This window comes from Mobula hypostoma, chromosome 7 (genome assembly GCF_963921235.1).
Source record: "Mobula hypostoma chromosome 7, sMobHyp1.1, whole genome shotgun sequence".
Taxonomy (NCBI): domain Eukaryota; kingdom Metazoa; phylum Chordata; class Chondrichthyes; order Myliobatiformes; family Myliobatidae; genus Mobula; species Mobula hypostoma.
Genome location: NC_086103.1, coordinates 77,709,663 through 77,966,658, shown reverse-complemented (window position 1 = coordinate 77,966,658; position 256,996 = coordinate 77,709,663). Strand labels below are relative to the sequence as shown.

General features: G+C 41.7%; 1 protein-coding gene across 4 annotated transcripts; it reads right to left on the bottom strand.

Annotated features, from left to right (window-relative positions):
* Positions 1 to 32,475: 32,475 nt before the first annotated feature.
* Positions 32,476 to 187,825, bottom strand: LOC134349403 (C-terminal-binding protein 1-like). Of its 4 annotated transcripts, none has more exons than XM_063053656.1 (11): positions 187,689 to 187,825; positions 187,445 to 187,524; positions 155,785 to 155,963; positions 85,602 to 85,756; positions 72,781 to 72,925; positions 69,076 to 69,282; positions 61,482 to 61,696; positions 60,276 to 60,406; positions 53,551 to 53,678; positions 44,126 to 44,243; positions 32,476 to 34,096 (listed from the first exon to the last, which is right to left on the bottom strand). In XM_063053656.1, exons 3-11 carry the CDS (start codon positions 155,846 to 155,848, stop codon positions 33,913 to 33,915), a joined length of 1,347 nt encoding a protein of 448 aa, XP_062909726.1. In that variant the 5' UTR covers positions 155,849 to 155,963; positions 187,445 to 187,524; positions 187,689 to 187,825; the 3' UTR covers positions 32,476 to 33,912. The 4 variants fall into 4 exon arrangements, with proteins under 4 accessions (XP_062909726.1, XP_062909727.1, XP_062909730.1 ...); XM_063053657.1 differs by having other exon boundaries at positions 155,785 to 155,908; XM_063053660.1 differs by lacking the exon at positions 155,785 to 155,963.
* Between the last annotated feature and the right edge of the window lie 69,171 nt (positions 187,826 to 256,996).

The following is a 256,996-nucleotide window of genomic DNA, read 5'->3' as shown; positions in this document are numbered from 1 at the left end:
AATAACATTAAGGCAGAAACTTAAATATTATAACTGTATCTGAACAAGCTGGATAGTATTCTAATTAATCTAGAAATAATGAAACTTTGGAATTAGACTTCACATATATAAAATTAAGCTTAGGGTTATGAAGCCGGTAAACAATAATTCTGGCTAACTTCACTAAGGATATCACAGATACATCCATTCAATAAGACTTAACTTGTTCTGGGCATTTTATAGTCAAAATAGTTTGCAAATCATTGAAGTTCTGATGAACACACGACAGTGCCTAATGGAAGAGCAGGGTTTTGTTGAACTGTCTGTATGGCAAGTATATCGCTTCTTAGTTAAGAGCACCAAATCTGCTTATTATACCGTGTAATCTCACAAAAACTATATTATTTCCAAAGTACAAAGGCTTAAACATCAATTTATTATCAAAGTATACAACTCAGAAAGACATCCTCACTCCTGCATTCAACTCCTCTTGTGAATGCCGATGTTCCATTTGCCGTGTTATCTGTGCTGTATGTTCATTTATAGTAAGTGCTGTACAAGAACTGCCAGTTCTTTTTGTATATCATCTCTTGCCAAACTTTCACCATTCAAATTTATACAACACATTTCTGTTTCTCTTACCAAAGTGGACAACTTAACATAAGTTATCTGTGATGCTTCTGCCCACTTGCTCAGTCTAAGTGACCTTAAAGCCTCCTTGCATCCTTATTATAATTCACAATTCCACCCAGTTTAGAGTCATTAACTTAGAAATCCATATATATAAAAGTAGCTGCTGTTTAAACACTGTCCCCTTTAATACCCACATTTGTTACCCGCCACTCTGAAAAAGGCCTATTTCTTCCTGTCTATCAACAAATTATTCTTCAGTGCAGTACATTACCCCAAATGGCATGTGCTTTACACTTAAACTAATATTTTCTATTGGATTTCATTAAAGGATTTCTGAAAATTGAAGTATCCCATCTTCACCAGTTCTACCTGATCTATCCTATCAAATACATTCTCAGAAACAAAGGAAAGTTTTGGTCCCTACCAGAACTCTGTGTGATTTTGCTTAATGCAATTGATGTTTTACAAGTGGGTCTTTTAACTCAACCTTTTTAATATTCTCTTATGTTTTCCCTGCTGATATTAGGCATTTCAATCACTAAATTTTAGAAAAGACAAACTGTATAAAAGAAGGAAATAAAACAGTTTTGCATTTATATGGTGCCCTTCATTAGTAGTAGGCAGCTGTCAATAATGGGTTTGCATCTCTGGTGGACTGTGTCCACTGCAGGAAGCAAGCCTGGATGGGAAGATCTGAGGAGCCAGCTGTTGCCCGTGCAGTAGGCTCCCCCTCTCCGCGTCACTGACGTAGTCCAAGGGAAGAGCAAGCACCGATACAGCTTGGCACCAGTGTCGTTGCAGAGGTTGCCAGAGTGAAGCTGTAAACAATATCACACTGCCTTAGGGACCCGGCTCTGGATTTCTTCCTCGGGGTTTACTCCCGAAGCCTTTCCCATTTGTGGGTATGGCCGCAAGGCAGCAGAGATTTAAAATCAGAGTTTTCCTTCTCCTCGGCGGTCTGCCGTCCAAGGCTGACAAGCCCCACCTGCCCGAGGCAACTGGTTTTGTGGCGCCAGTGGTTCACCTTTGACCCTTCTCTTGTCAGTAGAAGCAGTTCCACCGGGCCTAGTAGCTAGGCTACATGTAAAGGTCAGGAGTTGGACTTGGTTGTCAGAGGCTGTTTAGAGTCACACGCCATTTGGAGCACTTTATCCCCACTACCACCCTGGCTATGACAACTTTAAGAACCTTCATTACTACAGCCCATGGGGTGGTGTATTTCAAGTGTCGGTTACAAGTCGTATGCACACAGCAAGCTCTCACTAATAGCGATATGATAATAGACCTTTTGTTAATTCAGTGTCTAAAATAGGACTTGAACTCAGAAATTTCTAACCCAAATGAAAATTACTACAGCTGACCTGAAGATAGTACCCTAAAGGGGCATGCTCTGCGAAAGTGTATGCTCGTCGTCTTCTGCTGCTGGAGCCCATACTTCAAAGTGTGATGTGTTGTGCATTCAGAGATGCTCTTCTGCACACCACTATTGTATCATGTGGTTATTTGAGTTACTGTTGCCTTCCTGCCTGTTGGAACCAGTATGGCCATTCTCTTTAGACCTCTCTTGTTAACTAGCTGTTTTTATCCACAGAACTGCCACTCACAGGATGTTTTTTTGTTTTCACATCATTCTCTGTAAACTCCAGAAAATCCCAAGAGATCAGCATTTCCTAAAATAGTCAAATCACCCTGTCTGACACCAACAATAATTCCACATCAAAGTCACTTACATCACATTTCTTCCCCATTCTGATGTTTGGTCTGAACAACAGTTGAACATCTTGATCACATTTGCATGCTCTTATGCATTGAGTTGTTGTCATATGTTAGGGCATATTCTGGAGTTAGGGTATATAGCAAATATTAAGTTCAACAGCAGCCAATCTACAGATTTAAATATGGATTACAGATGGAATTTAAAATGCAGCTCAGAACAATGGTTTTCCTGGAGCTGCAGATTAGGGTCAATCACAAATCAAGAATCACTCCACTTAGACCTCAGATGTCTGCATATGCATTAATGTAGCCTAGAGACAGTGTGTATTAACATTAATTTTGGGTGTCTGGAGTGTGGGTGTGAAGAAGAATGTGTTTGAAAACTATATGTAATTCAAAGGAAGCATTGTAGATACATTGTAACTATAGAATTGAACTGTTGTTACCTTTAATCTTTAGCATATAAAAATGTCATGTAATATTGGGTCAAGCAGGCATTTTCTTCTAAGAATGTCTCAATATAATGCCTGTTGCTTGTTTTTTTTCTGAATAAAACACTTTTATATCCTTTAGCCTCAGTGTCTCTCCAGTGACTTTTTCACGCAACAACACCATATGTTTGGCTGATTAGATATTTGCATTAAGGAGCGGATGTACACCTGTCCTATAAAGTAGCCTGTGTGTATCAGTCAACAGTGAAATGGAAAGCAGAAGTGGTACTACACTATTATGTTGATCATTTCTCCATATTGACCGGCAGACGTGAAATACCTTCCCAGTCTGGGATTAGAGATCACCTTATCTATTTTGGAGGGAGCCATTTACATGACCATCCTTTGTCATCAGTGTCTTTAATGAAGAACAGAAGTATTCAGAGAATTTGAATGTGTGCCCAATGAGAAGATTTATGCTTCCTTTTTGCTTTGACCTCCCGTCCACTATGAATGGAACATGAGACTATAATGAGTATATTATACATCATAATAAAACTCTGATAATCTGGCACCTTCAAGACCTTGGCGGTACCAAATGTATATTTTACAGACTATCCTATTAATACCTAAACAGAATTTTATTTCATTTTTTAATGTTACACTCTAGTGCAATGTATTTTCCAGTGAACGTCATGAATTCAAAGGGAGCAGGAACTGCAGTTCCTGAGCCCTAACACTAGCTCTGGCTGCACTCTGAATTCTCGGCTCACTTTCCAGTATATTCAATGAGCCACATGCTGGTCTGTTGGAATTTTATGAAAAACTGGATGCAGGATTACTAGAATATAACTTGTAACAGTGTCTTCCTAGCATATCACACAGGTTTACTTTGGGGTCATTGTTACTGGATTATCAAGACAGAAGCCAGTATTTTACTGTCTTGAAAACCTCTCTATTTCTGTGACACAGGGTATAAAATTCAATTCAATAGCAGGTGCTTTAGCCAGCTACTAACTCTTTAGCTGCTGAAGTGTTACTTGTGCCGTTGGAGGGAAGTGTTTGAGTCTGGGGTCGTAAAATGAATTCGCATCATGATTGAGAAAGGCTGATGTTATCTGGAAGAGGCACATTTCAAACAAACATTATTCGAAAATCACACCATCTGTTCATAGACAGGCAGATTTTTGCAGCTTTTTAAAGAAATATATTTTTCCTGCAATGACCTTTTGTGTTTAATCTATTTGGTCACCAGAACAGATGATTGATGAATTTGTGTCGATAGGAACATCAATAAATGGCCTTGAATCGACAAAAGTCTGGTTTAAATCAGTGAGGATGAATTTGGATTTGTCGTAAATAAATTTTAACACGCTCAATGACATTCTCAGTGAAGAGTGAATCTACAGAAATATTAATGTTACTTCTAATTTTGATTCTAAGTTATTCTCTCTATACGGAATTTTACAGTACCTTTACTTATCTTGCCTGTACCAGAGAGGCGTACTATAAAATCACTTAACTCTATATCCCTGCCTTTTCCTCATACCCTTCTAGTGTCCAATTTGCATTCATCTGCTTTTATTTTAAAAGGTATTGCATAGTCTATCTCCATTATGTTCTTTCATAGAGAAAATAATTCATTGGCACATTTGCAGAGTTTATTTCCCCCAGTTGCTGATTCACTCATCAGTGGAAATTATTTTCACTTTCTTACTTATTGTATTAATGTCCATAGAACTTTGAACATAACCATTAGATCTCCTTTTCAAACTCCAATGGAAAATGTCAGTAATCTTAATTTCCTTCCATCAAAACATCTCTCACTCCTGCCATCATGTACAGTAGATGAAAATAATGGGTAAGATGAATGCCAAATGTATATATGTTGTATACAATTTAGAGTTCTCAGCTGAAGTTTGGTAAATGCTGGCATACTCTGTAGATCTGTAGAAACATATGTAGAGTAATCTGCAGAAATCTGGTGTAATAGGGTAGGAACTTCTGGAGCAGGTGCCTAAACCAGTGCATGCAGTCAAATTTGCCCAGCAGAATCTCTTGATTTGGTCTGACAAATTCTGGAGGAGTAATGAAGAGTTTACTAGATGTTCCTATATTTTAGAAAAAATCATATTTTAGCTGTGCCGAACATGTCCTTACCTTAGAAATTACCTAGGGTTAACCATAGCCCTCTATTTTTCTGAGCTCCATGTACCTGTCCAGGAGTCTCTTAAAAGACCCTATCATATCAGAGTGCTTAAGGAAGTGGCCCAAGAAATAGTGGATGCATTAGTGATAATTTTTCAAAACTCGTTAGATTCTGGACTAGTTCCTGAGGATTGGAGGGTGGCTAATGTAACCCCACTTTTTAAAAAAGGAGGGAGAGAGAAACCGGGGAATTATAGGCCGGTTAGCCTAACGTCGGTGGTGGGGAAACTGCTGGAGTCAGTTATCAAGGATGTGATAACAGCACATTTGGAAAGCGGTGAAATGATCGGACAAAGTCAGCATGGATTTGTGAAAGGAAAATCATGTCTGACGAATCTCATAGAATTTTTTGAGGATGTAACTAGTAGAGTGGATAGGGGAGAACCAGTGGATGTGGTATATTTGGATTTTCAAAAGGCTTTTGACAAGGTCCCACATAGGAGATTAGTGTGCAAACTTAAAGCACGCGGTATTGGGGGTAAGGTATTGGTGTGGGTGGAGAATTGGTTAGCAGACAGGAAGCAAAGAGTGGGAATAAACGGGACCTTTTCAGAATGGCAGGCGGTGACTAGTGGGGTACCGCAAGGCTCAGTGCTGGGACCCCAGTTGTTTACAATATATATTAATGACTTGGATGAGGGAATTAAATGCAGCATCTCCAAGTTTGCGGATGACACAAAGCTGGGTGGCAGTGTTAGCAGTGAGGAGGATGCTAAGAGGATGCAGGGTGACTTGGATAGGTTGGGTGAGTGGGCAAACTCATGGCAGATGCAATTTAATGTGGATAAATGTGAAGTTATCCACTTTGGTGGCAAAAATAGGAAAACAGATTATTATCTGAATGGTGGCCGATTAGGAAAAGGGGAGGTGCAACGAGACCTGGGTGTCATTATACACCAGTCATTGAAAGTGGGCATGCAGGTACAGCAGGCGGTGAAAAAGGCGAACGGTATGCTGGCATTTATAGCGAGAGGATTCGAGTACAGGAGCAGGGAGGTACTACTGCAGTTGTACAAGGCCTTGGTGAGACCACACCTGGAGTATTGTGTGCAGTTTTGGTCCCCTAATCTGAGGAAAGACATCTTTGCCATAGAGGGAGTACAAAGAAGGTTCACCAGATTGATTCCTGGGATGGCAGGTCTTTCATATGAAGAAAGACTGGATGAACTGGGCTTGTACTCGTTGGAATTTAGAAGATTGAGGGGGGATCTGATTGAAACGTATAAGATCCTAAAGGGATTGGACAGGCTAGATGCGGGAAGATTGTTCCCGATGTTGGGGAGGTCTAGAACGAGGGGTCACAGTTTGAGGATAGAGGGGAAGCCTTTTAGGACCGAGGTTAGGAAAAACTTCTTCACACAGAGAGTGGTGAATCTGTGGAATTCTCTGCCACAGCAAACTGTTGAGGCCAGTTCATTAGCTATGTTTAAAAGGAAGTTAGATATGGCCCTTGTGGCTACAGGGGTCAGGGGGTATGGAGGGAAGGCTGGGTTCTGAGTTGGATGATCAGCCATGATCATAATAAATGGCGGTGCAGGCTCGAAGGGCCGAATGGCCTACTCCTGCACCTATTTTCTATGTTTCTATGTTTCTATATATCCACCTCTACCGCCGTTACCGGCAGCCCATCCCACACACTCACCACTCTCTGCATAAAAAACTTACCCCTGACATCTCCTCTGTACCTGCTTCCAAGCACCTTAAAACTGTGCCCTCTCGTGCTAGCCGTTTCAGCCCTGGGAAAAAGCCTCTGACTATCCATTTGTGGTACTTGTGACCCAAGGGCTAATACGTACGTAGTAGATCAGTGGGAATGGGAACAGGGTTGTGGATGAGCAAATGTTTAGTGGGGGAGGAGAACAGAATTGAAATCAAGTTTATTATCACTGATGGTGACAAGGCTATCTGTGGCAATAGTAGGGGCATATCACTCCTTTCTGTTGCTGGAAAGGTCCTGGCTAAGGTGATGCTTCAGAGACTCATCAGCAACATCACTGAGTCAATGCTGCCTGAATCGCAGTGTGGATTAGGAAGAACAGGAGTACGATCGACATGATCTTCACAGCCCAGCAGCTTCAGGAAAAGTGCTGGGAGAAACATCAGGACCTGTTTATGGCCTTTGTCGATCTCTCCAAAGCTTTCAACACTGTGCAAAGAGAGCTCTTATGGGATGTCCTCCTCAGGTTTGGCTGTCCCAGTAGATTTGTTAACATCCTCCGCCAGTTCCATGATGGGATGACTGCATGGGTGACCATAGGAGGACAAGAGTCCAAGCTCTTCCTTGTACACACAGGGGTGAGGCAGGGGTGTGTGCTAGAACCAGTGCCCTTTAACATCTTCCTCTTGTGTGTTACCAAGCTTCTCCACAACGAGATTGAAGACAGCAGCGGTGTGGCAGTGGATGTCAGTTTAGATGGCAAATTCTTTGACATCAGGAGACTCCACGCAGCTACCAAACTCCGTAGAGACCAGGTCGTGGAGCTGTAGTATGCAGACGACTGTGCTCTTGTGGCCCATACTCCGGAGGATCTTCAGACTGTCCTTGCTGTGGTGGTGAGAGCATACAGCAGGATGGGGCTGACTGTCAATACCACCAAGACAGAAGTAGCTTGTCAATGGACTACCAGTGTCCCTCCCACTCTACCTGCCTTCACTGTTGGTGATGAAAAGCTGTCAGTAGTGCCATCTTTCAAATATCTGGGGAGCATTCTCTCTGAGGATAGCGGCATTGACAATGACATCCAGAGCTGCATTAAACAGGCATCAGCTGCCTTTGGGAGACTTCGGCGTAGAGTCTTTCAGAACAGGAGCCTTCGTCCCTCCACAAAGGTCACCGTGTACCAAGCAGTCTGTGTCACCACCCTTCTTTATAGCTGTGAAGCTTGGGTAACCTACAGCTGTCACATCAAGTCCTTGGAGCGCTTCCACATAAGCTGCCTCCAGCACATCCTGGGAATTACCTGGCGTGAGCGGATGCCTCACACTGAAATACTTGTAAAGACCAACTGCAGGAGTATTGAGGCCATGATCACCCAGCGTCAGCTGCAGTGGCTGGGGCACATGATAAGGATGCCGCCATATCGGCTACCCCGCAGAGTGTTATACAGCCATTTACATTATGTTCGTCCCTCAGCTGGGGAGCTGAAGAAGCGCTATAAGGATCAGATGAAGAATGCTCTAAGGAAGTGTAAGATCAGACCCAAGGACCTGGAGGAGGTTGCTGCTGACTATACCACTTGGCGACAGCTGTGTAGGGACGGGGTTCGTATTCTGGAGATGGAAAGAACAACCAGAAGACAGCAGAAGAGAGCCAGGAGAAATGCAGCCATGGTTGCCACGACTACAACCACCACTACCACATATACATGTCCCACCTGCAATAGAGCTTGTGGGTCCAGGATAGGACTGTATAGTCATCAAAGATCTCACGTTAAAGGAGTGGACGTCGTCATCGGATTTCGATGGTCAACCGAACAGAGAAAGAGATGTCATGAAGTTTGTTGTTTTATAGCAGCAGTATAGTGCAAGGCATAAACGTTACTATGTAACAAAAATAAATAAATAATAGAAAAGATAAAATACAAGTAGAAAGGTAGCGTTGGATGATAGTGGAAAATGGCAGAGGATTTGGGCAAATACAGTGGATTTGGTTAATTAGACCATTGGTTAATCCGGGCAGCTACTTATTTGGGACAACTCTTAAAGAACAAAAACTAATTGAGAAAATAGCCGGGATTCTCTTCATTTATTTGGACACTATACTGCTTATTTGGGACAGGAAAATGTTGTAAACAGTTTCTTACTCTTGTAGCTCCAAGTAACTGTTTGCATACAATATTGGCTACACCCTGGTACACCATTTCGACAGGCAGGCTAAACCAGGTGAGGGTACCTGCTGGGTCTCATACCCCGGTGAAATAGGGACGTGTCTGTCCTAGCATGAAAAGTCAGCACCAGTGGACTGGGCAAATGAGATCTACGGTGAGATCCAACAGCCAAGAGGGTGGTTCTGCAATTCTATGTGCAGAGTGAAGATCAAGACGAGGCACAAAATAAGTCATGTCATTCACTGCAAGGAGAGAAGGCTCTGGTTGTGATGCCTACTGATCCCACTGGACCCAGATATCCAAGACTGAGAGAGTGGAACTGCCTCAGTGCAAGCACAACTCTACTTTAAAAACTCTCCCACATGAGTTTCCTGTCACAGTTACCGAAATGCAGTGGAAATCTTTTGTTCACGTGCCATCCAGACGGCTCATTCCATATGTAAGTACACTCTGGTAGCAAAAAAGAAAAGAGAATGCAGAATATGGTGTTACAGTTACAGAAAAAGTACAGATCAAACAAACAAACAAAGTTCAAGGCCAGATGATTGGTGTAGATGTTCTGTGTAGATATGGTGGGGTGGAGTGATCAGTAACAAGGGAGGTATCTATTTGGAGGAAGGTGGACTCTCCAGTGGAGCTCCAGCTAAAGCGGAGCCCTTTAAATTTGCATCAGTCCTCAATTCCAGTTAAAATCTGTTCAAATCACATGTGGGTTGGAATTTTCCACATTTATGCTAATGAATATTACTTCACATGTACACCACATGCCCAGATTTGTCAGAAAGTATTTTAGACAATTACCTATTCCAATTTTCAGAAGGCTGTCCAATCGTAAAAGTCTAGGTATCCCCGTGAGTCTGTTGGGGTCATTTACCGTGTTCGGTGCTCCTGGTGTGGCCTCCTGTACATCGGTGAGACCCGACATAGATTGCGAGACCACTTCGCCGTACATCTATGCTCCATTCGCCTGAACAAGCAGGATCTCCCAATGGCCACTCATTTTAATTCCCATTCCCATTCTAATATGTCCATCCACAGCCTCCTCCACTGTCAAGATGAAGCCACGCTTGGGTTTGAGGAACCACACCTTATATTCTGCTTGGGTAGCCTCCAACCAGATGACATGAACATTGATTTCTCAAACTTCCAGTAATGCCCCCCACCCCCTCCATTTTCCATCCCTTTTCTCTCTCTCTCACTTCATCTCACCAATCAACTTCCCAGCTCTTTACTTCATCCCTCCCCTCCCAGGTTTCACCTGTAACCTGCAGGGTCCCTCTCCCCTCCCCACACTTTTTAAATCTACTCCTCAGCATTTTTTCTCCAGTCCTGCCAAAGGGTTTCGGCCTGAAACATCGATTGTACTTTTTTCCAAAGATGCTGCCAGGCCTGCTGAGTTCCTCCAGCATTTTGTATGTGTTGCTCGGATTTCCAGCATCTGCAGACTTGTACTTGTGTTAATCCCTGCAGTAAAGATTTTAAACCCATTACCATAGAATAATTTGCAAAAGTTAGATTGATAGAATATACTGTTCAGCTAAATCATGGCAAAGTAAGAGCAAAATGTTGTCCTTGTACATAATCTTGTTTAGGCTTGTCTATTATATTAGTCCAATTTAGTTTCTGTTGATTGCTAAGTAAGATATCTCAGAAAAGTATCAGAAGCTCATTAGGTTGACAACCAGTTTAATAACTTTAAATTAACATGATAGAAGGTAACTTCTAGAAAATGTAAAACAAGAAGACTTGATTGAAGCATTTTATGTAATGAAAGAACCAGTCAGCATCTACATGGATAGACTATTTGAGTTTGATATACCACAACAAAGCAAATTTCGTGCATAGATCAAGGTTAGACTTCAGAAGGCTTTTTTGTTTCATCTATCTTTGGAACAAATTCTTGGCTGCAGCTGATGAAGGGATCAGGTGGACTGATGCGTTTGAACCTGCAAGTGTTCTGTAAATGGTTTCAATCTTACGTTTTCCATTCAGAAACATCATAGATGATATCTAAAAATGCAAACTGATATATGTACTTAGTTAAAGTAAGTGTCTCGAGTTTCCTTCTTTTTTATAGGATTTGTGTTTGTCATGCAAATGGTATACGGGATATTATATCCTATACCTGACTTCACTTTCTTGATATTTACTTCAATACTCTTGTGAACCACAGATTGTTTTAGTTTTGTTTACCTCTCTCAAGGCTTCTGATAGATGGCGAGTACTGAGAAATTGTGAAGCCTTTAGCTGGAAATAAGCTCTCATAATGCACGTATATTTCTGTATCACCAAGCTCCCATGTCATGTGTTCAACTTTTATCTGGGTATTCGTTTGCTTGGATAATTATAATTAAATTTTTTCTGCAGTAACTAAAAATGGGCACTTAAACTGCCCGAGTACAATATGCTTCTTAGTGTAAATCGCTCAGCAGTTGGCTAATTCCTCTCATTTGACAGCAAGTCCACTTTAGTTGCAGAGTTGCATTTTTTACCTTTGTCACTTTGTCCTGAGGAATAGTTACAAAATTGGGTGATGAGGAAGTGAAGCCACTGTCTGTCCCAGCATCATAAAGGTAAAGATCAAACATCAATTCCCCTTCCAGTGATTGCCTTCACACAGGGTGATGCTGTCACTGCCAACAAACCAATCAGGACTGAGCACTATCCACACTATGAAGGATAACCAACATATGATCGATGATGAGAGAGTACACCCACCCCTATCAGCTCTCGGGTCCTGCTCAACCACAGTTTTGCTCATCTTGCCATAAAAGAGAGGGAGAAAATACAAATTTATTTTCATTCATACCTGAGTCCACATTTTCACAGGGTGGCGCAGTAGCATAGTGGTTAGCACAACACTTTACAGTCCCAGCGACCCAGGTTCAATTCCCACCGCTGCCTGCAGGGAGTTTGTACATTCTCCCCGTGACCGCGTGGGTTTCCTCCTGGTGCTTCGGTTTCCTCCCACAGTCCAAAGACATACCAGTTGATAGGTGAATTGGTCATTGTAAATTGTCCTGTAATTAGACTAGGATTAAATTGGGAAATTACTTGGCAGGGCGGCTTGAAGGGCTATTCTGCACAATATGTCAATAAATAAATAAATATCTTTATTTTTCTTGGTCCCCTACCCTTTCATCATGGTTTCTTTCATTTTTCTCCTCCTAAGTCTTCTACTCTCTCAGGGAAATACCTCAAATAATCAGCGCTCAATTTCCGTAATCTTCCTCCAAGTTCCCTGACTTGGAAATATTTACTGATTCAAAATCATTGAGCTCCCTGCCCTAATAATATTGAGGGAATATTTCATTGTCAGAGGAATTGAGTGTGACATTCATCAGTGACTACTCCCACCTGTAGCCAAAAAAATAGAGGCTAGATCACAGTGAACCGTCTATGCTAGGCCTCAGATGTAGTTCCAATGAATACTTATAGCAATGTATCAAAGTCGAGGTAATTGGGCTCCAACCAACATAAGTGACTTTGTTTACTTAAGGTATGACTCCAGCCTGAGGCGTAATTTCCCCACCATCCCCACCATTTTCATTTACTTCAATTTTACCAGGATTTCATGAGGTCAATTACCTTCAAATGCTGCCTTGTTTCCAAGGCAGATAATCTCACCTCACATTTGTCTTATGTCTGGCTTTGGACTAAGGCTGTAATAAAGTTAAGCGCTGTTGTCCTTGTGGAATGCAAGCTGAGTTTTGATAAACTGATCATTAAGATCTGTCTCTAACTCTTTCCACTACTTCATCAATGACAGAAAGTTGACAGATTGGGTTTTAATGGCTGGATTTTTGTGAACAAGATATATCAAAGTAATTTTCTAAATTGGTGTACTGATGTTAAAGGAACTGCTTGGCTGACTTACAAAGTACAAAATACAAAGTAAATTTCTTTATCGAAGTACATATATGTCACCATAATCAACCCAGTGTTTCATTTTCTTGCAGGTATACACATTAAATCCAAGAAATACAATAGAATCATTGAAAGACCACACCCAACAGGACAGAAAAACAACTAATGTGCAAAATACAACAAACTGTGCTAATCCAAAAAAATAAATGAATAATACATTTGAGAGCATGAAATGAAGAGTCCTTGAAATTGAGTCCATCAATTGTAGGAACAGTTCAATGATGGGGCAACTGAAGCTGAATGAAGTTATCCACCCTGATTCAAGAGCCTGATGGGTGATCACTGGTTCTGAACCTGTTCTTCACTTCTGTGACTTAGTTCTTAAGTACACTATTTCATCACCACAGCCGGAAGGGCCACTGCAATCAGCTGTTCCACTGTCACTTATAAAGAATCAATCAAATTGATTTCCTTGGGGAGAGAAAAGTAGGGGGGAGACTGAGATGGACTATCCACTCAGCACCTCTGGATGAAAATGGTTGCAACAGCTTTATTATTGCACTCTGCACTCACATACATGTCTCTATCATTGAGGTTATTGTTACGTTGTTCATGCAGACTTCCTTACATTAGTTGTACAATTAACTAGCATCTATTAACTTAGTTATTCATTGACATAATGTGGATGTTGCTAGCAAGGCCAGATTTCTTGCAAATCCCCAATTTCTCCTTGAGAAGGTGATTCCTACCCCATTCTTTTCCCAGCATTTAAGGTGCTAATGTAGTGTGTTGGCTGTGGAGGTCCAAGATACGGAATTGTTAATGTTGATGGTGCAGTAATAGATTTACAAATCAGGGTAGTGTGGGATTTAGAAGGAGAAGTCTAGATGATGGCTGTGCATGCTCTTTGTGCCGTCGGCCTTCTAGATGTTTAGGTAAGAGGTTTGGAAGGGAGTGGCCTTGGCAGGTATCTGCATCTGCAGAGCAGTTTGTAGATTGCCCTCACGGCAGGCACAGTGTGTCTGTAGAAATAGGAAAGGATGTTTAAGGTGGTGGACAGAGTGCAGACTGCTACATTCTGGATTGAGTTCCATACTATTGTTGGAGCTACATTCTTCTGTACAGGTAGAGACTATCTCAGAGCACTCCTTACTAGTACTATTTAGATGTGGCATGGTTTTGTGGTGTCAGGAGATGAATAACTAGCTGAGGATACCTACCTTCCAGCCTATTCCTGCAATCTCGGTTTTTGTGCATTTAGTCTAATGAAGTTTCATGGTCTTTGGTTCACTACCCTTGAACATTTTGTTGTTGGAGTAATCAGTGACGGTAATGCTATTAACTGCCATGGATAGGTAGATGGTTTTTGTTGGGGTTGTTCTTTATCTGTGGCATAAACGATAAGACCAGCACATGCTTGTATACAATATACAGTATTTTCATGATGTTCAGAATACACTATCAAAAGATGTAATTTTCTGCTTTAGGGAAGATCACTGACAAGGTTTGGTCTGATTTCACCTGTGATGCTCCAAAAGTAACATGTATGGGAATGATGTGATTCAATGCAGGATGGCACTGGAAGTATCTGGTCAAATCTTCGTAGTGATGCAAAATACCAAATAAGGTTGCTACCTGTCACAAGCATCTTTTCACATGGAAATAACTCGGAAAATGTGTAGCTTCGGTGGTTGAGTTGTCTAACAATCTTGGCAACCCATTTGCAAACGTTTCAACACCATACGAGGAGACATCGTCAGTGCAATGTTCACTTGTGGAGTGTCCTGCAAATGCTTGGCTTTCATATACTGTACTTATCAATCAGTCGATTGGTCATCATTATGGAAATTCAGTTGTGATGTAGGGAGGGGGTCTCGTTGCTGATTAGTTGCATGGTGAACTCTGTACATTGTCTGGTATTTTGACTTCATTGGCTTATAAATGGAACTGATTGGCAAGTATGTGAAAGCCGAACATTCACAGGACACACCACAAGTGAAAAGCATACTGATGGTGTCTCCTCGTATGGTGACGAAACATTTACAAATGCGTTGCCAAGATCGGAGAGCAGCTCAACCCAACCAGCTTTTCACATATTACTAATTCATGTCGAGTGCCCATGAAACTTCAGGCTGGAGAGTAGTGGGTTTAATCACAGAGATAACTGCCACAAGATCATTCCCAAATGAAAAAGTTATTTTAAAAACGCAAACAACAGGAATACTGCAGATGCTGGAAATTCAAGCAACACATATCAAAGTTGCTGGTGAACGCAGCAGGCCAGGCAGCATCTCTAGGAAGAGGTAAAGTTGACGTTTCAGGCCAAGACCCTTCATCAGGACTAACATCGACTGTACCTCTTCCTAGAGATGCTGCCTGGCCTGCTGCGTTCACCAGCAACTTTGATGTGTGTTGCTTGAAAAAGTTATTTGTTATTTTCAATATTACATTTTAAAGGCTTTTCCCAGATGTTTATCTGACTTTGTAATAATGATAATTGGAATCAGAAAAAAATGGGCCTCAACAAATCCAGATAAATTTGAGGAGGCCCTTGAACCGGTGGGGGTAACTACACTCAATCTCACTTGCCCCATCATTGAAATGTTCCCTTTCAAGGACCCTTTATCACATTATCTCATGTCCTCAAACATGACAAAGTCTGCAGATGCTGAAAGTCTAAGGCAACACACACAAAACGCTGGAGGAACTCAGCAGGCCAGGCAGCATCCAAGGAAAGGAATAAACAGCTGAAGTTTTGGGACCTTTCATCAGGAAGATGAGAAGTCAGAGTAAGAAGGGGAGGAAGAAGTACAAGGTGAAAGGTGATAGGTGAAACCAGGAGAGGAGGGGGGTTGTGAAGTAAAGAGCTGGGAAGTTGATTGGTGAAAGAGATAAAGGGCTGGGAGGTGGAATCTGATAGGACAGGGTAGAAAACCATGGAAGAAAGGGAATGGGGGAGGAACACCAGAGGAGGGTGATGGGCAGGTAAGGAAAAACATGAGAGAGGGAAACAGGAATGGGAAATAGTGAGGGGGACAATTACCATAAGTTTCAGGAATTGATGTTCATGCCATCAGGTTGGAGGCTGCCCAGAAGGAAGGTAAGGTGTTGTTCCTCCAACCTGAGTGTGGCCTCATCGTGGCAGTAGAGGAGGCCATGGACTGACATGTCAGGATGGGAATGGGAAGTAGAGTTGAAATGGGTGGCACCGGGAGATCCTGCTTTTATCTGCCCTCAAATTTACCTGGTCCATTTCTGACACCTCCCTCCCCTTTCTCTATCTCTGGAGACAGCCTATCCACTGATACCTTTTATAAACCCACTGATTCTCACAGCTATCTGGACTATCCTTCTTCCCATCCTGGCACTTGTAAAAATGGTATCCGCTTCTCTCAGTTCCTCCGTCTCTACCACATCTGCTCTCAGGATGAGGCTTTTCATTCCAGAGCTATTGAGATGTCCTCCTTCAAAGAAAGAGGCTTTCCTTCCTCCACAATCAATGCTGCCATCACCCGCATCTCTTCCATTTTGCACACATTTGCCCTCACCTCTACTGCCGTGATGAGGCCACTTTCAGGTTGGAGGAGCAACACTTCATATTCCATCTGGGTGGCCTCCAACCTGATGGCATGAACATCATTTTCTTCAACTTATGGCATTGCCCCCCTTCACCGTCCCCATTCTTGTTTCCCTCTCTCATCTTACCTCCTTACCTGCCCATCATCTCCTCTTGTGCTCCCCCTCATTCCCTTTCTTCCATGGCCTTCTACCCTCTCCTATCATATTCCCCTCCTCCAGCTCTTTATCTCTTTCACCAATCAACTTCCCAGCCCTTTACTTTGCCCCTCCCCCACCTGAATTCACCTATCACCTTCCACCTTGTACATCTTACTCCCTCCCCACCCCCACTCCCTTACGCTGACCTCTCATCTTTCTTCCAGTCCTGAAGAAGGGTTTCAGCCTGAAATGTTAACTGTTTATTCACTTCCATCTCATGTTCTTGTTATTTATTGCCATTTGTTTATATTTGCCTTTGCACTGTTTGTTGTCCTCTGCACTATTCCATAGATTTGCTGAGTATGCCCATAAGAAAATTAACCTCAGGGTTATATATGATGACACATGTGTACTTTGATAGTAACATTTACTTCGAAAATCAGTCTTTGTTAGCAATGTTGTTAAAAATTTAACAAAATAATTAGCCAAGGGCTTATAACTGCAGACACATTTATCAAAAGCTGTGTTCAGAAATGTGTTTCCCCAGTACATTGAGCACAAACAGTTGCTTTAGAGAAGTGCTCAGAGTTGTTGGTGTCTGACTAACTCGGATTCCCACCACTGCCCATAAGAAGTTTGTACGTTCTCCCTGTGACCACATGTGTTTCCCCCTGGTGCTCCGGTTTCCTCTCACAGTCCAGAGGGTAGCGGTGGGTCAGTTAATTGGTTATTGTAAGTTGTTCTGTGATTGGTGTAGACTAATTCAGGGGGTTGCTGGGTGGCGTTGCTCGAGGGGCCGGGAGGGACTATTCCACTTGTGTCTCAATAAATAAATAAAAGCTGTCAATAACCCTGCTCATTCAGATCTTGATAAACCCCGCTGGGTAAGTATTCATGGGACATAGAAAGGAAACCATAGTGGGCAAGGAGTCTTCTCCCACTCCTTTCTATAGTGGTTCCGTGCACTAAATTTCCTTCCCATTTCCTTCTTTATACTCCATCCAAAGGGCTACTTAACAACGAAGAAGGTGAAAATGAAAAACCATCCTCCCAACAGCACAGATCATGACACGATATAAAGCACTGTACACCCTGACAAATAGGAGCAGTCATTTTACCTTAAAGAGCACCATCCACGGTTACTAGAGGTATTTCTGCGCAGAATATCATCTCTCAGATGCCAACCTTTGAATTTAAGACAACGAATTAGAATTATTCAGACATCCCACCCTGCAAAAACTCATTTCAGGGAGGTAGCACCATCAATTCGCAGAAGACTTCCGGGAGGGGTGGGATGTCTGCAATAGAGTAGCTCCTTAGCAGCTGGCCAGCTAGTTTAAATAATGTTAACTATGCTAATGAACGAATGACACCTGTTAAACTCACCTCAACATGTCTTTTACAGTCTTAACCCACCATGGGCAATAAAAAAGTCACTGTTGCAAACAGTGCAGTGAGCAACACTGTCATTATTTTGACCCCTATTAGGCAGGGGTACACTTTAGTGTAGCCTGAGGTGACGTACATTTTATATTTTTTTTGGAACCCTCTGCCATGGCGCGCTCTCGCGTTCTCTCTCTCTCTCTCTCTCTCTCGTGGTCGCTCGCGTGCTCTCGCTTTTCTCACGCGCGCACTCTCTCTTGTGGTCGCTTTCGCGCTCTCTCTTGCTTTTCTCTCGCTCGCTCTCAAAAAAATTGATTTCCGTGATATTGTATATAATTTGCAGGCATCAGGGAGCCACTATTAATATGTGGGAGATTCCCGGAAGTTCTGGGAGAGCTGGGATGGCTGGATTATTTATTCACCTCTTGCAGCTCCCACAGAAATACCATGACTGAGCCACCATCTCCAGTAAAAGGCAAGCCAGCACACTGCCTCGTCACAGACCACACGACTGCATGATCGACCACCATCAGGCACCACCCCTCCCTTTCCCCTCATGGGATCCAAGCCATGAATGAGTATATCGCGGAAGCATTAAAGCAAGACTTCATTTGACCATCGCAGACTCATTCAGTACAGGATTAAATAAATTAGCCATGATCAAATGGCGGAGCAGACACAACCGACCGAGTGGTCTAATTCTGCTGCTATGTCTTATGGTCTTATGATATATCATTGCCCTTCTTGGTCTTCGGTATCCAATGCTAGAATATATACATTGCTTATTGTCTACATGTTCATAACTCCTAGTCCATTCACCAGGGGGAGTGCCACATACTTTTTCAATCGGATTTTCTGACAGTTTTACAAGTTCAGACAAATATCCAACTTCCGTTTAACTTACTGGTTTTCAGTTTTTATTCTCTCTTCAAGAAAGAGTTAAGGAAATTCTTTAGAATATGAACATAAACTTTATAGTAAGATAATGAACAAATCTTAGACAAAAAATCATTCTCACTTAAGATAAATTTAGAGCAAGGTAAAAGAGAGGCAGGTGATTTTTATACAGAAGCAAATCAAGGAAGACTCCAAGAAGCACTCAGATGAGGAATATAAAAGTGAACAAAAGTAAGGAAACATTTTAATCACAGGAATATGGAACAGCCAAATGACAATGAAATATCTAAATTATAAACAAGCATACTTACAGAGTGGGAGAAAACAGTGAAGTGGACTTCAGATCCTCTCTTTGTAAATATTGCCTTAATATTTTTCTTTTCCTCTATTGCCTCTCCAAGTTTCTTTTCTCTTGTTTCTCTTTCTCATTCCCTCTGCCCTTTCCTCTATTCCCGTACCTTCACCCTCCTCACTTCTTCCTCTTGTGCTTCCTTGTCTCAAAGTCCCATCTCTGTCTCTTCAGTTTCCTGTCTCTCACCTTCTCCTTTTTCCTCATTTTATACTGTGCACAAGCAGGCTATGACATGGAGAAATCAGCTTTCAGCTGGAACCCTTGTGTGACCTGGGGACTGCCTTTATTTAGATTTTTTTTCAATTGACAAAAATAAACAAATTCCAATTTTCCCCACCATACCAGATCTTTACCCAGCAATATCCCTTCAGAGCCTCCTAAAATTCTCGTCACCATTTACTTTCCCAGCTGCCTTTAAGTCATCAGCAAATTTAGCAACCATACCTCCAGTATTTTTATCCATATCATTTATATAAATTGAAACTAAAATTCTCTTGCAAGACCAAACAAATAACAGCAAATAGGCCCAACACATTGTATCTATTAACTTAATGTTAAAGGTCTGTCCAGTTTGAAGTGTGTGAGGAATGTACGGCACAGAAGATTAACATTCTGCCCACCAAGAAAGTCTGATTGAACTCATTCCATACAAAATAGTTTCCACTTGATATGTTGTGAAATATGGTCTTGCTGCAAACTTCCATACCAATCCACATGCAGAAATCATGCTATCAATCAGCTTTCAGTTCTCCACTAAAGTTGTTGCTATAAATATTTCATTTTCTCTTTTATGTTTGTCGTACATATCCCACTTTTCAAAATATGCATCACATGTGAATCCTTTTCCTGAGTGTAAAAGGTGTACTCTAGTTTTTCAGATACATTTGTGTGCGTCTTTCAATGTTACATCAGTAAATTGAATAGTCCTATGACATCAGGAAAATCAGACCTCAAAATCTGCATAATCTATATTTGTCTGTAATTGTATTCAATTAAGGTAAGTGAATCCTTGACCTGTTTAAACACAGGGTTTTGGGAGTGCCACAGGTTTAAAACTTCTACCAGTGGAGTAAAATACAGAAAATACATTCAGATGGAAAATTTTTAACATCTCTTTGTGAACTGTGCAGTTCTTTATAGTCTTAATTTTATATTAAACCTTACAAGAAGTAAAGAATTTTAGGAGTCCAAATACAGAAGTCATTGAAAGGCGGTGATGAGATACAAAATTATAAAGCCAATTGAGCATAGCATTCCTACTTTAGATAAAGGTTTGCAAGTTATGTTACAGCACTACAGAGCTCTGGCTGGACTCAAGTTTTGTTTTATGGAGCATGTTTTCATTTCTGCACATCACACCAAAGATACATTGGTCTCAGATTTATCAGAATGGAATTGGGACAAAACAGGACTAAGTTATAGTCTCAAATTATTGCACAGACTCAGACAAGCATTTATTTAATATCAAAGATGATAAATTAATTGACATGCTTAAAATAACTAATAAGAGAATAGATTATATTGCGCTCAGGGCTGCAAGAGGACTTTGCTGAGCATTAGAAAGGCATACAGATAAAGGTTAACTATGTTCCACAGAGGTTTACAGAATTGTGAGGTGATTTCTCCAGTAGAATAAAGGAAGTACACAATGAAAAAATATTTGACTGATATTTGAAGTAGTTGTTTCCATGGTCTTTTACAGTCCCGTGCTTGTCTGTTGTCTCAATTTTCAATTTACTGTCACTTGCAAGATCTTTCCAAGATATAGTTACTGAGCAATTGTGTTCCAAGTAACATAAATTCCTTGTTAGCAGAACAACTGGTTTAAATATGTTTTTCAAACCTGCTTTTAATGGAGCTTGTTTGTTTATTCGCCCTCATTAAAACACAGCTCTAAGCTACTCGCTTGTGCTGCAGTGGTGGAGAGAGAGACACAAACCATTGTATGCCACCTGGAGGCAGTTATAAAAATTGGAACCAGGCAACCACACATCAGATAACAACCTGCTCTATTGTTCCATTTAAGGAATGAGTTGCCTGAACAGAGGTGCAGCCTGGGTGTGAGGGGTTGAAGCACCAATAAGAAGTACCAATTAAATTGACTTCTGGTGTGCAACGGATTTCCTCAGAACAGAAATAAATTACTTTCAATTGTTCTATCGCAACTTGCCAACAACATACCACCAAATTTTTAGAAGAAAAGATCAAATAATTAAGCTTAATGAGATGGCAGGGTCAGGTCCCACCAAATGTTTTCCTCTCCACTGTGATTAATAAGGAAGTTGCAGGAAGACAACATGGAAGGTTTCGAATAAAAGATGGAGAATTTAAAAATCAAGGGTTTTCTGGAGCGGGAAGCAAAATAAATCATCGAGCCCAGGATTGAAGAGTTAATCACAACATAGTGCTGATTACCGTTCAGGAAATGCAATTGCCCTTCAGTTGATCAAGTGTGGGAGGAGAAACACCAGCCAGGAGATATTTAGAATCATAACATGGAGGAAGCAAAACATGGGTAAAGGGTTCAGTGCTGGAGAGATCAGTAGAGATACAGAAATCACTGTTTAATCACTGGAGAGATCAGTAGAGATACAGAAATCACTGTTTAATCACTGGAGAGATCAGTAGAGATACAGAGATCACTGTTTAATCACTGGAGAGATCAGTAGAGATACAGAGATCACTGTTTAATCACTGGAGAGATCAGTAGAGATACAGAGGTCACTGTTTAATCACTGGAGAGATCAGTAGAGAAACAGAAATCACTGTTTAATCTTTGCAGATGTTAAGACTTTGGACATTCAGCTTGGTATAATATATAACCTGAGTGTATTGACAGTCTGGTTCACCTGCAAGTGGGTTGTCACTAGCCAGAAATCAGAGTTTATGATAGAAAGGCAAGGCAGCAGTTTAAAATGCCCAGTGTTTAAATGGTGGAAGTCTACTCTCATCCAGAATTGGTCCGATAACACAGAAACAATGGAGACACAGAGAGGGGAAAGTTAAGCTAGAGTTGTAATCAACATAGTTGATATAAAGAGGGATACTAGGTTCAAAGTCCATAGCTCCCTGAAATTAGCTGCACAAGTTAATCGGGTGATAAGAAGGCATATACATTTATTAAACAAAGCACTAAGGGTCAGAACATTATATTGCAGCTTTATCAAACTCTGGTTAGGCCACAGCTGGAGTACAGCATTCAGTTTTGGTTGCCCCGTTTTGTGGGGGAATTGGAGAGGGTGTGTTAAAGTTTACCAGGACGCTGCGTCAATTAAAGGATGGGTGTCATAAGGAGCTGTTGAAAAAGCTTGTGCTTTTTTTTTCTCCAGCGGTGGAGACCGAGGAGAGACCTGAAAGAAGTTTATAAAATTATGAGAGGCCCAGAAGGCATAAGTAGCTGGCATCTTTTTCCCAAAGACAAAACGTCTGATGTCAGAAGGCATGCATTTAAGGAGAGAGGGGAGAGTTGAGATGTGATGTGTGGGATGTTTTTTATACACATTGTGGTGGGTACTCGGAGTATATGCTGCCAGAGCTGGTGGTGGAGACAGACACAAGACGTGCATTTCGGAGGCTCTTAGATAGGCAGAAAATGCAGGGAAACGGACCATACGCAGTTCTCAGAAATGGCCTAAGGGTTAAACGGGGCTGGGCAATAATGACCAGCCTTGCGAAGACATTTAATTCTAAAAATGATTTGAAAGGCCCAGTTTACTCAGTGTTTGCAGCAATTTGGGAAGAGAGTTCCAGACTTTACTACACCACCTGTCGGGCTACTGCTTCCCGAATCAACTATGATCCCCATTAATCTGCCCCTCATCTCCTTTTGTTCCCCAAGGCACATTGGGCAGGACAGAATTCAATACATTGAATGGTGACTGACCAAGACAGAATAACAGTGAATATCCTGACTGGTTGCATTACAGCCTGGTATGGAAATCCCAGTGCCCAGGAATGGGAATGCTGAAAAAAAGAGGGGGGTACAACCCGGTCCATAACCGGGAAAGCCCTCACCACCCCACTGAAACCTATTGAAAAGCCTAGATAGAGTGGACGTGGAGAGAATGTTTCCTATAGTAGGTGAGTCTACAATCAGAGGACTTGGCCTCAGAACTGAAGGCCATCCCTTTAGAATATGGATGAGGAAGAATTTCTTTAGCCAGTGGTTGGGGAATCTGCGGAATTCATTACCACAGACAGCTGTGGAGGCCAAGTCACTTAATATATTTAAAGGAGAGGTTGATAGGTTCTTGTTTAGTGAGGGCATCAAAGGTTACAGAGAGAAGGCTTGAGAATGGGGTTGAGAGAGATAATACATCAGCTATGATGAAATGACGAAGCAGACTCGATGGACCGAACGGCCTAATTCAGCTCCCATGTCTCATGGTCTTAACCTGGCGAAAGAAAGAAAATACAGCCAAAGCTATTTGTTGTTGTGTCTTATGACTTTTCCCCCCACAGTGGGAGAGAAGTTGTCCTTGAGCCTGGTTGGACATGCTTTCAGGCTTTGTATCTTCTGCCTGATGGGAGGAGTCAGAAGGGGGAATGCCTGGGGTGAGCGGGATCTTTGATTATGCTGGCTGCTTTACTGATCTACTGAGAATTATGGATAGAATGCATACAAGGTAGGCTGGTTTCTGTGATGAGCTGAACTATACCAACTCTGTGCAGCTTCTGTCTGGTCAGAGGCATAGCAGTTGCCATACCAGGCCTTGATGTATTCAAATCTCTATGGTGCATTGATAAATATTGATGAGGGTCAAAGGGAACATGCTAAATTTCTATAGCCACCGGAGGAAGTGGAAGTACTGGTGAGCTTTCTTGGACGTGGCTTCAACATGGTTGGGCCAGGACACGCTTTTGGTGGTACTCCTAAGGACTTGAATCTTTCAACCCTCTCATCACCATCGATGTAAACCAGAGCACGTGGATCTCTGTCCTTCCTGGTCAATGGCCAGCTCTTTAGTTTTGTCTTTACCTCTTTCCTGATGGAAGGAGATAGGCCCTAATGGAAGGAGATAGATCCTGATGGAGGGAGATAGGTCCTGATGGAAGGAGATAGGCCCTAATGGAAGGAGTTAGGCCCTGATTAAAGGAGATAGGCCCTGATGAAAGGTCTTGACCAGAAACACTGACTGTCCATTTCCCCCATGGATGTTTCTCTACCTGCCGAGATCCTCCAGCATTTCTTGTTTTTATAAAAAATGATGCCAGAATTGAGTGAATTTAGTTACGTTGATAGATTGTAGAAGTTGGAGTTGTTTCTTCTTTTTTGGAACAAAGGCGATTGCAATGGGATCTGACTATAGAAAGAGAGAAAATGTTTCACTGGCAGAGGGAGCAAGGATTAGGAGGCACACCCCTCCCCTATCTCCTTCCATCGGCTATCTTTCCTCTATGCTGCCCACCCCACCTTAATATTGATAATCCTTCTACACTCTCCCCCACCTTTATATTGACAATGCTTCCTCAACACTCCCCCACCTCCATATAGGCAACCCCTCACCTTTATATTGACAATCCTTCCTCAACACTCTCCCCACCTCTATATAGGCAACCCCTCACCTTTATATGGACAATCTTTCCTCTATTCTCTCAGCCCTGATCCAGGATCTGAACATGAAGTGCCCATCACTCTCCTCCCCGATGGAGCTGAATTCCTCTCACAGCTTGTTTCTTCGCTGGTTTGTTTGCACGTGCAGTAATGAGAGCAGGAAAAACCTATTGCCCTGCAAGGGATTTCAGAGTGGATTTGACAAAATAATATCTGGAATTTTAGGATTAAATTACCAGGAAAGAATGAGGGTTTGAAATGTTCAAGATATTAAGGGGATGGGACTGAGAGAAATGATTACTGCAGTTCCAGAATTAGGGGTCATAGACTAAAAATTACTGCCAGGTCTTTCAGAAGTGAAGTTGCAGGACACTTGTACAGCAAAGGATGGAGAAAGTTTGCAGCGTTCTTCCACAGGCAGCTTTTAATGATGAGCCAATGGTGAATTTTGAGGTTTGAGAATGACAGATTTTTGTTGAAGAAAAGGATCAAGGGGTCTGGAGAAAAAGAGTGTTAGGGAACAAAGCAGAAATTATCACCCAGGCTTGAGACGCGAAAATCTACTCTTGTATTGCATACCCTACATTCCTATATTCCAAAGCAATAAAGGTCATTATCCCAGCACGTAGTCGCAGATGCCAGGAGCTCTCTTTCTCAGTAGCTTGCCCTTTAAGCTAAAAAATAATAATTTATGGGGTTCCAGTATACAAAGTTATGCTCATCCATCATGGATTAAAGTTAAATTAAAGGGGATAATTATGTCACACTAAACATTACTGCCACTGATTTATAGCTGAAGTCCAGGGCAATAGAATCTGTGTACCAGTATAAACTTTTCAAAAGGTTTAAAATGGTATAAATCCTGATGGAAATGATAAACTTTACTGACAAGCAAAAGCAATAACAATAGCCTCTTCCTTGTTCCTGTTTGTAATAACCTGCAGTTGCTGACCCTTGTGCTGCCAGAAGCTTTAAAATGTTTAATTGGAATCTTTGTTTACAGAAACAGATTTTAAGGTCATAAAACAACCACCAGATGGTAATAATTTGGCAGGGTACAAAAACCCAAGCTTATTTGCAGTAATTTTGGAAAAGAAAATCAGCTTGGCAAGTCGTAACAATCTGCAGACCTTGCTCTTTTAGGCTCCTGGAAACTGCAACACACATCAGAAATCAATTCAGCAGCACTGTAATGAGAATTTGGAAAACAAAGTCACATCCAAACTTAATTTTGTCTTAAGGTGACAGGACTTTTCATTTTAAAAATTGCAAGCATTGTAGATAGGGTACACATTACTATATCTTTTAATAATTATTACAGGATAAAGGATAAAAACTTAGATCCTACACCAGGAGGTTCAGGACTCCAGAACTAGCAAGGACTCTGTGCATTCACTTTCAAAGACTCCACAACTCATGTTCTCAATATTATTTGTTTTCTTTATTTGCACAATTTGTCGTCTTTTGTACACTAGCTGCTTGTCAGTCATTGTGTGTAGTTTTTTATTGATTCTAACGTATTTCTTTGTTCTAGAGTGAATGCCTGCAAGAAGATCTCAGGGTAGTATATGGTGAGATACATGTTCTTTGATGATAAATTTACTTGGAACTTTTGAACTATTGGGTTATATAACACATTCTGCAATAGCAACCACTGGATAGAAAAGTGTAGAAACAGTTTCAAATAGAAGCTGTATCAGAAATGTCAAATCAAAGAATAGTTGTGTATCATTATATACCCGTGGTGAGAGTAGAATGGATTCCTTCATGAAGGCACTTGATATGCTCGTGAAGGAGCATTCAACAAGCTATGAGAGGCAATTTGATTCACATAGTGGTGTCACTGGTCTGAAGCTAGCTTGATTGCCTTTTGGAATTAGAGAGGAACTTTCCAGAGTTCCCTTAAAGTTGGCTCCAGATTAATTGCTTTTATTTTAAACTGGCCTTCCCCCAGCAATTAGTGCTATTGGCAACCACATTATTTTAGTGTATTGGAGCACCAAAAATGGGCCCATCCCTATTATTGGTTTTTTTCCATCAGTGTTTGAGTTAAGCCCAAACCTCAAAATCAGTGAAAGGAATTCAGTAGGGAAAAAGCATTTTTAATTTAAATGAAACTTTGTTTAAATTGTTTTTTTTAAAAAAAAACACTAAATTATAATGGGCAAGAATACAGCCCTGAGATAAACTGGTACTCATTATAGAACAGTACAACTTCACAAAACACAATCATTGTGTTGCCAAACCCTGTGTTTTGCATGCAATAGAGTGTTACCATTAAACCATTTTTTTTAAAAAACAAAGACAGTGCCCAAATAATCAATTTTGATATGCTGATGCTATGTTAAAAATCCAATTACTATTTTTAGAATAATAATTTCTAAGTATTTCAACACAAAACATCAATAAGGCCATTTGCCACCAAAGACTCACAAATTTCTACAGATATACCTTGGAGAGCATTCTAACTAGCTGCATCATGGCTGATACGGCACGGCTACTGCACGGGATTGAAGTAAGCTGCAGAGTTGTAAACTTAGCTCCATCGTGAGCACTAGCCACTGTAGTATCCAAGACACCTTCAAGGAGTGGTTTCTCAAAAAGGCGGCAACCATCATTAAGAAATCCCATCAACCAGGTCATGCCTTGTTCTCATTGCTATCAACAGGAAGGACGTACAGAATCCTGAAGGCACACACTCAGTGATTCAGGGACAGCTTCTTCCTCTCTGCTATCCAATTTCCCAATGGGCACTGAACCCATCAACACTACCTCACTACCTTCTAATTTCTATTTTAACACTACTTATTTAACTATATATGTGCCCTCTCGTGCTAGCCATCTCAGCCGTGGGAAAAAGCCTCTGGGTATCCACACAATCGATACCTCTCATCATTTTGTACACTCTGTCAGGTCACCTCTCATCCTCCGTCGCTCCAAGGAGAAAAGGCCCAGTTCACTCAACCTATTCTCATAAGGCATGCTCCCCAATCCAGGCAACATCTTGTAAATCTCCTCTGCACCCTTTCTATGGTTTCCACATCCTTCCTGTAGTGAGGTGACCAGAACTGAGCACAGTACTCCAAGTGGGGTCTGACCAGGGTCCTATATAGCTGCAACATTACCTCTTGGCTCTTAAACTCAATCCCATGATTGATGAAGGCCAATGCACCATATGCCTTCTTAACCACAGGGTCAACCTATGCAGCAGTTTTGAGTGTCTTATGGACTTGGACTCCAAAGTCCCTCTGATCCTCCACACTGCCGAGAGTCTTACCATTAATACTATATTCTGCCCTCATACTTAACCTTCTAAAATGAACCATCTCACACTTATCCGGGTTGAACTCCACCTGCCACCTCTACCCAGTTTTGCATCCTATCAATGTCTCGCCGTAACCTGACGGTCCTCCACATTATCCACAACACCGCTAACTTTTTGTGTCATCAGCAAATTGACTAACCTATCCCTCCACTTCTTCATTCAGGTCATTTATAAAAATCACGAAAAGTAGGGGTCCCAGAACAGATCCCTGAGGTCACTGACCCCCATGCAGAATATGACCCATATACAACCACTTTTTTCTTTCTGTGGCAATCCAGTTCTGGATCCACAAAGCAATGTACCCTTGGATCCCATGCCTCCTTACTTTCTCAATAAGCCTTGCATGGGGTACTTGCACAATAAGCCTTGCATGGGGTACCTTATCAAACGCCTTGCTGAAATCCATACACACTGCATCTACTGCTCTACCTTCATCAATGTGTTTAGTCACGTCCTCAAAAAAATTCAGTCCGGCTCGTAAGGCACAACCTGCTTTTGACAAAGCCATTTATCCAGTTTAGTCTTTGTAGCATCAATGTATTTATGTTCTTTAATAATTAGTCTATGGACACCTGGGCAACAACCAAAACAACATTGAACAGAAGATACTAAATACTTATACTGCTTTTTGCTCTTAATGCCAAAAGTGGGTAGTCAAAATTTTCATAAAACATTTCTGATGGTCTATTCAAAATTCTAAATAAAATGAGCAGTAATCTCTAACTAGCAACATAAATTGATGAAGTGATACAGCAAGGAAATAGGCCCTTTACCTAACACATCCATACTAAGCAAGATGCATTTCTAAACTGATGTTACTTGCCTCAGTTTGACTAATGCCCTTCTAGAAAACTTCCATATACACATATCTGTTCTAATATTTTATAACAGCTTACCACTTCTCACAAACTAGCCTACTTTGTTATCCAAGATTTCTTGAGAGCCTGAAACCTCATTGAATGTGTTTCTCACTCCTTAAGACAAGCAGCAACTAGATGGGGAAGAGGATTACAGATGATTTGTTGATCTGTCCAAGAAAGACTGGTGAGGGGTTTTGTACAGCACACGCTCTCTTTTATTTGATCTTTATGTAAACTGCACAGCAGGCACCTTAAATAACTTTGTTTTAGGTAGAAATAACATTCGAGAGAAGATTGAGTTGCACAGCCAGGGTTTGGGATTGTATGAAAAGTTAGAATAATAATAAAAGTTTCTTCAGAGAACTTGTGGGTAACAAGCAAGACACAGAGTATCCAAGAACATAAATACCATGGTCATCAATTCTGATTGGGCAAATTCATTGAGGTTTGATCACATGACTATCTTTACTCAAGGCTCAATTACATGATTTCTGCAGAGATTAATGTTTTGCCTGATATTAAGTGTCCTCTGTAATTACACAGTTGCAGTTTCCTGTAAGCAGATCTTATGTTAGAAGATCAAAGAACCAAGATGGTAGCCACCCATGAGGGTGGGGATACAAAGACTGTGGGAGAGGGGAAACCAGAGATGAGAGGGATCTGGATCCTAATAGTTACTGGTGGCATCTCACTGATAATAGTGGTACTATTAAGATTTATATTCTCATAATTGACACCAATACAAAACTCTTGACAATTTGTCCAGAGCTGGTAACAATATGTCTTACTCTGACTTTTTATGTGTAATTAGATATAAAGGCAGTCTCCGGGTAATGAATGGGTTCCGTTTTTACAGCTGCCTATAAGTTGACCTTGTCTTTAAGTAAGAAAATACACAAAAATCACTTGCCATGGTAACCACACCTTCCCAGTATTGCAATGAATGGCAAAATGTAAATACGACTGATGAGAAATAATTACTAAAAGTAGTGAGAGAGGTGAAGCTAGTTCTGCCGTTCAAAGGAACAACCCCACATCAGACTTCTGAATTTATGTGAACTTGCTTGAGTGTAGGCGTGTCCATAAATCAGGTAATCTTAATCTAAGACCTTTCAATCTGCTGATCTTTACAGTGAGAGTATAGTCAATGTAAAAAAATAAAGTTAGCCTACCAGCCCATGACAGATCCATCTCTCTTTCTATTTCCTTAGACCTAGTTCCATGTGAAAGTGACAACTTTGAACTGGAGATGCTTGGTTGGAACTGATTTATGCTATGACCTTACATATCAGAACTGGTTAGTGCATACCAGTCTGAACTAAACTGATGGATTGCCGAGGGCAACAGTGTTAACAATTCATCTGCTTTGCTGAAATTTGAACACAAGTATTTGCCCCATCAGTCAAACCTCTAGATTGCTTATCTAGTAATATTACCACTATCCACAATAGTGTTTAAGCCCAAAAACCTTTTCCACACTTGCTATTGTATTCCCTCTTTTCAAATATTTATCCATTCATTAAGAAAAACATTTAGTCTTAGTCTCAATAGTTATACATGAAGAATCACAGTGCAAAAGTTTATGCTCTCTACTGCAGCTCGCTCAACTTTTCCTCATAAGACATGCTCTCCAAACCAGACAGTATCCTGGTAAATCTCCTCTGCACCCTCTAAAGCTTCTACATCCTTCCTATAATAAGGTAACCAGAACTGAATACCCTGAATATAGTCTAACCAAAGTTTTATAGAGCTGCAACATTACCTCATGGTTCTTGAACTCAATTCCCCAACTAAAGGCCAACACACCATATGCCTTCTTAACCACCATTCAACTTGTGCTGCAACTTTGAGGGATCTATGGGCGCAGACTGCAAGATCCCTCTGTTTGACGACACTGCTAAGATTCCTGCCGTTAAATTTGTACCCTGCCTTCAAGTTTGACCTTCCAAATTGAATCACTTCACACTTTTCCAGACCGAGCTCTATCTGTCACTTCTCAGCCCAGCTCTATGCCCTGTCAATGCCCTATTTTAACCAACAACTTTTTACACCATCCACAACACTGCTGACCTTACTAGCTCACCCTTACATTTCTGGTCCAAGTCAATTATATATAAAATACAATGAGCAGGGGTCCCACAACAGATCCCTGCAGAACAGCACTAGTAACCAACCTCTAGCCAGAATATGCTCCATTTACTACCACCCTCTGCCTTCTGTAGGCAAGCCAATTCCAAATCAACATAGATGGTGTAATTTTACCAATCTTACCAATATGGTGATTGAGGGCAGCGGGTGGGGTGGTTGGAAAAGAGATGGATTTTTTGATAGCAAAATACAAGCAGACAAAATTGACCACTGAAGGAGAAAATAAAGGATGCCAAAAAATGGAATGCATTTATGAAGATAGTTAATGCTGATATCATCACATCGTGCCTGTTTCTGGTCAGCTTGCAAGCCAATTATGCTTTCCACAAGTAATACATTCAATTTCTGAGTTTCAATCACAGCTTGGAGAAATTGGATGGGTTTGAGTCAGAACATAATTCATAATTTGGCAATAAAAATTAAATTGAAGGATTATCCTGGTCACCATCTTTACTTCTACATAGTGGGAATATTGTATGGCTTGATCAGTCCTTAATTGTTTTCTTACACCACACGCCCCATCTAGTCAAACCTGCAATCAACTCACCATGAAGATCAACAACTTAGACCTTCTACTGCTAGTGGCATTTGGTCAAGTGATTATCAAGATGCATTTTTTAGGAAGCAATCACTATTCAGTTTCCAAATTTTTTTAGTATGTAATTAAGCTAAGGCACATTATATAATTCACTCCACAGTCATTCCAATCTACTTGGCTCAGCTTAATTGTTTGTTAGATTTTAGGGATGCTTTTAAGGGCAGCACAGATAGTTAGGATTTAGGGACAGGCACGAGGAAAGTTTGAGGTCGGGAGCAGGAGCCAGTGGTTGGAATGAAGGCCAGCAAACCCCTTGAATGCATGTTGGGTTGGCAGGCACCGAAGAAAAAGACCATCGAAACCTTTGGTCAATGACTGAGGTCAGCAGGCTATGTTGGTGCCAGAGTGTATGGCAACATTTACAGGCTGTCCCAGCATATCGTCGGTTGTGTTTTGGTTATTAACACAAGCACATTTCACTGTATGTTTTGATGTACATGTGATAAATAAATTAATCTAAATCCTTAGTTTTTAAACTCTACGTGCTCCTAACTTTAGTGTAAGTGGGCATTCAGCCAAAGGCCTGAACTCAGTAAGCATTTATAACAGAATAGGATGTCCTCACGGCACACTTACTCCAGTCCTCAGTGGACATTTCAAGTCCTCTGATAATTTGAATTGGATTAAGAATCTAATGGTTTTTACTCTTGTCCAAAAGAACAATGCTTGGTGCTGCAAATTTAAAAACACAAACACGAGAAAATCTGCAGAAAAAATGGGTTTAGGAGACAGAGCTTAGAAGCTAAAATGGGTTCCCAGGTTTAAAAAGGAAGGTTCATAAATGACACACTGTAACTCCTTCCCATTCTCAATTAAAGAACTGGACTCCAGTTGGTTCACCGTGACTGCAGAGGATTGATTTCAGGTTGCTAGAACTGGGATAGCACCTCTACAAGCTGCATAACTGTTCAAATTAGTAATGATTTTTATTTGAAAATCATTATTAAATTTGCTTCAACTAACATTTTCTTAAAAATCAAACAACATCAATATGAAAGTTCCAGAGTAATTTTTGTTGGTTTTATTAAAATATCTCATACCAATGATTACAGCCACAAACATGATTGTTTCTAACAAAAAAAACTGATCAGGGAGCAAGAAGCATGGGGAAAGATTTAAAACTTATTTAGCAATTGGGTGCCAGGACTCACAGTTTCAATGGCCATTAACAGCACAGCAAATTATTCTGTTCAAATTCCTAATATGGTTTCTACTTCACATTATAACTGACAAAAATTCTCATTCTAAACAGAAGAAAAAAATCCTTGGGTATTTGTTTAAAATGTCAAAATGCATTTGTAAAAATTATGGGTCAAAGATAATACAGTTGCTTCAAGTCCCTTCAGGTATACTTGATGCAAGATTGTATTGGGATATTGGTGACTGCCAACAGATTTAATGCTTATAGAAACAGATTCTAAAAAAAGCTATTTTTTAAAATTGGGATAAAGGAGAAAAGCTAACTCTCCACAGGAGTTACCCAATCCACACGTACTACTGTAGTGCTCTATGCAACAAGCCAAATAAAAATCCATGTGCTGCTTATTAAATGAAAACCATTTCTCATCCAGAGATTGCATATTTTTATTTGGGGGGGGGGGTGTTGAGGTGGTGGGGTATTTGAGAAAGTAGTATTAAATGGAAAGGAAAAAAATGGCAAAGTATGAATAAACTCCAGGAAGAAAACACAAATGACAATGGGGATAGCAAAATCAAACCTGAATCGCACTGCCCTAATTGAGTTGCAAAAAATGAGTAGGTACACAAGATATCAACTCACTTAAAAGAGTTTATGACTGGACTTCGAACATCAAAAGCATTAAACAATTTTAAAAAAAATTGATGAGTTGTGGGGAAGATGAGTGCAAGAGGGAGAGAGAAAGCACATTTTCAGTCTACTGGTATGACGTATTTTCCACCAAATATTGTAATTGGGATACCAGCTATCCTGGGACAATTATAGCCACCATAATAAAAATTTTGAAGGAACTTGGTGCAAGTTGCTGAATAAACTAAGACAAGAAATCATGAAGGTTTTTTTGCCTGAGAATTCTGTGCACTGACAAAGCATCTCCATATGCAAAAGTAGGAAGTCTTGTATATTTTCACTTTCTTTTTAAAAAGTATATTCACAGCTAAACAAATCTGTGGCTTCTACAAAACTGTACACAGACAGAGTACATTCATGGCTGACTTGAGGTACTACAAGGTTTCTTTCCTTTTCATATAAGGTCACAGAATTACAGACGTCAATTGGAAATGCAGTAAGATTCCACGCTTCATTTAACTGCATTAACTACATTTTGTAGTCCCACTTATTTTTCTTTTTTGCTGCGAACTTTTGGGCTGCATCCTGACAGAAGGTTAAAGGTCAAAAAAGGTGAGGAATGCCATTTCTTTTCTTCTCTTGAGAGCTGCTATTGGTCAGCAGGGATATCTCTGTCTGGTTCCGATTTGGCTGTCTGGCCTGGCGATGGCGTGTGCGAAGGGTGGGCTACTGAAGGCATCCCATGCTGCATAGGGATGGCACCCGCTACGATTCCTTCAACTGCTGCTGCAGGGATACCCGCCGCTGTTACTCCAACCACTCCACTCGGGAACCTGTAACAAACATACAACCATTAAGCAACAGAACCAAAGGGGAGTAAATTGCAATGTTAAAAAAAAATGCAGCGTAATAACTTCCGCCTGGATAGCTCTATAACTAATAGCAGCGAAACAGATAAAAGGATAACCGTTTCACATAAAGGGCGAGAGTATGAAGGAGAGTCCCCAGGCTACATTAGATGCAGAATCAATTGGCTTTTAAAGTGGCATTAAATATGTGCTTGCAAAGCAGAAATATTCAGAGGAAGATGGAAGGAGAAATCATCATCATAGCTTGTAACACCAGACAGACACCACTCTAGTGTTGTTTGGTTGATGTTGAGCAGGTCAGTGTCAGCTAAATCAGGTGAGAGTGGGCAGCTGCGTGGAACGTGTTCAATGTTCTGCACCCTTTCACCACACTCACAGGATTTTCAGGTCTTTAAACCCCACTTCACCGTATTGTCTCCCGTCCTACAAACTGCCACTCCCGCTCTGTTGAGAGTGCACCACTTCCGTATGTCAAGCAGTGTCCTGTCTGGGAACATTTCTGAGGGGTCTTGCACTGTATTGTTTGGTGGGGTTCTGGCTTCTGTTTGTTGCCAGAGGTCAATCCTGTATGTTTGGGGGGATGTTTCCTCCACCGTAGCAAAGCTTTTCCTCAATTTTAGGCAGTTGGAAACTGACACATGATGATGTAGTGGGCGCCGTGGATCCGAGTTCTGTTTACCTTTTTCAATTTTTGTTGTAGTGTGTCTCCGGATCTCTGGGGGAGCAACGCCTGCAAGTCTGTAAATGATGTTAGTGGGTGTGGGGCGCAGTGTGCCCATGATTATTCGGCAGGCTTTGTTAAGCAACGGGTCTATTTTCTTTGCATGGGCTGATCTGCCCCACACAGGTGCACAATATTCTGCAGGTGCATAGCAGAGTACTAGGGCAGTTGATCTAAGTGTGTGAGCATTAGCTCCCTATTTCATGCCCGCTAATTTTTTTGAGAAAATTGCGAGAGCCGACTTTCCCTCGGAGTTTTTGGATGTGTGTGGCAAATGAGAGCATCCTATCCAGTGTCACGCCCAGGTAAATTGGAGTCAGATGGTGTTCGAGCTCCTTCCCTCACCAGAAGATCTTGAATTTCCGAGCTGCTTCTCGATTCCTCAGGTGGAATGTACACACTTGAGTTTTTGATGGATTTGGGTTCAGAGATCATTTTTCATAATACTGCTTCATTGCTTCGAGGACTGCTGTAAGTCGTACTTCAACTTCTTGGAAGGAGTTAGCTTGTGTTGCTGTGCATAGGTCATCTGCATAGATAAACCTGCATGTGTTAGGAAAGGTTGGTTGGTCTTTGTGTAGACATTAAGTAGTAGAGGTGCCAGGACTGATCCCTGTGGTAGTCTGTTCTTTTGTGGACGCCACAGAAGAAATGGAATTAAGAGTTCACAAAACTAAGAAAATGTCAGAGGAGACAAATTGACTAAATATCTTGTACTTGTACAAATTGTGTTGATTTGAGTGATTTCAGTCAGGGACATTGTAGCTACTTTACAAATAAGTATATTTGTGGCAGCTGTAGGTTAGTAGGTAGCACTTTTGCCTCTCAGCTGGGTTTCAAATCCCACTCCAGGATCTTTATCAAAACAAAAACTAAGTTGATACTGACTCAGTAGTGGATTGCTGAACTTGTATCAGTCTTTCTGATAAAATATTAAACTGAGGTCACATCTGTTACATGCTCAAGGAGATCTGTTTTTTTGTGAGAATGATGTAATGGTCTTTTGGAGGTCACCTGATATGATTTTCCCGCCGATGTGAGGTCACGTGATGACATGTGCCCCGTGACTATATAAGGGTCAACCCAGGTGACGCAGTTGGTTTTTGAGTTTGTAGATTTCCAGGTAGAACATGTTGTGCCTCCGTTTCTGTTGCGTGTTTGTTTTTGTGACGCAGTTTCATTTTTAAAACGGAAGGTGCGTTCTCTTACAAGATATTATATTTGAACTGGAAATTTGTGGCTGGAAGTGCCAATTTACTCAATTCCAACAGTTTTGAAGGGAGAGTGAAGAATTCATCGAAGTGAAGGATCGAGAGAAGTCGGCATCGTTTGGCAGTTTAATAAAGGATCGACCTTATTGAGTCTTCGTTGAAGAGAACCTGCATTGAGATAACTCTTGCAATAGCGCAATGAGTTCATGCACAAAGGCTCTCTCTCTCTAAAAGGAATTTAAGGTCAGTTGATTTAAACTGTTTAATTTCGGCATCGGGAATCCTGTGGACAGAACCAGCAGTAAAAGTGCATTGGTGAAAAAATCTTTCTCCAGAGACGTCTCTCCCAATTGAATGTGTAAAACTGTTGGACTTTCGAAGTTATCGCTTTAAGAACTATATCTGACTGTATCGCTTTAAGAACTGTTTTCACACTTAACGCTTTAAGAACCAAAGCCGAGTGGAGTTGATGAACGGCTGCATACCTGTTTAACCTCCAGTTGAAGTTTTCCTTTGTTTTTTTCCCCCCTTATCGTTCATATGTGTTTAATAAATGTTTGGTTGCTTTCATAAAACCTGTCTCGATTAATATTCATTATTGCCGGTTACGTAACACATCTGCTTTGTCAAATACATGTACAAGATCTAATGGCAGAAGGATACTTAACCTTAGTGCTCTGGGTCATACTCATTCCTTATACTCTCTTCTAAATAGATTCTCTGATCATTGATACTTGTCATTTATGACAGTTTACCGTGGGCCAATCAACTGTCAGGTTTTCCTACATTAAAATGGTTCAAGCATTACTACACGTCAAAAAACTACTGGCTTCAAAGCACTTTGGGATGCACCCAAATGAATAAAAAGCCCAGTAACTCTTGACTATTCACTTAGCTAGCTTACCATTTCTGACTGTTACCTGCAATTATTGTGATGTTGGAGGACAGAACCAGGTGAAGCTGCACTGACTTTCCACAAATAAATAACTGCTTAAATGCACTAATTTTCAGAAGTAGAATTCCATTAGTGGAAGTACTGTAGGACAACAATGGAAATCTAAATCATTAAAAGTGCCTTTGTTACAGGGGAACACCAAGTGGATAAGGTTTCAGGTTTTAGGAAACACACGGAGGAAAGTGGACAAGCATGCACTGGTGGAGTCCTGACAGAGTGGAGAAAATATAATTTCATTTAAGAAACAGAATCACTGACTACTTGCTGCACCTCCTGAAAGCCAGTTACACAAGTGTTGAGAGCTAGACTCTCTTAAAACCTGGCAGATAACGGCACAATTGATCTCTGGAGGTATCTTTTTTTTAAAAAAAAGAAAATGGAAATTTCACTGTTCAACAGGTGCAAACAGAATGGAAATTCAATTATCTCTATTATCTGCATTGACTGGCATCAAACACCATCATATACCCATTAAAGAGAATGTAACACTTCGCCATTCACAAATTCACAACTGTGAAGTTTTAAAACACTGGCCATCAGTTTGCACAAAAACCTGAGACATCTTGCACACATTATCAGGGTAACTGAGCAGGAAAATCATTGGGTAATATCCACACATTTCAGCAGTAGCTACGAAAAGAAATAATTTTCTTCACTTCAAGAAATGAGGGATAAGTGGGCACCAAACCTAATCTTAGGTAATGGTCCAACAAAGATTTATGAGAAAAAAATATAATGCTTAGTTTTGAATAAGTGAGATTTATCTTGAGCAAATCAAGCTCTTAAAAAGTTTTTGAAATGTTTACCAAGTTAGTAATATTAATAACATGATGCATGGTCTATCCAGTCTCTCCATGTAACTGAAGCCCTCTTTTCCAGGCTGCATCCCAATGGAAAAACACCTTTCTTGTAGTGCAGCAGTCAGAATTGTACACAATACTCCACACTTGATCATTAGTTACATCAGAATACTGTAGTCCATTCTGTCCACCACTCTGAATGAAGGATTATTGATTTGGTGAGAGGACACTACAGCACAATTTCAAAAATTAGCTGATTAAAAATTTAGAAATTGTAATTATTCTCTTTATAGCTAAAAAGATTGAAAGGTGATCTTACAGAGCTGTCCATGAAATGTGTTGAGGAAGAGTGGTGAAATTTCCAAAAGAGGATAAGCACACATAAGACAGGCAAGCATGCACATAACACATATTAAACATAAAGACGGACCAATGAGTTAACAGGACCAAGTGATACAGGGAGCTGCACGTAATCAAAGGTAAATAGTCTGAAAATGGGAAAGATATAAAAATAGTAGCCCAGTGCTTTCTGAAGCTTGACTACGTAGAAACATAGAAAATCGGTGCAGGGGTAGGCCATTCGGCCCTTCGAGCCTGCACCGCCATTCAGTATGATCATGGCTGATCATCCAACTCAGAACCCTGTACCAGCCTTCCCTCCATATCCCCGATCCCTTTAGCCACAAGGGCCATATCTAACTCCCTCTTAAATATAGCCAATGAACTGGCCTCAACTGTTTTCTGTGGCAGAGAATTCCACAGATTCACCACTCTCTGTGTGAAGAAGGTTTTCCCTAATCTCGGTCCTAAAAGGCTTCCCCTTTATCCTCAAACTGTGACCCCTCGTTCTGGACTTCCCCAACATCGGGAACAATCTTCCTGCATCTAGCCTGTCCAATCCCTTTAGGATTTTATACATTTCAATCAGATCCCCCCTCAATCTTCTAAATTCCAATGAGTATAAGCCCAGTTCATCCAGTCTTTCATCTTATGAAAGTCCTGTCATCCCAGGAATCAATCTAGTGAACCTTCTTTGTACTCCCTCTATGGCAAGGATGTCTTTCCTCAGATTAGGGGACCAAAACTGCACACAATACTCCAGGTGTGGTCTCACCAAGGCCTTGTACAACTGCAGTAGTACCTCCCTGCTCCTGTACTTGAATCCTCTTGCTATAAATGCCAGCATACCATTCGCCTTTTTCACCGCCTGCTGTACCTGCACGCCCACTTTCAATGACTGATGTGTAATGACACCCAGGTCTCGTTGCACCTCCCCTTTTCCTAATCGGCCACCATTCAGATAATAATCTGTTTTCCTGTTTTTGCCACCAAAGTGGATAACTTCACATTTCTGCCATGAATTTGCTCACTCACCTAACCTATCCAAGTCACTCTGCATCCTCTTAGCATCCTCCTCACAGCTAACACTGCCGCCCAGCTTCCTGTCATCCGCAAACTTGGAGATGCTGCATTTAATTCCCTCATCCAAGTCATTAATATATATTGTAAACAACTGGGGTCCCAGCACTGAGCCTTGCGGTACCCCACTAGTCACTGCCTGCCATTCTGAAAAGGTCCCGTTTATTCCCACTCTTTGCTTCCTGTCTGCCAACCAATTCTCTATCCATATCAATACCTTACCCCCAATACCATGTGCTTTAAGTTTGCACACTAATCTCCTGTGTGGGACCTTGTCAAAAGCCTTTTGAAAATCCAAATATACCACATCCACTGCTTCTCCCCTATCCACTCTACTAGTTACATCCTCAAAAAATTCTATGAGATTTGTCAGACATGATTTCCCTTTCACAAATCCATGTTTTGTCCGATGATTTCACCACTTCCCAAATGTGCTGTTATCACATCTTTGATAACTGACTCCAGCTGTTTCCCCACCACCGATGTTAGGCTAACCGGTCTATAATTCCCTGGTTTCTCTCTCCCTCCTTTTTTAAAAAGTGGGGTTACATTAGCCACCCTCCAATCCTCAGGAACTAGTCCAGAATCTAAAGGGTTTTGAAAAATTATCACTAATGCATCCACTATTTCTTGGGCTACTTCCTTAAGCACTCTGGGATGCAGACCATCTGGCCCTGGGGATTTATCCGCCTTTAATCCCTTCAATTTACCTAACACCACTTCCCTACTAACATATATTTCCCTCAGTTCCTCCATCTCACTGGACCCTCTGTCCCCTAATATTTCCGGAAGATTATTTATGGCCTCCTTAGTGAAGACAGAACCAAAGTAATTATTCACTTGGTCTGCCATGTCCTTGCTCCCCATAATCAATTCACCTGTTTCTGTCTGTAGGGGACCTACATTTGTCTTAACCAATCTTTTTCTTTTCACATATCTATAAAAGCTTTTACAGTCAGTTTTTTATGTTCCCTGCCAGTTTTCTCTCATAATCTTTTTTCCCTCATAATCTTTTTTCCCTTTCCTAATTAAGCCCTTTGTCCTCCTCTGCTGAACTCTGAATTTCTCCCAGTCCTCAAAGACAAAGACAGGGGTGGGGGAAAGCTAGTGTTCAGACAAATTTTCTAGAATATTTTATTTGATTATTTTTAAAATTCGCTGCTCTCTACAAGAGCATGTGGTTACACACCAGGAATGGAGCGAGGATATGCAGAAGCCACATCCTACATTCAAGTGACCAGCTGGTCTTTTTAAAATATATAAACATCTGTATATTAGAAGAGTGACAGATTTGTTGAAAGGCCATAATGAACAGATGTTTGTTAATCTTCTAATCCCTGTGCTGCATTGGGCAGGCTTATCTATTCTGGAACTAGAATAGTTAAATTCTCTTGTTAAGTACTGCAGAGTTGGGACATGTTGTTTTATTTACGAATTAAAACGTTCTTTCCAATTGAACACTAAAATGTTTCTTCCAGGTACTATATATATAAATGCTATGGGCAGAGAAGTGGCATATAAAAAAGCCCTTTGGCCCATCATACGTCTACGCTAATCCTTTTTTATTCCCCTACATTCCCCCTAATATTCCCAAGTTCGACTGCTCAACTACACACTTCGATTTCCAGTTGCCAATTAACCTACCCAAGTTCAATTTGAGGTCTGTAGTCCTCCAACGTTTGCAAGAAAAAGTTTGAGAGCCCTTTGCATTTACTTGTTCTGTATTACTCACTCATAAAATGTGGAATGGTCTTCATCTAAGTCACAATAATAGACAAACAGCCTAAAGTAATAACACAAACAATTGTATTTTCCTGTCTTTATTGAACACAATGTTCAATCACAGTCCAGGCTGGAAAAAGCATGCGAACCCTTGTACTTATTAACTGGTAGACCCTCCTTTAGCAGCAATAACCTCCAACAAATATTTCCTGTAGCTGCTGATCAGACTTGCACAACGGCGAGGAGGAATTTTAGACCATTCCTCCATACAAGACTGTTTGTTCATCAATATTTCTAGGATACCTTGCACAAATAGCCTTCTTCAGGTCATGCCACAGCATCTCAATTGGGTTAACATCTGGACATTGCAAAACTAATTTTCTTCTTTTTAAACTATTCTGTTGATTTACTCGTGTTTCCGACCAGTGTCTTGTTGTATCATCCAATTTCTATTAAGCTTCAGGTGACAGACTGCTACTCTGACATTCTCTTGTAAAATGTTGTGATACAATTTTGAATTCATTGTTCCTTCAATGACTGCAAGCTATCCAGGCCTTGAGGTAGCAAAGCAGCCCCAAACCATGATGCTCCTTCTACCATGCTTCACAGATGGCATGAAGTTTTAGTGCTGGTGTGCAGTGCCCTTTTCCCTCCAAACATAGTGGTGTGCCTTTCTGCCCAAAAGTTCAACTTTTAGCTTATCTGTCCACAGAACATTGTCCCAGAAGTATCCTTTGGAAACTTGAGAGACTGTAGCAAGTTCTAGAGATTTCTGCAGGCCTTTTGCTGTTACACTTGGGTTCTTTTTCACCTCCTTCAGCATTGCACATTGTGCTCTTGGTGTGATCTTTGCAGGACGCCCACTCATAGGGACAGTAGCAACAGTACTGAGTTTCCTTCATTTGTAGACAATTTCTCTTACTGTGGACTGATGAACACTCAGGTTTTTAAAAATGCTTTTATAGCCTTTTCCAGCTTCACACATCTCTACAATTCTTCTTCTAAGTTCCTCTGAATATTGTTTTGATTGAGGCATGGGGCACATAAGCAGATCTTTCTAGAGAACAGCAGGCTCCATCAGTAACCTGACTTTGGAGGCGTGGGTTGTAGAGGCGCCCTGTCCTATAAAAAAAGACATACAATCTCATCTCATTGATTGGAACACCCGAGTCCAAATAGCTTTTGTAGAAGGCATTACCCCAGAGGTTCACATACCTTTTTTGAACCTAGACTGATTGTTTAAATGGTGTACTCAGTATTGACAAGAAGTACAACTGTTTGTGCGTTATTAGTTCAGGTAGATTGTGTTTGTCTATTATTATGACTTAGATGAAGATCAGACCACATTTTATGAGTAATTAATGCAGAAAACCAGTTACTGCAAAGAATTCACAAACTTTTTCTTGCAACTATCTACGGCTAAGCGAAACAATGTTCCTCAGGGACCAAGATGCAAAAACAGCGGATATATCACATTCAGCACATAAAATATTAACAATAATATTAACAGATTCTGTGGATGTAAAAGTTGACATTAAGTGCATGCACGACATAAAGTTTAATATACAACAGCATTACTACTACTGGTGCTGTCATAAGTAATGTGATCTGTGATGTAAAATAGGTAATGGTCAGCCTGCACCTTCCTAAAATTTACAATCACCACTTTAATCTTGTCTGTAACGAGACTCAAATTGTGTTCCCACAAGTCCACAAGCCAATCTACCTCCTATCTGTATGCCAACTCATCATTGTTGCTGATGGAGCCAACCACTGTTGTGTCATCAGTGAACTTAGTGTCGTGGTTAGAGCTGGGATCTAGCAGTACAGTCATGCGTCAGCAGTGTGAACAGCAGCAGACTGAGAACGCAATGCAAAGGTGGGGCGGGGGGGCGCACTGGTGCTTGGCATGACAGAGCTAGAGATGTTGCTGCCAACAGTCTGACATCTTTCCATCAGGAAGTCCAAGATCCAGTTACAGAGGGAAGTGTTGAGATCCATCAAGGACAGTTTACCCACCAGCTTCTGAGGAACCAGCATATCCAATGCTAAACTGAAGTCAATGAGTAGCATTCTGACGTAGGAGACACCATTCTCCAGATGAGTAGAGGGCAGAGGCCAGTGGGTCCTCAGTGGACCATTTTGGGCAACATGCAAACTGATAGAGGTCCAACGTAGTGGAAAGGCACAATTTAATGCAGTTCATGACCAGCTGCTCAAAGCACTTCATTACTATTGAGGTCAGTGCTACTGGACTGTAGACGTTAAGCAGGTTACTGTTGGCCTCCTGGGTACTGGGATGATGGTGGCATGTCTTTATTATGTGGGAAAAACAAAGCACCCAGAGTAAACCTACATGGTCACAGGAAGAACGTGTAACCCCAGAAACACAGAACAGGCCAGCACTTAACCTAGATTACTGGTAACATGGCACTCCCCAAAATGTTATAAATACTCGGTCAATTGAAATGCTCAAGACAAAGATCAGCAGATTTTATTAAGATGGAGATATCAATGAACATGGTGTAAGGTCGGAAAATGTAACTGAGGTACTATTTAGCCATGATAACTCAATGACTGTAACACGCTGCTCTAACACAGACTGAAGCAAGACTTTCCAGGCGCAGATCCATGGTCTCGCAAGACTAACGGATGCCACCACCACATATAAAGATTTAAGGGGTTGAAATGACACACTATGTAACCAAGCAATCTCGTGGTGTGGAATACAAATTACAGGAGAAATGAATTTAACAATTTTGTTACTATAATAGTGCAAGAAATCCCAAATACAGTATTACTCAAGATCCCAATTTCCCTCACAGTTAAGATGTTCACCTTGTGGATGATAGCACCATGCTCATCATGCCCAAGACAGAAAATTGTAATTATGGAACAGGATCACATAACAGTATAGCATGTCAGACTTAAAAGATTCAAAGATCCTCTATCATCATTTTTCTTTGGCTTGACATCCATTTGGCTGAGACTATCGTCTGATGAGTTCTTCTGTGTTAAGAACACTGCTTATGTATACTCTGAATGTCATAGACCAAGATGAAAACAGGCAGCATTCTTAATACAAGAGCTTCCAGTCAGGCTTCACAAGAAAGACTGCATCATTGCCTCAATTAGGAACCTATAACAAACACATTTTTTTTTTACCTGTAAGCAGCACCATTCAGCTCAGGATGTACAGCCACAGGGTCAATGCCAGTCCACTGTGCAGCTGCAGCTAGATACTCTTTATTCACACAGTTTTTCAAGGTATCTGGAATCCGTCCTGTTGAGAAGAGGAGAATACAAGTATCTGTCCTGAGGTACAGATCATAAGTCTGAGGTACTATCAATAGGAGACATGTTCACCCTCAACACCCATTTCCCTAAGGAAAGGACTAATTATTGAAAATGCTCCCAAACTTCACTCTGAAGTACATGAACGTAGCACTAGCAGAAACCTTTTCATGTGGTTCGTGCCAAATAGAGAATGAATTCTCCTCTGGGTGAGAGAATAAATTTAAAAACAGCACATTTCAGATAGAGGGGAAAGAGATAACTAGCTTCAGAATATCGCTATTTAGCATTCCCTGGTAAATTTTTTATCCAATTTTTAAAAAATATTTTCTTTTATCGTGCTCATCCAGTGAGCTGGATGGTACATACATTGATTGAAATGAAAGGGATTAGTAGCTCAGGTTAGCTTCTTGCTTGTAGCGTTGTTCACCAAGCTTGGAGATTAGGTCACAACCGTTACATCACCAGTCTAGGTGACATCATCATTGTGCAATTGAGTGTTGTTTCTGCCAAGTGCTCATGTTTATATTGGCCTGACTTGTTCTGATTGGTTGGCTGTCACACTAGCCGCTAGTCTCTGCTGGGTGCCAGCCAACTAGATAGCTGAATGATGTCCGCTGGCCTGTATCCCTGGTATGGGCCATTGCGAGTGTTGGTTCCTCTGGCATCTGCAGCAGCCCCCCCCCCCCCCCCACTGATACCATAAACCCATTGATGATGTTACCTTGACTGGTGACAAAATGTTTGCAACCTAACCTCCAGGTTTGGTGAACACCCCTACAAACATATATTGCTATCCTAAAGGTGGGCTAACAGATGTGCAACTGTTACAGCTGCACATTGCACCACAGAATTCAGACAGAGTTCAATTGCTCCTAGAGCTTAGGGCTAGATACACTGCGTCTGTAGCTGCTCAAACCTACGCCAGCCATGCTGCCATATCATTTGATGCGTACAAAAACTGTAGTTTCATTTCATTTTATGTTATGTGTTTATTAAGTCACATTAGTTTAATTTAATAACAATCTTTAATCAAAATTTTAGACTTACGGCCCAAATCCAACTTGGATGGTGGTGACCGTGAGGCCTTTGAAACATTGTGGAGCACACAGTTTCCAAATATAAGTGAGATTATTGAACTAGCACACAAGGGCACATTCAAGTTATGGGCTCTGTTGTTCAGTCCCTTTAATTCAAATAAGAATGAAGGATGAGAAAAATAAATATGTTTAATACTACATATTAAATTAACTGAAGTACTTGTGATTCCCACATATCACCACAAACTATCAAAGTTCTCAGAACCTGCAGCATCTACAATATATTTTAATCACCTAGATTTATGGGTTGAAGACAAACCAAAAACAGCAATAATCACAGGTTTCAACTCAGGTCTCCAGAACAGGGGCCGCCGTGGTTAACAGTAGGGATCCATGACATAAAAAAGGTTGGGAACCCCTGCTCCTGAATCTTGCAACAATCAAACAATATTCTGGAAGAATCCAGATTTAGGGACCACTATTTAAAAATTAAAGTTTGTCAATTCAAACAGAAATGAGGCAAATTTTCCCCTCTATTAAAGGGACAAAAGTCTTAGGAACTCCCTATTTGACGGTAAAAACACAGACTGAATCATTTAAGTAGAGGTAAACAGATACTTGTTAAACCAAGGTTTAGGACTCCATTCTGCAGCAAATGAAGTGAGACGTGTTTTTCACCGTGGCTCTACTTTTTATATCTTACATTCCACTGATAGATCCTTTTTAAGTTGAAGATTCACTATTTTTGTTGAAGGATTTATGATTTAACTATGATGGCAGGAAGTCGATCCAGTGTTGAATTGAGACGCTGCAAGATCCTTCCCGAAACGGAACAATCCGAACAAAGAAATCGGAGGATCTTTCTACTTTAGGAAGAATACAGGAAATAGAAAAGGTTTGTCAGAAGGGCAGTGTTATGATAATTGTGGGGGATTTTAACAGGGGAGTGGATTGGGAAAATCAGGTAGGCACTGGATCTCAAGACAGAGAATTTGTAGAATGTCTGCGAGATGGCTTTTTAGAACAGCTTGTTGCTGAGCCCACTAGTGGATCGGCTGTACTGGATTGGGTATTGTGTAATGAACTGGAGGTGATTAGAGAGATTGAAGTGAAGGAACCCTTAGGAGGCAGTGATTGAGTTCACTGTGAAATTTGAAAAAAAGAAGCCGAAATCTGATGTGTCGGTATTTCAGTGGAGTAAAGGAAATTACAGTGGCATGAGAGAGGAACTGGCCAAAGTTGACTGGAAAGGGACACTGGCGGGAAGGACAGCAGAGCAGCAGTGGCTGGAGTTTATGCGAGAGGTGAAGAAGGTGCAGGACAGGTATATTCCAAAAAAGAAGAAATTTTCGAATGGAAAAAGGATGCAACAATGGCTGACAAGAGAAGTCAAAGCCAAAGTTAAAGCAAAGGAGGGGGCATACAAGGAAGCAAAAATTAGTGGAAAGACAGAGGATTAGGAAGTTTTTAAAAGCTTACAAAAGGAAACCAAGAAGGGTCATTAAGAGGGAAAAGATTAACTATGAAAGGAGCTAGCAAATAATATCAAAGAGGAGAGTAAAAGCTTTTTCAAGTATATAAAGAGTAAAAGACAGATGAGAGTAGATATAGGATCGACAGAAAATGATGCCGGAGAAATTGTAATGGGAGATAAGGAGATGGCAGAGGAACTGAACGAGTATTTTGCATCAGTCTTCACTGAGGAAGACATCAGCAGTATACCGGACACTCAAGGGTGGCAGGGAAGAGAAGTGTGTGCAGTCACAATTACGACAGAGAAAGTACTCAGGAAGCTGAATAGTCTAAAGGTAGATAAATCACCCGGACCAGATGGAATGCACCCTCATGTTCTGAAGGAAGTAGCTGTGGAGATAGCGGAGGCATTAGCGATGATCTTTCAAAAGTCGATAGAGTCTGGCATGGTTCCAAAGGACTGGAAGATTGCAAATGTCACTCCGCTATTTAAGAAGGGGGCAAGGAAGCAAAAAGGAAATTATAGACCTGGTAGCTTGACATCGGTGGTTGGGAAGTTGATGGAGTTGATTGTCAAGGATGAGGTTACAGAGTTCCAGGAGGCATATGACAAGATAGGCAGAACTCAGCATGGATTCCTTAAAGGAAAATCCTACCTGACAAACTTATTACAATTTTTTGAGGAAATTACAAGTAGGCTAGACAAGGGAGATGCAGTGGATGTTGCATATTTGGATTTTCAGAAGGCCTTTGACAAGGTGCCACACATGAGGCTACTTAACAAGATAAGAGCTCATGGAATTACAGGAAAGTTACATACATGGATAGAGCGTTGGCTCATTGGCAGGAAACAGAGAGTGGGAATAAAGGGATCCTATTCTGGTTGGCTGCCGGTTACCAGTGGTGTTCCACAGGGGTCCATGTTGGGGCCACTTCTTTTTACAGCGTACATCAACGATTTGGATTATGGAATAGATGGCTTTGTGGCTAAGTTTGCTGACGATACGAAGATAGGTGGAGGGGCCGGTAGTGCTGAGGGAGCAGAGAGTCTGCAGAGAGACTTGGATAGAATGGAAGAATGGGCAAAGAAGTGGCAAATGTAATACAATGTTGGCAAGTGTATGGTTATGCACTTTGGCAGAAGAAATTAACGGGCAGACTATTATTTAAATGGGGAGAGAATTCAAAGTTCTGAGATGCAACGGGACTTGGGAATCCTCGTACAGGATACCCTTAAGATTAACCTCCAGGTTGAGTCGGTGGTGAAGAAGGTGAATGCAATGTTGGTATTCATTTCTACAGGAATAGAGTATAGGTGCAGGGATGTGATGTTGAGGCTCTATAAGGCGCTGCTGAGACCTCACTTGGAGTACTGTGGGCAGTTTTGGTCTCCTCATTTAAGAAAGGATGTGCTGATGTTGGAGAGGGTACAGAGAAGATTCACTAGAATGATTCCGGGAATGAGAGGGTTAACATATGAGGAACGTTTGTCTGCTCTTGGACTGCATTCCTTGGAGTTTAGAAGAATGAGGGGAAACCTCACAGAAACATTTCGAATGTTGAAAGGCATGGACAGAGTGGATGTGGCAAAGTTGTTTCCCATGATGGGGGAGTCTAGTACGACAGGGCATGACTTAAGGATTGAAAGGCGCCCATTCAGAATAGAGATGGAAAATTTTTTTAGCCAGAGGGTGGTGAATCTATGGAATTTGTTGCCACGGGCGACAGTGGAGGCCAAGTCATTGGGTGTATTAAGGCAGAGATTGATAGGTATCTGAGTAGCCAGGGTATCAAAGGTTATGGTGAGAAGGCGGGGGAGTGGGAGTGAATGGGAGAATGGATCAGCTCATGATAAAATGGCAGAGCAGACTCGATGGGCCGAATGGCCGACTTCTGCTCCTTTGTCTGATGGTCTAATATTCTCTTCAATACAAGATATGAAACTTGAATTTGGATCGCTTAACACTAAGATTGATAAACTGACGGATGCTAATGGAAAGCTTGAAAAATCTATCTTTACTGTTCAAGAATCTTTGAAGAATTTGGATTTTCAATTTCAGACTCTTAAACAGACTATTCATCAAATTGAGAGGGAACAGCAGTCATTCAGGCAAACTTAACGAGCAAGAATTGAAGATGTCATCTATGGAAAAGAAACTTAATGAAGTTACTTTGGAACTATCAAGAACGAAGAAAAAAAACGATTGATTTAGATAGCAGAATGCACAGGAGGAACTTGCATTGGGTTTGTCTGAAAATACTGAAACCGGTGACCTGTTAAAGTTCTTTTCAGATATGCTGCATTCACTTTTTAATGGGATTCTTGAAGCGAACCCTGTACTCGATACAGCTTTTCAAATCCCACGGTCTGAGCCCCCACCCGAGCTACGTCCAGGACCACTGGTACTATCCCTGCATTATTTTACAACCAAAGAAGCTATACTCCGAGAGACAAGAAAAAGGGGTCAGCTAATCTACAATTCAACAGAAATTTGTACAGTGGAGGACTTCGCCCTGGAAATCTTTGCCGAAAGAAGGAAATACCAGGGATTGATGGCTGAATTAGATAAAATGAAATGTCGTTCGTCGCTTTGTTATCCGGCATATTTGATAATTTTTCCACCTGACTCTCAGCCACAAAAGATTAACTCTCCAGAAGGTGGTTGAGAATTTATCAAGGGGCTTAAGTCTATGTTGAATGAGAGTTGCTTTTTAGATTCTGGAAGGGACTTTTATACCATTCTCTATCAATAAATAAAACTAGAGGGGTATCTATTTTTGTTAACTCTAAAATCCCTTTTGTACATTTTAATACTGTTACTGATATGATTGGAAGATATTTAATCGTCACTAGTCTGCTATGTGGTCAAAAGGTGGCTTTGGTATGTGTTTATGCACCCAATTCACAGTCTTAAATTTTTTAAGAAGCTATTTTCCACGCTCCCGAATCTAAATGAATATAAGCTGATTATGGGCAGTGACTTCAACTGCTGTCTTAATCTGTCGATTGACAGGTCATCAACCAATCCGTTGCTTCCTAATAAAGCGGCGACCTGTATTAATTATTTTCTATTAGAACATGGCTTGGTGGATACTTGGAGATATAGGAACCCTAATGACAAAGACACTTTTTTCCCCACACGTACATCATAAATATTCAAAAATTGATTATTTTTTTCTAGACACACGATTGTTGTATTCCGTTGCCGACTATGCATATGATGTCATTGCGTTGGCGGATCACGCACCCATGAAATTAACTTTGAGGCTTTCTGATAATATTTTGAAAATGTCACAGTGGAGACTGAATCCCATATTGTTACAAGACCCTACTTTTGTTAGTTTTATCAAGGAGCAAATTTCCTTATTTTTTGAACTTAATACAACTGAAGGTATGTCAAATTTGGTTATATGGGATACAATGAAATCTTTTCTTAGGGGACAGATAATTGCATATTCAGCAGGTTTAAGAAGGAAAACCTAAGCGGAACTTTTAGTGATTACTAATAAAATTAAAGAGATAGGTGAAATATATTCAGTAAGACCTAGTGAAGATCTATATAAGGAAAGGGTTGAACTCCAAACACAGTATGATCTGCTTTTGACCATTCCCATTGAGCAGCAACTTTTTAAATCCAAAAGTCAATTTTATATACATGGTGATGAATCAGGTAAATTGCTGGCTGGTCAGCTGAAGGCAAATATGGTCAGAAGACAGATTTTGAAAATACGTAGACCAGACAGAACTGAAACATTAGACCCTCATGAAATTAGTAAGATATTTATGGATTTCTATTCTAATCTATATAAATCTGAATTTTCTGATACTATCCTTATGAATAGATTTTTGCAAAAATTAAATATACCTAAAATTTCTATTCAAGATATTAACACATTAGATGCACCTATTAAACAAGAGGAAATAGCTCGGGCTATATCCTCTATGCAACTAAGGAAAGCTCCGGGACCAGATAGATATACAGTGGAATTTTATAAGACTTTTACTGAAATGCTTACATCACATCTATGCCAAACTTTCACTGATTCTATATCCTCTGGGAACCTCTCGAAAACTTTTTATGAGGCATCAATCTCATTGATCCCTAAAAAAGGAAAAGATCTATCTGAATGTGACTTCTATAGACCAATTTCCTTACTGAATGTGGACTTTAAAATTTTCTCTAAAATTCTGGCTAATAGGCTTAAGAATATTTTACCTACTGTTATTTCAAATGATCAAACTGGCTTTACTAAAAATAGGTATTCACATTTTAATATTTGAAGATAGTTAAATATTATTTATTCTCCCTCAGTTGAAGAATCTGAATGTATTGTTTCTCTCAATGCAGAGAAAGCCTTTGATAGGGTGGAATGGCCCTATTTATTTCAGGTTTTGGAGAGATTTAATTTTGGTCTGGGATTTATCTCCTGGATCAAACTGATCTATCAAGCCCTGGTGGCTGCAGTTATAACTAACAATCAAAAATCTCCTTATTTTAGACTATATAGTGGAACTCGTCAAGCCCTCTTAGTCCTTTATTATTTAATTTGGCTTTAGAACCACTTGCTATTGCTCTCAGGGATTCCAACTCTGTTCAGGGTATTAAGAGAGGGGATAAAGTACATAAGGTTTCATTGTACGCAGATGATTTATAAGTTTACATTTCAGACACTAGGAAATCTATCCCTTCTATGTTATCCATATTTACTGAATTTAGTACTTTCTCTGGATACAAGTTAAATTTACATAAAAGTGAATTATTTCCTATTAATAACTATTCAGATCAATATGATCTAATATCTTTTAATATTGCTAAAAATTATTTTACCTATCTTGGTATTAAAATTACTAAAACTTTTATAAGATTTATATAAATATAATTTTCTTCCTTTAATTGAATATCCACAACAAACGCTTTCTAATTGGTCGCCTATGACATTATCGTTAATTGGTCGAATAAATGCTATAAAAATGACAATTTTACCAAAATTCTTATACACGTTTCAAGCTGTTCCATTGTTTTTTGATAGAATAGATTCTATGATCTTATCATATATCTGGAATAATAAAAGCTCCAGAGTGAGTAAACCTTTATTGCAAAAATTTAAAAAAGATGGTGGCTTGGCTTTACCAAACTTTAGACTCTATTACTGGGCAATTAATATTCGTTATATTACTTTTTGGATTCACTGTATAGATATGCAGGACTGTCCTTCATGGTTGGACTTAGAAGAGAACTCGGTAAAGGGGTTCTCCTGGGCTTCTTTGCTGAGAGCTCCTGAAGGATCCCGATCCACTTACTGTATTTTTTTGGCTCTCCTCCATTATGTCTTGTTTAAGTTTGGAGAAAATAAGTTGGACGTTTGATACATCTTTTAAATTTGAGCAAACTTGGCAACCTTTTATTCAATATTTTCATATGATCTAATTCTTATTACTTTTATAGTTAATTATTCTTTTTTCTCTGTGAATTTTTTAGATTTGATCAGAAGGATTTTGCCTTTTTTTTAAAACTGTATCCTCAAAATGGACTGCCCAGTACGCTTTTTTTTGTTTTAGGCTAGTTTATTGGGTTTTTTCTTCCCTCTCAATAATAGAATATTTTGCATCTTTTTCCCCCATGAACTGTTAAGAGGAGAGGTGGTTCTCTTTTCTCTTTATATTAGCTTAATACTGTACATGATTTTGACAGCGTACGCTCCCTTTCTTTGTTTGTATTATTATTGAATTATGTATTTGAGATAACCTCTCCTCCGGTTTGTATTTACCCTTATTCTTTTAAATCAATAAAAAAAAGACTGAAAGTAAACCAGGGTTTAATAGTCATCTTGAATAGACAGGAATGCAAAACTAATTCAGTTCAGATCGGCCATGATCTTATTAATGGAGGAACAGATTGAAGAGCAGAGTGACGAATTCCTGCTTCATACATTCAAATATCTGTAACTACTGAAGTAAAACTGAATGATAAAATTACTCTGCAAGTCAGGCAACATCTCAGACCCAGAGTGTTAAAATCTTTTTCTTTCCACAGATGCTGCCTGACATGATTTTTTTCAGTCTGTTTTTCTATTTTCAGCATCCGAGTTTCTATTTTGACTTTCACTGGTGAGTGCCAATTCATAACTACAAGAGATGTTGAAAAGGACTGAGGAGCTATAAAGCAAGATTACTCTTTTGCTGCAGTTTGTGCTGTAATTGTTTCTACCACAGGATAGCACAAGTACAATTCCCATGCTGATGGTAAGGCACACTCCTGTCCTCTTGTGGCTGATTCAGTATTTGGTATTTGCTCCAACTGCACAAATATATCTAAAGCAGGACTATAAGATAATTTTAAAAAGTTGCAATTAAAAAAGAATTAGTTGCAATTATGAATAGAATACAAATACTCTATATTGTTTTATGGAAAACATTGCCTTTATAACCTTTTGTGATATTTTGAATTCTTATCTTTATATTAAAAAACATTCCATGAATTTGTTCTGAAAGTCTAAAATCTACTCCAGATCACAGGAGTCTTCTAATTCCAGCATCTTTGCACATCACTGATTTCATTTGTTCCACCAAGAACACGAACAGATAAGCCAATTTGCCTTGGCCCTTGCCCTTGGAAATCGAAATGAAACTGTTTCAAAACTGACAAAACTAGCAGGATGCACACTTTTTATTAATTGTAAGGCACAATAGCCATGGCACTGCACACATGGAGTGTTCATTCCAGGACCATTCCTCCCCATTTCCTAATTAATAATACTCAGACCGCAAACATCACATCATACCTGTGATAGCTCTTCGGATTTCTCTAGCTGCCTCTTCTCGCACTTCAATTGAAGCCTGCTCACTATACCACGCTGTGTGTGGGGTGCAAATGAGATTTGGTGCATCCTTCAAGGGCCCCTGACTAAAGCTAAAAGACACCAAGAAGAAATTATAAATGTAGTATCTTACAAATCTGAGAAAGAAAAAGCTTTTCAAGAACAAGCATGAGAAATAGTCCTGTAGAGTATAAATGCATCTTTTTGTTGCAAAGTTTAATGGACCAGCCATCTAACTCCTTTGGTTTGAACGCTACTACAATGACTTGAGGTGAAGCCAAGTGGATAGATGTTATGAAATCACAAAATAATTATTAAGAATTGAATTCATGATGTGAACAACAATTTGACAGACAGCAAGACAAATGCCACAGCAGCTTTTTCTCATTTCACACTTGTAGTAAAAAGCTACATTATCCTTGGGCCATTCCTTAACAGTTCAATGTGGATGAAGGCTTCAGAGTAAATTAAAAACTTGGTACTTTATCAAACCTGTATTAGAGTGCAGTTTATGAAATTGTAACCGAGAGATGGACTATCTTTGTCTAACAGTCTGACTTTGTTCCAGTACTCTCAGATTTGGTCTGCATTGATTGGGAATATCCAAGTGAATGCAAATGCTGGTAATACTGTTGATCTATAAGAAAAGCTTATTCACAACAGAGGGCCATATATTTCACTCATGCTATATGAGTTGAATCACAAGATCGTCATCCGAGATGAACACCTGCTGTGTCAGTTTTATACTACAGTTTTAGCCCTGGAGGGAAGGGCTCCCTATAAAAAGTATTCACTCACCTTGCAAATGTTCATGTTTTATTGTTTTACAACATTGAATCACAGTGGATTTATTGTTTTTTACCCCCACACCAACAAAAAAAGACTTTTGTGTCAAAGTGAAAACTGATCTCTACAAAGTGATCTAAATTAATTACAAATATAAAACACAAAATAATTGATTGCACAAGTATTCATCCCCTTTAACATGACACCAAATCATCACTGGTACAACTAATTGGTTTTTGAAGTCACATAATTAGTTAAATGGAAATCATTAGTGTATAATCAATTGATTGTAGTAAAAATACACCTGTATCTGGAAGGTCCAACTGCTGGTGAGTCAGTATCCTGGCAAAAATTACAAAATATAGATGAAAGAACATTCCAAGCAACTTCACAAAAAAATTTATTGAAAAGCACATGTCAGGAGATGGATACATGAAAATTTCCAAGTCACTGAATATACCTTTGAGTACAGTTAAGTCAATCATCGAGAAATGGAAAGAATATTGAACAGCTGTAAATCTGCCTAGAGAAAGCAGTCCTAAAAAACTGTGTGACCATGCAAGAAGGGGACTGTTGTGGGAGTCCACTAACAGACCTATGACAACTCTGGAGGAGTTACAAGCTTCAGTGGCTGAGATGGGAGAGACTGAACTGAAATGTCCCATCTCCCAAAATAATTGTTGCCCGGGTGCTTCACCAGTCACAGCTTTACGGGAAGAGTGGCAAAGGAAAAGCCACTGTTGGAAAAAAAACACAATTCACATGATATCTTGGTTAGAGTTTGCCAGAAGGCATGTTGGAGACTCTGAAGTCAGCTGAAAGAAAGGTTCTATGGTCTGATGAAACCAAAACTGAGCTTTTTGGCTATCACACTAAACGCTATGTTTGGCATAACCAAACAGCACACATCATCAAAAACACACCACCCCTACTGTGAAACATGGTGGTACATCATGCTGTGGGGATGCTTCACTGCAGCAGGCCCTGGAAAGCTTGTGAAGGTAGAAGGTAAAATGAACGCAGTAAATTACAGGGAAATCCTGGAGAAAAACCTGATGCACTCTGCAAGAGAATTGCAACTTAGGAGAAGATTTGTTTTCCAGGAAGACAATGACCCCAAGCACAAAGCCAAAGCTACACAGGTACAGCTTAAAAAAAAATTAATGTCCTGGAGGGACCAAGTCAAAGCCCCGACTGCAATCCAATTGAGAATTTGTGGCTGGACCTGTAAATGGCTGTTCACTCATGACCTCCATGTAATATGACAAAGTTTGTGAAGAAGAATGAGGAAAATTTGCAGTGTTCAGATGTACAAAGCTGATAGACACCTATCCACACAGACTCAAGACTGTAATGGCTGCTGAAGGTGCACCTACTAAATACTGACTTGAAGGGGGTGAGGACTTCTGTAATCAATTATTTTGTGCCTAATAATTGTAATAAATATAGACAAATTTGTAGATTTTTTTTCCACTTTGACACTAAGAAGTGTTTTCTGTTGATCAGCCAAAAAAGCCAAAATGAATCCAGTGATTCTATGTTGTAAAACATTAAAACATGAAAACTTCCAAGGGAGGGTGAGTTCTTTTTATAGGCACTGTAAGTCTATTGTTTAATTAACTTTCATCTTAAAGTAAATCAGCATCAAAATTGCTCAAAAGCCAAGAATGAAATTTTCTTTACTCAATGCTCCACCCTCTGTTTGAGCTGCTGAGTTTTCATCTAGATTAGATTCAACTTTATTGTCATTGTGCAGGTACAAAGCCAATGAAATGCATTTAGCATCTGACCAGAAATGCAAAGAATAGTGTTATTTACAAAATAACTGTGAATAAAAAGTAAGTGCCACAGCACACAAATATAAAAGTACTGAGACAGTACGATATAGATGCAATACTGCTTAGCGCTGTGATGAGAGGTTCAGCAGTGTCACAGCCTCAGGGAAGAAGCTTTTCCTGTGCCTGCTGGTGTGGGAGCGGAGGCTCCCGTAGCGCCTACCGGATGGGAGGAGAGTAAAAAGTCCATGGTTAGGGTGAGATGCATCCCTGATAATGCTTTTCGCCCTACCCAGGCAGCGTTTATGGTAGATGTTCTCAATGGTGGGCAATTGGGTGCCGATAATCCGCTGGGCAGTTTTCACCACACGCTGGAGTGCTTTGCTGTCCGATACAGGACAATTGCCATACCACACTGAGATGCAGTTGGTGAGTATGCTCTCAATGGTACAGCGGTAAAAGTCCATCAGTATCCTGGGACAGAGGTGAGCTTTCTTGATGCTCTGCAGGAAATAAAGGTGCTGTTGCGCCTTTTTGATCAGGATGGGGGAGTTCAGGGACCAGGTGAGATCCTCGGAAGTGTGGACACCAAGGAATTTGAAGCTTGATACACGCTCCACTACAGTTCCGCTGATGTAGATGGGGACGTGAGTGTGACTCCTGGCATGCCTGAAGTCCACTATGATCTCCTTGGTCTTCTGGGTGTTAAGGGCCAGATTGTTGTCGGCACATCACGTGGCCAGGTGTGCTGTAATTGAAGAATTGCTGTAATCTATAATTGAAGGATAGAAGGAATTATGCTGACGCCTTTATACAATGGAGGAGAATTATAGATAAGGAACATTCCCCTCCTTGTGGCCTAAACCACACTCCTTCTGCCCAATGAGACCTCTTTTTTTTAAAAAAAAAGACAGAGCTTCTTCCTTGCCACTCTTCCATAAATACCCCTTTTGTGCAAGCCTACAGATTGTGCAGCCATGAACTTCATCTCCAGTTTGCAGACACTCCCTTCTGCAGCTCACTCAAGAGTGACTGTTGGCATCACAGCAGCCTCTGAGAAGTGCCATTCTTCTCTGGTGACTAAGTGTAGAGGGGCGGCCTGACCTAGGCAGTATGACTGTGGTTTCATAGTTTCCCCCCCACCCCAACTTTTTCATGAGGGACTGCACAGAGCTCCAAGGTATGTTCAGTGCTTTTGAGATTGTCTTGTATCCTTCCCCAGATTTTGTGCTTCTCTATTATAATTTCTCTGACTGGTCTTGAATGCACTTCTGTCTTCATGTTGGTTTGGTCTGTTGAAAATCTACTATACTGTTGGACCTTAAAGAGAGAGGTGTTATTCATTCTTATGAATTCATTGAAAACAAGTAATCCTCCAATTTTCTACATTAACAAATTATGAAAGTATATTGCACTTGAAGAAAGTTAGCACAGTAATCACAATGAGGATGAATACTTTTTCAGCTTCAATTTTGGTTTTTCATTTTTAGTAAATTATTGGTCGGTTTTGGAATTTTTCATTTGATTTGACATGATGCTCAATGTTTTGTAGATTAGCTTAAAAATCCTACTTCAATATATTTTATATTTGGAAAATAAGACAGTAAAATGTGAAAATAGTTGTGGGGGCTGAATACTTTTGCAAGGCACTGTATATACTACCTTAAAGCCAAATACTACAGTTGTTAAAGTGAAAAAACAGAAAATGCCACAAGCTCTGAATTTGACCTTCAATGCTTTCAGGTAATCAGACATGCCAAAGTTCAAAATTAAAATTAAAATTTATTATCAGAGTACATACATGTCACCACATTCAGCCCTGAGATTCTTTTTCCTGCAGGCTTACTCAACAAATCTACAGAACAGTAACAGTAAACAGGATCAATGAACACCAAACTGTGCAAATGCAGATATAAATAAAGAGCAATAAATAACGAGAATGAAATAACAAGATAAAGAGTCCTTAAAGTGACACCACCAGTTGTGGGAACACCAGAAGCAGAATGAGTGTAGTTATTCCTATTTGTTCAACAGCCTGATGGTTGAGGGGTAATCACTCTTCCTGAACCTGGTAGTGTGGACCCTGAAACTCCTGTACCTTCTTTTTGATGCCAGCAAGAGGAGAGCATGACCTGCACGGTTGGGCTCCTTGATAATGGATGTGATTTTCCTGTGACAATGCTGCGTGTAGATGTATTCAATGGTGGAGAGCGCTTTACCCATGATGGACTGGGCTGTTTCCACTCATTTTCGTAGGAATTTCCATTCAAGGGCATTGACATCTCTATACCAGGCTGTGATGCAACCAGTCAACATACTCTCCACCACACATCTACAGACTTTTGCCAAAGTTTTAGATCTTTGTAAATTCCTGAGGAAGTAGAAGTGCTGCCATGCTTTCTCAGTAATGGCATTATCTTCTGGACCCAAGAAAGATCCTCTGAAATGATAACACAGAGGAAGTTAAAGTTGCTGACGCTCTCCAACTCTGGTACTCCAATGAGAACTGGCTCATGAACGCCTCATTTCCTTCTCCTGAAGTCATTAATCAGCTCCTCGGTCTTGCTTGCATTGAGAGGTCGTTAGTGTTGCACCACTCAGCCAGATTTTCAATCCGCCTCCTATACCTTTGATTCAGGCAACCACAGAAGTGTCATCAATGAACTTAAATATGATATTGAAGCTGTGTTTAGCCCCAGTCATAAGTATAAAAGCAAGTTGAGCAGAGGCCAAGTGCACAGCCTTGTGGTGTACCTGTACTGATGGAGATTCTGGAGGAGATGTTGCCAATCTCAGCTGACTGGGGTCTGCAAGTGAGGAAATAGAGGACCCAATTCCACAAGGAAGTATTGAAGCCAAGATCTTGAAGCTTATTGATTAGTTTTGAGGGGATGATGGTATTGAATACCGAACTGTAGTCAATAAAGAGCATCCTGATGTATGTACCTTTACTGTGTTGTCCACATGATCCAGGGTTGAGTGAAGAGCCAATGAAATGGCACCTTCTGTTAACCTCTTGTGCATCACAAGTATGAAAAATGGAGCAGATCCAAGTTGTTTCTCGGGCAGGAGTTGATAGTTTCATCATCATCGGTGAATGGAAGTGCTATTGGATGACAGTCATTGAGGCAGAATACCACATATAATTGAAGCCTGCTTGAACTCAGATTGCTGAAGCGAGAGGTTAAAGATATCGGTGAACTGTCCAACCAGTTGATCTGCACAGGTCTTTAGTACTCAGCCCAGTATACCGTCTGGACAGGATGCTTTCCATGGGATTCCCCGCCTGAAGGATGCTCTCATGTTGGCCTCAGAGATGAAATTACAGGGTCATTGGGGGCCGTGGAAGTTTGTGAAGGTTCCTCCATGTTCTGACAAGAAAACTGATTTGAAATGCTAAGTCTCTGTTGACAGATGCTGCCTGACCAGGTCGTGTTTCTGACTTTCCCTTTAATATATACAGAATCAGGTTTGATATCACTGTCATGTGTCATGAGATTTGCTGTTTTGTGGCAGCAGTACATTGCAATACAAAATAATAAAAACTATAAATTATAGTATATATAACTAATATAAATTAAATAAGGGGTTCAATAAGAAAGGACAAAATACTGAGGTGTTAACAGGTTCATTGTCCAATCAGAAATCTGACAGTGGAGAGGAAGGAGCTGCTCCTGAAATGTTGAGCATGTCTTCAGGTTCCTCTACCTCCACTTTGATGGTAGCAATGAGAAGAGGGCATATCCCAGGTGATGGAGTCCCTAATAAGAGATGCCGCCTCTTTGAGATATTGCCTTTTGAAGGTGACCTGAATGCTGTGGTCATGATGAAAGTTTACAACTTTCTGCAGCTTTTTTCAATCTTGTGCAGTGGCCCCTCCATAACAGATGGTATGCAACCAGTTAGAATGCTCTCCACGGTACATCTGTAGAAATTTGCGAGTGTGGTTGGTGACATACCAATTCTCCTTAAACTCTTGTTGTGCCTTCTTTGTAACCGTATCTATATGTTGTGCCCAAAATAGATCTTGAGATGTTGACACTTAGGAAGTTGAAACTGCTGCTCACACTATCCTGACTTGTTAGATTTACCTACTCATTTTGTATATTGATCTACAAACTAGCTCACCTGAAAGGCTCTGATTCATGAACATCCAAAGCTGCTCCCCGTATCCGTCCATCCTTCAGTGCCTGTGCCAATGCTTTTTCATCTACCAGTCCTCCTCGTGCAGTGTTCACCAGGAATGCGCCTTGACGCATCTGAGAGTCAGATTCATAATGCAATTAACAACAATATCAGCAAATAACTGAACAGCAATGATGATAATCAGAAGTAAAATAGCTCATGAACAATACAATAAACGATTGTTGGTAAACACAGTAATATATTGGAATCTGGATTTGCTGATCATGTATGAACTACAGATCCCTAAACCAGACATAGCTCAATTTCCTTCTGTAAAATTCTTTCTGAATATAATGGCACAAAACATTTATCGTCTAACAGATAGTGAACGCCAGTAAGAGAAGTGTTATTCATAATGTTGAGAGCACACAGAGAACTAATTGTAAACAGAGAGCAATATGCACTTCATAATTTAAACTGCTATTTAATTAGCTAACTACAATCTATCTTATTTTCAAATCAGTTCACTACTCAATTACCAAATTTCAATTTATCCTATTTTAAGAAACATCATGACTCACCGCATTAAGGAATAATAATGTGGAATGTAATATTAGTGGTCAAGGATACCTTGTGGCTAAGAGCTCTTTATAGTGTTATCTTGATGAGAAGTTAGTTAATTTGTGCAGACTATGGATAAAATAAGGGATGTTCATAATCTACATGATTCATTTGGTAACTGGAGAAGTAAGGACTTGAAATTTGGCAGTTCAAGACTTTGATTCAAACGGGAAAAAATAAAAACCCGTAGAACTAATTAAAAAGCTTTTGGATTGCTGTGAAAGCCTAATTGGTTGACTGATGTCCATTAAGAAAAGAAACGATTCAGGTTTCAGCATACACTAACCTGGTTTACTCTGATCTACTCTTTTAAATGGATTAAGTAGGCCAATTATAACTTCTAAATATGAAAGACAATTTTTTTTCTGCAATTCAAGATAACTCAGAGTTGAGTATTGAACGCTGCCTTGAGTGATGCCCTTTCTTTAGAATAAATTATAAACTTTCTGGAAGCAACACCATCTAATCAGTTTATGGATTAAAAAATATTTTATTAAAACAGTGCAAACAGCTCCAAAAGGATTGTGTAATGAAATAAACTTGAGAGATGTGCTAATGCAATGACCCACATGACCCTGGCATCTATACCTGCTTTATGGTGAAGTCATTGATGAGGTGATGATTGTGCTCATTTAGGCTACAGTGCAAGGTCACACAGTCACTGTGAAGCAGCAGATCCTGCAAGGTGCTAATTCTCTGCAGACCAAGCGACTTCTCCACTCCATCTGGCAGGTACGGATCATAGAAGATTACATTGAATCCAAAGGTTTTGGCCCGCAAAGCTACTGCCTGACCAATACGGCCTGCAAGAGAGAGGAGGCATTTTTTTCCAGTTTATAGTAAAAGAATAACAATCTACTTAATAGCAAGGTAGAAAGAAATGAACTCAGCAGGCTGTGCCAATATTAATCCACATCTGTCTAGAGGAGAATTTATGGGAGGTTCAGCCACTGATCCTGGTTGGCATCATGTAACAGCAGGAGCCCAGCCAATCAACACTGACTGAGCAGAATATCTCACTGGCAAGGACATTGCATCCTTCTCAAAAACCACATTTCTTTTTTTAAGACACTTAGGCCACTGAACCCTTATCTAGTTCTACTCATTTGTGACATTTTCTTTCTACCAGCCTGTTCAGTCTTCTAACAATTTGCATGTTCTTGAGTCTTTTAATTTCCTTCTTTATGCTTGATGCCTGCTATTAAATAATCTACTTTCACTTACAGGCTCACTCACAGGAGTGTGGTGGGTATTTTAAGTGCTGCTGGGTCAGTAATGTGTCCTGCTTTTGATAGCATGATCATAATCAAATTGTTTCCTTTTCCTACAGATGCTATTTCACCTACAGAGCATCCCCACATTTTTTTAAGTTATGGATGGCCAGCACCTGCAGCATTTTGCCTTTTACTTATTATTTATTGATACAGTGTGAAGGAGGCCCTTCTGACCCTTTGAGCCACACCACTCCAGCAACCTCAATTAAATCTAACCTAATCACAGGACAATTTACAACGACCAATTAACCTACCTAGTACATCTTGGACTGTGGCAGGAAACGAGAGCACCCGGGGAAAACACTCGCCTTCCACTGGGAGGATGTACAGAGACCCTTACATAATAGCGTTGGAACTGAACTCCGAAACGCTCCAAGCTGTAATAGCGTTACACTAACAGCTTTGCTATCAGGGTGCCCAATGTGGCTACTGCAGTTTAGAGGTTTCACACCAATGGTGTCACACTAACCTGGTGCAAAGCTGTTAATGACTCTTTAGGTTGTTTCCTTGATTTAAGAATTCATTTCTCAAAACAAATTTTGTCCCACTCTCAGCCCAAGGCAGAAAAACCTGAAGTAAAATCCCATAATGCATTCTCCCAGCCCTTGATTTATAAACTAAAATGTTTTACAGGACACAACCAGTTTGCAAATGGAGAAATGGCTATATATGAAATAGAACTCAATTTTGGCAGAGCAATTTATTGTGATGAAGGATTTTAAAAATTGCAGGAGGACAATGGACCAGTTAAGGAGACACTGAGTGGCAAACTGAAATCAATTGATAAAATTGAAATCATTAACCAATCATTAGCACAAGTCAAAATACACACAAGCGTGGTGGGATACCAAGTAATATATTGAAACATTATAAGACCATAAGACAGGAGCAGAATTGGGCCATTCAGCTCATTGAGTTTGTTTCACCATTTAATCATAGACGGAATAATCATCCCTTTCAACCACATTCTTCTGCCTTCTCCCTGTAATCTTTGACACTCTGACTAATCAGGAACCTATCAACCTCTGTTTTAAGTATACTCAATAACTTGGCCTCCAAAGCTATCCGTGGCAATGAATTGCAGATTCACCACCCTCAGGCCAAAGAAATTTCTGCTCTCTCTGTTCTAAAGGGACATTCTTGTATTCCGAGGCTGTACCCTCTGGTTCTGGACTCTCCCACTATTGGAATACCCTCTCCTCATCCATTACCTACGCCTTTCAATACAGGTGTCCCCCGCTTTTCAAAAATTCACTTTACGAAACCTCGCTGTTACGAAGGACCAACATTAGTTACCTGTTTTCGCTAACAGAAGGTGTTTTCACTGTTACGAAAAAAGGCAGTGCACGCCCTGAGCAGCCAAGCTCCTCCCTGGAACTGCATTCTAGCCGCCATTTCTTAAACACATGCTTTATCTCAATTTATTTTGTGCATCCATTAGCAAGATGAGTTCGAAGGTATCAGAAAAGCCCAAAAGAGCTCGTAAGGGTGTCACGCTTAGCGTAAAACTAGACATAATTAAGTGTTTCGATCGTGGTGAACGAAGTAAGGACATTGTCCATGCGTTGAACTTGCCTGCGTCCACCATTCGCACTATTTATACGCAGAGAGAAAGAATTTTGAAAGCTGACGATTTTACTGTTGGTTCTGCTCGTAGCAAAGTGATCTCTCTTAGTCAGCATCCAATAATGGATAAAATGGAAAGTCTATTGCTTGAGTGGATTGATGGGTGTAAAAAGCATGGTGTTCCGTTAAGTTATCTTGTACTTAAGGAGAAATCAGCCAGTCTTTTTAATAAGCTGAAACAGAAAGCACTGGCCGATGGTGATGAAAGTGTTGCGGAAGTGGAATTTAAAGGTAGTCATGGGTGGTTTGATCAGTTTCTGAGGCAAGGGCAGCTTCATAGTTTAACGTTTACTGGAGAGAGTGCTTCAGCTGATACTGAAGCTGCCGAAAAGTTCCCAGCAGAACTGAATAATTACAGAAGGTGGTTATTTGTATAAGCAAGTGTTTAATTGTGACGAAACTACAATTTATTGGAAAAAATTGCCGAGCAAGACATTTATTTCGAAAGAAGAAAAGCAGGCTAAGGGACACAAGGCATTGAAGGACAGGTTTACCATAATGCCTATCATTAACGCCACTGGTGATGCTGTCCTTAAACCTCTACTAGTGTATCATTCAGAAAATCCGAGGGCACTTAAAGGCGTTGACAAGAAAACACTTCCCGTTGTGTTCCGTTCACATCCAAGCAGTTGGAATACTGAAGTGCTTTTATTCCTGAGTACAGGAGCGGATACGTTAGTCCTTTTGTTGAAAAATACTGTAGAGAAAATAACCTCGATAATGGGTGTCTTGTGATTGTCGATAATTGTGCTGCTCATCCACCTGACATTACCGAGTATGGCAGTAACATTCGTGTTGCGTTCTTACTGCCGAATACGACATCGTTGCTGCAGCCGTGTGACCAAGGCCTAATAGCCCCAATTAAGGGTTACTATACGCAAAATGTGATGTGTTTTATTGTAAGTGCCATTGACAGAGAGGGCAACTCCGAAGCATCTTTGCGAGCGATCTGGAAAGACTACAATATAAAATTGGCAATCGCCAACATTGGAGATGCTCTCGATAGGCTAACAGTCTCAATGAGAAATGGCATTTGGAGGAAACTATGTCCCGAAGCAGTGGACCATTTAAAAGGCTTCGAACCATCAACAATAAATACGGCAATAGTGAGCTTGGCTAAGGAGGCTGTGTTTGTGGAAGTTGACGAAGATGATGTTGAAGAGGTTTTGGCATCCCATGACCAAGAACTGACAGATGAAGAGCTGATGCAATTGCAAGAGGAAAGGACAACAATCGAAACCAAACGCAGTAGCGAAAATGAAGTCGTCCAGGAACTGAAGGTGAAGCAATTGCGTGAGATTTTCACTGCGATTGACAATGCTGCAATGATTGCAGGAAAGTATGACTAATTTTGAAAGGGTACGTAGGTTTAGGGCGTATTTGCAGGATAGTTTGAGCGCTTACAAAGAACTGTATAATAGAAAAATGCGCAAGGCTAGCAGTCAAGCATACTGTCGTTTTTCAAGCCTTCCACATCAGCCACAGCAGACAACGAAACTCAACCTTCGACATCGAGGCAGACAGACATAGAAGGAGGTGACCTGCCTGCCCTGATGGAAACAGACGACAAAGGGATGATACCCCAGTCTCCTCTACCTCCCCCCACCTCAACCTCCGACGACTCAGCCTAACACACCATCATCAGTGTGCTTGCTGTCTTCCCAATTTCGGTTAAGTGAAACTACACTGTACATACATTATTTCTACTTTATATAGGCTGTGTATTTTTGTGTTATTTGGTTGATTTGGCAGCTTCATAGCTTAAAGGTTACTGGAGAGAGAGTGTTTCTGCCGAGAGTGCTTGCGCCGACAGCAATTGCGCAAGATTTTCATTGCTCTAGACAGGGCTTCGATAATTGCAGAAAAGCACTTCTACTTTATATAGGCTGTGTATTTATCAGATCATTCCTGCTTTTACTATATGTTACTGTTATTTTAGATTTTATGTGTTACTTGGCATGACGTTGTAGGTTTTTTTTGGGTCTGGGAACACTCAACATTTTTCCCATATTAATAAATGGTAATTGCTTATTCACTTTACGACATTCCGGCTTACAAACCGCTTTATAGGAACGCTCTACCTTCGGATAGCAGGGGAAACCTGTATTTGATAGGGTTCAATGAGATAATGTCTCATTTTTCTAAACTCCAGCAAGTATAGACCCACAAAGACAAACATTACTCATATGTTAACCCCTTCATTCCTAAGATCATTTTTGTGAACCTCCTCTGAACCCCTTTCAATTTCAGCCCAAATCTGCTCAAAACACTCCAAATGTGGTCTGGCCAATGCCTTATAAAGTCTCAGCATTACATCCTTGCATTTATATTCCAGTCCCCTCAAAATAGGTGCTAGCATTGCATTTGCCTTCCCATCAACAGCAAGTTAACGTTTAGGGAGTCCTCCACTAAGACTCAAGTCCCTTTGTACTTCCGATTTCTAAATTTGGTCCCTGTTTAGAATATAGTCTACAACTTTATTCCTTCTCCAAAGTGCATGACCATACACTTATCTGAACTGCATTCTATCTGCCACTTCTATGCATAATCTGACTAAATTCTGCAAACTTCCTGCTACCCACCTCAACACAGCCTGCACCTCCACCTATCTTTGTATGGTCTGCAAACTAGGCCACAAAGCCATTAATTCTGTCATCCAGATCAATGACATACAACATGAAAAGCAGTCCCAACAATGACCCATGTGGAACACCACCAGTTACTGGCAACCGACCAGAAATTACAGATTGATAAAATGGCTAAAATGGCATTTGAGTCATTAGGCTTAGAGATAGAACGCAAGAGCAACGGGGGGCTACAGATTAAACTGTAATTACTTGCTGTTCAGGTTACAGCTAAATGCAATAGTACTAGGAAATTGAAGAAATTTAAGAGGATGTTACTAGGACAGAACTGTGATTAAGAGGCAAGATTCACTGATCTAACCCCAGGCAGGTAGTAAGGAATGGTCTATTTTTCTTTGCAAAGAGTCAATTCTAAGAAATTTAAATTTCAATTAAAAACAGAAAAACAAAACGTGCAGTGCAAATGAAACTAGCTTCATGAAATTATAAAGCAGGCAGAAGCACACAAAATTTAAAGGACACATGTCAACAACATGAAAAACAACCACCTGTGATGAGAACCAAAGATCTTAGAAATGGGATTAGCCCAAATAATTACTTCCTCAGTTGCAACAAAGATAAAACAGAATCCTTTCTGTGCCGTACAGTAAATTTCTACGAATTTTGAGTGAGGAATGCTGTAACACTCCATTTTTGCTGGGAAGGAAGTTGGTCATCCTTTTCTCCTAGAATAGAGGAATGTGTTGGTTCTTAACTGGTCCCCGAAGTGAGCCAAGAAGCCATTCTTTCAGGCATGCTCAATAAATGTTGAGCCAACCAACGACATCTGAATTCCTTAAAGCAGAACTTTCTATTTGTTAAATCTTAATGTCTAGAAAAGTAACAGTTGCCAGCATATGTTAAAGTTCCAAGCTCGAAGTAAATTTATTATCAAAGTACACATCACCATATACCAAACCCGAGATTTATTTTCTTGCACAGTAAATACAAAGAAACAGCAGAATTAATGAAAACCACACACAAACAATGTGTAAAGGATGATAGATTAATACCAAAAAAGCCCTAAAATAATGATAAATAAATAAACAATAAATGGAGAACAAGAGAAGAGGCCTTGAAAGTGAGTCCCTAGGTTGTGGGAACAGTTCAGTGTTGGGGAGAGTAAAGTTATCCACACTGGTTCAAGAGCCTGATGGTTGAGGAGTAAAAACTGTTCCTGAACCTGGTGGTGTGGGTCCTGAGGCTTCTGTACCTCCTGAATTAGGCCACATCCACTACTTTTTGCCAGCTTTTCTGTTCAAAGGCATTGGTGTTTCCACAGCAAGCCATGATGCAACCAGTCAGTATACACTCCATTACGCATCAATACAAGTTTGTCAAAGTTTTAGATGACATGCCAGATCTTTTCAAACTTCTATGAAAGTAGAGGCATTGCCATGGCTTCTTTGTAATGGCACTTATATGCTGGAGGGATCTTGTGAAATAACACTGAGGAATTTAAAGTTGTATCTTCTTCACCTCTGATCCCTCGATGAGACTTGCCTTATAGACCTCTAGTTTCCTCTTCCTGTAGTCAATAATCAGCTCGGATTTTGCTGATATTGAGTGAGAGGTTATTGCTGAGGCACAATTCAGCCAGATTTTCAATCTTCCACCTATATGCTGATTCATCATGATCATCGATTCAGCCAATGACAGTGGTGTCATCAGCAAACCCGAATATGGCATTGGAACTGAGCTTAGCCTTAGTCATTAGTATAAAGCAAATAGAGCAGGGGGCTAAGCACACGCCCATGTGGTGCACATGTGCTGATGGAGATTGTGGAGATGACTAGGGTATGCAAGTGAGGAAATTGAGGATCCAGTTACACGAGGAGTTATTGATTAGCTTTTAGGGGATGGTGGTTTTGAATGCAGAGCTGTAGTCAATAAAGAGCATCCTGATGTATGCATTGTCACCGTCTAGATGTTCCAGCATTGAGTGAAAAGCCAATGAAATGGCACCAATGAAATGTAGACCTGTTGTGATGGTAGGCAAAATGGAGCAGATCCGAAGTCTGTCCTCAGGCAAGAGTTGATACGTTTCATCATGAACCTCTCAAGGCACTTCACAGTGGTCGTTAGTGCTACTGGACAAAGGTCATTGAGAAAGGTTACCATATTCTTCTTGGGCACTGGTATAACTGAAGCCTGCTTTTAGCCTCAGACTGCTAAGCTAGCAAAGTAACTTTGATTTTAAAAAAATAAGTTGCATTTATCACTGTTCACTTCTTCATGGCATCCTGGCGTACTTACAATTATAGTTACTGTGATATGGCAGTGAATTAAACTCAAATTTACCAGCAGATAACCTACTCTATAGTGTGTTGACCAAGCAAGAAAAAAAAAAATGGCCTGGACAAAACATAAAATCCCCTTTTTTCAAAGTATAATACAAATACTTTTCATGGGTTGGTGAAGCTCCAATTTGGGAGGGAAGGAGGGAAGGAGGGAAGAAAAGGATAGCTCTTTCTCTGCTTCAACATTTTTTGTTGACTGCAGTGGAGTAGCTGCCCAAGTTTTAAACTCAAAGTGCTGGAGTGAGATTTGAACTCACAATCTTCTGGAGCTTTCATTGAATTGATGCACTCCATTAGAAAAACAGAAAGTGAGGAAGACATGGAGCTCTTAGGATTATACACCATCTGACAAACATACCCAGTCCAATGATGCCCAGAGTTTCTCCACGGATTCGAGCTGCTCCAGCTGCTACTTCTCGGATCTGCTCAACACTTGACACTCTTGTACCCTCTCGCAAGGCTTGATGGAGCCACGTTGACCGCCTGTAAAGGTTTAATATGTGACACAACGCCGAATCTGCTGTTTCTTCTACTGATGATGAGGGAATGTTACAAACGGCAATCCCTGTTAAACAGAAAGTATTTGTGATTCAACCATCGCCACTAAATAGCAGGGCTATTCATTTTAGAATTTTGTTCATTTGAACTGAACAAAATGGCAAAATAATCAGTTTCACATGCATTGGTAAACAGTTTTAGCAGTTTTGACAGATGCAAAGGAAAGCACTTTGCCTCAATCTCTAATGATGCAATTTAAAACTCATCAATTGAATCACTTTCAGTTCACTGGCTCAAACCACCTTTTATTTCATGACAGACATCCAGTTCCTAAACATACCCATTCTCCAGCGCCCCCCCCCCCACCCGATCAAGAAGGCTTAAAGCTCTCCACTTCATTCTGGGCAACAGATCTAACCAGATCTCCAACTACTACCCTTCTCATCTGGGAGAATTGGTTCTCACCTTCAAGTTTTTCTTTTTGCCACTCCCACTTTCCTTGAGCCCAAAGCGCACTCATGGGTACCCGCATGGGCCCCAGCAATGCCTGCCTTTTCGTTGGCTATGTGGAGCAGTCCGTGCTGTAAGTAGACACTGGTAATACTCCCAACTCTTTCTGTACTACATTGATGACTGCATTGGTGTTGCTTCCTGCATCCATGCTGAACCTGTCAACTTCATCAACTTTGCTTCCAATTTCCACCTTGCTCTTAAATTTACTTGGTCCAACTCTGACACTTCTCTCTTTCCACAATCTCTGCCTCCTTTTCTGGAGACAGACTATCCACTGACATCTTTTACAAACCCAAAGACTAAGTTATCTTGACAATACTGCCTCCTACCTTGTCACGTGTAAAATGCTATTCCATTCATTCAGTTCTCCTTTCTCCATCACATCTGTTCTTAGGAAGAAGCTTTCAATTCTAGAACATTTGAGAAGTGCTTTTTTTTTACCCCACCCCCACCCCAAAGAACAGGGTTTCCCTTCTCATACCATTACTGCTGGCCTCACCAATACCTCTATTTCCCACACATCTGCCCTCACCCATCCTCCCAGTGTCATAAAAGGGACAGGGTTCCTCTTGTCCTTACCTATCAACCCAGAAGCCTCTATATCTAGCACATCATTCTTCATAACTTACGCCATGTCTAATGGGATCCCACCACTAAGCTTGTCCTTCCCTTCCCACGTGTATTACTTTCCATAGGAATCGATCTCTATGTGACTCCCTTGTACACTTATCCAGCCCCACTGATCTCCTTACTGGCACTTACCCCTGTCCCTACACCTCCCTCACCACCAATCAATGCCCCAAACAGTCCTTCTGGGTCAGGCATTACTTCACCTGCGAGTCTGGCAGAGTTATCTATTGTATCCGATGCTCCCATTGTGGCCTCTCCTACATCGCTGAGACCTATTGCAGATTGGGGGACCACTTTATTGAAAACACTCATTCTGTCTGCTGCAAAAAAAACAGGATCTCTGTGGCTACCCATTTCAATTTGACTTCCCATTCTGAGCTGCCTCTATTGCCATGATGCGGCCAAACTCAGACTGGAGGAGTAACACTTCATATTCCCTCTGGGTAGCCTTTAACCCGATAGCATGAGCATTGATTTCCCTAACTTCTGGTCATTTCTCCCCCTTCCCTCCTCTCTTTTTCTGTACTCCATTCTGGTTACCGTCTCACCCCTTCTCTTCTCACCTGCTCATCACCTCCCTCTGGTTCCCTTCCTCATTCTTTCTTCCAAAATCCACTGTCCTCTCCTATTAGATTCCTTCTTCAGCCCCTTATTTCTTCCACCTATCACTGCCCAGCTTCTTACTTCACCCTCCTCCCTCACCCACACTCCCCTTCCCCTTATCCCACTTATTGCCTGCCACCTTATATTCCTTTCGCACCCCCCCCGACCATATTCTGGTTTCTGTGCCCTTCCTCTTCAGTCCTATGAAGGGTCTCAGCCCAAAAAGCCAACTGATCATTCCCCTCCATAGAGATTGCCTGACTTGCCGAGTTCCTCCAGCATTGTGTGTGTGTGTTAGTTGTGTTAATTTAAATTCCTAAGAGAGATCCAATTCCTTTGTCAATTTGCATCCATCTCTGTAACTTATACTACTACAATGCTCAGGATCTCAATTTCAGTTGTTCTTGTTTTGTGGACCTGGCTGGTGGCGTAGTGGCATCAGCGTCGGACTTCGGGACGAAAGGTCCCGGGTTCGAAACCAGCCAGCCGGCTCCCCTGCATGCTTTCCATCTGTGCTGAGTTACGAGCTGGTGAACTCTTTGGAAACTCACTCGGCAGAAGGCAATGGCAAAACACTGCTGTAACTTGCCTCGTATGCAATTCCCCACTATGTCAGAGAGGCATGGAGAGAAATCGTCCACTAACCGGAGAAACTCCGGATGTGACGCACCTTTCCTTTTTCCTTGTTTTGTATGGCACGGCCTGGGAGGGGCAGATACTAGTCTATCCGTTCAGGAGCTGGGATTTAGTTCAGTTTCCTACATTTATCCAATTTCCAAGGTGTTCCCTTGGTTTCTAGGGATTCCACAACTTGGTTACACTCACTGCTAAGGTTACACCACATTGAAGGAAAAGGTACCAGCTGATCAGTTTAGGAGTGGTCTGTTTCACTGCAATTTACTCTCAGACTGCCATTGATACTGCTGTCTAGGCTTATTGGGGACAAATATCTAGGCTGGGGAAGCTAGAGGAAGGAAAAGGCAGAGGATGCAAAGTAGTAGTCTCAACTTCTGCTTGTATACTTCTCCAAAAAGAAAGACATCATAACATCTTGCAGGAATGTGCTATATGGTACCAAGCACTGTTGGGCAAGATTCCACCACACTCTTGATTTGTCCATTCTAAAAAGACTTCGGGGTGTCCATGACAGGCAACAGTATTTGTGGCATTTGTCACCATAATATTTGTACGGCTAGCACACTTTAATTTCTGGTCATTGGTGATTCCCAGGACACTGATGATGGAGAATACAAAGGCAATTCTGCTAAATAGCAGGGCTAGGTGGTTGATTATTCTTTGTTGGATTTGGTTATTCTCTGACATTTTCATGGCATAAATATTAGTTAGCACTTAGAAGCATGACTTTAAGGATGAGTTGTGAATGAACACAGCAAATATATTCAATTGAAATTAGAATGTGGAGGAACTTTCCATATTCTGTTCTGTTGACAGTGCCTTCACAACTCACTGACAACTGGAATCCACTTAGCTAAAACAAGCAATGAAAGACTCCAGCTCACCATTTCAAAAGCATACCAGAACATTGTATAAGCAAGTACTGTATATAGCTTCAGAGAATCTGTAGTTAGTTGTAAGCAGCCTACTTGTGTTCCACAATAAATTTTAATTAAAATATTCAACAAACGATTAAAATTTGCTACTTGGAAATCCTCAGATTTATTCAGTTAATTTATGTATAACAAGGTTTCCACACAATCAGAAAGTGTCATTATACCAGCAATTACATAGTTCTGGGAAATAGATTTAATTCAGTATTACCTAGTGGCTCTCAAGAATAAAGGCCAGCCCCAACACTTACCCAAGTCTGCTGCAGATTTGATGTCGACATTGTCATAACCGCTGCCAATCCTGACGATAATTCGAAGTGCTTTGAATTTCTCAAGGTCTTCCCGTGTTAATGTAATGGTATGGTACATTAGGGCACCTACCGCTTCATTCAATACCTATTTTAAAAGAAAACCTCATCAGCTTGATTGTTATTTTCTTCACATATACAAGTGAGCATAACAATTTGGCAGATGAAGTGTTCAAAGGTCACTTCATTCAATTTTCTGAAAAAGGTTACACAACACAATGGTATGTGATTTTAAATCATGCAATTTCTAAAATAAAGGGTTTAAATCACATAGCAACACATCAAGGTCTCTTATAAGCTAAATGAATATGAACAATGCAAACCTTTTTTGCATTACCCTATCAAACTTTACAGCATATTATGGGTGGGTTAAATATGCTTTCCAAGACTATACATGCACATAGAGATCAAACGTAAAACATAATAGACAATGTTGTTTCATTATTTTGGAACCACAGCTTATGTTGTATGATTTACAAGCACCTAAAAAAGCATCAGTTTATGGTGTATGGAATTCCAAGGTCACTTCCGGAATAACTCCTTCCATAAACACAATGCTCATCTGCAATAGTTCTTTTACTTCAAAAATATATTTTAATCCATGAAAGATTCAAACACAAACAAAACATTCAAGTTAACATTTTCATCACAAGTCATGTTGTACTGATCACTTAAATGTTAGCTTAGCAGCAGTCAGCATTCATATACAGTTCAAGCAAATAGATCTTGTCTTTTTTTATTTCAGCTTCTGTGTTCACAGGAAGTACACGATTAAACCGTAGCCCTTCCCTAAATCAGCCTTCACAATGCTTGCACCTAGTTTCAGTGCATACCCCAGCATTTGGCTTGGATCTGCAGCAAGGGCACTGGCAACACCAAGTCTTGGATAACGCTCTGCACTGAACAACTAGCAAGTCTCATGCAGACCAGAGGGACGCTTTCAAGCTGACGATTCTCCAGCTGCAGTTAATATTTGTTACAAATTCATCTCCTTAGAAACTGCCCGTAAAGCAGAGTCCTGTATTTTGCAGCTGTTTGGGATGAATCTTGACTAATGTGCTTTCATCATTTTCCAGACCTACCCGACAAAACACATTTGAGAAAGATCACCATCTTATTTCCAAGTAAAGCTGTCAAATGGACAACATGGAGTTGCTGCCAAAATTCCAAAAGTACACAAAAGATTTGTCAGGTCTAATGTCTTAGCATTAGATCAACAGTTCCACTAACAAAGCACTTTACCAAATGATTAATAATTTGTTCAGGAAATCAGAAAAGATCTACTATCTTTTCCTGGTGTCAATTTTTTTTTTAAAAAAGAGTATTGCCTGATTGATTTGTGATAAGAATAATTCTTCTGGATAAAGTGGATAAAAAATATTTCTTCTATACATAAATTAAATGCTATAGTCCAACTCGAGGAAGTATGGCCAAATCCATTTTGTGACACTACAGTGAGACGGAACCTTTATATGTAGTGACATTTGATATTACTATACCCAGGTTCAAGCAAAACTTGATACAGCTACAGTAAAAGGCAGCCTTAAGAATAAGGGCTTTGTTATGTTTTATTCATCTTTTCTTGGGGTTTTGCATATGGAGATTCTGAGCTGAACTAGAGAGGTCTTTGTTGACTGTGGGGATAAGGGCCATAGTTTATCTTTACCATACCCACATACCTCCCCCAGTTCTTCAAACAACATTTCCAGAATTTTCAGGTAATATAACATAAAAAGAAACAATTTGTAAAACCAGCTGCCACAGAACATAGTCTGGCCCCCAAGACCAGTTCAAGTTGGTTGTAGTTGTGCATCAATCCATGCAAAGACCGAGAGACTAGCTGACAGATGGGATGGTACAGGAAAGCTTTGACCAGAATGTGTCTCTGGCCAGGTAATCACCGCTTTTAAACTCATTTTTTCCCATGAGCAGAAAGATTAATGCAAAACAAGCATCAACAATAGAAGAGGGTGCAGTGCACATTTATTCAGGAAGCACTGTGCATTCTCCATCCATGGACTGGGCCCCATACTACATGTTGGGTAGAAATAACCCCATTTTGGAGAGCATGTCCATTATGTACGTGTATCTATAAAAGTGCAACACCAAGCTCTTCTTTCATCCATTCCAGCCTTTGTTTCCAGTGCAGACCCTGAGAACTTTATCCAATACTTCACACTAGTGGTGAGTCATTCAGTATTTAGTTTTCATGTAACTGGGGTGCCACAGTGAGGTAGCAGTTAGTGCAACACTTTACAGCGGTAGCGATCACCATTCGGATTCAATTCCCGCTACCATCTGTAAGGAATTTGTATGTTCTTCCTGTGAATACAAGTGTTTCCTCCAGGTACTCTGGTTTCCTCCCACATTCTAAAGATGTACAAGTTAAGGTTACGAGCTGTGGGCATGCTATACTGGTGCCAGAAGAATGGCGGCACTTGCAGCTGCCCCCACACAGCCTTGAAATGTGTTGGTCATTGACACAAACAAATCATTTCACCATATTTTGATGTTTCAATGTAGGTGTGTCAAATACAGCTTAACTTTAACTGGATAAATCAATCTTATATTTCTCCCCTACTTTCCCCAAGTACAATAACTGTATTTGTTCTGCTTTCTATGCCTAAAGGAGGTGAACCATTTCTTCTTTGTTGCCCATTTTCACATTACCCTCAAATTCCCAATCTCAGTTACCCTTCCCTTCCCAAGGACTCCATTCCACTTCCTCCAACTCTATCATATCTGTTCTGTTAACAACTTTCACACAAATGCTTCTAAAATATATTCTGTCCTTATCCATGGGTTTCTCACCTCTTCTTCAACCACCTTCAATAGAAATATGGTTCCTCTTATATCCATCTTCCATGTCAAGTTGCCATAAAAGGTTACTCACCTTGAAAATTTCTTTTCAGCAATACAGTGCGGCCCTTCTGGCACATCGCGTCATGCCGGCCCAGCACCCTTGACAAACTCAATTAACCCTAAACTAATCACAGGACAATTTACAATGGCCAATTAACTTACCTGATATGTCTTTGTGGGAGGAAACCAGAACACCCTGGGAAAATCCATGGATTCCATGGAGAAGATGTACACACTTTGTACAGAATTGAACTCTGAACACAGGAACGCTCCGAGCTGTACTGGCGTCACCTAAATGCTACACTACCTTGGTGCCTAAAAATCTTTATCTTTCTCTTCACATGTCACCTGACTTGGGACATACTTCCAGAATTTTCTGTTTTTATTTCAGGTTTCCTGCCTCTGGCATTTTTGGCTTTTATAAACAAACCCACTATTACATTTAAGTAGCAGATTCTGGTTAATTTGAGACAACACTTAAAGAACAAAATCTAATTGAGAAAATTGCTGGGATCCCCTTAATTTATTTGGGACGTTAAGTTGCTTAAATGGGGTAAAAGATTACTGCTGAACTGATTCTAACTATTGCCAACCACAAGCACGTGTTTGGCCATTAGATGCTACACTGTGCTTAGAGTGAACAGTTTTTAAAATAGTGTCAGTTGCATGTGTTTCTGTTCAAAAAGCAGAGATTTTTGTTATTGGTAGTTGGCAAGAAATAAGCAGCAAGACAATTCCAAATTGTTTTGATCACTGTAGTTTCAAGCATTTAGGTTTGAAGATGTCAGAAATGACTGAGTGTGAACATTAAACGATTTCACTACTTCATTTTAAGAACTACGAAGAATTTGAAGGTATTGGCAATCATCTTGAATGTTAAAATGAAAACCCAGTCAATACTGATTTTGTACTATCACAAAATAATCCAGATGCAGAGAGCAAAAATCTACAGTCAGCCCTCCTTATCCACGAGTTCCGCATGTGCGAATTCAACCAACCGCAAATCGAGAAAACCCGGAAGTGTTCTTCCAGCACTTGTTGTTCGGGCATGTACAGACTTTTTTCTTGTCATTATTCCCTAAACAATGCAGTATAACAACTATTTTACATAGCATTTACATTATATTAGGTATTATAGGTTATCTAGAGATGATTTAAAGTATACAGGAGGATGTGCGTAGGTTATCGTGGATCAGGATCAGAAAAAAAACGGAAGTTACCTTACTAAATCAGAACAGATACATCTGGTATTATTTAGCGTCCTGTCTTAGTATATAGTATATATTTTACCTTTCTATGAATATAAAACACTTAAGAAAAGTATGTTTCAGCGCCGGGCTCAGGAACGGAAATTCCCAAGTTCGATCCAGTGACAGACTGCTCCCGAGCACTCTCCATCCCGGCTGGGTTGATGTGAAGGATCAAAACCCAAAAATTAAACCACTGCGTCGCTTAAAAAATAATTGTAGCTTTAATCGGGGCAGGGCTTTTCTCACTTTATCCTTTAAAATTGTTCCGATCGCTGACCGACTGCAGCCTAACACTTTTCCAATGACCGATGGCATTTCACCTCTTTCCGATCGCCTTATTATTTCCACTTTTATTCTAAATCACGATCGTGATTATTTTCGTGAACAGAAACACTGCGGATTCAGAGCTCCACTGCCGGATCCTAATGTCCACTGCACTGAGACAGGTTAAATAAGGTCCGGGGTTCCGCTGGGTCCTAAGGTCCACCGCATTTAGACAGGTTGAATAAGGGACTTGAGCATCCACGCTTTGTTGGTATCCGCGAGGGGTCCTGGAACCAATCCCTCGTGGATAAGGAGGGCCGACTGTATGCCAGAATGTTAAGCCAGATAACACTTGTTGAGAGAGAGACATAATTAACATTTTAAACTGATGACATATTAGAAATGATCATGGTTCACTGGCATTAAGCACAGGCCTACTATCTTAGCATGCTAAATGGCTGCTTGTTTGGTACATCTTTGAATCTTTGGTACTCAATTATTACCTTTAAAATAAAAATTAGCATTATTTGTCACATGTACATTAAAACATACAGTGAAATGCATCAGTTGTGTCAATCAGTGAGGGTTGTGCTGGGCAACCCTACTTCCCATGCCAACACAGCATGCCCAAAACTCAATAACCCTAATTGTACCTCTTTGGAATGTGGGAACACTGAGGAAACCCACGTAGTCATGAGGAAAATGTACAAACTCCGTACAGACAACAGCGAAAACCGAACACCAATCTTACAGCTGGTGCTGTGAAGCGTGCGCTAGACGCTTATACTACTGCATCTTAAGCCTCCCATCCTTTCTAAAAATATGTACCAGGTGATTGTGTCATTATGCATCATTCTTCCTCAACATTTTTAGTCTTTGTAAGTGTTGAACATACTATCTTGTTCTGACATACATCTTTCAATGATGTATCCACACATCCTTACTTTTAGTGGAGTGAATTTTATTTATCTAATCTTAGCCAACAAATCACTTGCAATGATCTATTTACCCCATTTTTGCCTCCTTACCTCAGGTGTTTCCAAGATTATCTTTTGCTCCCTTCATTTCATACACACATGCTTACTCTGTGGGATCATCCACAAACAGTTGACCATGTTCCCACAAGTTAGCTTTGAAATATCTAGCTTTATTTCACCAATAACAAACTCCTTTGTTGAATTTAATGCTGCTTATCTGACATCTAACATTGGATGGAGGAGAAGGAAAACAAGGATTTTAAACCTCCACTGCCTTGTGGCCATACCCACCCATGGGAAAGGCTTTGGGAGTAAACTCCGATGGAAAAATCCAGAGCCGGGTCCCTAAGGCAGTTTGATATTGTTCACAACTTCACTCTGGTAAACTCTGCGATGACACTGGTGCCAAGCTGTATCAGCACTTGCCCCTCCCTTGGACTACGTCAGTGACGTGGAGAGGGGGAACCCGCCACATGGGCAACAGCCAGCTCTTCAAATCTTCCTGCCCAGTCTTGCGTCCTGGAGAGGACACAGTCCACCAGAGGCACAAACCCATGATCCCCTGGGATTGACAGCTGCCTACCAGGCATGTCATGAAATGAGTTTTGTGGCAGCAGCACATTAAAAAAAAAAGAGTACTTTACCATATAGTGTTTTATAATAATAGCCCAGATCTATATTTTAATAACAATAACAATTCAAAGATTTTCAAAATAGTTCAGGGAGGGTCCCCATAGCATTTGAAAATCTTGATTAGAATCAGAAATCGAACAACGAATCTTCTCTAAATTTAAACATGACATAACATTGCATAACCATTGAGCATGTGTAGGAGGGGCAACCTCCTTCCATTTCAGCAAGATGGCCCTCCTAGCCATGAGAGGAATAAAAGCCAGTACCCGCAAATGAGAAGGCTCCAAAATTATAGCTCTTTCCTCAACAATACCAAATAAGGCAGTCAAAGGATTGGACTTAAAATTAACTTTAAAAAGTACAGAAAAAGTTTGGAATACATCTTTCCAATACTTTTCAAGGCTCGAACATGACCAAAACATATCAATTAATGAAGCCTCTCCATTATTACATCTGTCACAATAAGGAGATATATCTGCAAAAAAAACACCGAGAGAGCTTGTCTTTAGACATATGAGCCCTATGTACCACTTTACATTGTAGGAGGGAATGACGAGCACATAATGATGAAGAATTAACCATTTTGAAAATAGCCCTCCAGGTCTCATCAGATAATGAAGTCTATAAATCCTTTGCAGCACACATCAAAGTTGCTGGTGAACGCAGCAGGCCAGGCAGCATCTCTAGGAAGAGGTACAGTCGACGTTTCAGGCTGAGAGGGTCACAGCCTGAAACATCGACTGTACCTCCTCCTAGAGATGCTGCCTGGCCTGCTGCGTTCACCAGCAACTTTGATGTGTGTTGCTTGAATTTCCAGCATCTGCAGAGTTCCTGTTGTTTGCGTCTATAAATCCTTTCTCCAATCTTTTTTAATTTTGTCTAAAGGAGCCATTCTCAGTCCCAACAACAGACCATAAATATAAGATATTGTGCCACTATCAAAAGGTTTCAAATTAAAAATTACATCTATTATGTTCTTATCCGGGCTGTTAGGAAATATACAGGTTTCCCCCGCTATCCAATGTAGAGCATTCGTATGAAACCATTCGTAAGCCAAAATGTCGTAAAGCGAAGAAGCAATTACCATTAATTTATATGGGAAAATTTTTTGAGCATTCCCAGACCCAAAAAATAACCTACCAAATCATACCAAATAGCACATAAAACCTAAAATAACACTAACATATAGTAAAAGCAGGAATGATACGATAAATACACAGCCTATATAAAGTAGAAATAATGTACGTACAGTATAGTTTCACTTAACAGAATCGGGAAGTTTGAGCCAAAATCAATTTGTCGAAAAAAAATCAGCACGTACACGCATGTGCACGTCATGCATTCGCACATCACGCATCCGCACACACCTGCCTGCGCAAGGCTTCACGGTCATGGTAGTCTTTCTCGGGGTAAACACAAGTTTAAAGCGAGTGCCTTTTTCCTAAAAGCGAAAATCCTCTTTCAGTTAACGAAAACAGGTACTAATGTAGGCCTTTCATGAAAGCAAAATTTCGTAAAGAGAACGTTCAGAAAGCGGGGGACACCTGTATGTAGCTTAGATCTTAAAAAAATCTCTAATCTGTAGATATCGAAAAAAGTGGGTATTTGGTAGGTTATATTTCACTGAGAGCTGCTCAAAAGAAGAAAGGATCCCTCCAACAAACAGATCCTGAAATCACTTAATGCCTAGTCTATCCCATTCTCTAATAAAAGATCAGTCATAGATGGTTTAAAAAAAATTAGAAAAAATAAAGACTAGAAAGGGAAAATCTCAGTAAACCGAAATGTTTTCTAAACTGTAGCCAGATCCTCAAAGTGTGTTTAACCACCAAACTGTCAGTTAATTTATTTAAAGATAAAGGAAGAGAGGATCCAACAAGAGAAATAATACAAAATTTCATAACAAAGTTGGCTTCTAAAAAGACCCATATTGGACAATCCTCACGATTAATATAATATAACCAGAACGCAAGATTTCGTATGTTAATTGCCCAATAATATAATCTAAAATTGGGTACAGCAAAGCCTCCATTCTTTTTAATTTTTTGAAGGTGGGTTTTATTTAACCAGGATTTTCTATTCTTCCATATATAGGAAGAAAGAATCGAATCGAAAGAATCAAAAAAAGACTTCAGAATAAAAACAGGTACGGCTTGAAAAGGGTATATAAATTTAGGTAAAATGTTCTTTTTTTGGAGTGTGCCTATGTACGTGCATCCGTGATGATGTCTTTTTCATGGCTTTTACAAGTCGCAGAGCGAGAGAGAGAGACTGTGGTGCACCACTCCTCACACAGACATTTTCACAGTATTTTCCCTTTATTTTACGAGGTCAAGTTGCGATCTCGACACTCAACCCGGCACGGATGGAAAGTGTACTCAGGAGCGGAACCTCCACTCCCAGGTCCGGCGCCGATGTCGTTGCACCACCAGCCGGCCCTAAAATATTCATTTTAATAGAATTAATTCAACCAATCAATGATAAAGAGAGAGGCAACCAATTAGAAAGTGTCTTTTTCACATAATTCATTAAGGTTAGAAAATTTTCTTTGAATAGATCTTCATAATTCTTAGTGATTGTTACACCCAAATATGTAAATTGTTTTCTTACAATTTTAAAAGGAAGGTTAATATTGGTTGCTATCAAATTATTTACAGGAAACAATTCACTCTTATGTAAATTCAATTTATACCCTGAAAACTGACTAAAATTAGTCAGTAAAAGAAACATAGAGGGTAAAGAAGTTGTAACATTAGATATAAAAAGCAATCAGTCATCAGCATAAAGCGAGGCTTTATGAATAGTACCTTTCCTTAAGATACCAGTGATATCGTTAGACTTTCGAAAGGCAATTGCTAAACGTTCTAATACCAAATCAAAAAGCAAAGGACTCAACAGACATCCTTGTCTGGTTCCACGTTGGAGCTTAATTGGTTTAGAATTTTGAAAGTTAGTAAGGACCCGAGCGGAGGGAGATAAGTAATTTAATCCAATGAATAAAATTGGGCCCAAAATTAAATTTTTTCAAGGTTTTAAATATGTAATTCCATTCAACTCGGTCAAAAGCCTTCTCCGCATCCAGAGAAATCACACATTCTGATATTTCCTTGGATGGAGAATGCACAACATTTAACAATTGCCATATATTAAAATGGGAATATTGATTTTTAATAAATCCTGTCTGATCATCAGATATTACAGAAGGTGTAATATTTTCAAGTCTACGGGCCAAAACTTTAGATAGGATCTTAGCATCAACATTGAGTAAAGAGATTGGTCTATATATATGAAGAGCACTCAGTGGGATTCTTATATTTTTTAAGAATAAGTGAAATGGAAGCTTCATAAAAACTGTGGCAACCTACCCACCTTGAAGGAATTAGTAAGGGTAGAACATAAATAAGGTATAAGCAATGAAGAAAAAGCCTTATAAAATTCTCCAGAGAATCCATCAGGTCCTGGAGATTTCCCAGAATGCAATGAATGTACAGCCTCAGTGATTTCCTCCTGAGAAATAAGTTGATCCAACTGCTTTCGATTAGCAACCAAAAGTCCAGGAATATTTAATTGGTCTAAAAAATTGTTCATTGCAGTATTATCTTTAACAAAATCAGAACTATACAGTTTAGAATAAAATTCTCTAAAAGTGTCATTTATTTCAAAATGGTCAGTTGTCGTATCACCACTGGTTTTGCGAATTTCTTTAATTTGTTGTTTAGCTATAAAGGTCTTCAATTGACTAGCCAATAGTTCACCCGTTTTTTCTCCATGTATATGGCTTCTATCTTTTAAAAGTTGACTTTCAATTGGTTACATTATAAGGTCATATTTAGTTTTAATTTCAATATGTCTTTTGTATAGTTCAGGGTCTGGAGCCAAAGCATATTTCTGGTCTAATTGTTTTAATTGATTAACTAAATCAGTTCTCTCTTTATTAGCTTTTTTCTTAATATATGCAGTATAGGAGATAATTTGTCCTCCAATACATGCCTTAAAAGCGTCCCAAATGATAAGACTAGAAGTCTCTTCTAACGCATTTTCTTCAAAAAAGAAGAGTAATTTGATTCTCCAGAAATTTTAGAAAGTCCTTATCAGATAACAAAGTTAAATTAAAACGCCAGGAACTGTTCATATGAATGAAACTATCAAGATTTAAAGATAAAAATATAGGAGAATGGTCGGATACAGCTATTTCTTTATATTCAATGGATCAAACTGGAATCATTTGACTATCAATAAAAAAAATAATCAATCCTGGTATAGGAATAATGGACATGAGAGAAGGATGAATATTCCCTTTCTGCTGAATGAAAAAAAATGCCAGGCATCAACAGTATCACATCTTGTTAGAAAGGATTGAATAAATAAAGCTGATTTATTAGTGTGGCTGATTTAAGAGAAGAATGATCTAATACTGGGTCTAGACAACAATTAAAATCACCTTCCATCACTAAAGAATAAAGATTCAAATCTGGCAGGAATGAAAGGAAACGCTCAAAAAATCCTGGGTCATCTACATACATGCGTTTCTTGTAGAAAAATAATGGGGGCCCTTAACTTTTTAACATTAGCAAAAATCTTATTCCGGTTCACAGGATGATTTAACCCTTTCACATTAAAATTAAGTAAATATTTCGATCCATTTTAAATGCTAATCAACAGAAGAGTTAAAACATCTGACATAAATTATTTGAACCAGAGAACGAACCATAAAATAAGGTACTCAAACAGAAAATTTGGATGGTAGCCCAACCCAGCTTCCAGAGAAAAAAAAAGAGACCCCACCCCCTCCCCCTCCCAAAGTCAAAAAGCTGGCCAAAGGACAGTCGGCATGCTAAACCCTAAAGACAACCCTCCCACAGAAATCTTGCTGGCAAAACTCCAATCATTCAAGGTTATTATGTTCCTACCCAAGATAAAACTGACAAAAAAAAAATTAGATCAAAAATCCAAAACATAAAAGGATTCATTTTAACCATTTCAAAAAAAATATAGAAAAACCTCAAAAAAAGAATAAAGTAGTAAAAAATATCAAGGAAAATATCAAAAAACAAGATATATAAATGGTCAAAATGTAAGTTTATTAAAACCTTATTCTATCCAACATTAAAAGAATAATTGCTCTTGTAAGAGATATAACGCAATTAATCTTCTGTTTTCAAAACTTCTGTGCGTGTTCAACCGATCCCAGCCATTTCTGCACACCATCTTGCCGAACGATTCTAAGACGTGTGGGGAAGTGAAGGGAGGGCTTAAACCCTTTGTTATAAAGCAGCGACATGACCTCTTTATACTTAGCACATTCAGCCATAACCTCCGGTGTATAATCTTCCACAAATCTGATCATCTTCCTGTTGTAATCGATCATGCCTACTCGACAGGTATGACGGAATAAAAGCTCCTTAGTATGAAATTCATGAAAACATAAAATAACCGACCTAGGTCGCACTCCGGACTTTGGTTTAGGGGTCCAGTGGGTGTGGTCCAATTTAGGCACAGACGGCAATAAATCAGGGAATAACTGCTTCAGAAAGCTTGCAAAGAACTCCGTGGGGCGGGCACCTTGAATTAATTCTTCAAGACCCAGAATACGTAGGTTGTTCCTTCTGTTTCTGCTTTCCAGGTTGGTAATCTTCTTTGTCAATTTTTCATTAGATAATGATAATTTTTTGCAGAGCTTACTCATGTCTTCTAAGTCCACTTCCAGTATCGATAAAGTTTCTTTATTCTCCTTAATTTGCTTTTCATGTTCGATTAGAGATTGTTGAATGGTGTCCAACTTGACGTTAAGATGTTGAAATTCCTCAGAGTTCTGTTCTTTGCTTTTTAAGGAAATCTCCAATTGATTCCAAAGTGGTTGGGGAATCATCTTTTTCTTTTGCAGAGGCTTTAGTCTTTCTCATAGACATAATAGAGCAATATTGAGATTTATAATTAGGTTTCAAAAAAAACTGGTAGGAAACAAAGAGATAGATAAGGTAGGAGCAAGTTCAAAAAGATGTTACCCCATCGGCTGTCAGCATGGCTCTCCGGCCTCTGTCATTATGACAGCTGATATGAGTCTTGTATTTACATTATCTCCCTTCCCTTTCCTATAAAGTACCACAGAAAGAAAACCACTAATAAACAATCTTTCACGAAGTGCTCATTCATTGACTTTACCAATGAGCACCCTCTGACAAAGAATAAAGAGGATTATGTAGGGAAAGGAAAGATTACATTCAATATTGGTCTCTTACAATATCTATGCAGTAAATTGTGGTTAGCAGCAGAGGCCACTAAAGTCCTGTTCCTTCCAATTCTGTTGGGAACCACCCAAACACAACTGAGAATGCAATTACATTTTATTCTTTCATAACAATCTATCAGCCAACAAGGAACCTTGTCTTTAAGACTACTAAAAAACAACATTTCAGATGGTTGTTCAAAAGAAGTAGCACCACATCTCCCAAAAGTACTAGCATAGAAATACTCAGCTGTATGTCAATTAATATACCGCCACATTTTAAAAAGATCATTCTAGATAAACTCCCTCAAGAGAAATATATATAAAACATGTAAATACCTATTCACAGGGACTCCCTATGGAATTCATTAATACTTCTTTATGGAATATGATCCCCAATTAACCAAAGAACATCTGTATCTTTGTTTCATTTTGTAAACATTCTCAGTGCTTGTGTCTTTAATTAGACAAGCATTTTATTCTCCAACCTAGGCAATTAAGGAGTAAATGAACAGGAAGTCAGGTATCTAATGATTATCAGAACGTTCCTACCTTCTCATGTATCTCCTGAGTAGACTGTGCATCACAGAAGGCCACTGTCGCAACATCTTTCAGGACTGGCATCTCTACAGTGCAATCCCGGCCATCCAAAAGTGCCACTAATGGGCGTGGGTGCATTGGGCCATTTAAAATGGGAGGACGAATGCCTGGAAATAAAGTGAAACACAGACAATGAAAATAGCAAATCATAAGAATAGATGATTAACAGACCAGAAGAAGCTCTGCACCCACTCAATGGTTCTTTCACTTCTGAAATGGCTATTCAAATTGCCACTATGACAGAGTAATACCATTCCTAGCTTCAGTCATAGATGAGAGATCAAATCACAATCCAGATCATTTGATAAATCATCCTGCCCTACATTCAAGAATCAAAAACTCCCTGGAGTGCAACATCCCCTCTGACTAATTGGAATCTCTGGGCAATGACAATCCAAAAATGGAGGAAGAGGTTTTGGGAAGGTATTGAGAACTGAGACCATGAATTGGGCATACACAGAAGCCCCAAACAAGCAACAGAAGGAGCACATCAGCTCAAATTACCCAACCATGCACCAATTTAGCTACCTTCTGCTCAATCTGCAGGAAAGCCTCTGGTTCCCACATTGGGCAAGTTAGCCATCTCAGAACTCCAAAATCTTATGGGATTACCTCAGGAAGATTGCTGCTGGACATTCCATGGTTTGGATGAGATTCTTCTTCTCTTGTAGAGGGCATTTGGAGAGAAGAACTATTCTCCCTAATGATCAAGCCAGTTTATATCTCAACCCGCAACGGTAAAACAGATAATTTGATTACCTTATTCCTGGTCATACAACCTTGCTATGCAAAAATTGGCAACTGTACTTTTATCAGAAACGTTATACAAAACCAAATTGGCTGCAAACAATTTTGGGAGATTCTAAGGTTGGAAGCAGCCATGGATATAAATACATGTTTTCCCTTATTATAAATGCATATTTTCCTTGTAACAATGTTTAGTACCTGCTTCTGTTTTAAGAATGGACATTTTCCCCTTTAGATCCACTGGTAAAGACAGAACATAATCTGGCATTTTGCAGTCAATGGAATTAATTAGTTCCCATTAAGGACGCTGCACTGGCCTCCCTGAAAAAAATGCCTCTAAAACTGGATGCAATTGACTTGTTATTTACCTACTCTGATGCAAAGAATGTGTGTCTCAACAAGTGTTCCTATCTCAGAACACTCACAAATCCTCCTGCTGGTAAGTCAATATCTTTAATTTTGCAAAGAATTAAAAAGGATTCCCAAAAGCATCCACTACCCAATTATCTGTTAAATCCAACTCGATATTTTGCATCAATGCTTTGACAGAGTGAACAAATTCAACTAGGAAAGTGAAAGCAAAATTTTCCTAACAAACCACATATTTCTTCACCCATTAGTTGTTCCATGAAGAAGCCAATTAATTGGGAGGCTACACAAAAGCCAAATATACTGAGGAGATTCCCAGTATTGCACAAAGAGCCAAAGATCATTACCAGATATTTAAAAATAATCAACAGGTCAAATACTTTATACCAGACTCCTGACACATTAAACTTCTGATCCAACCCCAGTAGATTTTATTTATTTATTTATTTATATAAATAAATATTTAACAATGTACAATCAATTATTTAGCTCAGTGTTGTAACCTGCCTGAATGACCATTGTCCAGTAGCACTTACACCCAATACTGAAGTGTTTTGAGAAATGGGTAATGAAACATGTCAACTCCTGCCTGAGGAACAACTTGGATCTACTATAATTTGCCAACTGACACAACAGGTCCACAGCAGATGCTATCTTATTGGCTCTTCACTCAACCATGGAATATCTGGAGAGCAAAGATGTATACATTATGATGCTCTTCATCAACTACAGCTCAGCGGTGAATACCATTATCCCCTCAAAACTAATCAATAAGCTCCAAAACCTTGGCCTCAATACCCCCTCGTGCAATTGGATCCTGAATTTCCTCACTTGCAGACCCCAGTCAGTTCAGATTGGCAACATCTCCTCCACTATCCTCATCAGAACAGGTGCACCACAAGATTGTGTACTTAGCCCCCGTTCTACTCGTTTTATATTTATGACTGTGTGGCTAAGCACAGCTCCAAGGCCATATTTGCGTTTACTGATGATACCACTGCTGTAAGCCGAATCAAAAGGTAGTGACAAATCAGCATAAAGCAGAAGCCCCCAACCTTTTTTGCACCGCAGACTGGTTTAATGCTGACAATATTCTTGCGGACCGGCCGACTGGGGTGGGTGTTCAAGTAGGATTAAACTCACCTGAACATGTCTTTTACAGTTAGGGTTGCCAACTTTCTCACTCCCAAATAAGGGACAAAAGTAGCAGTCAAATCCCAGGACACTTTACCCCAAAAGGACTACCATGACCATGAAGCCTTGCGCGGGCACCTGTGTGCGCATGCGTGACGTGCACATGCGTGTATATGTCTTTTTTTTTCCACAAATCGGTTTTGCCTTCATCTTCCCAACTACACTGTACATACATTATTTCTACTTTATATAGGCTGTGTATTTATCATATCATTCCTGCTTTCACTATATGTTAGTGTTATTTATTTTTAGTTTTATGTGTTATTTGTATGATTTGTTAGGTAATTTTTTGTCTGAGAATGCTCAGAAATTTTTCCCATATAAATTAATGGTAATTGCTTCTTCTCTTCATGCCATTTTGGCATGAAAGGTTTCACAGGAACGCTCTACCTTAGCGGGGGAAATAGGGACAAGGGCAGTCCCATATGGGACAAACCAATTTAGCCCAATATACAGGATGTCCCGGCTAATATGGGACAGTTGGCAACCTTATGTTCAAGTTTAACAGTGTGTGACAGGGAATGAGGAAAGGTGCAGCTGACTCAAGTCGTTTCCTCACAGCCCAGAAGCACATGCTTTGCGGCCCAGTGGTTAGGGACCACTGGCATAAAGGAGAGAGTTTGAAAGTCTGGCTGAGTTACACCATACCAATAACCTCTTACTGATAGCCTAGAAGACCAAAGAGCTGCTCATTGGTTTCCTCCTCCTGAAGTCAGAGGTCCATGGAGGCAGTGCTCTTTGGAGGATCAGAGATGGAGAGGGTCTGTAACTTTAAGTTCCTCTGTGTTAATCATTTTGAAGGACCTGCCCTTGGCCCAGCATGCAAGTGCTATTATGAAGAAAACATGGCAGCACCTCCATTTCCTTAAGGGTTTTCAAAGATTCAGCATGATACCACTTTGACAAACTTCTATAGATGTGTAGTGGACAGTATATCAGCTAGTTGCATCACAGCCTGGTATGAAAACACAAATTACCTTGAATGGAAACTCCTACAAAAGGAATGGATATGGCACAATCCATCGCCGGTAAACCCCTCCCCACCAATGAGCACATCATCACGAAGTGTCACAAGAAAACAGCATCCAGCAGAGGCCACCCACCACCCAGGTCATACTCTCTTCTTGCTGAAGAATGTACAGGAGCCTCAGGACTATCATTACTTGGTTCAGGAACAGTTATTACCACTCAACCAACATGCCCTTGAACCAAAGTGGATAACTTCACTTGCCCCATCATTGAAATGTTCTGACAACCTGTGGACTCACTTTCAAGGACTCCATCTCACGTTCTCCATTTTACTGCTTGCTTATTTATTTATTTACTCATTTATTAATTATTACTTCTTTTTCTATTTGTACACTTTACTGTCTTTTGCACACAGGTTGACTGCCCGAGTTGGTGCAGTCTTTCTTTGATTCCATTATGAACATATTGTGTATGCCTGCAAGAAAATGAATCTCAGGGTTGTATATGGTGACATACATGTACTTTGATAATAAATTTACTTTGAACTTTGAGTGTGCCCGTAAGTATCATCAGCCTGAGACATTATCAATCACAACCTCACACCGAAGGACGCATGTCTTGAGTTCTAAAAAAAATTTATCTTTGCATTTGTAGGAAAATAACTACTATCAATTCAGTGTACTTAGTTTTAAAAATATACTAGAAAGTTAAACAACATCACAGACATGACACCTTTAAATGATGGGTGCTCTGTTAACTCTGATATCTAAAATTCCAGGAACCAAATGGTTAGAATCAGAGCCAGCGAGTAGAAATGGCTTCTTTTCCATGAATAATGATGACAAAGTAAAAGCATCTTCATTGTCCAGATGTTGCAGAACTGATTGAAGAGTCAATGAAATGGCATCTGCTGTTGAGCTGTTGTGATGATAGGCAAAATGAAGCAGATCCAGGTCACTCGTCAGGCCGGAGTTGATTTAACCAATCTCTCAAAGCACTTCATCACGGTTGGTGCAAGCGCTCCTGGATGATAGACATAGAGGCATTTACTAGGTTCTCCAGTATGAGTGAGTGAACCAGGTGAGTACCCCAGAATGCCAAAGCAAGAGGTGGAAGATGTCCGTAAATGTTCTAGCCCATTGATTAGCATAGGTCTTCAGTACTTGGTAAGGTACAGCATTTGGACTAAATGTTTTCTGCAGATCCATCCTCCTGAAGAATGCTTTGGGTGATCTTCTAAACTATCATTTTCATGCATCGGCCGCTATATCAAGGCAGAAAGACTTGCATGGCTATAGAAGCGTTTAGATATTCATTGTTATACCCGGCTGGACTATACATAAAGTGCTGTTGGATCTGCAGTTCTGCTGAACATGTGGGCGTGATATGTTGGTGCTAGAATGTGTGGTGATACTTGTGGGCTGCCCCTAGTACATCCTCAGGTTGTGTCAGCAACACAAACGACGCATTTTACGTTTCAATGTACACTTAATATGAATTTGAAATCTCAATTGCAAATCTAATTAAGATTGCAAGCTGTTTTCTTAAAATGCTCTACTCGTGTTTTTCACTCTTGTTTTACAACAAATGCACTGAGCTCAAAAACTTGGTCTCAATTGGAGTCCATTGCCATTTTCTACCTACTAATTTGCCCTGTCAGGCAGCTAATATACCCCCAGACCCATTCCCAAATGTTCTCATTTCTTGCCTTTCTCTATGCTCCTGAATAAAATCCAACATTTAAAATACTCAGTAAATCAAGCAACATTCATGTAAAAAACACAGGAAATTTATGTGACAGAACATCACCGTTCAGTCCAATTCACCTGTCCAGCTCCAGGTGTGCAACCCTGTTCCTTCAAGAACATATCTCAGTTGTATTTAATGTGATGAGGGTTTCAGCCTTTATCACCCTTTCATAGGCAAGCTCCAGCTTTTGTTTTTTTTCCCTGTTAAATCTCACCATTTTTTTACCAATTTGTTTTAAATGTATATTCCTGGTATTTGACTCCTTTGCTGAGAAGCAGCTCTTTCCTACCTGCTTGATTTTACCTAAATTACATCTTCCCTCCACCTTTACTGCTTCAAAGATCACAACTCTAGGTTATCCAATCGTTCCTCACCTCATTTTTTTCATTCACCGGTAACATTCTCAGATTTCCTCTGCAATCATTTTAATCCCACAATTCAGTACGTAGAACCGCACGGAGCTCTCAAGCTCTGCTTTGACTTCTGCCACAAACAGTGCTGAGGGCTTCCAGCATAATAACTTCACTACCTTTAGTTTATGTAGATAAATGATTTTCTTGTTACAATTAAGTCAGAAATGCAGATATAGGATACGGTGAGGGTGAGAGGATGGCTATCAGGAACAGAGAAAATCATGAAGGGAAATCTGTGATAGGCTCCCCAAAAGCAACTTGTTGGTCGCTCATGGCTGGCTGAAGAAAGAAATTACAGAGGACTACCTTAGAGTGAAATCTGCTGTATCAAAGACACACCACAAAGGGACAAACATGATTCGCAAATATAACGCAACAAATCAGCATCATTAGTCATCAAGAAAGCAGTGTTTAAATAGGACAAGTAAACTGAAAAACATGGAAATAATGATTTTTTATTAAAGTTTTGCAGATCAATAAATGGAATACACTCCAGTTACTGTTAAGTGAATCTACCCATTAACTGTGTGCATCAAATAAAAACAAAAACAAATGAGGAAAGCAATTTCAAACCAGAGGCTGGTGTATCAGTAGAATTCATTGCCACAGATGGTTGTGGAGGCCAAGTCACTGAATATATTTAAAGCAGATGCTGATGAGTTCCTGATTAGCCAGAGCATCAAAGATTATGGGCAAAAGGCAGGAGAATTGATTTGGGTGGGATAATAAATCAGCAATGGTGGAATGACCAAGCAGACTGGAAGGAACAGAATTAGGCCATTCTGCCAAATGTCTTATGGTTTTTATTTTCATCGGACTGTGCATATATACAGTTGCAAGAAAAAGTTTGTGAGCTCTTTGCAATTACTTGGTTTTCTGCATTAATTACTCAAAATGCATTCTGATCTTCATCCAAGTCAGAAAAATAGCCAAAACACAATCTGCCTAAACTCAACACACAAACAAAATGAAGAGCATCATTTAAACAATCACAGTCTAGGTTCAAAAAAGGTATGTGAACCTCTGGGGTAATGCCTTCTACAAAAGCTATTTGGAGTCAGGTGTTCCAATATTTTGAAATTCCAGTTGTGGGCTGTAGAGGTGCCCTGCCCTATAAAAGTCACACAGAGTCAGGTTACTGACAGAGTCTGCTCTTCTCTAGAAAGATCTGTTTATGTGCACCATGCCTCAATCAAAACAATATTCAGAGGAACTTAGAAGAATTGCAGAGATGCATGAAGCTGTAAGGGGTTACAAAAGCATTTCTAAAGATCTGAGTGTTCATCTGTCCACGGTAAGAAAAATTGTCTACAAATGGAGGAAACTCAGTACTGTTGCTAGGAGTTGGCGTCCTGCAAAGATCACAATGTGCAATGCTGAGGGAGGTGAAAAATAACCCAAGGGTAACAACAAAAGATCTGCAAAAATCTCTAGGACTTGCTGTACTCTCTGTTCATGTGTCCATTATAAGAAAAACACTGAATAAGAATGGTGTTCATGGAACAACACCAAGGAGGAAACCACTGCTCTCCAAAAAAAAAGCACACCACTATGTTTGGAGGTGAAAGGGTACTGCACACCAACACCAAAACCTCATGGCAACTGGAAGCATGGTGGAAGGAGCATCATGGTTTGGTGCTGCTTTGATGCCTCAGGACCTGGACAGCTTACAATTGTTGAGGGAACAATGAATTCAAAATTGTATCAAGACTTTTTATAAGTGAATGTCAGGGTAGCAGTCCATCACCTGAAACTTAATAGAAGTTGGATGATGCAACAAGACACTGATCCGAAAGACAAAAGTAAATCAACAGCAGAGTGGTTTAGAAAGAAGAAAATTTGTGTTTTGGAATGCCCAAGTCAAAGTCCAGACCTTAACTCAATTGAGATGCTGTGGCATGACCTGAAGGTGGCTGTTCATGCAAGGTATCTCAGGAATATTGATAAACTAACAGTTTTATATGGAGGAATGGTCAAAAATTCCTCCTTGCTATTGTGAAAGTATGTTCAGCAGCTACAAGAAATGTTTGGTGGAGGTTATTGCTGCTAAAGGAGGTTCAACTTGTTATTAAATACAAGGGTATTGTTATTAAATACTTTTTCCAGCCTGGACTGTGAGTGATTAAACAATGCATTCAATGAAGACATGAAAAGTACAATTGCTTGTGTGTTATTAAGTTAGGCATACTGTGTTTGTCTATTATTGTGATTCTGATGAATATCAGATCACATTTTATTAGTAATTAATGCAGAAAACCAGGTAATTGAAAAGGGTTGACAAACCTTTTTTGGCAACTGTTCAATCGAAAGAAACAATGTTCTTCTGACCATGCTGTACCCACAAATCACACACATTACATTGAACATGACCACAAATACATTAATAACTGGAATTGCATGTGTGTGCAGCACAGGTATACAGTAAACAGGCTCGCTGTCCTAATGACCATAAGACACAGGAGCTGAATTAGGCCATTCAGTCTATCAAGGGTGCTCTGCCGTTCCAACATGGCTGATCCCAGATCCCACTCAACCCCATACACCTGCCTTCTTGCCATATGCCCTGACCAATCAGGAAACTATCAACTTCTGCCTTAAATATGCCCACGAATTTGGCCTCCACCGCAGTCTCAAGCAGAGCATTCCATAGATTCACTACTCTCCAGCTAAAAAAATTACGCCTTGCCTCTGCTCTAAAAGGTCACCTCTCAATTTTGAGGGGCTGTGCCCTCTAGTTCTGGATACCCCCAACATAAGAAGCATCCTCTCCACATCCACCCCATCTAGTCCTTTCAACATTCGGTAGGTTTCAATGAGATCCCCCTGCATCCTTCTAAATTCCAATGAGTACAGGCCCAAAGCTGCCAAATGCTCCTCATATGTTAACCCTTTCATCCCCGGAAACATCCTTGTGAACTTCCTCTGGACTCTCTCCAATGACAGCACACCCTTTCTGAGAAATGGGGCCCAAAACTATTGACAATGCTCCAAGTGCAGCCTGACTAGTGTCTTATAAAGCCCAAGCATTATCTCTTTGCTTTTATATTCTATTCCTCTTGAATTAAGTGCTCATATTGCATTTGTCTTCTTTACCACAGACTCGACCTGTAAATTAACCTTCTGGAAGCCTTGCACAAGGACTCCAAAGTCCCTTTGTACCTCTGATGTTTGAATTTTCTCCCTAACTAGTTAATAGTCCACACTATTGTTTCTTTTACCAAAATATATTATCATACATTTCCCAAAACTCAGGACAAAGGGTATTCATTAGTTTCACAACCTGAGGGAAGTAGCTGTTACCTAGTCTGGTAGTCCTAAATTCTGATACTCCTGTACCTTCTTCCTGACAGGAGTGGGTCAGATGGCAGTAGGAGCGGGATGGGTGGGAGGGACCTCCACAATGCTACAGGACCTTTGTACGTAACATTCCTGGTAAATGTCACAAATGGGTGGGGGGGGGGCGGGGGGGGCGGGGATTGATAATCTGGTGATCCTCTCAGCTGCTTTCACTATACTCTGTAGGGTCCAGCAGTCCAACAACTTGCAGCTTGCGTACCACAGAATGATGCAGCTAGATAGGACATTCTCGATGATGATCCTGCAGAAAGTTCTTAGAATGGGGGAAGGGTTTCCAATCCACATAACAGAACAATGCCAAGAAAATAGCAGACTGGGCTAATCACTAAGCCTACCATCCACCCTCCCTCCCCAGAATGGCACATTTCACCCAAGGCAGAATTTCATAAACAATTACCAGCTATGTATGTCATTTGTACCTTGGAATAGAAACAAAAAGGATTTTCATTCTATTGATGGAAGCAATGAAGAATTTGAGTATCTCAGTTACCAATATATAGTATCATTGCTGAATCTCAAATGGCTATGGAAGCCTTGGAATCAACAGGGTTCTGTTCTTTACTCCATACCACCACCCTATTGATTCCAAGGTGCTACAGTTCAGATGTGCTGAAGAAGATGCTGTTATTCACAGAAATTTAGATGACACCACTCTCAATACCCACAGCATAAGTAAACCTTTTCATTTTTTATACCACTGCAAAATATAGGTTCACTCTCAGAACTATTAAATGTGACAATATTATTACAGAGTCTATAGGACCAGGTTCAGGTAGCTGCAGCAGGGAACAAATGTCTTGCCAGTCTTTGGTAATTTTGCTATTGATTTCTGTGGTTTGGTGATGCTTTCAGAATATCTGATACTCTATAAACTGTTCTTTCTCAGCTATTTTGCAATTAGCTTAAGCTATCAGATTCAATAAATTTACTTATTTGTGGGCCCGCAAAAAAAATTCTAAAAAAAGGGGCCATATTGGCACTTCTATTATTGACTAGCAACCTCAGATGACAAGTTCAGAAGTACATTGTATCTGATTCCTTGGCACCCACACAAAGGTACACAGGATGACAATGTGGACAAAGCTCAATGGGGGAGTGGGGGGGGGGAGTGCAAGGTCAACCACAACATATTGCCTTGGCAACAATCTTTTCTTCTTTTCCTTAATGTCATCTAAACAAAAGAACAAGTGATTTGGCAGGGGCTGGGAACCAGAGTGATAGGGCTGAGGATAGGGTTGTTGATTTACAAGCAGAGGTAGTGTATAATGAGACTATCAAGAAAGACAGGCAGATCATAGAGCAAAATAGTAGTCAGTGGGATGGGCTGCAGTATAACTGGGGGCAAAATTAAAAAGGGTGACAAATAGAGGACAAGGTGTTATATTTGAATGCATATAGTATACAAAATAAGGTAGATGTTCTTGTAGCATAGCTGGAGATTGGCAGGTATGATGTTGTGGGTATCAGAGTCATAGCTTCTTACCTGGATACAAAATGGCTTGATATGGCAACTGCTCTACATGTGATCACAAAAAAACTGCAGGAAGTTGTGGACAGACCTCCGCACATCACAGTAACCACTTTCCCCTCCATAAACTCAGTCTACATTTCTCACTATCTCGGTAAAGCAGCCAACACAGTCAAAGAACCAACCCACCGTGGACATTCTCTTCTCACCCCTCCCATTAAAAAGACACAAAAGCCAGAAAGCATGTACAACTAGGCTCAAAACAGCTTCTAGCTACTGTTTTAAAACTACTGAATGGTTCCTTAGTATGATAAAATGGATCACAATCTGCTTAGTAATGAACTTGCACCTTATTGGTAGCCATTACACTTTATTCTACATTGTTATTGTTTTAGCTTGTATGACCTCAATGCACTGTAATGAATTGAATTGTATGAACAGTTTGCAAGATAAGCTAATCACTGTACATTGGTTGTCACATGTACAATCTCAATTCATTCAATGGTGCAAAGTTGTGTGGAAGAGATTTAGGTATATGCATGAACGAACTACTAAACTTGATAAAGTGATGCTTCAGTTATTAAACCTTATTTGGGTGAAACCTGGAGCAGCACAATCAGTTTTGGACATGGCCTCATAAAACTAGAGGATGTGCAGCTTATATTCACCAGAATGATGGCTGGGCTTAAAAATAAAATATGTGGGCAGTTTTTAGAAATCTGACAGATGGTCTCATCTTGTAAGATTACAGGTTGTTCTAATGAAGAACTTAAAATAATTAAAGGATACAAGATAGAAATATTGAAATTACTGGGTTCTGTCCTCAAGCTTGATTTCCCTGAGCCATTTAGGAGTTGAATCAGGAAGCAAATGAATCCATATAAAAAATGTTCCTGAAAATCCACAACAATCTTTAAATTTGTACTTTAAAGTAACAAAGATTCAGCAACACAAGTGCAACCCTAGCAGGAAAAAAAGTCGAGTAAGGCTGACTCTTTGAATGCAGAGCCTCGAGTGTAAAAATAGATCCAATAAACAAACAAGCAGAATATTAAGCATATCAATTACCTTTTTAGCAACTTCAGTATTCCAGAAACTTCTACTGGGTTAAGCAAACTGGGAAATATGCCAGAGGAAAATATTGCTCAGACACAGGTCTGTCATTATTTTCACAGCAAACTGGAGATTCTAGCCTCCAAGAGTTAAAATGAAATCTCACTGCAGACAGGAAACCACAAATGTAAGGAGGAACTCACTCAACATTCAAAGTGACCTCTCCATTGTTAAGTAAACATAAATTTTCCAGACTAAAATGCAGCACAGATCCTTATTCTTCCTCCACTAACCCCAACAACAATCCACCATTTTCACTGACAGTACTCAAACCCTGTGATAATCGACCATGCACAATGCCCCACAACTTCAATCAACACTGGAAGAGGCAAGCAGATTGGCATATTTCAGGTGGTAATAATCATGGTGAGGAATGGAGCTGATGCATGGGTGGGGTTTGGTAATGAAGTTGTTCAATCAACCTTTCTTCAAAGTAGCTGATCTTTCATTGTTTAAGATGCAGCTCTTGAAAGCTATAGTTGTGAGAAAAACTTTTGTGAACTCTTTGGAATTACCTGGTTTACTGCATTAATTACTCAAAATTGTCTGATCTTTGTCTATGTCACAATAATGAACATATTCTGCCTAAACTAATAGCACACTAACAATTGTATTTCTTCTCGTCAATACTAAGTACACCATTTAAACAACTACAGTCCAAGTTCAAAAAACTATGACAGCCTCTGGGGTAATGCCTTCTACAAAAGCTATTTAGAGTCAGGTGTTCCAATCAATGAAACACACGAAGTGCTGGAGGAACTCAGCAGGCCAGGCAGCATCTATGGAAAAAAGTAAACAGTCGACGTTTCAGGCAGAGATCCTTCATCAGAACAGATCAATGCGATTGGGGGTGTGGGTTATAGAGGTGCCCTGCCCTATATGAAAAAAAGAAAAAGTCAGGTTACTGACAGAGCCTGCTCTTCTCAAGAAAGATCTATTTATGTGCACCATGCCTCGGTCAAAATAACTTTCAGAGGAATTTCAAAGAATTGTAAAGATGCTTGAAGGTGGAAAAGGCTAAAAAAGCACTTCTAAAGACCTGAGTGTTCATCAATCGACAGTAAGTGAAATTGTCTACAAATGGAGGAAACTCAGTACTGTTGCTACTCTCCCTTGGAGTGGGCAATCTGCAAAGATCACACCAAGAGCACAATGTGCAATGCTGAAGGAGGTGAAAAAGAACCCAAGCGTAACAGCAAATGACCTGCAGAAATCTCTAGAACATCCTAAAGTCTCTGTTCATGTGTCCACTAAAAGAAAAACACTAAACAAAAATGGTGTTCATGAAAGGACACCACAGAGGAAACCACTGCTCTCCAAAAAAGTTGCTGCATGTCTCAAGTTTGCAAAAGACCACCTGGATGTTGCACAGCACTCTGGGACAATGTTCTGGGGATACGTGTGACAAAAGCTGAACTTTTTGGTAGAAACGTATTCAATAAAGACATGAAAAGTACAATTGTTTGTGTGTTATTAGTTTAGGCAGATTGTGTTTGTCTATTATTGTGACTTAGATAAAGATCTAGCCACATTTTATGAGTTAATTAATGCAGAAAACCAGGTATTTACAAAGGGTTCACAAACTTTTTTTGCAATCGTACATGCTCACAATCAATTGAATTTTTTAAACAATCCTTCAACAAATAGGTCAGAATATTACCTTAATTTTCCAAAAATAGAAAATACCAAGCTGCTATCAAGAAATGCTTCAGAACTTTGAGAATTAGCCCTTAAAAGTAATTTACATATCTTAGAACAGGGGTAGGCAACCTACGGCCCGCAGGCCAGATCCAGCCCGTGAGGGTATTTTGACTGGCCCGAGAGCAAATATTAGGATACTATGCTTATCCGGCCCACGAACGATTTTTCCTTATCCTGATATCCGATGGACATATATGGTGTTTTGTTACACTGGCCCCAGTTTCCGTTTTGTTCTGATGGCAGAGGGGAAGAAGCTGTTCCTGAAAGGTTGAGTGTGTGTCTTCAGGCTCCCGTATCTCCTCCTTGATGGCAACATTGAAAGAAAGCATGACCTGGGTGATGATGGTCCTTATTGATGGATTCCAACTTCTTGAGGCATCGCCTTTTAGTGATCTCCTCGATGCTGGTCACAGAGGTTGTCAAAAAATATTTTTACTGATATAATACTGCTGATCCAGACATAATCGTTGAGAGTCTTGGTTGTGTTGGACTCCACATGCAATCCAATTACGGCCAGCAAATGCGCTGAATACTTTGGTATTTGACAATGTTTAGACCAGGGGTAGGCAACCTCCAGCCCACGGGCCAGATCCGGCCCACGAGCAAATATTGAGATACTATGCTTATCTGGCCTGTGAGCGATTTTTCCTTATTCTGAGTGTTCCACGCGACCACACTGATGGACATGCATGGCATCTTGTTACACTGGCCCCAGGTTCCGTTTTGTTCCAAACCAAACACTGTTATACAGTACACGAATGATGGGAAGGCAGACTACCTTATTAATATGTATTAGATACTCTCCGTGCACGCACAGGTTTTCAGATGGGATCGTTCACATTTGTAAACAGAAACAGCGTCACTGTGTTTTAACAAGAAATCCACACTTAGTATCCAGGTATTTACATGTGCTACGATACTTGTTGAATAACTCGCTTTTTGAAAAAAAGAAATCGAAGAAAAAAAATTCCAATGGCAATGAATGCAAAAGTCAGGAAGGTAGACACGGAGTGCCAATATTTCCAAAACACTTGGACACTGATTACTTCTTCATCGAGCAAGCTGGGAAACCAGTTTCTCTCACTTGCCTAGAAAATGTTGCTGTGAAGAAGGAAAATATCAGGCGACATTACGAGACCCGCCATAGTGGAAATTTTAACAAGTTTACTGGGCAAGCAAGGAAAGATGAAGTTGAGCAAATGAAGGCAAGTTTTGGAAAACAAACGTTTTTTGCCAAGAAAAGCAGTGAAAATGAAGGAAATAACCGTGCCAGCTACAAAGTCTCAAAACGTATTGCAGAAAAGATGAAGCCTTTTACAAATGGAGAGTTCGTCAAAGAATGTTTACTGGCAGTGGTGGATATTGTTTGTCCTGAAAAGAAATCCTTATTTTCATCTTTCAGCCTGTCAGCAAGAACGATCACACAGCAAGTTAAAGAAACGTCAGATGTTAAAAGTTGTTTCAGGGATGCCTGCAACGAATTGCACTTTTTTTCAATTGCGCTTGATGAGAGCACAGACTTGAGAGACACTGCTCAACTTGCAGTGTTTGTGCGAGGAATAACCTCAACTTTTCAAATTTTTGAAGAGTTTATTCAATTAATTCCTATGAAGGACACAGTTACTAGAGCAGATATTTTTGAAGCTTTGTTGAAAATGATGTCAGAAATGAAACTTAATGAGTCGAAAACAACAGGAATTCTGCAGATGCTGGAAATTCAAGCAACATACATCAAAGTTGCTGGTGAACGCAGCAGGCCAAGCAGCATCTATAGGAAGAGGCGCAGTCGACGTTTCAGGCCGAGACCCTTCGTCAGGACTAACTGAAGGAAGAGTGAGTAAGGGATTTGAAAGCTGGAGGGGGAGGGGGAGATGCAAAATGATAGGAGAAGACAGGAGGGGGAGGGATAGAGCCGAGAGCTGGACAGGTGATAGGCAAAAGGGGATACGAGAGGATCATGGGACAGGAGGTCCGGGAAGAAAGACGGGGGGGGGGGTGACCCAGAGGATGGGCAAGAGGTATATTCAGAGGGACAGAGGGAGAAAAAGGAGAGTGAGAGAAAGAATGTGTGCATAAAAATGAGTAACAGATGGGGTACGAGGGGGAGGTGGGGCCTAGCGGAAGTTAGAGAAGTCAATGTTCATGCCATCAGGTTGGAGGCTACCCAGACGGAATATAAGGTGTTGTTCCTCCAACCTGAGTGTGGCTTCATCTTTACAGTAGAGGAGGCCGTGGTTAGTGAGTCGAAGCCTGGCTTATTTCTGCAATGTACGCTGGCTTAGTCGAGGGTCAATGCCAGAAAGAGTATTTGCATTGCATGAAGAGGTGGCAATATTCCTTGAAAGCAAAAATGAGGATGCTTCACATTTTCGTAATCCTGATTGGCTTGCAACCTTGGCATTTCTTGTGGACATTACATCTCATTTAAATAACTTGAATTTACAACTTCAAGGAAAAAAATCAGCTGATACATGAGATGTATGGTCATTATTGTGGCCTTTGAAAGAAAGCTGCAATTGTGGGAGTACCAGCTTCAAAAAGGAAATTATACAGATTTTAAAACTGCAAACAAGAGGAATTCTGCAGATGCTGGAAATTCAAGCAACACACATCAAGGTTGTTGGTGAATGCAGCAGGCCAGGCAGCATCTCTGGGAAGAGGTACAGTCAACGTTTCAGGCTAAGACTCTTCATCAGGACGGAGGGTCTAGGCTTGAAACGTCGACTGTAACTCTTCCTAGAGATGCTGCCTGGCCTGCTGCGTTCACCAGCAACTTTGATGTGTGTTATACAGATTTTCCCACTTTTCAAAAAAGTAAAGCACAAGATCCAGGCATTTTTGTGAATATGGTCCAAGAATTGAGAAAAGAGTTTTCACCTCGTTTTGCTGATTTTCGCTTGCATGCAAATGAGTTCAAGCTGTTTGCTACTCCATTTGATGTTGAAAATGGATACTGCATCAGAAATTTTTCAAATGGAATTGATTCAGATGCAGTGTGATAACATATTGAGATCGAAATTTCATTCTGAAGATGTGTCAGTGCTTGACTTCTATAGAAAATATATTCATCCAAGTGGAAAGTATCCTAACTTAGTGGACCATGCAAAAAAGATAGCATCATTGTTTGGCAGCACTTATCTGTGTGAGCAATTATTTTCAAAAATGAAGCACACCAAGAACCATTTGAGAACAAGATTGACTGATGCCCATCTGAATGATGTCTTGCCCTTGGCATCAACAAGTCTGACACCCAATATTGAGAAGCTTTCAAGCAACAAACAGCATCAAGTCTCACATTGATTTTATCGACTATATTAATTTTTCTTTTTTTATTATACTTAATTTACCACCATTCAATGCATCATGTTCATACATTTTATGTTTAAAGATTCTTTGTGTTCTTTTAATAGATTCAAAAGATGCCTTGATTGAAATAAATTGCGACTAAACTGAGTTCTTTGATTACTAATTGGCATCCTTGGTTAAGCACAAATGATTTTCTAGCATGTGTTATTCATTAATTTGAGGTAAAACGTAACTAGATGTATTTAAATGGATAATTTCCATATTTCAAGTTTTTATGGCATTTATCTGGCCCACTGTCTGTTCACTAATACGCGATCCAGCCCACAGAGGCAAAAAGGTTGCCGACCCCTGTCTTAGAACCACTTCTGACAGTGTAACGAATAGACTGGAATTAAATAATTAATTTACAAATTTCTGAATCTCCTCCCCTAATTCATTACAATGATACAAATCACTGGGGGAGAAAAATGGAATCATCCGCACCTGCAGTATTACATACAAATGTTAACAGGTCACTGGAGTGTGCAAGTTGGAGTTCCATGCAGATACACTTCATGTCAAGTGACTAAAAGCTTAAACCAAGCAAGGGCTTAGATGGAGAGAGACTTTGAATCTTAAGGGAATTCCAGAGTATTGCAGCTGAAAAAGTATCTAGTCATTGTCTGATCTATACAGCTGACAGGTAATCAAATAGATGAACTTTTAAAGAAGAACGCAGTCCTAAATCACTAGAACTGGATTTGCAGAATAATAATCCATCAATAGATATTTCAACCTGGATTGACAGCTAGAAAAGGTGTTTAGAAGAGCGGGTGGAGATCTGAATGAAAGACAAGATTGACAAGGTGGAATCCTCTTATGGGAGGAATCCAGAACCAGGAATCGCAGATTTTAAGAAAAGGGGGAGGCGTTGGGTCAACCATTTAAGAAACAATGGCAAGAAACCTTCTTGAGGATTATAAATCTTTGAAACTCCCTTCCTCAAAAGAATATTGGAAGCAGCATCTTTAAACATTTTAAAAGCAGATTATTTCATAAGGATCTAAAGATATCCCAAGAAAGGTGTCAGAAAAATACTGCTCAGACACAGGTCTACAGAAACACAAAATTAAGGCCATGATCAGATCAGTTCTAAATTTATTAAACTGTGCAACAGACTTAAGCATTCTATTTAGGAACAGAAGGCTCATGTGAAAAGTTTTGACCTGAAATTTGGACCATCCATTTTCCTTCAGATGTTGCCTGACCCACTGAGTTTCTCTAACAATTTGTTGCTCTAGGTTCCAGTATTTGCATTGCTCGTCTTCTGTGAAATTTTCTTGTTCAGTTCAACACCCAAAAAGAAAGTCAACTCCTACCTTGGCTTTCCAAAAAAAAGACAAAGTTCATATTGAAAGAAACAGAAATCACAAGATTAACAAAAGTTTATTTCAAATTATTCTACAGAAAAGATTTAGCTTTTCCAGTACCTTATGTCCCTCCTTTCTATGCCAAAATAACTAATTTGCTTAATCACACATCAATGCCTAAAACTACAAAGCTTCAATTATGAAAGGGACTTGACAACTAAAGCTGGAGACTGAAGAAGCATTATGGAGAATAAAAAGTGAGAAAGACAGGAATTTCCATGTAGGAAATTGTGCTTTTCACAGCAAAGTGCATGAGATATTGTGATGTGGAGGGTGATTTATTTGGCTGTGACTTGGAGAGGAATAAATATGGTAGAACAAACAAGATTCAAATAATTGTGATGTTATGTTACAAGAGCAGAGCTCAAGGCATTTGTGAACGCCAGTGAAATATTCAATATGAGCTTTAAATTCCTTGCCAGGTATCCGCTATCATAAATAAGCAGTCTAAATATAACACTGACAGTCCGCCTCACTCAGCAAGGTCAAACTAACAACAGCCAAAAGCAAAATTTTTGCACTTGTACAGTTTTTTTTTCCATCCAAAGAATGTAACTATGGTCTCATTAATACTTGGTTTCAAATTCTATTTGCTAGAACGAGGAAGTGACTGGATGTGCTATATTGAATTTATGAATTAACCTTGCAAATTCTGAATCTTAAAAATTATTTTCCAACATGAATTCCTCAACTTGAATAGGACAATACCATAGCAGAAAATAAAAATTTGTAACGCACAAAAAATGCTGGTGAATGCAGCAGGCCAGGCAGCATCTATAGGAAGAGGTACAGTCAACAGCCCGAAACGTTGACTGTACCTCTTCCTATAGATGCTGCCTGGCCTGACGTGTTCACTAGCATTTTTTCTGTGTGTTGCTTGAATTTCCAGCATCTGCAGATTTCCTCGTGTTTGTGGATAAAAATTTGTAAATTTTGTTTACTTCAAACTCAGTTTTATCATTTGTGGGAGACATGGTCATGCCTCAACTCTTTCAAATGATTAGGTCCTTTCACTATCAAAAGGGCTAACATCAGCAAAGCTGAATTTTTTTTTATATGAATATTACAACAGAATGGTGCCTAATGATAGTGTTTAAAGACATTGAGAATGACAAACCAGACTTTCAACCAGAAGGATATTATGCAAATCACTGTTATATCTCAGCCTTTTTTAAACCCAAGCTTTCCACATGCAACACAAACCTCAAATTCCAGTCTGTTGCCCCCCACAGCTGATCCTAAATTATTCAATGAATGCATAAGTGGATGCTCATTTCAGGCAAGGGAACACAAGGGTGTAGTCCCTCAACATCTTCAGGAATAGCCTCAATCAGTTAGAAACACCCCAGCCCCAGTAAAATGCTGCTGAATGGTCTCAAATTAAAAAGGCATAATAAAGAGTGGAAAGATGAAACTTGCTTGCTATTCTTGCATCATAAAAGAGCGACCATTAAAGCAACCAAATGCAGGTGGCTCCTTTAAATACAAGAAATTGTTTTACAGGGAAGGGGTGGATCTAAGAGTTGGAAAATTGATTGGCAAAAGGGATACCAGACTGGAGAAGGGAGAGGATCATGGGATGGGAAGCCTGGGAGAGAGAGAAGGGGGGAGGGGAGCCCCCCCCACTTAGTCCCATTTACTTTAGTCTTGTTAACTCTCCAGTTGCAATTAATGTGACACCTACAATGGTTTCTTGCCCGACTCTTATTCCTTGTGCCCTACAAATATCTCCCCTAATCCACCTTTCACTGCTAATTTACATGCTGTATCTTGCAATACCTTTGAAAAGTAATGCCACTTTCCACATGCATCTTATCAATCTCCAGATCGCAAAATCTCCGCTCATCAAGGCCTTTATCACCTTGAAAAATTTGATGAGCAGAAACTGGACTCCTAAAGCTATTTCTTTAGAATCACTTAAAGCTCCATAATTTGACCATAAACATGAACCTTCACACTGGCATCGAAACAAAACTGAGGCCCAGACAATTTGCAATCTTTGTATTGACATTTACTAAATTCATACTGTCATTAAAATCAATCTCAAATTTCCATTTAATCTGACACTCTAAGCAACACCCGCAAGGTGCTGGAGGAATTCAGGAAGCCAGGCAGCATCTATGGAAAAGAGTACAGTCCACATTTTGGGCTGTGACCCTTCATCAGGACTGGAGGACAAAAAAGTCTTGGCCCAAAACATCACCTGTTTACTCTTTTCTATAGTGCTGCCCGGCCTGCTGAGTTCCTCCAGCATCTTGTGTGTGTTGCTTGAATTTCCAGCATCTGCAGATTTTCTCTGACAGTCTGTCTTTGCTCATTTGCTGATGAAAATATATTTGTGGCCAACTTCCCACATTGGTCATTTATGGTAGAGATCACCTTAAAGTCTAATGCCCACATCCTACTCACACTGCCCCATTCACCGATTACTCCCACGCTTATAAACTTATCGATACCTGCTTTAAGGTGCACCTCAGGTTTAAAATTCTTACTTTGAATTTTTTTTAAAATCCATCTTTGTTATTCTTCTCTGGTGCTTCCTGGCCCTAAAACTCTGATCTTAAAAGTCTCCCTTTTTGATCATCCCAACACATCTGTTTCATGATTGACAGCTGTGCTCCACCATTCTTCCCAAAAATCTACTTACCTCTTTTACGATGTTCTTTAAAAACTACCTCTTCAAAGCACCACATTCTCTCGTACATATAAGTTTTGTTTAAGAATCTCTGAAGTACCTTGGAATGTTTTGCTACTTTGGAGCTGTGGCCTAAAATATTCTTACTCACCTGTTGAGAATATAAATCATCTCTTCACAACTTTGAGCCAGATACAAAAGAATCCAGTGGCGATTCAGTCTAACCCATAGCAGAAGCAACAGCAGGAACACCTGAACTAGCTTCAGCAGCAGCCTAGAGAAAGGATTATTTTAAAATATACCCTGTTCTAAAAGGGGATTGAATAACAACTTTCAAAATGCATACAGGTTATAGGAAAAAGACTGGAGCTAACTGGACAGCTCTTTTAGAAATAACTGGCTCCTTTCAGTTTCCCATTATTCTATGGTACCAAAGATTTGAATGAACTAAAACTTCTAAGTTTAACTGAGTTATGAGGGAAACAGTTTAATAGTGGATCATAACAAATCTAAAGTCTGTGCTTAATTTCAACAGTGCAAAACTAAAAAATTTGCACTATCAGGATTTTCTGCAACCAGAATAAAACTTGGGAGTTCATTATTAGCTTTCTTCAGAGGGGCTTGGAATTGTTACATGCTGCACTGTAAAAAATGCAATAGCCTTCCTTTCTCACATTCCAGGATCCTCAGGCACCAACGAGGAAGAACCCACATAAGGTGACTAAAACCTTAAGACAACCATTACCGGAAAATTTCAACAAGTAGCACACTTCATTAATTAGGGATTTACTCTTCTTCCTTCGTTTGAAGGTTATCAATTTTAGGTATCATACAAAATGAATGCCCTTATTTAAGTGGTCTATTCATTGAAGATGTAGTATATTATGTTCTGTAGCTATCCTGTCACAAAACAATGATTCTACCTAGAGTTTCTTTGAAGTTGACCAATTCAGTAAGACCACAAGTAGTCCAGGTTGCACAGCTTCCACTGATTCTAGCAACACTTTGTAAGAGAGCACGTGCACATCTATGTGTAGCAAGAAGAGTGTCGCCAGCCAATGGACAAACAGCTCATCATCACTGGTGCAAGAATGATGGAGTAGAGGAACCTGAAGAAAGAAATAAGATTTCTGCTCCCAAAGTTTCATGTTAATAGCCTTCCTTTAATGTACTCCTTCCTCCACCTAACACACCAGCTTCTGCTGGAGTAACAGCTTTGACATCAAATTTACTCAGTTCTGGACAGCAGTATATGCAAGACATTAAGGGTCAAACAATCCAACAGCAGCCATTGGATAAGAAACCACAGAAGTCTTGGTCTACGCACACTGGACATTTCTAATGTCTTCCCAATGCAGATGCTAATATGGGAATTTCCTGTTGTGCTGTCCAATAATGCACTTCTCAAAGGAACTCTAGTTCAAAATAAATTTATTATCAAAATACATATAGTGTATATCACCACAGATTCATTAATAAATAATATTGAGAACATGAATTTTAGAGTTCTTGGAAATGAGTCCATAGGTTGTGGAATCAGTTCAGTGCTGATGTGAGTGAAGTTATCCACTCTGGATAACTTCATGAACCTGATGCTGTGGGACCCAAGGCTCCAATACCATCTTCCTGATGACAGCAGTGAGAAATGAGGATGGTGAGAGCCCTTGATGGATGCTGCTTTCCTGTGATAGAGCTCCTTGTAGATATGCGGAAAGGTGGGGAGGGCTTTTCCTGTGATGGACTGGTCTGTATCCTTAATTTTTTGTATGCTTTTCCATACCAGGCTGTGATGCAGCAGTCAGGATACTCTCCACAGTACCTCTATAGTTCTATTCTCATGGCTATGGTCTAGATTTGTGGTTGAACTGCACTCCGATGCCTGCAAAGTAATAGGTACTTGAAACTTACAGGAGAATAGTTTAACAGCTACTATCCAAGGCTCAAATCACTTAACCTACTGAAGTTGTGAAATGAATCACACAGCTACAAAGCTACTGAAAAATCCCTCCTCATTTTACTTTCGTAACTATCAATACAGCACAAGTTATTGATTAAGGAGTGATTAGAGTACGGTTAACTGGGGTTCCAGGACGATGGTGTTGGTAAAGGTAGAAGTCAAAACTTTCAAAGTTTTCTGATAAGATCACCTGTATGAAAAAAATCTATTTTTGTTACAATACATTTTTCAGCCCAGGTGATGATCTGACTTTGATTAATATCCCATCCTTCCCACCACTAAATTGTCATCTACGTTTAATTTTTGACAAAGTACGTTCCATAAAATTACTTCTCAACATCCTTAATAAAATTGTAATAAAAGTAAGCATCTGATATACAAATTTTCATTCAATCAGACCAAAAACACCATATTCATTTTTCCTGAAATTAGGAATCTGGGCAAGGAGGAGGAGAAGATGGCGACGCGACGCAGCTTGCGCGGCCACTCCAGTGAATGATATCTGTAATCTGTCAAGTAGGGTGCCGTGCACAATCCTGATTTGATGGAGACAGACATCAGAGAACGGAGGAACATCTGGAGAAACTTCTGAAATGCCTTTTTCGCTGCCGCTGTTACTGTGTGATCCAGAATCTCCGGAGGGGAAGGCCCCGAGTCCTCGGCTTTGCTTGTTGCTTGGCGGCTGGGACGGAGTCGAAGCGCTCGGCAGAGATGGTGCTTGGTGTTGAAGGCTCGAAGTTTTCGGACGGACTCGTGTCGGTTGTGGTTAGGTGCTTCCAATGCATCAACAGTTGTCAGTGTCTGGAGGTTTATGGCAGAGAGTGTTTCTCCCTTCTGCTGCCTGCTATCGGGGACTATCGGGAGTCGATCGAAACTTTGAGACTTTTTTTTAAACCGTTCCCATGGCCTGTTCTTTATCAAATTATGGTATTGTTTTGCACTGCTGTAACTACATGTTATAATTATGTGGTCTTGTCAGTGTTAGTCTTTGGTTTGTCCTGTTTTTTTTTTGTGATATCCCTCCAGAGGAACATTGTATCACTTCTTAATGCATGCATGCATTTCTAAATGACACTAAACGAGGACTGAGTGTCCTCATAATCTAATCTAATTTCTTAATTAAGCATCTAATGCTGCTGAGCCTCTCCACTAATCTATGTTCAATGGTGAATAATAGATTCACAGCAAGATAATGAAAACATGAACCACTTCACCCAACTCAGGAGCATAACCTAGAGTTTAACCTAGATAAATGTGAAGAGTTGTACCTTGGCAAGACAAATATAAGGAGACAGTACACTATTAAGGGCAAGGTCCTTAACAATGTTGCTGAGCAGAGATCTTGGGATCCAAGTTCATATCTCCTTGAAAATGACTACACAGGTTGATAAGGTAGTTAAGGCAGCTTATGGAATGCTTTCACTATAGTCACTTTTGAGTTATATTGAGTTCAAAAATCAAGAGGTTATGCTGCAACTCCAGTTAGGCCACATCGAGAATATTGCATAAGGTTCTGGTTGCCCCTCTATAGGAAGAATGTTGAGGCTTTGGAGAGGGTGCAGAAGAGGTTTACCAAGATGCTGCCTGGTTTAGAGGGTATGTGCAATCATGAGAAGCTGGATAAACCTGGGCCATGGTCCTCAACCACCGGGCCGCAAAGCACTTGCTACCGGGTCGCAAGGAAGCCATATGATTTGGCGATACGAAACGATACGAGTCAGCTGCACCTTTCCTCATTCCCTGTCACGCCCACTATTGAACTTGAACGCATGTGAGGTCATTACGCACGTGAGGTCATCAGTGACCCAAGAAGTGCAAAGGAATGGGTCTATGACCCATTTGTGAATGTCCCTGGTGAATCATCCATGTCAAAGCGGGAATAAGATCAAATCCTCGAGCTTGCAAATGACGGCGGGCTGAAAAGTATGTTTGACATAACATCTCTGCCGGTATTCTGGATCAAAGTCAAGGCTGAGTATCCTGAGAGAGCCCTAAAAGCACTGAAAACGTTGCTTCCATTTCCAACATCATATTGCTGCAACGCGGAGTTTTCTGCAGTGAATGCAATGAGAACTAAATTGCGGAACAGACTGGACATAAGGAACCCCTTCGAGTATCGCTGTCTCCCATCACCCCTTGATGGGACCGTCTTGTTGCAGGAAAACAAGCCCAGGGCTCCTACTGGTTCAGCAATATTGGCGTTGCAATGATTTTATATGTTCATACAAGGAAAATATGTGCTGTGTGTTTAATATTCAAACATTACTTAAAATGCTATGATGTTATTGACTTATAATTGACTTATCACTGTATTCATGGGAGGAAAATATGCGCTGTGTGTTTAACATTAAATTCGTCAGATAAACCCTTTTAGAAATGAAATTGAGCATATTAACCTCTTATAAGTGACTTATCACCTATACTTCAGTCGTGATTAACACCCCCCCGCCCCCCCCACCAGTCGTCTGGTCCGCAAGAATATTGTCGCTATTAAACTGGTCCGCGGTGCAAAAAAGGTTGGGGACCCCAGAACTACGGTTATTTTCTGTGGAGCACCAGAGGCTGAGGAGAGAGAGATTTATAAGATTATGGGAGGCATAGATAAAGTAGATAGCAAGTATCTGTTTCCCAGGGTTGAATTGTCTAATGCATTGAAGCTGAGAGCGGTAGGTTCAAGGGGGGTGTGAGAGGCAAGATTCTCCCTCCCACTCAAAATCGTGGATGCCTGAAGCGTGCAACCTGATCTGGTGGTACAGCCTCTAATACAGTAGAGGCCTTTCAGAAATGTTTGGAAAGGCACATGATGTAAGGAAGATGGAGGGATTACGGACATGGTGTAGATAGGAAGCATTAGTGCTTGGTGTTTTTGATTTGCTTTTTAGCTGGTTCAGTACAACATTGTGGGCCAAATGGCCTGTTCCTGTGTGCTATTCTATGTTCTGTGAGGTTCACCCCAGTCCTGGCATAAAACTCAGACCATGGAGTAGCAACAATTCCCAATTCCTATGCACTCCAGGATTCTAGTCATCTACAGCACACTTCTCAAAGCAATGGTTTACTTTTCCAGTATCACCTCTGAAAATTTCCCTAAATTCACTGGAATGATAAGTGAATCAGTGTCAATGTCCTCCCTCAGACCAGTATTTCCAGCAGTTATTCTCCGTCAAAACACTGAAACAGGCCATGCAGTTTGCATAATGGAGGTTCAGGAGACTGCAGATGCTGGAATCTGGAGCAACACAAAACTTTAGAGGAACTCAGTGGGTCAGCCAACACCAGTAGAGGAAGATGGACAGTTGACATTTCAGTCCACTTCCCTTATAAATGTTGCTTTACATCATGTGAATGCTGGACACCGGACGACCAAAGCAGATATCTATATCAAGCTCAGTCATGGAAAATTACCAGGAGGAAAGAGAAAACTTCAAGGATATTCTTAATGTTTCTTGAAAGTATTTCGTCGTTACTGATACCTGTAGACTTTGGCTCATGACAGCTCAAGAATAGCAGCTTTGAAATGGCACTGAAAATTGAGGCCATGCATTGGAGCACACAGAAACACTACACAAGTTACAGAAGCAATTCATCATCTCATAAACTACCTACCCACCATAACATCAACCTCCTGCCCCATCTGGGGAAGGTGTCTGTGGTTCTCATGTTGGCCTTATTAGCCACCTTAAAACTAGCAGGGATGCAAATAGTTCAGAAGAGACTAGGTTGAGCCATAGGTCCAGTTAGCTTAGCTTCCTATACACAATTATGCTTTCTTATCTGAAGACTGAATGATTAACAATGAGATTCAGCTCCACTATACTGTCTTGAACTAAAAACTTTGGAAAAATAAATATTTTTAAGTTGAATTATGCCTTTTATTTAGGGCTTACATGCTAAATAACCTCACTTGGACTGAAATCTTCCATCTTAAAATTTGTGCTGATGTGATGGTTCATTGAATAAACAATGATTGAGATACTGTGATAGCATATCTGGCTCCTTTTGCGTTGTAAGCAGAGCAAAACCAATGATTCTCCTCTGGAAAACTGGAAGTACTCAAGAAAGCCGGGCCAGAACAGGAAAAGTTCATCCATGACAAATATGTTGAACAACTTGCACTCAGTCCTAAGCAATGCTTCAATAAACGGAGATAAGAGGAAATAAAGAGCTCTTGAATTTAATAATACAAGTTGCACGTGGCCTTTCAGCGGCGTCAACAGAGCTTTACCAAGAGGGATTTCTCGCAGGTCGGTGGCGGTTATTTAAAAAGGGAGCTTCACGAGTGTTTGTCCATTGTATGTGGCCTATCAGCGGCTATAACCAGAGCACCAATCGTGAGATAGATAGCATGGAAGGTTCAGGCATAAAAGGGAGACTGCCTAGCGGAGTGGTTATCGACGGAGTGATCTGAGGCAGAGTGGTAGGACTTCGGGCTTCACCGACAACAGGTCGAGGTGAGTTAATTACCTGTGAGGAATAGACACAGGAAGTATGTCTGTGAGGCTGGTGTTCTGTACTGGGTGTCAGATGTGGGAAATCCGGGAGACTCCCAGCCTCCCCGACGGCCACATCTGCGCCAGTTGCGTCGAGCTGCAGCTCCTTAGGGACTGGGTTAGAGAACTGGAGATGCAGCTCGATGACCTTCATCTGGTCAGGGAGAATGAGGAAGTGATAGAGAGAAGCGATAGGTAAGTGGTCACACCAGGGCCTCAGGAGACAGATAAGTGGGAAACAGTCAGGAGAGGGAAAGGCAAGATACTAGTGAGTACCCCTGTGGCTGTCCCCTCTAACAATAAGTACTCCTATTTGAGTACTGTTGGGGGGGACAGCCTACCTGGGGGAAGCAACAGTGGCTGCCCCTCCAGCACAGAATCTGGCCCTGTGGCTCAGAAGGGTAGGGAAAGGAAGAGGATGTCAGCAGTAATAGGGGACTCTATAGTTGGGGGGTGGGGGGGGGTCAGACAGGTGATTCTGTGGACAAAGGAAAGAAACATGTATGGTAGTTTGACTCCCAGGTGCCAGGGTTAGGGATGGTCCACAATATCCTGAAGTGCGAAGGTCAATAGCCAGAGGTCGTGGTAGATATTGGTACCAATGACATAGGTAGGAAAAGGGAAGAGGTCCTGAAAACAGACTGCAGAGAGTTGGGAAGGAAGTTGAGAAGCAGGACCATGAAGGTAGTAATCTCGAGATTACTGCCTGTGCCATGTGACAGTGAGTATAGGAATAAAGTAAGGTGGAGGATAAATGTGTGGCTGAGGGATTGGAGCAGGGGGCAGGGATTCAGATTTCAGGATCACTGGGACCTCTCTTTTAAGGCAGGCGTGACCTGTACGAGTAGGACGGGTTGCATTTGAATCCGAGGGGGACCAATATCCTGGCAGGGAGATTTGCTAAGGCTACTGGGGAGAACTAGAATTGCTGGGGGTTGGGAACCAAACTGAAGAGACTGAAAAAGGGGAGGTTGACTCACAAATAAAGAAAGCTTGGAGACAGCGCGAGAGGGAGGATAGGCAGGTGATAGAGAAGGGATACGCTCAGACTGATGGTTTGAAATGTGTCTATTTTAATGCAAGAAGCATCATGAACAAAGTGGATGAGCTTAGAGCCTGGATCAGTACTTGGAGCTATGACGTTGTGGCCATTACAGAGACTTGGATGGTTACTTAGAGTACTAGGCTTTAGATATTTCAGAAAGGACAGGGAGGGAGGGAGGGAAAAAAATGTGGGGAGTGGCACTGCTGATCAGAGATAGTGTCACGGCTGCAGAAGAAGGAGGAAGTCATGAAGGGATTGTCTACTGAGTCTCTGTGGGTGGAAGTTAGAACAGGAAGAAGTCATTAACTCTACTGGGTGTTTTTTTAAATATATAGACCACCCAATAGTAACAGGGACATCGAGGAGCAGATAGGGAGACAGTTTCTGTAAAGGTGTAATAATAACAGGGTTGTCGTGGTGGGAGATTTTAATTTCCCAAATATTGATTGGCATCTCCCTGGAGCAAGGGGTTTAGATGGGGTGGAGTTTGTTAGGTGTGTTCAGTAAGGTTTCCTGACACAGTATGTAGATAAGCCTACAAAAAGAAAGACTGGACTTGATCTGGTATTGGGAAATGAACCTGGTCAGGTGTCAGGTCTCTCAGTGAGAGAGCATTTTGGAGATAGTGATCACAATTTTAATCTCCTTTACATCACATTGGAGGGGGATAGGAACAGACAAGTTAGGAAAGCGTTTAATTGGAGTAAGCATAAATTGGGAACAGATGTTCTCAGGGAAATATATGGCAGAAATATGGCAAATGTTCAGGGGATATTTGCATGGTGTTCTGCATAGGTACGTTCCAATGAGACAGGGAAAGGATGGTAAGGACAGGAACCGTGGACTACAAAGGCTGTTGAAAATCTAGTCCAGAAGAAAAGAAAAGCTTACGAAAGAATCAAAAACTAGGTAATGATAGAGATCAAGAAGATTAGAAGGCTAGCAGGAAGGAACTTAAGAATGAAATTAGGAGAACCAGAAGGGGCCATAAGAAGGCGTTGGTGAGCAGGATTAAGGAAAACCCCAAACTACAAGTATGTGAAGAGCAAGAGGATAAGACGTGAGAAAATAGGACCAATTAAGTGTGACTGTGGACAAGTGTGTACGGAACTAGAAGAGATAGCAGAGGTACTTAATGAATACTTTGCTTCAGTATTCACTATGGAAAAGGATCTTGGTGATTGTAGGGATGACTTACAGCCGATTGAAAAGCTTGAGAATGCAGATATTAAGAAAGAGGATGCGCTGGAGCTTTTGGAAAGCATCAAGTTAGATAAGTCACCAGGACCAGACGAGATGTACCCCAGGCCACTGTGGGAGACAAGGGAGGTAATTGCTGAGCCTCTGGCAATGATCGTCGCATCATCAACAGGGATGGGAGAGGTTCCAGAGGATTGGAGGGGGGTGCAGATATTGTTCCCTTATTCAAGTGGGGGGGGGGTGGGTAGAGATAGCCCAGGAAATTATAGACCAGTGAGTCTTACTTCAGTGGTTGTTAAGTTGACGGAGAAGATCCTGAGAGGCAGGATTTATGAACATTTGGAGAGGCATAATATGATTCGGAATAGTCAGCAAGGCTTTGTCAAAGGCAAATCGTGCCTTATGAGCCTGACTGAATTTTTTGAGGATGTGACTAAACACATTGACGAAGGTAGAGCAGTAGATGTACTGTATATGGATTTCAGCAAGGCATTTGATAAGGTACCCCATGCAAGGCTTATTGAGAAAGTAAGGAGGCATGGGATCCAAGGGGACCTAGCTTTGTGGATCCAGAATTGGTTTGCCCACAGAAGGCAAAGAGTGTTTGTAGACGGGTCATATTCTGCATGGAGGTTGGTAACCAGTGGTGTGCCTCAGGGATCTGTTCTGGGACTCCCTCTCTTCATGGTTTTTATAAATGACCTGAATACGGAAATGGCAGGATTGGTTAGTAAATTTACTGATGACACAAAGGTTGGGGATGTTGAGGATGGTGTGGAGGGCTGTCAGAGGTTACAGCGGGACATTGATAGGATGCAAAAATGGGTGAAATGTGGCAGATGGAGTTCAACCCAGATAAGTGTGAGGTGTTCATTTTGGTAGGTCAAGTATGATGGCAAAATATCGCATTAATGGTAAGACTCTTGGCAGTGTGGAGGATCAGACGGATCTTGGGGTCCGAGTCCACAGGACACTCAAAGCTGCTGCAAGCTTGACTGTGTGGTTAAGGAGGCATACGGTGCATTGGCCTTCATGAACCGTGGGATTGAGCTCAAGAGTTGGGAGGTAATCTTACAGCTGTATAGGTCCCTCGTCAGTCCCCACTTGGAGTACTGTGCTCAGTTTTGGTCACCTTACTACAGGAAGGATGTGGAAGCCATAGAAAGGGTGCAAAGGATATTTACAAGGATATTGCCTGGATTGGGGAGCATGCTTTATGAGAATAGGTTGAGAGAACGTGGCCTTTTCTCCTTGGAGCGACAAAGGATGACAGGTGACCAGATAGATGTATACAAGATGATGAGAGGCATTGATCATGTGGATAGTCAGTGGCTTTTTCCAAGGGCTGAAATGGCTATCAGGTTTTTGAGAGGACACAGTTTTAAGCTGCTTGGAAGTAGGTACAGAGGAGATGTCATGGGTAAGTGTTTTGTTTTTTTTTTAAAGCACAGAGTGGTGAGTGAGTGGAATGGACGGCTGGCAATGGTGGTGGAGGCGGATATGATAGGGTCTTTTAAGAGACTCCTGGATAGGTACATGGAGCTCAGAAAAATTGAGGACTATGGGTAACTCTAGGTAATTTCTAAAGTAAGTAATGTTCAGCACAGCATTGTGGGCCAAAGGGCATGTATTGCGCTGTAGGTTTTCTATGTTTCTATAAGTTCTTAAATGCTGCTAGATCAACAACTGCTCCTCCAACTGAAATTTAAATACAGACTGTTAACCCCTGCACATCTCAGATTTAAAAATTAAGCATCAAGATGAAAGCATAATCATCTGAGAACAGGTTACTTAATTAGGAGAAATATCCCAGACTGGATGAGCAACAGCCTGTCATTGATGCATTTACAGAATCATATCTTACAAGATGTCAAATTCATCCATCAGTACACTATACTGCCTTAATATAGCAGCTAATAGAATACAGGTCCCATCCACCCCAGATATTCCCTCTTCTCGTTCCTCCCATTGGGCAGAAGATACAAAAGCCTGAAAGCACACATCACAAGACAAAGCACAGCTGTTTTAAAACTACTGAACTATCATTTGGAATAATAAGATGGACTCGAACTCAATCATAGTCATACTTTATTGATCCTGAGGGAAATTGGTTTTCGTTACAGTTGCACCTTAAATAATTAAATAGTGATAAAACCATAAATAATTAAATAGTAATATGTAAATTATGCCAGGAAATAAGTCCAGGACCAGCCTATTGGTTCAGGGTGTCTGACCCTCCAAGGGAGGAGTTGTACAGTTTGATGGCCACAGGCTGTGTTACATCTCCGTGGAATGAGTCTCTGGCTGAATGTACTCCTGTGCCCAACCAGCCCATTATGTAGTGGATGGGAGACATTGTCCAAGATGGCATGCAACTTGGACAGCATCCTCTTTTCAGACACCACCGTCAGAGGGTCCAGTTCCATCCCCACAACATCACTGGCCTTACGAATGAGTTTGATGATTCTGTTGGTGTCTGCTACCCTCAACCTGCTACCCCAGCACACAACAGTAAACATGATCGCACTGGCCACCACAGACTCGTAGAACATCCTCAGCATCGTCTGACAGATGCTAAAGGACCTCAGTCTCCTCAGGAAATAGAGACGGCTCTAACCCTTCTTGTAGACAGCCTCAGTAGCCTTGCACTTTGTCTACTGGCACTGTACCTTCTCTGTAACACTTTCTTCCACATTTTGTTATTTTTTTTAAATCTGTACTACCTCAATACATATGCATTTCCATTGATGCTGCCTGACCTGCTGAGTTCCTTCAGCATTTTGCATGTGTTGCTATTAACTGAATTGATCTGTATGAACTGTACAAGTTTTTCACTGTACCTTGTTACACATGACAATATAGCAAATTGGCTATCATTAAGCAAGGAAGATTCACCCTTGGCAATTTCTAAGTGATGTACAGGTGGGGATGAGTTACCTTAGGTGCCCTCAACTTGACTCTATACCCCATGAAGTCTCATGACAGCAGGTCAAATATGAGCAAGGAAACCTGAATACAATGTCTGTTCTCAATTGATGCACTAGCGCTCCTCAATGTCGAGCAATACTTGGAAGCATTACTGGAAGGTTACACATCACAAATGATCTTACCTGCTCCCTTGGGTAAGAGTGACCATAATATGGTGGAATTCTTCATTAAGATGGAGAGTGACATAGTTAATTCAGAAACAAAGGTTCTGAACTTAAAGAGGGGTAACTTTGAAGGTATGAGACGTGAATTAGTTAAGATAGACTGGCAAATGACACTTAAAGGATTGACGGTGGCTATGCAATGGCAAGCATTTAAAGGTTGCATGGATGAACTACAACAATTGTTCATCCCAGTTTGGCAAAAGAATAAATCAAGGAAGGTAGTGCACCCGTGGCTGACAAGAGAAATTAGGGATAGTATCAATTCCAAAGAAGCATACAAATTAGCCAGAAAAAGTGGCTCACCTGAGGACTGGGAGAAATTCAGAGTTCAGCAGAGGAGGACAAAGGGCTTAATTAGGAAGGGGAAAAAAGATTATGAGAGAAAACTGGCAGGGAACATAAGAACGGACTGTAAAAGCTTTTATAGATATGTAAAAAGGAAAAGACTGGTAAAGACAAATGTAGGTCCCCTACAGACAGAAACAGGTGAATTGATTATGGGGAGCAAGGACATGGTAGACCAATTGAATAATTACTTTGGTTCTGTCTTCACTAAGGAGGACGTAAATAATCTTCCACAAATAGTAGGGGACAGAGGGTCCAGTGAGATGGAGGAACTGAGCGAAATACATGTTAGTAGGGAAATGGTGTTAGGTAAATTGAAGGGATTGAAGGCAGATAAATCCCCAGGGCCAGATGGTCTGCATCCCAGAGTGCTTAAGGAAGTAGCCCAAGAAATAGTGGATGCATTAGTGATAATTTTTCAAAACTCGTTAGATTCTGGACTAGTTCCTAAGGATTGGAGGGTGGCTAATGTAACTCCACTTTTTAAAAAAGGAGGGAGAGAGAAACCGGGGAATTATAGACCGGTTAGCCTAATGTCGGTGGTGGGGAAACTGCTGGAGTCAGTTATCAAGGATGTGATGACAGCACATTTGGAAAGCGGTGAAATGATTGGACAAAGTCAGCATGGATTTGTGAAAGGAAAATCATGTCTGACGAATCTCATAGAATTTTTTGAGGATGTAACTAGTAGAGTGGATAGGGGAGAACCAGTGGATGTGGTATATTTGGATTTTCAAAAGGCTTTTGACAAGGTCCCACACAGGAGATTAGTGTGCAAACTTAAAGCACACGGTATTGGGGGTAAGGTATTGGTGTGGGTGGAGAATTGGTTAGCAGACAGGAAGCAAAGAGTGGGATTAAACGGGATCTTTTCAGAATGGCAGGCGGTGACTAGTGGGGTACCGCAAGGCTCAGTGCTGGGACCCCAGTTGTTTACAATATATATTAATGACTTGGATGAGGGAATTAAATGCAGCATCTCCAAGTTTGCGGATGACACGAAGCTGGGTGGCAGTGTTAGCTGTGAGGAGGATGCTAAGAGGATGCAGAGTGACTTGGATAGGTTGGGTGAGTGGGCAAATTCATGGCAGATGTAATTTGATGTAATTTAATGTGGATAAATGTGAAGTTATCCACTTTGGTGGCAAAAATAGGAAAACAGATTATTATCTGAATGGTGGCCGATTAGGAAAAGGGGAGGTGCAACGAGACCTGGGTGTCATTATACACCAGTCATTGAAAGTGGGCATGCAGGTACAGCAGGCGGTGAAAAAGGCGAATGGTATGCTGGCACTTATAGCGAGAGGATTCGAGTACAGGAGCAGGGAGGTACTACTGCAGTTGTACAAGGCCTTGGTGAGACCACACCTGGAGTATTGTGTGCAGTTTTGGTCCCCTAATCTGAGGAAAGACATCCTTGCCTTGGAGGGAGTACAAAGAAGGTTCACCAGATTGATTCCTGGGATGGCAGGACTTTCATATGAAGAAAGACTGGATGAACTGGGCTTGTACTCGTTGGAATTTAGAAGATTGAGGGGGGATCTGATTGAAATGTATAAGATCCTAAAGGGATTGGACAGGCTAGATGCAGGAAGATTGTTCCCGATGTTGGGGAAGTCCAGAACGAGGGGCCACAGTTTGAGGATAGAGGGGAAGCCTTTTAGGACCGAGATTAGGAAAAACTTCTTCACACAGAGAGTGGTGAATCTGTGAAATTCTCTGCCACAGGAAACAGTTGAGGCCAGTTCATTGGCTATATTTAAGAGGGAGTTAGATATGGCCCTTGTGGCTACGGGGGTCAGGGGGTATGGAGGGAAGGCTGGGGCAGGGTTCTGAGTTGGATGATCAGCCATGATCATAATAAATGGCGGTGCAGGCTCGAAGGGCCGAATGGCCTACTCCTGCACCTATTTTCTATGTTTCTATGTTTAACACCTCTGGTCAAGAAAGCACAGCAGTTCTCTCCTTCCCCTCAGTTTATACCAGCTCATAGACCCAACAGCCATTTGATTCTTTTCCACTTAACCTAAACCAAAAGGTAAATTACAGTAGTCAATTAACCAACTGGCACATTCTTAGGCTATGGAAAGCAGCCAGTAAAAATCCACACACATATACAGGAAAATGTGCAAATTCCACATACCAAATACCCAAGACTAGAATAGCAACTAGGCACCTGGAACTGTGATACAGCAGCTCTACCTGTTGTGCCACCATCATGAAGGAATTTAATAATGGATAATAAATGCATTTGAAAAACATTCAAAAAATGTATGCAAGTAAAATTCTGCTAAGAAGTGGTTTTCTATTTTGGATCTTAGGTGAAAAGATGCTGGATCATTTTGGATCTCAAACTCTTTTACTAAACCCATAAATTATAGGAGTAGGATTAGGCCATCTAGCCCATCGAGTGCCCTGTCTTTTCACCAAGGCTGATCCAATTTTCCTCTCAGCCCCAATCTCCTGTTTTCTCCCCGTATCCCTTCATACCCAGACTAATCAAGAATTTATCAACCTCTGCCTTAAATACACAAAGACTTGGCCTCCACAGCAGCTTGTAGTAACAACTTCCATAGATTCACCACTCTCTGGCTAAAGAAATTCCTCCTCATCTTTGTTCTAAATGGACACCCCTCTATTCTGAGGCTGTGTCCTCGGGTCTTATTCTCCCACCATAGGAAACATCCTCTCCACATCCACTCTTTCAAGGCCTCTCACCATTTGATAGGTTTCAATTAGGTCACCCCTTATTCTTCTGAATTCTACTGAATACAGGCCCAAAGCCAAACTCTCTTCATTTGACAAGCCATTCAGTCCCATCAAACCAATCAAGATGTAATTATTTATACAAGGTATCTGCTGGATTAGCACACTATGATGCTTTTTTAAACTGTACCAGTAACGTTTGGAGAGTGTTCATACACCCATCAATCACTGATCACCTCTCAACACAGATTAAGAATGCTGAGAGGTCTGACATGTTTGCATCCCAGCCACTGCAAGACCAACAAAGTGCAAGAGGTATTCAGTCTTAAACGAATCACAACCCAAGTGGGCTACTGGGAAGAGGTGCAAGGGGATTTTGGGAGAAGATAACTTCCATTTTCAGTAGTAAACCCAAACTGAGCTGCAGCACTTCCTGCAATTCAGGAAAGTTAGGAACATAATAAAACACCGTAATTTGACTTTGTTAGTGCTTTCATCATAGACTACCATGTTAATTATAAACTACGAAGAAAACTCATTGATTACCAAATGATTATTTGCATCTTTCTCTTAGATCTATCGCAAACCACAGCTCTAATTTCCTTATATTATCTCAGTTTCATTACTACTGCTTTTTTCTACTCACCATTAAGAACACAAACTTGCAAGTGTGGATCCAGCTTCCTCACATCATCTGTCCTACCAAGTCAACTCTTCCTACTAATGGTATCATCCAATTTAATGACTACTCCTAGCCTCACGTCTTATCCATTTCATTCATACCCAGGTTTTTAAACAACAAAACACTGCGTTAACAAGACAAAATGAGAGAGAATTGTGAATGGGTAGTTGGTGGTGTTGGGAGTAAAATTACAAAGAATGTTGTGTGGGTTAAAAAAGTACTTTGATGCATGGATTTCTTCTCTAATATTTTGTAGAAGGTATTACAATATTCAAAGAGATTGATGCCTACACAATTCCAAGACAAGAAGTTGCAATTGGGACTTTTTTTGTTAATTACCTGAGAAAACAATGCTCACTGTTAAATATGTAATCAAGGACACACATTTTGTCATCATGCACTTTTTTAGAAAAGAGACATACAATTTTAATCATATTGTAGTGGAATGATTAAAGTGTCCCCAAGGCTTCATTAACATTTCTTTATTGATTGTACATGAGGACACGTTCATCCTCCAAACCTACAGCTAAGCTGAAAATCCAAAGCAGTTCCAACCCCAAAGCTAGACCATTAAACTCTTCATACTCAGATACCTCATTTAAAAACAATACAAATTTCACAATGATAATGGAATTGTGAGAAGGGCAATTTTACAAGCCCTTCCTCCCCCTACTGCTCTCAAAGCACTCAGAGCATCTCATTCTCAAAATCTTAGTACTGAAGGGAGTTTGCTGTGGAGTTTTTAACGTTAGTTACGACAGAGATTTCCCAGTCAAGAATATTTCCCTTTGGGTATAGAAACTGAAGGGTACAATGGGCAATCCTATTTTGGGTTCAATAGGTCAGTAACAAAAGATCGCGCTCTCTCAAATTTCTGAATGACATCAGCTACAAACTGACAACACAATAACCTCAGAAGCCAATGTGACTCTTAAAATAGTGAATTCTGGTTAATTGCCCCATCAGATAATCGGGGCAGCTGCTTATTTGAGACAATTCTTAAAGAATAAAAACTGAGCAAGAAAATAGCTGGAATTGCCATTGTATATTTGGCCCACTTAACTGGTGCAGGAGACTGTTGCCGAACAGTTTCTAACTAGTGTCAGATGCATGCACTTGTGTGGCAGTTACGTGTGCTTAGAGTAAACGGTTTTCAAATAATGTCAGCTGCATGCACTTGTGTTCAAAAAGCAGTGATTCTTGTCACTGATAGTTGGCAAGAAATGAACAGTATTATTCAGAACTGTTTTACTCACCACAGTTTCAAGCATTGAAGATACTAGAAACTGCCAAGAGTGAAACTGAAACAATTTCCCCACTTCAAGTTAGGCATTACAAAGAATCTGAAGAAATCATTAATTATCTTGAATATCACAATGAAGTGAAGATCTGGAAGATGCAATTCTCAAAAGGCATTGTATGAAGGCAGTCCAGCTGAACCCTGAGTCTGCACTGATTTTGATCATTTACATTCAAACGAACATGGCAGATGAATTCCACCACCAATAACTATTAGGAACTAGGTTTTTTTTAGTACAGGTGTCCCCCACTTTTTGAACGTTTCCTTTATGAAACCTCGCTGTTACAAAAGACCTACATTAGTCCTGACGAAGGGTCTCGGCCTGAAACGTCGACTGCGCCTCTTCCTATAGATGCTGCTTGGCCTGCTGCGTTCACCAGCAACTTTGATGTGTGTTGCTTGAATTTCCAGCATCTGCAGAATTCCTGTTGTTTACCTACATTAGTTACCTGTTTTCACTAACAGAAGATATTTTCACTATTACGAAAAAAGGCAGCGCGCAGCAGCTGCTCCTCCCCCGGAACTGCATTCTCGCTGGCACTGTTTAAACACGTGCCTGCGAGCAGCCGTTTGCAAGATGAGTTCTAAGGTATCGGAAAAGCCTGAAAGAGCTCGTAAGTATGTTACACTTAGCGTAAAACTAGACATAATTAAGCGTTTGGATCGTGGTGAACAAAATAAGGACACAGTGAGTTTGGCTTGTGGAAGTTGATGAAGATGATGTTGAAGAGGTTCTGGCACCCCATGACCACGAACTGATACATGAAGAGCAGATGCAATTGGAAGAGGAAAGGATAACAATCGAAACCGAATGCAGTAGTGAACGGACCGAAAGTGAAGTTGTCCAGGAACTGAACGTGAAGCAACTGCATGAGATTTTGGCTGCAATTATTGCAGAAAAGTACGACTTTAATTTTGAAAGGGTACGTAGCTTTAGGGTGTATTTGTAGGATGGTTTGAGTGCTTACAAAGAACTGTATGATAGAAAAATGCACAAGGCTAGCAGTCAAGCATACTGTCGTTTTTCAAGCCTTCCACATCAGCCACAGCAGACGACGAACCTCGACCTTCGACATCAAAACAGGCAGACATGGAAGAAGATAACCTGCCTGCCCTGATCGATGAGATGACACCTCAGTGTCCCACCACCCCAACCCCCTGGCTGCAGACCGATACATTGCCACAGAGAATGCAGTGGTAGCCGGGACGCACCCAACACATCTTTAAGAAAAAAGCCAAAATAAGCAAGCTAATTAACTGGGTGCCGCCTGGCACGTAAATGTCGGCCCAGATCAGAGGTGATTGCCGATTGCGTCACCTCTGATCTGGGTCGACACTTACGTGCTGGGCGGCACCTAATTAATTAGCTTGTTTATTTCAGCTTTTTTCTTAAAGATGTGCTGGGTGCATCCCAGCCACTGCTGGACCGCTGCATGCTTCGCGGATCGGTATCGATCGGCGGCCTGGAGTTTGGGGACCACTGCGATACCCCAACCTCCGACAACTCAGCCTAACACACCATCATCAGTGTGCTTGGCGCTGTCTTCCCGATTCCAGTAAGTGATACTACACTGTACATACATTATTTCTACTTTATATAGGCTGTGCATTTTTATGTGTTATTTGGTATGATTTGGCAGCTTCATAGATTAAAGGTTACTGGAGAGAGTGTTCCTGCCGAGAGAGGTTGCGTGAGATTTTCGCTACGGAGAACAGTGCGGCAATGATTGTGGAAAAGTATTTATACTTTATATAGGCTGTGTATTTATCATATCATTCCTGCTTTTACTATATGTTCTGTTATTTTAGATTTTATGTGTTATTTGGTAGGTTATTTTTTGGGTCTGTGAACGGTCACAAATTTTCCCCATATAAATAAATGGTAATTGCTTCTTTGCTTTACGACATTCCGGCTTACGAACCGTTTCATAGCAGCGCTCTACCTTTGGGTGGCGGGGGAATCCTGTACTGTAGTAGTATCAATAGTGTTCAAATGTGCTCTATATTTCACTTAAATACATAATTTGTTACTCAGTTAAATGATAGTTTGTTCTTTTTTTAAAAAAAAATACCTTTTTAACTATTTCCATGAAACTTCAGCTAATTGGAGTAGACGCTTAATTGGGTTAAAATGTACTGGGCCCAATGTGGTCCAATTAATCGGAATTCACTGTATTTCTTTCCCGGTCGATGGCAACACATGCAGTTATTGTTTTCAATTCGTAACTCCAGTTGTACAAAAATGCAACAAGAGGTTTTCTCCAGAACATTTGCTTTACTAATAATTTTACATAAAATATTCCAGGATTTGGGCCTACTGAAGAACAGCACCAATATCAAGTGAAAGCAGTGCACGTTGAGGACTGGTGCTGCTAAAGTAGTCATAACTTTTTACCAAGATATCACAAAAACAGGTACACCATAAGAAGATTGACAGGGTGGATGCTTCTTTTAGAGTCTAGCTCATGCCACAAGGCCTATTTTTACTTGATTTAAATTCTTACACTGAGGCAGAGGAAATATTTAGGATGCGGAATGGGACACTGACCAAGTGAGTCACTGTGTTCAAATGGAGGTGGAGGGCACCATATCATAAACTTTTAGCTATTGGACAATCTTAATAAATATCTCCAAATTCAAACAGCTTCACTATGCACTGCAAAGGTTGCATGGATGATAGGTATTACATGTGGAAGTTTTAGTCAATGTTTTCTATAAACTCATTTATTATTTGCACAAATCCTGCATCAGGAAGGGAAGGGAGTACACTTGCAGAACTGGAAATTTTGAAGGTCACCTCAATCAGTGCAGTTTCTATTCAATTACAAGTATGTTCCCTTAACTTATTGACTAGGTCTTAAGGAATTATTGTGCATGCACCTCTACAGAGTATGCAGTAAATAAACCTGCAATGATCAAATATTTATTATGGTACAATGGCATTTAATTGAGTTTTTACATTGGATCACAAGATCACTCTCCATTCAGCCAAATACAAAATACCAAAATAGACAAATATTTATTAGGTACAATGGCATTTAATTGAGTTTTTACATTGGATCACAAGATCACTCTCCATTCAGCCAAATACAAAATACCAAAATAGACAAAAATCTTTCGACCCTCAACAAACAAGTCATCCAATGCAAACAGCACGTTGTACTACCGAAATGAAAACGCTGCCGAAGGTTTTAATTCACAAACAATTTTTCCCTAGCTTTTGTAGACAGCATTAAGAGTCAATTGCATTATTTCATCTGTTTTGCATCATCTTGGGAGTCATTGAAAAATAACAGCAACATTGGTGGATTGAACAAAACTGGTGATCAGAAATTCAACATTTATCTCTTATTATAACATTCCCAAGTGTATATATGTATGCAAGCAAGCAGATTCACTTGCAAGCTTCAAGCAACATGAAATCTGTGGGCGAAAATGAAAGCAATTGGAATTCAATACAGTCAATGCTGTCTGACAAGATGCACTTGGGTACTTTTAATTGTTCCTCTGGAATGTCAGCCCCAGTTTAAGTGTTTTGTGATTGACTTCAATTGAGGCTACATCATCTTATTGTGAAGAGAAGTTATGAGCTGTGATCAGTATTATTTCTGTAACAAAGCAGAGTTAACAAAGTTGATGACTTCCAGCAACTCCGATAAAAAGGTCTCTAACCAGAAAATGGCCTTTCCCCGTCCATAGATGCTACCTGATATGTCAAATATTTTCAGAATTTCCTATTTCTGATTTCCAACAGTAGTGTTTGGCTCTTACACTTACCAGATCCTAAGATGCAATTTATATTCTTGGGATATAGCAATCTTCCATATACATATAATAAAACACTCAACATTAACAGCACATCATATTAGAAGACAATTAGTGGATTACACGATTATGCATTAGAATATGATGTTAGTGAAATGTTATAGCACTTCACACAATAAAACATACTTTATCCAATTAATGTTCAGTAATTTTTAATTCAAATCTCAAAGTGTCTCATCTTAACAATTCTTCCCCTTTCAATTTAATGCAATACTGCTCAGAATTGGCAAATAAAACCAGTATCTCCTGCCCTCTAACAACTAACATCAGCAGATGAACTAACTTTACTACAAGAGTCGATATAATCAGAACTTCCTGGTAAAAGATTGGCACAGAAAGTAGAGGCCAGCAAATCAGAAAGTTGGCTACACAGTTGATCAGTGAATAGGGTTAAATCATACAGAAACATCCTTTCATTGTGTCAGCCTTCATGTGTTAGATCGCTGCCCTGTGTTTACCAGTTGCACCACTATTCATTCAGTTGACTGACAGGCAATGCCACTCATATCCCCCTCCTTTCTGTGCACAGAAGTGGCATCTGTGCACTCTCCGAAGGACATAAATTACTGCAATAGCACTAACAGGGCGAGTTTACTTCAACTAACTACTCTTGAAAAACATTGTTTTGTAAAAACATCCCTGTGCAAATATTTGGCAAATTTCCATCTTCTACATATTGTGTAGTAGTGAATGGGGAAAGAAAGAACAGTTGAGTTCTATAAAACGAGAAAAAGCAGTTATTTTATTGACTTGCTTCGAGGCCTTTAACTGCAGGTTGTTTTTCTAACGAACAGCCCCCCAAATCATCTGTTTTTGTCTCAGCAACAAGGTGCTGGATGTATTAGATTCTGCAACAATAAAGCACCAACCTCCCTGCCGAAAGCTCAGAGGAGCACACTGAAACTACTGTTCAAGCCTACCTTCAAAGGAGCGGCAGGAACAGTAGCAATCCAGCTGCTGCAACCCCACCCTGACCTTACCAACAAGAGGGAAAAAAGTCCCCTCCCCCTTCAGTCCAACCACTTGCAACATTACAGTTTTAAAACAAAGCTCACTTGTGCAAACCTGAATCTAGAGACAGAAAGAAAGAGCACAAAAACTAACCTTGCATTCCTGACTGTACTGCTTTCTCCCAGAGTCTAAGCTAGTCCAGTGAAGCAATGGAGAATGTGCAGTGTGGGCTCTACTCACTTTCGACACACACAACACACTGCCTCAAGACAAACCAATCAGACGCAGACATTATTCAGTGCCAGCCAACCATGACAAAGCTCATTAGCTATACATCTTGCTCTTTTGGTTAAAGAGCCCAAACCACTCGCAGTGGATTTTATTCAGAGATTTTTTTTCTTAAGGCCATTAGTTCCCATTGGGAAAAACCTGAACAAAGCATCAGTCAGCCTCCCTTGGGAGAAGCTCTGGATAAGATGTCGGGAACAGCAGAGCAGCTTTGAGATAATTCAGCTGGCCCCTCTGCCTGCAGTTGTACAAGAATGCCTTACAGCCTACAGCACCAAACAGGAATAATTACTATAATATGCTTGTAATTACTCAACAAGGAATTTATAGGTTACTTCAAGAATAGCCATCAAGTTCCTGAATATTTTAAAGAACCATAATTTTGCATGTTTCAAATCATACCTAGACTTTAAAATCCACTGTAAAACAGTGATCTCTTAAAATTGCATCCTTTTAACATTTTATACTTTTTTTGCCTCATCCAGGAGAATGCAACCATACTTAACAGCACATCTCATAAGTACACCCTGCAGTAACATTTTTTTGGATGAGATGAAAAAATAACAAGTGGCAAGAAAAATGGGGTTGTTTACAGACGCACTTTGCTGTTGGATATATTACCGATAAGGAAATAACAGGGGCTTTAAGGTACTGCTGTAGTCATGGAAGAAATATCAACTCCACCTACACATGAAAAGTTAAATTTGACAAAAAGTAATCACAAGGACAAATTATAGTGGATTCCAGTTAATTGGGACATATTGGGACCACTACATTTTGGCCCAATTAAACGACTGACACAATTAGCTGAAGTTTCACGGAAATACTTATAAAGGTATTTAAAAAAGACTAACTGTTTAACTGTTAGAAATTATGTATTTAAATGAAACAGAACAAATTGGAACACTACCAATACTACGACAGTACTGTAAAATTATTAGCTCCTAAAAGTTAGAGGAATTATTTAGTGTACGTGGTTTTCTGATTGACTGTAAATGAACAAAAGCAGTGCAGACACCTCGTGCAGTTGATGGACTGCCTTTACACAATGCTTTCAACAATTGCATCCTCAAATTCTTTATTTTCATTGTAACATTCAAGAATATTATAGATATCTTCAAATTCTTTGTAGTTCCCAACTTGCAGAAGTAGTGAAATGGTTCATTTTCAGCCCCAGTCATTCCAAGCATCTCCAAGGAATGCTCGAATCCAGTGAGTAAAACAGCTATGAATTGTCTTACTGCTTATTTCTCAAAAACTAATCAGTGACAAAAATCATTGTTTTTGTACACAAGTGCACTCAGCTGATGCTATTTAAAACTGTTTCCATGATGCATGGCATAGTGCCTAACAGCTAGAAAATGCGTACAACTGATGTATTAGAAATGGTTTGCCAACAGTCTCCTGCCCTAATTAAGTGGCACAGTGTCCTAAATAAACGAAGGGAACACTGGCTATTTTCTCAATTAGTTTTTGGTCTTTAAGAGCTGTCCCAAATAAGCTGCTGCCCTGATTAACCAACAGTCCAATTAACCAGAATCCACTGTATTTTCATGTATTCAAGGTAGGGTTTCCTACAATATGTACTACGCTTTCCAACCAGAGAATAATCTATTCTAGATTTGGTCACAAATGAGTCAGGAATAATTTGTAGTCACACAGTAAAGGATCCACTGGGCAATTGTGATAATGAAACAGAATGTGACATTAACTGAGAACAAACAATTCCTAAAACTCAAGACAGTTATGAGCAGCAAATTACAGCTAATCAGAAAACTACAAAGTTATACCAGCAACACACATCAAAGTTGCTGGTGAACGCAGCAGGCCAGGCAGCATCTGCAGGAAGAGGTGCAGTCGACATTTCAGGCCGAGACCCTTCGTCAGGACTAACTGAAGGAAGAGTTCCTTCAGTTAGTCCTGACGAAGGGTCTCGGCCTGAAACGTTGACTGCACCCTTCCTACAGATGCTGCCTGGCCTGCTGCGTTCACCAGCAACTTTGATGTGTGTTGCTTGAATTTTCAGCATCTGCAGAATTCCTGTTGTTTAAGTTATACCAGTAGATATTTAGTTTTTCCATCAATAAATAAAGACTTAAGGAAAAGTAATCCTGTGGCTATTTAGTGATCAAAAACAGTATGGGACTGAAAGACAAAGTTACCAAAAAAAGCCTTGATGATTGGGAGAATTTTGCGGCATGGTAGCATAGTGGTTATTGTGACACTATAACAGCTCGGGGTGCTGGAGTTCAGAGTTCAATTCCAACATCATTTGTAAGGAAGAAGCCTGTATGTCCTCCTCATGGAATGTGTGGGTTTTCTCCGGGTACTTCCCACGGTCCAAAGATTCCCGGTTAATAGAACAATTGGTGATTGTCAATTGTCCCATGATTAGACTAGGGATACTCAGGGATTGCTGAGTAGCAGGACTCTACACTGTATCAAAAAAAACTTTGGAAACCTTCGAAAGAAATCCAAAGAAAAAAAGAATGTAAAGTTCTTAAAGTTATCTTGCTATTTAACTTGCATAAAAGGAAAAAAAAATTGTAAGAGTGCATTTCTATTTTTACCAGGCTGAGGCAGTGGAACCAAACAAGAACGAAACCCTTCCTCCCTCTCCCCACAATTCCTTCATCTGCACAACAGCTGTTGGCTGATAACATTTATGAATTAGAAAATAATTTCCCAATACTGTCATTTTAATTATGGGGTATTTTAATCATACTAACAAGAAACATGATCTGTCCAAATACCACCAGATGATTAGCTTCCACATGTGTGAGGACAGAACTTTGGACCACTTTATACCAAACATTAAAGGAGCATTCAGCCATTTTCCCCAGGCACCGTTCTACAACTCTGACCATGCCATGGTCATGGTTGTTCCTAACTATCAGCAAAAACTGGCAGAGTCTGAAGCTTAGAATAGTTGGTTCAGGCGCTAGGCGAAAGCCACTTACAAAGATCAGCTAGAGAGGGACTTCCAACAATAGCCGGGCGGTCTGGTGTTCCCTGCAAAGTCTTATCAATTTCAACCAGAAGTGCTCCCAAGTCTTCCCCTCCCCTCCTCTGGCCAATCAGATCAGTTTTATTGCCAGTTTGATAAGGACAATCAACTTCTATCTCCTCTTACTTTCCCCTGATCCTGATGTGCTAAGCCCCTACTGCCTCCCTTTCACAATCCCCTCTTCACCCTAGCCCCATTCACCTTCTTCAGTCTTCTCCAACTCCCTTGCCCCCTCCCTCCATCCCACCCTATACATTTTAAGAAGCAAGAAGGCGTATGCAAACTACTTGGAAAACAGATCATTAAGAAATCTGCAGGCCCTGATGGTGTCTCACCTGGTACTCTAAGGCTATATCCACACTAGATCGGATAAATCCGTAACCGAAGCTTTTTCTCTTCATTTTGACCCTCCATCCACACTGAAACGGCGTTTTCCTCCCCCGAAAACGGAGATTTTCTAAAACGCCCTCCAGAGAGCGTGTAAACTTGAAAACGTCGATTATGCAGAGCAGTGTGGACGGGGTAAACAGATATTTTTTAAAACGCTGTCATGACGTGCCAGTACACATGGCAGCAGCACGGCATTTCATTGTTTTCTTGAACGCAACTCCCCACACAACCTAACAATTTCAGATTTCAGAACAGACGGCAATGAGACTGAAGCCAGAAGAGCCCATAGCTAACTGAATAAATAAGTATACTCAGTTTGCCCTGTTTTCTGTCCTTGCTTGCATGAAGGTGGTTTACCTATTTATGCAAGTACTTCTCTGACAGTAGATGTGTAACAGCCTAATGTAACATTGTATGGAAATACAACGTAACACTGATGCAGACCTGTTTTATACATTTAACAAGGTGCTTTATAAATGCAACAGAGTTAGTCAGTTTTTCAATGTTCGTTGTCAGTCGGGTCATACTGTCCGTGAACTCCCTGTCGGTTGCCTCCATAAGTTCCAGTATGTTTTTTTTAGTTTTAAGTCCTCCTGCGTGAGAGCCAATAGCAATTCCTTTTAAGTTTTTCTAGTCTAACTGGACAAACGCGCACCAAGTATACTGTTTCCTCTTCACTTGCTTTGTGTGTGTGTCCTGCGCATGCCCAGTAGGAGGAGATTCGCCCAAATATCCGTTCTAATGTAGACGGAGATATTTTGAAAAACACCTGGTGTGGACGCCTGTTGTTTCTACGCGAAACCGGCTTTTTCAAAGTGTGGACGTAGCCTAAGGCACTGCGCAGAGCAGCTACACTTGTCTTCATTGAAATATTTAACACCTTCCTGCAATTATGCAGGATTCCAGACTGCATTAAAGTTGCTACAATCATTCCAATTCCCTAGAAAGACAAAATCACTAGACAAGGTAAGCCAGTTGTTCTGACTTCAGTAGTTACACAAACCTTTGAATATTTAATGTTGGACTACCTCAAGTCCATTACCAATCCTCTTCTTGACCCATCACACCTTGTTTTTAAAGTAAATTACTCAGTTGAGGATGCAGCTAACTTGTTCCTTCATTACATTCTTTAGCTCCCCTAACACCTACATGAGGATCTTGTTCATGGATTTTAGCTCCAACTTCAAAACTATTGTTTCGGAGCTGCTCCAAGCAAGCAAGCCAACCCAGCTAGCTGTCCCCTACAGTACCTGTCAGTAGATTACAAACTTTCCAACAGGAAGGCAGCAGTATTGCAAGGCTGGCTCCTATTTGTCTGACCCAATGTCTATAGTACTGTGCAAAAGTCTTGGGCATATACGTGCCCAAGACATTTGCACAGTACTATACCTTATGTATTTCCAGTTACAAATAACATTTAATACTACTGAGCTAACACAAAGCTAAGTACTCTTATTTGTGTTTCCTAACCGCCTCCCTATTTTAACCAATATATAGTACTGTCCAACAGTCTTGGGCACAGTACTGTACAAGCACAGGCTTTCCCCAAGGCTGTGTTCTTTTACCCCTCTTGTTCTCACTTTATACAAATAAAGTGATTTGTGTCTTGCACCTCCAGACACAAATCCATTAAAATCTTAAAGTTTGCAAATGACACAACTGTAGCTGGTCTCATCTCTAATAATGATGTGAACTGTTATCAAAGAAATGTAGACTGTCTTGCAACACGGTGTGCTCGCAACAACTTGGAGCTTAATGCTCTAAAGATCATCTTCTGCTGACAACACCTGATCTGCCCCTCGTTTGGAAATTAATAGTCGGGCTGTGTCGGTGGTAGAGTCATTCAAATTCCTGGGAACTACCATTACCAATACATTGAAGAGGGACAAGCACATAACTCATCACTAGATATTTCTTTCACTTATCACTTCAGGACACATCCTGATGAAGTTTTACTCAGCCATCATTGAGAGTGTTGTGACCATCTCTATCACTGTTTGGTTTCCCACCATCACCTCCCTCTCCAAGTCCAGGTTGCAGTGAGTGGCCCACTCAGCGGGGATCACTGGCTGTCAGCTACCGACATTGAAAGATTTGTACATCACCAGAGCGAAGAAAAAAAGCTGACAAAAATTACTGCCGACTCCACCCACCCTAGCAGTTGCTTATTCCCCAAACTGCCAACAGGCAGTCACATCAAGTCCATCACCACCAAGACGACACACCATCTCCTAAGTTCTTTTTCAGTAGCTATCCAGCTTCTCAACAAAACTCACGCAGGCACAATACCTTAACTGTCTCTGCACAGTATCCATTAAATGACCTTTCCTGCTCTCCTCGTTCTGTTCATAATTATTTAGTCTGTTCATATGTTCACATTAAAGTTTGATTGTTAACATTTGCAGATGTGATCATTCAGCTAGTTGGTAATTGCTCATGGCTGTTTGCACTATTGTCTTGTAAATTGTTGGTTGCTATTTTGTCTGTTATGGTACTGTCCTGTGGTTTATGCTTTGCACCCAACCACAATTCTGGTATGTTTCACATATTGGCAATAAAGTGATGCTGATTCACTGTATAAAATACTTAAAGGCATCCCAAAAACATCAAATAACCAAAGGGCAAAAGTTAGATAATATTGCTAGTGAAATAGTACAAGTTAAACTGAAAGAAAAAATAATAATCTCTCAGACCCATTTGTCAGCATTCCAGAATTCTCAATAAGGTGGTTGCAGTGACAGTGAAAGCATTTGCTGCCGTTCTCCAAAATTGCTAAATTCCTGAAAATTTTCAGCAAATCATGAATAGCAACTCTGTTCAAAATTAAAACTTAAAATCTAACCCGCCCACAGCCAAAGTCTGATCTAGACCAGGTCAGAAATCATTAAGTCCCCTATCTGATCCAAATGTGACACACAGTTTGATCCACCAGGCTTGGGTCAGGTAGCCAGGGAGTTATAGCCACACAGACTGACATCAGTTATCAGAAAAATGTAAAACCTATTAATAATGAAAAGATAACAATCTAGAAAAGCAAAACTTTAATAGGCAGTGCCATCGAGGCTTTTATGAAATGAAAAATACTGAGGATGTAGCTAGCAGAATGGATAAGAAAACCAAAGAGACAAAAAGGTGCAAGGGGCAAAAAATATAGATTGAGACATCAAGAGTTCATCTTTATTGAACAGGCTAGTTGAAAAGTCTTAAAACAGGGGGTTAGAAGCTGACCAAGCATAGTAGTCCATTTTTAAGCCTTTGTTATTTCTGTTCAACGAAACAAGAGACAGAACAGAGAATAGCAAAGGTGAGTGGGGTCTTTGATTAAGATTGGCTGCTTCCCCTACCCCCCAAGGCTATGGAATGTGTAGAAACAGTCAACAGATAGGAGGCTGGGCTGTGTTCAGAAATCTCTGCAATTTCCTGCTGTTCTCAGGCAGAGAAGCTGCCATACCAAGCTGTGATGCACCCACATTGGATGCTCTCTATGGAGCATTTATAAAAATCGGTGAGGGTCATCGCAAACTACTGCATTGTTAAGAGGATTATCTTTTGACTATTACATTGACAGGTCCATTTGTCTACTGTTGGAAGCAAAACCAAAATGCAATCTTTGATTCTTTTCATAATCACTTTTAAATCTCATATCACCATGTTAATGATCCTTCTATTCCAATGAGACCCCATATGCAAGAAAGGGGTAATGCATGAGTGTTCAATGGCCCATCAGCCCATCAGCCCATCAGCCTGTACTCACTGGAGTTCACTAGAATCAGCTGGGGTGGGGGGGAGGGGGGAGAAAAGAGTCTCATTGAAATCTTGCGAATATTGAAAGGGCTAAATGGAATGGACAGTGGAGGACGTTTCCAACAATGGGAGTCTAGTTCCAGAGGGCACAGCTTCAGAATAGAAACACAACTCTTTAGAGATGAAAAATATATATATATTTTTAACCAAAGGTGGCAAATTTTAGGAATTCATTAAAACAGATGGCTATGGAAACTAGGTTATTGGGTATATTTAAAGTAGAGGGTGATAGGTTATTGATTAGTAAGAGTAGTGTCAAAGGTTGTGGGCAGAAGGCAGATGAATAGGGTTGAAAGGAAAAATAAATCAGCCCTGATCAAATAAATGAGCAGACTTGATGGGCTGAAACGCCTTTTCCAGCTATGTCTAATTCTATGGAAAAAAAACTATCAAAGAAATCCTTTGTAACCTTTTGAACTTCTTTTGTCTAAAGAGCAACCCCTAATCTCTCCTTCTGCCTAGGCACCCTTCAAATAAAACAAGTTAGGAGATGCCAAGAGGTTCCACACTTACCATACAAGTACTATTACTAGAAAATGTAATCATGTAATACACTGAGAATATATGAAATACCACCTTGCATCCAATAAAAGTTTTGCAATTTAAACTATCAGTGGAGAGACTATTCACATACACTTCACAAAATACTCCAAATCAACTTGAAAAATAAGCAAATAAACACTCTCAACCAATTTTCCTAGTATCAAGGTCTTACATTCACTTTGATCCATTGGATAAGCTTTGTTGTTTGCATGCTTCATATCACACTTCAAAAAAAACAGGCATTCTATTCAGAGCGTTATCATAGAAAGAGGTTATCATGTAGCCAGAAAAAGATTGAAGGTTTTTTCCTGAGCCTCCTTGGGGGGTGGGGGGGAAAAATAATCAAACCCATTTTACTGCTAGGGATCTGTAGTCCACAACAATGCAAAGTGGAAAATGAGAATTTAAAATGGCTCTGAGCACTGGGTCCAGCATAAACAGAGCAAGGAGTGTACCTGTCCATTTCATAAGATACATCCTGCCCAGTCTGTAGTATAGTTTGTAGGCCTCCCCATTGGCCTCCCGACTCACCTCAGAACCTAAAAAAAATGGAGTGCATGTATTTATCTTTGATCACAGGGGACTGCCCAAAAACAAGAGCTGCATACGTTTAAATTAAAACGCTTCTGGACCTTACCTTCATTTAAATGAAGTGGTATTTTATAGAAATAGAGTAGATCCCTGGACACCAAGAGCACAACACATACATGATTTGATCAACTAACTTCAGCTGCAGCCAAAGAATACTTGGTTTATACAGAATTAGTGACACCAACAAAAAAAAGCTCATCAAAATTTAGAAGTGAAATTTAAGTTTTTTGATTATTGCTCAGCATTTATAATTGTTAAGTTAGATGGTGACATTACCAGAGAGAAAAAAAATATACCAGGTTTGCTCAACTCTGCAATTGGGAGGGGCCTTTTGCCAGTGCATTCTTGTGGAAAGGGAAACAAAGATATCAGATTTGCAACAGCTGATAAGAGTCCATGTTCCTTATTCCGTAATACCACTCTGGTTCCCCAACCAGATCCGTGAATACCAAATGCATCACACTTCACCAAAAATAACTTCCAAATCTATATCACAACCATTGTCTACTTGTACATCTGCAAATCATTTTGGAAGGATATAATGAAGAAACTTCCAATCTGTCAAACTGGATTGAATATGAACCTACCTACAGTAGGGCCCATGTTTGCGAAGATGGTGTGCTACTCACTACAATATCAAGCTCCCTCATAGTTTTTTCCTCACTTTGCCATTTCCCAGAATTATGCTAGTACCTGGATTTCAAAACAATGAAAACCATTTCAAAACCATTCAGAGAATGGTTTCATGGGTTAGTGCTCCAATGTGCTACTACAATAAATTCTTGTTTATCTAGATTTTACACATCTGGAGTTGACCATAAGACATAGGAACAGAATTAGACCATCGAGTCTGCTCTGCCATGGCTGATCTTTCTCCCCTTCCTCAGCCCCACTCCCCCAGCTTTATTCCCTTAACCTTTGGTACCATGGCCAATTAAGAACCTATCAAGCTCTGTCTTAAATACACCCAATGACCTGGCCTCCACAGCTGCCTGTGGTAATAAGTTCCACAAATTCATCACCCTCTGGCTAAAGAAAATTCTCCGCATCTCAGTTTTAAATGGATGCCCCTCTATCCTGAGGCTGTGCCCTCTTGTTCTAGACTTTCACACCATGGGAAACAGCCTTTCCACATTTACTCTGTCTGGCCTTTTAACAGTCAAAAGGTTTCAATCAGATCCCCACTCATCTTTCCAAATAACAGCGAATACAGACCCAGATCAATCAAACGTTCCTCATATGATAATCCTTTTCTTCCTGGAATCATCTTTGTGAACCTCCTTTAAGCCCTTTCCAATGCGAGCACATCTTTTCATAGATGAGGATCCTAAAACTGTTCACAATACTCAAGGTGAGGCCTCAACAGTGCCTTATAAAGCCTCAGCATCACATCCCAGCTCTTGTATTCCAGACCTCTTGAAATGAATGCTAACATTGCATTTGCCTTCCTCACCACTGACTCAACCTGCAAGTTAACCTTTTGAGTGTTCTGCACGAGAATTCCCAAGTCCCTTTGCATTTCAGATTTTTAGATTTTCTCCCCAATAGAAAATAGTCTGCACATTTCTGTCTTCTACCAAAGTGCATGACCACGCATTTTCCAACACTGTATTTCGTATTTCATTTGCCACTTTTTTGCCTATTCTCCTAATCTGTCTAAGGTCTCCTGCAGCCTACCTGTTTCCTCAACACCACCTGCCCCTCCACCAATCTTTGTATCATCTGCAAACTTGACAAGCCATCTATTTCGTCAACTAAATCAATGGTGTACAGCCGAAAAAGATGCCGTCCCAAAACCGAGCCCTGTGGAACACCACTAGTCACTGGCAGCCAACCAGAAAGGGATCCTTTTATTCCCACTCACTGCCTCCTACCAATCAACCATTGCTCTAACCATGCCAGTCCTTTGTCACTTGGTAGGCAGCCTCATTTGTGGCACCCTGTCAAAGGCCTTCTGAAAGTCCAAATATATAACATCTATTGCATTCCCTTTCTCTATCCTACTTGTAATCTCCTCAAAGAATTCCAACAGGTTCATCAGGCAAGATTTTCCCTTAAGGAAACCATGCTGACTTTATCCTACCTTGTTCTGCGTCACCAAGTACTCCATAACCTCATCCTTAACAATTGACTCTAACATCATCCCAACCACCGAGGTCAGGCTAACTGGTCATTAATTTCCTTTCTTAGAGTGGAGTGACATTTGCAATTTTCCATGCCTCTGGAACCATGACAGAGTCCAATGATTCTTGAAAGATCATCACTAATGCCTCCACAATCTGTACTGCTACCTTTTTCATAACCCCAGGGTGCCGTTCATCTGGTCCAGGTGACTTATGCGCCTTTAGGTTTTTCAGCTTTGAGTTCCTTCTCCCGAGCAATAGTAACTGCATTCACTTCTCTTCCCTCACACCCTTCAACACCAGACACACCGCTAGCATCTTTCACACTGAAGACTGATGCAAAATACTCATTTCATTCATATGCTATCTCTTTGTACCCATTATTATTTCCCCGGCCTCATCTTCTAGTGGTCCTATATCCACTGTCATCTTTCATTTTTTATTATATACTTATAAAAGCTTTTTCTATCCATCTTGATATTGTTTTGCTAGCTTGCATTCATATTTAATCTTTTCCCTCCTGATTCTTTTAGTTACTCTGTAGGTTTTTAAAAGCTTCCCAATCGTCTATCTTCCTGCTAATTTTTGCTTTGTTGTATGCCATCTCCTTTGCTTTTACATTAGCTTTGATTTCCCTTGTTAGCATGGTTTTACTATTTTGCCATGTGAGTATTTCTTTGTTTTTCGAATACATCTATACTGCACCTTCCTCATTTTTCCCAGAAACTCACACCACTGCTGCTCTGCTGTCATCCCTGCCAGCAACTCTTTCCCATTTATTTTGGCCAACTCCTCTCCCATACCACTGTAATTTCCTTTACTCCACTGAAATACTGCTACATCAGACTCTATTTTCTCCCTGTCAAATTTCAAGTTGAACTCCCTATCAAATTTCAAGTTGAACTCAATCATATTGTGATCACTGGTTCCTAAAGGTTCTTTTACCTTAAGCTCCCTAATCACCTCCAGTTCATTATATAACATCCAATCCAGTAGCTGATCCGCTAGTAGGCCCAACGACAAACTGCTCTAAAAAGCCATCTTGTTAGCATTCAACAAATTCACTCTTGAGATCCATTGCCAACCTGATTTTCCCAATGTACCTGCGTTAAAATTTCCAATGACTTTCATAACATTGCCCTTTTGACACACCTTTTCTATTTCCCGTTGTAATCTGTGGTCCACATCCCAGCTACTGTTTGGAGGGCTGTATATAAATGTCATCAGGGTCCTTTGCACTTTCTTAACTCAACCCATAAGGATTCAACATTTTCCGATCCTATGTCACATCTTTCTAATGATTTGATGCCATTCGTTACTAGCAGAGCCACCCCACCCCCTCTGCCTAACTTCCAATCCCTCTGACACAATTGTAAACTTGGACATTCAGCTCCCACTACAACAATCCTTCAGCCATGATTCAGTGATGGCCGCAACATCATACCCAACAATCAGTAAAAGTGCAACAAAATCATCCAACCTTATTTCTTATGCTCTGTGCATTGAGATATAACAGTGCTATATTTTCTACGCTTTTTGATTCTGCATCCCTGATGCACTGATACTCACCCTGCTTGCTGCAATTTTGTCATATCATCTGCTTTCCCTTCCAGTCAGTCTGGCTGCATGCCATCTTTCATTTTTTACCATCCGTCTTATCCTGAATCCCTTCATTTTGGTTCCCATCCCCCTGTCAAATTAGTCTAAACCCTCCTACAAATGAGAAAATCTGCATATGCCAGAAATCCAAGCAACACACAAAATGCTGGAGCAACTCAGCAAGCCAGGCAGCTTCTATGGAAAAGAGTACAGTTGACATTGTGGGTAAGGACCCTTCTGGGTCTTTATGTTGGTTTGTTAATTTATACCCTCCCCAACATCACTAAAAAAACATCTCTGAGAATATTGGTTCCCCTCAGGTTCAGGTGCAATTCGTCCCTTTTGTACAGGTCATACATCCCCCAGAAGAGATCTCAGTAATCCAAGAACCTGAAGTCCAGCTTCTCAGCCACAGATTTATCCGCCAAATCATCCTGTTTCTACCTTCATTAGTGTGTGGCAGAGGTAGAATCCAGAAATTACTACCATGGAGGTCCTGCTGCTTAGCTCTTTGCCTAAATTTCTAAATTCTCTCTTCAGGACCTCTTTGCTTTTCCTTCCTATGTCACGGTAGCAATATGTACCAAGACATTTGGCTGTTCTCCCTCCCTCTTTCCCTTCTGCACCACGGATCTACGCTCAGTTCCACTAACCTGGTCTCCATGACATTCCTCTGGGAGGTCATCCCCACAACAGTATCCAAAACAGTATACATATTATTGAGGGGAGTGGCCACAGGGTGCTTTGCGCTAACTACCTATTCACTTTCCCATTCCTTCTCCTGAGTCATCCAACTACCCGCCTTCTGCAACTTGGGGGTGAACACTTCCCTGTAACTCTGACTGGTGACCTCCTCACCCAGTTATCACGCAACTGGCAAAAGTACTAAGTAACTATTTAATTCAGCAATTCTATTACAAGTGTAATGTAAAGTGTGAAAAGATATTTTAGTTACTTATATTTAAGTAATGCGCTGCAAGGTTTCACTGCTAATGTAATGGTTTCTCTGTAGCAGCAATGTTTGGGTTATGACTAGAGATAACGGGGCTTTGGAATGTAGGGTTATCCAGTGAGAGGGATGTCGTTCCTTCTTGTGGGTCTGGGAGCGGGATTTCGCAGTCTTTTGCCGGGGAGAGATGAGGAGAGAAGACGTAAATGGAGAGTTGGTGGACCACCAGACGGAGTGGACTTGGAGCAAGGGTCTGAAGGGCAGCGACGATCGGAGGAGGTCGATGGTGGACGAACAGCCTTATTAGTGAGCTCCAACATTTGCACATTAAACTGTTTCATGAAAATGGACCCTTTCCTTTTTTTTTCTTTACTAACCATATAGTCAAATTGAGAATTATAAATCTCAATCGTTTAATCACATATTGTGTACTGTTTGTTGTTTCAAGGTACTGATTTGTAACAGGGGACACATCGTGCAGCATCCACCCAAATGAGATTTCTTAAGCTTGACCAGGCCAGGGTGCTATCACCCCCTAGATTAAGCTGCTAGCTGAAGTGAGAGTTACATTTACAAAGTCAGTACAGTTACATGTTAAATTGTTAATATCATCTAAAGATTTGGCACTTCATGCGAAGTTGTGTAAAGGTTATTCCTTTGATTTATCTTTGCTGAATTTTACAATATGATTTAGACTTAAAATGTAAAATTTTAGTGTAAACTACTGATCTTAAATGATATAGCTGACCAATTTATTTAAGATGTTTACATGGAATACTTCATGCATGACGTATGGTTTTTTTTCCCCTTTCTGATCAAGTCTCACATTACCCACATACTCATTCAATTGACAACCTCAATTTCTTGTGTAGGCTGGATTGCTGACAAAGTGTACTGTCTAAAGAGCTTGGATGGACTGAACAAATTTCCACCAAGAGTCAAGTTATTCAGGAAAACGCAAGAAGCATTTTTAAAACCGATAATCTTGACACACGTGCAAGCTAGTTAAAGTCTCTGCTTTAGTAATTCAACAAGTACACAAGGTACATAACTTTATCATACCATGCATACATGTAACTGGAAGCTAACCCTGACATGACATGTGATAAAAAAAATCTTTCCACTTGAAAGCAGAAAAGGATAAATTCGTTTCAGGGATGCAGTTCCATAGATTGAGCAAACAGCATTGTACCTCAGTTGACAACAGTTATAATTACAGGCAATTTATTTAAATGTTAGTTATTCCAACTTAGTACTAAAATGGGATCTGGCAAAGATGCCTCTAGTGGTTGCAGCAGAATTGGAAAAGAAATCAGCTGATTACTATCTGGCAAGCCTTTCTCAAATTATGTGTGTGGACATTACGACAAAGGACAAAACGCGCATTAGATTCATGAGTGTACACTCAAAATGAGCTGACCATTAAAATGGATTATCAAATATTAACTCACATTCATTTTCATCAGTAATAATTACCTGGTTATGGTTTAGGAACACAGCTATCAATACATCAGCAGTCACCAGTTTGCACAAGAAAAAATAATGCCAGTGACACAGCTCAAATCAGATATAGGTTTCCCCCGCTATCCGAAGGTAGAGCGTTCCTATGGAACGGTTCATAAACCGGAATGTTGTAAAGTGAAGTAGTAATTACCATTTATTAATATGGGAAAAATTTGTGAGCGTTCACAGACTCAAAAAATAACCTACCAAATCATGCCAAATAACACACAAAACCTAAAATAACAGTAACATATAGTAAAAGCAGGAATAATATGATAAATACACAGCCTATATAAAGTAGAAATACTTTTCTACAATTATTGCCGCACTGTCCACCGTAGTGAAAATCTCACGCAAGCACTCTCGGCAGAAACACTCTCTTCAGTAACCTTTAGGCTACGAAGCTGCCAAATCATACTAAATAACACACAAAAATACACAGCCTATATAAAGTAGAAATGTGTGTACAGTGTAGTATCACTTACCGGAATCGAGAAGTCAGCGCCGAGCACACTGATGATGGTGTGTTAGGCTGAGTCAGAGGTTGGGGTGGCGCAGTGGTCCCCAACCTCCAGGCCGCCAACCAATACCGATCTGTGAAGCATGCAGGGATGCACTGGTAGCCAGGACGCACCCAGCACATCTTTAAGAAAAAAGCCGAAATAAACAAGCTAATCAATTAGTGCCGCCCGGCACCTAATTAATTAGCATGTTTATTTCGGTTTTTTCTTAAAGATGTGCTGGGTGCATACGGGCTACCGCTGCATTCTCCGCGGCAATGTATCGGCCCACGGCTTGGGGGTTGGGGTGGTGGGACACTGGGGTGTCATCTCATCGTCGTCTGTTTCCATCAGGGCAGGCAGGTCATCTTCTCCTATGTCTGCCTGCCTCCATGACAAAGGTCGAGGTTCGTCGTCTGCTGTGGAAGACTTGAAAAACGACAGTATGCTTGACTACTTAGCCTCGCGCATTTTTCTATCATACAGTTCTCTGTAAGCACTCAAGTCATCTTGCAAATATGCCCTAAACCTCCGTACCCTTTCAAAATTAAAGTTGTACTTTTCTGCAATTATTGCAGCGAAAAGCTCATGCAGTTGCTACATGTTCAGTTCCTGGACGACTTCACTTTCCATCTGTTCGCTACTGCATTCGGTTTCAATTGTTATCCTTTCCTCTTCCAATTGCATCAGCTCTTCATCTATCAGTTCTTGGTCATGGGATGCCAAAACCTCTTCAACATCATCTTCGTCAACTTCCACAAGCCAAACTCACTCTGTCCCTACTTCGTTCACCACAATTGAAATGCTTAATTATGTCTAGTTTTACGCCAAGTGTAACACCCTTACGAGCTCTTTTAGGCTTTTCCAATCCCTTAGAACTCTCTTGCTAATGGATGCTCAAAATAAATCGACATAAAGCACAGATGCGCACAGGCACGTGTTTAAGCGATGCCGGCTGGAATGTAGTTCCGGGGGAGGAGCTTGGCTGCTCAGGGCGCGCACTGCCTTTTATCGCGCGCTGCTTTTTTTGCGTGCTGCCTTTTCTCGTAACAGTGAAAACACCTTCTGTTAGCAAAAACAGGTAACTAATATAGGTCTTTCGTAACAGTGAGGTTTCATAAAGCGAACGTTCGAAAAGCGGGGGACGCCTGTACATTAAGCCACATAACAATGTTTGCTGTGGGAAACCAGTTGCAATATGCTTATACAACGTTTAACTGATGTTGTTCAAGAAGAAAAAAAATGTTCCTCAGCAATATCAGTGCTCTTTAGGTAAGCTCTAGTTTCCTACTTCTTTGACTTCAGTCAATCTACAGAAAAACTGAAGAACAAACATAGAACACTACAGTACAGGCCCTTTAGATCAAGATGTACTGACTGTTTAACCTACTCTACGATCTAACCCTTCCTTCCTACATAATCCTCCATTTTTCTATCATCCATGTGTCTATCCATGTTTTAAATCTCCCTAATGTATCTGACTCTACCACCACCCCAGACAGGACATTCCACATACCCACCACTCAAAAAAAAACAACTTATCTCTGCTATTTCCCCCACCCCCATACTTTCCTCCAATAACCTTAAAGTTATGTCCCTATTTCTGCCCTGGGAAAAAGTCTCTGGCTGTCCACTCAATTTGCATGCCTCTTAAGAACTTGGACATGTTAATCAAGTCACCTCTTATCCTCTGTTACTCCAAAGACAAAGCCCTAGGTTACTCAACCAATCCACAAAAGACATGCTCTCCAATCACGCAATATCCTGGTAAATCTCCTCTGCACCCTCTCTAAAGATTCCACATCCTTCCTACAATATTCCAAGCGTGGTATTATTGAGCAGCAACATTTTTCGTTGTTTTGAACTCAACCCCCCAACTAAAGGCCAACACACCATACACCTTCTTCTTAATCCTATCAACTTGCGGGGAACTTTGAGGGAACTCTAGGCATGGACCCAACATCTCTTTTCTCTACACTGCTAGAAATCCTACCTGTATTCAACCTGCTAGAGTGAATCACTTTACACTTATCCAGGTTGAATTCCATCAGCCACTTCTCAACCCAGCTCTGCATCCTGTCAATGTCCTGTTATAACTTGTAATAGGGAGGATTTAAACTAATTCAGCAGGGAGATGGGAGCCAGAATGATAGGGCTGAGGAAGGGGAAAGCAGAAATAAATCAAAGATCGTGTGCAACAGAGATTATAGAAAGAACAGGCAGGAGTGGAGGTTTAATCAAAGCCAGTTGCATGAGTTACAGGGCAATAGAGGTGTGATGCAGTTAAAACAGAAAACAAATACTGGACTGAGAGTGTTGTATTCGAATGCACGCAGCATAAGGAATAAAATGGACCATCTTGAAATTCAGCTGCAGACTAGCAAATATGACATTGTGGCCACCTCTGAAACTTGGCTAAAGGATGGCTGCCATTGGCAGCTGAACGTCCAAGGATATATGGTATATCGGAAAGATAGGTTAGTAGGCAGAAGGGGTGGTGTGGCTCTGTGGATAAGATATAACATTAAATCATTGGAAAGAGATGACATAGGATTGGAAGGTGTAGAGTCTCTATGGGTTGAGTTAAGAAATGGCAAGGCAAAAGGACCCTAATGGCAGTTGTATGCAGGCCTCCAAACAGCAGCCAGAATGTGGATTACAAATTATAGCAGGAGATAGAAAAAGTTTGTCAGAAAGACAACGTCATGATAATCATTGGGGATTTTAACAGGAAAGTCGATTGGGAAAACCAGGTCATTAATGGACCTCGAGAGAGAATTTGTAGTATATCTGTCTTTTTAGAGCAGCTTGTTGTTGAGCCCACTAGGGGATCGGTTGTGCTGGACTGGGTGTTGTGCAATGATCTGGAGGTGATAAGAGAGCTTAGAGTTAAGGAACCCTTAAGGAACAGTGATCACAATATGATCGAGTTCACATTGAAACTTGAGAGGAAAAAATAAAATCCAACGTGTCAGTATTTCAGTGGAATAAAGGAAGTTATAATGGCATGACAGGGGAACTGGCCAAAATTGATTGGAAAAGGATATTTGCAGGAAAGACAGCAGAACAGCAATGGCTGGAGTTTCTACAAAAAAAATGAGGTAAGTACAAGACAGATATATTCCAAATAAGAAGAAATTTTCAAAGGAAAGAAGGACACTACCGTGGCTGACCAGTGAAGTCAGAGCCAAAGTAAAAGCAAAAGAGAGGGCATACAAGGAAGCCTATGTAGTGGGAAGATAGAGGATTGGGGAGCTTTTAAAAACTTGCAGGAGGAAACTAAGAGGTCATTCAGAAGGAAAAGATGAATTATGAGAGGAAGCTGGCAACTAATATCAAAGAAGATACTAAAAGCTTTTTTAAGTATATAAAGGGTAAAAGAGAGTCAAGGGTAGATATACGACCAATACAAAATGACGCTGGAGATATTGTAATGAGAAATGCAGAGATGGCAGAGGAACTGAATGCGTATTTTGCATCAGTCTTCACAGTGGAAGATGTCTGCAGTATACCGGACATTCAAGGGAAGTGAGGTTTGTGCAGTAAAAACTATGACTGAGAAGGTGCTCAGAAAGCTTAATGGTCTGAGGGTGGATAAATCTCCTGCACCTGATGGAATGCACCCTCGGGTTCTGAAGGAAGTAGCTGGAGAGATTGTGGAGGCATTAACGATGATCTTTCAAGAATCAATAGATTCTGGCATTGTACCGGATGACTGGAAAATTGCAAATGTTACTCCCACTATTTAAGAAGGGTGGGAGGCAGCAGAAAGGAACTATAGTCTTGTCAGCCTGACATCAGTGGTTGGGAAGTTGTTGGACTTGATTGTTAGGGATGAGATTACAGAATACCTGGAGGTACATGACAAGATAGGCCAGAGCCAGCATGGTTTCCTGAAAGGAAAATCCTGCTTGACAAACCTACTGCAATTCTTGAAGGAAATTACAAGCAGGGTAGACAAAGGAGATGCAGTAGATGTGGTGTACTTGGATTTTCAGAAGGCCTTTGAGGTCGTGCCCTCTAGCATGGGTGGAGCAATGGGTGGTCGGCAGAAAACAGAGAGTGGGAATAAAGGGATCTTATTCTGACTGGCTGCCAGTTACCAGTGGAGTTCCACAGGGGTTGGTGTTTGGACCGCTGCTTTTTACAATGCATGTAAATGATCTGGACTACGGTATTAATGGATCTGAAGCTAAATTTGCCGATGATACAAAGATAGGTGGAGGAGCAGGTAGTGTTGAGGAAACAGAGAGACTTAGATAATTTAGGGGAATGGGCAAAGTGGCAAATGAAATACATTGTTTGAAAGTGTATGGTCATGCACTTTGGTGGAAGAAATAAACCGGCAGACTATTATTTAGATGGGGAGAGAATTCAAATTGCAGAGATGCAAAGGTACATGGAAGTCCTTGTGCAAGATACCCTAAAGGTTAACCTCGAGGTTGAGCCAGTTGTGAAGAAGGCGAATGCAATGTTGGCATTCATTTCTAGAGGTATAGAATACAAGAGCAGGGATGTGATGTTGAGCCTCTATAAGGCACATGAGACCACACTTGGAGTATTGTGTGCAGTTTTGGGCTCCTTATTTTAGAAAGGATATACCGACATTGGCATTGGAGAGGGTTCAGAGAAGATTCACGAGAATGATTCCAGGAATGAAAGGGTAACTGTATGAGGAACATCTGACAGCTCTTGGGCTGTATTCCCTGGAGTTCAGGAGAATGGGGGGGGGGTCATAGAAACATTCTGAATGTTAAAAGGCCTGAACAGATTATATATGGCAAAGTTATTTCCCATGGTAGAGGATTCTAGGACAAGAGGGCACGACTTCATGATTGAAGGACATTCTTTTAGATGTGGAGAAATTATTTTAGTCAGAGGGTGGTAAATCTGTGGAACTTGTTGCCACAAGCAGCTGTGGAGGCCAAGTCACTGGGTGTATTTAAGGAAGAGATAGATAATAATCTAACACACTATCCACAACTCCACCAACTTTGTCATCTGCAAACTTACTATCCCACTCTTCCACAAAGCCATTTATAATATAATGAAGAGCAGTGGGGTCCCAGAACACATCCCCGTGGAACACTACTTCTCAGTAACCTCCAAGCAGAAAGCGCTCCATCTAAAACCACCCTCTTCCTTTTCTGGGCAAGCCAATTTTGAATCAACTCACATGAGAAAATCTGTAGACACTGGGTGAGGGGAGGGGCTGAAATAAAGAGCTGGAAAGTTGAATGGTGAAGGAGATAAAGGGCTGGAGAAGTGGGAATCTGATAGGAGAGAGTAAAAGACCATGGAAGAAAGGGAAGCACTAGAGGACGGTGAAGGGCAGGTAAGGAGATAAGGTAAGGGGGGGAAAACAGGAATGAGGAATGAGGAATGGCAAAGCCTTTACTCGAAGTTCGAGAAATTATGTTTATGCCATCAGTTTGGAGGCTATCCAAACAGAATACAAGGTGTTGCTCCTTCATCCTGAGTGTGGCCTCATTCTAGCAGCGGGCGGCCATGGACTGACATGTTGGAATGGGAACGGGAAGTAGAATTGAAATGGGTGGCTACTGGGAGATCCTGCTCTTTTTGTGTCGGATGGAGCAAAGGTGCTTGGTGAAGCAGATTCCCAACCCGGTGCTCCCGGTGTAGCCTCCTGTATATCAAGGAGACCCAATATAGACTGGGAAACCGCTTTGCCGAGCACCTTTGCTCCATCTAACACAAAAAGCAGTAACCTGGAAAAGTAGGAAGATGGTGCAAGAGCCTCAGGACCCACACCACCAGGTTCAGGAACAGTTTTTAAACCCTCAACCATTAGACACTTAAACCAGAGGGGATAATTTCACTCACCCAATCACTGAACTGTTCCTACAACCTTTTGGCTCACTTTCAAGGACTCTTCATCTCACATATGATAGTTATTGCTTATTTATTATTACTTCATTTCTTTTGTATTTGCACAGTTGGTCTTTTGCACATTGGTTGTTTGTGCATCCTGTTGGGTAGGGTCTTTCATTGATTCCATGAGATATGATGTACAGTTGTCCCCCGCCTTCCAAACGTTCTCTGCATCCTGTTGGGTAGGGTCTTTCATTGATTCCATGAGATATGATGTACAGGTGTCCCCTGCCTTCCAAACGTTCTCTTTACGACATTTTGCTTTCACGAAAGACCTACATTAGTACCCATTTTCGTTAACCAAAAGAGGATTTTCGCTTTTACGGAAAAAGACACTCGCTTTAAACTTGTGTTTACCCGAGAAAGACTACCATGACCATGAAGCCTTGCGCGGGCAGGTGTGTGCGCATGTGTGACGTGCGAATGCGTGTACATGTGCATGCGTGATGTGCATGTACGTCTGAATGCGTGACGTGCATATGCATGTACGTGCCGATTTTTTTGGGGAAAAAAATCGATTTTGGCTCAAACTTCCCGATTCTGTTAAGTGAAACTACACTGTACATACATTATTTCTACTTTATATAGGCTGTGTATTTATCATATCCTGCTTTTACTATATGTTAGTGTTATTTTAGGTTTTATGTGCTATTTGGTATGATTTGGTAGGTTATTTTTTGGGTCCGGGAACGCTCAAAAAATTTTCCCATATAAATTAATGGTAATTGCTTCTTCGCTTTATGCCATTTCAGCTTACGAACGGTTTCATAGGAACGCTCTACGTTCGGATAGTGGGGGAAACCTGTACCTCTAACAAAGCCAAAATGACTATATCCATGATCAGGCTAGGCTTCTCCAAATTCCATCTAAAAATCTCATCCAATAATTTGTCAAACACTGAAATAATTATACTCACTGGTCTACAACTCCCAGGGTTATCCCTACTGCCTTTGCCCCCTTCAATCAACTGGTGGGACTCCCGTGGCTAGTGAAGGTACAAAGATAATCACCAAAGGTAGAACAATCTCTTCTCCCATTCCAAATAGCAACCTGGGGTATATTCCCACCTTGTCTCAGCTATTTATTTATCCTAATGTTTTTGAAAAGTTCCAACTTATCCCCTTTCGTAATGTTGACATGCTCTAGCTTATAAAACTGCTTTACACTGTCCTCATAAACGTCATTGACTCTCTGAGTGGTGAATACTGAAGCAGAGTATTCATTAAGGACCTCTCTTACATCTTCCAACTGTTTCCTCTTATCCCTGATCAGTCCTACCTTCACTCTAGGTATCCTGTTCTTCATGTATATGTAGACTGCTTTGGGATTCCTTAACCTTACTCTCCAAGGCCTTCTCATGCCCTCTAGCTCACAAGTCCATTCTTAAGCTCCTTCCTGGCTCCTTGTAACTCCAAGGGCCTGTCTGGTCCTTACTTCTGAAGCTTAAAGTAAGCTTCTTTGTTTCTTTTGACTAGATGTTACATATCAACCATGGTTCCTTCATTCTACCATTCTTTCCCTGTCCCAATAGGACAGACCTATCCAGAACTCCATACAAGTGCTCCCTAAACAACCTCCACATTTTTATTGTGTATTTCCCTGAGTACATCCATTCTCAATTTTGGTCCCAAGTTCCTGCCTAATAGAATCATAATTCCCCTTCCCCCAGCTAAGAAAAACTATATGGTAGGAAATAGTAATTTTGTGCACAAAATTGCAATGCCAACATCAGAAGAGAAAGTGGAAGCTAGTTGGTAAAACAGCAACAGTACCCTAACCATAAATGATTAAATTTTATTTTGCATTATATTAAGGTTTAAGTAATTATTAGCGAGGGAATAAAACATAGAACGGTACAGGACAGCACAAAGCCATTGTACTAAATTTGTGGCGACCTTTTGACCAAATCCAAGATCAATTTAACCCTTCCCTCCCCATAGCTCTCCATTTTTCTTTCATGCATTTACCTGAAAGGCTCTTAAATCTCCCTAATGTATCTGCCTCCACTACCACTCCAGGCAGTGTATTCCAAACACTAACCATTTTATGTGCGAGAAACCTACCTCTGACATCCTGCTTCTATTTCCCACCAATCACCTTAAAATCATGCTCCCTCATATTAGCCATTTTTGCCCTGGGAGAAAATGTGCTTGCTGCTCACTATCTACGCCACATACCTTGAACATCTCTATCATCTCTCATTCTCTTTCACTTAATAGAGAAAAGCTTTAGCTCACTCAACCTATCCTCATAAAACATGCTCTCTAATCCAGAGTTACCACATGGCCCATGACTAATAGAGGCCAACACACACCATATGCCTTTTTAACAACCCTACCAACTTGTACAGCAACTTTCAGGGACTTGTGGGACATGGACCCCAAGATCCCACTGTTCCTCCACAATGCTAAGAATCCTGCTGTTAACCATATACTCTGCCTGCAAGTTTGACCTTTCAAAGTGAATCCCTTCAAGCTTGTCCAGATTGAATGCCATCTGCCATTTCTCAACCCAGTTCTGCATCCCATTGTAACGTACGACAAATCTCTGCACTATCCACAACACCATCAACCTTTTTGTTCTCTGTAAAACTTATCAACCCATCTTACAACATACTTGGTATATATGTAAATAATAATGTAGGTCGCATCTGGCATTTTCCAGGTAGCGGACGACTTCCTCCCACGCCGTTCTGACGTAGTTGGAATTCGCGTACAAGGCAAGTTACAACAGTGGTTTGCCATTGCCTTCTGCCGGGTGAGTTGTTTTTTTTCCCCTAAGAGATCACCAGCTCTTAACCCCGCACAGATGGAAAGCGTGCCGGGGGGAGCCGGCTGGGTTTGAACTTCGGAACCTCTGCCCTGCAGTCCAGCGCTGATGCCACTACGCCACCAGCCATATATATGTGTATATTGTGTTATTTGACTAAATTGAGGCATTTAGATGAACCATTTAAGAAGATTGCACAGAAAAAGTAGTGAACTACTTTGTGCACATTCTGGTTGAAAATTACAATCCTTTCCATTCTTTTTACAATTAACTCAAATAAAACACTATTTTAATCTTCAAACAGTTGTAATTAATATATGTTTAGATAAATTTTTGATGTATAATCATTCTATAAGATCCACTATTTACCATGTAAAACAGGACTTAGCTACTGGCAATAAAGAATCTGAGACCACATGCAGATCCAGTTAAGAAAGAGAGCACTGAAAAATGTTGTTGCAAATGACAAATAAAAGGTAGCCCAATCGGTATGCATCAAGTTGGGTCAACAATGCAAGTCTTATCACTTGAAAGAGTATGGCACAATTAAAAAACCTTATTTATTCTCAAAGGAAAAAAAATACACTAAAACTAACAAAATTGATGTCCCAACTCAATAAGCTTAGAATATTTGGGACACTACTTGATTTGGTGGTAGTCCTTCAAAATAACAAATACGGTAGCTTCTGATGCCAAATCCAGATCTAGCTCAAAAGATACAGTCGACGTTTCAGGCTGAGACCCTTCGTCAGGACTAACTGAAGGAAGAGTTAGTAAGAGATTTGAAAGTGGGAGGGGGAGGGGGAGGGGAGATCCAAAATGATAGGAGAAGACAGGAGGGGGAGGGATGGAGCCAAGAGCTGGACAGGTGATTGGCAAAGGGGATATGAGAGGATCATGGGACAGGAGGTCCGGGGAGAAAGATGGGGGGGGGGGAGAACCCAGAGGATGGGCAAGGGGTATAGTCAGAGGGAGAAAAAGGAGAGTGAAAGAAAGAATGTGTGTATAAAAATAAATAACGGATGGGATACGGGGGGGGGGGGGGGAGATGGGGCATTAGCAGAAGTTAGAGAAGTCGATGTTCATGCCATCAGGTTGGAGACTACCCAGACGGAATATAAGGTGTTGTTCCTCCATCCTGAGTGTGGCTTCACCTTTACAGTAGAGGAGGCCGTGGATAGACATGTCAGAATGGGAATGGGATGTGGAATTAAAATGTGTGGCCACTGGGAGATCCTGCTTTCTCTGGCGGACAGAGCGTAGGTGTTCAGCAAAGCGGTCTCCCAGTCTGAGTCGGGTCTCGCCAATATATAGAAGGCCACATCGGAAGCACCGGATGCAGTATATCACCCCAGCCAACTCATACGTGAAGTGTCGCCTCACCTGGAAGGACTGTCTGGGGCCCTGAATGGTGGTAAGGGAGGAAGTGTAAGGGCATGTGTAGCACTTGTTCCGCTTACAAGAATAAGTGCCAGGAGGGAGATCAGTGGGGAGAGATGGGGGGGACGAATGGACAAGGGAGTCGCGTAGGGAGCAATCCCTGCGGAAAGTGGGGTGGGGGGGGGAGGGAAAGATGTGCTTAGTGGTGGGATCCCGTTGGAGGTGGCGGAAGTTACGGAGAATAATATGTTGGACCCGGAGACTGGTGGGGTGGTAGGCGAGGTCCAGGGGAACCCTATTCCTAGCGGGGTGGCAGGAGGATGGAGTGAGAGCAGATGTACGTGAAATGGGGGAGATGCGTTTGAGAGCAGAGTTGATAGTGGAGGAAGGGAAGCCCCTTTCTTTAAAAAAGGAGGACATCTCCCTCGTCCCGGAATGAAAAGCCTCATCCTGAGAGCAGATGCGGCGGAGACGGAGGAATTGCCAGAAGGGGATGGCATTTTTGCAAGAGACAGAGTGAGAAGAAGAATAGTCCAGATAGCTGTGAGAGTCAGTAGGCTTATAGTAGACATCAGTGGGTAAGCTGTCTCCAGAGACAGAGACAGAAAGATCTAGAAAGGGGAGAGAGATGTCGGAAATGGACCAGGTAAACTTGAGGGCAGGGTGAAAGTTGGAGGCAAAGTTAATAAAGTCAACGAGCTCAGCATGCGTGCAGGAAGCAGCGCCAATGCAGTCATCGATGTAGCGAAGGAAAAGTGGGGGACAGATACCAGAATAGGCACGGAACATAGATTGTTCCACAAAGCCAACAAAAAGGCAGGCATAGCTAGGACCCATACGGGTGCCCATGGCTACACCTTTAGTTTGGAGGAAGTGGGAGGAGCCAAAGGAGAAATTATTAAGAGTAAGGACTAATTCCGCTAGACGGAGCAGAGTGGTGGTAGAGGGGAACTGATTAGGTCTGGAATCCAAAAAGAAGCGGAGAGCTTTGAGACCTTCCTGATGGGGGATGGAAGTATATAGGGACTGGACATCCATGGTGAAAATAAAGCAGTGGGGGCCAGGGAACTTAAAATCATCGAAAAGTTTAAGAGCGTGAGAAGTGTCACGAACATAGGTAGGAAGGGATTGAACAAGGGGGGATAAAACCAATTCCTCCGTCTCCGCCGCATCTGCTCTCAGGATGAGGTTTTTCATTCCAGGACGAGGGAGATGTCCTTTTTTAAAGAAAGGGGCTTCCCTTCCTCCACTATCAACTCTGCTCTCAAACGCATCTCCCCCATTTCACGTACATCTGCTCTCACTCCATCCTCCCGCCACCCCACTAGGAATAGGGCTCCCCTGGTCCTCACCTATCACCCCACCAGCCTCCGGGTCCAACATATTATTCTCCGTAACTTCCGCCACCTCCAACGGGATCCCACCACTAAGCACATCTTTCCCTCTCCCCCCCCCGCTTTCCACAGGGATCGCTCCCTACGCGACTCTCTTGTCTATTCGCCCCCCCCTCCATCCCTCCCCACTGATCTCCCTCCCGGCACTTATCCTTGGAAGCAGAACAAGTACTACACATGCCCTTACACTTCCTCCCTTACCACCATTCAGGACCCCAGACAGTGCTTCCAGGTGAGGCGACACTTCGCCTATGAGTCGGCTGGGGGATATACTGCGTCCAGTGCTCCCGATGTGGCCTTCTATATATTGGCGAGACCCGAAGCAGACTGGGAGACCGCTTTGTTGAACACCTACGCTCTGTCCGCCAGAGAAAGCAGGATCTCCCAGGGGCCACACATTTTGATTCCACATCCCATTCCCATTCTGACATGTCTATCCACGGCCTCCTCTACTGTAAAGATGAAGCCACACTCAGGTTGGAGGAACAACACCTTATATTCCGTCTGGGTAGCCTCCAACCTGATGGCATGAACATTGACTTCTCTAACTTCCGCTAATGCCCCACCACCCCTCGTACCCCACCCGTTATTTACTTTTATACACTCATTCTTTCTCTCATTCTCCTTTTTCTCCCTCTGTCCCTCTGACTATACCCCTTGCCCATCCTCTGGGTTCCCCCCACCCCGTCGTTCTCCCCGGACCTCCTGTCCCCTGATCCTCTCATATCCCCTTTGCCATTCACCTGTCCAACTGTCCAGCTGTCCAGCTCTTGGCTCCATCCCTCCCCCTCCTGTCTTCTCCTATCATTTTGGATCTCCCCCTCCCCCTTTCAAATTTCTTACTAACTCTTCCTTCAGTTAGTCCTGACGAAGGGTCTCGGCCTGAAACGTCGACTGTACCTCCTCCTAGAGATGCTGCCTTGCCTGCTACGTTCACCAGCAACTTTGATGTGTGTTGCTTGAATTTCCAGCATCTGCAGAATTCCTGTTGTTCTAGCTCAAAATATATCCACTGTGGTTAAAAATGGCAGAAATTCAACACAAGTCACAGAATGCAATATCTTGAACAATTTTTAAAAATCTAGTTCCATAGTTTACATAATTAATATTGCCCTCAGGTTTCAAAAGTTACACTTGATTGGCAAAGTAGTAGTAACATAGTACGTGCACACTGACAGTTCTCAAAAGCAATTCCAAAAACAAAATTCCAATTGAATGCGATACAAAATGGCAAATAACCAGTAAATCAAGTATAGTTCACTTCAAAACAATAAATCTAAGGCATAAGATCAGAAGTTCTTTACAACTTTAAACTCTTACCTTCACAAATACGATCGAGACGTGCTCGCTTTACTTTGTGTTTGTCCATAACAGGCACAGACATGAGGTCAGAGGTCAGCACCAGGATGACTGAAGGTGGATTAGTTTTGTATCCACACCAAAACTGGAGACAGACATCAAAATTCACAGGTTTCAATATCCCAAAATCTCCTGATGGCCTGTTTTGTTTTAAATAAAAGATAAACATTTATATAATCTCTAGCAGAGGTAGAATTTCCACTGCCTTCAGTTCCCAAAGGCAGTTCAGCCAAAAGGCATTTTCAGAACACCAGGTGACATCTTAATATACAAAAATGATAATTTCCCCCATTATGCTGCAGTACTCACTCATTCTGAACCTATCCTGCATTTGTCCAATTCCCAAAGAATATGCAATAGTACAGTAGCATTTATGTGCTATGTTAATGTACTTTCCCTTTTACAAAGGGGCACATTAATAAGTGCAACCTACATCCCTAGTTACCAATCTACACAGATAATACAACCCAGGATAATTCCAGATAGCATTGTTCAATTCTGAAGTGATTTACATTGCAGGCTGAGTTGACCTCTCATTTTCCACCCTCCATAAACTTGAGTTCATCGACAACTCTGTTGCAAAAACTAACTCAGAGGTAGGGCATGAGTGATTTTAGGACAGGAAGGCAAAGATCAGTATGGTTCTATAGGGCTTAGCACTTGGTTCCTTGATGACAATTCTCCAAGACAATTAAAACCAATACACGACACTTTTGCCTCCTTCCTGTCAACACTTTCAGTCAGTCCTCTATTTCTTAATATTTCCATTCTGATGAAAGGCCATCAAACCAAAATGTTAACTGTGCTTAAGGCACAAAACACAAGAACAGGGAGGTTATGCTTGGATACCGCACTCAGACCACAGAAGAATTACTGCACACATTCATCACTTAATGTGATTGCCCTGTAAAACGCAAAGTTAGATATACTACTATGTTGGTAGGATCAAAAATAACAGCAATTGGATTGGATAAGCTTGCCTGTCCTCTTTAGAAATAAGGGGCGGCTCAGGGGAGATTTAGTTGAGATATATAAAGTTGTGGAGCCTAAACCGAGTTCCCACAACAGAGGGTTCAAAAACCAGAGGATATTGATATAAACTAGTTGGCAAAATCATTGAAGAGCAGGGCTGGAGACCCAATGCTGAAAGGTAAATAAAGTTTGGTAACTTATCACCATGATATACTTCTCACTCCTACGCTCACCAATGCTGGCACTGATTTTCCTAACCTGGCAACATCACTACTTTATATCTGGTATTCTCATGTTTTATTTCTCTTATGTCCTTCCTACCAACAACCTCCTCTTGTACAACTCTCCATGGTTTTCCAAATTGAACTTTGATAATGTCCTATTTCCTTCAGTATCCAATAGTGACCATGGCTTCATCTATCTAAGTGCTAATTTCCAAAACTTCCTTCTTCTAAATTCTCTTTAAAAATTTACTTCTGAGCATACTTTAGTCATCTGTCCAAGAAGCCCTGGTATTAATTTTATCTAATACATCATCTTCGTCTGAACTCCTGCGCATTTCTCAGGACTTTATAATAAAAATAGAAGCTATTACCTAAACATTTAAGAAAAAGTTAACTGTAATTTGAAACCAGACAAGGGGAACAGATAAATTGGAACCATCCTAGACTTATTCTATAACAATCACGTGCCTTTGACCTTGACGTGGTCACTAAATCAGAATGATAATGTGCTTCACCAGAAACTTCAATATGTAGCTGGCACTTCAGGTTGAATTGTTATATTCAGAAAGTTCATGTGCAATCTAAACATGTATTTCAGGAAGGCTCTCCCAGAATATCTAAATTTGTCAATGCTTGAATAAAGCACGGCCCATGCTTCCACACTTAGTGTCAATAAAATTTCAACACTCCTTTCAACAAAATATTGATTTCTTACAAGAGCCAAACCATTTTGAACAATGGGCTGGTGTATTTTTGTGGCAAGCTATTCAACTAAACAGGAACAATACAGCTACACCTATTCCATCTCACAAAAACCCAAAATAAATTCCACTGGTTAGGAGGTAATTCTAGCTAACCCCTTTCTTTGATTTTGGAAAGATTTGTTGGGACAGACAGGGAACACGGAGTTTAACACAGCGACTCTGGATCTTCTTTGACTCAGATGTGCTCCTCCTACCTACAAGCTACTTTGCCATCGCTCCATTACCTTTTCGAATATGATTGATTTAAATCTGGAGTATTGCATACAAAATCCTGGAGAAACTTGGCAGATCAGGCAGGATCTATGGAAATGAATAAATGGTCGAATGTTCAAGCCGAGACCTAAACCAGGAATGGAAAGGAAGGGGGAGAAACCAGAATAAGGTGGTGAGGTGGGAAAAGGAGTACAAGCTAGTGGGGGGGGGGGGGGGTTGAAAGAAGCAGCTGGGAGGTGACATAAGGAAAAGGTAAAGGGCTGAAAAAGGAATCTGATATGAGACAATAGTGGACAATGGGAGAAAGGGAAGGAGGAGGTAATAGATGGGTGAGGAGAAGAGGTAAGATTGGAGCCAGTGTGGGAAATGGAAGTGTAGGGAAAGGGGAAGGGAAAAGTTACCAGAAGTTAGAGAAATCTACATTCATGCCATCAGGATGGAGGCTATCCAGAATGAATTCAAGACATTGCTCCTCCAATCTGAGAATGACCTCATTGTGACAGTAGAGGAGGCCATAGACTGACAAATCAGAATGGGGATTAGAATTTAAATTGCCATTGGGAAATAAATCCAGTGTCATTGGAAAACAACCTTAGCGGTGGGAACTTGCTACAATGAAATAACAAGATTGATCTTCTATGGTGGTGATGGCTTTGTTGGATTTTCCTGTATTTTTCCATGAATATCCCAAGTCTGCGGCCAGCACAGGTCAAAACAGTCTTCTACTATGCCAATGATGCAGCTGGCTGCCACTGGGTTGGAGAACCCCAATGTCCAAAAAGACAGAATTTATTTCCCAGTTCTATACTGAAAATTTACCTAGCAAATAGTCATAGAAAATATATTAATTGACATCAAACTTATTTCATACAAGGAATCATAGCTTAAATTGTAGCAAGCTTAAAATCTGAGAATAGAATTTAAATGTAAACTGACAAGAGCACATGAAGTTGCTTTTTCCCCATATTTCCCCATCTTCCCAAAAGATATGTTCAATGACTAGATGGAGCCTTGTAAATGTAGCCTGGATCTCTCCCCGGCTCCCCCCCCCCACCCCATTACTGCCCCATGGGTATGCTCTTCCACTATACAAATATATGCAAAATAGCAAAACCTTACATAAGATTACAGCTATTCCTCACCATTGTTCTGAAATCCAAGAAGTACAAACTTAAACTGTCCAGCCACTTTTCCCAGAAATTAACCAAGTGAATCTCCTTTGGACTGCCTCCACTGTTACTATATCATTTTTGAGACTAGGGAACCAAAACAAAGAAGAGTAGCTTTATATGTCACAAGAACATCAAAACGTACAGTGAAATGAGTTGTCCGCATCAACGATCAACATAGTTCGAGGATGGGTTTGCAAGCATGAAATGCCTCTGGTGCCAACACAGCATGTCCACAACTTACTAACCCTAGTGGTAGATCTTCTGGAACGTAGGGGGAAAAAAAACTGGAGCACCCAGAGAAAACCCATGCAGTCACAGAGAGAATATAGGCAGTAACTAAGCACAGTATCTGCCTTTTGATTCCTCTTACTGAAGTGAATTACCACTTATTTCCCACATTAAACTCCACCTAGCAAGATTTCACCCAATCTCCATTCCATTGCTGAATCAACGTCCTCATCACCAACTAGCCTTCAAATGCAAACAGGAAAATTTATAGATTTTATTCACTGAGATCATTGATGTAAATAGTAAGTGACTGAGGGTCAGGGACCTTTCCTTGGGATACTCCACTAATTACATTCTGCCAACCTGAAATAGAGCCAATTATTTGATGTTTTCTGTGTGACAACTAGTTTTCAATCCACCCTAAAACATCCTCCAATACCTTGGATTTTTAATTTATACACCAGCCTTGAATATGGCACCTTGAGAAACACCACACACTCAGAAATCTAAATGGATTATGTTTACAGGTTCTCCTCCATTAACTCACCGAGTTACATTTACAAAGTCAGGCAGATTGGTCAGACACTATTCACCCTTTCATAAAACCATGATCAGTTTGATGATATTTAGCATTCATAAATTAATAATTCCCACCAATTAACAACTCTAGCATTCAATAGATAATATACCAGTGCTTCCCTAACTGGGCGATATTGCTCCCCTGGGGGGGTGGTGGGAGCTTCTAAGCGGTCAATAAAGATAAAGGAAGCCACGGGGGTGGGGGGCATGCTCAGTAGAGGGGGAAGAAGCTGAGGGACTACAGGCTTAACTCAAGAAATTACTTATAAGCATTTGATTCTCAGTGCCTCATAATTGATTACAATGATCACCTCGTCTGTTACAGGCCCATTGTTTTCTTAGACTTTGCTCAAATTGCATTATAGTTGTTGAAAAGCACTGTAACATTGCTGTATTTGGCTTATCATGAGAAATCTGGACTGAAGAATTATTGCTGTTCACTACTGTAGTACAGTGTTAGCTACGATTCCCATACTCTAATCATTCAGTGAATCAATTGCTGTGAATTGAGATATGTGTTTAATGGGGTAAGTATAGAATTTGCCCTTTTGAATGGTCATGACCACATTTCTATAGTCTACAGCCCAACTGAGATATCATGGTCCTACTTTATTTACCTTCAGGCATAGAGTAAGGTGTTCAAAGTTAATTTATTATCGGAGTACATATATATCACCATATACAACCCCAAGATTAATTTCAATAAATCTATACAATAATAACTATAACAGAATCAATGACAGACTGCCCAACCAGAGTGCAGGGGAAAACAAAGTGCAATACAAAAAGAATAAACAATAATAAATAAATAGATAGATAGATAGATAGATAGATAGATAGGGAACACGAGATAAGTCCTTGAAAGTGAGTGGTTGTGATGAAGCAAGTGAAGTTGAGTGAAGGTATCTACTTTGGTTCAAGAGCCCGATGGTTGAGGGGTGGTAACTGTTCCTGAACTTGGTGGTGCTGAGTCCTAAGGCTTTTGTACCACCTTCTTGATGGCAACGGTGAGAAGAGAGTATGTCTTGGGTGGTGGGGGTCTCTGATGATGGATGCTGCATTCCTGCAACAGCGTTTCATGTAGCAGTGCTCAATGGTGGAGAGGGCTTTATCAGTAATGGACTGAGCCATATCCACCACTTTTGTAGGATTTTTCATTCAAGGGTATTGGTGTTTCCATACTAGGCTGTGATGCAGCCAGACAATATACTACAATCTATAGAAGTTTGTCAAAAAGTTTTAGATGTCATGCCAAATCTCTGCAGACTCTTAAAAGTAAAGGCACTCCCATGCTTCCATTGTAATTGCACTTACATGCTGGGCACACAACAGGTCCTCCAAAATAATAACACCAAGGAATTTAAAGTTGCTGACTCTCTCCACCTCTGATCCTTTGATGAGGACCGGCTGATGGACCTCCACTTTCCTTCTCCTGAAGTCTATAATCAGCTCCTTGGTCTTGCTAACATTGAGAGGTTATTGTTACGACAATACTCAGCCAGATTTTCAATTACCCTCCTAGATGCTGATTCATCACCACCCTTGATTTGGCATACGATAGTGGTGTCACATGCAAACTTGAAAATTACGTTGGAGCTGTGCTTAGCCACACAGTCATAGGTGTAAAACGAATAGAGCAGAAAACTAAACACTAAGCCTTGTGGTGCACCTCTGCTGATAGAGATTGTGGAGGAGATGGTTTTGCCAATCCAAACTGACTGGGGTCTGCAAGTGAGGAAATTCAGGATCCAATTGCATAAAGAGGTTTTGAGGCCTAGGTTTTGGAGCTTAATGATTAGTTTTGCCTGAGCTATTATGACATCATAACTTTCCCCTTTATTGATCACTGCATTTGAGGTTGGACTTAAACAATAGGCAATTGCCCATTGTTGTTAACTTTTAACAAAAATGGCAGAAGCAGACCAAATGAAAAAGTGTAGACAGAATAGTGTAGAGTATCTGAAATATGGATTTATACCAGCAACAAGCAGCCAACAGTAGCCAGTGTGTCTGTTGTATGAAAACCTTTTTTCAAATGAAGTAATAAAACAGTCCAGGTTCCTTGACCATCTGAAGAGATTACACTGATGAAGAAAACAGATCTTGGCTCATTTTCAATCACTCTGTGAAAACTTTTAGAAACAGAAAACAGCTTCAAACATATTTATCAGCATTTCATAACAAAACAGTGATGGTTTGCTTGCTTTAGACAACATTTCTTTGCTAAATCTGGAAAGCCCCATATAATTGGAGAAGAACTGATTCTACCAGCCGTAAGGGAAGTTCTGATTACTGTTTTGCATAAGTCACAAAAGCAAATAATTGAAGTGATTCCACTCAGCAAAAACTTTGTTCAAATACGAATCCATGTAATGTCTTAAGCCTGATTTATACTTCTGCGTCAATGTGATTCCATAAGTACTGCGTCGCCACAAAGCCTACGCAGAGCCGACATGGATCCCTACACCAGAGCCTGACGCGAACCTCTCTCAAAATGTAACTACGCGTCGTTGCAACGCAGAACGCAACAGCTGTGATTGGTCCGCTTGGTAGCATCGCATTTCATCCTACGCTGCAATAGCTTCCCATTGGGCAACTGAAGGGCAGGGAAGGCACTCTGCCTGCAATGCTTTCCATAAAGCTTTACAGACCTCCAAAATTATGGAGGACACATTTCGCTTTTACGAAAAAAGATGCTCGCTTTAAACTTGTTTACCCCGAGAAAGACTACCATGACCATGAAAGCCTTGCGCGGGCAGGTGTGTGCGCATGCATGACGTGCCTGAATTGCACAGTGACGCAGAAACACCAACACACAAGTAGATGCTCACAACGCGCGTAGCCCACTTGCGTAGGTTACGTCGTCGAGCTGACGCACAAGTAAAAATCAGCCTTTAGAATGCGCAAGGCAGGAAGACACATTTCACAACAATACTTAGGACAACAGAATTTGCTCTGCAGTTAGATGAGTCAACTTTGCCAAGCAACAAAACTTTGCTTCTTGGTTTTGTTCACTTTATAAAAGATGAAAGCATGGCTCAGGAGTTACTTGCAAGCTGCCTAGAAACAAATATAAAGAGGGAGTCAATTAGTTCGAGTTGTTGAGCAATTTTTCCAAAGAGAAAATCATTCTGCTCACCAACAGATGGGGCATCACCATAGGGTTATTACTTTCTTGAAAAAAGCTGTACCTAATACATTTACTATTCACTGTGTAATTCAGACATTTAGTTGTTAAAAAAAACCTAAGTAATTGGCAGCACAAATCATTAAATACTGTTACCACAGCAGTTAATAAAATCAAGTCCCTTGCCCTTAATTCTTGCCTGTTGAGAACTTTGTATTGAGAATGATGAACAGTTTGAAGGCTTGCTGTTGCACAGAGAAGTCAGATGGCTCTCAAAAGGAAACTGCCGATAACGGTCAGGATGGGAAACAGCTGCATCCCTCAGGCCACTAGGCTTCTGAACTCCTTGCCACGTAGCATTTGAAGTGTCACTGGATAACTCAGACAAGATATAGGAGTAGATTTAGGCTATTTAGCCCATCAAGTCTGCTCCGCTATTTCATCATGGCTGATCTTTCTCCCCCTCCTCAGCCCCACTCCCCCAGCTTTCTCCCCATAACAATAGACAATAGGTGCAGGAGTAGGCCATTCAGCCCTTCGAGCCAGCACTGCCATTCACTATGATCATGGCTGATCCACAATCAGTACACTTTTCCTGCCTTCTCCCCATATCCCTTGACTCCGCTATTTTTAATAGCTCTATCTAACTCTTTCTTGAAAGAATCCAGAGAATTGGCCTCCACTGCCTTCTGAGGCAGAGTATTCCACAGAACCACAATCCCCTGTGTGAAAAAGTTTTTCCTCAACTCCTTTCTAAATGGTCTACCCCTTATTCTTAAACTCTGGCCTCTGGTTCTGGACTCCCCCAACATCGGGAACATGTTTCCTGCCTCTAGCGTGTCCAATCTCTTGATAATCTTCTATGTTTCAATCAGGTCCCCTCTCATCCTTCTAAATTCCAGTGTATACAAGCTCAGTCGCTCCAATCTTTCAAAATATGACAGTCCCGCCATCCCGGGAATTAATCTTGTGAACCTACACTGCACTCCCTCCATAGCAAGAATATCCTTCCTCAAATTTGGAGACCAAAACTGTACACAATACTCCAAGTGTAGTCTCACCAGGGCCCTGTACAACTGCAGAAGGACCTCTTTGCTCTTATACTCAACTCCCCTTGTTATGAAGGCCAACATGCCATTAGCTTTCTTCACTGCCTGCTGTACCTGCATGCTTACTTTCAGTGACTGATTAACAAGGACACCTAGATCTCGTTGTACTTCCCCTTTTCCTAACTTGACTCCATTCAGATAGTAATCTGCCTTACTGTTCTTGCCACCAAAGTGGATAACCTCACAATTGCCCACATTAAACTGCATCTGCCATGCATCTGCCCACTCACCCAACCTGTCCAAGTCACCCTGCATTCTCATAGCATCCTCACATTTCACACTGCCACCCAGCTTTGCGTCATCTGCAAATTTGCTAATGTTACTTTTAATCCCTTCATCTGAATCATTAATGTATATTGTAAACAGCTTCGGTCCCAGCACCAAGCCTTGCGGTACCCCACTAGTTACTGACTGCCATTCTGAAAAGGACCCATTAGTCCCTACTCTTTGTTTCCTGTCTGCCAACCAATTTTCTATCCATTATCAGTACCCTACCCCCAATACCATTTGCTCTAATTTTGCCCACTAACCTCCTATGTAGGACCGTATCAAAGGCCTTCTGAAAGTCCAGGTACACTACATCCACTGGCTTTCCCATGTCCATTTTCATAGTTACATTCTCAAAAAATTCCAGATTAGTCAAGCATGATTTCCCCTTCGTAAATCCATGCTGACTCAGACCTATCCTGCCACTGCTATCCAAATATGCCGCTATTTCATCTTCTATAATCGATTCCAGCGCGTTCCCCACCACTAATGTCAGACTAATTGCCAGCTTTCTCTCTCCCTCCTTTCTTAAAAACTGGGATAACATTAGCTACCCTCCAATCCGCAGGAACTGATCCTGAATCTATAGAGAATTGGAAAATGATTACCAATGCGTCCATGATTTCTAGAGCCACCTCCTTAAGTACCCTGGGATGCAGACCATCAGGCCCCGGGGATTTATCAGCCTTCAGTCCCATCAGTTTACCCAACACCATTTTCTGCCTGATGCGAATTTCTTTCAGTTCCTCTGTTACCCTAGGTCCTCTGGCCACTATTACATCTAGGAGATTGTTTGTGTCTTCCCTAGCGAAGACAGATCCAAAGTCCCTGTTCAGCTCGTCTGCTATTTCCTTGTTCCCCATAATAATTTCACCTGTTTCTATCTTCAAGGGCCCAACTTTGGTCTTAACTAATTTTTTCCTCTTCACATACCTAAAGAAGCTTTTACTATCCCTCTTCTTGGCTAGCTTACCTTCGTACCTTATCTTCCCCCCCCCCCCCCGCCGTATTGCTTTTTTATAACCTTTGATGCCATGTCCAATCAAGAACCTATCAGGCTCCGCCTTAAATACACTCAACGATTTGGCCTCCACAGCTGCCTGTGGTAACAAGTTCCACAAATTCATCACACTCTGGCTCAAAAAAATTTCTCCACATCTGTCTTAAATGGATGCCCCACCATCCTAAGGCCATGCTCTCTTGTCTGAGACATCCTTTCCACATTTACCCTGTCTAGGTCTGTCTAGGCCTTTCAACATTTGAAAGGTTTCAATGAGATTCCCCCCTCATCCTTCTAAATTCCAGTGAGTACAGGTCCAGAGCCATCAAACATTCCTCATATGATAACCCTTTCATTTCTAGAATCATCCTTGTGAATTTCCTCTTAACCCTCTCCAATGCCAGCACATCTTTTCTTAGATAAGGAACCCAAAACTGTTCACAATATACAAGGTGAAGCCTCATCAGTGCCTTATAAAGCCTCAGCATCACACCTCTGCTCTTATATTCGAAGAAGGAGTCTGAGAGTCTGAGTGGGAGTGCCGAGAAAGATATTTTTGAAATTTTCGTTATTTTTTTTTCTCCAACGGCTTTCTGAGAGGCGGGACTGCGCAGGCGTGTGACGTCGGGCTGTGCAGCGCAGCAGATTTAAAGGGAACCAAGCCTCACAGAGCGGGCAGCGTAGTTTGCGGGCGGCGGAGTGAGCCGGGAGCAGAGTGAAGACCTAAGGGCTTCGGCTCACCGGGCTTAGGCGGAAGCGGGCGAGGCGAGGAAGGTTTGACATTCATTTCCTGTTGTTATTTGAGGAGAGGGGCATTATGAGTGAGAGGGCAGTTTGCTGTTCTCGGTGTCGGATGTGGGAGGCCCTGGAGTGTCCAAGCCTCCCGAACGTCTACATCTGCGCCAAGTGCATCGAGATGCAGCTCCTAAGGGACCGCGTTACGGAACTGGAGCTGCAGCTCGATGACCTTCGTCTGGTCAGGGAGAGTGAGGAGGTGATAGAGAGGAGTGGAAGGCAGGTGGTCACGCCGGGGCCACAGGAGGCAGACAAGTGGGTCACGGTTAGGAGGGGGAAGGGGAAAAGTCAGGTGATGGGGAGTACCCCGGTGGCTGTGCCCCTTAACAACAGGTACTCCTGTTTGAGTACTGTTGGGGGGGGGACAGCTTACCCGGGGGAAGCGACAGTGGCCGTGCCTCCGGCACAGAGTCTGGCCCTGTAGCTCAGAAGGGTAGGGCAAGGAAGAGGAGGGCAGTTGTGATAGGGGACTCGATAGTAAGGGGGTCAGATAGGCGATTCTGTGGACGCAGTCCAGAGACCCGGATGGTAGTTTGCCTCCCTGGTGCCAGGGTCCGGGATATTTCTGATCGTGTCCAAGATATCCTGAAGTGGGAGGGTGAGGAGCCAGAGGTCGTGGTACATATAGGTACCAATGACATAGGTAGGAAAAGGGATGAGGTCCTGAAAGGAGAATATAGGGAGCTAGGAAGGGAGTTGAGAAAAAGGACCGCAAAGGTAGTAATCTCGGGATTACTGCCTGTGCCACGCGACAGTGAGAGTAGGAATGCGATGAGGTGGAGGATAAATGCGTGGCTGAGGGATTGGAGCAGGGGGCAGGGATTCAAGTTTTTGGATCATTGGGACCTCTTTTGGCGCAGGCGTGACCTGTACAAAAAGGACGGGTTACACTTGAATCCTAGGGGGACCAATATCCTGGCAGGGAGATTAGCGGGGGCTACTGAGGTGACTTTAAACTAGAATGGTTGGGGGGTGGGAATCAAATTAAAGAGGCTAGGCGTGAGGAGGCTAGTTCACAACAGAGGGATGGGAACCAGTGCAGAGAGACAGAGGGGTGTAAAGTGAGGGTAGAAGCAAAAAGTACAAAGGAGAAAAGTAAAAGTGGCAGGCCGACAAATCCAGGGCAAGCATTAAAAAGGGCCACTTTTCAACATAATTGTATAAGGGCTAAGAGAGTTGTAAAAGAGCGCCTGAAGGCTTTATGTGTCAATGCAAGGAGCATTCGTAATAAGGTGGATGAATTGAAAGTGCAGATTGTTATTAATGATTATGATATAGTTGGGATCACAGAGACATGGCTCCAGGGTGACCAGGGATGGGAGCTCAACGTTCAGGGATATTCAATATTCAGGAGGGATAGACATGAAGGAAGGGGAGGTGGGGTGGCGTTGCTGGTTAAAGAAAAGATTAATGCAATAGAAAGGAAGGACATAAGCCGGGAAGATGTGGAATCGATATGGGTAGAGCTGCGTAACACCAAGGGGCAGAAGACGCGGGTGGGAGTTGTGTACAGGCCACCTAACAGTAGTAGGTATTAAACAGGAAATTAGAAATGTGTGCAATAAAGGAACAGCAGTTATAATGGGTGACTTCAATCTACATGCAGACTGGGTGAACCAAATTGGTAAACGTGCTGAGGAAGAGGATTTCTTGGAATGTATGCGGGATGGTTTTTTGAACCAACATGTCGAGGAACCAACTAGAGAGCAGGCTATTCTGGACTGGGTTTTGAGCAATGAGGAAGGGTTAATTAGTGATCTTGTCGTGAGAGGCCCCTTGGGTAAGAGTGACCATAATATGGTGGAATTCTTCATTAAGATGGAGAGTGATATAGTTAATTCAGAAGCAAAGGTTCTGAACTTAAAGAGGGGTAACTTTGAAGGTATGAGACGTGAATTAGCTAAGATAGACTGGCAAATGACACTTAAAGGATTGACGGTGGATATGCAATGGCAAGCATTTAAAGGTTGCATGGATGAACTACAATAATTGTTCATCCCAGTTTGGCAAAAGAATAAATCAAGGAAGGTAGTGCACCCGTGGCTGACAAGAGAAATTAGGGATAGTATCAATTCCAAAGAAGAAACATACAAATTAGCCAGAGAAAGTGGCTCACCTGAGGACTGGGAGAAATTCAGAGTTCAGCAGAGGAGGACAAAGGGCTTAATTAGGAAGGGAAAAAAGATTATGAGAGAAAACTGGCAGGGAACATAAAAACGGACTGTAAAAGCTTTTATAGATATGTAAAAAGGAAAAGACTGGTAAAGACAAATGTAGGTCCCCTGCAGACAGAAACAGGTGAATTGATTATGGGGAGCAAGGACACGGCAGACCAATTGAATAATTACTTTGGTTCTGTCTTCACTAAGGAGGACATAAATAATCTTCCAGAAATAGTAAGGGACAGAGGGTCCAGTGAGATGGAGGAACTGAGCGAAATACATGTTAGTAGGGAAGTGGTGTTAGGTAAATTGAAGGGATTGAAGGCAGATAAATCCCCAGGGCCAGATGGTCTGCATCCCAGAGTGCTTAAGGAAGTAGCCCAAGAAATAGTGGATGCATTAGTGATAATTTTTCAAAACTCGTTAGATTCTGGACTAGTTCCTGAGGATTGGAGGGTGGCTAATGTAACCCCACTTTTTAAAAAAGGAGGGAGATAGAAACCGGGGAACTATAGACCGGTTAGCCTAACGTCGGTGGTGGGGAAACTGCTGGAGTCAGTTATCAAGGATGTGATAACAGCACATTTGGAAAGCGGTGAAATGATCGGACAAAGTCAGCATGGATTTGTGAAAGGAAAGTCATGTCTGACGAATCTCATAGAATTTTTTGAGGATGTAACTAGTAGAGTGGATAGGGGAGAACCAGTGGATGTGGTATATTTGGATTTTCAAAAGGCTTTTGACAAGGTCTCACACAGGAGATTAGTGTGCAAACTTAAAGCACACGGTATTGGGGGTAAGGTATTGGTGTGGGTGGAGAATTGGTTAGCAGACAGGAAGCAAAGAGTGGGAATAAACGGGACCTTTTCAGAATGGCAGGCGGTGACTAGTGGGGTACCGCAAGACTCAGTGCTGGGACCCCAGTTGTTTACAATATATATTAATGACTTGGATGAGGGAATTAAATGCAGCATCTTCAGGTTTGCGGATGACACGAAGCTGGGTGGCAGTGTTAGCAGTGAGGAGGATGCTAAGAGGATGCAGGGTGACTTGGATAGGTTGGGTGAGTGGGCAAATTCATGGCAGATGCAATTTAATGTGGATAAATGTGAAGTTATCCACTTTGGTGGCAAAAATAGGAAAACAGATTATTATCTGAATGGTGGTCGATTAGGAAAAGGGGAGGTGCAACGAGACCTGGGTGTCATTATACACCAGTCATTGAAAGTGGGCATGCAGGTACAGCAGGCGGTGAAAAAGGTGAATGGTATGCTGGCATTTATAGCGAGAGGATTCGAGTACAGGAGCAGGGAGGTACTACTGCAGTTGTACAAGGCCTTGGTGAGACCACACCTGGAGTATTGTGTGCAGTTTTGGTCCCCTAATCTGAGGAAAGACATCTTTGCCATAGAGGGAGTACAAAGAAGGTTCACCAGATTGATTCCTGGGATGGCAGGACTTTCATATGAAGAAAGACTGGATGAATTGGGCTTGTACTCGTTGGAATTTAGAAGATTGAGGGGGGATCTGATTAAAACGTACAAGATCCTAAAGGGATTGGACAGGCTAGATGCTGGAAGATTGTTCCCGATGTTGGGGAAGTCCAGAACGAGGGGTCACAGTTTGAGGATAGAGGGGAAGCCTTTTAGGACCGAGATTAGGAAAAACTTCTTCACACAGAGAGTGGTGAATCTGTGGAATTCTCTCCCACAGGAAACTTTTGAGGCCAGTTCATTGGCTGTATTTAAGAGGGAGTTAGATATGGCCCTTGTGGCTGCGGGGGTCAGGGGTTATGGAGGGAAGGCTGGGGGGGGGGGGTTCTGAGTTGGATGATCAGCCATGATCATAATAAATGGCGGTGCAGGCTCGAAGGGCCGAATGGCCTACTCCTGCACCTATCTTCTATGTTTCTATGTTTCTATATCCTAGCCCTCTTGAAATGAATGCCAGCGTTGCATTTGCCTTCCTCACCACTGACTCTACCTGCAAGTTAACCTTTAGGGTGTTCTGCACAAGGTTTCTCAAGTTTCTTTGCATCTCAGATTTTTGGATTTTCTCCCCATTTAGAAAACAGTCTGCACATTTATTTCTCCTACCAAAGTGCATGACCATGCATTTTCATTTGCCACTCTCTTGCCCCTTCTAATCTGTCCAAGTCCTTCCGCAGCCTACCCATTTCCTCAACACTACCTGCCCCTCCACAAATCTATGCATCATCTGCAAACTTGGCATCAAAGCTATCTACTTTATCACCTAAATCATTGATATACAGCATAAAAGGAAGCAGCCCCAACACCAACTCCTGCGGAACACCACCAGGCGCTCGCAGCCAAACAGGAAAGGATCCTTCTATTCCCACTCACTACCTCCTACCAATGCTCTAACCGTGCCAGTAACTTTCCTATAATACCATGGGCTCTCAACTTGGTAAGCAGTGTCATGTGTGGCACCTTATCAATGGCCTTCTGAAAGTCCAAATATACAAGGGCAAGTTGGGGAATTTCATTGAAACCCATCAAATGTTGAAAGGCCTCCAGAGATTGGATGTGGAGAGGCTGTTTCCTATGGTAGTGGAGTCTAAGACTAGAGGACAAAGTCTCAGAATAGAGCAATGTCCATTTATAACATATGAGGAGGTATTTCTTTAGCCAGAGAATGATGAATCTGTGGAATTCAATGCCACAGGTGGCTGTGGAGGCCAAGTTAGTATACAATTATAGCAAAGGTTGATAGGTTCTTAATTAGGCAGGGCATGAAATGTTACGGAAAGAAGGCAGGAGATTGGGGCCGAGAGAGAAATGGATCAGGCATGTTGAAATGGTGGAGTACTTGATGGGCCAAATAACCCAATTCAGCTCCTATATCTCATGGTTTTATTTAAGTGCAACATTGCCATTGCAACCTTTTCCAATTTCCAAACCTCTGAGTTGGAAGAGAAATAATACCAGATGATCTTCAAGTATACTGTGCGCGGCATAAAGGTATGTCAGAGAGATCTCAGAATCTTTTTTCGAAAGAAATTCCACATTGAGTAATGAATTCATCCTTGAACACTTGTAATGAGGAATTAACAGGAAGGATGAAGGAAGAACTGATCTTGCTACAAAATAACTGAGCCGAAGCAGAAGTTCAAAAAAAAAAATCCCATCAAGACTTCTGGTTGCAGAAAGAAATCTCTGGACGCTATCCTGCACTGTGGAAAAAGATCAGGATCTTCTTTATTGCCTTTTCAACGTCATATTTAGTAGGGTGTAGTTTCAGTGCAGTTGTCCAATTTCTTCCAAAGCAACGAAACAGACTGCAAATTACTGATCTGAGTGATGTTTAGCCAATGTTGAGAAACCGATATCACGGCACATCCATCCCACTGAAAGGTGAAAAAGCAATAAAGTAGTGACTATTTCGACAATTAATGCATGCCATAAAATTGCTGATGAAAATAGTTTTTACCACAATTGAATAAGTTTATTTGCAGCTTTAAACAGATTTGAAATACCTTTTGCAATTACTTGTCACTTCTTTGAATTTGCAGTTCCTATTATCTTTCACCACATTAGGGGTACGGTCTGGGAGCAAAGGGGGTGGTAACCCAAAAAAGTTTGGGAACCACTGTTAGACTAATTGGCCTGTAGTTTCCTACCTTCAGTACTTTTTGAACAGGGAATCACATTAATTGCTTCCTAATCTTCTAGTATCCTCCCTAAATTCAGCAAGGTCTCAATTTTCAACCAAAGAACCCACCAACTCTGAAGCCATTTCCTACAAAATCCTTGGAATCAAGCCATCAGATCCTAATGACTGTCCTCCTTAAATCTGAGACCCTCTCAAATATTTTATTCCTTGTGATTTTTTAAAAATAAGTTCTTCCTTGTTATTTGAAAGCAGCCCCAACATTATCATAGGCATCTATACAAGACCATAACACTGCTCCAAGGCACAGGAGCAGAATCACACCATTCGGCACATTGAGTCTGCTCTACCATTTCAACATGGCCCATTTATTATCCCTTTCAACCCCATTCTCCTGCCTTGTCCCTTTAACCTTTGATATCCAGACTAATCAAGAACCCATCAACCTCCACTTTAAATATACTCAATGACTTGACTTTCACAGCTGTACAGGACAATGAATTCCTGCTTCCTCAACACTACCTCACTCTTAAACAATCTTTGGTCAAGTTTGCAGGCAATACACAAAACCATCAATTCAATCATCCAGTTCATTGACAGAAAATGTCAATATCCCAACTCCTGCAGAACACCACTAGTAATCAACAGCCAACCAGAAAAGACCCCCTTTATACCCACTCTTTATCACCTGACAGTCATCTATCCATACTAGTATCTTTCCTGTAATACCATGGGCTCTTGTCCTGTTAAGCAGCCTCATGGGCAGCACCTTGTCAAAGGCCTTCTGAAATACCAAGTATGCAACATCCACTGACTCTCCTTTGTCTATCCTACCTGTTATTTCCTCAAAGAATTCTGAGGGCTAAGCTTAGTCACGATGGTGCTAAACGGCAACTCCTTTGCTTGCATCTTCAGAAACAGCTCTATTTCCATCTTTAATATCGCTAACTTTCCCTTTCAGGGTTCTTTTGAAGACCATGACCTGGAGTTACACGCTGAGTTCGGTTCTTTGCAGGAATGGGATCCGCTCTCGGGGTGTCGTGACTGGCCGTTATCTTACGTGCCAAGAGTGTGGCCCAGAGTTCAGCTTGCCTTTGGAGGCCTAGGATCTCGAGGTTCTGGAGACTGGCAGATCGAAGGTCGGTGTCCTGGACTGGTGTGTCATGGGAGCTGGAAGATCTTTGGTTGTGTGCCCAGAGACCTGAGACCTTTGGGCACAGAGCTCTGAAAAAGCGACGCAATGGACTTTTAACATCGTAAACCAGCAAGTTGTTTGTTATGTCTCCCCTCTTGCTGTGAAACAAGAGGGGAGACAGAGAGAGCCTGTGGTATGTCGAATATCGGGTGAACGCATAGTCTTTGGAGTACTGGAAGTCTGTGTCTTTGCTGTTGCTTTTGCTGCATGCTTGAGTGCTTGGTGGCGGGTGCCGATGCTTTTATTTGCTGGTGAGGGGAGGGGGGAATCATTGCTTGCTGCCGCTTACAAGCGGGAGGGAGGAGAGCTGGGGGGACTTTGGGGTTCTAACATTTAACTGTCATTCATTCTTTGGGCACCCCTCTGTTTTCGTGGATGGTTGCGAAGAAAAAGCATTTCAAGATGTATATTGTATACATTTCTGACATTAAGTAAACCTTAATAGATTTGTCAGGCAAGATTTCCCCCAAGGACTGTTGACTTTGCCCTACTTTATCATGTTCCTCCAAGGACTCTGAAACCTCAACCCTAATAATGGACCCAATATCTTCCCAACCATTGGAATCGGACTATGTGGCCTATAATTTCCTTACTTCTGACTCCCTTCCTTCTTAAGGAAGAATGGACATTTGTAATTTTCCAGTCCTCCAAAAACCACTCCAGAATCTAGTCATTTTTGAAAGATCATTACTAACGCCTCTACAGTCTTTTCAGCCATTTTCAGAACCCTGGGTTGTAGTCCACCTGGTCCAGGTGACTTATCTACCTTCAGACCTTTCAGCTTCCCAAACACCTTCTCCTCATTAATAGCAGCTGCACTCACCTCTGCCCCCTGACACTCTTGAATCTCTGGCATACTGCTAATGAAGATTAATACAAAATACTTCAGTTCGTCTGCCATTTCCTTGACTCCCATCACTACCTCTCCAGCTCTTTTATATTATTGACTAGCTTACCTTCATATTTAATGTTTTTTTCTCCTTATGGCTTTTTTAGTTGCTAAAAGCTTCCAAAAACTTTTGTAACAGTATATGCCCTTACTTTTGCTTTTACACTGTCTTTGACTTCCCTTGTCGGCCACGGTTGCCTCATCCTCCCTTTAAAATATTTCGTCTTTGGTATGCATCTATCCTGCCCATACCAAAAACTCCAGCCACTGCTGCTCTGTCACCGTCCTCAACAGCATCCCATTCTAATCAACTTTGGCCAGCTCCTCTTTCATGCTTCTGTAATTCCCTTTACTCCGCTGTAATACCCATACTGCTGGTTTCAGCTTTTCTCTCAAACTGCAGGGTGAATTCCATCATATTATGACCACTGTGTCTGAAGGATCCCTTTACCTCAAGCTCCCTAATCAAATCTGGTTCATAACTTAACACCCAATGGGGAATTCCCCCCCCCACCCCGCCAAGTGGGTTCAACCATCAGCTGCTCGAAAAAGCCAACTTGTAGGCATTCAACAAATTACCTCTTTGGATCCAGCACCAACCCGTTTTTTTCCCCCAAATCTACCTGCATATTGAAATCCCCAATGACTATTGTAGCATTACCTTCAAGGCCTTTTCCATATCCTTTAGCTCATTTCATGAAATCGGCTGAAATAGTAGCCTTCTCATGCAGCGGTCCTATTCCCCCCAATTTCCCCCTGTATCTTCTTACCCTCACATTCCTGACCACATTCACCACCTACCTCCCACCGCACCCCCCCCCAAAGATTCAAACACTCACTCACCTATGCAATAACCAGTCACCACTTAACCTATCAATCTGCAGCTCTTCAGGACAAAGGCAGAAACTAGAGAATCCAGGGGCAGCCCACACAATCACAGAAGAACACCCAAGCTGCATGCATTCTCATTTTCCCCCCAGATTCAAATTGTTCATCCAGATGAATCCTGTCTGTCTGTATCTTGTTTTACGGCGGTTGGCATCCAGCTTAATGGTGCATTACTGCCACCCTCTGCTCCAGAATGTGCACTAGACATACATTCTAAATCCCTACACACACACACACACACCCCTACATTTCACCCTCCCATCTTTGACCATCCTAGTATCCTATTCTTGTTTATTCATCATATTCTATAAAAAACCCCTGTACCCCTTAAAAACGCTAAAAATACCCGGACTTGCGCTCTCTCACTCATGCCCAGCAACCCTTTTAATGTGAATTCCTGCATCCCCAACTCCCTTAATTTATTTCTCATCATCTCTCTCTGTATCCCATACTTCCTGCAACACAAAACTACATGTTCTACTGACTCCTCTTCCTGATATTCCTCACACAATCCTGTCTGGTGTTTCCCTATCATTTTCAATGTTTTGTTTAATGCACAGTGCCCCAGCCTTAACCTAGTCCACACAATTTCCTCTCTTCTGTTTCCATTACCTACCCTAGTAACTGCAACTCTCTTTTGTATTTGATATAAATGCCTCCCTTTCCTCTCCCTGTCCCATCTTTCTTGCCACATTCGGTTGACTTTTTCCCAGATTACACACTTAACCTCTGCTTTACTGATACTAATGTGCATTTCCACATTTTCTTTCTTTAACGCCCTCTTTGCCAACTCATCCACCCTCTCATTCCCCTTCACCCCTACATGTGCTGGAACCCATAGAAATTTTACCTGACCTCCCTGATTTGCAATTCTTGTAACTAACTGAAGGACTTCATAAAGTACATCTTGCCGACTGTTTGTGTGAAAAGACCTTAAACTTGCTAGAACTGAGGATGAATCTGAACATATCAATGCTTTGGCTTGTCTGACTTTCTGCACCCATTGCAATGCAACCAACACTGCAAGCATCTCCACTGTAGACACCCCTAACTTATTAGATGTTCTTCTGCTGATTCCAATTTCTTTTGCTGGTATTACCACCCCAAACCCTGTCACTCCTGTTTCAGGTTCCTTCGCACCATCGGTATAAATGTGAGTATAATCACTATACTTTTCCATCACATGACAGTTAAATGCATTTACCAAATCTGTTTTATATCTTTCTTTCCTTTTTACCTCTAACAAATGCCAGTCTATGTCAGGCCATACAAGCTTCCATGGAGCTACAACCGGATAAACTACTGAAGGACTTATCCTCAGATCAAATACTCCACATTCTTTCGCGATATCATTCCTTACCCGACTAAAGGTATCCCTCTGAAACCTCCCATTTTCCCAGCACTCCTGCAACACTCCTTTAGTAGGGTGAGAATCATTGTGCCCCTGCAAGTTAGCCCAGTAGTTTGCCATCAGTTGCATCCTTGTTAGTTCCAAAGGCATTATTCTCATTTCTACCTGTAGGGCTGACACTGGTGACGTTTTAAAAGCCCCACTGCACACTCTCAAGGCCTGAGCCTGAATCACATCCAGTTTCCTTATAAGAGACCTAGCTGCTGATCCATATACTATATTTCCATAATCCAATACAGATCTTACTAAAGCCACATACATTCTCTTCAAAGCTGAACAACTTGCTCCCCAATCCCTACCAGTCAAACATCTCATCACATTTATTACTTTTTTACATTTCTCCTCAACTTTCCTGATACGGTCTGCCCATGTTAATCGTGAATCAAATATAACTCCCAGAAATTTAAATGATGCAACCCTTTCTAATTCAACCCCATACATCCTTAACTTCTTCCCTACCTCAACCCTTTTCCTGGTAAAAAAAAAATACAGTTTGAGTTTTGTCTACTGAAAATCTACATCCCCAATCATAACCCCACTCCACCACTTCATCAGTTGCTTCTTGTAGTTTCCTGATTATATGGTCCATGTTCCTGCCTCTTTTCCACAAGGCCCCATCATCCGCAAACAGTGACCTACCTATATCCACTGGTACCTTTGTGAAGACATCATTGATCATAATGATGAAAAGTAACGGGCTAATCACACTACCTTGAGGTGTGCCATTTTCCACTATGTACTGTTTTGATAATTCTGATCCAATCCGAACTTGAATTTTTCTACCAAACAAAAAAATCTTTAATCCAATTAAAAACTCTCCCACCAACCCCCATCTTGTGCAGTTTAATTAATAATCCTTCCTTCCACAACAAATCATAGGCTTTTTCAATGTCAAAGAACACTGCCACTACTGACTCTCTATTTGCCTGGGCCTTCCTTATTTCAGTCTCTAACATAATCACTGAGTCCATGGAATTCCTTCCCTTTCTAAAACCACTCTGATAACTTGCCAGCATTCCCCTTTTCTCAAGCTCATATGATAACCTTTCTGTCATCATCCTTTCCATTATCTTACATATACTTGATGTTAATGCAATTGGTCTGTAGCTAGTGGGTTTTGACAGATCCTTGCCAGGCTTCCTTATTGGAATTACTACTGCTTCTTTCCATGCACTTGGTAATCTTCCCTCCTCCCACACTCTGTTATAAAAATGCAGCAACTTCAAGAGCGCTCCTTCTCCTAGATTTTTTAGCATCACAGAGCATATCAGATCTTTCCCTGGGGAGGTTGGTCTCGATCTCTTTATTGCTCTCACCATTTCTGCTAATGTAAATGGATCATCAATTATATCATCTGTTCCTTCCCTCCTGCTTAACACACCTGGGTGTTGGCTCATTATTCTTTCCCTTCTTCTTCTCCTCCCTTCTTCAGACAAATTTTCTGAACTGTGTATCAGTACAAATGACTTGGCCATGACCTCAGCCTTATCCCTACTGGAGACTGCAGTTTCCTCCTCAGATATCATTACCGGATATTCCCATTCCCTTCTATCTCCTCCCACCCTCTTAATCATTCCCCATATCTCTCCCACAGGTGTTGTTCTTCCTACCTTGTCGCAAAAACTCCTCCAACTTGCCCTTTTAGCTTGACGTATAGTTCTTCTCACCACTGCCTGTGCTTTCTTATATTTAACCAAATGCTGCATATTATGGGTTCTTTTAACCAGCCTGAATGCTCTACTTCTGTTTTTTACAGCCTGACAACATTCCTCTGTCCACCATGGTACCAGTTTTCTATACATCCTATTTTTACTCATAGGTATAGATCCTTCTGCTGCCATGATAATTGCTGAAGTCACCTGACTGTTTAATTCATCTACATTTCCAGAAATATCAATCTTTGTCAACCCTTCTTCACTCAACTTCTGGAACTTACCCCAATCAGCTTTTTCAAACACCCACTTTGGGGTTCCGCCACCTGGTCTTACTTCAACTCTTTCACCCACTGAACACAAAACTGGCCTAGTGTTGAAGCAGTCCAAACTCCCTAGTTACTAATGCTAGCCAAGCTATTAGACACTAACGTAATATCTAACACTGACTCAGTTCCTGTTGTTATATCTATCCTTGTGCCGCTACCATCAATAATACACACCAAATCCCTTTCTTCCATCAAATCTTCAATTACCTTTCCATTTGGATCTGTAATCTGATCCCCCCATATTGTGCTATGAGCATTGAAATCTGCACACCACACTACTTTATGTCTGTTTTGTCCTTGTATCTTTAATAGGCTGTCCAAATCCAACCTTTTACATGGATTGTAGTAGTTGATTATAATCACTCCCTCCCCTCTCTCCCACACTTCCACCACTATGTATTCCTGATCATCTCCTTTTTCCAGTACCCCATATGGTATACCTTGCTTGATTAACATAGCACAACCCCCTCCTCCCCCTAGATTTCTATCTTTCCTTATCATTGTATACCCATATACCACAAAGTCCAGATGAATCCCAGCTGGGCCCCCTATCTTATTCTAAAGGATTAAATACTATGCATTGTCCTAAACCGCCCTATAAAAATTGGTAATTAAGCAGCAGGTATTTAGAACCTAGAATGCACTGGCTAAAAGTATGGTTAATCCAGTGTCAATTGTAATAGTCAAAAGGGGATCAAGATAAATATGGAGGTAAAATGTTACAGGACTGCAGAAAATGGGTTAACTAGATTGCTCTTCAAAGAAACAACAAATTTGAGCTGAATGGTCTCCTAAAATGTAATAACACTTTGATAATGTTATCAATTAAAATGCAACAGCTTCAACCTTTTACTGAGTACAAGCAGAATCACTTATCAATAGCTTGCATCAAACTCAATTAAAGTTCTACACAGCTAAGGTACTGAAAATTGTTGAGGTAAGTAAAGTTATTGGAGAAGGATAGTGCAGTCAACTGCACAAGATTGCAGAAAGATGAGGAGAGTTGGGAAAGCAACACACATAAAAGTTGCCGGTGAACGCAGCAGGCCAGGCAGCATCTCTAAGAAGAGGTACAGTCGACGTTTCAGGCCGAGACCCTTCATCAGGACTAACTGAAGGAAGAGTTAGTAAGAGATTTGAAAGTTGGAGGGGGAGGGGGAGATCCAAAATGATAGGAGAAGACAGGAGGGGGAGGGATGGAGCCAAGAGCTGGACAGGTGATTGGCAAAGGGGATATGAGAGGATCATGGGACAGAAGGCCCAGGGAGAAGGAAAAGGGAGAGGGGGGGAAGCCGAGGATGGGCAAGGAGTATAGTGAAAGGGACAGAGGGAGAAAAAGGAGAGAGAAAAAGAATGTGTGTATATAAATAAATAAACAACGGATGGGGTACGAGGGGGAGATGGAGCATTAGCAAGAGTTTGAGAAGTCAATGTTCATGCCATCAGGTTGGAGTCTACCCAGACGGAATACAAGGTGTTGTTCCTCCAACCTGAGTGTAGCTTCATCTTGACAGTAGAGGAGGCCGTGGATAGACATTATCAGAATGGGAAGGCAGGGAAGGTAGATGAGTGAGGGCGTGGATTGACACGTGGAATTATGATGTTATAGCAATTAGTGAAACTTGGCTACAGGAGGGGCAGGACTCACAGCTTAATATTCCAGGGTTCCGATGTTTCAGATGTGATAGAGGCAGAGGAATGAAAGGTGAGGGGGTAGCACTGCTTGTCAGGGAAAATGTTACAGCAGTGCTCAGGCAGGACAGATCAGAGGGCTTGTCTACTGAGTCCTTATGGGTGGAGCTGTGAAACAGGAAAGGTATGGCCACATTAGTGGGGTTGTATTATAGACCACCCAATAATCAGCAAGAATTGGAGGAACAAATCTGTCGAGAGATAGCAGGCAACCGCAGGAAACATGAAGTTGTGGTGGTAGGGGATTTTAATTTTCCACATATTGATTGGGACTCCCATACTGTTAGGGGTCTAGATGGATTAGAGTTTGTAAAATGTGTTCAGGAAAGTTTTCTAAATTAATATATAGAGGTGCCAACTAGAGAGGATGCAATATTAGATCTCCTATTAGGAAACGAGTTAGGACAAGTGACGGAAGTGTGTATAGGTGAAAACTTTGGTTCCAGTGATCATTAACACCATTAGTTTCAACTTGATCATGTATAAAGATAGATCTGGTCCTAGGATTGAGGTTCTAAACTGGAAGAAATGAGAAAGGATCTAAAAAGCATGGATTGGGACAGGTTGTTCTCTGGCAAGGATGTGATCAGTAAGTGAAAAGCCTTCAAAGGAGAAATTTTGAGAGTGCAGAGCTTGTATGTTCCTGTCAGGATTAAAGGCAAAGTGAATAGGAACAAGGAACCTTGGTTCTCAAGGGATATTGCAACTCTGATAAAGACAGAGTTGTATGACATGTATAGGAAACAGGGAGTAAATAAGGTGCTTGAGGAGTATAAAAAGCGCAAAATACTTAAGAAGGAAATCAGGAGGGCTATAAGAAGACATAAGTTTGCCTTGGCAGTCAAAGTGAAGGATAATCCAAAGAGCTTTTACAGGTATATTAAAAGGATTGTAAGGGATAAAATTGGTCCTCTTGAAGATCAGGGTGGTCGGCTATGTGCGGAACCAAAAGAAATGGGGGAGATCTTAAATGGGTTTTTTTGTGTCTGTATTTACTAAGGAAACTGGCATGAAGTCTATGGAATTAAGGGAAACAAGTAGTGAGATCATGGAAACTGTACAGATTGAAAAGGAGGAGGTGCTTGCTATCTTGAGGCAAATTAAAGTGAATAAATCCACAGGACCTGACAGGGTATTCCCTTGGACCTTGAAGGAGACTAGTGTTGAAATTGCGGGGGCCCTGGCAGATATATTTAAAATGTCGGTGTCTACCAGTGAAGTGCCAGAGGATTGGAGAATGGCTCATGTTGTTCAGTCGTTTAAAAAAGGATCGAAAAGTATTCCGGGAAATTACAGGCCAGTAAGTTTAACGTGGGTAGTAGGTAAGTTATTGGAGGGAGTACTAAGAGACAGAATCTACAAGCATTTAGATAGACAGGGACTTACTAGGGAGAGTCAACATGGCTTTGTGCATGGTAAGTCATGTTTGATCAATCTATTGTTATTTTTCGAGGAGGTTATCAGGAAAGTGGATGAAGGGAAGGCAGTGGATGTTGTCTACATGGACTTCAGTAAGGCCTTTGACAAGGTCCCGCATGGGAGGTTATTTAGGAAAATTCAGTCGCTAGGTATACATGGAGAGGTGGTAAATTGGATTAGACATTGGCTCAATGGAAGAAGCCAAAGTGGCAGTAGAGGATTGCTTCTCAGAGTGGAGGCCTGTGACTAGTGGTGTGCCACAGGGATCAGTGCTGGGTCCATTGTTATTTGTCATCTCTATCAATGATCTGGATGATAATGTGGTAAAGTGGATCAGCAAATTTGCTGATGATACAAAGATTGGAGGTGTAGTGGACAGTGAGGAAGGTTTTCAAAGCTTGCAGAAGGATTTGGACCAGCTGGAAAAATGGGCTGAAAAATGGCAAATGGAGTTTAAGACAGACAAGTGTGAGGTATTGCACTTTGGAAGGACAAACCAAGGTAGAATATACAGGGTAAATGGTAAGGCACTGAGGAGTGCAGTAGAATAGAGGGATCTGGGAATACAGATACAAAATTCCCTAAAAGGTAGATAGGGTCATAAAGAGAGCTTTTGGTACATTGGCCTTTATTGATCAAAGTATTGAGTATAAGAGCTGGAATGTTATGGTGAGGTTGTATAAGGCATTGGTGAGGCTGAATCTGGAGTATTGTGTTCAGTTTTGGTCACCAAATTACAGGAAGGATATTAATAAGGTTGAAAGAGTGCAGAGAAGGTTTACAAGGATGTTGCCGGGACTTGAGAAACTCAGTTACAGAGAAAGGTTGAATAGGTTAGGACTTTATTCCCTGGCGCGTAGAAGAATGAGGGGAGATTCGATAGAGATATATAAAATTATGATGGGTATAGATAGAGTGAATGCAAGCAGGCTTTTTCCACTGAGGCAAGGGGAGAAAAAAAAAACAGAGGACATGGGTTAAGGGTGAAGGGGGAAAAGTTTAAAGGGAACATTGAGGGGGGGCTTCTTCACACAGAGAGTGGTGGAAGTGTGGAATGAGCTGCCAGACGAGGTGGTAAATGCGGGTCCTTTTTTCACATTTAAGAATAAATTGGACAGATATAAGGATGGGAGGTGTATGGAGGGATATGGGCCGTGTGCAGGTCAGTGGGACTAGGCAGAAAATGGTTCTGCCCAGCCAAGAAGGGCCAAAAGGCCTGTTACTGTGCTGTAGTTTTTCTATGGTTTCTTTCTATGGGAATGGGACGTGGAATTAAAATGTGTGGCCACTGGGAGATCCTCTTTCCCTGGCGGACAAAGTGTAGGTGTTCAGCGAAATGATCTCCCAGTCTGCGTCGGGTCTCGCCAATATATAGAAGGCCACATCAGGAGCACCGGACGCAGTATATCACCCCAGCCGACTCACAGGTGAAATGTCGCCTCAGCTGGAAGGTCTGTCTGGGGCCCTGAATGATGGTGAGGGCGGAAGTGTAAAGGCATGTGTAGCACTTGTTCCGCTTACAAGGATAAGTGCCAGGAGGGAGATTGGTAGGAAGAGATGGGAGGGACGAATGGACAAGGGAGTCGCGTAGGGAGTGATCCCTGCAGAAAGGGGGTGGGGGCGGGAGGGAAAGATGTGCTTAGTGGTAGGATCCCATTGGAGGTGGCGGAAGTTACGGAGAATTATATGTTGGACCCGGAGGCTGGTGGGGTGGTAGGTGAGGACAAGGGGAACCCTATTCCTAGTGGGGTGGCGGGAGGATAGAGTGAGAGCAGATGTGCATGAAATGGGGGAGATGTGTTTGAGAGCAGAGTTGATGGTGGAGGAAGGGAAGACCCTTTCTTTAAAAAAGGAGGACATCTCCCTTGTCCTGGAATGAAAAGCCTCATCCTGAGAGCAGATGCGGCGGAAACGGAGGAATTGCGAGAAGGGGATGGCATTGGGAAAGAGCTGTTTTGTGATTTTTTTTTTCCTCTTAAATTCTACTGGGTTTCTAGTAAAACAGGAAAGTGTAGGATAATAAGTTTTTGCAAGGCGAATCATTTGACCTGCGTTTCCTAGGATCAATTCATCACCAACAGCTACTGTTTAAACTCCTTATTAGCAGTCCTTTAAAATCCAAGGGTGGAAAAGACTGGTTGTAGCTCACCTTGTTTTCTCCACCATAACACACAAATCAACAATACATTGCTGGCTGGTCTGCAATGTTATCAGTAACCCTGCATGCAAAAGTTGACAATTCAGAGGAATGCAAGGGTTACATTTTTCCCTCCTCCTCTTTCCCATCCAAATTTAGGTTGTAATCAGACACTGAGCATTACTGAAATTAAATGCATGGCTTTATAAGATAGAGCTACAAGATGCCTTATTCACCCATCTGAAAGAACAGGAGCTGGGGAACAAAAACCATACCCAAGAGCACTGTTGAAGTATTTCCAAAGGGGCCAGAGTATTTCAAATCAGCAATTCACACCACCTTCAAGGGGAACTAGGAGTATGGGGAATGAATAATTTTAAATCTATTTTCAGATGAATAAAAATTGGTTTCAGGTCAAAATTTGCAAAAGTCAACCCATCTTCTGGGACCTTACCACAAACTGCATACGCTGCTATTTCCATTTCCTTGCCTGGCCACCGTTGGAGGTTGAAAATGCGCATTCATAACTTGATGCCACATCTAATGTGAAGCTAAATTACTGATACATCATTCTCTCCATCAGAAACTGTGTGCAGCACATTTTTCCCAATCATTTTCTGCATAGGCCTTCATCAGATTTAGCGGTTTATGGCCTCCCCTAGTTGTGTATTCATGTTGCATTTTCTGTAAACTATATAATATTCAACCCCTGGCTGCCCTATTCTCTCCCATCACAGCCTACTTAGTTAGCAATATTGCTAACCCAATATTGGTTCCAGGTCCCATATTCTCATCCTCATCAATAAAATTCTAACCATTATAACCATACAACAATTACAGCTCGGAAACAGGCCATCTTGGCCCTTCTAGTCCGTGCCAAACTCTTCCTCTCACCTAGTCCCACTGACCTTCACTCAGCCCATAACCCTCCATTCCTTTCCTGTCCATATATCTATCCAATTTAACTTCAAATGATAACATCGAACCTGCCTCAACCACTTCTGCTGGAAGCTCGTTCCACACAGCTACCACTCTCTGAGTAAAGAAGTTCCCCCTCATGTTACCCCTAATCTTTTGTCCTTTAACTCTCATGTCCTCTTGTTTGAATCTTCCCCACTATTATCCATCCTAAAATGTTCCTGCTCCCAACTCATTAATTTCCCTGCCTTCACCTCAAATTTTTATTTACCCACACTCCTTTCCATCTTTGCCCCTCATGATATACAGCCATGCTAGCTTTTCTTAACTAATTGCAGTCATCTTTTGATCCTTCCTTGAAACCATTTCTTTGACAATGTTTTTGGTCAGATCCAATTTCAACCCCTTAAGACCGCATGTGTCTGATTGCACTATAGTTACGTCTTGTGGCATTTTCTAACTGCAAGTTGCAATTATCAATCTACATGTGGAATAAAATAAAATCAGAAATTAATTCAACCTCTTGAATTTCCCCTTCAAGACACTTTGGAAATAGAGCCTAGGGGGCCGTCTTGAACTCAATGACACAGAAGATGAATTCGGAGTGTGGAGAATTCAGAGTTTGGGTAAACAGCATAATTCAATTAATGATATACACCGCATCTATTTGATATACTAGATACGTCCAGTACGACCATGCCCTTATCAGATTTACGCACATATGCAGATTGTAGCATCAATGGATTGCTATTACCCATGCCTCTCCCAACCACCTCATTTTATTAACAGTTAACTGAGACTAAATAAGCACAGACCAGAAAGAGCAACACAACAGAACAACTCAGTACTGCATATATTTTTTCTATGAGAAATCAACATTTTCTTGCAACTAATACAACATTTGAATCTCAAAATGCCCAAGGTCAATCACTAACATCTGTATTTGATGGCATATTTTCTTATAGTAAATGTATCAGCTATGTGGACCATGTAAATTGCCTCAGAACTTCAGATCATATAAAAGATGAATATCTTTAACTTTCCTTAGAAAGAGAATACCACAAATCCACTTTAGGTTCCTGTGGCAACCCAAATGTCCAAATGGAATTCAAAGTTCAAAGCAAATTATCAAAGTGCACATATATCACCATAGACAACCCTGATTATTCAGTAATAATAAGTCACCTCACCCACTCACAGATAAACATGCTGAACAGTCCCTGCCTGTCCTCATTCTCTACCCTGTGTATTACATCTTTACAACCAACTGGATGAAGTAGTGAGTTTCAAATGATTGCAGTAAAAGCTAGACTACCAATTTGGTATAGTTCTGAGGAAGCACCATCGTGTTAGTACCACCATTATTTACATCAGCCATTGAACTCAGCCCACCTGCTTTTTCCGGTGAATGCAAAAGCATCCAAAGCAGTATTTCGCAGATACACAAATGCTTTCCAGCATCCCACCCATCAAGTCATTTAATACCCACCCACCGGGACAAATCAGCTTATGTTGTACATAGAACAGTGGTTATACTTTTTTTTGACCGTAAAGCATATTGGGATAACTCGAGGGCATGGTGGATGCATTCAAGACTCTTTACTAGATGATCCACTCAATCTGAAAGAATGTATAGACATTAAATTGGATAAGTTCCGCCCCAATCACTTAATTTAATATTTTCACCTTCAGGAATTGAATCCGGCTGTGCTGACAATGGCACCATTTGTTACATTATTCCTAACTATCCTCGAGGAAATGGTGTTGAGTCCTCATTAATACTACTGCGCTGAGGAAATTCTCCAATGCTGTTAAGCAGGTGCTCGAAGAACACTTCAAAGTATCGTTTAGTGAATAGTTACATAACACAAGAGTTATAACATAGAATCAGCAAACCATTGGTAGAATCTACATTAGGCACTGCCTCAAGAAGGCAAAATCTATCACAGATTCCCACCATCCAGACCATGCTATCTTCACATATCAGGCAAGAGGTACAGAAGCACCAAGTTCAAGAACAGCAACTTTCCTTCAACTATTCAGTTTTTGAACCTACTGACACAATCCTAATCACTACCTCGGTGTAGTGACCACTTTGCACTGCAAAAGACTGTTTAAATTATGTTCTTTCTTATGAACTTGCATATAATTTATGTTTCACTTGTCAATATTGTTTTTCAGATGATATTGTGTGTGATGCTTCGGTAAGGAAGTTTTACATTGTATTTTTGCATGTGACTATAAATCTGACTTTGAAAGTGTTTTCTTTCTCACTTTTTGAAACTCGGAACATTTTTTTTTCTAGTTTAAGATCCTCAGAAAGAATCCAAAATCTGCCTTTGTGCTCTCCAATAGAAATACATCAGCCATTGTAATCAACCGAATGCCACTTCACTTAAATCAAAACTCAATACAGAATTTAGATTCTAAATTTTGCACTGATACAAGGCCAAATTAAAGTATCGAAAGACATGAACTCTGGGGAAGGACGTATGTAAATCACTACAATACTCATTCCCACCTGAAAATTTAGTGATAAAAGTGTGAATATATAATCAAAAAGAACCTTTCAAATAATCATACGCAGTTAAAAACTTCTCAATTAAGTCAAACTGCCATAGAGCTAGAATAAGAACAGTGGAACATGGTGGCTTCTGATGTGATATTTAGAACCAAAATTTGGCAAGATCTAAACTTATAACTTTTATCTGTTCTACAGAAGATGGGCCAGCGAACGTTCAGAATCTCGATTACACTGCGTTAAACGGGGAGGGCGCAGAACCAAAACCTTACTCTTACTCCCGTTAAAAATACGACAAGCATCTCAGACAGCTACGTTTATTAGTTACCTTAATCTGCTCTTTTCACAAAAAGTACTCCAGCTCCTAAACCATGCTGCTTCCTGTTGACTCCCACAGCGAGGCTGTTCCTACCGGAAATACAGAGAGAGAGGGGGGGGGAGAAAGAGAGAGAAAATATAAATAAATAATAAAGTGCGTTGCTGCTGCCGCTGAATTCATTAGCTTTCTGTAGGCCGGACCCAAAGTGCTGGCCGGTAGCGGCACGATTCACACCGCCACCCCTCACACTCACATTGATCAGTAAACTCCACAATCACACTCCGTACAATGTTGCCGCTCCGCACATCCAAGAAACCCCCACGCGTGACGACAGGGCTCGGCGCTCTGACGTCACTGCGCCCCGTCAAACTCCGCCCCTTTCCCTGCCGGCGCTTTTGAACGTGGAGGTTGTTCCTTTCCCGTCGTCGGGCGCGGCCAATCCGGGCTGGCGCCGCTGGACGTTTGAATATTCCCGCTGCTAATTTATTTTAAAGCACCGATGTTTGTCGATGTTTCAGTTCAGTCTTTTCTAATCCCGCCCTCGGCACTTGTTCTGCGACTTGAGATGCTCTGCGGCCTTCGCCACGCCCGACCGGTGCCCCCCCTCCACCCCCGTGCTCGTGCTCACCTGTCAACCAATGGCAGCGTGGCTTTCCGGCTGCTCGCGCTCTCGCCGTTGGCCTCGAGGTTCCCGCTGCCGTGTCGTGGAGAGACGTTGGAACTCCCTGGTGCATTGGTGAAACCCCGCGGTTGTGTGCACGTCCACTCACCACTCTATAGAAAGTATTTCAGAATGGGTTGGAAAGGCTAGGGGAAAACAAGTAATTCACAAGGATATGGGAGGGCTTGGGTTATAAGGAGAGGCTGAATAAGCTGAAACTATGTTCTTTAGAGTGTATGAAGTTGACCTTCTTTCAAATGTTTGTAAAATCATGGGGGGCATAGAGAAACTGGATGGTCATGGCCTTTTTTCCCAGGGTAGGGGTGTCTAAGAGGGGAAAAGATTTAAAAGGGATCTGTAGGGCGACTTTTTCAGAGAAGGGGTGAGATTTCGAAACACTAAAATGCATCGTTTGCATTAGCAACCAATACTGCCAAGGGTCTCATGAGGGGAAGTGTCGCCACACGTTCTGGCGCCAACATAACTTGCCTCATAATGCTCTCAGAACAACACCTAACACAAAACAGAACATACCAAGAGATAAAAGATTAACAAGCTCAGTGCCTCTGGTGTGTGGAATGAGCTGCTAGAGGAAATTGTACAATTAGAATGTTTAAAAGGCTGGAACTTGGAATGGAAAGGTTCAGAGGGATTATTAACCAAACAGGAAAATGGGACCTGGGTCAGCATAGATGAATTAGGCTGAAGGGCCTCTTCTCATTCTGTGTAACTCTACAAGTAGAACAGGGAAATTGAGCTGATTGCCCTTAATCAGGGTTTGGATTCATGAAGAGTTACAGAATAGGCTGGTGAATAATGCTATCCTGGGTGAGGAACATTGAATAAAATGTAGGAATATCAGCACAAACATAAGTGGTACATTTTTGAAGTGTGCACATGAAATGAGTGTTGCTAGTAGTCAGCAGGTCAAGCAGTATCTGGAGAGACAAGTAGAGGCCAGCCACCTTTCATTTGAACTGCATGAGGTGTTGCAAGCAATGAAAAGGTTCTTGTAAATATTGGCTAAGGTACAGATGAAAATTATGCTTATTCTCCTCAAAAAATGAATATTTCAGGTCCATCTGCAAAGATGCATGAAAACTTTGCCTAATGTCTCTCCCAAAAGACTACACCTCTAACCACATAGCACTGCCTGAGCTTTTTTACAACGTTTCAAGTAGATGTGATCAATCATTGGGAGGGTTTTACCCGTGTACTACCTTTTGTAGTACTTTCTGCTGAAAGGCTTTGAGATATAGAATGGTCATCGGAGTACCTCACTATAATCAATGGGGGAAGGAACTCACAATCGTAGAAGGCACGTAATGGGCCAATATATCTTGTAATTTTGGTGCTGAATAGTGTGGGAGGATTCTGAAAAGAAAAACTTGGAGCTTGGTGATACTGTATGTCTAAAGCCTGCACTTTCTTGTCCCAAAATTTCAGTGTCTAATGTTTCTGATTATTTGAGAAATGTGATCATGAAAAAAGCAGCAGGAGATTAGTCTTGTCCAGAAATGGACAAAGTATGAGCATAGTTCTGACTCAACTGCATGAATAAAAGATGAAGTGATGATGGGTTAACAAATTGACAATGATGCTGCCTGTAATGGTTTTCAAATTTTAACCTGCTAACTATTCATTCCAGACCTGAACAATACTAATTGTACCTTGCCAATACTGGCATTGTTGTGTTAGTAGTTTCTCCAGGATCACCAATCATTCTCATATTGTCCATAATCAGTTAAGCTGAGTAACAAGCGCTACTAAAGAAGTTGCACACAAAGCCAGAAATTAGTTGAAATGCTTAAATATTGAATCCTGGATGGATCAATGTGTCAAAATGGTGAATCCAACATTCCTATCACGCTGATAACAATTTAATGCCATTTGTGGCTGGCAGGGCCTCATGAGTTTATTTTCTGTCATATAATGCTTTAAGTCCCAAGCAGGAAGTGATGGAACACTATTTTGCAGTGCCAATTTTAATAAGAACCATTAATTACTTTTTAACTTTATTGCTTTATTTACATTGTTGGCTCTGTAACATCATAAATTAAAGGGATACTTATGGTTTCTCCAATATGCTGCTTGAAACTCCAGGAACACATATATTGACCTCAATACTCCATTTAATCACATCTGCTGCTCTATAAAATACCTGTAAAATATCACAACAGTCATGTATAAGGCCTTGAAAGGCTGCACCCAAAACATTGAGAATATAAATATCGGTAGGCATTGTATGGGACTTTGTGGCAAAAGAATACCAAATGTCTTGTCCAAAGATCATGTACAACAAGGAATTTCATGGAAACACATTCATAGTAGCTTCATGAAACTATTTGCTGTATATAACAGGATTTGCCAATGACAACATGATTTTTAATTTCTGACTATTAAGTATGTGGAGAATAAAACATCACAGTGTGGGAAGTAACATTGGCCTGAATAAAGAGTTGACTGATGCGCTGATAACAAAGAGTACCACATGCGAGATTTTCTGATTTCCAAAATGTAATGAGATTGATGCTGAGGTGTAAACTTTTAGAGTTTATATAAATGACAAATTAAAGGGCTGAAGGTATAGATGTTAAATTTTCTGATTTCATAAATGTAAATAGCAGAAGATATCAAGATTATACACAGGAATTTAGATAAATTGAGTGGGAAAATGTCTAATGAGTAGAGAATAAATGTGGGAAGATTTGTAAGTGTTCAACTCGACAGGGAGAATAATAAAGCAGCAAAATAAGTGGTGATAGACTGCAAAATTGTTTGGGTGTTATACCATAATTCACAAAAAGGCAAACATGGACACACAGCAAGTGTTTAAACACCAACTGTTTATTCATTTCCGTAGATGCTGTCTGACCTGCTGAGTTCCTCCAGCATTTTGTGTGTGTTGCTAAGGAAAGCTGGATGAAATGAATGGAAAAGTAGGGAAATGATGCTTCATTTATTTAGGATATAGATGAGACCCCACCTGGGGTATAGCTAATAAAGATGCTGGTGCATTGGAAACACTTCAGGAATGTTTACTGGACTATTATCTCTGGAATGGACAGGTCTTCTTAAGACATAAGTTTGGAAAAGTTAGGGTTGCTTCTGTTGGAGTTTTAAATGTGAAAGGGGTCTTGAGTGAAATACCTAAGATCCTGAGGGGGTCCTCACAGCGTGCATGTGGAGACAATGTTTCTCCTTGTGGGAGAATATACAACAAAAAGCTGGGAATAAGAGATTGCCTATTTAATTCACACATGGTCAGGTGGTTAAGGTGTTCGTCTAGTGATCTCAAGGTTGCTAGTTTGAGCCTCAGCTGTGGCAGCGTGTTTGTGTCCTTGAGCAAGGCACTTAACCACACATTGCTGTAGTGTCTGTGTGAGGAGTGGCGCCCCACACAGACTTCCAATCTGCTCCTTGTAAGGCATGAAAGTGCCTGATGCAGGCCTGTCATGGTCTGAGTCAACATTCCCTCCCCTCCATTTAATCCACAAATGAGGAAAAATCTTGGTGAGCAAGGCCAAGACTACCACTGCTCTCTGGGAATAGAGCTGAGGTTACAAATAGATCAGTATGATCTTCTTAATGTACAAAGTAGGCTCCAGGAACTATGATGTACTATTCCTAATTTGTATTTTCATATTTAAAGAAATGGAAATTCAAAATTGCCACAGGTTGAACAATATTTGTAACAATAGTTTTGCAGCTATTATCCATATCTAGTCTAAAATTATCGTAACAGAAGAGACTACAGAGTGCCATGCAATTTACCATGTAAAAGGAATCCTCTTCCCTTTGTGTAGTTTTCCTTCACATTGTTCCGGTCCTAAAAATAGTGCCGATGAGGTCTGCACAGAATAACATGTCATGTAATGTATATTATAGTTAACAGCAAAGAAGGATGTCAGTTCAGGATGTACTATAGATTAAGAGTACAAGGAGTCAAACAGGATATGCACATTCAGAACCATAAAATCTGTGGTTTAGTCTTATCCTGAGTGTATGCTTTCTGTTAGTGCTCATCTTTCTGATAATTAAAGTGCTATAATTTTAAATTATTAGAGAGGGAATGATGAGCAAACTGCCTTCAGTAGTTGAGTAAACAAGACAATCAAAAGGTAGAAGATTTAGAAAATTGGTCATGAGCAACTTACTTGAATAGATTTGTGAGGCCACAGTGGTGTGATCCAAAATTATGTTTTTGTAAGTACAGTAGTCATGTCTTTCTCTTAGATGGACCTCAGCCATCTAAGAGAAAATTGTTTCAAAATTCGAAGCTAAACAATGCCAGGTATTCGGGAGCAACAACAGATGATGCTAATGCAAGTAAATACCAAGATATTTTTCTTATCTATTTTTAACTTTTACTGCAGGTGTGGTCCCAGACAAATTCCAGCATATTGGGGCAGGGAAGCATTGAAAATGAGTTTAAACCCGAAGAAGTAATTTTTTTATCCAGCATCAGTTTTCCATAACATCTCAAAAACATCTTTTAAAACATCGGTTTACTTTGCTTCTTTCTCTCCCATTACGAAATAAATATATGAATGGCAGTGTGAGATGTATGTCTTCTAATCTATTACCAGGGTCAGTGTTGATATGTGACCTATTCCAGGTATCTGACCTTGTCCGATATCCCATAACACCTAGGTTAACAAAAATCTCTCTAATTAGGTTTATAATCAACAAATCAACAGTGTTTGAGGAAAAAGGTTCCAATCTTCTTATACTGTGTGCTTTCTAACTTTGCTGCCAAAAGGTCTGGCTTGAGTTTTTAGACAGTGCTGCTCTGAACAGTACCCAGGATGTGGCTAAAAATTAAAATGGGATATTGGAAATCTGTGTCCAAAGGGCAATGTTACGATAATCATGGGGGAGTTTACTATGCAAGTATATTGGGAAAATCAGATTGGGGCTGATCTTGGAGGCCATGAGAGAGAATATGTAGAATTTCTATGAGATGGCTTTTTAAAGCAGCTTGTGGTTGAGCCCACTCGGGGATCAGATATTCTAGATTGGGTTTTGTGTAATGTACCAGATTTGATTAGGGACCTTAAGGTAAAGGAACCCTCAGGAGATAGTGATCATAGTATAGAATTCACCCTGCAATTTGAGAGGGAGAAGCTAAAGTCAAGGCATCAGTATTACGTTGGAGTAAAGGGAATTACAGAGGCATGAGAGAGGAGCTGGACAAAGTTGATTGGAAGGAGACACCATCAGGAGTGACAACAGAGTAGCAAAGGCTGGAGTTTCTGGGAGCAATTTGGAGGTGCAGGATATATACATCCCAGGAAGAAGTGGTATTCTAAAGGCAGAATGACACAACCGTGGTTGACAAGGGAAGTCAAAGCCAACATGAAAGCAAAAGGGAGGGCATATAATAGAGCAAAAATTAATGGGAAGTTAGTGGATCAGGAAGCTTGTACTAACCAACAGAAGGCAAGTAAAAAGTCTCACGGTGGTGTCTGAAAAGAGGATGCTGTCTAAGTTGCATGCCATCTTGGTCAATGTCTCCCATCCACTACATAATGTACTGGGTGGGCACAGGAGTACATTCAGCCAGAGACTCATTCCACCAAGATGCAGCACAGAACGTCATAGGAAGTCATTCCTGCCTGTGGCCATCAGACTTTACAACTCCTCCCTTGGACGGTCAGACACCCTGAGCCAATAGGCTGGTCCTGGACTTATTTCATAATGTATTGGCATAATTTACATATTACTATTTAACTTTATGGTTGTATTACTATTTATTATTTATGGTGCAACTGTAACAAAAACCAATTTCCCCTGGGATCAATAAAGTATGACTATGATAAGGAGGGAAAAGATGAAATATGAAGGTAAGCTAGCTGATAATATCAAAGAGGATACCAAAAGTGTTTTCAAATATATAAATAGTAAAAGGGGCAAGAGTAGTTATTGGAATACTGGAACATAACGCTGGAGAGGTAGTAATGGGGACAAGGAAATGGGTGGAAAACTGAGCAAGTATTTTGCATCAGTCTTCACTGTGGAGATCTGAGACTGTTAGGGGCAGAAGTGAGTGCAGTTGGCAGGGGGGAACTGAAAGGTCTGAAGTCACCTGGACCAGATGCACTGCAGGATTCTGAAGGAGGTAGCTGAAGAGGTTGTGGAGGCATTAGTAATGATCTTTCAAGAATCAATAGATCCCAGCATGGTTCTGGAGGATGGGAAAATTAGCCAGAGGGTGGCGAATCTGGAATTCATTGCCACAGGCAGCTGTGGAAGCCAGGTCATTGGGTATATATTTAAGGCAGAGGTTGATAGGTTTTGATTAGTCAGGGTGTGAAAGATTACAGGGAGAAGGCAAGAGAATGGGGTTGAGAGGGGTATGGATCACCATGATCAAATGGCAGAGCAGACTCAGTGGGCTGAATGGCCTGATTCTGCTCCTATGTCTCATGGTCTTCTTACATCCCTGAGGAAAAGATACATTTTCTACCAAGCATCATCCTTCTTACTGTTTTCAGTCCAATCACCCTTTTGCCTTCTAAAATCAAGGGAATACAATCTGCTTTGTTTAATCTCTTTGTAATTTAACATTTGGTGTCCAGGCATTCTGATAAAGTTAGTTTGCAATCCCTTCAAGATTAATGTAAAAGATGTGCTGCCCAACTCAAAATATTCTTCTTTATATTGTTCGAGGAAAAAAGTAGAAAAGTAATCCCACAGCTGAAGCCTTGTTCAGACTTGCCATATTACATTGAATTATAAATAGCTCATTTTTGCTTCAAGAGTTCAAGAGTTTTATTCTTATAGCTGTCATTAGCAAAATTATAAAGCTAAAGCAGCTCCCACCCACAGCACTTTCAAAAATGCTGAAGGCTTTGTACAGCTGATAGGGTTTGATGGAAGACTTAATGATTGATACACACAAGTAGGGGAAATCATATACAAATAAACATCCATATTTTTCCTGATACTTTAATGCTTTGTTTCCCACCACAAGTAAGTAAAATAACTGCAACAGGACATTTCAGAGGTTAAGTAAAGTTCAACAGATTCTTTATTTAAACTAATTCTTTCTGCTGGTATCTGGCGCATGGAAGAAACCTAACTGATATACAGTACTTACTGTCTCACCAAATAACCCAACATAGTAGGTTCCAGCGATTTTTGACAGAATTATCTAACGTGATGCAAATCATCTAATTCCCATTCTTCAGGTTCTCCTCCAATATTTTCTCCTGCATCAAAATACTTTTCCACCCACCTTCTTATACCTCACTGCCATCTTCTTCCTGAGATTCCTTCCTCCTGCCTCCAGTAAATTACTCCTTTTCCTCTATGCATTTTAGTTTTCACTTTAATTTCTTTTGTTATGACTTACCTAACCATGTTTCCTCATTCTATTTTCTCATTAATATATAGTAATAGTAAATCAATGCTGATGTTGTATTCCTTAACTAGCCCTGTACTTCTAGATTGTAGACTTAAATTTCTTGATATACAAAGCTGGCGTGTGTATTCTAATAAATGTTCTACTCGTAAGATCCAAATACTTTCATCTCTGCTCCAATTAAAATCCTAGCTTTGAACATGTATTCCTAGTTTTCAAAGGTATGATTTCACAGTTTCACACATGGAATTTTTTCTGCCACATATCTGCTTCTCCACTTACTCTCTATCTGGTCTACTGTGCCTTCACAATCTTTAGCATAATTTGCCATTTCTGCAATTAGCCAGATGAATCATTACCTGAACCTCTGATTATGCACAACCTTGACAAAGATTCTTATAGAAAGCAATTGAATGCAAATATATATACTTTTTTAATTTATGTGAAAGTACAGGAAAAATCGATGGTTCTAACTCATGTTTTTAAATGTGAAAGGAAATGGAGTATTTGATCTTGAATCTATAAATAGAGGTATAATTCTAATTTGACTGAGCTATTTTACAAGTTAATTTTATTTCCATGTCTTTAAAACGCAATTAACTCCTGTGGGTTTTTGAGGAGCAGTAATTTATACAGAACTGTTGTAACTTCAGAGATGTAGAAATCAACTGTGACTCCCAGTTGACACAAAAAGGGCATGATGGGAATGCTGTTGATGATTTACGAAGGAATTTATATTCGTCCAACGACTGGTAAGTTAAATTTGGTGCTAAAAATATAGGGGGTAAAAATGCATATAATATGCTTATAAAGTAGGAAGTAGAATAGGCACACCTAGGCTTTATGAGACTGAAACTAACTGGACTTTGTTATGAACTCGGAAACAATAGGGTAATTTTAATATATGCACTAATTAGAAGGGTGCTGGTCGATAACAGTGGGACGCTTGAATAGTTCGTTTTACTTCTTCCACTATGTCAGAAAGCAGTTTCTGTAAGAATGCCCACATATAATTAATTTTATGAAATGTAATAAATTCAGGATAACTTCCTTACTACCAATTTCCAGTCCGCTGCCATAACTTCGTCAGAAGTGCAAGCGGAAGCTTTGAATACGTCTCCCAGCAGGATTGCTGTCGTTCTTCCGGCGAAGTTACAATGTCAGAGATGCGGTGAGGAAATTCTTGTGTATTCAAATTAATACATTTATAAAGAACACAAGGTATATAACCTGGCAGAAAAGGCGAGCGAGATGCTTATATGAGCCAAGTAGGTCTTAAACTGCGAGACCTACAGAAGGATTGCTTTAATCGTTGTTTTTCATCAGCTGGCTTAGTCGTGTAGAAACAATAGCATTTCTATTATACAACTGAGTATTCCGCAGACGGGAAACTGCTGAGAATGATAACGAAGAGCAAAATTGCAGAGAACCTTTTGAAGTGTATTGAGAAAATGGGGTCTAACTATCCAAATATTACGATAGAAGCCGTGGTGGTAGTGGAATTCGGCGTGCTCGGGTGGAGGGAAGAATTTTTGAAATATGGTAGGCAGAATCTTTTTGATCACCAATGTTTTTCAGCCCAGTAAAGAAGGAGGTGTTTGTGGCCTTTGTTTTAGAAAATGGGTTGAACCATATAGAGTAAGTATCATAGACCCAGAAAACATTGCAGCACAGAAGACATGCCCTTTGTCCCATCTAGTCTGTGTGAAACTATTAGAAACCATAGAAAAACTACAGCACAGAAACAGGCCTTCTGGCCCTTCTTGGCTGTGCCGAACCATTTTCTGCCTAGTCCCACTGACCTGCACACAGACCATATCCCTCCATACACCTCCCATCCATGTATCTGTCCAATTTATTCGTAAATGTTAAAAAAGAACCCGCATTTACCACCTCGTCTGGCAGCTCATTCCATGCTCCCACCACTCTCTGTGTGAAGAAGCCCCCTCAATGTTCCCTTTAAACGTTTCCCCCCTCACCCTTAATCCATGTCCTCTGGTTTTTTTCTCCCCCTGCCTCAGTGGAAAAAGCCTGCTTGCAGTCACTCTATCTATACCCATCATAATTTTATATACCTCTATCAAATCTCCCCTCATTCTTCTACGCTCCAGGGAATAAAGTCCTAACCTATTCAACCTTTCTCTGTAACTGAGTTTCTCAAGTCCCGGCAACATCCTTGTAAACCTTCTCTGCACTCTTTCAACCTTATTTATATCCTTCCTGTAATTTGGTGACCAAAACTGAACCCAATACTCCAGATTCGGCCTCACCAATGCCTTATACAACCGCATCATAACATTCCAGCTCTTATACTCAATACTTTGATTAATAAAGGCCAATGTACCAAAAGCTCTCTTTACGACCCTATCTACCTGTGACGCCACTTTTAGGGAATTTTGTATCTGTATTCCCAGATCCCTCTATTCTACTGCACTCCTCAGTGCCTTACCATTAACCCTGTATGTTCTACCTTAGTTTGTTCTTCCAACGTGCAATACCTCACACTTGTCTGTATTAAACTCCATCTGCCATTTTTCAGCCCATTTTTCCATCTGGTCCAAGTCCCTCTGCAGGCTCTGAAAACCTTCCTCACTGTCTACTACACCTCCAATCTTTGTATCATCAGCAAATTTGCTGATCCACTTTACCACATTATCATCCAGATCATTGATATAGATGACAAATAACAATGGACCCGGCACTGATCCATGTGGCACACCACTAGTTACAGGCCTCCACTCAGAGAAGCAATTCTCTACTACCACTCTTTGGCTTCTTCCATTGAGCCAATGTCTAATCCAATTTCCCACCTCTCCATGTATACCTAGTGACTGAATTTTCCTAACTAACCTCTCATGCGGGACCTTGTCAAAGGCCTTACTGAAGTCCATGTAGACAATATCCACTGCCTTCCCTTCATCCACTTTCCTGGTAACCTCAAAAAAACACCAATAGATTGGTCAAACATGACCTACCACACACAAAGCCATATTGACTCTCCCTAATAAGTCCCTGTTTATCCAAATGCTTGTAGATTCTGTCTCTTAGTACTCCCTCCAATAACTTACCTACTACCCACGTTAAACTTACCGGCCTATAATTTCCCAGATTACTTTTCGATCCTTTTTTAAACAACTGAACAACATGAGCCACTGTCCAATCCTCCGGCACCTCACCTGTAGACAGCGATATTTTAAATATTTCTGCCAGGGCCCCTGAAATTTCAACACTAGTCTCCTTCAAGGTCCGAGGGAACACCCTGTCAGGTCCTGGGGATTTATCCACTTTAATTTTCCTCAAGACAGCAAGCACCTCCTCCTTTTCAATCTGTACAGTTTCCATGATCTCACTACTTGTTTCCCTTAATTCCATAGACTTCATGCCAGTTTCCTTAGTAAATACAGAGGCAAAAAACCTATTCAAGATCTCCCCCATTGCCTTTGGTTCCGCACATAGCCGACCAATTTCTCCCTATTTCAGTCAGCCTGCACCTGGTCCATACCCTTCCCATCCATGTACAGTACCTATTCAAATTTCTCCTAAATCAAACTCTCTTCCGCTGGCAGCTCATTCTCACCACCCTCTAAGTGAAGAAGTTCCCCCTTAAACATTTCCCTTAAACATTTCACCTTTCACCTGTAACTCATTACTTCTAGTTCTAGTCTCACCCATCTTCTGGAAAAAGCCTGCTTGCTTTTACCCTGTCTACACCACTTATTTTATATACCTCTAACGTTCTCCTATACACCTGGGAATAAAGTTCTAATCTACTCGACCTTTTCCTATAAGACATAGGAGCAGAATTAGGCTATTTGGCCTATCGAGACTGCTCTGCCATTCAATCATGCTGATCTGTTTTTTCCCTCCTCAGCCCCACTCCCCAGCCTTCTCCTCATAATCTTGATGCCATGTCCAATCAAGAACCTATCAAGCTCGGCCTGAAATACACCCAGCTGCCTGTGGTAATAAATCCCACAAATTCATCACCCTCTGGCTAAAAGAAAATTCTCCAAATCTAAGTACTTCTGCAGCCTGCCTGCTTCCTCAACACTGCCTGCCCCATCTGCAGACTTGGTAAGAATGCCATCTGTTCCATCATCTAAATCATTGATATACAGCATAAAAAGAAACAGTCCCAACACCAACAGCTGCGGAACACCACTAGTCACTGTCAGCCAACCAGAAGATGATCCTTTTATTCCCACTTGCTGCTTCTACCAATCAGCCAATGCTGTAACCATGCCAGTAACTTTCCTGTAATACCATGGGCTCAACTTGGTAAGTAGCCTGAGTATGGCACCTTGACAAAGGCCTTCTGAAAGTTCAAATATACAACATCTAGTGTATCCCCTTTATCTATCCTCCTCAAAGAATTCCAACAGATTCGTCAGGCAAGATTTTCCCTTAAGGAAACCATGCTGACTTTGTCTTATCTTGTCCTATGTCTCCAAGTACTCTATAACCTCATCCTTAACAATTGACTCCAACATCTTTTCAGCCACTGAGGTCAGGCTAACTGGTCTATAATTTATTTTCAGCTGCCTTTCCTCTTTTCTCAAAGTGGAGTGACATTTGCAATTTTCCAGTCCTCTGGCAGCATGCCAGAGTCCAATGGTTTTTGAAAGATCATTACTAATGCCTCCACAGTCTCTACAACTACCTCTTTCAGAACCCTAGGGTGCAGTTCATCTGGTCTGGGTAACTTATGTACCCTTAGGTCTTTCAGCTTTTTGAACACCTTCTCCCTTGTAGCTGTACTCACTTTTCTTCCCTCACACCCTTCAACATCTGGCACACTGCTAGTATCTTCCACAGTGAAGACTGATGCAAAATATTCATTTAGTTCATCTGCCATCTCCTTGATCCCCATTATTATTTCTCTTTTTCTAGCGGTCCTATATCCACTCTCATCTCCCTTTTATTTTTTACATATTTGAAAAAGCTTTTACTATCCTCTTTGATATTGTTTGCTAGCTTGCTTTCATATTTCATCTTTTCCCTTCTAATGATTCTTTTAGTTCTTTGTAGGTTTTTAAAAGTTTCCCAATCCTCTGTCTTCCCACTAATTTTTGCATTGTTGTATGCCCTCTCTTTTGCTTTTACATTAGCTTTGACTTCCCTTGACAGCCACGGTTGTAGTATTTTGTCATTTGAGTATTTCTTTGTTTTTGGAATACATCTATACTGCACCTTTCTCATTTTCCCAGAAACTCACACCATTGTTGTTCTGCTGTCATCCGTGTCAGCAGCTCCTTCCGATCAGCTTTGGCCAGCTCCTCTCTCATACCACTGTAATTTTCTTTACTCCACTGAAATACTGCTACGTCAGACTTTACTTTCTCCCTATCACATTTCAAGGTGGACTCAATCATATTGTGATCACTGTCTCCTAAGGATTCTTTTACCTTAAGCTCCCTAATCATCTCTAGTTCATTACATAACACTCGATCCAGTATAACTGATCCCCTAGTAGGCCCAATGACAAACTGTTCTAAAAAGATATCTTGTAGACATTCAACAAACTCTCTCTCTTGAGATCCATTACCAACCTGATTTTCCCAATTAACCTGCATGTTGAAATCCCTTATGACTATCATGACATTGCTCTTTTGACATGCCTTTTCTGTTTCCTGTTGTAATCTGTGGTCCACAACCTAGCTACAGTTGGGAGGCCTGTATATAACTGCCATCAGGATCCTTTTACCCTTGCAGTTTCTTCAGTCAACCCTTAAGGATTCAACATCTTCCAATTCTATGTTACATCTTTCTAATGATTTTATGCCATTCTTTATCAGCAGAGTGAGTGCCCACTCTGCCTACCTTCTTATCCCTCCTATAAAATGTGGAACCATGGACGTTCAGCTCCCAACTACAACCATCCTTCAGCTGCGATTCAGTGATGGCCACAACATCATACCAGACAATCTGTAATAGTTGCAACAAGATCATCCACCTTATTTCTTATACTCCGTGCATTGAGATATAACACTTTGAATACTGTATTCCTACCCTTTTTGATTCTGCATTCCTAATGCAGTGATACTCAATCTGCTGGCTGCAATTTTGTCCTATCATCTGCTTGCCCTTCCTGACAGTCTGACTGGATATTATCTTTGCTTTTTTTACCATCCGCCCTATCCTGAGTCCTTTACTCCTGTTCCCACCCCCCCCCCAGCCAAATTAGTTTAAACTCTCCCCAACAGCTCTAACAAACTTGCCCACGGGAATATTGGTTCTGCTCAGGTTGAGGTGCAACCTGTCACTTTTGAACAGGTCATACCTCCCCCAGAAAAGATTCCAATGATCCAAGAACCTGAAGCCCTGCCCCCTGCACCAGCTTCTCAGCCACACGTTAACCTGTCAAATCATCCTGTTTCTACACTCACTGGTGTGTAGAAACTACTACCCTGGAGGTCTTGCTTCTCAGCTTTCTACCTAGCTTTCTAAATTCTGTTTTCAGGACCTCTTTGTTTTTCCTTCCTACGTCATTCGTACCAATATGTACCAAGACATCTATAATTCAGGTCCTCAGGTCCTGCCAACATCCTTCTAAATTTTCTCTATATTCTTTCAATCTTACTGATATAATTTCTGTAGGTAGGTGACCAGAGCTGCACACAATACTCGAAATTAGGCCTCACCAATGTCTTATACAACTTCACGTAACATCCCAACTCCTGTGTTCAATACTTTGATTTATGAAGGCCAATGTGCCAAAAAATTCTCTTTGTGACCCTATCTACCTGTGTCATCACTCTCAAGGAATTATGGCTGTGTACTCCCATATCCCCCTGTTCTACCATACTGCTCAGTGTCCTGCTGTTTACTGTGCAAGTCCTAACTTGTTTGTCCTCCCAAATTGCAACACCTCACACTTGTTTACATAAAATTCCATCTGGCATTTTTCAGCCCATTTTACCAGCTGTCCCAGATCACCCTGCAGGCTTTGATAGTCTTCCTCGCTGTCCATTATGCTTCCAACTATGGTGTCATTTGTAAATTTCTGTTCCAATTTACCACATTGTCATCCAGATTGTTGACATAGATGACAAACAATAACAGACCCAGCACTGAAGCCATTAATCACAGGCTTCAGTCAGAGAAGTGAACGTCTACTGCTGCTCTGGTTTTTCCCATGAAGCTAATGTAGAATTCAATTTGGCAATCTAAATGCCAAAGGCTTGAAACTTCTTGATCTACCTCTCATGCAGGATCTTATCAAAGGCCTTGCTAAAGTCCATGTAGACTACATTCATTGCCTTTTCTTCACCAATTTTCCTGGTAACCTCTAAAACTCTATAAGATTGGTTAGACATGACCTACCATACACAAAGTCATGTTAACTACCTCTAATCGGTGCCAGTCTATCCAAGTATTTGTATATCTGGTCCCTTAGAATAGCTTCCAATACCTTACCCACTACTGATGTCAGGCTATCATTTTCTAACTTATTCTGAGAGGCTTTCTTAAACAACAAAACCACATTAACTATCCTTCAACCCTCCGACACCTCATCCATAGCTGAGGATGTTTTAAGTACCTCTGCTAGGGCCCTTGATAACCTCTTACAAAGTTCAAGGAAACACCTTGTGTGACCCTGGGGATTTATTCACCCTAATTTACCTCAAGACATTAAGCACCTCATCCTCTGTCATCTGTGTATGGTCCACTGCTGTTTTTGCTCACTTCTATTGACTCTGTGTCTGTGTCCCAAATAAATACAGTTGCAAAAAATCCATTTAAGATCTCCATCTCTTTCGTCTCCATGCATAGATGACCACGCTGATCTTCAGGAGAACTAATTTTGTCCCTTGCCATTCTTTTGCTCTTAATATACTGTATCTGTAGAAACCCTTGAGATTCTCCTTCAGCTGGTCTGCTAGAGTGACATCATGTCTTAGCACACCTGATTTCTCTCTAAAGTGTACTCTTCCGTTTCTTATACTCCTCAAGAACCTCAATTGTTGTTTGCTGCCACTACCTGCTATGCACCTCCTTCTTCTCCTTAACTAACGTCTCAATATCTCTTGAAAGCCAACTTCCAGGTTGCAAATCTTCATTGCTAACAGATTCAGAAATTCTTAAGATCTCACCAACATCTCAATGGATGTATGCAAACACTTCAAGCAACCTGGCAGATGTGGCCTCTAGGGGGTTGAAGGTGACAGCTTTCCTGAAGCATGAGACATGGGAGTCAGGACCTCAGTATCTACTTCAGCCTGAAAGGGAATGGCCTGTGAATCCCAATTGTTCTGAAGAACTTCTACTAGATGATCTAGAAGTCAAGAAAAGTGTTACAATGAATGCCATACAGATTGAAGAGGAGGTGGATGCGCTAACATGTATAATCCATCACTTCTCATCTTGGACCCTTGTTTCTTAGTTGGAAGGGGAAGCAATTGAATATTGCTCTTGCTCAGTTTGACTTCGATGAAGAACAACAAGGGTATTCTTTGGAGAAGGAGATTGAAAAGGGCAAAAGTCAGATCAGCCAAAATTGCTTCTCAGTGGTGGAGCTCAGAAAGGCTGAAATTGAGATCATTGTGTTTTGCCAAATAAAGGATTTCCAGATGAGTTCTCAAGTTTGTAAAGGGGAGGAAGAGTGAAAAGAACAGTCATATATTTAAGCTCAATCCAGCACTTGAAGATGGTGTCTTGAAAGTTCGTGGATGGGTTAGTAGGGTAGCCATGCCTGAAGAGTCTAAACATTCTGTTACACTGGCAAAGGATCTTCATATCTCAGACCTCATTCTGGGGTATGTACATCAAGAAGTGGGACATGGTAGCTGTAACCACACATTTGTCCAGTTGGCATCAAAAATACTGGATTCCTGGTGCTAGTATATTGCTATGAAGAATTCTGTCTAAGTGTGTGGTTTGTTACCTCTGGACAGGGTCTCTCCAGATGAACTTCCATTTACGTGTGCAAGAGTGGACTTCTTTGGACCTTTTGAGCTGAAGAGCAGAAGGAATACAGTGAAGAGGTATGGGGTCATGTTTACCTGTTTAGCTATACAAGCTGATCACATCGAAGTTGTATCTTCTTTAGACATAGATTTCTTTTCTTCATGCGCTTCAACACTTTATCGCAGAAAGAGAACAGGTTCGTGAAGTACGCTCTGATAATGCTGAGAATGAGTTGTGAGAAGACCTTGAGCTGTGAGATTAATGATGTCCTTCCTCAAAAAGGAATTAAGTGAATTTTTAAATTCCTGGCTGGTTCACATCATGGAGGAACATGGGAGAGATTGATCAAATCTGTGCGAAAGGGCCTCAATTCCACCATGAACGTACAGAATCTTGACAAGGAGAGTTTCCACACAGTCCTTTGTGAAGTAGAGGCTATTATCAATGGTTGTCCAGTTACTAAAGCATTCTGTGATCTCAATGATTTGGAAGCACTAACACCCGACCATCTGTTGCTTCTGAAGACCTCACCATCCTTACTACCAGGAGAGTTCCAATAGGAAGACATTAATGCCTGTCGTAGATGGAAGCAGGTCCAATACAGGTCAAACTCGTTTTGGAAACAGTGGGCCAAGGAGTACTTACCACAGTTACAGGAACATCAGAAATGGTCAGGTATAAAACGCAATTTCCTCCCAGGAAACATTGTCCTCATAGTTGACGACACAGCGCCTTGAAACTTGGGTCATGGGAAGTATCATTCGGGTTTTTTCAGACAGAAGGAGGTTTGTGCAGGAGGTGCGCATCAAGACCAAGATCAGCTGTCTGGACAGGCCTATAACCAAGATCTGTCTTCTACAGGAGACCAATGTTTGAGGACCTCCAGCTCTAGAAGCTTCATGACCTTGATTTGACTTACCGACTTGACAGAGGGTGGATGTAAAGGTCACACTATACTGGGCTAAGTATTAGTAACCTCTGGCCCAGACAACTGTAACATGACTTGATTGGAAGAATAAAAAGGACATTTGTAGAAATGTTATGATGTTTGTCCTTGAAGATTTCATGTTTCCTATTTTAGTAGTATGTAGTTGTAGTTCTTACAGTGTAATAATTAGGGGTTGGGGTGTAGGAGCTATTTATCTTATCTTCTGTCCTTTGAAATCATGTATCTGTTTTCTGTCATTTGGAGCCATGCATTTATTTTCTGTCTGTATTGTATTTTGTGCCGCCTTTATTATGGTAATTTGTCACATGGGTTGGGACGTGGCGGAAGCAAATGAGTATAGTTACGTACTGGAGTTTAACTTGTTAGAGGCAACCAGGGAATTATTTTTTTTGGTTGACTGCTTAAATATGTAACTTCACTAATTGGAAAGCTAATTTAGTTTGACCACTAATTATGCTATTCAGTCACCAATTTGAATGCTGAGATTGCTATATCGTTAACTTAGTTTCATTCTTTTTATCACGACAAGATCATTCAGCTTTGCTGGTTTCATAATAAAGGATCAAATGTACCTTTTTTGATTGGGGTATTTGTTATTTGGAAGCCCATTGTACAGTGTTGAGTACCTTGGCTTAGTCTCTCAGTGGTTTTGGTTTGTTTTCAAGTAATGCTCCACCAAGGTTTCCTAAAAATGTTAAAAATGACACACTTGATCACCTGCCCTGTCTCGTTTCCTAATAGGAGATCTCGTATCGCACTGTCCCTAGTTGGGACCTCTATATATTGATTAAGGAAATGTTCCTAAACACAGGAACTCTATCTCATCCAGACCTTTCACAGTATGGAAGCCCCAATCGATATATGGGAAGTTAAAATCACCAACCATCACAACCTTATGTCTGTAGCAACAGTCTGCGATCCCTCTACACATTTGCTCCTCTAAATCCTGCTGTCTGTCAGGTGGTCGATAATAGAATGCCATTAATATAGTCATCCCTTTTTTATTCTTCAGTTCCACCCATATAGGCTCAGCTCTGCCATGACATTTTCCCTGACTAGTTATGCAACCTCTCCCCCTTTAATCCCTCCTGCTCTATCAAGTGTAAATCAGGACCTGCTTTTTTATGCAAAGGGTGAAGTAAATCTGTAAATAAAAGGCAAGGATAACGGGTTTAAGGAACCTTGTTTTTTGAGAGATAATGAGGACCTGGTTAAGAAACAAAAGGAGGGTACAGGCAGCAAGCAACAAATGAGGTACTTAAGTACAAGAAATGGAAGAAAACATTAAGAAGAAATCAGTTGGGCTAGAAGAAGGTATGAGGTTGCTCTTGCTGACAAGGTGAAGGAATCCTAAGAGCTTCTACAGATATGTTAAGAGCAAAAGGATTGCAATGGACAAAATTAGTCCTCTGGAAAATCAGAATGGTAATCTATACATGGAGTCAAAAGAGATGGGGGAGGTGCACACACAGTCTATAGAAGTGAGACAAAACAGCAGTGATGTCATGGACCCTATACAGATTACAGAGGAGGATGTGTTTGCTGCCTTGAGGCAAATCAGGTTGGACAGATCCCCAGGGCCTGACAGGATGTTCCCTCGGACCCTGTGGAGGCAAGTACAGAAATTGCAGGAGATATAACAGAAAAATTTAAATCGTCCTTCGCAACAGGTAAGGTGCTGCAGGATTGGTAGATAGCCAATGCTGTTCCACCGTTTAAGAAAGGCTTTAAAAATAAACCAGGAAATTGTAGGCCGGTGAGCCTGACATCCGTCGTGGGAAAGTTACTGGAAGGTATTCTGAAGAGATTGGATATGAGTATTTGAATAGACAGGGATTGATTAGGGATAGTTAGCATAGCTTTGTGCATGGTATGTTGTGTCTAACCAATCTTGTTGATTTTTTCGAGTATGTTACCAGGAATATTGATGAAGACAAGGCAGTGGATGTTGTCTACATCAGCGGTCCCCAACCACCGGCCCGCAGATCAGTACTGAACCGCAAAGCATGTGCTACCGGGCCGTGAGGAAATGATATGATTTGGCGATATGAAACTATATGAGTCATGTTTATTTTCCTTTTATATCATCTCAATGTGTACTTAAGAATGTATAAATAATTGTAGTTTTATACATAAAAAAATGGAAAAGGTTATATGTGTGAAAAAAGTACATGATAATTGTGAATTCCTTATCCAAATAAAAATAAAAATTAAAAAAAAAGAAACTATATGAGTCAACTGCACCTTTCCTCATTCCCTGTCACACCCACTGATGAACTTTAATGCACGCGAGGTTATCAGTGACCCAAGACATGCAAAGGAGTGGGTCCGTGACCTATTTGTGAACGTCTCCGGTGAATCTTCCACGTCAGCGCAGGAAAAAGCTCAACTCCTCGAGCTTGCAAATGACGGCGGGCTGAAAAGTATGTTTGACATAACATCTCTGCCGGCATTCTGAATCAAAGTCAAGGCTGAATATCCTGAGATAGCCACGAAAGCACTGAAAACGTTGCTTCCATTTCCAACATCATATCGCAGCAAAGCGGAGTTTTCTGCGATGAATGCAACAAAAACTAAATTGCGGAATAGACTGGACATAAGGAACCCCCTTCGAGTATCGCTGTCTCCCATCACCCCTTGATGGGACCGTCTTGTTGCAGGGAAACAAGCCCAGGGCTCCCACTGATTCAGCGATATTGGTGTGTTGCAATGATTTTATATGTCCATACGGGGAAAATATGTGCTGTGTGATTAATATCCAAACGTTACTTAAAATGTTATGATGCTATTGACTTATAAGTGACTTATAATTCAGTGGTCCCCAACCTCCGGGCTTGCGAAGAATGCAACGGTACAGCGGTGGCCACGACGCACCCAGCACATCTTTAAGAAAAAAGCCGAAATAAATAAGCTAATTGATTAGGTGCCAGGCAGCACCTAATCAATTAGCTTGTATATTTCGGCTTTTTTCTTAAAGATGTGGTGGGTGCGTCACGGCCACCGCTGTACCGCTGCATTCTTCGTAGTCCGGAGGTTGGGGACCACTGTTACAATTGACTTATCACTATATTCATGCGAGGAAAATATGCACTGTATGTTTAATATTAAATTCATTAGATAAACCCCTTTAGAAATGAAATTGAGTGTATTAGCCACTTATAAGTGACTTATCACCTATATTCCGGTTGTGATTAACACCCACCCCGCCACCCCCCCCCCACCCCCGGGTCAGCCAGTCCGCAAGAATATTGTCAATATTAAACCGGTCCGCGGTGCAAAAAAGGTTGGGTACCTCTGGTCTACATGAACTTCAGCATGGCATTTGACAAGGTCCCACATGGAAATTGGTTAAGATGAGGTTGTAAATTGGATTAGGTATTGGCTTTGCAGGAAATGCTAGAGAGTGGTAGTAAATGGTTGCCTCTCTGACTGGAGGCCTGTGACTAGTGGAGTGCCACAGGGATTGGTGCTGGGTCTGTTGTTGTTTGTCACCTATATCAATGACCGAATGATAATGTGACTAACTGGATCAGTGCCAAGATTGTGGACATTCAGGAAGACTATCAAAGTTTGCAGCGGGATCTGGACCAGCTAGAAAATGGGCTGAGAAATGTCAAATGGAGTTTAATGCAGACAAGTATGAGGTGTTACACTTTGTGAGGACCAGTCAGGGTCTTACACATAGAGTCTTAAAATAATGCATTTGACACATTGGCCTTCATAGATCAAAGTGCGCTATATGAGGTCATTCTTGCCCTTGGCCATTAGACTATAATGAGTCAACCTATAGCTGGGAAGTGATGACCTCCTCCTGTTTTGTCTGTTTGAGGTAGCTTATTTTTTTAATTCTTTCTTTCTTCTCTTCTAATATTTGTATATCTGTGCTCTTGTAATGATTCTGTGACACTGTAATTTCCTTTGGGATCAATAAAGTAGCTATTGAGTACAGGATTTGGGATGTTATATTGAAGTTGTGTAAGATGTTGGTGAGAACCAACTTGGAATACTGTGTGCTTTTTTCGGTTACCTACCTACAGGAAAGATGTAAATAATATTGAAAGAGTACAGAGAAAATTTACAAGGACATCGCTGGGACTGGAGGACCTGAGTTATAAGGAAAGATTGAACAGGTTAGGACTTTATTTCTTGAAACATAGAAGATAGAGAGGAGATACGACAAGTATACAATTATCAAATTATGAGGTGTACAGATAGGGTAAAATGCAAGTAGGCTTCTTCCACTGAGGTTGGGTGAGACTACAACTAGAGGTCATAGGTTAAGGGTGAAGGGTGAAATATTTAAGGGGAACATGAGGGGGAGCTTCTTCACTCAGAGGGTGGTGAAAATGTGGAATAAGGTGCCAGCACAAATGGTGGATGCAATTTCGATTTCAACACTGAAGAGCAGTTTGGATCACTATATTGTGCAATGTACAGGGAGGAGGTCAAACACCTAGAGAGCTGGTGCAGGGATAACAACTTTATGCTTAATGTCACCAAAACCAAGGAGATGATCGTCGATTTCAGGCGGTCTCAGCCTGAGCACACACCCCTCAGCATCAGCGGCTCCACAGTGGAGAGAGTGAAAAACATCAAGTTCCTTGGGGTGCAGATCTCGGACAATCTCACCTTGTCTAGGAACACCACTGGGATTGTGAAACGGGCCCAGCAGAGATTGCACTTTCTGAGGAAGCTTAAACAAGCGTCACTCCCCACTAACATCTTAACTGCATTCTACAGAGGCGTGGTTGAGAGTGTGCTGACCTTTTGCATCATAACCTGGTACTCCAGCTGCAGTGCTGTCGACAAAAAAGCCTTGCAGAAGGTGGTTAGGGGAGCAGAGAAGGTTATTGGGGTCTCCCTACCTTCTGTCCAAGACCTCTTTCAGAGTTGATGCCTCCAGAAGACACAGTACATCATTAAAGACCCCTCACACCCTCTCCATGAACTGTTTGTTCTTCTGCCAGCAGGCAAACGTTACAGGAGCATCAAAACCAAAACCACAAGGCTACTAAACAGCTTCCTCCCACAGGTAGTCAGACTGCTAAATAGCTGCTCTACCTGACTCTGCTTTGGACACTTTTAACTTGCACTGGACACTTATAACTTGATTTTAACTGACATGTGGCTGTTGTGTTTTACTGTTTATTGTTATGTTTATTATTTAGTGTTGTGTTTGTTATGTTATGATTGCACTGCTCCTGAGAAATGCTGTCTCATTCTGCCCTGCAGAGCTGATGTACAGTTAGAATGACAATAAAGTTATTTGAATCTTTTGATGATACAAGTATGGAGGGCTAATAGGGCTAGGCAGTTTAATATGGACTAGGTGCGCCAAAGGGCAGATTTCTATGCTGTAGTTTTCTCTGACTCTTTGACTCTAAAATGCACTGATGCCAGGGCAAGTGAGCTTTCATGGTCAGAATCAACTTGAATTTCCACAGTAAGAATTGTAAAGAATATGGGTTAAGGGTAAAGCAGCCTTCTAATTGAATGGTACTCAAGCTCCATGGTTGAATATCAGCATTATTGAGTCACTGTGGAGTGTGTTCAAATATGTTTTGCAGAACTCAAATTTTAAGTCATTGCAGTGATGTCCAGAGATAGGACATACTGTACTATAGAACCAAAAGAAATGACACTTAATTGTTTTCATGTATGTATTTCTGAGAAATGTCATGTTCTTTACTGAATTAAACAACAGAACCTAACTGTTATCCTCCTTTTCAACAACAAAGATAACAGAAGATCACTTTCTATTAGGAATGTGATTCTAGCACTTGAGTAACCAAAGCTGTTAATTAGTTCCATAATCAGTCAAAGTTCTTGATGAATTCCACTAGACTAAATTAAACTCTCCCCAGTGTTCACTGCTTGTACTTATTTTAGTAAGTGATTTTTACTCCATAATAAAACCATTACAAATAGAATTAACTTCTGAAAATTGTATTGTTGATCATTATCAATGAATTATTTAATTAGAAGAACTTTTGAAGTACTAGTATTAAAAAGAGGAAAAGAAAGATGCCGGCCGCATTATTTAGTCTTCTGGTCTTAAATTAGATTGTAGTTGATCTGTTTTTGTAAATTCCATCTACTCACTATTGTTGCAAAGCCCATACCTAACAATCATCTATTAAGTTCAGATTTGAAGCATCTAATTGTCATAAAGTCCATTGATTGTTACCATTATTCTTAAACATTTTGTCAAGTCTGATGTCTGTCAGTTATAGTGATATTAAATTAAGTAGTTTTATTTAGTTTCATTTTGTGAATAGAATAATATAATAATACACAGGTCTGTCCTGTGTTTCTGTGATATCACACTGGAGGAATATTGTATCATTTCTTAATGCATGCATTACTAAATGACAATTAAAGAGGACTGTGTGTCCTCATAATCTAATCTAATAGCTAATAATGTAAATACTTGCAATACATCCCTACTTTTGATACTTAATTAAGTACACAGTTCATTTCAAGTTTCAAGTACCTGGGTGTCAACATCTCAGAGGATCTGTCCTGGGCCCACATAATGATGCAATCATGAAGAAGGCACAACAGTAGCTATACTTCCGTGTAGGCAGTGTCTCATGAAGGTAGCACCCTTCACCATCTAGGAGATGCACTCTTCCATCAGGCAGGAGTGACAGGAGCCTGAAAACCTATGCTCAATTTTCTTCCCTTTCCCCATCAGATTTCATGAATCAATGAACGTTACCCCATGCCTCTTCTTTTATACTATGTACTTACTTTTGTAACTTATAGTAAGTTATCTTAATTTCCTAGAACTTATTTTTTTGTAAATCAAAATGGTTATTCTGTAGCTTTTTATTTCAATAATCTGTGGCAGTCCGAAACACTGGATTTTTATTTGCCTAGGTAACAATAGTGGCTAGGCCAAATTGGGCAAGCCATTCACTCCACTGCTGCCACAAATTAACAAATTCCACAATGTCAGTGATAATTCTGAATCTGAAAACATTGTAAAGCTCCCCCTAGTGTTTCAAAGTATTCTGAATCTAAACTTGTTCTACAGTTCCCACAGAAGTGATCCAAAATCACCAAGTAAAGTAAGACTTCCTCTTTTTTTTGTCCCAGGAATTCATATCAAATTAGGCTTTTTTTTTTGAAATCCCACCAATAGATATGCATCTTTACATATTTTTCCAGGAGAACCCTAATGCCCATCCAAACATTGAATTTCACTGTACTTCAAAGAACACATTTCACTGTATGTTTCAATAGACATGCGGTAAATAAAGCTAATCTTTCTTTCATAGAATACCTTAAGAAAAACTAAATAATCATTATTCATTGAGAAACAGGGTGGTATGCTGCTGTTTTATTTCAATGATTGTGTGCCAGTTCAAAATACTTGATTTTTATTTGCCCAGTTAACAATAGTGACCAGACCAATCTAGGCAAGTCATTCATTGTCTGGCAATTACAAAAAGAAAGTAACAATTAGGAGCAGCAGTACATCATTTAGCACTTCAAACTATTCATCAGTGCCATGGCTGATCTCATTTTCCTGAACCATCTGCAAATCCCTCGATTCTCTTACAATGCCTTGAAAAAGTATTCAGCTCCCACAACTATTTTCACATTTTACTGTCTCATTTTATGAACATAAAATATATTGAGGTAGGATATTTTAGCTGATCTAAAAAATGTGCATCGTGTCAAATCAAAAGAAAAATTCCGAAATCTGTCAACAATACTAAAAATTAAAAGCCAAAATCATGAGGCTGGAAATGTATTCATCCACTTCGTAATTACTATGCTAACTTTCCTCAGGTGCAATATATGAATTTCCTTACCAGCTCCCCCAGTTTGTTAATGTAGAGAATTGGAGGATTGAATAAATCCCTCTCTTTCTGTAAGGTCCAACAGTATGGTAGATTTTCAACAGACCAAACCAAAATTACGCGTGGCCAGGTGGTTAAGGCATCGGTCTAGTGATCTGAAGGTCACTAGTTTGAGTCTCAGCTGAGGCAGCGTGTTGTGTCCTTGAGCAAGGACAAAATTAAGACAAAAGAGCATTCAAGGGAAATGACAACCGAGAAGCACAAATCTGAGGAAGGGGACAATACTATCTCAATGCAGTAGCTGCAGCTGGAGATGAAGTTCATGGCTCCACGATCTCTCAGACCTTGCAAAAAAAGGATATTTATGGAAGAGTGGCAAGGACAAAGCCCTGGCTAAAATAAAAGATCCTTACCCATAGGGACATTGCAAATTTCTCCAGTCCTGCTGAAGGGTTTCGGCCCGAAGTGTTGACTGTGCATTTTTCCCTAGGTGCTACCTGGCCTGCTGAGTTCCTCCAGCATTTTGTGTGTGTTGCTAAGACATTGCAAAGTATCACATTGAAGATAGTATAATGATGTGGAAGAAGGTCTTGAGGTTGGATGAGACTAAAGTGGAACTTTTTGGCCTCATCACTAATGGTATGTTTGGTGTAAATCTAATGCTGTGCTTCAACAAAGTAACACCATCCCTGCTGTAAAGTATGGTGAAGGTAATACACTATGGGGATGCTTTTCAGCAGCAGGGACTGGAAATCTGATCAGGTTTGATGGGAAGATGAATACTGTTAAATACAGAGAGATCCTGGATAAACCTGCTATTTTCTGCCAGAAAGGGGAGGAAGTTTGTCATTCAGTTGAACAATGCCAGAGCCACCATGGAGTGGCTTCAAATGAAGAAAATTGATGTCCTTGAGTGGCCTAGTCAGAGTCCTAACGTTAACCCAATCAAACATCTCTGACAAGACCTCAAGATTGCTGTCCACCCCGGCTCCCCAAATAACCTGGCACAGCTTGAGTAATTTAGCAGGGAGGAATAGACAAATCTTGCTCCATCACATTGTGCAAAGCTAATATAGACTTATCCAAAAAAGCCTACTGGCTACAAGAGCTGTGAGAGGTGGTTCAACTAAGTACTGAGAAAAGAGGGATGAATACTTTTGAACTGCTAACATCTCAACTTTTGTATTTTTAGTTTTTCATCCTTTACAATTTCCCCAATTTTTTTGGGCTCTACTATGGGGGAGAAAAAGGAGCATGTGATTCACAAATAAAAATTCTCAGTGAAATTGGTTTAAATCCCTGGTTGCAGTGCTCATTTATGTGAACAAAGGGTTGGGGGCTGAATACTTTTACAAGGCACTGTGAAATCCAGAAAATATCGATCATAGTTTTGAATTGAACATAATGACCAAACCTCCTCCGCCCTCCAGAGTAATTTCAAAGGTTCGCAATTCTATTATTGACAAAATTTCTCCTCAGTCCTAAATCATCTACCTTTTTCAGAGACTATAACCTAGCTTCAGATGCCTCAACCAGGAGTAGCTTCCTGCCCGCGCCCACCCTGTTGAAGTTTGTATGAACTTTGTGATGCTGCTTAAGTGCAAGCTCATTATTTCTGGTGTAACTTCCAGATTGAGTCCAATATTCTGATCAACCCTTGTGTCATCCACAATTGTGTTGAAACTGCACTGTATCTTATAATGCCAATGTTTCTGCAATCCAGTGCTTGCAAAAGAGTTCCTTTGAGTAGATGTGGCAGGAAGGTAAGAAGCTGCAGAGAGTAGTGAAGTCTGCCTATCACTGGCATATCCTTCCTCACCATTGGTGCTACCTATGTGTCCCAAGAAGGGAATATATATCATCAAAGGTTCCTCCAACTGGGCCATGCCATCTTCCGACAGCTGTCACCAGGTAAGAGACTCAGAAGTTTGAGGTCTCTCAGCATCAGGTTCAAGAACAGCTAATTTCCTTCAACCATTCAGTTGTATCAGCTGACACAGTACCAATCGTTATCTCTGTATAGCACACTATGACTAAATTGCACTGCAGTGGACTCTTTTTTGCTCTATTGTATTCTTTCTTGTATAATTTGTGTTGATAATTTTTTTTGTTAATGATGCTATACGTGTACTTGTGCATATGACAAATTTAACTTTGACTTTGACCTTTGAACTGTCTGTATCAGCGCAGCACAGACAAGTGTTTTAAGCACGTAAACATCTCTTGTAGCCTTAAGGAGCAGCCACCTTCCACTCCCCCAAGGAAGTAATTTGCTTATATCTCTTTTAAGATGGTGACTTGCCTACTTGCAAAAGAAAGGGAAGAATTAAATCCTGAGAAGAAGATAAAGACAAAGGCGATGATAGGAATTAAGATAATTTCTCTGTGTTGATAAAAGGAAGCACTAGAAATGCCCTTAGATGATAGACTTCTCTAAAACTCTGATTCATCTGTCTGGTTACTGATTTATTACTCTAACATAATACTGGGGAACCATGAAAAAATTGCTTTGCATGCCATCGATAAAGAACATTCCAAATTGTAAGTACATCGAGGTTGTACAAAGGGAAAATAAATAAACTGCAGAATATAGTGTTACAGAGGAAATGCAGTATGGGTAGACAAATAAGATGTAAGGGCTAAGATGAGGTAGTTTGGGAGATCAAGAATTCATTGTTATTCTACAAGACATCCGTTCAAGAGTCTTATAACAAGCAGGATAGTCACTGCCCTCAAGCCTGGTGGTGTCTATTTTCAAGCTTTTGTGTTATCTGCCCGATGGAAGAGGGGGAAGAAAGAATGACCAGGATGGGAGGCGTCTTTGATTATGTTGGTTTGTTGGCACGTTTAGACAGAGACATAAAGATTTTTACTCATGTATGTGAAAGACGTAAGAAATAAAGTCAATTCAATGCTTTCCTGAGGCAGCAGGAAGTGTAGATGGAGTCCATGGAGGGAAGCTGCTTTTCATAACGGGTTTGAGCTGTCACAGTTCTCTGCAATCTCTTGTGTTCTTAGGCAGAGCAGTTGCCATAGCAAGCAGTGATAGGTCTGGATAGAATGCTTGCTGTGGTGCATCAATAAAATTTGCGAGGATGAAGGGAGATATACCAAATTTCTTTAGGCCTTGTGGAAGTAGAATGCTGCTGAGCTTTTCTGCAGTGCCATTAACATGGCTGGATCAGGACAGGTTGTTGGTGATGTTCTATGAACCTGAAGTGCTGCTGTAAACCCTCTTGACATCAGCAGTGTTGACGTAAACGGGGATGTGCGCTCCAACCACTCCAGCCTTCCTGAAGTCAATGACCAGCTACTTTGTTTTGCGGACATTGAGGGAAATGTTGTTGTCTCCTTGTACTCTGACTCATCATTATTTGAGATATGGTCCATTAACGTGGTGCTATCTGCAAACTTACAAATGGAGTTGGAGCAGCAACTGGCTGTGCACTTGTAAGCATACAGCGAGTGGAATATGGGGCTGAGGATGCGGCCTCGTGGGCTACCAGTTTTATGAATAGCCATGATGGAGGTGTAGCTGCCTGTCCTTACAGATTGTGGACTGTTGACGAGGGAGTCAAAGATCCAGTTGCAAAGGCAGGTGTTGAGTCCCAGCTCCAGGAATTTGGAGATGAGTTTGCTTGGAATTATAGTGTTGAAAGAAGTTAATAAACGATAGTCTAATGTAGGCGTCGTTGCTGTCCAAATACTCCAGAGATAAGTATAGGGCCATCTCTGTTCTAAAGGAATGTTCTTCTATTCTGAGGCTGTGTCCTCTGGTCCTAGACTCTCCCACTACTGGAAATTCCAGAGAGTACAGCCCAGAGCCATCAAATGCTCCTTATCCCCAGGATCCTTTGGACCCTCTCCAATCCGGCACATCTGTTCTTAGGAATGCGACCCAAAATCGCTGACAGTACTCCAAATGTGATGTGACCAACGCCCTATAAAGCCTCAGCATTATATCCTTGCTTTTATATTCTAGTCCTCTTGAAATGAATACTAACATTACATTTGCCTTCCTTACTACTGAATCCACCTGCGAGTAAATCTTTAGGGAATCCTTCATTAGGACTCCCAAGTTTTTTTTTTAAACACATCTGATTTCTGAATTTACCTTCCTTTTAGAAAATAGTCTATGCCTTTATGCCTTCTAATAAAGTGCAGTTTCCTATACTGTATTCCATCTGACTCTTCTTTCCTATTCTCCTAATCTGTCCAAGCTCCAAGCAAGCTCCCTGCTTCTTCATCACTACTAACTTTGTATCATCCACAAACCTGGCAACGAAGCTATCAATTCTATCCTCCAGATCATTGGCGTATATCGTGAAAAGTAGACGTCCTTACACCAACCCCTGCAGAGCACCACTTTTCACTAGCAGCCAACCTGAAAGGCCCCCTTTCTTCCCACTCTTTGTTTTCTGCCAGTCAGCCAATCTTCTGTCCATGCTAGTATCTCCTGTTATACCATGGGCTTTTCTCTTCTTTGTAAACCTCATGTATGGAACTTTGACAAGGGCCTTTTGAAAATAAAAGAAAACCACATACACTGACTCTCATTTGTATGCTGTCTGCTATTCCTCCAAAGAATTCCAGCAAATTCCACTTAAGGAAACCATGCTGTCTTCAGCCTATTTTATCATGTGCCTCCATGTATCCTGAAACCTCATCCTCAGTAATGGACTCTGACATCTTGCCAACCACTGCAGTCAGGCTAACTGGCTTATAAATAACTGCCTCTTTCCCTTCTTATAGAGTTTTCAATTTTTCAGTCCTCCGGAATCATTCCAGAATCTGGTGATTCTTGAAATATTGTTTCTAGCGCGTCCACAATCTCTTCAGCCACCTCTTTAGGAACCCTGGGGTGTAGTTCCTCTGGTCCAGGTGACTTAGCTACCTCAAGATCTTTCAGCTTCCCAAGCATCTCTTCCTTAATAATAGTGACTACACTCACTTATGCCCGCGGCACTCTTGAATTTCTGGCATGCTGCTGATATCTTCCACAATGAAGACATCGTAAAATACTTATTTAGTTGATCTGCCATTTTTTGTCCCCCACTACTACCTCTCCAACATTATTTTCCAGCAGTCCAATGTCCACAAGCCTTTCTTTTGCTCTTTACATATTGGAGGCTTCTGTACTCCTCCTCAACGGTAGCAATGAGAAGAGGGCATGTCCTTGGTGACGGGGGTCGTTAATGATGGATGCTGCCTTTTCGAGGCATCGCCTTTTAAAGGTGTCCTCGCCGGTGGGGAGACTAATTCCCATGATTGAGCTGGCTGAATTTACAACTTGATTCAACTTTTTCCATTGTGTGCAGTGGCCCCTCCACACCAGATAGTGATGCCACCAGTTAGAATGCTCTCCATGGTACATCTATAGAAATTTGCAAGTGTCTTTGCTGACTTGCCACTTCTACACAAAACTGCCGATGAAATATAGCCACTGTCATGCCTTCTTTGTAATTGTATTAATATGTTGGGCCCAGGATAGATCTTCAGCGATGTTGACACCCTGGAACTTGAAACTGCTCTTCCGTTCCACTGTTGATCCCTTGATGAGGACTATTGTGTGTTCCCTCATTTTCTCCTTCCTGGAGTCCACAATCAATACTTCGGTCTTACTGGCATTGAGTACAAAGTTGTTGTGAGATCTGTCTCACTCCTGCATGTCTCCTCATCACCATCTGAAGTTCTGCCAATATTAGTTGTGTCATTGGCAATCCTGTAGGCATTCTGCAAATTCCTTCTCTTGGAATCCAGCACCAAACTGATTTTCCCAATCTAGATTGAAATCTCCCATGACCATTATAACAATGCCCTTTTTTTACATGCTTTTTCTATCTGGCGTTGTATTTGTACCCCTCACCCTGGTTACTGTTCAGAGACCTGTATATAACTCGCATCAGTGTCTTAACTCTGCCCACAAGGATTCAATATCATCTGATCTTATGTCACTTCTTTTTTAATAAAACATGCCAGGTACATGCCCCATGGACCTGCTTCAAAGATAGGCAAATTGCAATGGGTTGAGGTTATCCGAAAGAATGGAGATGAAATGTGCCACCTCCAGCTTCTTAAAGCTCTTTATAATGGTGGATGTCAGAGCCACCAGGCGGTAGGTATTAAGACTTCAGATTAAGAACGTTAGAGATACATGGGAACCTCAGATTGGAGTAGGGAGAGGTTAAAAATGTCTCCTGATACACGCAGGATCTGAGGACACAGCTAGGGACTCCATCCAGGCCAGTTGCTTTCTGTGGTTTGATTCTCGGGAAGACTGACCTGACATCTGCAAACGTGACTTCGATTATAGGTGCCTCAGAGCCTGCCGGGAAGGTTCGTGTCATTTCATTGCCCTTCTGTTCAAAACATGCTTAGCATTCATTGAGTTAATGATGGATGTATTATCAGCATTGCTACCTGACTTTGTATTGTAGCATCAGGGCTACAACTGACAGCTGGTCTGATGTTTTTGAATAATGTAACTGACCTCTGTGTAAGCAGGAGTTCCATTATATTATGTGTTAGCTGTTCTTGTTCTAATTCAAATCTGGCACTATTTCAGCAAGGTTATGCTTCTTTAATACTGAGGCCTGGACAATACTCTGTGGCAAGGTATAAAGGCTGAAGGTCGGAATTCTCATTACAGCAAGTCTCTGCCACGTTTTTACTAGTGGCTTCCTCCTGGAGGTGGAGGATCTGCATAGGTTATTGTCATTAGTGGCTTTGCTTGGTCCGGATCAGGCCTGATGAAAACATAGAATGAATAAGCAAACTGATTTCAATGACTAGCTTTAATCTGAACAATTTTTTTAAGTGCCTTTTGTGTTCAAAGTTAGAAACAATTGCTAGAGAGTGGTTTTCAAATAATTTTCGAAGGCAGCATACTGCAAAAAAAAATCATACAGTCAGGTGCTTGTGTCAACATCTACTTCTCTGCACAGCAATGGAACTTCTTCAAGGAAATGTGAAAATATATGGCACAGATGGGCAAACACACAGAGGATGGTTCCAATCTAAGCAGAAGCTAACAAAGTTGCTAGCAGCTGGTTGAGTGAGAAAAGATGTTCTGTTTTGTAACTCCAAAACATAAAATCTAGTCAAAATAAAAACATGAGAGAGCTGGGTATAACTTGTGTACATTCTTAGTTTTACTTTTAGTGAGACATGCACATATGACACGGTGATATAATGATGTATGCCATTCATGTATTTTTACACAAGCAAAGAATACTTAATCAACAATATACATACAATATTGCTCAAATATTACTGATATATTAAATACACAACAGAAGGTATCTTAGCAGATCAAAATGGCCATTTGTACCAAAATTCCATGGGAAAAGTTCAAAAGACTTTCCTGTTCCTCGTTTTCATATATTTTGCATATGGTTCATCAGCAGCGTTACCACAGTCGGTTGTGAGAGAATTCCTCAGTTGCATATCAGGGAGTGAATGGCATCTCCATAACCATCTCCAGGGAAGATCCAAAGCTGAGAGGAAAACAGTACAGTCCAACTTTCTCTCATGAGCACTAAAACCTTGAACGAGTACAATGCTGAATTTAACAATGTTGACGGCAAGTTTATTTCACATGACAGGTAATTTACAGATTGTTTTCATGTAAATTATTAGCTATTGAACTTGGGAACATGCCACCTGCTGCAAAGCAGAATTATTTCTTCCCCCAGATATGCAAGACTAAACAAGAAGTGGTAAACATTGTTCGTCTGTTCCTAGAAATAATTGTATAGCATCATCCTCTCAGAGCTTCGCTGTCCAACAGTCATGTCTATCTGGAATTTCTCCTTGTACACATTATAAATTATACAGTCGAAGTGAAGCCTTTTCAGAGTAGGATAGAGCACTGGCCACTTATATTATGTTACCATGAAAAGAACTCATATTGCCAAGAGAATATCTTGATGCAGAACAAATATTCATATGTATGGCCCAGTCTCAAATGACTATCTCTTACTGTACCATTATGAAATTCTTGAAACTATCACAAAATATGGATTCATACCTGACAGAGTCAAGGGCATTAAAAACAAGTGACTCACAGGCGCTAATGAATTTTGCAGGAATCCCTGCTTTTGTGGCGGAGGGAGTAATTTTGGCCCTCTCTGTAAATATTCTGTTTTACCATTCAATTTCAGTGAACCACATTCCAATAACCAATTAAACCAGTATCAATAACCACAGATATTGGATGAGTAATCCAGAGTTATCTGGTCTAATAATCCAGAAACCTGAACTCAAATCTTAACAGAGCAGCTGTGGAATTTAAATTCAGTTAATAAACTGTAATGTGGAGTCATAATGACTATAAAAGCCCACTTAACTCACTGATGCTCTTATCTGCCTGCCTTATCTGGTTTGATGTGACTCCTCATCCATCCCACTGGTTGATGCTTATGTACCCTTTTGAAGAAGCACAGCAAACCACTCACATACATCATAATCACTATGTTTAAACAGAGAAAGAATGAAACCAGATAGGCCATGTGCCATTGAACTTGGTCATGACCAAGTCTCTTCATGAAGTCCTTCTCACAAACATCCAGAAAGTCATATCTGAACTGGGAGAGACAAGACTTAAACATAGGAGCAGAATTAGGAAATTTGGCCATTGAGTCTGCTGCACATTTCAATGATGCCTGGTTTATTTTTCCTCTCAAACCCATTCTCCTGCCTTCTCCTTGTAACCTTTGACACCCTTACTAATGAAGAACCTATCAAACTCCACCTTAGGTACACCCAACGACTTGTCCTTCACAGTCATCTGTGGCATTGAATCCCACAGATTCACCATCCTCTGGCTAAAGAAATCCCTCCTCATTGCTGCTCTAAAGGGATGTCCTTCTGTTCTAAGGCTATGCCCTCTGGTCCTAGACTGTCTCACAATTGAAAACATTCTCTCCACATCCACTCTATCTGGGCCTTTCAATATTCAATAGACTTTTATGAGATCCCACCTGATTCTTCTAAACTCTGACAAATACAGGCCCTGAGTCATCAAGCAGTCCTCATCTGTTAACCCTTTCATTCCCGATCACAATCCCTCGGTATATCCTGGTCCATTAGCACGACTGACCTGCCACAAGAAGAGATACAAGAAAGAAGTAATAGTTTTGGGGTCCTCAACAATGTTTCTAGTACTTCACCTTGTCCTCACCAGTCCCCTTCTATCAAAGGCATCTGCCCATGGTGGCATCAGTGGAAGTGACAAGTGCACCGTCCTTGTGGAGACAAAAACCTGTAAGTTTTGATTGATCCACCGGCTTGAACATTCATTTCCACCTCCAAAACATAACAGCTGCAACGTGTTTCATGTACAAAATACCCAAGTTGAACCTTGGATACTTCACTGCACCTTCTCAACCTACACTCTCCATCTCCAGGAAGGGCAAAGGCAGCATGCAGATGGGAACATCACTACTTACAAGCTTCCCTTGAAGCTACACACCATGCTGACTTGGAAATATATCACTATTTCTTTGCCATCATTAAGTCTCAGCCCTTTACTAATCCTCACCAATAGCAATTTAGGAGTAGTTCCATCATATGATCCCCATAACCACCTTCTCAAGGGACAGAGCTGAAAAATAAATGCTAATTTAATAGTACCGCCTCCTCGAATCCAGCCTTTCCTTGCCTCTTCCAATCTGACACCATCTGGTTCAAAATTAATTTGTTCCAGTAATAAATGTAGAGTAATTATTTTTGATTTCACATTGAGGATTACCAACAACTGATTCAGTATTCTCCTAATGCTGCTTTTCTTACCCTGCACACTTTCTATTTTCATTTTATTAATGATATGTAATAATTTTTACTGTTAAATGCATATGTGTGATAAACAAGTGTAAGACAAAGCCTGCTTACCGGTAGCACATAAATTCAGAGTCAGAATCTTTTTATATCCTAATGATAGAGCATGGAGTAGACCCTTCGGCCTTCAAGCTGTGCTGTCCCCGCAACCTTTGATATACCCGATTAACCTTATCTCATTATATATTCCAAAATCCAAAACACTTCCGGCCCTAAGCATTTCGAATTAGGGTACTCAACCTGTACAAGAAAAATGCAGGAAGACAGTAAACAATTACCCCTTAATCAAACCTGCCAGTTTGCCTAATGAGGCAGAACTAAACTTTCAGAAAGTTGATTTCCCTTACAAAAACTGGTGGTGGTGTTATCCATATACTTGCTATTGGTAGTAATGTAGGAACATTTTCAGTGTCAACAGAAATGAAGATGGGAGAGCCGCCTGTAAGACTCTAATGATGGAAATGGTATTAATTTAGTTAGTCTTCCAAAAGGATTTTGTTGAAATTAAGGGTGAATAAAGGTGTGGCAACTATTCTAATCAATGCCACTGCTGGTGACCAAGCGCGGGTTGTTAGCCTTGTATGACACACCCACCAATTGTTCCAATATTGATGTTCCAAAAGTCAAGGTACTGTATTCGATCTTTTATTACCATTTCTCAAAACATACAACCTTGGAGCAATGCAATTAAGCGTAATTAAGCAGTCAACAAATGATACGATATCTGTCAGCCCCCAGCACTTAACTAAACTGGTCTCCAAGTATGGTCTCCTGCTCTTTTTATACCTATATCAAGGATTGTTAAATAAACCAAGAGTCACCAAAATCCAAGGGAGGAATAAAAAGCAGGTTAACAGACAACAAATAAGAATTATTACAGAAATAATATTGGACAAAAGAGAGAAGGTGTGATGAATGAGTGTCAATGCAAGGAGCATTCGTAATAAGGTGGATGAATTGAAAGTGCAGATTGTTATTAATGATTATGATATAGTTGGGATCACAGAGACATGGCTCCAGGGTGACCAGGGATGGGAGCTCAACGTTCAGGGATATTCAATATTCAGGAGGGATAGACATGAAGGAAAGGGAGGTGGGGTGGTGTTGCTGGTAAAAGAAGAGATTAACGCAATAGAAAGGAAGGACATAAGCCGGGAAGATGTGGAATCGATATGGGTAGAGCTGCGTAACACTAAGGGGCAGAAGACGCTGGTGGGAGTTGTGTACAGGCCACCTAACAGTAGTAGTGAGGTCGGAGATGGTATTAAACAGGAAGTTAGAAATGTGTGCAATAAAGGAACAGCAGTTATAATGGGTGACTTCAATCTACATGTAGATTGGGTGAACCAAATTGGTAAAGGTGCTGAAGAAGAGGATTTCTTGGAATGTATGCGGGATGGTTTTTTGAACCAACATGTCGAGGAATCAACCAGAGAGCAGGCTATTCTGGACTGGGTTTTGAGCAATGAGGAAGGGTTAATTAGCAATCTTGTCGTGAGAGGCCCCTTGGGTAAGAGTGACCATAATATGGTGGAATTCTTCATTAAGATGGAGAGTGACATAGTTAATTCAGAAACAAAGGTTCTGAACTTAAAGAGGGGTAACTTTGAAGGTATGAGACGTGAATTAGCTAAGATAGACTGGCAAATGACACTTAAAGGATTGACGGTGGATATGCAATGGCAAGCATTTAAAGGTTGCATGGATGAACTACAACAATTGTTCATCCCAGTTTGGCAAAAGAATAAATCAAGGAAGGTAGTGCACCCGTGGCTGACAAGAGAAATTAGGGATAGTATCAATTCCAAAGAAGAAGCATACAAATTAGCCAGAGAAAGTGGCTCACCTGAGGACTGGGAGAAATTCAGAGCTCAGCAGAGGAGGACAAAGGGCTTAATTAGGAAGGGGAAAAGTGATTATGAGAGAAAACTGGCAGGGAACATAAAAACGGACTGTAAAAGCTTTTATAGATATGTAAAAAGGAAAAGACTGGTAAAGACAAATGTAGGTCCCCTACAGACAGAAACAGGTGAATTGATTATGGGGAGCAAGGACATGGCAGACCAATTGAATAATTACTTTGGTTCTGTCTTCACTAAGGAGGACATAAATAATCTTCCTGAAATAGTAGGGGACAGAGGGTCCAGTGAGATGGAGGAACTGAGCGAAATACATGTTAGTAGGGAAGTGGTGTTAGGTAAATTGAAGGGATTGAAGGCAGATAAATCCCCAGGGCCAGATGGTCTGCATCCTAGAGTGCTTAAAGAAGTAGCCCAAGAAATAGTGGATGCATTAGTGATAATTTTTCAAAACTCGTTAGATTCTGGACTAGTTCCTGAGGATTGGAGGGTGGCTAATGTAACCCCACTTTTTAAAAAAGGAGGGAGAGAGAAACCGGGGAATTATAGACCGGTTAGCCTAACGTCGGTGGTGGGGAAACTGCTGGAGTCAGTTATCAAGGATGTGATAACAGCACATTTGGAAAGCAGTGAGGTACCGCAAGGTGAGGTACTAGTGGGGTACCGCAAGGCTCAGTGCTGGGACCCCAGTTGTTTACAATATATATTAATGACTTGGATGAGGGAATTAAATGCAGCATCTCCAAGTTTGCGGATGACACGAAGCTGGGTGGCAATGTTAGCTGTGAGGAGGATGCTAAGAGGATGCAGGGTGACTTGGATAGGTTGGGTGAGTGGGCAAATTCATGGCAGATGCAATTTAATGTGGATAAATGTGAAGTTATCCACTTTGGTGGCAAAAATAGGAAAACAGATTATTATCTGAATGGTGGCCGATTAGGAAAAGGGGAGGTGCAACGAGACCTGGGTGTCATTATACACCAGTCATTGAAAGTGGGCATGCAGGTACAGCAGGCGGTGAAAAAGGCGAATGGTATGCTGGCATTTATAGCGAGAGGATTTGAGTACAGGAGCAGGGAGGTACTACTGCAGTTGTACAAGGCCTTGGTGAGACCACACCTGGAGTATTGTGTGCAGTTTTGGTCCCCTAATCTGAGGAAAGACATCCTTGCCTTGGAGGGAGTACAAAGAAGGTTCACCAGATTGATTCCTGGGATGGCAGGACTTTCGTATGAAGAAAGACTGGATGAACTGAGCTTGTACTCGTTGGAATTTAGAAGATTGAGGGGGGATCTGATTGAAACGTATAAAATCCTAAAGGGATTGGACAGGCTAGATGCAGGAAGATTGTTCCCGATGTTGGGGAAGTCCAGAACGAGGGGCCACAGTTTGAGGATAGAGGGGAAGCCTTTTAGGACCGAGATTAGGAAAAACTTCTTCACACAGAGAGTGGTGAATCTGTGGAATTCTCTGCCACAGGAAACAGTTGAGGCCAGTTCATTGGCTATATTTAAGAGGGAGTTAGATATGGCCCTTGTGGCTACAGGGGTCAGGGGGTATGGAGGGAAGGCTGGGGTGGGGTTCTGAGTTGGATGATCAGTCATGATCATAATAAATGGCGGTGCAGGCTCGAAGGGCCGAATGGCCTACTCCTGCACCTATTTTCTATGTTTCTATGAATAATGGAAATTTGATTGCTGATATTCCTGCTGTTTCCATTATCCGGTCTATATGAATCTGAATGTAAGATACATCCGCTATCCTCACTGCTGTATCAATAAATTAAATCTGTTATACAACCGAATAATGTCACGTCAAGTCAAGTTTGTTGTCATTTAACTATATACATGTATATCGTCAAATGAGACAATGTTTCCCCAAACCAGGGTGTAAAGCACAGTAGTACACATAACACACAGAACACATAATAACTTAGGAAAGTAAGAATAAAATCTACAGATGAACTATGCATAAATAAACAAAGTAAAGCACGTAAATTAAATATTGTAGGGTACAAAACAGATTAACAGGTAACACTTCAAATGCAATGTGGCAGGGAGTTCAGAAGCCTAATCAGAATCAGAATCCGGTTTATTATCAGCGGCATATGTTGTGAAATTTGTTACCTTAGCAGCAGCAGTTCAATGTAGTACATAATATAGAAGAAGAGGAAAAAAATAATAATAAATACATAAATAAGTAAATCAATTACAGTAAACGTATGTTGAATAGATTTAAAAATTGTGCGAAAAGAGAAATAATTGAGCATTAAAAAAGTGAGATAGTGTTCACGGGTTCAATGTCCATTTAGGAATCGGATGGCAGAGGGGAAGAAGCTGTTCCTGAAACACTGAGAGTGTGCCTTCAGGCTTCTATATCTCCTGCCTGACGGTAACAGTGAGAAAAGGGCATGTCCTGGGTGCTGGGAGTCCTTAATAATGGACACTGCCTTTATGAGACACCGCTCCCTGAAGGTATCCTGGGTACCTTGTTGGCTAGTACCGAAGATGGAGCTGACTAAATTTACAACCCTCTGCAGCTTCTTTCAGTCCTGTGCAGTAGCCCCCTCCCCCCCCCCATACCAGACAGTGATGCAGCCTGTCAGAATGCTCTCCACGGTACATCTGTAGATGTTTTTGAGTGTTTTTGTTGACATACCAAATCTCTTCAAACTGCTAATGAAATGTAGTCGTTGTCTTGCCTTCTTTATAGCTGCATTCAATATGTTGGGACCAGGTTAGATCCTCAGAGATCTTGACACGCAGGAACTTGAAACTGCTCACTCTCTCCACTTCTGATCCCTCTGCGAGGATTGTTTTGTGTTCCCTCATCTTACCCTTCCGGAAGTCCACAACCAGCTCTTTCGTCTTACTGACATTGAGTGCAAGGTTGTTGCTGTGGCACCATTCCACTAGTTGGCATATCTCGCTCCTGTACGCCCTCTCGTCTCCATCTGAGATTCTACCAACAATATTTGTATCATCAGCAAATTTATAGATGGTATTTGAGCTATGCCTAGCCACACAGTCATTGGTATAGAGAGAGTAGAGCAATGGGCTAAGCACACACACTGAGGTGCACCAGTGTTGATCATCAGCGAGGAGGATATGTTATCACCAATCCACACAGATTGTGGTCTTCCGGTTAGGAAGTTGAGGATCCAATTGCAGAGGAAGATACAGCGGCCCAGGTTCTGTAATTTCTCAATCAGGATTGTGGGAATGATGGTGTTAAGTGCTGATCTATAGTCGATGAACAACATCCTGACATAGGTGTTTGTATTGTCCAGGTGGTCTAAGGCCATGTGAAGAGATTGCATCTGCTGTTGACCTATTGTGGCGATAGGCAAATTACAATGGGTGCAGGTCCTTGCTGAGGCAGGAGTTCAGTCTAGTCATGACCAACCTCTCAAAGCATTTCATCACTGTCGATGTGAGTGCTACTGGGTGATAGTCATTAAGGCAGCCCACATTATTCTTCTTTGGCACTGGTATAATTGTTGCCTTTTTGAAGCAAGTGGGAACTTCTGCCTGTAGCAGTGAGAGGTTGAAAATGTCCTTGAATATTCTCGCCAGTTGGTTGGCACAGATCTTCAGAGCCTTACCAGGTATGCTGTTGGGTCCTTCTGCGTTGTGAGGGTTCACCCTCTTTAAAGACAGTCTAACATCGGCCTCTGAGACAGAGATCACAGGGTCATCAGGTGCAGCAGGGATCTTCACAGCTGTAGTTGTGTTATCCGTTTCAAAGCGTGCATAGAAGGCGCTGAGTTCATCGAGTAGTGAAGCATCGCTGCCGTTCATGCTATTGGGTTTCGCCTGGTAGGAAGTAATGTCTTACAAACCCTGCCAGAGTTGTTGTATGTCCGATGTCACCTCCAACCTCGTTCGAAATCGTCTCTTTGCCTTTGAGGTAGCCCTCCACAAGTCATACCTGGTTTTCTGGTACAGACTTGGGTCGCCAGCCTTGAATGCCACAGATCTTGCCTTCAGTAGATGACTTACCTCCTGGTTCATCCACGGCTTTAGGTTTGGGAATGTCCAGTAAGTCTTTGTAAGCACATACTCATCCACACAGGTTTTAATGAAGTCGGTAACAACTGCAGTATTCTCATTCAGGTTCGAAGATGAATCCCTGCATACAGTCCAGTCCACTGATTCAACGCAGTCCTGTAAGCGCTCCTGTGCTTCCCTTGTCCATACCTTCTTGGTCCTCATTAGTAGTGCTGCAGTTATCAGTCTCTGCCTGTACTCAAGGAGTAGCAGTACAGCAGGTGATCAGACTTCCTGAAGTGAGGGCATGGAATAGCACTGTAGGGAAGAAACTCTTTCCCACCCTGACAGTTCTTGTTTTTATGCATCGGAGTCTCCTGCCTGATGGTGGAAAGACAAGGAGGATGCTGGAAGGATAGGTGCAATCCTTGACAATACCAAGTAGAAAATACTAAAGAGGAAAGAAGGGTTGATATAATTCTAAATCTAAACTAATGTAAAGTGGTCAAAATATATCAAAGACATACCAAAAAATTAAATCTTAGGAAGAGTGACCAATTATTGCAGTTCATGTTTGCTTTCTCCATTACTCATGCACATCCTCAATGTCATGTTTGGATTGATCACAAGAGGGCATTACATTCTCAGAGTGAGCTGAGATCTTTTCTCTTGAAGTCGCACTTGAATTAATTAACTGCGTTACATGGTATATTTAAAACGAGAGCAGAAGAGGGAAGAGAGAGGCTCCAAAGACCAAAAAAGACTCTGCATAACTTTTAAATTATTTTTTGCTAATAAGAAAATAATTTCAATAATTCAGATCATGCCACAAAGAAGTAAAAGAATATTAAGTTTTTCTTTATAAGTGGTGTTTTTGTGTGTAAGTATTGCCAGCCTGTATGGGGTGCTATCTGTCTTACTGAAGGGACCAGTAGCAACCCTCTCCCAGCCCTGAGATAAAATTCTAATGCTCACAGTCTTTTTTTCTGCTGTACCCCTCCTGCCATCCCATACAAAGTATTTCATTTCCTGTTGACGTATGTTTTCCATTGAACCCTCCAGTAATTTAGCCAAGTGCTTACCAGTTATACTGAGTATAGGCAGGCTGTTTACCCATTGGGTGTCATGGCTGAGCACAATCTTGCCCCAGCCTAATGTCTGGTCATGCTGACTTCCAGCAGGTTTTAATGGTTACCAGTAAGGGGTGGAAACTCCGAATGATTTTGCTTGTACTAAGCACTACTGAAGCCAGTCATAACATGATCCATTTGGGATCAGCCAACATACCATAAATCTGGGAATGAATAGGGAAATATCTCTCACTGCTGAGTATCAGCATTAGTATCCTGATGGTGAAATGGGCTGTCATTTACCGATACATTACCCCAATAGTTAGGTCTTGCCATTAGTATAGTTTTCTGAACCTTGTGAAGTTGAAAATCCCTGATTCTTGCCAAAACATGATTTTTAGATACAGTTCGGAATTCTCTACTGTGAAATATATTTGTGTGGGGTAGGACTTGGGTTTGATTTTTGTTGTGGAACTGGATTTCTCCTAATACCTATACATTCATACGCCAGCAAAGAAGGAAAATCCTATAGATTAATTGAGCAACACAGCATGGATACCAGCCCTTCAGCCCATCTAGTCCATGCTGACCACAGCACCCACCCAGCCAGTCCTTGAAAACCAGTCACAGAATGCAGAGTGAGCCATCTCTGACTGTTGGGCTGGTGAGGACAGCCAGAATTTTGGACGAATGAGTAGAAAACCATTCCCGTGGTGATACCTTAAATTCCTCCAACTTGATGGCATGAATATCAACTTTTCCTTATGGAGAACAAACTTCCTCTCTCCATTCCCCCCCCCCCCCAACCTCTATTCCCCACTCGACCCTATTCTCACCTGCCTGTTACTTCCCCCTGGGTCCCCCGCTTCCTTCCGTTCTCCTATTGTCCATTTTCCCTTCCTATCAGGTTCCTTCTTCTCCAGCCCTTGACCTTTCCCACCCACCTGGCTTCACCTGTTACCTTCCAGCCTCCCCCCACTTTTTTACCCTGGCATCTTCCCCCTTCCTTCTCACTCCTGAAGAAGGGTCTCGAAGGGCCCAAAATGACGACTGTTTATTCGTTTCCATAGATGCTGCCTGACCTGCTGAGTTCCTCGGGCGTTTTGTGTGTGTTGCTTTGGATTTCCAGCATCTGCAGACTTCCTTGTGCAAGTGGCGATGCCATGTTATACTGCGAGTGACACAGATCTGGGGGAGTCTCTGTATGATTGCTGATTTTTGTCAGGGTCAAGAGCTGTAGGCACGGTGGTTCAGAAAAGGGCCACTCCTGTTATCATGTATGTTTTGGCTCCTTGTTAGAGCAAATGAAAACAACTCCCTGCGTCCTGCTTCATTCCCATAGCCCTGAATCTCCTTTGTAACAATAGTTATCCTATTTTGTTTTTAAATATAAAATCCACTTTGCTTCAGCTGTTCCCTGTAACAGAATATTTCCTGGTCTCTACATACGCAGAAAGAAGAGACATGGGGGGGGCGGGGTATGTTTTACTGAAACAACTCTTCCATGTTACATTAAAATTAAAATGTACATAAAAATATTGATTGACATTTAAATGTGGAAGAAACATTTGGCAGAAATTCATCCATATAGCATAATTTTGTATAAAGGCATTATTCACTAAAGAGTTGCAATGATTTTAAACCAACATGCTCAGTCAGGACCTCTTCCCCTTTTTAACAAAACACTTAAGCAAAGCAGGAATGTGTTAACTGTGAAATCCCATCAGCATGCTGGGAAGGCTAAAGGTGAAACTGCTGCCCGTAATCATCACTGAGAGGCCTGGGAACAAGTTGCCAGCTGTGGGTGGCAATTACTTAACCCACAACTGATACATTCCACATACGCTATTCAGTCATATCAAATAAGGATGGATGGGGTTTGAGTGGGAACACTGGCATTCTGTGCAGAATTCAAGTGTGACACAATGTAGGTTACAGCAAAATATTTATTTAAAATCTCCCAGGAGCTCTCCATGTGGCTGATTGTGTTTATCCAGTACATATCTGAGCCAGGAAAGTCTCTCAACTCAGCCCCAGTCTGATTTCAGCAAGGCTTCAGCAAGTATTCAGAAATTTGGTTGCATAATGTACGCAAGGTTTATAGACTAGGTGAGCGTGTTAGAGAGTTGAAGAAGTTTAGAGAAGGAATTGTGCTTCAGGCCTAGGCAGGCATTGTTGTGGAGAAGGGTGCGAGAAGCCGGGAAGGGTGTGTTAGATCTCTACCACCACTCTGCTCTGTCTAGCGGAATTAGTCCTTACTCTTAATAATTTCTCCTTTGGCTCCTCCCACTTCCTCCAAACTAAAGGTGTAGCTATGGGCACCCGTATGGGTCCCAGCTATGCCTGCCTTTTTGTTGGCTTTGTGGAACAATCTATATTCTGTGCCTATTCTGGTATCTGTCCCCCACTTTTCTTTCGCTACATCGACGACTGCATTGGCGCTGCTTCCTGCATGCATGCTGAGCTCGTTGACTTCATTAACTTTGCCTCCAACTTTCACCCTGCCCTCAAGTTTACCTGGTCCATTTCTGACACTTCCCTCCCCTTTCTAGATTTTTCTGTCTCTATCTCTGGAGACAGCTTATCTACTGATGTCTACTATAAGCCTACCGACTCTCACAGCTATCTGGACTATTCCTCTTCTCACCCTGTCTCTTGCAAAAATGCCATCCCCTTCTCACAATTCCTCCGTCTCCGCCGTATCTGCTCTCAGGATGAGGCTTTTCATTCCAGGACGAAGGAGATGTCCTTTTTTAAAGAAAGGGGCTTCCCTTCCTCCACCATCAACTCTGCTCTCAAACGCATCTCCCCCATTTCACGCACATCTGCTCTCACTCCATCTTCCCACCACCCCACTAGGAATAGGGTGCCCCTTGTCCTCACCTACCACCCCACCAGGAATAGGGTGCCCCTTGTCCTCACCTACCACCCCACCAGCCTCCGGGTCCAACATATTATTCTCCGTAACTTCCGCCACCTCCAACGGGATCACACCACTAAGCACATCTTTCCCTCTTCCCCCCTCTGCTTTCCACAGGGATCGCTCCCTATGCGACTCCCTTGTCCATTCGTCCCCCCCATCCCTCCCCACCGATCTCCCTCCTGGCACTTATCCTTGTAAGCGGAACAAGTGCTACACATGCCTTTACACTTCCTCCCTTACCACCATTCAGGGCCCCAGACAGTCCTTCCAGGTGAGGCGACATTTCACCTGTGAGTCGGCTGGGGTGATATACTGCATCCGGTGCTCCCAATGCGGCCTTCTATATATTGGCGAGACCCGACGCAGACTGGGAGATTGTTTCGCTGAACACCTATGCTCTGTCCGCCAGAGAAAGCAGGATCTCCCAGTGGCCACACATTTTAATTCCACATCCCATTCCCATTCTGACATGTCTATCCACGGCCTCCTCTACTGTAAAGATGAAGCCACACTCAGGTTGGAGGAACAACACCTTATATTCCGTCTGGGTAGCCTCCAACCTGATAGCATGAACATTGACTTTTCAAACTTCCGCTAATGCCCCACCTCCCCCTCGTACCCCATCCATTGTTTATTTATTTATATACACACATTCTTTTTCTCTCTCTCCTTTTTCTCCCTCTGTCCCTCTCACTATACCCCTTGCTCATCCTCTGGGCTTCCCCCCTCCCCCTTTTCTTTCTCCCTGGGCCTCCTGTCCCATGTTCCTCTCATATCCTTTTTGCCAATCAACTGTCCAGCTCTTGGCTCCATCCCTCCCCCTCCTGTCTTCTCCTAGCATTTTGGATCTCCCCCTCCCACTTTCAAATCTCTTACTAGCTCTTCTTTCAGTTAGTCCTGACGAAGGCTCTCGGCCTGAAACGTCGACTGTACCTCTTCCTAGAGATGCTGCCTGGCCTGCTGCATTCATCAGCAACTTTTATGTGTGTTGTTAGATCTCTTGTTTATTTTCTGATCCTTCAGGTTCTTCCGGTAGTCAGGAATGATGAGCAGTCTTAATTCCAAGATTTCAGTTTATTTTAAAGTACTAACATACAAGTACTAAGCAAGCTATAAAAGAGGTGAGAAGCAATGCTAAGAGGTGTATTGATGCAAGGACAACAGAAATAAAGAAGCCAAGGAGGCACCTATCACTTTTATAGCTAAGATAAGGGAAATTCCTTGGACAGATATATTCCTTAGATAGGCTACTTAATTCAAACAATTACATCACGTGCGGAATGTGCTAATACTTAGCCAATGAAAAATGAGGAAGGTGATAAACCGTTAGTTTAGCTGCTATACCGCTTTCTGCCAGTGAGTGTGAAAAAATACGCGAGTTTGTTAAAAAAGTACAAACCTTTTTAAAAGCATTATTGAAAAAAAAAGTGGCTTTCAACAGGTGGAACAAGAAGTTCCAGGATAGTTGAAGTTCTGGAGGGTACAGATATTACTTTTCATCTAAAGAAATCATATATTTTGTTATACATTAAAAAAGCTAACAATATTCTTTTAACTGGCTAATATACAGGCAGTTTTTCTCACCAAAAGATAAAGAAGATATTCAGAGTTCAGAATTCAGATACTTGGATGTGAACACTCAGCTTTAATGTTCAAACTGGTTTATTCCTTCTGACTGAGCCTTTGTACAATGCCATGCAGGCTATGTTCACAAGCGGGCACCAACCGAGGAACACTTTCCAGAATGTAGATTGTGTACACAAAAACTCTTGTATCAACTCCCCCCCCCCCCCCACCGCCCGTAGACTGTCAGCATCCTAAGAAATTATAATGATACAGATATAGCATGATTGTTATCCTTGCTGGAGAAGTTGGGTTAATGTGGCGTCTAGGAGCTTCAAACTTCAAGATATTAAATGGACACGTTTTGCTCAGTATCAAGGATTTTGATTGCTTGTTCTAACTTTCCCAGTTCCCAGTGAGGACTTATCAAAGGAAACTCTTAGTCAGAGACGCAAGAGACAGCAGATGCTATCATCTAGATTACAGCAACAGGCAAAACTCCTGGAGTAAGTCAGCAGGGGGAATTGTCGACATTTTGTCTTGAAACCCTGACTCAGATTTGAAACTTTAACTTTGTTTCTTATTTCACAGATGCTTCCTGACCTTTTGAACACTTAACTGTTTTTATCTCAGACTGTTGATGTCTGAGGAAGATTACACTGAAAGGGAAGGGTGATATTTTACTGTTCCTTTCATCTGTGCTCCAGTCGTTTCTTGACCTCCTAGCTTCATTTAATTTCCAGCATTGAAATCATGCATCCTTCTCAAAAATTGCTGTTAAATGAATTAAGTACCTATTGCCAGCAAAGGTATTTATGATTTCATTAAAAAATTAACAGGAAATATTCACTAAAGAATTTTTAAAGAATATGAAAAAAGTACCTGTTTATGTAAAAATGGCCATATATCTTGTGTGTTTACACTGAGAGTCAAGTCTGTGGCTAACACTAGTCGGCTCAGACAATTGCTAACATTGTTCTAACTCTGGGATAGGGTGTGTGAATAATGTCGAGCACCTGACAGAGAAACTAATAGTCCCTGTGAGTCACCTTAATCTAGTGCATGGCACAGCGCAAATCTTTCCCATGGTAAAAAAAACATTCAAGGAACCACATTCTTGGATCCTGAGTTCTACTATTAATGCTTAGTTTCTAAGGATTGAAAACTTTACTTTCTTAACTGCAGACCAGCTGCTGAAATAGCAAATGAATAATGGGGGGAGGTATCTGGAGTGGGAAGGGGAAAGTCAACTAGTCTCCTTACTTGCTATTAGAATCAGTGGCTCCAATCAGTACACAGTCTAAGTACATACTCTGTTAAGATTGCCAGTGATCAAAAGATCCAGTAACATTCATGTCACTGTCTTAGTTGTGTTATTGTCTATTGCGTTCGGTTCTGATCACCTCATCAGAGGAAGGATGTGCAAGCTTTAGAGAGGGTGCAGAAGAGATTTACCAGGATCCTGCCCGGATTGGAGAGCACGTCTGATGATGAGAGGTTGAGCAAGCTAGGGCATTTTGCTTTGGTGTGAATGAGGCTAAGAGGTGACTTGACAGAAGTGTATAAGATGATAAGAGGTACAGATAGGGGGGGCAGCCCAGGGAGGAAATGGCTAATTTGAGAGGGCATAATTTTAAGGTGATTGGAGGAAAGTAGTGATGATAATGAAGATTGGTGATGATAATGGCTGGGGGGGGTCACCCGTCTTGTAAAGACACTGCCCAGAAGAAGGCAATGGCAAACTACTTCTGTAGAAAAATTTGCCACAAACAATCACGGTCATTAACTATAATCGCCCATGTCATACAGCATGGCACATAATGATGATGTCATATGACACAGCACATAATGGTGATGATGATGATCTTTGTCTTGAGAGCACTCAGATCAAAGCTATCACTGCCTTTGAGGAAGAGAACAGCAAGGACATATCTATCTTTCAGGAGAAAAGTTTTGCCTTCTCTCTGCTTAAATGGGTGACCTTTTACTTGTAAACAGTGAAGCCTAGTTCTAGATTCCCCTACAATTAGAATCATCTTTTTCACACTTACCATGTCAAGAACTGCCCCCTCCTGCCCAGGACTTTATGTGTTCCAATCATATCCCCTGTCATTCTTCTAAACTCCAGCAAATACAAGCTTGCCTCATCCATCCATCCAGTTATTAGTCTTGTAAACCTTCCCTGAACTGCTTCCACTAACACCCTTCCTTAAATAAGGAACTCGATATTGTACACAGCAAACAAGATGGAAAACACAAAGTGCTGGTGGAACTCAGCAGGTACAATGTCACCAGTGTGCTATAACTAAATCATAACCTCTCATCTTTGTATTCATTTTCCCCTAACAATAAACAATAATATTCTGTTAGCTCGTCTATCACTTGTGACACTTGCATACTATACATCCAGAGCCCTAAGCAGCTCAGATCTCTCAATTTCATAACAAATAGATAATACACTTCTTATTCATTTCTCCTGCCAGAAATTACCCCACCTCCTCTCCACCATTCCCCATTCCCATTTCCCTCTCTCATCTCATCTCCTTACCTGCCCATCACCTCCCTCTGGTGCTCCTCCTCTTCCCATGATCTTCTATTCTCTCCTATCAGAGTCCCTGTTCTCCAGCCAGCCCTTTATCTCTTTCACCAATCAACTTCCTAGCTTTGTACTTCACCTCCTCCCCTCTCCCGGTTTACCCATCACCTACCACCTTGTACTTCTTCCTCCCTTCCCCTCACCTTCCTAATCTGGCTTTTTTCTTTCCAGTCCTGATGAAGGGTCTCTGCCTGAAACGTCAACTGTTTATTCTTTTCCATAGATGCTGCCTGGCCGACTGAGTTCCTCCAGCATTGTGTGTGTGTGTGTGTGTGTGTGTGTGTGTGTGTGTGTGTTTTGTGTGTGTGTGTGTGTGTGTGTGTGTGTGTGTGTGTGTGTGTGGATTTTCAGCATCTGCAGATTCTCTTGCATTTATGCCAACTCTGTTTATGCCCATGCCTAACCCTGTTTTGTTTTGCTAGCCAAGAATCTTCTATCTGTGCCAAAATATTACTCCTAAACATTAAGGTTCTATTTTCTGCAGCACACAACAAGGACATTGATAATACCAGAGAGGATGCAGGGGAGATTTATGAGTACGTTGCCGGGGGTCCAGAGTGAGAAGGCACTCTCTCGCTGGGGTAGTTTTCTTTGCAATAAAGGAGAGTGATGGGATTTTAGATAAATTTATGAGAAATTTAAACAGAGTGAACAAAAATCACTATTTCCCTTGCCAGAAAGTCCAGAAATGTGAGGGAGATTTATTTAATTTGTCCATAGAAGGATGAAAGGGATGTTAAGAAAATAATATTACACTCAACAATTGTTGGGGAGCTGGAACATACAGCCTGACAGGACAGTGCAGGAAGAAACTTTCACTGCAATTAAAAAATACTTGGATGAATGAGTGTTTGAAGAAGCATCTTTTGGACCAACAGCTTTAATTAAAGTGTACCTTTGGCTGACATAGATACAATGGGACAAATCTCTTCCTGTGCCAAAAGAAAAGTTACCAACTTTTTGGAAAGGTATCAGTGGACAGTCAACATCCCCAGAAGAGCCCTCCAGTAAAGGCAAAGGGCGTGCATTAGACAGAAAACAAAACAATTTATCTCAGCTTTCTTTAGTTATTTTGTTCTCTTCATTGTATGAGGAGAAGTTGAACCAAACTGTAATGTTACAATTTCCAAAGTGTCTTGCTGCTTTACGCAATTCTGCATGTGTAGACAGAGGCAGCTTGAAGGTATGGCCTGTACTTGCCACTCTCCAGGACAAATCTCCCGCATTTCAATCCCTCCTCCAGTTTGGCCACAAAGAAAACATGCATTAGTATTTTCCTGACACTTGCCAACCGTCAAAAGATTGATAAAGAAAAGAATGGTTAATGAAGTCTCTCCTTCCCTATGATGGAAAGTTAATATAGTATAATGATTATAAAAGCACAAACATATCTTTGTGCTATTCAGAGAACTTACTGGAACTGCTTTAAAAGCAAATCTGCAGCAAAAGGAATCTTTAACCTTAAACTGTGTTTCCAGAAGTGTTTGCAACACACACAAAATGCTGAAAGAACTCAGCAGGCCAGGCAGCATGGAAAAGAGTACATAAAAACATAGAAACATAGAAAACCTACAACACAATACAGGCCCTTTGGCCCACAAAACTGTGCCGAACATGTCCTTACCTTAGAACTACCTAGGCTTACCCATAGTCCTCTATTTTTTGAAGGCCCATGTACCTATCCAGGAGACTCTTAAAAGACCCTATCGTATCTGCCTCCACCACCGCCGCCGGCAGCCCATTCCCTGCACTCATCACTCTCTGTGTAAAAAACTTACCCCTGACATCGCTGTACCTACTTCCAAGCACCTAAAACTATGCCTTCTCATGCTAGCCATGACAGCCCTGGGAAAAAGCCTCTGACTGACAACATGATCAATGCCTGTCATTATCTTGTACACCTCTATCAGGTCACCTCTCATCCTCTATCGCTTCAAGGAGAAAAGGCCGAGTTCTTTCAACCTATTCTCATAAGGCATGCCCTCTAATCCAGGCAACATCCTTGTAAATCTCCTCTGCAACCTTTCTATTGTTTCTACGTCCTTCCTGTAGTGAGGCAACCAGAACTGAGCACAGTACTCCAAGTCAACGTTTTGGGCTGAAACCCTTCAGCAGGAGTGGAGAAAAATTGCTGAGGCGTAGATTTAAAACATGGGGGGAGGGGGAGGGAGAAACACAAGGTGAAAGGTGAAACTGAATGGGGAGGGATGAAGTAAAGAGCTGGGAAGTTGATTGGTGAAGGGGGTGCAGGGCTGGAGAAGGAAGAGAGGACAGAAGGCCATGGAAGAAAGAAAATGGGGAGGAGCACCAGAGGGAGGCGATGGGCAGGCAAGAAATTAAGGTGAGAGAGGAAAAAGGGGATGGGAAATGGTAAAGGAGGGGGGCATTACCAGGTTTGAGAAATCGTGGTTCATGGCATCACGTTGGAGGCTACCCAAACAAAATATAAGTTGTTGTTCCTCCAACCTAAGTGTGGCCTCATCACGACAGTGGAGGCCATGGATGAACATATTGGAATGGGAATGGTAAGTGGAATTAAAATGGATGGCCACAGGGAGATCCAGCTTTTTCTGGCGGACAGAGCTTAGGTGCTTGGTGAAGCAGTCTCCCAATCTATGTTGGGTCTCACCGATATACAGGAGCCACGGTGGAAGTACTGGACACAGTATATGACCCCAACAGACTCACAGGTGAAGTGTCACCTCACCTGGAAGGACTGTTTGGGGCCCTGAATAGTAGTGAGGGAGGAGGTGTAGGGGCAGGTGTAGCACTTGTTCCACTTGCAAGGATAAGTGCCAGGAGGGAGATCAGTGGGGAGGGACGAATGGACAAGGAAATCATGTAGGGAGCGATCTCTGCAGAAGGCAGAAAGCTGGAGGGGGGGGGGGAATGGAAAGATGTGGTTGGTGGTGGGATCCCATTGGAGTTGGTGGGAGAATTATGTGCTGGACACAGAGTCCGGTGGGGTGGTAAATAAGGACAAGAGGAACCCTATCACTGGTAGGGTGGTGGGAGGATAGGGTAAGAGCAGGTACGGTAAGAGTGAAATGGAAGAGATGTGGTTGAGGTCAGCGTTGATGGTGGAGGAAGGGAAGCCCCTTTCTTTGAAAAAGGAGGACATCTCTTTCATTTGAAATGAAAAGCCTCATCCTCAGAGCAAATGCGGCAGAGACAGAGGAATTGAGATAAGGGGATGTCGTTTTTACAAGTAACAGTGTTAGGAGGAATAGTCCATGTAGCTGTGAGAGTCTGTGGGTTTGTAATAGACATCAGTAGATAAGCTGTCTCCAGAGATAGAGACAGAGAGGTCGAGAAAGGAGAGGGAGGTGTTGGAACTGGACCAGGTAAATTTGAGGGCAGGGTGGAAGTTGGAGGCAAAGTGGATGAAATTGACGAGTTCTGCATGGGTGCAGGAAGCAGCTCCAAATCAGTTGTCAATGTAGCATAGGAAAAGTGTGGGATGGTCACCAGTGTAGGCTTGGAACAAAGACTGTTCCACGTGGCTGACAAATAGGCAGGCATAGCTGGGACCCATGCCAGTGTCCGTGGCTACCTCTTTTGTTTGAAGAAAGTGGGAGGAGCGAAAGGAGAAAGTACTTAGAATGCTGTAGTAGTCTGTTATACTGATCTCTACCTTGCTGAGGCCTAGTGCCAACTCTCAGACACATCCTCTTACTTACCCTTGAGCAGGACCCCACTAAAGAACACCAGGACATTGTCTTCCACATCGTCACCAACCTTATTGACTCTGGGGTTCTCCATCAACCTCATAGTCCCTGCACCCCGCATGTCCTGTTTCTACCTCCTATCAAAGTTCTACAAACCCACTTGTCCAGGTAGGCCCATTGTTTCAACTTGTTCCTGCCCGACTGAACTCATGTCTACATATGTTGACTCTGTTTTATCCCCCCAGTGCCCCTGGCTACCCCTATTGTTTGAAGAAAGTGGAAGGAGCCAAAGGAGAAATTATTTAGAGTGAGGACAAATTCCATTAGGCGGAGGAGAGTGACGGAGGAAAGGACTGGTTGATGTCCAGAGGAAATGAAGAGCTTTGAGGCTTTGAGGGATGGACGTGTATAGGGACCGGACATCTATAGTGAAAATCAGATGATGGGGGAGCCATGGAACCCAAAATCATTGAACTGGGGAGATAAAACAGAGTCGACATATGTAGACATGAGTTCAGTCGGGCAGGAACAAGTTGAAACAATGGGCCTACCTGGACAAGTGGGTTTGTAGCACTTTAGTAGGAGGTAGAAACAGGACATGCGGGGTGCAGGGACTATGAGGTTGATGGAGAACCCCAGAGTCAATAAGGTTGGTGATGATGTGGAAGACAATGGCCTGGTGTTCTTTAGTGGGGTCCTGCTCAAGGGTAAGTAAAAGGATGTGAAGGGTAAGTAAAAGGATGTGACTGAGAGTTGGCACTAGGCCTCAGCAAGGTAGAGATCAGTATAACAGACTACTACAGCATTCTAAGTACTTTCTCCTTTCGCTCCTCCCACTTTCTTCAAACAAAAGAGGTAGCCACGGACACTGGCATGGGTCCCAGCTATGCCTGCCTATTTGTCAGCCACGTGGAACAGTCTTTGTTCCAAGCCTACACTGGTGACCATCCCACACTTTTCCTATGCTACATTGACAACTGATTTGGAGCTGCTTCCTGCACCCATGCAGAACTCGTCAATTTCATCCACTTTGCCTCCAACTTCCACCCTGCCCTCAAATTTACCTGGTCCATTTCAACACCTCCTTCCCCTTTCTTGATCTCTCTGTCTCTATCTCTGGAGACAGCTTACCTACTGATGTCTGTTACAAATCCACAGACTCTCACAGCTACCTGGACTATACCTCGTCCCACCCTGTTACTCTCAATTCCTCCGTTATCCGGCGCATCTGCTCTCAGGATGAGACTTTTCAGTCCAGAATGAAGAAGATGTCCTCCTTCTTCAAAGAAAGGGGCTTCCCTTCCTCCACCATCAATGCTGCCTTCAACCGCATCTCTTCCATTTCACACACATCTGCTCTCACCCCATCCTCCTGTCACCCTACCAGGGATGGGGTTCCTCTTGTCTTCACCTACCACCCCACCAGACTGTGTATCCAGCACATAATTCTCTGAAACTTCCGCCATCTCCAATGGGATCCCACCACCAAGCACATCTTTTCCTCCCTCTTCTATCAGACTTCCCCTTCTCCAGCCCTTTATCTCCTTCACCAATCAACTTCCCGCTTCAGGTTTCACCTATCACTTTGTGTTTCTCTCTACCCTCCTCCCACCTTTTAAATCTACTCCTCAGCACTTTTTCTCCCGTCCTGATGAAGGGTCTCGGTCCAAAACGTCAATTGTTTACTCCTTTCCATAGGTACTGCCTGGCCTGTTGAGTGTGCCAGCATTTTGTGTGTCTCACTTGGACTTTCAGCACCTGCAAATTTTCTCTTGCTTCCAGAAGTATTTCTAGTTTTATTTTAAAGAGCGTCTCTGGTAAATGTCATTGGTTGAGAGCAATTGAGCAAGATTCTCTGAGGACATTAGATTAAGATCAATAGAGAACACAGTAACACAAGTTATTGCACAGAAGTACTGCTAAACTAGAGAAGAAGCTGCATTAACATTAGTTGAGAAACTATTGCAGTCACAAGCAATAGCAACATTGAAAGTGTAGGAAATTTGTAGATACCTGGTTTGGAAAACAATCCTGTTGTTGGACACAATGATCGTGGATTTGCCCTCTAATTGGCAGGATGTTTCAAGATATCTGTTCTAGGCCTCACTATTTTTACCTGCGATTTAGATGAACCATAGCACCTGATTTTTGTAAGTAAGTTGCACCTAAAATTATACAGCATCAAGGTTGAAGTGCCAGCACCGGTTTCCGGTTGAAGTCTCACCCGCTCCTCAGCATCATTCATTAGCACCTCAGTTCCCCTGTCATATTTTATAAGTATAATGACATCGTCACAACTTACAATTTTTGTAAATAGCTCACAGTAAATCAAGGAGCTAAAAGCACTGAACTATGCTTGAATTAAAATGACTTCTGCTGCCTACTGCAGTTCCAAGATGTAAAAGACTAATCCATGGAGATAATCCTACTGGAAACCTCTGTACAGACTAAAGTGCTGGTTTTCTGCTCACTGCATCTCATGGGCTCCCTGCTTTGGGATATGATGGCTTCCACTGACCATGGAGTGATTACAGGACACCATCGAGCTCAATCCACAATGCAGTAGGGAGGGGGTGTGGAGGGTGAGAGTTAAGGTCACTCCCAGAGCCATACATAACATCATCCCGACAGTCATACCATCTTTTTCTGTCCTCCCACATACCCGTATCCCAACTAGAGACACCACCCCCCCCGTATCCCAGCGAGAGACACCACACCCCACCCCCGTATCCCAACTAGAGACATCACCCCCCCGTATCCCAGCGAGAGACACCACACCACACCCCCGCATCCCAACTAGAGACATCACCCCCACCGTATCCCAGCGAGAGACACCACACCACACCCCCATATCCCAACTAGAGACAACACAGCCCCGTATCGCAACCAGAGACACCACACCCCCCCGTATCCAAACCAGAGACACCACACCCCCATATCCCAACTAGAGACACCACCCCCCCATATCCCAACTAGAGACATCACTCCCCCATATCCCAGCTAGAGACAACACACCCCCGTATCGCAACTAGAGACACCACACCCCCGTATCCCAACTAGAGACAACACACCCCCCGTATCGCAACCAGAGACACCACACCCCGCCGTATCCAAACCAGAGACACCATCCCTCCGTATCCCAAATAGAGACACCACCCCCTCGTATCGCAACTAGAGACACCACACCCCCGTATCCCAACTAGAGACATCACTCCCCCGTATCCCAGCTAGAGACAATACACCCCCGTATCGCAACTAGAGACACCACACCCCCGTATCCCAACTAGAGACACCACACACCCCCTGGTATCCCAACTAGAGACACCACACCTCCCCCGTGTCCAAACCAGAGACACCACCCCCCCCCCGTATCCCAACTAGAGACACCACACCCCTGTATCCAAACCAGAGACACCACACCCCCCCGTATTGCAACAAGAGACATCACACCCCCGTATCCCAACTAGAGACATCACTCCCCCATATCCCAGCTAGAGACAACACACCCCCGTATTGCAACTAGAGACACCACACCCCCGTATCCCAACTAGAGACAACAGACCCCCCGTATCGCAACCAGAGACACCACACCCCCCCGTATCCAAACCAGAGACACCATCCCTCCGTATCCCAACTAGAGACACCACCCCCTCGTATCGCAACTAGAGACACCACACCCCCGTATCCCAACTAGAGACATCACTCCCCCGTATCCCAGCTAGAGACAATACACCCCCGTATCGCAACTAGAGACACCACACCCCCGTATCCCAACTAGAGACACCACACCCCCGTATCCCAACTAGAGACATCACTCCCCCGTATCCCAGCTAGAGACAATACACCCCCGTATCCCAACTAGAGACACCACACCCCCGTATCCCAACTAGAGACAACACCCCCCCATATCGCAACCAGAGACACCACACCCCGCCGTATCCAAACCAGAGACACCACACCCCCATATCCCAACTAGAGACGGCACCCCCCCATATCCCAACTAGAGACATCATACCCCCGTATCCCAACTAGAGACAACACACCGCCGTATCCCAACTAGGGACACCACACCCCCGTATCCAAACCAGAGACACCACACCCCCAGTATCGCAACTAGAGACATCACACCCCCGTATCGCAACTAGAGACATCACACCCCCGTATCTCAACTAGAGACATCACTCCCCCATATCCCAGCTGGAGACAACACACCCCCGTATCGCAACTAGAGACACCACGCCCCCGTATCCCAACTAGAGACAACACACCCCCGTATCGCAACCAGAGACACCACACCCCGCCGTATCCAAACCAGAGACACCATCCCTCCGTATCCCAACTAGAGACACCACCCCCTCGTATCGCAACTAGAGACACCACACCCCGGTATCCCAACTAGAGACATCACTCCCCCATATCCCAGCTAGAGACAATACACCCCCGTATCGCAACTAGAGACACCACACCCCCGTATCCCAACTAGAGACACCACCCCCCCGTATCGCAACCAGAGACATCACACCCCCGTATCCCAACTAGAGACACCACACCCCCGTATCCCAACTAGAGACACCACACCTCTCCCATAGCCAAACCAGAGACAACACACCCCCGTATCCCAACTAGAGACACCACACCTCCATATTGCAACTAGAGACACCACACCTCCCCCGTATCCAAACCAGAGACACCACCCCCCCGTTTCCCAACTAGAGACACCACACCCCCTGTATCCCAACTAGAGACAACACACCCCCGTATCGCAACTAGAGACACCACACCCCCGTATCCCAACTAGAGACACCACACCCCCCGTATCCCAACTAGAGACACCACACACCCGTATCCCAACTAGAGACAACACACTGCCGTATCCCAACTAGAGACACCACACCCCTGTGTCCAAACCAGAGACACCACACCCCCCGTATCGCAACTAGAGACATCACACCCCCGTATCCCAACTAGAGACATCACTCCCCCATATCCCAGCTAGAGACACCACACCCCCGTATCCCAACTAGAGACAACACACCCCCCGTATCGCAACCAGAGACACCACACCCCTCTGTATCCAAACCAGAGACACCATCCCTCCGTATCCCAACTAGAGACACCACCCCCTCGTATCGCAACTAGAGACACCACACCCTCGTATCCCAACTAGAGACATCACTCCCCCGTATCCCAGCTAGAGACAATACACCCCCGTATCGCAACTAGAGACACCACACCCCCATATCCCAACTAGAGACACCACACCTCCATATCGCAACTAGAGACACCACACCTCCCCCCGTATCCAAACCAGAGACACCACCCCCCCGTATCCCAACTAGAGACACCACACCCCCTGTATCCCAACTAGAGACAACACACCCCCGTATCGCAACTAGCGACACCACCCCCCCGTATCGCAACTAGAGACATCACACCCCCGTATCCCAACTAGAGACACCACACACCCCCGTATTGCAACTAGAGACACCACAACCCCGTATCCCAACTAGAGACACCACACACCCCCCGGTATCCCAACTAGAAACACCACACCTCCCCGTATCCAAACCAGAGACAACACACCCCCGTATCCCAACTAGAGACACCACCCCCCCGTATCGCAACCAGAGACATCACACCCCCGTATCCCAACTAGAGACACCACACCCCCGTATCCCAACTAGAGACACCACACCTCCCCCATATCCAAACCAGAGACAACACACCCCCGTATCCCAACTAGAGACACCACACCTCCATATTGCAACTAGAGACACCACACCTCCCCCGTATCCAAACCAGAGACACCACCCCCCCCGTTTCCCAACTAGAGACACCACACCCCCTGTATCCCAACTAGAGACAACACACCCCCGTATCGCAACTAGAGACACCACACCCCCGTATCCCAACTAGAGACACCACACCCCCCGTATCCCAACTAGAGACACCACACACCCGTATCCCAACTAGAGACAACACACTGCCGTATCCCAACTAGAGACACCACACCCCTGTGTCCAAACCAGAGACACCACACCCCCCGTATCGCAACTAGAGACATCACACCCCCGTATCCCAACTAGAGACATCACTCCCCCATATCCCAGCTAGAGACACCACACCCCCGTATCCCAACTAGAGACAACACACCCCCTGTATCGCAACCAGAGACACCACACCCCTCTGTATCCAAACCAGAGACACCATCCCTCCGTATCCCAACTAGAGACACCACCCCCTCGTATCACAACTAGAGACACCACACCCTCGTATCCCAACTAGAGACATCACTCCCCCGTATCCCAGCTAGAGACAATACACCCCCGTATCGCAACTAGAGACACCACACCCTCATATCCCAACTAGAGACACCACCCCCCCCGTATCGCAACTAGAGACATCACACCCCCGTATCCCAACTAGAGACACCACACCCCCGTATCCCAACTAGAGACACCACACACCCCCGTATTGCAACTAGAGACACCACACCCCCGTATCCCAACTAGAGACACCACACCTCCATATCGCAACTAGAGACACCACACCTCCCCCCGTATCCAAACCAGAGACACCACCCCCCCGTATCCCAACTAGAGACACCACACCCCCTGTACCCCAACTAGAGACAACACCCCCCCGTATCGCAACTAGCGACACCACCCCCCCGTATCGCAACTAGAGACATCACACCCCCGTATCCCAACTAGAGACACCACACACCCCCGTATTGCAACTAGAGACACCACAACCCCGTATCCCAACTAGAGACAACACACCCCCATATCCCAACTAGAGACACCACACCTCCATATCGCAACTAGAGACACCACACCCTTGTATCCCAACTAGAGACAACACAACCCCTGTATCCCAACTAGAGACAACACCCCCCCATTTCCCAACTAGAGACACCACACCCCCTGTATCCCAACTAGAGACAACACACCCCCGTATCGCAACTAGAGACACCACACCCCCCATATCCCAACTAGAGACAACACACCCCCGTATCGCAACTAGAGACAGCACACCCCCGTATCCCAACTAGAGACACCACACCCTCCGTATCCCAACCAGAGACACCACACACCCCCGTATCCAAACCAGAGAGATCACACCCCTGTATCCCAACTAGAGACACCACACACCCCCGTATTACAACTAGAGACACCACACACCCGTATCCCAACTAGAGACACCACACCTTCCCCGTATACAAACCAGAGACAACACACCCCCGTATCCCAACCAGAGACACCACCTCCCCCCGTATCGCAACTAGAGACACCACACCCCCGTATCCCAACTAGAGACACCACACCCCCGTATCGCAGCTAGAGACACCACACCCCCATATCCCAACTAAAGACACCACGCCCCCGTATCCCAACTAGAGACACCACACCCCTGTATCCCAACTAGAGACAACACAACCCCGTATCCCAACTTGAGACACCACACCCCCGTATCCAAACCAGAGACACCACATCTCCCGTATCGCAACTAGAGACATCACACCCCTGTATCCCAACTAGAGACATCACTCCTCCATATCCCAGCTAGAGACAACACACCCCCGTATCGCAACTAGAGACACCACACCCCCATATCCCAACTAGAGACATCACACCCCCGTATCCCAACTAGAGACACCACACCCCCCGTATCGCAACTAGAGACATCACACCCCTGTATCCCAACTAGAGACACCACACCGCCCCCCATATCCCAACTAGAGACACCACACCTCCCCCGTATCCAAACTAGAGACAACACACCCCCGTATCGTAACTAGAGACACCACATCCCCGTATCCAAACCAGAGACACCACCCCCCGCTTATCCCAACTAGAGAGATCACTCCCCCATATCCCAGCTGGAGACAACACACCCCCGTATCGCAACTAGAGACACCACACCCCCGTATCCCAACTAGAGACACCACCCCCCCGTGTCCCAACTGGAGACACCACACACCCCCCGGTATCCCAACTAGAGACACCACACCTCCCCCGTATCCAAACCAGAGACAACACACCCCCGTATCCCAACTAGAGACACCACACCTCCCCCGTATCCAAACCAGAGACAGCACACCCCCGTATCCCAACTAGAGACACCACACCCTCCGTATCCCAACCAGAGACACCACACACCCCCGTATCCAAACCAGAGAGATCACACCCCTGTATCCCAACTAGAGACACCACACACCCCCGTATTACAACTAGAGACACCACACACCCGTATCCCAACTAGAGACACCACACCTTCCCCGTATACAAACCAGAGACAACACACCCCCGTATCCCAACCAGAGACACCACACCCCCTGTATCCCAACTAGAGACAGCACACCCCCCGTATCGCAACTGGAGACACCACACACCCCCGTATCCCAACTAGAGACATCACACCCCCGGTATCCCAACTAGAGACACCACACCCCCCGTATCCCAACTAGAGACATCACACCCCCTGTATCCCAACTAGAGACACCGCACCCCCTGTATCCAAACCAGAGACATCACACCCCTGTATCCCAACTAGAGACACCAGACCCCCGTATCCCAACTAAAGATACCACGCCCCCGTATCCCAACTAGAGACACCACACCCCCGTATCCCAACTGGAGACACCACACGCCCCCCGTATCCCAACTAGAGACATCACACCCCCCCGTATCGCAACTGGAGACACCACACCCCCGTATCCAAACCAGAGACACCACACCCCCTGTATCCCAACTAGAGACAGCACACCCCCGTATCCCAACTAGAGACACCACACACCCCCGTATTGCAACTAGAGACACCACACCCCCGTATCCCAACTAGAGACACCACACACCCCCCGGTATCCCAACTAGAGACACCACACCTCCCCCGTATCCAAACCAGAGACAACACACCCCCGTATCCCAACTAGAGACACCACACCCCCATATCGCAACTAGAGACACCACACCTCCCCCGTATCCAAACCAGAGACACCACCCCCCGTGTATCCCAACTAGAGACACCACCCCCCCTGTATCCCAACTAGAGACACCACACACCCCCGTATCCCAACTAGAGACACCACACGCCCCGTATCGCAACTAGAGACATCACACCCCCGTATCCCAACTAGAGACACCACACCCCCCCCAATATCCCAACTCGAGACACCACACCTCCCCCGTATCCAAACTAGAGACATCACACCCCCGTATCCCAACTAGAGACACCACACACCCCCGTATCCCAACTAGAGACACCACACCCCCCGTATCGCAACTAGAGACATCACACCCCCGTATCCCAACTAGAGACACCACACCCCCCCCCAATATCCCAACTCGAGACACCACACCTCCCCCGTATCCAAACTAGAGACATCACACCCCCGTATCCCAACTAGAGACACCACACACCCCCGTATCCCAACTAGAGACACCACACCCCCCGTATCGCAACTAGAGACATCACACCCCTGTATCCCAACTAGAGACACCACACACCCCCCATATCCCAACTAGAGACACCACACCTCCCCCGTATTCAAACTAGAGACACCACACCCCCGTATCCAAACCAGAGACACCACACCCCCCGTATCCCAACTAGAGACACCACACCCCCGTATCCCAACTAGAGACACCACACACCCCCCCGTATCCCAACTAGAGACACCACACACCCCCCGTATCCAAACCAGAGACACCACCCCCCCGTATCCCAACTAGAGACACCACACCCCCCGGTATCCAAACCAGAGACACCACACCCCCGTATCCCAACTAGAGACACCAGACCCCCGTATCCCAACTAAAGACACCACCCCTGCATATCCCAACTAGGGACACCACACCCCCAGATCCCAACTAGAGACACCACATCCCTGTATCCCAACTAGAGACACCACACCACACCCCTGTATCCCAACGAGAGACTCCACACTACACCCCCGTATCCCAACTAGAGACACCACACCCCCATATCCAAACTAGAGACACCACACCCCCATATCCCAACTAGAGACTCCACACCACACCCATATCCCATCTAGAGAAATCACACCCCCATATCCCAACTAGAGACACCACACCCCCGAAGTCCAGCTAGAGATATCGCTCACCCCACCCCATATCCCAACTACAGACACCACTCACCCACCCTGTACCCAACTAGGACATCACACCCTCCTCGTATCCTTATTATAGACACCACACACCCCACCACTCCCGTTTCTCAGCGAGAGACACCACTTTTCTAGTGCTGCTTCAGTACAAATAAGATGACAGATGGAAATCTAGCCGGCAGTATGTCTGAAACATGTACATTTGCTCTGAAAGCTCTCGATGACAAGGAAACCTTGGTGACTATTTCTCAAAGCAATGTTGTGAACTTTTCTGGGTCTTTGGTTTTGGCATTGGTAGCTAGTGCTGTTTGAGCATCAGTTTACCACACTGAAAACGTCCATTTTCTCAGCATGAATACCCATGCTTCTAGACGATATCACCTTCGATGACGTAGTGAGTACTGAAGAAGGCAGCTAAATGTTGCAGAGAAATATTGACAAGCTAAGCAAGCAAGAAAGCAAAACAGGTGTCAATATGGAGATGTATGAAGTCATCCACCTTCAACCTAAGTGAAATAAACTGTGGTCTTTCCGGTAGCTGTGAAGCTATTTCACATAGAACAGTCTGGAGATTGATCCTATATTCAGAGAACACTACAAGTGAACAAGTACAAAATGATAAAGGCTAATTGGATATTGCCCATTTATTCAACAAGGCTCGAATACCAAGGAATGGAAATAATACTACAGTTTTATTGACCTCCAAAATCCACTTGGAATATTAACACAGCACATCAGGATGAAGGCATTGGTTTGGAGGGAGTGCTTACTAGGCTATAGCGTGGCTTTGGCAGAGTTCCTCCCCAAAATAAAATTAATGAACTAAAAGCATTTTTATAACGAGTATGTAGCGTATGTGGAGACCAGTTCTTGTTTCCAAATTATGACAATTGAATGCAGCTGTATAGTCAATATATCTACATTCAGGGAGGATGCCAGGAGATATTTTATCACACAAGAAATCCTATGGAAATATAGTGCTCATGCACCAGCTCTCCAAAGTTATTGCGTTTTGGCTGATTGAGAATCACAAGATTTATGTTAATAGATTTTTGATTTGGTGATGATATTAAGGAATGTGGAACTAAATTCATATAACAGAAGTCAGAATTGAATTAGGGTTGTTTCAAAGACTTAGGAACTATTGTTGTAGCTAAGCTTGTACAGTGAGCTGCAAGAGAAGAGTCACTTACCCTAATGGTGTCTGGATCATTATTATAACTAAAGGAGCAGATCTTTCCAGTACTCCTTTATGGGATGTGGATCTCACTGGCTAGGTTAGCATTTATTAACAATTCCTAATTACCTGAGATAGGATGGTGGCAAGCTCTCTTCCTGAGCAGTAGCAGACTTTATGTTGAAGTTATCTGTACTATGTTGTTAGACGTAGATTTTCACTGTTTCTAATGATGAAGAAATATTGAGGTATTTCAACTCAGGATGGTGGTTTACTCATAAGGGAGTCTTCACATCGTATATTCCTACCTAACTGCTGCCCTTTTGCTCTTCCCGATGTAAGAGGTCAGATGTTTGAGAGGTGCTGTTGAAATAGTCTGTGTGAGTACGTGACTGTACTGCATTTTGTAGATAGCAGGCATTGCAGGTGTGACACAATCATGAGAGGTGTTCAGGGTGGTGCACAGTGTGCCAATAAAGTGCTGCTCTCGCCCACACAAGTGGAGAGTATTCCACCAGGCTCCGGAACTGTCGCTCACATTTAGGGAAATGGCTTTGGTGTGGTTAAGGGTTGAGTTATTCACTTCTTACCTTCAGACCAGCTCTTACAGTCATTATTTATGTGTCTGGCCCAGCTGAATTTGCAAGCAATGGTGACACCCTCTACTTCCTCAGGATGCTGGTGTTGGAGGACCTGCTGATGCTAATCCTGTTGAATATCAAGAGAATTTGGTTATCTTGTTCATTTTTGGATTAAAATAGAAACGATGCCCAGATCCAAAATCTTAGCAAAGCCCAAACTGACAATTGTGTGCAGTTTATAGGAAAGTGCTGCTTGAGGCTTCAGTCACCCTATGCCTTCAACTCCTTTGCTGAGGATTAATAGTAAGCCTACAGGGTCGGCAGAGCTGGGGGCAGAAAGTAAGTAATCAGATTGGATTTGTCCTGCCTTTTTGTGGACAGGAATTGGGAATTTTTCCAAACTGTTGAACACAGATCAAGGTTGCAGCTGTTTTGAAAACCCCTGTCTTGGCAGGTTTCTCGTTCTGGAATTTGTGGCTTCAGTTCCACAGAAGGAATGTTGCCTGGTGTTTCTAGTGTTTTCCATTGTTTTTTGATATCAGATGGAATAAGTTGTCTCATAACTATTACAGTATGATTCTGTGCAGCATCCTCTCATAATATAGAAAAACTACCATGAACTGTCGGGATTGCAGGAGAGGTCACTGGCTGCAGTCTACCATCAATGATGGACTTCTTTGTGTCTAAAACAAGGAAGCAGACAGGAAAAATCATTGCTGACAATAACTAACCTGCAAACTGCCTTTTCCAAAAGCCTTTCCCTCCTGGAAAGCACTGCAGGGTTATGAAATCAAGAACTTCACGCCATCTTAAAAGTTTCTTCCCTCGGCAGTTCATCTGATCAATTATTCTAGTTAGCTCCACCTCAACCCTCTATCTCTTACCTCAGTCACTGTAAACACTTTAAACTACTTTTTATAATGTTGTTTACCTTGTAAATACATGCTGGTGTTTATGTGTTTGATGAGGCTTCCGTCGGTCAGGGTCAACTATGGACGTTGCATCTTAGCTGCCTGGGTACGCAAACAGGGCAGTACGATATGGAGAGCAAGCTGTTGTCCATGTGGCTAGCTCCCCCTCTCTACACTTCTGATGAACACAAAGGAATGGCAGAGGCTGATACAGCTTGGCACCAGAAGCATCGCAGGAGTTGCCGATAAGCATTGAACTCTACGTCGGATTCCCTTAGGACGCCAGCTCCGGTCTTTTCCCCAGGGTTTACTCCCGAAGCCTTCCCTGTGAGTGAGTATAGCTGCGAGGCCACAGAGGTTTGAGATCAGATTTTTCCTTCTCCTAGATGAGCTGCCAACCTTGGCTGATAAGCCTCAATTGCCTGAAGCGACTGGTTTTAAGGTGCCAGTAACCTGCCTTTGCCCCTTCTCCCGTCGGTAGAAACGATTCCACTGGGCTTTGTAACTAAGCCACACATGAAGGCCAGGAGTTGGACTTGGTTGTCAGAGGTTATTTGAGTTGCACGCCATTGGGAGCGTTTAATAGATAGAGGGAGCTTGTCCCCACTACCACTCGCGGCTACAGCCACCTTAAGGAACCATTCATGTATTTATGCACATTTTATTTTATATCTGTACTTCTGAGTTTATTTTTATATAATTCTTTATTAGAAAGTCATAGAAAGGTACAGGGCAGAAACAGGCCCTTCGGCCCTTCTAGTCCACACCAAACCATTTAAACTGCCTACTCCCATGACCTGCCATAGCCCTCCAAACTGGAGGTGGGACAGAACCAAAATGGTGTTAAATGTCGACTCCCTTTGCTTGAATCTTCGGAAACAGCTCTATTTCTATCCTTGGTATCTCTTTTTTTCCCCTTTCCAAGGTTCTTTTGAAGACCCTGACCTGGAGTTACACTCTGACTTCGGTTCTTTGCAGGAATGGGACCCACTCTCAGGGCCTCATGATCGGCCTCTGTTTGATATCCCAAGGACGTGGTCTGGAAGGTAAATGCGCCTTCAGGGTTCCGGGATTTCGTGGCTCTGGAGAATTGCTGATTCTAGGCCGGTGCCCCTGACTGAAGGGTCGTGGGAGAACACGGAACATCGGGAGCAGCGGGTTAACTGCCGGGGGTTGTGCGTCCGGAGAACTGCGCCTTTTTGGTGCCGACTCTCTGGGCGCAGAGCTCGGAAAAAGCGACGCAACAGACTTTTAACATGGTAAATCAGTGAGTTGCTTGTTATGTCTCCCTTCTTGTCGTGAAACAGGGACATCTCTTTTTCCCTTATTAGGGAGAGAGAGTCTGTGGTATGTCGAACCACCAGGTGAATGAGTAGTCTGTGTCTTTATTAATGCTTTGCTGCATGCTTGAGTGCTCGGTGGAGGGTGCCAATGCTTCTTTGCTGGTGGAGTGGGGGTGGGGGCTGTTGCCTTGCTGCTACTTGTGCGTGGGAGGGGGGAGCGGCGTGGCTTTGGGGTTCTAACATTTTCACTGTCATTCATTCTTTGGGGCACTCCATTGTTTTCATGGATGTTTCTGAAGAAAAAGAATTTCAGGATCTATATTGTATACATCTCTCTGACATTAAATGTACCTATTGAAACCTATTGACCTATTGAAACCATGTACCCATCCAAACTTCTCTTAAACATTGAAATCGAGCTTGCATGCACCAGTTGTGTTGGCAGCTCATCCACACTCTCATAACCCTCTGAGTGAAGACGTTTTTCCCCATGTTCCCCTTAAACTTTTCGCCTTTCACCTTTCAGCTACGATTGTTGAATATTGTCATTTTTGTTGTATGTAGCGCCAATACAAATAGCAATTTCCTATACATGTAATTGTATATGGCGAATAAAGTTAATCCTTTATTCTTGAATTATCTGAAGGCTGGCTTCTATGATGATGGAAAACTTAGAAAGAAGCCAGACTGACGCATTTTTAATCCTTCTGGCTGAAAACAGATTCAGATGATTTAGCCTTGCCTTTGGCACTGAGGAACACAGCTCTGATCTGATCATTGGCTATAGGATACTCAGCTACATCTTTTGCAAGCTGCTTTTACTGTCGAATACACATGTAGTCTTAGGTTGCAACTTCGCCTGGTGCTGCTTTTTCTTTTCTGCGCTCCCCATTGTACAATGACCGTCTCCAGACTTGGAAGTATTAGTAGATGATGGTTTATGGGATTAAAGATTGTGAAGAAATGCAATCTAGCTGTAGCTGAAGGCACTTAATTGGATTTCCAGTTGGAACTCCTGAATCTGTTATGGAATCTTCACACAAGAAGACGAAGAATATGATCTTCACAGAAGACAGGACTTTGTCTCCCTCAGGTCTGTGTAGTGCTGACTTCTACCAATACTATCATGGATAGGTAACCTTCAAGTGGATTGCTGAGAACGAGGTTATGTTTATCTGTTCAACTGATTCTCTTGTCTCCTGCTGCAGAGCCTGACTGTCAATTATGTTCACCATGACTTGGTCAATGATGGTCACACCAAGCCAGACTTGTCATGGACTTTAGAGTTCTCCACTCAAGCCCTCCAAGTATTTTTCAAATTAAAATATTTCTAATACACCAACTGAGGAAGGATGGTAGGCAGAATCAGCAGACTTCCTTGCTCCATTAATCCCGATGCCATGAGCCTTCTTAGCATACAGAACTGACACTGACGATTCCTGGGATCACGATTTCCTCATTACTTATCTGTTCTGCCACCTCTGTTGGGTCTGGCTTACTGATAAAACAGAAAGGGACTGCATTACCATTCTGTCTTCAAATGATAAAGGTTTCGTAGTGAAAATGAACATTAAGCTACCTGCACACCTCTGGTCACTCTTATAACTAAAGTTAAAGCTTTAAAAAATTTGCTTGTTAGTATAGGGGAAAAAAGGGAATTGAAACAAGTACTTTCTTTGTCTTGAGTGGATCCATTTTTATTCCTTCATTCCCCATCATCTATTACTGGGACTGCATATCCCTCACAACCTCTCATGGTCACGTTATGTATAGACACTCCTGTGCCTAGCGCCACTATATCTACATACAATCAATCTCTGTATATAAGCTATCTTATGTATTTATATTTATTGTGTTTTTCGTTTTGTGCTCTTTATTTTATTGTGTTTTTTTGGGCTGCAATTTATCCAGAGTAACAATTACTTTGTTCTCCTTTACAATTGTCTGCTGGAAATGACATTAGACAGCCTTGAATCTGATAAATACTGAAAAGCCAGCCCCACCACAACCAACGAGGGACAATGAACTGTCCAAATCAACATGCTATAGTCCTCCCCATTTATGTTTAACTAGGTTATAACTCTTCACCGGCTCAGAACAGACTGACTGATAACTCTGGACTGTTTGGCTCCAGAATAAGCTTCAGGGCTCATCCTGTCTGCTTCATAGAATTAGTTGCCATTTAATAAAATGTAGTCAGAAATGTCCAGTTTAAAAGTGTAACTTCAGTGAAGTCTTCCGTCACTGCAAAGGTTATTGTTGTTTGAGTAATGGATGCTGC

Excerpts from the sequence above, each read along its gene's own strand:
- LOC134349403 (XM_063053656.1), bottom strand. The coding sequence starts at position 155,848 with ATGTCTGTGCCTGTTATGGACAAACACAAAGTAAAGCGAGCACGTCTC. Across the intron at positions 53,679-60,275 it reads CATGAATCAGAGCCTTTCAG|CTTTAGTCAGGGGCCCTTGA; the intron begins GTGAGCTAGTTT and ends GGTGTCTTTTAG. Across the intron at positions 44,244-53,550 it reads AATCCGAAGAGCTATCACAG|GACGGATTCCAGATACCTTG; the intron begins GTATGATGTGAT and ends TCTTCTCAACAG.